The sequence below is a fragment of the Ovis canadensis genome, chromosome 11 (assembly GCF_042477335.2).
Source record: "Ovis canadensis isolate MfBH-ARS-UI-01 breed Bighorn chromosome 11, ARS-UI_OviCan_v2, whole genome shotgun sequence".
NCBI lineage: Eukaryota > Metazoa > Chordata > Mammalia > Artiodactyla > Bovidae > Ovis > Ovis canadensis.
In genome coordinates this window covers 41,949,715-42,228,304 of record NC_091255.1, presented here as the reverse complement: position 1 = coordinate 42,228,304, position 278,590 = coordinate 41,949,715, and the positions used below count along the sequence as shown (strand labels likewise).

Below are 278,590 nucleotides of genomic sequence, written 5' to 3'. Positions count from 1 at the left end.
GCTTGGTCTTAACCCACTGCAGTGTTCTTGCCTGGAGAATCCCAGGGACAGGGGAGCCTGGTGGGCTGCTGTCTATGGGGTCGCACAGAGTCAGACATGACTGAAGCGACTTAGCAGCAGCAGCAGCAGCAGCAGGTGGGTCTTAGTTGCAGCATGCAGTACCTAGTTCCCTGACCAAGGACTGAATCCAGACCCCCTGCATAGGGAGCACGGAGTCTCACCCACCAGACCACCAGGGAAGTCCCTATTTGCTTTCATTTGTGACCACCCTCCCTTCCCGCGTCTCCCATGAGACTTATGTCAACAATCTATTACAGATTTTCCCCTATTACAGATGACACAAAGACGGTCATATACAAATATATGTAAACTGCTGCTTATAAACAGGTATGTGGAAAACATACTTCCTGTATGTCAGTTTGACAAACAGGGGATCCTATGATACCCTTTTGTATTTTGCTCTTCTCAGGTATTACATGATGGGATTCCTTTAAGTTACTTGGTGCAAAACTAATTAACCCTTTTTCAAGGCTGCATAACATTCCATGGTATGGATGCATCAGAATGTATTCAGGCATTCTCTGTGGTTGGACATTCACTGTTTCCTGGTGTGTGTGTGTGTGTGTGTGTGTGTGTGTGTGTGTGTGTTGGCCACTATGAACACTGTTGTGTTACATTAATTTTTTATGTATTAGTGCTTCCAGTTCTTGGACTAGATTCTCAGGCATGGGATTGCTTGGTCTAAGTGTATGGATTTTTAAATGTAGGTGCCTACCTTGAGGAGCTTATTTTCAGTGAGGGAAGCAGACCATGCCTAGGACAAATAACATATCTGGGAGTCTCACTAGCAACAGGTACCAAAGTGAAATGAAAGTGAAATTTGCTTAGTCATGTCTGACTCTTTGTGACCCCATGGATTATACAGTCCATGGAATTCTCCAGGCCAGAATACTGGAGTGGGTAGCCTTTCCCTTCTCCAGGGGATCTTCCCAACCCAGTGATCAAACCCAGGTCTCCCACACTGCAGGCAGATTCTTTATCAGCTGAGCCACAAGGGAAGCCCAAGAATACTGGAGTGGGTAGCCGTTCCCTTCTCCAGGGGCTCTTTCCAACCCAGGAATCAAACCAGGGTCTCCTGAATTGCAGGCGGATTCTTTACCAACTGAGCTATCAGAGAAGCCCAACAGGTACCAATAAGAAAACTAAACCTGGGAGGGAGATAAGAAGCATGAGGGGAGGGGCCCAATTTAAGAAAAAGTGACCCAGAATGACTTCACTGAGCTGACATTGGAGTCAAGACTTGAAGGAAGTGAGGCTGTGATCCATGCAGAGGGGAGGACTTCCAGGTGCAGAAGACCCGAAGCAGAAGGGTGCCTGTAGCCCTGAGTGACTGGGACTGAGTGGATCAGGGGGTGGTGATTGGAGATAATGTCCCAGAGAAAACAGGCGAGAGGCTATAGCATCTCAGAGGTCATTGGAAGGATTTTGACTTTCCCCCGGGTCAGATGAGAAGCCTTTGTAAGGTTCTTAAGGAAAGAACAACATCATGACAGTAAAACTGAACAGGAGGTAGTTCTCACCACTGGAAGAAATGTTGATGGGGACTTCCCTGGTGGTCCAGTGGCTAAGACTCTGTGCTCTCAATGTAGGGGTCCTGAGTTCCACCCCTGTTCAGGGAAGTAGACCTAATATGCCGCAACTAAGAGTCCACATGCCACAACTAAAGATATCAAGTGCTGTAACTAAGACCCAGTGAAGCCACATAAATAAAAATAAATACATTTTTTAAAAAGGAAGAAATGATAATGATTATGTGATGCAACGGAGGTGTTAGCCAATGCTATGGTGGCCACCATGTTGCAATATAAATGGGTCACATCAACATGGCTGGCCCCTTGAACTCACACAAGGCTCAGTGTCAACTCTATCTCAATGAAAGAAGTGGGCAGAAAGCAGAGTGCTTTCCCACAGGCCCCTACTCCCACACAATCTCAGCGTCCTCTCCCCCAGCAACATCCCCACTGGAGGGTACACGTGTTACAACTGACGAACCTGCATGGAGACATCCTCACCACGCAGAGTCACCGTTTACGTGACAGTCATTCCTGCTGTTGTGTGTTCCCTGGATCCTGAAAAACATCAAAATGGAGAGAAATTTCTCTCTCTTCTTACCTTCTGAGAGTTTTTCCTTTTTTTAATTGAAGTATAGTTGATGTACAATACTATATGTTATAACTGTATCACGTGATGATTCACACTTTTTAAACGGTATCCTCCATTTATAGTCACTATAAAATATTGGCTATATTCACTGTGCTGTACAGTGGGCCCTTGTAGCTTATTTTGCTAACAGTTTATCATGAAGTAGAGTCGGATTGTGTCAAACGCTCTTCCTGCTTTGCTTTTTGACAGTAGAACTTTTCCTCAGAAATCAATAAGTGGGTCTCTCTGGTGTGGAGTGTGTCATGGCTGTGGGAACTTGGTTAACATGAACTGTCCCTGAATCTGACACCTTGACCCCGGGGGCTCAAAAGACCAAATTCGGTGACCTCCCAGGGGGCAGGCAGCAAGGTCGACAGCTCCCCAGCCCCTGCCTGCTAACACCCCCCACTGCCCACCCACTGCGCTGGGCTGACTTCGCCTGTGTCTTGGGCTTTCCCTCAGGTTTTGCTGATCTCTGTTCTTCTGCTCTGAGAGCCCGTGCACAGTCTTGGTTCTTGCAGCCCTTGGTTCTGCTTCTTGCTTCCTTTGAGGAAGGCCCCCAGCCTCCCCAGGCTTCCTTCTCTGAGAGGCTGAACCACCAGCCGTGCTGCTGACCTCAGACAGGCCGCAGGCTGGGCCCCTAGAGGCAGAGGAGGTGGCTTGGGGCCCTGTGGTCAGGACAGGATGTTCACTTCCTCTCCTGCTGGTTGAAGACCTCAGCTCAGCAGTTCTCCCCACGGTGGGGAGAGGAGGAGGAAGGCTTATTTCCCAGGGCTGGCTCCACTATAAACAAACCCTGTGATTAGAGTTGCCTCGAAGGAGGAATTGGGCCTGCACACAAAGCCCTGGGTCTGCACTGTGAGGGCAGCCTTGGGAAGGAGAGGATTAGAGCAGGTCTGTCCTCGTAATAAAGCAAAGAATTCAATGTTCCACCCTTCTCTTCATCACCCAAACTTTCCGATTGCACTGCCAGACGTTTCCCAAGCCAGTGAACACTCTCTGACACCACCTGGTGCTGAAGAACCATTATATCCATTTCTACAGAAGACACAGAGGTCCAGGGAGGCAAGGGAAAGGCTGACGACCCACAGCAAGGGTGCAGCACCAAGTGGAATGGAAGCTGTATGTGTTAGTTGCTTAGTTGTGTCTGACTCTTTGCAACCCCATGGACTGTAGGCGGCCAAGGCTTCCCTGTCCATGGGATTCTCTAGGCAAGAGTACCAGAGTGGGTTGCCATCCCCTTCTCTGGGGAATCTTCTCGATCCAGGTCTTCCTTTCATGCAAACAGCACAGTGCAAGTAAGCTCTGATCTCCTACGCGTGGCTTCCTCCATTGGCCTGAGGGTGGACCATTGGGGCAGTTCTCAGACTTTCTCATCTCGGAACCCTTGATAGCCTATCTGTGGGTCTCACTTCAAACCAGCCTTTCACCTACTCATGGTTTGGTGAATCACGCATCGGTCATTTGGACAATATTTGTTCATTGGATTATGCAGATCTTCCAAATATGACAAATTTCATCATACAATATTTTTTTGAATCACATTTATAAGTTAGAGCTCATCAGAAATGTCTTTCAGGATGGGAAGCTATCAAGGCCACCATGGTGAATATCAGTTTTCCAAAATTCTAGTTTTTGCTTTAAGTCGAATTTCATCCTAGGCAATAAATACTGACAGTGTTTTCTTCTCAAAGGGACAGACAGACTCACTTCCTTCATTTTCATGAAAGAAAATGTCTTTGTAAGACCCAAGCCTGAGTAGCAAGTTTGTCAGGCGTGCCCTCATGGGGATCCACATGATGGCCAGGGGCAGAGCCTCTCCTAAGCCAAGTTGCCCCTCGATGTAGAGGGCTTCCTGGGTCCTCCCATGATGTCCCACATGACATTAAAAATATGCACTTAAGGGTCGAGATTTAATAAAATTAATAATTGTTACGTCTTCAGAGCTTTCCTGAGGGTCCAATGGTTAAGACCTTGAGCTTCCAATGCAGGGGGCACAGGTTTGATCCCCAGTCTGGAAACTAAGATCCTGCATGCTGAGTGTTGTAGCCAAAAAATTAAAAAATAATCATTACCGCTTCATTCTTACAGGAAACTGGCTCTTTTTTCTTTTAATGGGAAGTGTATGGCGGGAAAGAATACAAGGACCTCCAGCAGTGTCCAGATTCCTGCTAAGGGGCCACGATCACTTTTGCATAATCAATACAAATATTCACACAGTGAAAAAGACAGTTCACATCTCAGTGTTATTATGAAGATGGTTCTAACCGTGCAGACCTTCTGAAAGGGTCTCAGGACACTGGGCCCCTTGGGAGCTGCTGGACCCGTATGAGTGAAAGCCTCTTGTGGGAACAGGTAGGAAGGTTTCTGACTCAAAGGCGTGGGAAGCCTTGGTTCTGATCCTGGGCAGACGGTGCCCAGGAAGGCCATGAGCTGGGCCTGGTTCATTTAAAGCAAATTTTTTCTTTTTTTCCTCCAGCATCTCCCAGGCCATGATTCCCAACGTCAGAATCAGGCCTTCCCTAGGAAGAGCTCACTGACATTGGGTCGGGCAGAAAGGCCCTGACCCACTCGAGTTGGATGCTGTATGAGGATGTGCTCGGTGGGGATAAGGAAGAGGACTCAGGTGGACTGGATATCAGGGAGGGTCTTGGAGGAGGCTGGAGGAGTGAGACTCCAAAGTGGAAGGACTTCCCTGGGGACAGTGGTGGGGAGGTTGTCTGCAGAGCCCATGGAGGAAGATCGTGGAGTTGAAGGTCAAGGGTTGCAAGATCTAATAGGTTAGGTCACCCAGGGCTTTCAATGCTAAATACGAAATCTGGACTTTCTTCGGCAGGCCATAGGGACTTCATGAATCATATAAGTGATCCTACATTGAAGGCAAATCTCGACTTTTATAAAGGAAAAAAAAATTTTTTTAATTAAGGTACCAGAGTTTAAATCTTTTGGAATGTTGATGAAACAGTCAGATGTCTAGTTATAACATTTATTTAGTTACATGTGCATATTTAAAATAACAGTATATACAAGAATACATTAGTACAAAATATTGCTTTTTCCCCCCCATCTCACATTTCAAGTAACAACTTTATTCCCACTCTTCATGTGCACCTCGGACACTGAAGTCTTCATCCCCATAGAGCCGTGGTTTCTGGAGGCACTCCTCCTAGGTTATCTGAGATGCAGCGTAAGACATATGTCTGACACTGGCCTTGGGAAGCCTGACCAATCCAGCGTCAGGCCAGTCCTCTCCAGCCCTCACTTGTCATGTCGTTCAGGCTTATGAACCTTAGAACAAAACCACTTGCTTATTGCTTCTGAACTTGCTCTTTGAAGCTGGTTTACAAAACCCACCACTAGTGACAGGGAGGGAACCCCCACCTCCCCCCCCCCCAATCATTCATACCCTTCCCACACACTTCCTTTAACCCATTCCCATGGGAGGGCCTGATTTGAGGCTGTTTGGGACTGAAATGTGAGGGGAAACCTGAGGTAGAGCAGTTGTAGGAGATGACAGCCTGATTGTAGGGGTGATTGGAAAGTAGTTCTTGGGGATAGGGCCAAAGAGTCCCAGGTGGGGTCAGCATCCCAGGTGCCCTTGGCTTGGACAGCCGTCTAATGCTGATAAGGGATTTATGCGCTTGAGTGAGTGAGTAACGGGTCTCAAGTTACACTTCTGAGTAGTGTGGGCACTTTCGATCAGAGGGCATGAGAACATTAATTTCCCAATTTACAGGAAAGCTTCTGAGATTCTCAGCAGCAGCAATTGGGAATTCGCTAAAATGCAAAATCTCAGCACCCTCCCCTCCCCTCCCCTGGCTGCCCCCTCACCACATACATTAACCCAGAAATTCTGGGGTGGGTCGGGGGAGGGGAAGCAATCGATTGAACACGTTTTCTAGGGGGCCCTGACGCACGTGAAGTGTAAGGTCACGGCTTTCAGGTAATGGGTGGATATCTTGAATGGCTGCCTGGACTTGACTTGCGGCCCTGGAGGGGCCGGCTTTCCTCCAAAGCCCATCTCCCTGTTTATAACAAGAAAAAGGTGCGTGCTTAGAGGAGTATTGCATGGATTCCATGGGAGAGCACCTGGCACAGGGGGTTCCCAGTGCTGGTTAGTATGAAACCATCTCTAGAGGGGACCTCACAAGAGGCTGACCACCTCGAGGTCAGCCCAACAGTGAGTGAGACTTGCCAAGATCGGGGTTTTCACATCACGTTTGTAGTAACTTTACACTAGGATCCTCATTTCTTGTTTATAAGGTTCACATCTCCCAGAGTTCTGCAGAGAGCCCCATGGGGCTGAGGCTGCTCCTAGGTCCACCTCAACAGGGCCTAGCCTGAGGGGCCTGAGGGGTCAAGGTGCCCAGCCGCTTGCTGTTAGCCAGGTGCTCAACACTTGAGAAACAATGGCGATGAGGGAACAGAGTTGCACACAGCCCTCTGGGGGCTGGGAAGGGGGTTCAAAGGTGGGGGGGTTAGGTCATGAACCCTGGTGACCTCTGCCAGGGCTCTGGGAGGAAGCGGGGTTAAATCATTGGCTCAAAGGGCCGTCCTGGCCTAAAACCCCAGCACCTGCTTCAAATGCGCATCTCACCTGTCTCCTTGTTGGAGTGGAAGCTCCAGTGACCCAGAGGGTTTCACCCTACTCTGTGTCCCTGCACCGTCAACACTTCGTAGGCATTAAAGTACTTCTGCGTGGGTGACCAGCAGCTCTGTCGTTAAAAAAACAAAAGGCTCTTTGCCAAGATGAGGGGCCCATGGGCTCAGGGCGGAGCTACACCTGATCTGGAGGCCCAGCTCCCACTGGCCCGCAAGGTGCCGGCATGTGGGTTCTCACTGGGAAGGAGGGAGAGGTCAGCTCAGGTCATTTTGGAGTGACCCATTTTGGAGTGAGCTGGAAAGCCACTTATCATGGACCTGGGTGTCAGGAAACACCACTACCACAGCCCTCACTAGCTCCTTGGCAAATGCCAGTTCCCTCTGGCTGAACGCGAGCCACTCTTTCCTGGCACCTGCCCACCTACCGCTGGGGCCCAGTTGCTCTGCCTGGGCTCATGAGCAACCCCCAGGGGCCAGCTGAGGAGAGCCCTGAGGCTGCGCTGCCATGCCCAGGGTGGTTTGCCAGCCACAGGCTGGGTGGAGGGAGCGGATGAGGAGACACGCGGTGGCGTGAAGCTGAAGGCAGAAGAGGTCCAACCCTGAGTGACAGCCATCAGGCGGGCTTCCCTCCATGCACAGGGACATCCTCTAGGCCTTTGCTCTCAAGGATCCCTCAACACCCCGCCAGCCATTTCCTTGCCCCCTCACCCAACTCTGTGCAGGACACAGCTCCCTACTCTGAGCCCAAGCAGAGGCCTCCTCAGCAGACAGCCCCGTAGGGCAGCTATTCAGTCGGGCTCCTAAGCTGTAACCCTGAACATGCTGCTGGAATTAACCCTCACGTCTGGCTCCAACCAAAGGCCAGACTCTGTGCCCAGTACCAAGTGGTCAGCACTCAAATTCAGTGATAATCACTACCCTCCCTCATTTGAAGCTTGTATTAGCTACTGACTAAATGGGCATTATTTTATGCCCTCTATTTCTGGGTTTTACTGTCCATTGATGCCAAAGAGGAAATGGAGTTTATCTTTCATAAGGATGTTTGGGAAGTGTCCAAAGACCCTAGTGTAGGTGACCATCCCACAACCGGCAAAGCCCTGCCCTTTTCAGGCCAGAGTAGCTTCTCCCTGAAAAAATGAGGGAGTGTCTTTTAGTTCTGTGAGTTTAGGATTCCACTTTAAGAGAATACACAAAATGACCAAGAAAGGTTCGCTAAAGAAAAATTCCCCAGAATTTAGTGGTATTTTGCAAACACGCTGAGCACACACAATCCTTAGTGATTAGAGCTATCTGGTAGTAGTTTAGTCAAGGTCCTTTTGGTTGTGCCTAAGAAAAACTCACTTCAGATTGATTTTTAAAAAGCCAAAACGCATTCTAAGGATACCCGAGGGATTGGCGCAGTCCATGGCAAGGAAGCAGGAAACCTTCACTGGGCTGCTGGCTGCAAGGCAGCCGCTCTCTCCCACGTGCTCTCACATCTGTGTTTTCTGCTTGTCCACACGGCGCTGGCTCAGCGTTCCTGACTCGTAAGTGCCCTGTGTGCACTGTCACTCCAGACAGAGACTGGGACTTCTCCTTCCGCTTGAAAACTTTTAGGATAAAGCATTTTCCTGGGCCTCTTTGGATCAGAAGATCAACCCTGGTCCAATAAACTGGTGTGTGGGGGAGGGGAGGCAAGCAGTCATTGTATACAAACACGGCCCCACAACAGTGTCCTGAAAGAGGTGCCCAGGGTATCAGCAGGTTGCTTAGCTGTCGGTACTTAAATACAACAACAAAAACAAAGATGTCTGTACTTGTCTGTTCCGAGTGACTTTCCCTTCCAAATTCTTACTGAACTAGCCAGCGCTTCAGAAATATAAATACACTTTGTAATGTTCTACTGAATAAAGACACCCAAGCAGAAGAGGTTAAAACAGCTGCTCCCTGTTTTACTGCTCTCAATGGGCTTGGCTGATGCTTTTTATTTTCATCACATCTTACACGAGTGATGAAGACGCATCTGATCACAAAAGGTACCCTCTTTCATAATGTCTTTTTTCTTTTTAACAATGTGTATGGGTGTCAGCATGACATTAAAGCTGGGTGTTCAGGGAAGCCTGCTTCATGGGCACACTGTACACAGCCTGGCTCTCAAGGCCAGACAACCCCTCCCATTCTGAGGAGCAGGAGCCGCGAGACAGAGCTTCAGGACACACTTCGTTTCTGTGTCCTACAGCAGGCGGGGCAGGAAAAGCCAGCCGGTCTCCAGGCTGCTATCCTTCTCTTTATAAGGCCCTCACAGCTACCGACATCCCTACTGAGAAAGCACAGCACACACAGGTATAAGACTGGACAGCATCTTAATGGAAAGCACGCATGTCAACAGCCTAGACCCTGACAGACATTGTTATTCCAAAACATGCAGAGGCGGCATGTCACCCAAAACCACAGTTTATTCTATGAACTTTATATTGCTTTTCTGTTATTTAAAGACTGAAGCAAAGTGACATGGATGGAAGTATTCTGTTAAAAGAACAAAGTGAGTCAATCACAGCACAGGCAACTAATAATACTCGGGTCTATGCCACACGCTCCAAACACAGGGCTGAGTCCAGCAGTGGCTCTGTTCTGGGTTCTTGTAAAGCAAATGGAAATACTGGGAAGAATCAACACATTTCAACAGAGGAGCCATAAATGCCCTGAAAGCAGAAAGTTGACACAATTTTAAATATAATTCATATATATATATATTTTAAAATCAAACACAATTAAATAGAATATGGTTTAAGTACATGAACACTTGGCTTTAGAAGAATAACAGAGGTGGTACACAGTACCAAAACCCACACACAGCCTTTCTGCTTCATCTGTTGATGAAATGGCGTGCCTCTTGCACAGTCAGGTATTGCAGTGGAAGGAACTCTATTCATTCAAGACTTTCTCAAGGACAGAGGTGATTAATAATTATATATTTATATGTATATATATATATATATATTTTTTTTTTTTGCAAAGTCTGAGCAAAAGCAGTAAAACCTAAGAGAGTGTTCTTCCCCCAACAGTCTGGGTGGCGAGGCCGTGCTGGCAGCGCCCGCCATGGAGTGTGCTTACCGCCAGGGTGGCTCCACCGAGGGCAGTGTGGCCCAGACCGAGGCCAATGGAGTGGAACAGCAGCGAGGGGCCTCTCATGACCATGGACGAAGGAGAAAGGCCACGAGCTGAACACTGCCAGCGCAGCAAAGATGGGCGGCGGGGGTCAGAGATGAGGGCCTTTCTCCCCAACCCTTGCCCGCCCACACCCCTGCCCGCCACTTGCTTTAAAAAAGTGTACAACTGGGAACAAACATTTGTTCAAGGAACCACAGGGGAAAACTGGAGTGACGGTTGTTGCAAATTCCTTTCCTTGTGTGCTGTGAGGGGAGGGACGTCTCCAGAGCACAGAAGTTGGAGGAGCAGGGCCTGATGCTCACAGTGCAGAGGGTGGCCCCTCCAGCAAAGGAGCTGATTTATGTGTATTGCATCCCGGGAGCAATTAAGATGTGAAAACGGCAAACTGCCACCAAAGGGAAGGACAATGTTCACCACAACTTGACCTGTGACCTCTCAGCTTCCTTCCAGATGAACAGCTCTGTGCAGGCCCTATTCCCGGGAAGGAAAGCCATCTGCCGGCACTGTGCTGCCTGGCTGGGGCCAGGCCGACTCACCTGTTTGTGTAGGAGATGGAGCAAAGCACCCCAGGCACCTGCCTCATGATGCTGCTGGGGTGGGAGACCGCCACAGCGGTGCATCAAACACCAGCTCCATGCCCACCCGCCTCCCATGGCACCCAGCCCTGCAGATCCCTGTGGGCTAAATTCCTCTGTGGATGGGTTATTGCCATTGGAAAATGATTAATCTCTAGTAGTGTAAACAGTGCCCTTTGGTCTCTGACTGTCACTGTGCGATCATCTGGGTAGCAGGGCATCTACGAGCCGCTCTCCATGGTGGAAGTCTGGGATTGTCTGCCCTTCTTTCCTGGGAACGACAGTGAGAAGAAATACAGTGCTGTTTTCATTGGCTGTGGTGAGGAATCCAACCAAAGGAAAAAAGTTTTCTTATTTTCCAAAAGCAGATTTCCTTGATCTCAGGTCTGAGTCATATCTGAAAAAAGGAAGGAAGAGACAAAGGTAAGGTACATTTCTATAACCAGGGACACACTACTGTCACAAGGAAGAAGGGGACGCAGCGCTGAGTGAGTGCCTCCCGCATACCAGGTACTGTGTACCACCTCAGGACCCTACTACAATCACCTCCATTTACAGCAGAGCCAATGGAAGGCTGAAGATGCCAAGTGGCCCACCCGAAGGTGATGTGATGAGGACTGACAACCAGACTTGCTTTTTTATCTTTCCATCTAGGTAATAGATATTAGAATGAAATATCTACTTTTTGACAAATAATTCTGTTTCTAGGAATTAACTCCACAGCACACTCTTAAGAGGGGACAAAGACTTTCATACACTGTTCATTAAAGCATTGTTTTCTGACAGGGAACAATCCCAGACAACCAAATGACCATCTGCTGGGGATTCAAGAGATGGAGACAGAGCCATAACATGGAATTCTCCAGAGCTTCTAGCAAGAAAACAGAGACTTGTGATATTCTGGCTGCCTGAGACCGAGCTTCTGAAGCTGAGTCCACCTTCTCACTGGACTGACAAGGAAACAAACATCACAGAAGACATGGTCCTTACTAACTGTGAGATGGAAAATATACACACGAAATAAGTCAGTAATGCTGTGAGTTTAAATGCCCAAGTGCGTTCTACAGACAAATGCAGGGCAGCTGATTCAAAGCAGGGAGATATCCACATGGGTGAAGGAGAAGCTGTGACCTCGTCTGTGGGGGCAGGACTTTCACATTCACACACTCATGGACTGAGAATTACAGGGGATCTCAGGAGATCTTCTTGTCCAACGTCTCTGATCTGCTGATAAGGAAATGAAGGGACCAGAAAGAAGCAACTTGCACAAGGTCACACATACTGACCGAGAATGGACGGTGCTAGGTCTGCTGGCCCAGTGCTTTGACCACACGGATACCCTGCAGGACTGTCATCTCGGCCAACCAAAGAGAAGACCAAGTAAGGTTAAAAGCAAAGTATACGTGCGTATCTTAGACATGAAAAGCACACATGGTAATAAAATCTGAACACACAACAATGAAAAGCCTTAAGTTGAAAATCTGCTTTCCAAAATGGTTCTAAAGAACAGTTTCACACTGTGGAATATTTGATCATCAACATGGTAATGGGGGATCACAGAAACAACCATCTTGCACTTCTTTCTACACCTTTATCTTGCTCTTTGCTATTTTGGGTTTGACTAAGCCAGTGAAGATAAATATAGGTACAAATTATCACCCTTACACAGAAAAGAGGACAGAGTCTGCAAAAGTGAACAGAGCTTTGGTCCGAATCAGCTCAGTGAAAAGTTCAAAATTACAACAAGCTCTATTAACGACAGTTCTTAGAGTAAAAAGCTGGCAAGGAATGGGGTGATGTTGGATCCACATCTCAATTCCTGCCCCCAAACTATGGAGGGTCACAGGGGACATCACGTGAACAGAGGTAGCTTGGGTTCCTAACTCCTGCTAACGTGGGCAACGCGGAACAGTTTAACGCCATCATCAGGAGTCTGAGCAGAAGTTCTCCTGTCGTGTGAAGTCCTCCTGAGTCAACTCAGGTTACAGAATGCAAAGCTAGAAGAACACTGGGAGTCTCTTCTTGAAGAAAACACCAGGGGGCTAAGCGGTTCTCTCCAACTTGCTGGGTTATCTGTGAGGCTCTTGCGTGAAGCTACAGAAAGACAGAGTATTTGGTTGAGGCAAGTCAGAATCTCCTAAGGATTACTGTTGGTGACCTCCAGGTAAAGATAGGCAGAGAGATCACACCCATTCTATTCACACCTTCCTAAAACAGTGCCAAAGTGTAAAACCAAATTCACATGAATGGGAAAAGTGAGAGAAGGGGCAACAGCAGTAAAGTGGAAGGAAATGGATGCATATACATGACTGAGCAGACCCCCTCCCTCCAAAGTAACTGATACTCACTTTTATTTCCTTCTTTCTGCTTTCTCTGGGTTTCATTTATTCATTTTCTAGTTTAAGACAGAAGACTGACTTTTCCTCATCTAATATCAACATTTAATGCTACAAATCTGCCTATAAGAATGGCTTCAGCAGTACCACACAAGCATGGCCATCCCCTAGGAATGGTGAGGCACTGTTTCCAGGGCCCCTGCAGATACCAACAAGCCGAGAATGCTTGAGCCCCTGACACAGTGTGGGGCGTAGTATTTCCATATAACCCACATACTTCATCCTGAGGACCTAAAATCACCTCTCGCTTACTTATAATTACCTAATACAATGTAAATACCACGTAAAAAGTTGCTGGACACAGCAAATCAAGTTCTGCTTTTTGGAGCTTTCTGGAAAATTTTTTTTTAGAAATGTATTTTTGATTCATGGTTGATTGAACCATGGATGTGAACCTTCAGATGTGGAGGCCATGAACAGGGAGGGCAGACTCCACTATGCTGTATTTTCAGCCCAGAGCATTTTCTAATTTCTCTTTGGATTTCTTCATCGGCTACTCCTAGCCCCAGGTTCCAGGAACTGTCCAGTCTACTGATTTCTAGCAGTTCTTTCCTACAATGGGCATTTTTACCCTACTGTGTAGAGACCAGTACTTGGCCAAGGCCTTGTAAGGACCTCTCTAAATATCTTTGGAGCCTCTTTTCTGTGCAGGCCTTTCTTTTTCCAATACCCTGTCCTATGAGTTCCAGTCACCTTGGGCTCTCTGAACTTCAATTTCTGACTCTTCAACTCAGTTAAGGCAATGACCTTGCTAGGCTTCCTCCTCCCTGCACACTGAAAACTGCTCTGGGGAAGTGAACCAGGTATCACCTCAGTGTTACCCTTCTTACAGGGGCTACAGCTGTCTACTGCCCATTGCCTAGTATCTGGAAATAGTTGTTTCATTCAGTTTGCCAGTTTTCCGGTTGTCTATCATGAGAGGGCAATTCCTAAAGGCAGGAGCAGAAGTTCCCCTATGTCCTGCACGCTTGTATCTAGGTCTAATTCTCTTTCGTTTCACGCGGGCTGGGTTCTTACCTTTGTGGACTTCTCTAACGGCTGATCACACTGGGCCTGCTGCATCACATCACTGACTATCATCTTAGCAATCTTCCAAGCTAGCTCCTCCTGGGCCTAAAAAAGTAATTGAATTGTTGAAAACAGTTATTTGCTAGAAGAATCAACAAACATTATTAGTGCGCTAAACACAACTGCATATACGTATCATTTCTATGTATTTGGAAAGAAGCACATTCCTATGTATCAAAGGACCCAGGCCACCCTCTGGTTTTGGTGTTTACATATGATTCACTGGCCCCCCAGAGTCAGCTACAGGCTAGCCAACAGCATGACTAGTTTCATGTTATATGGTCAAAATCAAACACTTTTCTTCTTCCACTCTCGTCTTTCAATGTACCTAACTATCCAAAAAAGCAAACCTCTATTTCTGAAAGTATACCTGACAGTGAGGAAGGAAACGTTTGAGTTCTGCTGTGGCACTGATCGCTGATGCCTGCTGACTGATAGGAACCTGACTGCTTGACTGTTTTCCGTGGTCAGAGTCTCTGGACCGAGGACCACCGCCTCCAAGCAACTGTGAGATCTTGGAAGGGCCACCCCTTCCTGTCACCTCTGAGACAAGGAAACAGTAAGGTGCCATGCTGCTTAAGCAAGGAACTAAGGAGAGAGAAAGCCTGAAACCTTACTTAGAATAAGTGTCCCTGATAAGACAGAAATCTTTTTACACTAAAAACAGAATTTACCTCATCAGTATTTCCTTGCACCCATTTCTTCATAGCTTGAGAGAACATGGATCCTAGTAAACAAAGCCAAAGTTGAATGTAGACCTCATGCATAATTTTACATTAAAAAAGATTACTAAAAGCCATTTCCCAGTTTTTAAAAGATAAACTTCTAAGATTTTAAAAAAATCATTTGCTTTTGGCTGTGCTGGGCCTTCGCTGCTGCATGGGCTATTCTCTAGTTGCAGCAAGTGGGGGCTACTCGCTAGCTGTAGTGCTTGGGCTTCTCACTGTGGCGGCTTCTCTTGTTGCAGAGCGCAGGGTCTAGGATATGCATGCTTCAGTGGTTATAGCATGTGGGCTCAATAGCTGTGGCTCCTGGGCTCCAGAGCACAGGCTCAGCAGTTGTGGCACATGGGCTCAGCTGCTCCATGGCACATGGGGTCTTCCCAAACTAGGGATCAAACCCACGTCTCCTACATTGGCAGGCAGATTCTTTACCACTGAGCTACCAAGGAAGCCCCAAAAGATATATTTTTTAAGAAGATATATATATATATAATTTTTTACAACCTCACTCCCAAATTAAGGCATATAACCATTAACAAAAACTGATTATATTGTTTCCATAAGAGAATATTTAACTTGCAAATATTATGGCTTGAACAAACTTTGAAAAGCTGTTTTAGAGCTTGAGGTTTTTCTTCTGTTCTCCTCACTTGATGAAAGAAACTATCAGTCAGTGTCAAAATTTGCAGTAAACATTCAAAGACCAAACAAAACCAGGACCAGGATCTGGCCTTGAGGGCAGAATCTAGCGATACATCAGGAAGTACAATCCACTGACAGGTGGATGGACATAAATCTTTCAGACCAGCTCCTTTACTAAAGGGTTTCCAGTGCAGATGCCGCTGCTACATGTTGGATCTCGGGTCTGCAAATTTGCTGGTAAGATCAGCATTTTAAACAGCCAGGCTCTGTCCAGGCTGTAACAACTTCCCTGGAGACACACAGCCTCTTCACACATCTGTACTTAAAACGCTGAGGCACCACCGAGGAAGGAGGCTAGCCTCTATTTCCATGAGTTAAACACACAGCTTATCCTTTCATGAATACAAACAGGCTCACATTCTAACTCTGCCTTAAACCAAGTGGCTGGCAGACTGTTTCTCAGGCAAGATCCTGATTAGTTCAATGACTGGGGTAGTCTATAGTAAACAGCAGTATTCATGAAGAATACAAAACCTGGACCCTTTCCCCTTAATAATTTGTATTACTAGCCAGAAGTCAAAATACTGGTCTTGTTAAACTTTATGGCCAGGCACAGTCAATATTTCATGGCCACAACATTACATGTTCTGCCTAAAGTCTCAAATGGCTGTTGAACCCACTGAATTTCTTGGCGCTCAACTCTTTCTCCAGGCTATTGACAGCCTCTACTTGCTAAAGTGTCCCCCTCTTCTTCTAGCAGGACCTCCCCCGCTCCATAGGAGCTTCTTCAGGATCCCGTTGTTCCCTCAGCACTTTCTCTGGGGTATCTCATCCCCTCCTTGGCTTCAACTTCCTTCAAAATGCAAATAACTCAAAAATTTGTTCTTGGGTGTCATACCAATACTTAACTTAAAAATTGTCCTAAGACATTTCAAACTTAACTTGCTCCAAATCGAGCTCTTCTCTCATATACTCTTTTTTTCGTAGCCTTCATCTCAGACATTAATTTAATCCTCCATTGAAAATCAACATCATAACGTTTTATCTAGAGAACCCATGTTAAAACCTCATCTGCCTTCCTCATTTACTCTCCCCGTGAATCTGTAAGCAAATTCCACGGTGGATGTAGTCTCCTGAATTTCCTCTGTAAGTGTTATAAATCTGACCTAATTCCTGCTACTACTACGTACCCCAAAATCCTCTTCTACCTACATTACTAGTGAATCCTACTCACTGAGTAGCCTCTCTGACACCAGACTCTTCCCAACTGCACTTTATTCCCAGACTATGGCAGAAATTTCTATGCACTCTGCTTAGAAATCCCTGCGGCCCAGAAGACAGGACCACAGGCTTCCTAAGAAACACACAAGGGCACTCACAGGGCACACACAGCTCCATTTCCCTCCAGTGCACCGCCACTGCAGAGACCGCCCACTCACAACATCCCTTACAATTCCTTCTTGTGACACTTTCTCCTAGATGGTGTGAAGTGACTATTAAAATTACCTTGCTTGACCCGAAAGTAAAGTTCCCGTATTTTCATAAGCTTCTGAGATACAGCCGCCTTAAAATGTGGCCCTTCCTTCTGTGCTCTATCATCAGAGCTTTAAAATCCAAAATATAACTACAGGTTGGCAAATGACAAACACTCTCTGCAGCTGCCCTCAGCAAGGAGAGGAAAGGAGAGGAAGCAGAGCTGAACTGCAAACAACTGCTGTCAGCATGGTATTCTGAGCCATTGTTTCATGCAGATGTGCCTTCTGTAATGGGAAAGCAAGTTCAGTAACTTCTGATTCAGAGATAGAGACTGTGTGGAGACGTGATTATACCAAGCCCTTGGACTCACTCCTGACTATAAACACAAGGTTAAAGACATGATAGCTATTTTGTAAAATAAACAGTTTAAATCTTCAACAACCCTTCACTTACAGGCAATGACTAATGTGAGTAAAGGCGTGATACAATGTATAAAAACACCACAAACCTTTTGATTTCTTTACGTCAGGTTCAGGCTCAGATTCTCGGATGAACTGACCCAAGTCACTAACTCTTCCAAACGTCATCTTCCTAAATAAAGAACACATATTGTGTGAAAAGAACACAAGTCTAACAATCTATTTGAAATTAAGAAAAAAAAATTGAATTTAAGCATCTTATCTAGATCTAGAAAATGAGAAATACAATTTATACCTATCTATTTTACTCAGGATGGGACTTATCTCAAAAAGAATTGTCCCCCACAAAAAGCAAACTTTCTCTAACCCATTAATACCAAAACCCAGTTAATATCAATAATCCATTAATACCAATAACCATCAATGCCAAATAGTAACATAACACACTGTGAAATACTTAGCAACAGTTATGAGCTACAATTAACATTATTTATGGAATAGCACAACACAGTTAAGATGAGGTAAATATGTGTAGACTAACAGAGAAAGATCTCCAAACTCACTATGAATGAAAGCACAAGACAGAATGGAGTGTAATTTCAATCACATAAACATAAGCCAACAAAAATATACACCATAACGTAACAGTAATTATCCTGAGAAGGAAGGGGAGAAAATAGGCACTGGTTTGTAATCAAAGGGCACAGTAGCCTTATTTGTAAATTTCATTTTTGGAAGAAGAGATCAATATATTTGTATTAGTTAAACTTATTTAAAAGAAGAAAATTTTGTAATGCCTATATATTATTTCACCTCAGGTAAAGCGGATTTTATTCTAGAAACAGCCTTCCTAATAAGTCAGTTAATATATGGGTGCCAATACACCAACTGCTACACATTTGTTTGCCTTTAGAAAACTTTCAGGAAGATGCTAGAACCACTAAACTAAAACAAACACTAAAATCTATCTCTAAAGATAGAGGAAAAAAATCATTATTTCACTCACACAAGAAGGCAATGGCACCCCACTCCAGTACTCTTGCCTGGAAAATCCCACGGACAGAGGAGCCTGGTAGGCTGCAGTCCATGGGGTCACTAAGAGTCGGACACAACTGAGCGACTTCCCTTTCACTTTACACTTTCACGCATTGGAGAAAGAAATGGCAACCCACTCGTGTTCTTGCCTGGAGAATCCCAGGGACGGGGGAGCCTGGTGGGCTTCCGTCTATGGGGTCGCACAGAGTCGGACACAACTGAAGCAACGTAGCAGCAGCAGCGGCATACATATATTTAATTTACAAATTTAAATTTTATAAATTAGCATGTATTTATTTTACATATAAGAAAAACTATAGAAATTAAACATCTTGCAATTGACAGTCTTTCTTAAGGTCTGAAATAAATGAACCAATCACTCCTTAAGAATAAATAGCATCTTTGGGAATTAACTCATTTAGCATTATTGTCTACCATCTCCTGAAAGAAGAAATAAAGATTACTATAATACTGACGCAGCTAAAGACTGAGTAGCCAAAATAACCTTCTATTTACTTCAAAGTATTTTCTGGACTCCTTGGTCTCCCAGATATCACTTTACTTTCTGGTAAAAGCAATTAAGCATGCTGAAATCCCCTTTGATGGTACTGCCAGGACTCGGGTGGGGTAATCATGCATGCCTTTACACAGGTTTCTGTATTTTCAAGCCATCTTCAGGGAAGAGGAAGTGATATTATGATTTGATCTGTGGTAAAGATTGAGAAGTGCTGTATCACTGCCTTTCTGTTTCAGGATAAAATAAACAACCAAGTTAACTGCAATCATTCTATTCCATTTCCCCAAATATAGCTGGTTCCCCATATCTGCAGGCTCCAGATCTACAGACTCAATCAACGACTGACTGAAAAAAAGCACTGACATTCTGTTAGATATTATAAGTAATCAAGAGATGATTTATACAGGTTTAAAAAACCAGGCCATTTGATACAAGGCACTCGAGCATCCTCAGATTCTGGTACCTGAGGGGATCCTGCAATCCCCTGCAGTTACCGACAGCCAACGGTACTAGTTATATAGTCCATGATAAATGCTTCAGCATCTTCGTAGTTTAAAACAGAGACTTCAAAATAGCTAACATATGAATCAAATGAAACACGGACAAGACAGCCTAGCACACATCATGTAAACATGACATGCATCAGTGTCATACGCAGCAGAGGAATACAGATGGCAATGGAATCCACTGAGCGCTCACTGCTATCAGGCAACGTTTTCAATGCTTTTCACGTACTGTCTCATTTAACCCCCTCACCAACCCAACGAAGCAGGACTCATTCTTGTTTCACGGATGAAAAACTGGAGAGCGTTAGGCAGCTTGCCATCAGCAGTTGAGCCAAGATTAAACCCAGGAAGTCACTCCTGAGCCTTCGCCCTCAATCGCACTCTACTGCACTACATGTAAAAGGGAAGGGCATAGATGAGACAGTGGAAACAATTTTTACATTTTAAATTAAAAAAAATTTTTTTAAAAGATGCTTACCCTGCATATGTCCGCTGATACAAAGATTCTGGATCCAGACTTGCAGCGTCCACAATTATCGCTTCATCAAAATTTTTCAGAATCTTAACACTGGCTTTTTTCACACTGGACTACAATAGAAATTGTGTAATTAGTGTATGTTATTCAGGAGTCCAGTCAGTCCTCGGTTTGGAATGACAGATCTATACAAAATCTTCAGTGTTTGAAACACACACACTTTCCACTCAACCCCGTCACAAATGAGATGCTTAAAAGCAATGATCCTGAGACTCAAACGAAAGTGCAGGAGGGAAGCCCAATACTGACACACATGACACATGCACCCATAGGGCACATGTGCTCTCCCTAAGGAATCGAGTTCCAGCAACTGAGCTTATGTTCCCAACTGTGTAAAACTCCCTTCTTCCATGCAGATGTATCTTGGCTGATAAATGTAAAGCCTGACTTTCACACGATCAGCATGAATGCTTTTGATTCTTAGTGTGGCCATGTGACAAAACAGAAGATGGAGGAAACTTGCTAAGATGAATAGTATTTTACCTCCCACTCCTCATACCCACAAAGAAAACAAGTCAGAATTGGTACTTCTATGAAATAGAGGCATGGGTTGACCCAGTGACTCCACTTCTAAAATTCAATCATAAATAATTTATACAAAATGACTTATACACAAGATTATTTGTTGCAGCATTGTTAAAAGTAACAACAGATAGGAATACCTTTAACATCAATGACTAAAACACAGGTTAAATTAAAAAGAAATATATAAAGTAACTGACCAAACACTTAGAGAACACTCTACAGCAAAGATGCTCATTGTCACCACTTCTGTTCAACACTGTACTGCAATTTCTAGCCAGAGCAGTTAGGTAAGAAAAGGAATAAAAGACATCCAAAATTGATAAGAAATAAAACTATTTCTATTTGCAGATGACATGATCTTAGATAGAAAACCCTAAAGAATCCACAATAAAACTATTTAGAGCTAACAAATGAATTTAGTAAAGTTGAAGGTACAAGATAAACACACAAAAAGCAGTAATATTTCTACACATGTGGTGAAGAATCAGAAAAATAAATTAAGGAAACAAGTTCTAACAGCATCAAAGACAATAAACTATGTAGGAATAACCTGACTCAAGGAGGTGTAAAAAGTGTACACTTAAAACTACGAAACACTGCTGAAAGAAATAAAAGATGGCATAAATAAATGGAATGGTATTCCGTGTTCATGGACTGTAAGACTCAATACTGTGAAGATGGCAACACTTCCTAAAGGAACCTTCACAGATTCAATGTAATTCTGACCAAAATGTTAAAGCTGATCCTAAAATTCACATGAAACTACAAGGAACCAGAACAGCCAAATCAATCTTGCAAATGAAAAAAATGTAAAGTCAGAGGACACACACACACACACACAGTTCCTGATTTGGAAGCTTTCAAAACCTATAAACCGTAGTAATCACAACAACGCAGCACAGTCTACGTATAGACACAGATGATGGAGTTGAGCCCAGAGTCCGGGAGTAAACCCATATTTTTGTTGTTTGTTGTTCAGTCATGTGCCTAAGGTCAAATGATTTTCAACAAGGGTGCCAGGACCATTCAATGGTGAAAGAGGAGTTTTTTCAATAAACAGTGCTGAGACAACTAGATATTCACATTCAAAAGAATAAAGTTGAATCCTACTTCACATAATATATAAAACTAACTCAAAATGGATCAAAGGCCCAAAACTCTCAGAAGAAACAGGTGGGCATGAGGGGTGGCCATTTAGTGGACACGAGGTTTCCATCTGATACGATGAGCAAGTCGTGGTGATGGCAACACAAGACTGCAAATATACTGATGTCACAGAGCCATATACTTTATAATGGTTAAATTCATGCTAAAGGAGTTTTTCCTCAATAAAAAAATTGCATTTCTAAACACAATGAACAAGCTGAATATGAGATTGAGAAAACAATTACATATATAAAAGCATTAAGAAAAATAAAACATCCTAGAAATAAATTTAAGACAAGAAACACAGAACTATACTTGAAAACAACAAAATATAAGATGGCAATCCTCACCAAATTGATCTGTGGAGTTAGAAGTCCTCCTTCCCTATCAGAATCCTGACTAGCTTCTTCGTAGACATTGACAAGCTGATCCTAAAATTCATATGGAATTGCAAGAGATCTCAAACCATCAAAACAATCTTGAGAAAGAAGAACTAAGTTGGAGGACTCTACTCCTGATTTCAAAACTTATTACAAAGGAACAGTAATCAAGACTGAGTTAAACAGTCATCATTTGACCCAGCCATCCTACTCCTAGGTATGTACACCAGAGAAATGAAAATATACATCCACACAAAAACTGTACAGCAGCGTGACTTATAACAGCCAAAACAATAACCCCGACATCCACAAGCTGAGGAGTGAACAAAATGTGGTGTGTCTATATGATGGAGTGTCACTTGGCCATAAGAAGAACAAAGTTCTAATACATGCTAAAAACACAGATGAACCTCGAAAAAAGAAACCAGTCACAAAGACAACATATCACAAGGTTCCACTTGTATGAGACATCTGGAACAGGCAAATCTATAGAGACAGAAAGTCAACTAGCAGTCACCTAGGGCTGGAGGAACGAGGACTTGGAGGGTGAGAGTTAAAGGGTACAGGCCTCCTTTCTTGGGTGAAAAAATGTTCTATAACTGATCGTGGTGAGAGTTAAGCAACGCTATAAATGTACTACAAAACCACTGAATTATACAGTGTAAATGGATAAACTGTACGGTATGTGAAGTATACCTCAATAAGGTTGTACAAAAAAAAGAAAGAAAAGAGGAGGACAGTGGCAGGAAGGGGACAAGAGTGTCTGACAACCTGGTAAGGTGTTCTCTTTCTTGACCTAGATGCTGGTCACATGGGTTAGGTTTGCTTATCTAAATTCTTCAAGCTCTACATGATTATTAAATGTAGACTTTTCTGTAACATATTATTATATTCCAACCAAAAATGTAAAAGTACTTTTTATGGTTAGCACCTAGCTAGACCTTTGTGTCTAAACAAAAACAGCATTCTACTGGGTTGGCCAAAAAGTTAATTCGGGTTTGTCAATCATCAGAAAGATTTTGGTTAGAATATCTAGTAAGTAGGCTAATTTTCTTTCCTTGTTTCTTCCACAACCTAAAGTGTATAAACGGGGTCTGATGCTAGGATCTGAGTGAAAGGATCCTAATGGCTGGGCACACGGGTCACTACCTGAGAGGTGGAGCTGTCGGCAGCCCCAGGGTGGGAGTCGTCAGGAGGACCCATAGAGCCTGGAGCCGTCAGCGAGACACTCCCCCCCAGGAACTCGTCTCCTCGAACTGAGTGGATGAGATCGTTCAAGTATTTATAATACAGATTGCTGGACAAAAAGCCAGGCAAAAAGACCTGAAAGAGAAGATACTTTGTTAATGCTACCAGTCACCACTCCTGATCTTGCGTCTTGCTGTACTCCAAGTATTATCCCTTTGTACACAGTTTACACTATAACTAAAACTACAACATGTACAATCTATAGGCTCCCCCCGGAAAACTAGCCATGAAACTACTGAATCTGGACTTCTTAGTGACCAGGGAGCGAGTGTAATTTGAAACTAGGCTTTTCTGGTTTGTTATAAATACTGAAGTCTTCGTGTATATGTTGATTTTGACTTCTGGACTGATTTCTTTAAAATAAATTACCAGGAGTGTGACTACTGAGTTCAACTCATGAAAACTTCAGCTTTGATAAATCGTAAGGATAATCACTAGCAGTATTATCAAGGCGTCTATTCTGACACAGGCTTTCCAACACTGGCATCTGTTTTTTCAAATCACCGTTAAATAAACATCTAATGTACACAAGATGTTTTCGTTTGCATTTAAAAATTATTAATGATCCTAAGCTCCCATTATTATTACTGGTATTTCCTATTTTCAACTTTTCCTTTACAGTATTCAGCACAACTATAAATATTGATGTCTGTGTTTCACACACGCCTTCCTCCTAGACAGAGCTGCAGAAGGGTAGAAACCATGTTTTTTCTTCTGTTTACCCCTGTCACAACAACATCCAGCACAGAAATACTCAAAGTATTGGTGAAGGAGGCAGACATTCTTCTCCCCATTTACCTACTTGATAGTACTGTACTCTGATATTCTATTTTTCTCTTTTATTAACCAGAAAGTTTACCTTCTTTGTATGGTACAGATCTTGAACTTTCCCTCTAAGATTAGACAATATTTATTTAATCATGAAAAAATGATCAGCCCTGGACAAGAGCTATCCAGTTTCCCAGCAGCTCCCTGCCACACTCCTGACACGCAGGTTTGAGGGGTGGTCATGCAGCAGTGTAATTAATCCCTTTCCACCTGATGCACGAGCCATACAGGAGAGGAACCACCTCATGGGCTTATCCTGGGCTCTGTGCCATGCCCAGTTAAAACTGCTCTAGTTCACCAGAGAATAACTGAGGCACAAGTTCCAACTCTTTATCAATAATAAGCAGCTATTAGCACTTACCTTGTAAGTGACAATGATACAAAAAACTAACTGTTCCAACCCTGTTAGAGGGTTTGGTGAAAAATTTGGATCACCCCTAAGCTAACTTTGCTCAGTACTATCAATTATCTAAAAGCAATAATAACAGCAACAGTAATAACGGCAGTTAACATTCTTTAACGCTTAGGATGTGTCAGGGGCTATGTTACTAGTAAGCACTCTACACGTCTTACCTCACTCATCCTCAAAACACTTCTGAGGTTAAGTACCTGTATGAGCCCCACCTCAGAGAGGAGAAAAATGGCACTGAAGGACTTCGGGAGCTGCCTGGGTCCCTCGGCCTATAGGGTTGAGATTAATACACACCAAGCCAGACTCAAAGCCTTTGCTCTTAATCAACATTGCACTGTTTCAGTTGTCCACTGTTGTGTTTGCTTTCCTCCACATTTCATTTTCTGACTTAAACCAGGAAAAACTTCCTACAGTTTAATACTTCTGGGGTTTTGGTTACCTTCTCCATGGTTGTCCAGGCCTGACGTAATGGAGTTGTGAAACAGTTAGGGAGTGGCCCACCTTCCCGGCAGATGTTGGATTCAATTTCCAGTCGCACAACATCGTCAAATCCAAGAGGATGTGTGGCCTGGAGGGAGAAGTACCTACAGCAGAAAGACGGCCAAAGTCAACCCATATCCCAGCAATCACAGCGCCTTCTGGCACGGACTCCAGAGACCCTCCTATGAGGCTCGTGCAGACCAAGGCCTACGGAGCTGGGTGGAGGGCAGCCCTGCAGCGACCTTTTCTCCCACCACATCTGAGCATTCTGTGGCTTCCAGCTCCTCTTTACAACGCACATACAGAAAGGCTAATGAAACACGGTATTAGGAAAAAAAAGAAAAGCGAAAGAGTAGGAATGGGTGAAGTCAAATTTGGCACAATGACCTGATAAAACAATAGTGCTGGTGGGCGTCTTCGTTTGAAGGCGGCTCCCCGTTTGGACATGGGACCCAGGGCAGACGGCGAGGGGTGCACTGAGCTCCGCCAGGTCCTCACTGCTGCCACTCTTCTGTTCCAGCACAGAAAACCCCACTTTCTTGTTATCAGTATTTTCTTAACAAAAAGTGAGCTTCCTTCCACCTTGCAACAAGTAAGTTGACAGTTATTCCTCTATGCTTTGAATTGTGGGGCAACGCATACCAAAAAAAATTTTTTTTGGCCACACTATGTGGCTTGCAGGGTCTTAGTTCTTAGACCTGGGCTTGAACCTAGGCCCCAGATTCAATCCTTGAAAGCACGGAATTGTAACCACTGGATTACGAGGGAACTACCCCGAATTTCTAAATGTACACATCTGCCATGTTAATGTCCATATAACAATGTTTCCTGTACAATATTTTCCCACAAATATATCATACTAAAATAAACACTGGACAAACATTAGAACCACATCCAAGTCCTGCCGCTAATCTGCCCTGTGACTTTGAGAAATTCACCACCTGTGTGGGCCCTGGTGTTCTCATCAGCAAATTGGGAAAGTCAGACCAGATCTTCTCCTGGGTATTCATCAGGATCACCACATGTTTTTACAGAGAAAGATTCCTGGGTCATACCTCAAACCCACCGAGTCAGAATGTCTTCCACCAGAGGACAGGAAACCTAGTTTTGACAAGTTCCTAGGTGGCACGTGCACTGACAGGAGCGTGAGCACGCCAGGCAAGCGGAAACCCCTGACCCAGATGCTCTCAGCCTCTGCCAGCCCTAAGGTCCCGCTGATTTTTTTCTTTACCCTCAAGCTGTCTTCTTAGCAAGTGCCTGTGGATACAAACATCACACTGCTTTTCTTCACAGAAGGAGAAAAGTTGGATGAAAATGAGGAGCGAACACAGTTTCCAGTTCCATTCCTTGTCAGACTGTGCTGCCATCTCATCTTCCGGGAAAGCTAATGAAAAACTGCTCTCTGCTAAGCGGTCAGTCTGGCTGAGGAGCCACTGAGCCCTCTGCAATATATTCCCGTTGGTTTCATCTTCTTTCATGTCCCAACCCAAGTTTTCAATCACCCAAAGCACCACTGAGTCTGCTCATGCCGGTGTCTCCTCCAAGAACATTCTTTCCCACCTTCTTCGGCGACAGAATCCAACTCACTCTTTGGGATGCCATCACATCTTCCTTCTGTGAAGCCCTCGGTGACCTCCACCATCACTGACCTACACGCCCCTCACACCCCCCGCATTCCCACCAGCAACTGGTGTTCTAGGAACGCCCACTCTGCACACACCAGTGAGCAGCTCCTCCGTGGCTCCCTGCAAGCTCCCTGATGGCAGAGACCCAGGTGACCCACCTTTACTTCCCAAGAGCACATCAAATGCTCAGTATCTGCTAAGTGCCAAAGTCCTCCACCAACTAGACTCACTTGTCGTATAAGATCATGGCGTCATTTTGCGCCTCCTGTCCATCGTACTGCCCTTTTTTGGCAGCGAGCTGAGACTGGAAGTTGTCTGCTGCCAACCAGAACTGTAGGATATTCACTGCGTCCTCTTTCTCCATGTACTGGGAAGTAAACATATAAAAGAGGAAAATCAGACTGAAAATCTGTAAACAAATTTCTCTCACCATCTCTCATCTATATATATAAGCATCAATTATTGAAATATAGGACATCAAGAGAAGAAATCACCGCAAAACCACCCACTCCCCAAAGAGATCCACTTGCTCAATTAATGCCAGTCAGCAACTTACAGTCATTTGAGATTGAAAAAATATTAAAATACTGTTTTAGGAGGGAAAAAAAACAAACCAAACCAACAAACAAACCCCCCAATCAAAACAAACAAACAACTCTAAGCAACAACAGAAACCCTACCACCACACAGCTGAAAGCAAACTTCAGTGAACGGGAGTTAAAATTAAAGGTGGATTAGTGGTTCCTTGCTGCCAAGCATACAGAGAATAAACCAACTGGACCCAATCTCGAACACCTGATTGTTTCCACCATTCCATGCAGCCACAGCAACCTGAACAAATACTCAATTAAACTTAAGGTAAAGAGAGGGGGTGAAAACTCGAATCAGCTAAGTAACTGTACCCTTGTGAGGAGGTAGGATGAAGGTGTGGGTCTAAGTGACCACTCTGTGAAACTAGGAACCCTCTACCCAGACTTCAAAGTCACTTGCTTTGCAACAATTTCATTAGCTGAAGCCTAACACACCCCATCACACTAAAGTGCATGCCTCAAGGAGATGAGTTTACTCACTGCTCCTTGCAAATGCTTCGCTGGGTAATCCTATCACATGGCTAAAGAAAAATGATGACACAGCAGGAAAAAATTCACTACTTTCCCTTCTCTCTTCTTAAGTCTGGTCTGCAAACATTTATACATTGAAATCAAGTATCAAATTCTGTGGTTTTAAAACAGCTCTAAATAGTTAAAAATCTGCATTCTCTTACAAGCAGTTTAATTAGGTTTTTCAAAATTATAGAGCTATTTTACACTGAATTTTCAAGTTCTCTTTAATGCCATTCAAGTAATCTCGCCATTAGATACAACACAGTAATCGAGGTATTTAAACCCAATTGATGTGTTTACAAATGACTTGTCTCCTCTATGTTATTTTCCACAGGCAGGGCCCCAGCATTTACAGCTTAGAGGCTGGAATCTAACAGAGTGTGAAAGGAAATGCAGAATTTACCTCTGAGAAATAAAAGAGGGCTGACTCACAGAAGAGAATGTCAGCCAGGTAAACAGTTCCACTGGTCAGCACTTCAATCTGGTATTTACAGAAATGGTGACTTCGTAGAAACTCACTAAAGTGCCTGCATGTGGACAAAAAGGTAAAATTTGAGGGACCGACCAAGGAAAGAGCTCTGCTGGGAAGCACACACTCTTTCCACGCTGTGCCCGCTGTGCCTCACAGCCTGGGTCAGCACACCCTCCCTTCCCACGATGTCTCCCTGACTCCTCTCCCTGCAGCAACCTCTCCCCTCTCTTACTGGCTTGCAGCTCCCCTCTAGCATTGAACACATGCTACCTCCTACTGCAGTAACCAAGCAACATGCCCTATTACTCTCAGGCTGTAATCTCCTTCAGCAGGTACTACAGCTTATCATGCACAGCACCCTTTCCATAAATGTTAAATGAAAGAATGAATACGGAGATTTTTTTGAGGGCATGTGGATTTAGTGCTACAGCATCCATTAAGCTTACAGCATGTACTAACAATCAGGATATCCACCTGAAGACACGTGTTGTTTAAGCAGATAAAGTATATCACACTACAGTCACAATCTCCCCCAGTGACTTCAGAATTAAAAACAAATTCTTTTAACTTAAGAAATATCAACATTAAAAATACCAATCTGTTTTACTTTTACTAGGATTCATATAATTTGTATTTAAAAGAAACCATTGCCCAAGATAGTTTGAGAGGATGCCTATAAGATCCTGTAAACATTCAAAGTATTTAAACCCTCAAAGATAACTTGGCTTTTTCCTGAGACTGAACCGGAAAGACCACAGAATGTGGGAGTGTGAAACCGACGTACTCGTGCTCCATTGCACTGAAGACTATGGACTGTGCAGAAACGAAACAGTTGGGATCCACCTGCCCGTCTTCTCCACAAATCTTTGCTGTAAAAGAAATGGTAAATAACTTTTTCTCTAAATCCAAACTATACACATCTGCAAATCAAAGTAGGCAATAACTGTAAAGGCATTAGGATTAGCAGGTTTTAATGCAATTAAAAGAAAATACAGGTAAACAGCTGATCATGAGGTAGGGAAAGTCTTTCTAAGCATACATGCAAAAGCAAAAATCAAAAGATTCAATATGAAATTAATTTCTATAAATTGAAACACTCCCAAAACAAAACAAAAGGGCAGACTAAGGGAAAAGATTTGCAGCATATATGACAGTTTAAGAATGATAGATTATTTTCATTCATGTATCAAGAGCTCTTACAAACTAACAAGAAAGTCTCAAAAGAAAAATGAACAAAGGAAAGGAAAAGAAAATTCACTGAAGGACAAATATAAAATGGCCAATTTAAAAACATATGCATGCTCGCTAGTAACCAAGGAAATATAATAAAGGATTACAATAATGAAGCATATCACCTTTTGTCTAGTAAACTGGCACAAAATTGTTTTAACAATCCATATGCTTAACTGTTTAATGATACACACACTTGAGCATGGGCATGGGCAAACTGACCCTTGTGCTAGTGGGCATATAAACTGGCAGTTTCTAGCACAAGCTTTAAAAATGAACATATCCCCATCCCTTAAAATATGAACGTACCCTTTCAATCAGCAATGCTATTTCTAGGATGGTAACCTAAGGAACTACAGATTTATGAAAAAGAATTTTCTCTTTATCAAAAGCTCTCTCCTTTTCTCAGCTACCCCAGACAGGTTAGTTATCAATTGGTACAAACACCTAAAGGAACTGCTAGCGAACGATTTCCAACATAGGCATATTCTAATCTGTTCAGACACCTAACAGTTATCATTAGGCACAGGTGGTCTTGGGAAGTCTAGAAGATGGCAGCAACAAATTTTCACATAGAAAGAGAGGAATGACACAGAAAACCCCAAAATTCCACGACACTTGGAATGAAACTGGTTGAAAATTCCAAAATAGAAGCAGATGGGGACAAGCCACCAACAGGCAGAAGGCCCGTGTGTTACAGGCGTCTGTGTGGGAGAGGAAAAGGGAAACACATGGGCAGCACCTGTTAGCCTGACGCAGACAGAAGGTGTGCACTGGGAGCGTGGTGACTGACTGAAGAAGCTTAGCTGAGACCGGGGAGGGGATCTGCTGTCCCCAAATAATGAGTAAAGACCCAAAGAGCCCCATGCTGGAAAGAACTTGCTAGGAGAGGAATAATAGGCTATACTTCATAAATCAAAACACTTAATTTTTGTGATCAAAAACTCAAAACTGAGTACTAAGACTTAATAGGAATATAATATCTATTCAATGTATAATGAACCACTTTTATCTGTGACTATAGGCATACTTGAGGTCTTTCTGATACAATATAGTAAAAGCTTTCAAACATTTTAAAAATTACGACCGACAGAAAAATTTATATACCTATGCACGATGGAAAAAAGAAACAATTTTCAGAAGTGCTGTTTGTTTGCCTTTGCTACTGTGAAGCACTTTGATTTTTCTAGTCTTTTTTTGGAAGTGGGGGTGGTGGTGGTGAAGACCTAAGAGGAGACTGGTCCTAATCTGTAGCCTGAAAAACACTGCCAAATAGCCTACCAGGTAGGGTCTGGTTTCAAAGCCTAACTCTGCCATGCCTGAGCCTTATCAAGCACAAATGTTATAGACAGCAGGTGTGCACTGGCAGCTGTTACCTTCTCTGTGCTTCCTCACTTATAAAATAATAACTATTTATGCTAAAAGGTTCTTTAGAAGATTATATGAGTTTGTCCAGGGGAAGTGCTTAGAATATTGTCTGGGACACAGTAAGTACTCAAGCAAACATATGCTACTATTTTTCAAATAAACTAATAATAATGAATAAGAGGGAAACCTTTTAAGTGAGCAACAGTCAGATGCAATAATGTACACTGAAAACAAGACATGGAAGGGAGATGCTGAATTTCATATTCATGAAAAATTCTCTCAATAACCAAAAACAGGCTTTTTTTTTTTTGGCCATAGCTTCAAGCACTGCTTACCTATGATGTCATTTCTCATTGCTTCTGTAATTGGTATCGGTTTAGCAGCATCTGGAGATATGTATTTGGTAAAAGTATTCACTGCATCTTGCTCTATACCTGCAAGGGAAGACAGCGACAATTTCAAAACCAAAAAGCAACTTGTACCAGTAATGGAACATATTCACCAACAGCAAGGCTTTGCTGTGGACCCAAGCATACACACGAATACACAAGTAAATAAACTTAGGACAAAACAAGCCTCTGTCACAAAGTTGCTTTTACATCCTTTGGTTGGTGAAGCAGAGGAGTTATGAGGAAGCCCCCTGCCCTTCCCACAGCTAACAAGCTCATGAGAAACAGCAAATACTTATTCTCACACATCCTCTTTCCGTATCTCCTCTCCAAAGTTGGAACCTGAAGGATTTACACAGAGGGGGCTCAAGTTATTTACAAATCCATGCTGAAAATCGGAGAAGGCAATGACAACTCACTCCAGTACTTTTGCCTGGCAAATCCCGTGGACGGAGGAGCCTGGTAGGCTGCAGTCCATGGGGTCGCTAGGAGTCGGACAGGACTGAGCAACTGCACTTTCACTTTTCACTTTCATGCACTGGAGAAGGAAATGGCAACCCACTCCAGTGTTCTTGCCTGGAGAATCCCAGGGATGGGGGAGCCTGGTGGGCTGCCATCATCTATGGGGTCGCACAGAGTCGGACACGACTGAAGCGAGTTAGCAGCAGCATGTTGAAAATATTTTACCAAATTTCACATTCAAGAATACATTCATCTGACCTTCAACAACCCTGGAAGGTTAAAACAGTGAGTCTCAAACTTTCTGTCTTGGGACTTTGCAATCTTAAAAATTACTGAGCTTCCATTTATCTGAGTTTTACCTATAGATAGTAAGGTATTGAAAATTAAGTTGAGAAAAAATTATCCAGTTTAAATGAACAACATTAAATCTGTTAAAAGTTAACATAAACACCATTTTAAAAAAAATAACTATTTCCCAAACTGAAAAAATTAATAAGAGGGTGTCATTTTATATTTTTGCAACTCTTAGTTTTCTTGATAGCAAACTGTTAAGATTCTCATATCTGTTTTGGCATTCAATCTGTTGAGCTTTTTTATTTGGGTCAAATGTACATAGTGCTATCAGGATATGAGAAGAAATGTATGTATATTATATATGTTATTGTGTGTGTGTGTATATATATATATATAGTTTGTGTGTGTTGTTGTGTTAGTTGCACAGTCATGACCTTATGGACTGCAGCCTGCCAGGCTCCTCTGTCCATGGGATTCTCCAGGCAAGAATAGAGGAGTGGGTTGCTACTTCTTTCTCCAGGGGATCATCCCAATCCAGGGTCTCCTGCATTGTAGGCAGATGCTTTACCATCCAAGCCACAAGGGAAGCCTATGCGTATACATGTGTGTATGTACAATTTCTGTCCTGGTTCCTGGCACAGAGTTCCTAAAACCTTTGCAGCTTCCTGAGTTACAGTAGGGGTCAGAGGAACATCATTTGTTAATCATAATAAAGCTCTTTCAACCACAGGAAAAGTTTATGGACACAAAGTGACTTGTGCAGAGAGGGAGCCAGTTGCCAGAGAAGGAACAAGAACTCCAGCCCCACTCCCCAACGTGGACCATCAAGCCAATCACCAACAGCTAATGATTTAATCAACCGTGCTTACGTGATGACACCATAAAAACCCTAAATGAAGCAGCTCAGAGAGCTTCTGGGTACATCAATGTGTCCATGTGCCAGAGGGGAGATCACCCCAACCCCAGAGAGACAGAAGCTCCTGCACTTGGGATCCTTCTGGACTTCACCCCATGGATCTCTTCATCTGGAAGCTCATTTTCCTCCTTTATAATATCCTTTTACATCACTAAACATATATAATGTGTTCCCCTAAGTTCTTTGAGCCTTGACAGCAAATTAACAAAAGAGGAAGAGGTAGTGGGAATCTGACGTACAGGTGACAACCTGGGACCCATGATAGGCATCTGAAGTGGGGGACACTGCTGTGAACTGAGCCTTTAACCTGCAGGGTCGGCACTAACTCCTGGTAGTGTGAGAATGGACACTAGGTTACAATCCAATGAGAATGGAGAACTGCTTGATTTTGGACAGACACTCCTTTGGTGTGAACAGAGAAATGGTTTTCTTTATATCAAGAGTATCTGGCCTCAGAGAGCTTTCCGAAGTAACTATGGTTATATTCTTCTTTGACCCTCCTTGTGTGTACTCAGTCATAACCCCAAGGACTATGCCCCCCCAGGGTCTTCCGTCCATGGGATTTTCCAGGCAAGAATACTGGGTAGGTTGCCATTTCCTCCTTCAGAGGATCTTCTGGATTCAGGGATTGAACCCGTGTCTCCTGTATTGGCAGGCAGATTCTTTACCACTGCGCCACCTGGGAAGCATTCTTCTTTGATACTACATCCAAAACTTGAAAAGTGGTAGTTTCTTAAAAGTTAATCAGAATGTAGAATCAGAAACCAAATTAATAAACTGGTTATAGTCTGTTACATTAGAATCTACTGGTCTATGTACCATGTTTAAAGAGTTTTTAACTAATGAGTGCTTTTATAGTATCATATATTTTCAAGTATTTTTAAAAATATTGGTTCACTAACTTATGAAGATCTTACAAATGTTGATAAATTGCATCATACAGTATAAAAAAAGAAATCACAGCATTAATATCACCAATGATCTTTTCAGAACACTCCTTAAAGCTGTCAAAGCATGTGGTAGTGAACGGAAGTTCTTCAAATTCGACATCTCACTTGAAAACTTACATTTTATCACTGGGTAACAACACTGCCAGCTGTTTTCCATGAAATGACAACTCATTTCACATGGCCAGAATTACTGATACCAAAACTGGACAAAAGCAGTGTAAGAAGACTACAGACCAATATCCATCATAAACACAGGTGCAAAAATGCTTGACAAAATATTAGAAAATCAAGTCCAGCAGCATAAACAGACTAATACACCACAAGCAAATGAGGCTTACTCTGGGAATGCAAGCTTATTCAGTATTTTTTTTTTTAATCAATATAATCCCTCAGACAAAAGAAGGAAAACCACATGGTCATATTAAATGACACAGAAAAAACATTTGAGAAAATTCAACACCATTCATGATTTAAACAATTATCTGTAATCTTTTAAACAACTCTCAGTAAACTTTTAAGAGAAGGGAGCTTCATCAACCTGATAAAGGGCATTTACAAAATCCCATAGCTAACCTCACACTTTATGGTGAAAGCCTGAGTGCTTTCTAAGATCAGGGAGAAGACAAGAATCTCAGGCAATCTACACAAAAGCTCCTAGAAATAATGAGTAAATTAAGGCCACAGAACAGAAGGTCAACATATAAAAGTCAATCATATTTCTATATACTAGCAATAAAAAAACTACAGAAACAAAAACTTTTTAAACATACTATTTGCAATAGTACCAGAAAAGGGGGAATAACAAAACATTAAGGATCTGTACACTGAAAACCATACAACGCAAAAGAGAGCGATCAAAGAGGTAGGTAAATGGAGCAGATTCAATCTGTGGGTTTTAAGACTCAATACAGTTAAGAACGTAAATTCTCTCCAAACTGACCCGTAGGTTGAATGCAATTCCAATAAAAAAATCTCAGCAGGTGTAAAGTTAAGTAGCTTATTTGATGTTTCTCTTGTTTCTTGAGGCAGGCTTGTATTGTTATGAACCTCCCTCTTAGCACTGCTTTTACTCAATCCCATAGGTTTTGGGTTGTCGTGCTTTCATTTTCATTTGTTTCTATGCATATTTTGATTTCCTCTGTGATCTGCTGGTTATTCAGAAGCGTGCTGTTTAGCCTCCATTTGTTTGTGTTTTTTATAGTTTTTTCCCTGTAGCTGACATCTAATCTTACCGCATTGTGAGTTAAAGAGAAACACCAATACAGTATATTAATGCATATATATGGAATTAGAAAGATGGTAATGATGATCCTATATGCAAGGCAGCAAAAGAAACACAGATGTAAGGAACAGACTTTTGGACTCTGTGGGAGAAGGCGAGGGTGGGATGCTATGAGAGAATAGCACTGAAACATGTATATCACTATATGTAAAACAGATGACCATTGCCAGTTTGATACATGAAGCAGAGCACTCAAAGCCGGTGCTCTGGGACAATCCAGAGGGATGGGGTGGGGAGTGGGGTGGGAGGGGGGTTCAGGACAGGGGAACATATGTGCACCCATGGCTGATTCATGTTGATGTATGGCCAAAACCAAACCATATTGTAATTACCCTCCAATTAATTAATTAAAATCTCAGCAGGGTTTCTTGTAGATATAGACAAGCTTATTCTAAAATTTATATAAAATATATAAGAACCTAGAACAGAAAAAACAACTTTGAAAAAGAACAAACTCGGAGGACTCAAACTACCCAATTTTAAGACTCACTACAAAGTTACACCACTTTAATTCCCCAGCAGCATGTGAGACAACCATGTTCATGATGCTATTCATATCAACTATGAGCTATAATAAGCTTATACCCTTTCAGGTCAACTTCTGTTCATTTAAAAAATAACTTGTGATAGGCAAAGCTTTCTGGATTTCTCGACTGCAGATAAGGAACTGTGGACTGTAGGAGCCAGTCCAAATCAAGATGGGCAAAAGCACGAGAGAGAGAGGGCATTTACCCGAGAAAGCCCACAACCCTCATGAGACATGAGGCTTGTACTTTCAAGGACAGCTGCCCGGGACCCAAACAGGATAGAAATTAGACCCAAACCCGGCAGAAGGCCCTAAGAGTATACAGTCCATGGTGTCTCAAAGAGCTGGACAAGACTGAGCGACACACAGAGACACAAGGCCCTAAGAGGGCAGGGCCTGAAACACACACACACACACACAGCCCTAGAGGGCGCGCGCGCACACACACACACACACAGAAGGCCCCCCCCAACACAGCCCTAGAGGGCAGACACACACACACACAGACACACAGACACACACACACGGAAGGCCCTAAGAGGCAGGGCCTGAAACACACACACACACACACACACACACACACACACGGCTGTTGAGAGGGCAGGAGGCCCTAAGAGGGCGCGCGCGCGCGCACACACACACACACACACACACACACACACACAGAGCCCTAGAGGGCAGACACACACACACACACCCCCCCCCAAGAGGCAGGGACACACCCCCACCCCAAGACTGAAACTTAGACACCCATCCCTCCCCCCGCAAGATAGAAACTTAGTTTTCAGTGATACCAGGGTAGCAATGAAGTGGGTCCTGGATGCCTGGCAAAAGTAAATGCAAAGACACTCAAAAAGAACCTAATCTAATTAGAGTCCCTGAAGAATTACCAAAGATAAAATTCAAAGACATATGTATTCATAGCCAAAACCCACTAAAACCACAGCCTACCAGAAGTGTGAACCTGCAGAAACAAACCCTGAATCAGATACACAAAAGCTATAGGCACTGGGGTTATGAGATACTGAGTACGTGTTTAATAAATTTAAATAAATAAAAAATGGGGTCAAAAGTAGGACAGAGGGATAAAGGAACAAGAAACTAAAAAATGACCAGGCAAACCTGAAGAAAAATATTTCTAGAAATGGAAGAATTTGCTAACTTTTAGATTAAAATAACACTTTAAAAGACTGATTCAAGAGCAGTTTAGATCCATTTTAAGAATCACCTAACTTAAAGATCTGAAGATGTTACCACCAATCTGAAAAAGCTACATACTACACGATTCTAAGTATGTGACATCACAGAAAATGCAAAACTATGGAGACAGGAAAAAGATCAGTGGTGGCCAGAGTGAAACGAGTGGGTATATAAACCGGTAGAGCACACAGGTTTTTAGGGCAGTGAAAATGCTCTGCCTGCTATCACAATGATGGTTACAAGTGGTTATACACTTCCCCAAACTCACAAAACAGGTTAACACCAGGCGTAAACGCGAAAGTAAACTTTGGGTAATTGTGATGCCCCCAGGTAAGTTCACTGGTTGTAACAAGTGTTTCCCTCTGGTGGGGATGCTGATAATGGGGAAGTCGATGCATGTTCAGGGGCAAAGGGTGTATAGCAAATACCTGTAGCTTCCCTTCAATTTTGCTGTGAACCTTAAAAAAAAAAAAAAAAAAAACTGCCTTAATAAAGGCTTAGTAGGAAAAAAAAAAGAGAGAAGATGAAAGAGGAGATGATGACAATGGGTTGGAAGCTGTTTAGTCAGAATTCCAGGATAACTGAAAAATGAAGTGTGTAGCTTTCAAGCTAATAGAGAAGAAAAAAGAAAAGAGGAGCCACAGTCCAGACTCCAGGACTTGAAGTGCAGGTCCTGCCTGGTGTACGACCTGGCAGGCTCCCCGACCTTCCCAAGCCATGGCTTCCTCACATGTAAAACGGGGTGACTGCCTACCTCACAGGGCTGCTGTGACTACTCCGTGAAATTCAAGTACAGCCCCTGACACAGAACCTGATTAATGCTGCCTGCTGTCAATTAACAAATAACTATACCTGAAAGTTCAGTAAAAGAGCAAGAAAACTAAGACTGAGGTTGACATTAGCCTTTCTGGATAAGGATTTGATTTCAAAATCTGTGATGACCCTGGACCCTTCTTCATTTGTTAATTATTTCTTTTTCTTAGGGGGTCGGCCCTTCTGTTCTTTTTTCATACACAATCCTATTCTAAAACTCCTAAATTTGGGATAAAATTACTCTAACCCTTTTAATCCCCATTCAAGTTCCACTTTGTAAGTAGATTTTTTAAAATATGTTTATTTTTATCTATTTGGCTGCAGCAGATCTTATTGTAGCATGTGGGAGGGATCTTGAGCTCCACAGCCAGGGATCGGACCCAGGCCCCCTGCATTTGGTTTCTGCAATCTTAGCCACTGGACCACCAGGGAAGCCCCTAAATAGATTGTAAAAACAAAATCAAGATGAAGAGAGACAGCACCACACACTTACTTTTCATTAATTTTCCTGATAATTCCTTCAGTGGAGAAGATGGACTACTTCTACTGGCTACCGTGAGCCTGGAGGACTCCTGGGTTTCCAGGGAGCCCCGATGAGTTCCTGTCCTGGCTGTCTCCAGGTGGAGCGAATGGGCACTATCACTCTCCTGGGAAAGCAAGTGGTTCTGGGAGTTGCTAGTTCTATTATTTAAGTCAATTCCTTCCAGCTGGGCTGAGCCAGAATCCTCCAACCTCCTGTTAAGAGACTCAGTTACAAAAGCTGCCGTGGTTTCGGGCTTTTTAGATGGAGAGACAGGTTCAGCCAATGAGCTCTGCTTCACCGTGTTCAGACTGTGTGCTCTTATTCGGGACCAAGTTGTGGAGTGAAAACTTTCAGCCTCCAACCAAAACTTAACCAAATGCTCCATTCTCCGAAGTTCCATGAACTGAATGAAGTAAGGGAGGACCACGGTGTCATGCAAGACTTGCTCAAGGGTCTTTGAAAGACTTGATTTGGCCTCCTGAGTCTGGTAGTCCAGACAAGATCTGCCTAAAGGAAGAAAAGAGTCAGCAGTTCAGTAACAGATAACAACCCGCTAAAGCTTATTTAAATTATTAGAAGGGTCTTTGTTACTCAATTAATCCTCGTATCTCTTTTCATGGCAATTCAAATCATGTAAATTCTTAAGGGAAGAAAATCTTATAATACCAGTTCCAAAGGAAAGTAAGACCAATAAAAATATTTAAAAAGTTCAATCTCATTAAAAATCTCAGAAAAGCAAATTAATACCTACCATTTTTGCCTATCAAACTGAAAGATGGATTAAAAAAAATAACAAGAACTAACAAGGGCATAGCAAAACAGATGATGAAAAACGTTAAATGACAAAATCTTTTTGGAGGATTAGTAACAGACAGCAAAGTCTTAGCCATCAGGGTAATTTTCAATCCAGTAACTCTATTTCTAGGACCTTATCCTGAAGAAAAATTGTGGATATAGCTAGAAACATGTTATGAACTCTTAGCCTCATTTATAACAGAATAGTTAGATCTGGGATTTTATCTTGAAAAATAAAACCAAAGTTAATAAAACAAAGTTTATTTCACATTTAACTAAATTTAGGTTATGACTATAAACACAAGCTAATTATTAGAAGAAAGAAAAAACTAAGAAAATACTAACTTTCACAGCACGACACAAAGAGACTCATTTTTATAAAATTAACTGAGGGCCTCATCTGTTTTTCAAAAGGGCTTTTCTTCACCCTTTGTAGTTTCTTCTGAAGCACTTCATGTACCACCCCTGCTGACTATCCTGACTTCAGTGTCCATTGTTGTCAGTGTCCATTGTTGTCAACATCTCTTAAGGGAACTTCAGGAAATCTTGAGCCTCTGAAAGACTTAATTTTAAGTACCCTTTACCCAGTCTTGGAGAAGGAAATGGCAACCCACTCCAGTATTCTTGCCTGGAGAATTCCACAGACAGAGGAGCCTGACGGGCTGCAGTCCGTGGGGTCACAAAGTTCAGACACAACTGAGCGACTAACATACACATGCCCAGGCTCCCCCGAGGTATCAAGATCACACTAAGACACTGATACAATTTATCCATCTTATCCAGACTTTCCCAGTTTCACCAGTACTCACTGTATGCGCATTTAGTTCTCCGTGTTTCTATCGTGTGAGTAGACTTGTATAAACATCAAGACAGAGGACAGCTCCAGTGACACAAGGATCCCTTTGTGAGGCCTTTTATAACCAGCTGCCATCCCTAACCATTGGCCAATACTCATCTACCTGTTCTTCATGTCTATCATTTTGTCATTTCAAGAACCGTCTTGAATATATTGTCTCTCAATATATATTGTCTCTCAATATATACAGTCTCTCAATATATACAGTCTCTCAATATAATTCCCTTGAGATTCATCCAAGCTGATATGTGTAAATAGGAGTGGCTATTTCTCTGCATCTACATTAACATTCCAATTATCAAGCTTTAAATACTTGCTAATGTGTTGGGAGAACATAAACTCACTATATTAATTCGCACTGCACTGAGTATTAGCGCAGTGAGGCATCCTTTTCACACATTCAGTGGCCAAATGTATTTCTTCTTCTGGAAATGGTCCATTATTCTACTGGGCATGCTTTTTATATTTACAGAAGGACAATATGGAGCCATCCATTACACTAGCTGTTAGTCCAGTTTAAACATTTTTTTTCAAAGCCCCAGGCAATATGGGTCAGTATCCTCTGGCAGGAACTTCACACTTTATACTCAAATCCCTCCTCCTAGAAGTTAACAAAAACTGAAAGTCACTCACCCAGGTCCCCAAAGTGAGCGGCCTCCATGTGGCTGGGCTGTTTCTTAAGTGTTGCGGTCCTGCTACTTGAAAAGGAGTCCATGTTGGCAGAAATGGCATTGATTGCAACATGACTTGGTCCCGCAGCCTCCAGCAAGGCATGATTTTTAGTGCTTTTTTGTGGGGAATGTACGGATATTGAAGCTATAATTTTTCAAAAAATTGTTAAAAATTAAACACAATTTGATAGTCTAAAACTGTCTCCTAAAGGGCTTTAAGGAACTTTAAAAATTAGATTTTGTAACACCTCTCTTGAGTAAGCATATACACTCAACAAAAAATTCTTACGGAAAAGGTCAATTAACCAAGCAGCAGAAAATTGGAAAGAAACTCCCTATTACTTATATATAACTCTCAAAATACTGTGCCAAAAGTAGAACTTAGAAGAGAGATCTTTCTCTGAGAAAGTTCTCTTTGAGAACCTCTAGGAGTCCAACACGACTGAGCAACTTCACTTTCACTTTTCACTTTCATGCATTGGAGAAGGAAATGGCAACCTACTCCAGTGTTCTTGCCTGGAGAATCCCAGGGACAGGGGAGCCTGGTGGGCTGCCATCTCTGGGGTCACACAGAGTCGGACACGACTGAAGTGACTTAGCAGCAGCAGCAGCAGCGTACCAAAGGCAGCAAACATCTCGAAATATGGACCTTTTTCAATTTCTTAATCCTAGCTTGCTGGCAAGTGACAAATTAAATTCCAACATAAAATTTTAGATTATCAAAAGAATTAGAACAATACTCTTCAGTATTGCTTATTTTATTTTTTAACTGAGTAACACAATTGTTTACTTTTTACTTTTTAACTGAATAACAAAATAAGTATGCTTATTTTACTTAACTGAGTAACAAAATTTCACCATCTAATAAAAACTGATCAAAGTTCAAGCTGCTTAAAGATAAAGCACACTTAAAAATTCACAAAATATATTTTCTTTTGTAGCCTAAAGAAATATTAATATTCTGTTGACTTCAGGATAAAGAGGAACTCATCAAATTCACATGGTCAAAGTAACCCTATGAATTAATTGCTACAGCTGAATTAAAATTCCACTCATCCCACTTATTCCACCCAAATATCAGAAGACTCTCATGAAAGGTCTTTAAGAGGTTTTGGTTTATTGCACTGAACCCACACGGAATCCACCTGACATTAAATTATCAGAAACAAGCAGACAATAAGGCTGTGAGGTACCCTACTTATTCCCTAATCTTACAAATCTCTTAAATTATAATCAGTGTCCCTCTCACAAATTGAGCATGTGGAGTTAATGCTAGCCACACAACATGCAAACATTTAAAAGAAAAATCTAAAGAATATCAATCTACAGTATTTGTATAAATAAATTACATCTATGAAAATTATATACCATGGACATGGATGTAATTTTCATTACAATTTTCCCATTCCAAAATTTTTGTACATTGACATAATGAAATTAGTCAAAACTACAGCCAAGATTACAGTCTTAAAAAAAGCAGGCTCTTACCTACAAATAAGGACAATATATTGATTCCAATAAAGAACTCTGAATAAATTTTAAATTAGGGCCATTCGTTCAAAGTAATAAAGTGAAAACAGTAAGCATCCAGATCCCAGATAAACCTCAGAAAACCAGGCTTTATAAGTCAGTGGTCAGACTGCTCAGTAAAGAGTATTTTCTGCTTTTAGTTTTTTAAAATAAAGTCAATCAATTTCTTTTAGGGAATCACTGAAATGTGTGATTAGCAAGGAGGACACTGGTTCCCTGGAATCACCAGGACAGCCAATGAATGCTCAGTAAAAGCCTAGCATATGCTGGGTGTTGAAAGATACATCAACTAACAGGGAAATAAGTCACAATCATGAGTAATTATAAAAGAAGGCAGAGACGACCAACAAAAAGGGAGAATGCAACAGGATTAAAGAGCTCATAACTGCGAAGCGCAGACTCACCTTTGACTGACCTGACATCTGGGGTCTTCTCCTGCTCTTTGCTTTTCACTGGAAGAGAGGAGGGCAGCATGATCAACTTCTTCAGCCAAATGCCCCCTCCGCTAAAACTCAGGCCAGCTCTATTCCAATAGGTGAGTGTGTACAAAGTTCTACACAAAAGGGCAAGCCATCCTGGAGCACGGCAGGGCAGCTGTCAGGGGAAGTTTCCCTTAGAAGCGACCTCTAAATGGCATTTGATCAAGAAGGCTGAGTGATTAAGGAGAGATGAGGTCAGGACACCTAGGTTCAAATTTGGGCTCTCCCATGTGATCCTGGACCAGTTACTTTAATTCTCAGGGTCTCAATTTCCTTGATGTACAAAACCTGGTCATTCTTATGAGCTAGTAAAGAGTCATTTCAACAGGCAGGATTTCAACTTTGGTCTGTGGGACCAGAGAAATCACTCTTCTACCCTTGGTTAGGGCTTCCCTTGTAGCTCAGTCAGGAAAGAATCTGCCTGCAGTGCAGGAGACCTGGGTTCGATCCCTGGGTCGGGAAGATCCCCTGGAGAAGGAAATGGCAACCTAGTCCAGCATTCTTGCCTGGAAAATCCCACGGACAGAGGAGCCTGGTGGGCTGCAGTCCATGGGGTCGCAAAGAGTTGGGCACGACTGAGCAACTAACACTTACCCTTGGTTAAAAGCCTGCAGAATGACTATGTGATTAAGATAACGTGTGTAAATGTCTTAGAGGCACCTCCTACTCCATACACCAGAACTCAACATGTACATTCCCAGCGACGCCTCTCAGTACCCATCCCCGTGCTGGGGTGACTGGTGTTTGCAGCCGCCTCAGCTGCATCTGCCAACTGACTCCATCTCCCTCTTGAAACGTGAATTTGGCATGGCTTCCGTGAAACCCCACTCCTCGTTTTCCAGGGGCTCCTTCTCAGCTTATCCCTGGCCGACTTCTCCACCAGCTGGGAGTTTCTCAGGGACAAGATTGGTCCCCCTTCTCTCCACTCCACGTACATATGTACTTCCTTGCTGATCTCAGCTATTCTTCAGGCTTTCAATACCACAGACATGCTGTAACTCCCAAAGTACTCTCTCTAGTCTGAGTACTTTTTGATCTCAAATTCATAGTTAACTACCTTTCTCCCATCTTCCGTAATTCCACTGCCTAAATGGGACATACCATCTTTCCCCAAACCTGCTCCTAAATCAATCTTTTTCTCCTCTCATAAATGATTCCACTGCCCACTAGCTTCTCAGGTCAAAACTCTGGGAGTTATCTTCCACACTGTCTCTGGATCACCTCCAAACCACTTCTAAGAACAACTGGTTCCACCACCAAGTACCTTAGAGGTGTATTTTATTGTATGCAAACTTTAAATTTTGATGTTGTCAAACTTACATTATGTGGATTGAATTTTCCTAAGTCTTATTTCTTACCCCTGTATTTTCTTCTGTATGATTTCAAACTTTGTTTTTTCAAATTCTGGGCTCCAACTCACCTGGCATTTATTTCTGTACTATAAGGGATAGCAAACTACAGCCCAAGGGCCAAGTCCAGCCCACCACCAGTTTTTCATAGTGTTTCTGTATAGTCTACGGCTACAAGGATAGAGGAGAGTGAGGCAGACCAAATACCCTTCTCAGCCTAAAATATTTACTATGTTTTTTTTACAGAAAGTTTGCTGACCCCCTGATGTGCATAATGAGGAAGTCTTAATTTTTCCTTTTTTTTGGGGGGGGGCAGCGGGATAATAAACACAATTTACTGATTAGTCCAATCTTTCCCAAATGAATAGGAACTTTTTACATACTACGTTCCCATACATACGTGGGTCTGTTTCTGGGCCTACTGCTGTAATTACTAACTATGTAATAGGCTCTGCCAGAGCCAAGCCCTCCATCATATTCTTTTTTCAAAACTACCTTTCATATTAATTGTAAGACCCACTTGTCCTGATCCTAAAACCCTCATGGTAATTTCTTTTTAAACATTAAGCATTGACTTGATCAATCTTGGAGAGAGTTCACATCTTTCTGGTATTGAGTCTTTCTATTATGAACATAGTATACCTCTACTTATTTGGGTCTCCTTTTAGGTCCACTTGTATTTTGTAAACTCCATAGAGATTTCAGTCTTTTATTTTTACTGACTACAGGGATACAACTGAGTTTCAAATACTTATTCTAATGCTACATGTGTAAATTTTCTTAAACTTTCTGTGTACACAATCATATTATCTATGAATAATGACTCTTGTTCCCTTTCCCTTGCAAAACTTTTCCATTTTTTTAATGTGTGTGCTATTGTGAAGACTACGTTAGTTTTCTTTTTGTCTGTATAACCCTGATCTATATTCTCAACCTTTTAAGTTTCCTATGCTCTTTTTAACATTTAAACAGTATAGGTTAGGAAGCCAATATGAAAATAACCATCTCTTTATTGTCCAGGTCATTCATTTCTGTTTATTGTGATTACTATTCTTTATTTCCAAAAAAGAATTTTCTTAAAACTCAATTACAACTACACACCCGTTGCCTTCTCCTAGTAATTCTGTTTATTTTACTTTATGTATTTTGAGACTGATTTTAGGTACAAACCAGTTCAGAATTTTATCTTCCTAGTATTCTATTCATTATACCATACTTTACAGACTTTTTAATAGTATTTTATGCTTTAAAGTATTTCAAATACTTCACAAGCTTTCTTCTCTTTGAATCCATTTATTTTCAACTTCTCTATGTCTTTATGTTTTTGTTGTGTTTCTGGTAAATAGCTGGGTTTTTGATTATTATCCAACCCAAGTCATTACTTTTTAATCCACCTTTCAATGGACTTTTACTAGATTTTTAGCCATTGAGACTTTATTTACATTTATTGTCATTTATTTCTACCACCTTATTTTGCACTACTGACTCTTCTTATATTTTTTAAAATTATTATGAAACATTTAAAACAGAGGTAAGGCAGGTTTAGCAAATCTTAGCATTACACCATATTTGCTTCAGAAAAATTTTTAAAGGAAATAAAACATTGCAGGTACAGCTAAAGTCCCTCTGTGACCTCATTCCCTTTCTCCCTAGAGAAACAATTTCAGAAAGTGAATGTTTAAGGTTTCCATCCACACTTTTACTATTTACCATATTTATGTATTCATAAGCAATATATCGGAGAAGGAAATGGCAACCCACTCCAGTGTTCTTGCCTGGAGAATCCCAGGGACAGGGGAGCCTGGTGGGCTGCTGTCTATGGAGTCGCACAGAGTCAGACATGACTGAAGCGACTTAGCACTAGCAGCAAGCAATACATAGCATTGTTTGAAGGTTTTAAACAAGTGGTTGTACCAATTGCCATTTCCAGCAGCTGCTGCTGCTGCTGCTAAGTTGCTTCAGTCGTGTCCGACTCTGTGCGACCCCACAGACGGCAGCCCACCAAGCTCCCCCGTCCCTGGGATTCTCCAGGCAAGAACACTGGAGTGGGTTGCCATTTCTTTCTCCAACTCATGAAAGTGAAAAGTGAAAGTGAAGTCGCTCAGTCATGTCTGACTCTTCACGACCCCATAGACTGCAGCCTACCAGGCTCCTCCTCCCATAGGATTTTCCAGGCAGGAGTACTGGAGTAGGGTGCCACTGCCTTCTCCACAGCATATCCTAATTAAATCTTGATACAGTCAGGCTTTAATCTCAACTCCTAAGAACTCCACTCCTGCAAGTAACATTTCTTTCCTGTATCATTTTCTCTGTCTCTACTGAGTTCTTTCTATCAGCCGACAAACAAGCTGAGCATCTTTTATTTTAAAAATAACAACAAAAAACACCCCTTATCCTAAAGTCCCCTTTCAGTTATTGGCCTTGTTTTTCCCTCTTAACTGCAAATTTTCTTGGTTATTCTTTTTACTTTCCCCAGTTCACATTCTCCCCTCAACCGTTTCACTGACGCTACATTTATAAAAGTCATCAATTACTTCCATGTTATCAAAATGAACTGCTATTTCTATTTACCTCAACCTTGTAAGTGTCATTAAATACAATACTCCCTACTTTTTGAAATACTATCTTCTCTTAGCTTTCAAGACACTCCACTCCTGTATCACTTCACATTTTCTTTTCGAGTCTCCTTTGCCAACGGCTCATGTTCCTCAATTTAACTTCTAAAAGCTCAATTAACTCCAGCGCTCTCTTCTTGTCTATAGTATGGCAGGATATGCTATCTCCCACTGAACTCATTCTCCCCTTCTGAGCAAGAGAGCTGTATCCTGGCACACAGTTGGCTAGCTTCTCTCCATTTCCCAAAGCCCTTAAGTTAGCTGGGACCACATGACTAGGTTCTCAGCAATTAAACGTGAACAGGAGCAGTATTTGCCATTTCTGGCCAAAGCTTCTCTTTTCCCTTATTATGGGTCAGAAAGCTGACAGAAGGGGCTATGACCTGGCTTTATAACATGCAATATACCTTAAGAGAAAGAGGAATAAGACAACAGTAGGAAAATGATCCCTGAATGGTCAGGAAGGAAAGCCACCTGATGACCAGGGAACTGGACTGTTACACAGAGAGAAATAAAGGCCAATCTTGTTTGAGCCATTGTACTCGTTGTGTCTCTCTGTCATGGAAGCTTAGCCTTTCAATGTAACTAATTCATATATTGTATGTCTTCCCTAGATAATCTCACCCAGTCCTATGTCTTTAATCATTATTTATGCAAAATACTTTTAAATTCAGATAGAGAACTCAAGTTCTGAGCTCTTTTCAGAACTACAGACTAGTACATCCAACTGCCTCCTTGACAGATCCACATGGACTCACAACAACTGAAGAACTCTGGATTCTTCCTACCCCAAGCTCTGAATTTTCCACAGCTTTCCCAGTTTTCCTTCACTCCAGTTACTTACTCAAGCCATGATTTCTCTATTTCCAAGACCGCCCCAATGCCCTCTTCTCTCCGTCCTTAAGCTGCAGCCTTCTCTCCATCCTGGAACAAAGCCAGCTCGTTCCTACCCCAGGACATTTGTACTACCAGTTCCCTCCAGCAAGAATACAGTTCCTTTTACCTTTCCAAGGCTGGCTCTTTCTTCATGGAGACCTCAGTTTAAATACCATCTTCCCAGACAAGCCTTCCCTCTTTATCCAAATACAAACTGCCACCTGGTAAGCTGCTCCTGTATCATTGTTTAAATTCCCTGCACATCATTTATTACCTTCTGGAATTTTTCTCACTTTCATTCACCTACTCAACAGATATTTACTAAATTCCTAACTATATCCCAAGCACTGATCTAGACTTGAGGGTACAGCCATGAACAAAAGTAAGCTTCCTTCCTAATAAAACACGAGTCAGCAGATGGTGATAAACGCTACAGAAAAAACAAACAAACCAGAGCCACAGGAAGGGAGTGCAGGGGCTGGGGGCTGCAATCTTCAGCAGGCTGGTCAGAGAACCCTTCACTAAGATGTCAATTAATCAAAACCCTACAGGAGAAGGGGGAAGAAAATAGGCTTGCATCTGTAGGAAGAGGTTTCCAGCCAGAGGGAACAAGTGCAAAGGCCCTGAGGTGGGAATGTATTTAACAAGGTGGCCAACATACACGGAAGAGTGCTGGAGAAAGGGAGCAGATGAACACAGAGGAGAAACAGGACCTAGATTATGTAGGGCCATGTACAGGAAACCACTGAGGGCATCTGAACAGAGATGTGGTATAATGCAGTTTGAAAACACACAGGGGGATCAAAAATGGAGGAAGGGAAACCAAATTGAAGCCTAAAGCAAAATAACGCTGTTTCTTTGATCTTCATAAAACCGGCTTCCTCTTGACATTTAAGCTGAGATCTGAATGACAACCCCTCAGAGGACTTCATTAACCACCCAAACTAAATAGAGATGCCAGGGTGTTCACGGTCAGGGATGGTGAGAAGTGACTGGATTTGGGCTATATTCTGGGGTTGACCTAAAAGATTTGCTGATGGATCAGATATAGAGTAGGAGAGAAAGAGGTTGAAGAAAGTACTAAAGTTTTGGCCTGAGCAATTAAAAGGCCAGAAAGGCAATTTATCAAGATACTGAAAAACAGATGAAGGAAGGTTAAATCTAAAGTGAAATTTTAGATACAGGAAGTTGTTTATCAGTTGACCTCCTAGACACCTACTGTTGTTTGTTGTTGTCGTTTAGTCACGCAGTCACGTCTGACTCTTTGCAACCCCAGGGACTGTAACCCACCAGGCTCCTCTGTCCATGAGCTTTCCCAGGCAAGAATACTGGCGTAGGTTGCCATTTCCTCCTCCAGGGGATCTTCCTGACCCAGGGACTGAATCCATATCTCCTGCACTGCAGGTGGATTCTTCACTGCTGAGCCACCTGGAAAGCCCAGACGTCTACTGCGTAGAGGTAAAAAGTGGACCAACAGCTGGATATGGAGTCTGGATTCAGGGAAGAAAATCCAAGCTGGAGACGTAAATCTGGGAGTCATTGGCAGATAGGTGGTATTTAAAAATGGTATTTAGAAACTGGATGGGAGCCCTAAATAGGACCATCTCCAGTTTCTATTCTTGCTACAGTCGCCAAAAAACATCTAGAATGATCTTTACAAAGCAAAATGAGATCAAATCACTCCTCTTTAAAATTTTAAAATATTGTCTCTGCACTTGGAATAACACCTTGCCATGACCTACAAAGCTCTGAATCATCTGATCCTTGTGTACCTCTCTGAACTGCAGTCACAGTGGGCTTCTTTTCTGTCTTGAAGGACACCAAACTCTTGCCACCCAGCCTTTGAACACTATTCCCTGTGCCTGGAATGCTCTTCCCTGGCCTCTATACATTACCTCTTGCTGTTTCTTCAGCTCTAAGTTTCAAGGCTGTCTGCTGAGGCCTTTGACTAACATCAAATCGAAATATGTCTCTTCTCTCAACCTCTCTCTTTCATAGCTCTTTATTCAATTTGTAAACAGAGAGAGAGAGAGAGGTTTATTGTCTACCCCAGCAGACAACAAGCTCCCTGGAAATACGGATTTTGTCTTGTGCAGTGCTCAATACTGACGGCCTAGCACAGTGCCTGGCAACGAGGAGACATTTAAAAGTATTTGCTGAATAAATAGACAACAGGCTATGTGCAACCTGCAATTTGCCTCATTATACCATTATATGTAGAACACTCCTTACCCTAAAAAAAAAAAAACCCAAACCAATCATTTCAACACTGTCAAACAAATTAGAGAGCTATCAACCATACCAAAGTACCTTACCAACACAGCTTCCTTGTACCATTTTACCACTTTCATTCATTCAGAGTGGTTTTCATTCATTCATCATGGTTTCATTCACTGATCACATGGCATCAGTTACTAAAACTCCCTGTGTACTTAAAACAAATTCTTTATAGAGTTGAATGGGGTCTTTAGAAATCATCGAATTCTCAGCTGAGAGGAAAGTGGGTCAACATTTTTCTGTCCGAGATGACAGACTTAGTAGCAGAGCTGTCACATAAACCCAAGTCTGATTTAGTTCAGTGCTTTCCCCAAACCTGTATTTGTCTGGGAAATTTTCCCTGAAGCAACAAGAATTGAGACAAGTATCACTATCATCCCAAAAGACCCACACTCGTCCATCCTGGATACATACTCTAACGAAATGCCAATAATCTTACCCAAACTCAAAAGGAAGTTGCCTCTACTCAAAAAACTGGGCAGCTACTACTACTGAAAACCAGAAATATCAATATAAGCAGTTTGTCTATAAAGTTAGGATTCCAGTAGCAAGTAAACTTGCTAAGTCATCAAAAGGACTCTTCATTAGGGAACTTCTAGCCGTAAGTCATGTCATTTTGGGAACAGCAGAACCCCCCTCCCCCCATAAAGGGGAAACTGGAAAAGAGCACTCGTTGAAGACAATTTTTTCACGTGTTGCTTTTAGACACAAACCCCTAGATATTCTGAAAAGTCCGAGACTTCCGTAATACATTTCCATTTTCTGGTATAAACGCACCACCCCCACCCCACCCCCTGCGAAAAGCTGTGTGTCTGCAGAAGGCATGCCCCAAGCGGGTCCCAGCACACACTTCGGGACCGGCCGGCGTTCGCCCGCGAGGAGGCCCAGCTCCCTCCCACAAGCCCGCCGGCCCGGCGCGCAGGCCGTCCAACCTCGCGGAAGCGAAGGCCTCGGTGCCCGAGGGCCCGCCGCCCGCCGCCCCAAGCCCGGCCCCGCGCCCCTCGCTACCTTTCCGCCGGAAGAAGGACATGGCGGGGCCCGGGTCGGGGCGGAGGGCGCGGGGGGATTGCCGCGGGGAGGGCCCGGCTCCCTTCATTCAGCAACCGGCCCGGACTTCCGGGTCCGCAGCGGCCGCCGCGCTAGCCAGAAAGGAGACTCGTCTTCCGGGTGTGGGCCCCGCAGCCTCCTGGAGACGCGCGGGAAGCTCCCGACGCCATGTTACCAAGCCGCCCGCCCGGAGTTCCGGTCCTTCGCCGCGCGGGGCTTCACGGGAGGCCGCGCGCCGACCCCGCCCCCCGCCACGCCTCCTCGCCTCCTCCCGCGGCTGGGCCTCCTCCCTCGGTGGGGCCCGGGCCCGCACCGCCCACGGGACGCGCGCGCTACCTGCGCCCGGCCCTGGACCCCGCGGCTCTCCTGTTCCTGGGCGGTGCGAGGGTGGCCCCTGACAAGCCCCTGACCCGGCCGAGTGTGGCCCGCACCCCGCGCTCCCAGGGATCGGACCCTGGCGTGGATCTCGGGATGCAGACTGGGTCCCAGGATGCAGGCTCGAGGCACCACCTGTCCCCGCGACTTCGGCCGTGGAGGAGGTGCGTTGGGCTTATTACAAGACGCGATCAGCTCTGAAAGGACAGCAACATAAAAACCTCGCCAGTATTTACCGGGCGGACTCCAAGGAGCATCCTTCCAACCTCCTTCAAATGCCATTTTCCTAGAAACCTCTGACCTCTCTCGACCCTAGAAGCAGAGACGAACCTCCCACCCTTGGGGCCTCTCCCGCAGAACTGGGAATCCCAGTAGCCTCGCTCGTGTGCGATGGTGGAGCCTGGAAAAAAGTAGCAAATCAATAAATGGGTTTTTCAGTCAGTGAAGTCCATCAAGTGATGGGACAGAGCAACGGAAGTCCAGAGAGAAGAGGCAGCTGGTCCAAGGTTATTCAGGGTGTCGGTGTTGAGACTAGAACCCGGGGTCTAGTCACAGTATAATTAGAGCAGGTTAATAGATTTGTTTGGGTTTGGTCCCTGAGTGGGGAAAATCCCCTGGAGGAGGGCATGGCAACCCACTCCAGTATTCTTGCCCGGAGAATCCCATGGACAGAGGAGCCAGGCGGGCTACAGTGGGTGGGGTCGCAAAGTCAGACACGACTGAGCGACCAAACCACAGGGGCGTGTGCGGTAACGACAGCGGATATGTATGGAAAGGTCACTGCGCAGGTGCCAAACTCTCCGGACACATGACGACTCTTGGGGAGTCGGTGGGAGAACCAGGCGCAGAGATAACCTGCCCAAGGTCACGGCCTAACCAGAGGCGAAGTGTGTGGGACATCAGACCTAAAGAGTCGGCTCCAGAGCCAAGGTCAAGCCTCTTCCTGGGTAAGGACAGTGTCCGGGCAGGAGCAAGAGGCTGCCGCGTCTCCGGGCGTCCGAGTGTGTCCTCCCTGACCTGAGCAGGTGCTAGGAACGGACCTCTGTCTGACCGCGGAGTCTTCAAGGGGTCCGAGCGGCTCCCCCACTGATCAGAAGGGCGCTGACCCCAGCCTGGCGCAGGGGAATCACTCTCAAAGGTCTGTGGTGGGTGAAACCCGGGGTCCTGCCCCCCTTTTCCGGGAAGGGGAGTTGGGCTGACGTCCAAGGCCAGTGGGGTGGGGGTGGGTCTCTGGGTTCCGGGCTTGGTCGGTGTAAGCGATGAGGGACTTCCAGCAGGAGTCTGAGGGCGAGGCGGCTGCACTCCAAGCAAGGCAGTGCGGCGCCCTTTCTCGGGAGTCCAAGTGGAGGAGTGCAAGGCACGCCTCCAGTATCTCTGGGAGGGGAGCGTGAGGGATGTAGGGGTAGCGCTCCAGTCCCTCTAAATCTCCTTCCTCTTTTCTCCAACACAGAATCAACGTAAAGGGCTGAGTCGTGTCGCGCCTTCCAGTGTGGAGGCCTGGAGGCCAAAATTCTGCCAATTTTATTCCCGAGACCAGAAAGCATCCCAGTCAGTTAATAATACCCGTCGTTATTTATAAAGTGCTTATCATGTGCTCTCAAGGGTCTAAGTGATGTATAATCACAGTCTCACCAATCCTTCTCCTTCTCCCCTACCAAAGACCCTGTGAGGTGGCTAACATCATTACCCCCAATTTACAGATGATAACTCAGAGGCTCAATGAAACCCACCCAGGATCACAAGGCTAGTAAGGGTTAGGGGCAGTATTTCAGTCACTGTCCCTCAGACTCCAAAAATCTGCTTGTAGCACTTCCTCCTGTCTCCCCCACACACCTAACCTGCTGCTAATTCCCATTTATCCCATGTTCTAGTTAAGATCTCTATTTATTGGGCAAGCATAAGGGGATGAATGCTATTTAGCAGAGCAGATGCCTCCTGAATCATCACCCCTTAAAGTGTTTATACGCTTAGGGAAGCTTTAAGAGTATTATCATTTAATCTTCTGGAATGCGATGATCCACATAGGAACAGAGTTAAAATAAAACAAGAATATAGAAATAAACAAGAAAATTCCACTGGCCCAAATGCCCAGTTGTGACAAATTGATACTTTGCATTGCATTTCTAAGTTAATTTGTTACAGCCATTTTAATTTACACATAAAACAAATTTAATTTTTGTGAAACAAAATTGAGTTTTACTGGAAGGAATTTCTTTCATTATGTTCTTAATTTTAAGAGAACTCTCACAGGCTTTTTATACCAGTTGTATTAATTACAACAAGCCAGTGAGGTAAAATCAGCAAGTTAATTATCACAAAGCCAGTGCATAAAATCAATCTTCTATGACAAATACTACTTACAGAGGACTTCCCTGGTGGTCCAGTGGTTAAGAATTTGCCTTCCAACTCAGGGGATGTGGGTCCAATCCCTGGTCAGGGAACTAAGATCCCACTTGCCTCAGTGCAACTAAACCTGCTCACAGCAGGGAAGACCCAGCGAAGTCAAACAAATACTCTTAATCGAGTGAACTGTTCTACAACAAATACTCAAACGCATGTAACTGTCTATATCAAGCATTTATAACATCATGGACAGTAATCAAATGAAGTGTTTGCTCTTACAGGAAAAGAAAACTCCTCATACCTTTTAAAGAAGCAGAAATTCAGAACATATACTGATATAACTTAAAATACTCTTGGGCTTCGCTGGTGGCACCGTGGATACGAGTTTGCCTGCCAATGCAGGGGACAGATGTTGGATCCCAACTACTGAACTCACGAGCTGCAGCTACTGAAGACCTTGGGCCTAGAGCCTGTGCTCTAGAACAATAGAAGCCACTGCAATGAGAAGCCACCACAACTAGAGAGTAGCCCCCGCTGGCTATAACTCAAAAGCACGTGTGCAGCAATGAAGACCCAGTGCAGCCGAAAATAAATAAATAAAAATACAGTCATAATAATAACAAAAGAATACTCTATAAAGAATTTGCATCAGGCCAAAAGAAAGTGATATCAGATGTAAACTCTGAGATGTAAGACATTATAAAGAGCAAAAAAGTGGTAAATATATGGACAAATGTAAATAAACATATAATGATAACATTATGAAAGTAATGTGAAGCCAGGGGGCAGAGTCCACATCAGCTCACCCTACCTTATGACACCAAATACAAGTTTGGGGGTCTCCAAGACCACCCTTCGGTTTGATAACTTGCTAGAAGGATTTGTAAAACTCACTGAGAGCTGTTACATGCTCACAGTTGTAGTTTATTACTGCTAAAGGATGCAGACTAGGCTCAACCAAGGGGAAAAAATGCCAAGGGCAGAATCCAGGGAGGTACCAAACACAGAGCTCCAGTTTGTCCTCTCCCCATGGGGTCGGACAGCATGACTTTCCGGCTTTGAATTATAATGATATTCATGGAGGACTGCCAATGAGGGGAGCTTACCTAAGCCTTGGTGTTGAAAGCTTTTTGGGGGGTTCCATCACATAAGCATGGTTATTGCCCTTGTGGCTGATCTGTCTTCAGATCCTCAAGAGATCACATTGATATCACATAACCCAAAGTCCCTACGTTGAATCATGTTGTTATTATATGGCTGGCTGCAGGCCAAACAAAACAGACCACTCCTATCAGACACGATATTCCAAGGGCAAGAGATGACTTGCCAGCAGCCCAAGGTTAAGGTCAGACTTTCCTTTGGGCAAGTTAAATTATTTTCAACACAAATGTCTAACAGGTTTAAAATTTTCACCAGCGTGGCAGGCCCCTGAATCTTTGTAGGGCTTAGATCTCACCTGGCGTGTATGTGTCTTACCAGGGCATCTAGAGTACCTGCAATTTCTTGCTCACTGGCTGTAGATAGCATGATGTCATCATCAGTGCCCCAATGGGATGTTCTGCAGAACATCCAGACAATGAAGGGTTCTTTGGGCCTGTACTGTCCAACATAGTAACCACTAGCTACGTGCAGCTTTACAGCACTTGAAATGTGAGTAGTTGAATTAAGATGTGATGTGCTGTAAGTGTAAATTATACACTGGGTCCCAAAACTTGGAATGAAAAAATAATGTAAAATAACTCATTAATATTTTATATTGATTCCATGTTGAAAAGATAATATTTTAGATATATCGGGCTAAGTAAATACAGGTATTATTAATTTTACTTGTTACTTTTTGATTTTTATTATTATTTTTAGTGTGGTAACTGTGAAAATTAATAATAAAAGGAAACCTCAACTAAAATTGGAGTTAGGAAGGCCTGCAGACGAGCTCTCCTACCCTGCCCCTCACAATTAACTACCCCAACAAGAAGACATCAGTTCTTAACTGGGAGATGGAGAGAAGTACTCCCAAACAGGAAGTGTGTAACTACCTAACTACCCCAGCAGGAGGAAGGAAGGCTTTCTTCTCATCCAGCAACAACCCCAGCCAATGGAAAACACAACTGAGCAACAGGCTCAGCCAATGAGAAGCTGTCATCCTCTGAACTTTTTGTTTGCTCCAGTGAACTTTTTCATTGCAGATTTGGTGTCTGCTGAGGGCCAGGTTCCTGGTTCATAGATGGCTGTTTTCTCCTCTGTGTCCTCACAAGGCAGAAGGCACAAGAGAGCTCTCTAGGATTTCCTTTACTTATTTTTTAAAAATATTTTATTATTTAAGTAATTAATTTGTTTGGCTGCATCAAGTCTTGTGGCACTTGGGATATTTGTTGCTATGTACAGTGTCGTTAGCTGCAGCATGAGAACTCTTAGTTCTTTAGTTGCAGCATGCAAATTCTCAGTTGCAGCATGTGGGACCTAGTTCCCTGACCAGTGATTGAACCCAGGCCCCCTGCTTTGTGGAGTCTTAGCCACTGGACCACCAGGGAAATCCCTGGGATCTCCTTTATCTGGGTACTGATCCGAGTCATAGGGGCTTTCAGATGACCTAATCACATTTTAAAAGTATCTTTTCCATGATGGCTTATCTCAGCAGATTGAATATAGTCCCCTGTGCTATACAGTAGGACCTCATTGTTTATAATAGTGCTTGTATTGCTGTTATACTAGTGAATAGTCTAACTCCCACATTTCAACCACAGAAAGTGAAGCTTGCAGCAGAGGGCTCCTGGCAGGGCTGCGTAAAGGGCCCCTTCCTAGGGGAGGAGTGAGGGGTGGGGCAGTCAGGTAGGAAAGGAGGCAGACCCAGTGTGGGACAGTGTTCCTGAGTGGGCTGCCTGTGATCAGGAGGGCCTGCTGGGTCTGTGGGGCTACACCCTGAGCAGTGTATAAACTGCACCCACGGCTCCCAGTCCTCATAGGTGAGGGGTTCACTCCACAGGCCATTGAGTCTCCTGCACTTCAGGGCTGTGGGGACAGACCCCAGGGCATGGTCAATATGGGAGCCCAGAGCAGGGGCAAGAGCACAGTTGGGCCAGGAGGTGAGGTGCTGACAGTTACCACTGCATGAAGCTGTCCAGAACCCATGTGGAACTGACATGGGAGCCAGTGAAGATGAGAAAGGTCCAGAATGGCCCAAGTCAGGGATCAGAGGAAACTGGGCAAACACCATATGCACCACTCCACTCCCCATACCAGACCAGCCAGTTCAGAGTGACCAGGAATGCAGCCAGGGGAATGGGTCTGTAGGGTCTTACAGATGCACAGATTCCGGGGATCTGTAGGGCCTGGACATTTGACTGCCTGTTTGTTTAACAAGCTAATTTAAGGTGATCATTTCAATTCTCATCTTTGAGCACCTACCAGACCTACTTAAAAAAAATTTAATTCCCATAGGAGCTCTTATTTTGCAGATGAAAAAATCTCAGGGACTTCCCTGGTGGTTCAGTGGTTAAGAATCCATCTTGCAATGCCAGGGACAGGGGTTTGATCCCTGATCTGCAAAAATTACACATGCTGCTGGGCAGCTAAGCCCAAGTGCCACAACCTCTGAAGCCTGTGAGCCCTAGTGCCTTTGCTCTGCAACAAGAGAAGCCACCGCAGTGAGAAGACTGCAGACCTCAAGCAGAGAAAGCCTGAGCACAGAATGAAGACCCAGTGAAGCCATAATAATAATAATAAAACAAATTTTTAAAAAGAAAAAGTCTTAGGTAGGCTCTAATTCAACCAGTCTGAATGATTCTAAGGACTAGAATGTAGACTGGACATTTAATTCCAAATTGTTTGTCTCCCTCCCACCAAAGGGCTTCCCTTGTAGCTCAGCTGGTAAAGAATCTGCCTGCAATGCAGGAGAACCCAGTTCAATTCCTGGGTCAGGAAGATCCCCTGGCAAAGGGATAGGCTACCCACTCCATTATTCTTGGGCTTCCCTGGAGGCTCAGCTGGAAAGAAGCTACCTGCAATGTGGGTAGACCTGGGTTCGGTCCCTGGATTGGGACGATCCCTTGGAGAAGGGAATGATTACTCACTCCGGTATTCTGGCCTGGAGAATTCCATGGATATCCACGGGGTCGCAGAGAGTCGGACATGAATGAGCAACTTTCACTTTCACTTTCTCCCACCAAAAGGAGACTAGTGAGCCCAAACCTTTAATAGTCCCCCTTTTGTCCCCCTCCTTTAATTTCCTGTGTACCATCAAACTTATTCATTTAAAATGAATTTGAGTGGCATCTCTCTCATATTCTGCTGCTATGAGGATCCATCCTCAGAGGCTCAGGATCTAGATGGAAGGATGGAGATGAGACTGCAACATGTGCTGAGTGTGTACTGAATGCCAGATATTGTCCAAGGGACTTTTTATTCCAATAAAGTCGTGTTGCATTTAATTCTCACAGCAGCTTGAGATTATTATTGAGGTGTTATTATTTGCCTCATTTTGCAAATGAGTGAATGAGTCTTCAGAGAGGGTAAATGAATTGCCTAAAATCTTTCAGCTCTAAATGTAGAACGAAGACGTGGAACACAGTTTCGCTGCCTCTAATGCCCCCTTTCTTCTTACCACGCTGTGTAAAGTTTTTGTTTGTCAAATCTGATGATTCACTTGACTTGAAAACAATAACCAAAATTTGCATGGGTGTCTTTTTAAGAATGGGAAATGACTGAATGGCTTTTCAGTTCCCCATTCTCTTTGCCCTGACTTGAGAGAGTCAGAAAGTAAGCATAAACCCTGGGTCTGTAGCAGATATGCAAGCCACCCTCGGACAGCTTTCATTTCCAAGTCAGGCAGAGCCACAAGTGGAGGATGAAACCTTCCCTGATCTGGGGTTCCTTAGACCAAGGTGCTCAAGGGTGGACTTTGCATCTGAAGACTCTTCAATCCTGCACCTGCTTTTAGGCGCAGATGTTTGTAGGAATTTTTTCTTTCTTTTTGGCCACACTGCATGGCGTGTGGGATCTTAGTTCCCTAACCAGGGATAGAACCTGAACCCCCTGCAGTAGAAGTGTGAAGTTCTAACTACCAGGCAGCCAGGGTAAGTCCCTATAAGAATATTTTTTATAATGGATTAATGTACAGAGAAGCTGAGACTTGCCCTCGCTGTGTCAGACAAGTCAACCACATAGCACAGCAGAGAAAACGGTTAGTAGCCCGGTCTTGTGCAAACCTGCTGTGTGCAGGCTTTTGGAACCCAGCTGGCTAACTGTGCCACCCGGGAGGTGGGAGGTTCGAGGACCAGTGCTGTCCTGTTCCTGATGCAAGGGGACAAGAGGGGTGGTGAGGCCAGGTCCTTGAAAAAGGAAGAAAAAGGCCCTGTTTGGGAAATGATGCTGGGAAAGATTAAAGGCAGGAGGAGAAGGGGATGACAGGATAAGATGGTTAGATGGTTTCACTGAACCATCCAACATGAGTTTGAGCAAGCTCTGGGAGATGGGGAAGGACAGGGAAGCCTGGCATGCTTCAGTCCATGGGGTTGCAAAGAGTAGGACACGACTGAGCAACTGAACAACAAGGGGCTACTGGCAGCTGCCGGGCAAGGTGAGTCCATCTCTTAACTATTGGTTTTATAGTGACAGCCATCAGATTATGAAGGAAGACTGACTCTACCAGTTCCTAAATGTTTCCTGAGGGTCTCTTTTGTCTGTTACGTCATACCCAAAAGAATGTAAGTCTGGGAAGTGATCTGGACATCTACCCCAGCCCTATATTTGTCCTTGGGTCAATTATTTACCCTTGATGAGTGGCATCTGTAAAATGGAAATATCACTGACCTCATAGGTGGTCATACATTTAAAGGAATATATTAGAAGTGCCTGGGCTTCCCAGGTGGCACAGAGTAAAGAACTCTCCTGCCAATCCAGGTGACACAAGAGATGCAGGTTCGATCCCTGGGTTGGGAAGATCCCCTGGAGGAGGAAATGGTGACTCACACCAGTATTCTTGTCTGGGAAATCCCACGGATAGAGGAATCTGCCGGGCTACAGTCCATGGGGTTGCAAAGACTGAGTGACGTTACAAGTACTTAGAGCAGAGTTGGGCCCATAGAAGTCACTCAGCTGGTAGTAGCTGCTTCTGCTGCTGCTGTTACTATTGCAATGATTTGATTGCTTTTGTTCTCTGTTTATGTTGAAGGTCTAGGCCTAAGGGCATGACAGGGAGCTCATCCTGACATTCATGGGGATTCAGGGCAACTGGGGGCAGAGACTGCGGCCCCAAGAAGGAACCAGCAATACAGGGGGCCCTGTTTTGGAGGAAGGTCAGAGAGGTCTGGGGCTTAACTCTACTAACCATTGGCTGCTTGCTTGACCACCATCCCTGACCCCCTATTGCTCCGGCTCCAGGAATGTCACCCTGTTCTCTAAGGGTGCCAGCAGCTCATCCATCAAATGTCACCCTGTTCTCTGAAGGTGCCAGCAGCTCGTTCATCGCACAAATCCAGAGGGAGTCAGCTGCCTGCTCCATGTGCTGCCCAGGGCTGTGATCACCCAGAGAAGAGTCTGCAGAGGTGGGGAGAGAGGGGCATGGCTGCTCTTGGAAGCGCAGGGGCTCTGAGAGGAGCCTGTGGCCGTGGAGTGTGAGGCGGGAAGCTGGCACCCGCAGAGCGTCAAGACTTGAGGAAGCCAAGGAGGAAATCCTGGGAAGGTTTCAGAAGACTGTCCTGAGAAGGGAGCACAAATCCACACGCTCCCAACACCACATGATATAAATTCACAAAGTCTGCTGGGGACTGGGGCTTCCCTGGTTGCTGAGATGGTAATCTGCCTGTGGTGCGGGACACACAAATTCAACCTCTGGGTCAGGAAGCTACCCTGGAGAAGGGAATGGCTACCCACTCTAGTATCCTTGCCTGGAGAATCCCATGTAATTTGCCTGGCAGATTACAGTCCAGGGGGTCGCAAAGAGGCAGACACGATTTAGCGACCAAACAACAACATACAAACATCCAATGTGACATGCAGGAATGTGTCTCCATGTGAAAAAATTCTGAGGCTGTAGTCAATTCCCACGTAACACAGAGATTCTTAATTGGACACTGAACCTGGCGATGGTCTTGGTGGGGGGCATCGGGTATCCCATGATCCCTGGAATTATATAGGATTGGTTTGTACATTTACCCAAGACTGTTTATTATTTCATCACATCTTAACATGAGCCCGTGACCCAAAGTATTATGAATTCCTGCATAAAACATCTATAAGTTCATATTAAAAATTCCAAATAATTCTGCTTTGTTTCTTTAAAAGCAGCCACCGCTTTGGGGCCCTGAGTTTTAGAGCTCTTGTGTGTGTGTGCGCCTTTATTAGTCGCTCAGTCCCACTCTTTGCGATCTCCTACTTCAGTATCAGATCAATCCGCTAGGTGGCAGCAAAACCCTCAAATGGACTTTGTGCTCCGTAGCTCTGCTGTGTCTGACCAGTTGCATCTCAAAGGGCTGCAGCCTGCCAGGACCCTGTCCATGGAATTTCCCAGGCAAGAATACTGGAGCAAGTTGCCATTTCCTTCTCCTGATTTTTGAATTATATCACTTTTTTTTTTTTCACACCAAGGATTGAACCCAAATCCTGGGCTTGTTTCAGCTCTTTCAGTGGTTCATCTTACCAAAAGGAAATATAGTGAGGTGCCTACTATTGTGATTGTTGGACCCAAGTTCTGACTGCTGGATTAAAAAAATTTTTTTATCTGAATGTGCTGGCTTTTAGTTGCAGCATGGGGGCATCTAGTTCCCTAACCAGTAAAGTAAATCTAGTTCCCTGAGCCCCCTGCATTGGGAGTACAGAGTCTTAGCCACTGGACCACCAGGAAAGTCCTCTGACTACTGGATTGATTAGGTGACTTGAGAGTACAGATGTGGAAATCCAAAGTACAGATTTTCCTCCAGTTAACAAGAAGCACCCTTACTATGCCTTTGACATTTGTATTCTCAGTCCTTGGAACAGAGCTGGTTGAACAAGTGAGTGAGGGTATGTTAGGCATTGCCTGGCTAGGAGACTCCCTTGTACAAGCCAAGGTCTGCTGGTAAGCAACAGAGGTCACCTCTGGCTGTCTTAAGTAGAAAAGGAATTTACTGGGACAATGTGGGAATAGATCACAGAGTCAAGAGAGAGCAGTCAAAATCCAGACTGTTGCCTCACTTTGCATCACGTGCTCTATACTTCTGGTGGATGCTCCTTTGATAGACCTGCTGCCAAAGGGGGAAGATAGGAAGGATGCTCTGACACAGCTTCTCAGGGAAGCAGGGCCTGTGTCCCCTCATAACATGCCCAGCACCCCAGCATCGCCCAGCAGAGTGTCTCAGGGCCTTTGCCAGCTTCTGCCCCATCTCAAGTGTTTTTACTACCACTCATTTCTTCCTGACTTCTTGGAATAGCAGTGAAGACTGCAGACACTCTTGACTTGACTTTTCCTGGGAATGCTTTGAATGTTTCACTATGGAGTGAATATTTAATGAGGGGCTCAGGTAGCTAGATTCTCTATCTGGCTTAGGAATTTCCCTTGTGTTCCCAGTTTACTAGGAGTTTTTGAAGACTGAAACTGGTCCTGTATTTTGTCAAAGAATTTCTGGGCACAAAATCCTTCTCTCAAGTGTCTCTACAGCGAAGGACACTCACAGATCTTCCAGTGTTGAATCAGCCTCCTAGCCTTGGGGAGATTAACTCATGCCACCATCCATCCATTCTGCAAGTCCTGCATACCTGCCGTGAAAAGCAGTGTCCTCAGCACTGGGTGTGGACAGAAACAACAACAAAGTGCCTGCCTGCAGGGAGCATGCACTGTAGCTGGAGGGAGGCAGACAAATTTTTGAAAAACACAAAATATAAAGTATGTCTGAGAGTGATGAGTGTCCCATGATCTGCAATCCCTCTTTATCCTCATGTGCTCTGGGTGGCTCCACATTTCCACCTTTGCCTGGATGCAAACACTGCCCGGCCTGAGAACCTCTGAGGACACCTGAATGAATCTGTTCTTCTCCAGAGAGCCATCCTGCGCCTCCCCTGCACTCTTACCCAAGCTTTCAACTGTTTGCCTTCACCACTCACCCCTCTCCTCTTCCTGATGTCTACCTACTTTGTTATTCACTGGAGAGGTCATACACAGTGGTGCACGTGCAAGGTGTGCAGCTGGTTTGAACATCCAAGTGCATGACCTTGGTCTCTGGTTCACTCCACTCCTCCCCCTGGCTGTGCAATTGATATAAGGATACTCAGTGGTCCTGCCTCCACCCCATCCATCCTCACATCTTAACCTGGGCATCTGCGACCATCATATTTCCTTACGAAAAACTCCTCTCTACCTTGGTTTTTCAGTTATTCCAGCAAGATAAGTAAATCACTGACCCCTCCTCAAAACATCCAGTCTGTCTGACTCACTGCCAATCCCAATCATCCAGCTTTCTTCCTCCTACTTCTTTTTTTCTGAGTATGATTTGCTTTATTTCTCCTTGACTATGTTTTAAAAAACCTGAAAAAGCTACTGTGTTAACTGATTTCAAGTAAAAAAGTATCCAGAAGGAAAGATAGTACTTGAGCTCTTATATTTATGAAATGAAGAAAAGTGCAGAGAAGAAATTGAATGTAAATGTGCCTAGTCACTGTATAAGTCACATTTAAATTTGATTTTTTTTAAAGAAAATTACCCTAACCCTAGGACTGCAAGGAGGTCCAACCAGTCCATCCTAAAGGAGATTAGTCCTGGGTGTTCATTGGAAGGACTGATGCTAAAGCTTAAACTCCAATACATTGGCCACCTCATGCGAAGAGTTGACTCATTGGAAAAGACCCTGATGCTGGGAGGGATTGAGGGCAGGAGGAGAAGGGGACGACCAAGGATGAGATGGCTGGATGGCATCACCAACTTGGTGGACATGAGTTTGAGTAAACTCCGGAAGTTGGTGATGGACAGGGAGGCCTGGCATGCTGTGATTCATGGGATCCCAAAGAGTCGGATACGACTGAATGACTGAACTGAACTGAACTGAACCCTAAATTTATGAGTATTAACAAAGTTTTAAATCTGAACAATTTTATAAATATGGGCGGTAGCTAATATTTGCTATGTAAAGTGTTGGCTTTTAATTATTTGAAAATAAAACAGGGCAGAAGGCACAATGAAATGGCAAAGAAAAGGACATCTTTTAAACATATTTTCCTTAATAATACTGTTGTTATTCAGTCTCTAAGTTGTGCGCTACTCTTTGTGGCCCCGTGAACTGAAGCACTCCAGGCTTCTCTGCCCTTCCCTATCTCCTGGGGCTTGCTCAAACTCATGTCCACTGAGTCAGTGATGCCATCCAACCATCTCATCCTCTGTCACCCCCGTGTCCTCCTGCCCTCAATCTTTCCCAGTGTTGGGGTCTTTTCCACTAAGTCAGCTCTTCGCATGAGGTGGCCAAAGGATTGGAGTTTCAGCTTCAGCACCAGTCCTTCCAGTGAATATTCATAATTGATTTCCTTTAGGATTGACTGGTTTGATCTCCTTGCAGCCCAAGGAACTCTCAAGCATCCTCTCAGCACCGCAGTTGGAAAGCCCTGTACATGTGCAATATGAAGCACATTTTGGGGAAAAGAGAAAGGAGAGGAAGAACTTCCTCCTACTTCTCATCTTGCTCAGTTTAGATTTGGCATCATACATACACACACACAGACACACACATACACACACACACAGACACACCTGTCTCTTTTCACAAACAACTTCTCTTCTTTTCTCAGGGGTTCTCATCTTCCACACTTTTGGTGCTTGGGTCAGATCATTCTTGGTGGTGGGCCCATCCTGTGCCAACATTATATGTTGCAGCATCAGGGGCCTCTACCCACTAGATAGCAGTGCCCCTCCCCCAAGTGTGAAAACCACAATGTGTCCAGCCATCTCCAAGTTCTTCTGGGTGGGGAGGTGGGGGTGGGGGACATACGGCCCCTGAGAACTCCTAGTCCTGGCTCGTTTCCCTACTGATGCTGAGACTCCACCTGCCCCAACGCATACATACAACTTCTTAGGCATCATATGTGTGAAATCTCTTTTCCTTTCCTGTGTAGCCCACAGCTCCATCTTAACTGGATTCTTTTCATAAATACTTAAACCTCTTCAAACAACCCTCCTTCAACAACACTTCCAGGGAATCCCTAAGGCAGCACCTGTCCTTCTGTTCCCTCCACATGTTGAGGGGTTGGCATTTTCCCGGCTTCATTTCTTTCTCCTCTTTCCATCTTCCCTCCCTCAAGTATGATTCAGGGACCTGCCATTCGGCTCCTGAAGCTTCCACTAAGGTCTCAGATGACTTCCCAGTGGACAAATGCAGTGTACATGAGGCTCACTGGAGCAGAACCAGATGGAGGCAGTGTGAGTGTGGTGTTGACCCTGTTGAGTTTTGGCTTTTCAGAGGCATCCTCGAGGAGACGTTGGGTGGACACTGATAGTTGAGGGCTGGAGTGAGAGGGGTGGCCTGGGCCACCAGTGCACCTGGGATGGACCAGTGTGTGTGTATATATATATGTACCTGATGCCACAGGTGAGATGAGGTCCCTTGGAGAAGAGTGGGTGCTTGGGACTTAGAGCAGATGTTCTCAAACTTAAGGGAACTTAAGAATCAATTGAAGGGCTTGCAAAAGGCAGATTGCTGGGCCCCACCCCCAGAGTTTTTAATGCAGCAAATCCTATGGAGCCGCGGCGAGGGGGCGTTTGAGTTTCCAACCAGGTCCTCCCGAGATGCTAAAACTGCTGGTCGGCTACCACGCTTGGCGGTCCAGGTACCAGCTGGGCGGTTCGGGTACCGCGCTGAACGGTCCTAGTACCGAGCTCTGTGGTTAGGCTATCGAGCTTTGAGGTCCAGGCACCGCGCTGGTCGGCCGGGTACCGAGCTCTGTGGTTCAGGCACCGCGCTTTGCGGTCCGAGTGCCGAGCTTTGCGGATCCGGTACCACGCTTAGCGGTCTAGGCACCGCGTGGGCGGGAGACGGCGCAGGGCCGCGGGACTACAACTCCCAGCGTGCCCCCGCGCCGCTCTCGCGCGCCCCCTGCAGGCGGCTCAGGGCGTCGCTCGGCGGCGGGGGCCCCTCGGGAAGTCCGTGAGGGAGCGCGGGAGCCGCGGCTGCTGCTGGCTGCGGAGCGGAGCTGGCGGGTGAGTGGGGGCGGTGCCGACCACTCTCGCCTCGCGTCTGAGCCGCGTGGTCATCTCGGGCTGCGGGTCCGGGTCTAGGTCCGGAATGGGGGTCCGGGGTGCGGGGTTCGGGGTGCAGGGTCCGGCGCGGGTCGCGGGGCTGCCCCTCGCTGAGGCGGCGTCCGGACGGTCCAGCTCGGGCGGCCGGACCCGTGTCGCAGGTGGCGCGGCAGGAGACTGGCCTCCCCTCCGGGCCGGGGGTGTCCGGGAGCGCTGGACAGAGGCCGGCGCCGCGGACTCGGGGCCCCAGAGGCGCCCCCGGAGCGGCCCCGCGGGAGCTGTCCCGGGTGCTGCGAGGCGGGGCGGGCGGTCCGTGGGGTCCAGGCCCCTGCGAACCGTGGGCGCCGCTGCGCTGGCCCGGCCGGCGTGGCGCACCTGGACCCGAGCGCCGTTGGGATGCCCGGTGGCCCGGGATGCGCAGCCTGTCAGGAGCGCAGGGGGACGCCTCCTCCTCGCGCATCCGGGGAACGCCGTTAGTTTTAGAATTCTGTTTTAAAAAGGGAATTCGGACCCTGAATATCTCATTTTTGAGGTGTGGGCGCTGCGTTTGCCAGCAGGTAAGTTTATATAATGAGCGCTGCTCGCTTGGAGAGACGCGTTCCCAGAGGCTGCTCGCCCTTGCCCTCTATCGGGAGCATTTCGCCCGCCGTGACGCGCTTATCCATCAGCAGCTGCGGGCGCTGCAGGCAGCAGATAAAGCGCCGCTGAGTCGTCACAAGTCAAATTTTGGTTTCAGAAGATTTCTGTCGTTTAGTTTCAAACAAGATGCTGTTTCATTTAAGATGGGAGACGAGGTTGGGGGTGGGGGCAAGCCTGTCATCCCCGATGCCTTACTCTCCAGAAAACAGCTTTGCAGGACGAAGTCTGGAAGCAAACTAAGTTTGATTTGTGCCCCAAACTAGACCTGGAGCGTCCACTCTGAGGTCTGTTCGTTTTAATCGTTTTTCCGGTTGATTTGTCTGCTTGTTGTACATGGACAATCTTTTCTGTTAAACAACGGAGGTCTCTTTCTAATGTTTGTACTCATTTCTTGTTTTCTATGGACCACCTCTCCAGAGCCTTGACTATTAAATAGGACATTTTTGTCTTGGGCTTGGTTTTAGGGGAATGTTGCCAGTGTTTCCTCATTAAGGATCTGATTTATCAGATTAAGTCAGTTTCTGTTCTGTGAATTTCCACCCCCTCCCAAAATGCTTCTGTGTAGCATGTATTTATATGACCATGTAGTTTTCTTCTTGACATTGTTAACATCACAGGAGATTATTTTGCTAGTTTTTCTGTCGCCAACGGGTTGTTTGATACTGACATTTTATTTAGGATTTGGGGATCTGTATTGATAAGAAATTGGTGTTATGTTTTTTCACCCTCCTCCCATGTCTGAGTACATAATCAAGGTTATGCTGTCCTCAGTGGTGGAGAGGGGAAAGTTTTCTTCATGCTCTGAAGCAGAATGATCTGGTCCCGAAGTCTGGCAGAATCTGACTGCAGACTGCCTGGACTGCTGGTGTTGGGTTTGTTTTTTTTTTTTAAAGAAGTTGGTATTAGTATTTAACTACCTTTCCATTTTTTCCATCATTGGCTTTTCTAAGGTTTTCTGCCTCTTCAACCTAATACTTTACATCCTCCCAGAAAATCATTAGCACTGTTGACATTTAACATATGTTAAGATAATGTTATGTATTGTAGTCTGTTGTAAGAGAAAGTCTCCCTTGTCTGTGGTGCAGTCTCCTGTTTATACTTACGTGTGTGTGTGTGTATGCGTGCGTGTGTGTCCACCTTTTCTCTTTTTTAATTGGCCAGACTTGCTTCATGCTTGCTTGCTTCTTTTCAAATAACCAGCTTTTGGATTTATTAAGCCAGCTTTTGGATTTATTGATTAATCCTATTGATTTTTTTCTGTCATTAATTTCTGTTCTTTTTCTTTCTCCTTAACTTGGGTTTATTTTACTCAAATTTTAGCCTTTTGAGTCGAAAGATTCGATCATATAATCAGTCAGTCCTCCTGATGGAGGCAAGGACTTATAATTCCTGTCACCTCTTGTTTGGCGTTGGCTCTATTCTTACTTTAACGCTTCAGATTAGACATTATTGCTGTTATTATTTTCTAGGTTAGCTAGATACTTGTTTAGATTATTTGTTAGCTAGATTTATTAGCTATTATTTGTTACTAGATTTGTTAAATTTATCTACCTGTTTACCATTGTCCTCACTCTTCATTCTTTCCTTCAGATTCTCTTTTTTGGATCACCCGCCTTCTCCCTGAAGTACCTTCTTTGCAAGTTCTATCAGTGATGATACATTTTTCTGTTTTTATAATATCTGAAAATGCCTTTAATTTACCCACATTCTTGAATTTTGGCTTCAACCGTTTTCTCTAGTGCAGTGAGTCCAAAGTTCTGTGTGTGTGTGTGTGTGTGTGTGTGTGTGTGTTTAAAAGATAATTTGTAGGTGGAAGGTTTGGGGACTTCAATTCTGCCATAGTGCTGAAAGATGAAAAACAGAAATTAATCTGTAGTCTAATAAGCTGTCAGTTTTAGTGACTTTTCCCTGTACAAAATTAAATGTTCATCTCACATTTACTAAGTATAATTTATATTCTCCGGACCCTTATTGTTTGCTTGACCTATTGATTCTGAGAATTGTGTTAAGGACTTCCACTGTGATCCCTAGTGGTTTTCTTTTGTTCTATTCGTTTTTGTAATATTATTAAATATATACATTTGTGAGCCAGCCATAGCAATGTTGTCGCTTAGTCACTATGTCATGTCTGACTCTTTTGTGACCCCATGGACCCCACCAGGCTCCTCTGTCCGTAGGATTTCCCAGGCAAGAAGACTGGAGTGGGTTGCCATTTACTTTTCTAGGGGATCCTGCATTGATGGGATTCTTTACCATTGAGCCATCTGGGAAGCCCTATAAGCAATGTGCATGCATGCCTTCATGCTAAATTACTTCAGTTGTGTCTGACTCTTTGCGACCCCAAGGACTGTAGCCCTCCAGGCTCTTCTGTCCATGGGATTCTCCTGGCTAGAATGAGTTGCCATGCCTTCCCGAAAGGGATCTTCCTGAACCGGAGATCAAACCCACATCTGCAGCTCCTGGTTTGCAGGCAGATTCTTTACTGCTGAGCCACCAGGGAAGCCCTTTATCTGGCATATCTTCTAGTAATATTAATTAATTTTTTATTTTCTGTATTTTGTTTTAGGTGTTACTCTTGTGATTAGCTAACAGCAAGATTTTGTTTTATTCCTTAATGTTTGTCTTTTTTGAAAAGTTAGGGTAAATACACATATAATAAAATTTACCATCTTAGTCATTTTTAAGTGTACAGTTCACTAGAGGTAAGTATATTCGTGTTGCTGTGCAGCCAACCTGCAGAGCTTTATCATCTGCAATATCTAAACTGTTCTCATTAAACAATACATACCGCACCCTGCCCCCAGCTCCTGGTAACCACCACTGTACTTTCTGTCTCTGTGAAATTGCCTGTTCTAGGTACCTCATGCAGAATTTGTCTCTCTGTGACTGGTTTACTTCTCTTACCATTGTGTTCTCAAGGTCAGTCCGTGTTGTAGCAGGTGTCCTTTCTTTATGAGACTGAATACCATTCCATTGTGCATACAGACCACATTTTGCATGTTATTTCATCTGAGTTGCTTCCACATTGCAGCTATTGTCAGTAATGTTGGTCTGAACATGGGTGTACAAACACTTCTTCAAGACCCTGCTCTCTGCTTTTGGGTATTTACCCAGACATCAAATTTCAAGATTGTATGATCATTTTGTTTTTAATTTTTGGAGGTATCGCTGTATTATTTCCCCAGCAGCTGTACCTTTTTACATTCCTGAAACAGTGCACAAGAGTTCCAGTTTTTCCTTATCTTTTCCAATGCTTGTTATTTTCTGTTTTTTTTTTTTTTGAAAGTAGCCATCTTAATGGGCATGAAATCTTTATCTTTCAATCAATGACTTTAACCTATTTATATTTGATTAATGTAATTTTGGGTCCTATTCCTGCTGTCTTGTTTTATGTTTTCAATTTCTTGTGCTTATTTCCTGACAGCCTCCACCCTTTTCCTATTTTTTGTTGGGTTGACTGAGGATTTATTTTTTACTTTTTCATTTTGTTCTATTTTATTTCTCTCATGACATAGAAGTTGCAAATACTGTTCTTACTCTGCTTGTGTTTGGCACCCTTGAATTTGGAGACACCTTTTTATTGAGGTATAACGTGAGCATGTAAAGGTATACACATCTTAACAGCTTGATGAATTTTGACTAACTAAATACATGTATAACTAGCAGGCAAAACGAGAAACAAATAAACAAAAATAAGAACAATCTTTCCCACATTCCAGATTCTGTCCTCCTGCTGCTCACTGCCAAGGATAACCCTTGTCATTTCTGACAGTAGATTGGTCTTCCTGTTTCTGTACTTGATAGCAATAGAATTGTACAGTACGTGCTCCTTTGTATTTAGCTGCTTTCTGTCAACATTGCATTTGTGTAATCTGTAGGATTCTGGAGTGTGATTGTGGTTTGTTCATTCCATTGCTGTATACATTCCACTGTTTGTATGTATCACAATGTGGATATCCGTTCTACCGCGACTGGTTTTAGGTTGTTTGTAGTTTGGGGTTATCATGAATAGTGCACCGTGAACAGTCTTTGCTGGATGGATGTATGCGTTTCTGTTGAGTATATATCTAGAAGTGAAATTGCTTGGTCATAGAGTGTGCATATGCTCAGCTTTTACAGATGCTGCCAAACAGTTTGCAATAGTGGTTGCGTCAGCTTATGTACCCGAGAAGCATATGTGGTTGTCTCACATCCTTGCCAACTCTTGGTAATTTCTTTTTTATTTTAGTCATTCTGGTGGGTATGACATTGCGGTTTTAACTTGGATTTCCCTGATGATAGATGGATTTGAGCTCTTTTGGTATCCTTAAGTTTTCACACATACCTAAGCATTTTTTCTCTTGGTGTTTAAAGATAATCTGTATATATGAGATTTGGGGGTTTTGTACATTATGTGTCAACATTTATAAGTTTAACTGGTTATTTGTTCATCACTGACTGTTTTATCTTGTTTTTCTCATTTTTGGATTCTTTAGTTGTTTTGATTGCATGAGTCCTTCAGTAAATTTTTTACCCCTAGAGATTCTATGAGTGGTAAAGTTTCTGAGCTTTCATAAGTTTAAAAAATATTTAAAAACTTGTTTTTCCATGTGAATACTCTGGACTGGGTATAGGATTCTAGGTTAAAAATGTCTGAGTTTTGAAGATAATTCTTTATTATCTGCTGGCCTCTAGTGTGGTTGATGAGAAGTCTTTGTAATCTGATTCTCACTTTGTTGTTTGTTTTTCTGTTAACCTGTTTATTTCTCTGAAGCTCCACAATTTGTTCTTTTTTCCTTGTATTCTAAAATCTTGCCACTATTTGCCTTGGGGTGGATTTCTCTTGTGCTTCATGCTTAGTTCTCAGTGGTCCCTTTCATTCTGTAGGTAAATATTTCCTTGGCCCTAGGAAAGTTTGAATGTTTCCCTGCCTCCTCTATTCTCTTCATTTTCTGCTTCTGGAATTACTGTTAAATGGGTATTAGAATTTCTTGGGACTTCTCTGTCAGTCCAGTGGTTAAGACTCTGTTTTTCCACTGCTGGGGGTGCGGGTTTGATCCCTGGTTGGAGAACTAAGATCCCACATGCTGTGTGGCCAAAACATAAAATAGTATGAAAATGGATATTAAGATTTCTTAATTTATCCTTCATGTTTCTTGACTTTTCTGTCAAATGTTCTATCATTTTCAGGCTGCATTCTAGAAGATTCTACAAATCTAGTTTAGCTTTGTCCCATCAACTCTTTAGCCCATCTATTGAGTATCTTTTTCTTTTAATCATGTATTCAATTTTCAAGGTTTCTACTTTTTTAAAATTTAATTTTTGGAATAGATAAGATATTCAGTGTTCAAAAATTATACTGTATTAAAAGCTGTAAGTAAAAGGTGCCCCTCCATCTCCCCACCAAGTTCTCTGTCACCTCAAAAGCAGGTAACCATTGTTATTAGTTTCTTATATATCCTTTCAGAGACACTTTATGAAAATATAAGTAAATATGAATTACGTTCTTAAGTCCTCCTTTTTTTTTGCACAAATAGTCCTGCCCTTGACCCTGCTTTTTTTTTTTTTTTTGCTATACCCCCAGGGCTTGAGGGATCTTAGTTCCCTGACCAGGGGTCAATCCCAGACCCAAGCAGTGAAAGTGTCAAACCCTAACCGCTGGACCACCAGGTAATTACCTTGACTGGGTTTTATTTTTCTTTTTTAATCTTTTTTTGGTGTGGACCATTTATAAAGTCTTTATTGAATTTGTTACAATATTGCTTCTGTTGTTTATGTTCTTTTTTTTTTGGATCTTAGCTCCCCAACCAGGGATCAAACCCTCACCCTCTACATTGGAAGGCAAAGCCTTAACCATTGGACCATCAGGGATGTCCCCTTGTCTACTTTTTAATTTCACCATGTAGAGATTTTAACCAACAGTTGGCTCTTGCTTTTCATAGTCATGCCTCCCTTCCATCTTTCCAAGACATTTAATAATTTCTTCTACATGCTTCATTGGGCTTCCTAGGTGGCTCTGCGGTAAAGAACCCACCTGCAAGGCAGCAGGCGCACTGGTTCTGTCCCTGGGTCAGAAAGATCCCCTGGAAAAGGAAGTGGCAACCCACTCCAGTATTCTTGCCTGGAGAATTCCATGGACAGAGGAGCTGGGCAGACTACAATCCATGGGGTCACAAAGGAGTCAGACACGACAGCGACTAAACAACAACAATGTGCTTCATTAACTCCTCTCTCAGGCACACGTCTTCCTGTTGACTTGGTGTCCCCATTTCATGACGTTGAGTAAGAACCTGGGGCACCTGCCTTCAGATGCCCATACTCGAGCATGAGGGTTCCTGTTTGCCTGCCTGTCTCTTTGCTGCCTCTGGTGATAGCTGGAGACTGACGTGCTGCTTCGTGGACTGTGTGGTCCAGGGCAGGGGCTCGTGTCATGGATGCTCAGTGTGCAGGGAGGAGTCCCAGGGGCCTGGCCCTCCCGGCTGCCGTGCCCCAGTTCATCTCCTTGTCAGATCCTACCCCTGCCCCTCATTCCCTCTGCTGATCTGGAGCCTGAAGCCCTGCATGACGGGCTCCTCCCAGGCTGGTGCCGGGCTGTGGTTTAGTCGGGCAGTCTGACCCTGAGTATGCTGTGCCTCTCAGAAGCATCTTAGGTGCTTTCATTGGCCACTGGTCTTGTTTCTTGTTCCCCAGGTCTCTTATTGATTTAGTGGTTTAAAAATATTTCTGTCATTCCAAAGAATTTTAGAGTAGGAAAGCAGAAGTATGTATTTAGTCCAGTTTCCCCCACTGTGTCCACAGGTCCGTTCTCCAATATTACCTTTTATCTTGAATCAATTTCTGTTGTTGAGAGGGTCCCAGAGGTTCAGAACACCCCCAGGTTCAGAGATTTCCTAGGAGGTCTCACGGGACTCCTCACATTCTCACATTGCCATCCCCATGGCTGTGACTTATCACTGTGAAGGATACAAAGCAAGACCAGCAAACGGAAGAGCCCAGAGGGGCCAAGCCCTGCGGACCAGGCACAGGTTTCTGAGAGTCCTCTCCTGGGGAGGCAACAAGCTGTGCAAACACAGCTGAAGCACTGTCCTCCAGGAAGCTCTCCTGAGACTGGGCCCCAGGGTCTTTTCTGGGTGCTGGTCACACTGGGCACCCTCTGCCTAGCATCCACCCAAACTCCAGGCTCCTGGAAGGGAAGCAGGTGTTGAGCATAAACCAGTGTTTGCACAAACAGTTTAGGGGCAATAAGAGCCTCTCTTATCAGTCCTGCAAACATCAGGAAGCAAAATCCAAGTTCTCAGATGCCAGCCAAGGGCCGACTGGCTCAGGCCTGTCTCAGGCCTGGTCTGTTAACCCTTTGTTGTAAAATGGCCCTCCTGTTTTCCACAGGAAAAAAATGGATACCATACTTGGAAATGACTTCTCCCAGCCAAATTACCAAATGCTCTTGCCCTCTCTGGGGAGAAAGCAGCATTTCTGGAGTATTACGGGTAAAGCGCTGTTTCCTGACTTTGAAATAAGCTGAAGTTTGTTGCGCGGCAAGCAGCCTTGAGGGGCAGAGCAGGGGGTGACCACTGGGCTGTTAAGTGATCGGTTCTCTTGCTGGTCTCCGGTCACCAGTTGCAGGGCACCTGGTGCAAGGCACATGACCGTTCCCAGTCTCATGTGTACCTTTTCCTAGATCAGTCAGGTCACCTCTTCCACCACAGGCTCTGCTCCCCAAACTCTGGCCATGGCTCCACCCATGGGGCATTTTATCCCTTACTTCTCTTCCGTGACTGTGTTCAGTGGCGTTTGTTGCTTCACTTTGTGGCTAAGTTTAATCTCCCACAAGACTGAGAATTCCCTGAGGACCACACAGCAAGCCACATGTAGCTATAGACCCAGAGCCTCCTTGGCGGGGGGAAGCGCTTACGCTGGTATCTGTTAGTGCTCCTGGAAGGAGTAGCTGCAAGGACATGGAAAGGCATCTCTTCTCCATCCTTGATCCACACGTCGCTGACTTGTGTTCTGTGACGAGGATGGTGATGTAAACCTGTGTGTGTGTGTGTGTGTGTGTGTGTGTGTACGCGTGCTCAGTCATGTCTGACTCTTCGCAACCCCATGGACTGTAGCCCACCAGGCTCCTCTGTTCATGGGACTTCCCAGACAAGAATACTGGAGTGGGTTGCCTGTTCCTCAAACGAACAGCTTCTCCATCTGAGCCCCTCTCTTGTCTTGTGTGCTTTTTCATGCTTTCATTGGTTTATAGTTTATAAATTTATAATGTATTCCTTTTTCTTCTGTATACCCCACTGTCTCATTCTCTTCCCCACCCTCGCCATGGCCGACTATTCTGTTGAATACACACGCTCTTATTGTATGTATTCTTTTTTTTTTCTTTGAGGATCATTGTGGTTTTATTTGTATGTATTTGCCCAGATTAACTGTTACGTATTCGGTCTCTTGATGCCATCATGATATAATGTGCTCAAATCTTCCCAAAATACTTGGATTTGAGTGAAGATCTCTACCCTACCAAATGCCTCCATATCTTGTGTGTATGTATTCTCAAGAATGTGTATTGCTTTGTGTGCATGTTTTTTCTTGTTTTTTCTCTTAAAAAAAATCTAGTTTGTTATCTCCTTTGTTTCTTCTTTCTTTATCTGTGTGGACTCTTAGTTGCAGTACACAGGATCTTTTGCTGTGGCACTTGGGGTTAGTTGCCTCGAGACATGTGGGATCTTCATTCCTGACCAGGGATCAAACCTGCGTCCCCTGCATTGGAAGGCTGGTTCTTAACCGCTGGACTGCCAGGGACGTCCCCGTGGGAGGGTATTTTTAATTTACAGAAGTGGTGTCATGTTAGACTCTTCTAGTGTTATCACTCACCGCCATGCTTCTATGACTCATTCCTGTCGCTATGGTGACTATCCAGTTTGTGTATCCACCATATCCTGCCTCTGTCCCTCCTGGTGATGGATGCCCACATTGATTCTTACGCCCAGACACTACAAGCAGTGCTGAGGGAACCTCTCATACATGTCCCATATGGACTTCTGCGAGAATCTCTCTGGACTTGGGCCAGGAGCGGAACTGCCTGCTCATAGTGTGTGCCTGCACTTAGTATTTAGGACCAAGTACCATTGATTGCTTCTGAGCGAGGCCATACCATTCTGCATCTCCCCAGAGTGCACTGTATTCCAAAGACCTTTCTCTTGCAAACACTTGGCATTGTCCAGCTTTCTAGTTTTTCGCAGTCTTACTCTATTTACATTTCTCTGGTTACTACTGAGTATATACACTTGAGAATGTGTATGCTTGCTACCTTGTTGTGTTTTCTTTAATGTAAATTGCCTGTTCATGCTGTTTCCCCATTTTTGTTTTTTTGGCCTCGCCACATGGCTTGCGGGATCTTATTTCCCTGACCAGGCATCAAACCCTGACCCATAGCAGTGAAAGCCCCAGTCTTAACCACTGTACCATCAGGGAATATCCTCTCCTCCATTTTCCAGTTGAGATTTTTAACTAGAATATTTTTTAGACATTAACCACTTACTGATTTTTAGATGATGTAAATGGTTTCTCCTGATACATGATGTCCACTTTGTTGTTAGTATCTTAAGGAAATCCTTAATTCTGTAGTCAAAATAACCAATTTGGGGGGAGGTAGGGGGAGGGAAGGATTATGAGTTCAGGATTAGCAGATGTAAACTATTACATACAGGATGGATAAACAACAAGGTCCTACTGTAGAGCACGGGGAACTGTATTCAGTATCTTGTGATAAACCATAATGGAAAAGAAATATGAAAAGAATATGCATATACACACATATATATATTGTGTTTCTGCTAAGTCGCTTCAGTCGTGTCCGACTCTGTGCGACCCCATAGACGGCAGCCCACCAGGCTTCCCTCGTCCCTGGGATTCTCCAGGCAAGAACACTGGAGTGGTTTGCCATTTCCTTCTCCAATGCATGAAAGTGAAAAGTGAAAGTGAAGTCGCTCAGTCGTGTCTGACTCTTAGCAACCCCATGGACTGTAGCCCACCAGGCTCTTCCATCCATGGGATTTTCCAGGTAAGAGTACTGGAGTGGAGTGCCAAAGTGACTCAGTTATATATAACTGAGTTTTTTTAAATTTGACCCCAGATACCAAGATAAACGCCTGTGTTTGTCAATTGACAACATGTTAATAATCAAGACATTTCACATAAAAATCCAGATTTTTAGCCTCTGTTGAATCAGCTGTGTTTCAGTGTCAGCTGTAGTAACTGAGTGGTGGACTATCTGCCACCTGGCGTGCCTCACTTGTTCCCGTGTCCTCCTGGTCATGTGGTCTTCTGAGTTTATGATCAGCCCCTGCTGTGTGTGGAGCAAAACCTTGAAGATAAACAAGCGTGATGATAGTGTCCGTGAAGGTGCTACCTGAATGTGATTCTGGGGTGAAGTGGGCTTGGAGCTCAGAGCACGGTGCGGTGGCTGCTCTCATGGTGGTAGTGAGTGTCAGCACAGGAAAGAAAACCAGCTGCACTAGTAAATATTCTAGGCTTTTTAGGAGTCACAGTGTCTCACAACCAGTCCCCTCCAGCTCTTATAGCTCGAGGGGCGTGCATGCATGATCAGTCACTTAATCGTGTTCAACTCTTCTGCCATACACTGTAGCCCACCAAGCTCCTCTGTCCATCGGATTCTGCAGGCATGAATACTGGAATGGGTAACCATGACCTCTTCAAGGGAGGGTTCGATCTTTCTGACCCAGGGATTGAACTTGCGTGTCCTGCATAGGCACACAGATTCTTTACCATCTGAACCACCTGGGAAGCCCATAGCTTGAAGGCAGGCATTGACAGTATGTCAGTGAATGTGATCCATTCGTTTGGTCCAGACTTGCCCCGCAGACTGTCATTTTCTGACATTTTCGCCTGTTGTTTCTAAGGTGCAGGCTCACAGCATTTGCCTGATCACTGGGAAGCAAGTACCTGCTTGTGCCAGTGCCGAGGTGGTGCTGGTGATGAAGCACACTTTCAGTCTTCAAGCTCCAGCTCTGGGTGGGGAGACAGACAAGTGAGGAGAACAGGCCAGGATGGGTCTAGGGTGGAACGTATCAGGCAAGACTTTTTGTAAGAAGGAGGCATCGAAAATGAGCGGGGAGAGGAATTAGGCAAGACAGGGGCAGGGCCTTTTTGTGCTTCATCTGTAAAACCCAAGAGGTGACAGTTTCACTCACTATGGCCGGAAAACAGAGACCTGGTTTTGTGGTGGCAAGGAGTGGGGGCTTGGGGTGGAGGCAGTGGGGGTCGTAACCAGCCCTAACGTGGGTAGCAGAAATGATGGGACAGAGACTGGGTAAAAATTCCACACAAAATCCTGAGTCCTTAAATTATCAGAGGTTGATGATGACAGCCCCCATGCTATCAAATTGTGTCAGAAAATAAGAAATCGAAGAACTTTAAATTCACAAAATCAAAATAATCCTGATGGAGAAGAGTAAAGCCCACAAAAGTCAACTATAGACAAAGATGACATATGGATATATGCAAATATCCTAAATAAAACAGCAAGATGAATTCAGCAGAATTTCAAGTAGGTTTTCTTCTGCAAATTGAAGATTGCTTTGATATTAGGATATAGGTTAGTTTAATCCATTGTGTAAGTAATGAAAGGGGAAAGCTATGTAATCACCTTAAGAGAAACTGAAAAAGCACTTGATGGAATCTGACTCTGAACCTTTTATGTTTCCTTGAAAAGTATTCACAGTCTTGCCTTCTGGCATGCAGGCTCCCTGCCTGCCCAACTTCCTCACCTTTTTGTTTCCTCGGCAAACCTCGGCTCATTATTTCTTTGTTCTTTCTTAACTTTTAGCCGCACTGTGTGAGGCATGTAGAATATTAGTTCCCCAACCTGGGATCGAACCCATACCTCCTGCTTTGGAAGGCAGAGTCTTAACCACTGGACCGCTGGGGAAGTCCCTGTTTCTTTTTTTCCTTTTAAAATATTTATATTTATTTGGTGGTGCCGGGTCTTAGTTGTAGCACGTGGGATCAGGCTCCCTGACCAGGGATTGAATGCAGGCCTGCTGCATGGGGAGCATGGAGTCTTAGCCACTGCACTGCCAGGGAAGCCCCTCTGCTCATTATTTCTTCACCTTTTCCTTCCCCATGTCCTTTGTGACCCTTTCCTGTGTCCTCCGTATGGAGTAAGTTACCTCTTCTCTCCAGTCTAGGCAGTACTAATCAGACCTCCTGTCTTGCATTTTGGTAGTAATTCTGTTTCTCTCTATACTTAGTTGATTTCCTTCTATCAGAACCTTGTCCCGGGGTGGGCCCTGGAGATACAGAGATGAGTAAGATGATACTGGTCCCTTGGCTCTAAACCCCCAAACTTGTCCCCTTGCTCCCCTGGCCACTGCTGCCGCTGCTGCTGCTAAGTCACCTCAGTCGTGTCCCAGAGACGGCAGCCCACCAGGCTCCCCCGTCCCTGGGATTCTCCAGGCAAGAACACTGGAGTGGGTTGCCATTTCCTTCTCCAATGCATGAAAGTGAAAAGTGAAAGTGAAGTTGCTCAGTCGTGTCCGACTCCTAGCGACCCCATGGACTGCAGCCTACCAGGCTCCTCCGTCCATGGGATTTGCCAGGCAAGAGTACTGGAGTGGGGTGCCATTGCCTTCTCCCCCCCTGGCCACTGCCTCCAGCTAAAGGTATAGGTGGAGGCCCCAGGGGAGACCAGGATGTGAGAGGAGGGGGAGCCAGGGGATTTCTCTCCCTCGTTTTCTGCCTTGGACGTTGCTCAGGTGTGGTCCCAGCTCCTGCTGAGGGATACTTGCCTCTGGCCTTTGTCCCACTGAGACAGGCCAGGACGCAAGCCTTTGCTGCAATGCTTGCACCTGAACATATCTCTCCTCCAGCAAAAAAAGTACAAAGAAACTATATGGAGCTAAAAATAACTGTCTGTGCAGTTGATGTACATTCTGGACAAAAGATACAAAGAGACCAAAAAACCCAGCAGCCACTTTTGAAGAGCCTTGAGCAAAAGCAGAGTGTTGGGAACAAAAGCAGGGTATTGAGCATGCCCCCTGCACTCAACACCACCCTCACCTAACAGGAGAAACAAGCTCACCCTCACTCAGGGAGCAAGCAAGGGGACCTATTGCTCTCAGTATCCCCTGCTGCAGCAGTTCAGTTCAGTTCAGTCACTCAGTCGTGTGACCCTTTGTGCTCAGTCGTGTGACTCTTTGTGACCCCATGGATTGCAGCACACCAGGCCTCCCTGTCCATCACCAGCTCCTGGAGCTTGCTCAAACTCATGTCCATTGAGTCGGTGATGCCATCCAACCATCTCATCCTCTGTCGTCCCCTTCTCCTCCTGCCTTCAATCTTTCCCAGCATCAGGGTCTTTTAAAATGAGTCAGTTCTTTGCATCAGATGGCCAAAGTATTGCAGTTTCAGCTTCAGCAGCAGTCTTTTCAATAAATATTCAGGACTGATTTCCTTTAGGATAGACTTGTTGGATCTCCTTGCAGTCCAAGGGACTCTCAAGAGTCTTCTCCAACACCACAGTTCAAAAGCATAAATTCTTCTGTGCTCAGCTGTCTTTATAGTCCAACTCTCAGTCCATACATGACTACTGGAAAAACCGTAGCCTTGCCTAGATGGACCTTTGTTGGCAAAGTAATTTCTCTGCTTTTTAATATGCTGTCTGTGTTGGTCATAACTTTTCTTCCAAGCAGCAAGCATCTTTTAATTTCATGGCTGGAGTCACCATCTGTAGTGATTCTGGAGCCCCCCAAAATAAAGTCTGTCCCTGTTTCCCCATCTATTTGCCATGAAGTGATGGGACCAGATGCCATGATCTTAGTTTTCTGAATGTTTAGTTTTAAGCCAACTTTTTCACTCTCCTCTTTCACTTTCATCAAGAGGCTCTTTAGTTCTTCGCTTTCTGCCGTAAGGGTGGTGTCATCTGTATATCTGAGGTTACTGATATTTCTCCTGGCAATCTTGATTCCAGTTTGTGCTTCATCTAGCCCAGCTGCAGCAGGGGCCCTAACAAAGCCTTGCCTGAATTTCTTGTCTGGCCTCTGGTCAATTTCTATGGACTGGAGAAGGTCAAGAACCCTGATAGGTATCACCGCCTCCTTCCTTTGCTCCTCCAGCCTTATTAAACCTGCTGGAGGGCTCCTGCTGTTGTGAGTCTCTGGTTTGTTCTCCACTCTCACTTAGTGTTTTAGTCATTCCCCAAACCTTTTGGGGCTTCCTTGGTGGTGCAGTGGTAAAGTATCTCCAATGCAGGAGATACAAGTTGGATCCCTGGGTTGGGAAGATACCTTGGAGTAGGAAATGGCAACCCGCTCCTGTATTCTTGCCTGGAGAATCCCACTGACAGAGGAGCCTGGTGGGCTACAGTCCAAGAGGTTGCAAAGAGTCGGACACGATTGAGCATGCATCACTTGCTTCATTTGCAAACCTGTGACCAGTTCCCATGTTAAATTCCTTCTGTTGAGCTTTGTTGTTGTTGTTCACTTGCTAAGTTATGTCTCTTTGCTACCCCATGGACTGCAGCACTCCAGGTTTCCCTGTCCTCCACTATCTCCTGGAGTTTGTTTAGACTCATGTCCTTTGAGTCGGTGATGCTATCCAACCATCTCATCCTCTGCTGCCCCCTTCTGCTTTTGCCCTCAATGTTTCTCAGCATCAGGGTCTTTTCCAGTTAGTCAGCTCTTTGCACAGAGGCGGCCAGAGTATTGGAGCTTCAACTTCTGCTGAACTACAGCTCTTGAATTCTGTTTTCCAGATTGGACCCTGTCCAGTATAGAACAAGAACCCCACTTCTAGATGCCCACAGTCTTACAAGACAGACCTGGAAACAACTGTGATTTTTGTCTGTTTCATGCTGCTTTCTGTCTTCTTCTGGAAGTAGACCTCGCCTCGAGCATAAGGATTGGCCATCACCCAGACTGACACCATCATAGGACTTCACACTCCCTGTTCACAGAGGCTTTTCCAGGAGTCATATCATGTCCCCAGACCAGGCTAGTTACTTTCCTCTGAGTTGTTTGAAATGGGTCTGGTGCAGCCAGAGCCCCCTACCGTCTTGGGAGTCGTAGGAGGTGTGAGTTCTGTGGAAACTTGGTCTTTGGTGGTTTTTTCTTTTGTTGTTTTTTTTAATTAATTTGTTTGGTTCAGTGTATGTCTCCAGTGCATAGTGAGTGCCCTGTCAACACAATTTCATAAAATCTAAGGTGCCATCCATTTTCAAACAATTATTTTGTGTTCCACTAAGGAAGAAAAAAATACTGTTAATTAAACCATAACATAGTTTTTTATGTGCACTTTTTATTTTAGATGTATGAAAAGAATCTTTTGGACATATTTAAGATAGTTTATACCATATAGTTTATATCATACAGTGTTTTTATTTGTATATAAACAGGAAAGTGTAAGTGCTGTTAGCTGCTTAAGGCATTTCTAAAACCTCTTCTTTTTAAAATAATTTTTTCATGCTAAAAATTTATTAACTTTTAAAACCAACAAATATCGTTATCAAATTCCTATTAAAACCTCCTCTTTGAAAAAAATTATTCATTCATTCTTTTATTTTTGGCTGCACTGGGTCTTCGTTGCTGTGTGCACGCTTTCTCTCGTTGTGGGAGCCGGGGCTACTCTTTGTTACGGTGTTCAGGCTTCTCAGGTGGAGCATGGGCTCTAGAACACGCAGGCTCAATAGTTGTGGTGACTACCGGTTGCCCTACGGCGTGTGGGATCTCCCTAGACCAAGAATAAGAACCGGTGACCCCTGCTTTGGCAGGCAGATTCTTAACCTCTGGAACACCAGGGAAGCCCTAAAACCTTCTCTTCTAAGTCACTTTTGACTCCAGGTTGTTTGTGATTTTTCACAGATGAAGTCCCCTCTGCCACCAAGAACCCTGGTAACATGTTGTGTGTGGTTGTGAAAGTGTTCCACGTTGTCTCCAGCGTTTTCTTTTGAGCTTGTGACACCCATTCTGTGAATCTGATGCTGGCCCTTCCTTATCGCACCTAAAGGAATCTGCAGACTGTATTGATAAAGCAGCCAGGACTCACACCGCTCCTTCGATGGTCCTCTTTGGTGTGAAGCCTGGAATAGTGTAGGACCACGGTCAGCTCTGAGGCCACCTGGAGTGAAAGCCAAGTTACCGTGCTTTTCAGGGAGCTTATCCTGTCACAGACTGAGCAGCATGGACCAGCCAGCGGTGACCATAGGAGGCCTGCTGACCTCAGGGATATTAACATGGGTGTTTTAGCATTGGTGGATTGTGATATTTGCACAATTAATTTAATCAATGAATCTGGTGGGGCCCAAGACCTCAGGGATATTAACATGGGTGTCTTAGCATTAGTGGATTGTGGTATTTGTACAATTAATTAATCAATGAATCTGGTGGGGCCCGAACCCTCACTGAGAGAAAGGCAGAAAGACTTGGGGAGAGAGTCTCCCCGGGTTCAATGGTTCCTTGGGCCACATCCACCCTGCACTTTCCAGGGTTTATTTACGAAATCTGGTCCTCCTTCCCTCTTCCTTTGTGAAACTAGTTTAGATTAGTTTCATGTCACTTGCAACCTAGCAAATCCTGACTAATCCAGAAGCTTATAAAATGATTATAAACAGTGTGATGTGTGCAGGAATTAAAGTGTATTCAGGCTCTGAAGTAGCATCAAGGAGAGAGAGACCTGCTCCGTTTGAGGAGGTCAGGCTGCGACTCTAGACTCTCCGAGGTGAGGCGGGGCCCACCTCTGGGTTGCCTCCCAAGGACCCTGTGTATACTCTGGCTTCCAACTACTTGCTCCCACTGTCTTTCTCACCACATAATTTAAAAAAAATCAGTTTAGGGGAGGATGAAACGTGTGTTTTTTACTCCCATTTATAATGGTATAATTACCTTTACTGGTGCTCCTTGAATTTTTGTGTGTGTGAATTTGAATTTCCTTCTGGGCTCACTTGCTCTCACCTTGAAGAACTCCTTCCAGCATTTCTTGTAAGGCTAACAACAAGTTCTCTGTAGGATGGCAGACATTTTATTGGCTTCTGTGTCCACCATGCCTATAATAAGATCTGAGGCTGGTCTTACAGGTAATAAATAGTAAGGCAGTAGGACATGACTCACCTGAAATGAATCATTCCATTGCTGAAGGCAACTTTTGAAACTTTACAGCTCCCCCTAAAGGTGACAGTATACCACTGGTGTGTCTAGCCACCAAGCTATAGGTGAATGAGGGTTTTCTTTTCTGCCAGGCACTCTTTCTGTATTGCTTTGTGACTCCCCCTGCCCCCCCCCCCCCCCCCGCCACTTGCTCTGTTTCAAATGTTTATCTTTACCATCTTTATTTATGTATTTCTGGCTACACTGGGTTTTCAGTGCTGTGAGCAGGCTTTCTCTAGTTTTAGTACTTGGTCTTCTTATTACGGTGGCTTCTCTTGTGAGCAGGGGCTCTCGGATGCAAGGGACTTCAGTAGTTGTGGTTCATGGGTTTAGTTTCTTTGTGGCTGGTGGGATCTTCCTGGACCAGGGATCCAACCCATGTCCCCTGCATTGGCAAGTGGATTCTTAACAGCTGGACCATCAGGGAAGTCCCTGCTTTGTAACTTTTAAGTCATTTGTTCAATTTCTTTTATTATTTTTTTAAATTTGTAGTGCAGAAACTTTCAAACATTCACAAAAACACACAGCCTCATATGGTACATTTTCATGTACCTATGACCTGGCTTCAGTGATGATTTAACTCACAGCCAAATTTGTTTTATAAACTTCCACCTAATCATCCTCAATATTATTTTGTAAGTTGCTCAATTTATTTTCCTCATTTTTATCCGGGAAAGAGTGTGACAGTATCCTGAACAAACTGAATTAAGGTGTAAAGAGAAAACCCTGTAAAAGCCTTTGATGTGTAGTAAGTAGATGAAAGCTGTATTAGAAGTGTGGGACTTAGTCACTATAAGCAGCAACAAAGGATGCTTAACACCATTTGCTGGGTTTGTTTTTCTTAAAAGAAGCTGTAGTCTGGCATTTTAACAAGAGTTACAAATGACAGGGTGGTGTAGACTAAGTCTAGCTTTGAGACTGTAATGATACAGGACTGTAAGTTTATAGCTTTTTTAGTTGACTGTAACTGTCAGACATTTTAAAATTTAGGGCTTCCCTGGTGGGCGAGTGGTTAAGAGTCTGCCTGCCAATGCAGAGGATGTGGGTTCGATCCCTGATCTGGGAAGAGCTCACATGCCTCAGAACAACTTCACAAGCCCCTGCGCTGCACCTACTGAGCCCAGACGCTGCACCTGACTGAGACTGTGGGCCACAACTGCTGAAGGCTGCACACCCTAGAGCCTGGGGTCCTCAGCAAGAGAAGCCACCACAATGAGAAGCCCTCAAACCGCAACTAGAGAAAGCCCACATGCACCAATGAAGACCCAGCACAGCCAAAAATAAATAAATTAAAATATTTTAAAAATGTAGTCTTATAATTAAAAACAAACACTAATTCAATAAAATTATTTTGGAGAGAAATCATGTTGAAAGATTTTAGTAGTATCCTCAGAGTGAGATGTTTTAAATGGTTCTTCTGGACATAACCTGCTATTCATTGTGAAGACATACATTTACTTACCTAGCTGCAAATTGATTTTGCTGAGAGAAATAAGGCCTTTGGTTGGTCATTCTACATTCTCTCACCTATCTCCCCAGTGACACAGGAAATGCATTTGCAGGGTTGGCAGAGGAAATTAGGATTTGTTGTTGTTGTTCTGGAGTATATTAACACTTAGGCTCATACTTGATAGCTTCACTTCAGTGAGCATCCTCCTTTAGTTAAACTGGCCTTGAGTGTTCTCCAGGGAAAAATAGATTGTTATGGTTTTTTAACACAAATGTGTGCATGAACTGTTGAGGAAGAACTTCCTTTAGTCACAATTTCAGAGTTACAGAACACATGTTTGTTATTATGATCTTTCAAGTTTGCTAACTGCTTTACTGAAAATAGTACATGGAAAAATATAGCACAGTGTGTCCCAAATAAGCCCGTGGGTATTTCTTTTTAAAAGTTATAATTTAAATTCTGTCTTGATCTTGTCAAATGCTTTCTTTTAAAATACATGTTTATATAAGCATTTGCTTTAGTGCTTCTGTGATTGAACCAAAAGGGCTTCCCTGGTGGTAAAGAATCTACCTGCCTATGCAGGAGACTCGGGTTTGGTTCCTGGGTTGGGAAGAGTCCCCTGGTGGAGGAAATGGCAACCCGCTCCAGTATTCTTGCCTGGAGAATCCTGTGGACAGAAGAGCCTGACGTGCTGCAGTCCATGGGGTTGCAAAAGAGTTGGACATGACTTAGAGACTAAACAACAATTGAGCCAAACAGCAGGGAGAATGGGCAGCTTCTGCTCAAAAGACTGAAACTCCCCCAGGTCTCTCAGGGAGGGGCTTTTAAAGACAGTGTTAGTGGTGAGGATTGTAGGGGGTGTGATCAGCTTGTACACAGTTCTCTGGCGGTTGGTGGTGAGGTGATCAGGAGTCAGCGTCCACAACCTTCTGGTTCCAGGGGGTCTGAGGTATGTGCTGGTGGGCTGCACGCACTTAACTCCAGCTGGGGGGGCAGGGGGTGTCAGTCTCTGCACCACTCAGGGGACGTGGCTTAGACTACTGTCTAGAGCCCTCGAGGAGGAACTGAAGGTCCAGCACCTGTGTGGTGGCTTAACTATTATTATTTTGTCTTACTTAACTGTTTTCCTTTGTTTCTGCATTTTCTCACTTCTCTGATTAACTTTGGAACTCAGGGAAGGCCTGTGAAGCTAAAGCTTTTCTACAAACAAGAGGCAGGGGACACGGTGGGATAGGGTGGGGTTTCTGTCCCTCTGCAGGGTCCTGTTCAGTTTAACTTTTCCTTTGAATTTGCCTTATTTGTCTGTTAATTCAGCAAACATTTGCTGATTCCCTGATCCATGCTAGATAATGTTCTAGCTACTGATGATGGGTGGGATGTGAAGCAGACAAGGACCCTGCTCTCAGTGAGTTTATAATCTAGTGGGAAGATAGGCAGCCAATAAGAAATCTTCAGGCTGTGGCCAGCCTGTGTGGAGGACATTGAGCCGCCGGTAGTGTGAGAGTGAATGAGCTTGGGGGCAATACCTGGTCATCATATTTATACTTTAATTTAGTTACTGTTATCAGAACAGGAATATGGGAGAATGGAAAAACCATGGACTTTTTCTGTGTAAACCTTAGGTTTTCTAACACATGTTGTGTGAACGTCAGAAAATTTCATAATCTGTCTGATTCCCAGTTTCCTCAACTACTCTAAGGGTAAAAGAATACTACCTAGCTCATAGGGACTTTTTGAGGAATAAATGTGACAATTTAAGCAAAAACCCTAGGAAAGTGCTTGGTCTCTAACAGTTGCTTTATAAATAGTAACTAACATATTTCTAGAGGCTTCCCTGGTAGCTCAGCTGGTAAAGAATCCGCCTACAATGCAGGAGATCCTGGTTTGATTCCTGGGTCAGGAAGATCCACTGGAGAAGGGGATAGGCTACCCACTCCAGTATTCTTGGGTTCTCTGATGGCTCTGCTGGCAAAAAGAATCTGCCTGCAGTGTGGGAGATCTGGGTTCAATCCCTGGGTTGGGAAAATCCCTTGGAGCTTAATTTCTTTCTTCATTAAAATAAAAAAAACTAAGTTCCCCCATGATTTCATCAGTTTTTCTATCCGGTGCCTAATGAGATGTTTAAAGAGAGCACCTTAAATAGCCATACATGCCCATGGTCACCATGGTAACTGCTAGCATGGGAACTTGCTGTTGTGGGCTTATTCATTTCCATGAATCACCACAGTTTAATGTACATCTTCTGTTGGTCAGATTTTGTTGAGGTCATAATTCACAGGAAGGGAACTACATTTGTATTTAATGCAGCAAAGTTTTGTAGAACTGAAGAATAATAAGTACAACAAGAATCTGGACACCAAAGCAGGGTTCTAGTGCAGAAATGGCAGCAGCACTGCAGTTTCTTCTGTGGGAATGCAACACATTGTGGTTCAGAGGAGTTTTACTACCCCAGCCAGCTAGGGGTGCAAGCCGCAGACTGGGAGCAGGCAGAGACCCCGAGACACCAAGTCCCTCAGGGCTGCTGACGGGAACTTTCCATAGAGGAGATTCCAAGGCCAAGGTGGTCGTCTTCTTAGATAGACAGCCAGTTAAACACCTTAGGAGAGCATAGTGCACAGGGAAGCAGGTACGTCAGAACAGTGAGGCCTACAGCCAGCCCCAGAGACCCGGCAGGGTCTGCGAACAACAGCGAGAGAAGGTGGGACGGCTTGGGGAGATACTAAGCTGACTTGAGAGTTTCCCAACTTGTGGGCGCATCTGTGTTCCTAACAACACAGTTTGTCCTGGATCTACTTGTCCTGGAGACAGGACCAAGCTAAACAGCACCCTTTCTTCCTTTCCTTCTCTCTCGGTTAAGGAGGTCTCTCCTCTGTCCCAGATCAGTGGCCAAGGGGTCCTACCAAGACCTTCATCAACTACCCCCACCTCATTGACACTCTGACTTCTCTCTCTCTACTGATTTTTTTTTAAAATTTATTTATTCGGCCATGTTGGGTCTTATTTGCGGCAGTCGGGATCTGTAGTTGTGGTATGGGGGATCCAGTTCTCTGACCTGGGATCGAACCTACGCCCCCTGCATTGGGAGCATGGAGTCTTGGCCACTGGACCACCGGGAAGTCCTTGTACTGATTTCTTCTCTCTCCACCTATAAACATGCTCAAAATTTCCAATCTTAAAGAGGTGTCCACCCAAACTCTCTACTCTGACCTTTAACTGTTGACTTCCTTTCATGGCTAAGTTTTCAGGAATCACTTGACTTTGTCTCTTATTTCCTCCTTAACTCTGTGACTTTGCTTCTTTTTGAAAAAAAAAAAATTAATTAATTTTGGCCACAGTGAGTCTTCCTGCTGCACGTAGGCTTTGCTTTAGTTGTGGCAAGTGGGGACTGGTTGCAGCGCACGGCTTCTCCTCCCGGGGGCTCCCCTTGCTGCAGAGCATGGCCCTGAGTGCAGGCTCAGCAGTTACGGTGCACAAACTTAGTTGTCCCACAGCATGTGGGCTCTTCCTGGGTCAGGGATCGAACCGGTGTCCCCTGCATCGGCAGGTGGACTGTTAACCACTGGGCCCCCAGGAAAGACCTGTGACCTCACTTCTAGCTCTGTCTTCTGTAGACTTTGTTCTCACTACGTTCATCGTGGGGTATGTCCATCCGTCCTCTGTACTCTTCCAGCTGAGTGTGTCTGCATTTCAAATTCAGCAAGAAATGAACTCATCATCTGCTTCAGTGCTATGATGGTTTGAAAACATAACTGTAAACTCTTTGATACGTTTCCTTTCAAGAGGTGGGGCTTAATGCCCTGTCCATGAACGAGGGCTGGGATTAATCACTCCCTCCTAATGAGTTGAATAGGGCAGAAAAGATGTGTGAGACGTGAGGGTCATTAAAAACATTGTGGCCTCCTCCTTGCTCTCTCTTGGGTCACCTGGTGCAGGGGAAGACGTGTACCATAACTGAAGGATATTCAAGCCACCTATAGAGAGGTTCACTGGGCAAGAAACAGAGGTCTGTCAGCAGCCAGCGGTTACTTGCCAGCCATGTGATTTGAACTCCTCGGAGCTCCTGTCCCAGTCAAGTCTTCAGATGGTGCAGCCCCAGCTTAAGTATAATCCAGCAAAGCTTCTCCTTGATTCCTCACCCACAGAAACTGTGAGATGATAAATGATAAATATAATAAAATTTAGCAAGCTGCTAAATGTTATGGGTATTTGTTACCCAGCAGTAGATGAACAATGCACATGGCAAACCTTGTCTTTTCACAATCTCAACAAATTGTTTTCAAAAAAGAAATACCTCCTTCCTCCTAAAAATTCAACTGACAACTCAAGTTCTATTATTTATATTTAGGTATCTGTAAGATCATGGCATCTGGTCCTATCGCATCATGGCAAACAGAAGAGAAAAAAGTGGAAACATTTTAATATCTTGGGTTTCAAAATAACCATGGATGGTGACTACAGCCATTAAATTAAAAGACATTTGCTGCTTGGAAGGAAAGCTATGATAAACCTAGACAGTGTATTAAGAAGCAGAGACATCACCTTGCTGACAAAGGTCCGACTAGTCAAAGCTATGGTTTTCCCAGTAGTCATGTATGGATGTGCAAGTTGGATCATAAAGAAGGCTGAACGCCAAAAAATTGATGCTTTCGAACTGTGGTGTTTGGAGAAGACAATTGAGAGTCCCTCGGACTGCAGGGAGATCAAACCAGTCAATCCTAAAGGAAATCAACCCTGAGTATTCATTGGAAGGACTGATGCTGAAGCTGACGCTTCAATACTTTGGCCAGCTGATGTATGTGAAGGGCTAACTCATTGGAAGAGACTCTGGTGCTAGGAAAGATTGAGGGCAAAAGGAGAAGGGGGTGGCAGAGGATGAGATAGTTAAATGGCATCAATGACTCAATGGATATGAATCTGAGCAAACTCTAGGTGAGAGGGGAGGACAGAGGAGCCTGGCATGCTGCAGTCCATGGGGTCGCAAAGAGTCGCACACGACTTCATGACTGAACAACAGCAACAATTTGTTGATTCAGCCTCTTATGAATTCCTCTTTCATTCTCCATTTATGGTATCTCATCTAGACTGTTTAAATTGCCTGGAAATGGGTTTCTTGCTTCTAGCTTTACTCCCTTATAATCTGTCCTCCATGCTGCCATCAGAACAGTTATTCTAAAGTATGAGTTTTTTCTCCTTGATTCTTTGCTTAAACCATCCTCATTGACTAGGGCTTATCAAGTCCAGACACCCTAGCAGTACAGGTAAAGCCACTTGAGGTTTGAGTGCTTCTTCCTCTTTTCTGTGGCATGCCATACATATTCCTTGAAATTCAGAGCATGATTTGATAGAGGAATTCTGCTAACATCTTGTTCTGTTTTCTCTGGCCAAAACATGTATCATTAACTTTGGGGCAGTTCTAAAAACATGTTCCATTAGTGCTGTACCAGTTTTATCTCTGTGGGGTGCAGCAGTAAATGAGGCCTCTGTTGTATTCCTGTGAAACTCATAGGACTTTGCACAGAGAAACGTTATTTTACCCTTGAGGAAGAACTTGGTTGGTTTACCGAAGAGGCCATGGTGCTTTGTCTGAAAGTCCTGTGGGAAGCATGCGTGGTTTTCTGCCACTATTTTAGAAGCTTCATAAAAACTATGAAGTGTTCTAACCCTTGGGAGCAAATGCATCAGGGGGCCAATAAATTCCAGTTTTTCAGTATACACTACTGTGCCTCCTGCCTGCACATCCCTGTTTAACTGGCTGGCTGGCCGCATAAAGGACACACACCTCTCCAGCTTACATTTAGTCCTGTTCAGTATGACCCTTGCAGTCAACTGTACAACAACCAAAAAGCTGATTAAAAATAGAAAAGAAATAGTGACCCTTCTAACTGTAGAGTCATATTTATACTGTCAGCATGACCTTTATATTTCCTTAAACCACTCTCTGGGCTTCCCTGGTAGCTCACACGGTAAAGAATCTTCCTGCAGTGAGGGAGACCTGGGTTCGATACCTGAGTCAGGAAGCTCTCCTGGAGGAGGGCATGACAACCCACTCCAGTATTCTTGCCTGGAGAATCCGATGGAGGGAGGAGTCTTGGTGGGCTACAATCCATGGGGTTGCAAAGAGTCAGATATGACTGAATGATTAACACTTCACTCTCCTCTATCAATTTTTCTAAACTGATGTAATGCTACAAAATAGAAAAAGAGGAAAACTGTGAATTTTAACAAATATGAACACTAGCATACAAATATTATTAAAATATTTGGTGAAAACATAGTAACAGACTAACCAAGATGAACCACATCCCTTAAAAAAAATAATTATTTACTTATTGGGGCTTCCCAGGTGACGCTAGCGGTAAAGAATCTACCTGCCGATGCAGGAGCCCCTGGAGATGCGGGTTAATAAAAAAAGATGATTATCTTGGACTGTGCTAGGTCTTCGTTGCTGTGTGGGCTTTCTCTAATTTCGGTGTGCTGGCTTCTCTTGTGGAGCATGGGCTCTAGGGCACGTGGGCTTCAGTAGTGTCAGTTCCTAGACTCTAGAGCACAGGCTTAATAGTCGTGGTGCACGGGCTTAGTTGCTCCGAGGCATGTGAGATCTTCCCAGACCAGGGATCAAACCTGTGTCTCCTGCATAGGCTGGTGGATTCTCTACCACTGAGCCACCAGGGAAGCCTGAACCACATCCCTGTAACTGAAGGTTGGATGCAGAAAAATAACCAAAGTATAAATTTCAAACTTAATGGTTATATGAAGAGTGTAACAGGATTTCAGGGAAAAGAATAATCTTGCATTTCAAGATAACATTAATAAAATACTTGGGCTTCCCTCATAGCCCAGTTGGTAAAGAATCTGCCTGCAATTCAGGAGACCCGGGTCCAGGGTCTGGTTCCTGGGTTGGGAAGATCCCATGGAGAAGGAAATGGCAACCTAGTCCAGTATTCTTGCCTGGAGAATCCCATGACAGAGAAGTCTAGCAGCCCATGGGGTCACAAGAGTTGGACATGACTTAGGGACTAACCTACCACCACAATTAGTAAAATACACTTGAGTAAAATCGTTGCACTTTTTTCTTTTGAAGTTGAAATTCCCAAAGTAGCTTTGGATGTATGAATCCCGTTTTTCTTTCATGTATTCAGCAAACACTTACTCAGTGCGCTATGCTGGGCTCTCAGCAAGGGGCAGAAGGAAGAGGCCAGGGCTTCTGCCCTCACGGAGCTGGTGTTTGGTTTTCTTCTGCGTCATATCCAGTCTGTACTCTGCTGCTTAGTTTTCTGTTTCTCCTTTTTCTTGCCTCTTATGTTTCAGATCCATAAACTATTTTAAGTCTACTTTCTCATTTCAAAGTACTTTGTTCTCCAATCTAAACAAATAGTAACAGTTGTAGCATTAGTCCTTGTGTATACAGGCTTAGAAATTCCATTTTTAAAGCACATTCTTATAAAAACTCATAGAAGTGCAGATAGTAAAATGTGAAAGGTCTCCCTTTATTCTTTTACTTCAAAATAGATATATTTGTTTGACTGAGCCACATCTTAGTGGTGGCATGTAGGATCTTTGGTTGCATCGTGCAGACTCTCAGCTGTGGCAGGTGGGATCTAATTCCCCAACCAGGGATGGAACCTGGGCACCCTGCATTGGGAGCGTGTAGTCTTAGCCACTGGACTATCAGGGAAGTCCTGAAAGTCACCTTTTACAATCTCCTCTCCAGCTGCTTCCCAAGATCCATGCATACAAGTATGTGAAAGTCCTATTTCCCACATTTTTGCTGATGCTGTTATCCCTTTAAAAAATATTAGCCAATATGATGGCTTTAAAAGTATCTTATTGCTCAGTTCATGCCTGCTGGGCACTGGGTAGATGAAGCATCTTGTCCTGTGTTTATTAGTCTTTAGTATTTCTCTGAATTGTCTTTTCCTACCCTTTGCTTTTTTTCCTCTGGAACTGTTTGTTTCTTCTTGAGTTAATTTTGGTAATCTGTGTTTTCCTAGAAAATTATCTGTTTTCCCAGTTTACAACTCCATATATATAATTATGTCCTCTTTCTTGTTTCTAATTTGGATGCCTTCTTTTTTTCTTCTTTGATTAAATTTGGGTGAAGTTCTATCTTGTTTGTCCTTTTAAAACACCAGCTTTTACTTTTATTAGTCTTCAGGACTGTTAAAAATGTTTTTGGTTTCATTAACTGCTGCTTTTTCTTTATTCATTCCTTATTTGTACCTTCTTTTGTTATAATTTGTTTATTTTTGGTTGTAGTGGGCCTTCATTGCTGCATGAGGGCTTTCTCTGGTTGCAGCAAGTGGTCTTCTCATTGCAGTGGCTTCTCTTGTTAAAATGCACAGACTCTAGGCACACAGGCTTCAGTAGTTGTGGCACGTGGGCTTGTTAGTTGAACCCGTGTGCCCTGCGCTGGCAGGTGGATTCTTAATAGCTGGACCACCAAGGAAGTCCTCTTCCTTGCATCTTTTGTACCTTTTTGGAAGCAAAGTTTCAAAAGTTGTTGCTGAGGGTTAGGAGAAGGGCATCAGCCCTGTTCCCTGTCCCCACCCCCCATCACTAGTACAGAGAGTTCAGAATCAGGAAGAAACAAGTCAGGCATCAGGTGGAGATCGTGTAGGCTTTGATAGTAGTAAGGCTGGCTTGAAGAATAACGCTCAACCTGCGATTAGTCAGGCTAATGACCTTTCCCCTCTGAGTTAGCAAGAAATTCTTAGAATAAATGCTTTTTGGGAGGTTCAACATGAAAATAGAGTTGAATAAATCAGTTGCTCAGTAGCAATGAGGGCTTTCTTGGTGAGGTGGTTCAGTTAGTAAAGAATCTGATGATGAGGTGAGGTGGTTCAGATGGTAAAGAATCTGATGATGAGGTGAGGTGGTTCAGATGGTAAAGAAATAAATGCAGGAGACCTGGGTTTGATTCCTGGATTGAGAAGATCCCCTGGAGGAGGAAGTGGCAACCCACTCCTGTATTCTTGCCTGGAGAATTCCATGGACAGAAGAGCCTAGTGGGCTACAGTCCCTGGGGTTGCAGAGTCGGACATGACTGAATGACTGACACTTCCACTTCTCTCAGGGGCAGTGAGGGCCACGTTCCCTTGGGGGAGTTCAGTCCTCATAGTTCCATCTGGAGACCCAGATTGGAAACGGAAGGGTGGCGATATGGCAGATCCCAGCTGGCAGCTGGCTGAGCAGGGAGCTGACGGGGAGCCTGGTGGAAGGAGGTGGTCCTGGGATTCAGACTGGGCGGGGAGGCCTTTGGGAACCCGAGTCTGGGAAGAGTGCAGGGGTTTCAGCTTAACCAGCAAACCAGGCTGTGAGGGAGGAGGTGAAGGGCTGCTGGACGTCAAAGAGGGCCTTTCAGTGTCAGAATCCCTATAGTAAGGAAGTCAGGTGGACAGGTACATCCCCAAGGATGCCGGGACCTGTGAGGGAATGGGGCTGAGTCATCCTTCAGGCTCTGGGGCTCTTGTTCCTCCCACTTAGCTCAACATCTGCTTTGAAGCCAAAAGAATTGCTGCTTTCCTATTCCTGGCTAATTAAACAGTTCAAACATATGCATCGCCTCCCTCAGCATCCTCACACGGGAGGTGCTGTGTGGGTGGCAGGTGTGTGGCCCTGGCAGCGAGGGGTGGTCGGGGTGGAGTGGGAGGAGAGTGGGGAGGGGCCAGCCCTGGAGCCACACTCGCCTCTTGGCGACCTGACCTGTCAAGGCTCCTTTGGGCCTGTGAGTTCATCTGGCCCTCCAGGGGTGTTTTTATGACAGTATATCAAGGCTAAACTGTAAGCCAACAGGCCTATGTTCCTAGCCACGTGTTTGCAGAATGAGTTTGGTCTTCCTGTTTCCTCAACGAGGGTGCAGTGACCCCTGTCCAGAGCTCGTACAAAGGGCAACCTCACTAACCATCTCTCTCCCTGTCCGCTGTGTCTCCCTCTGTAATTACTTCTCTCTATGTAATTTCCTACAGTGAAATTTGATGCTTTAGACGTAAATTAAAAAGTCATCTAAAGAGATGGTTGGGTTAACATAAAAGTCAAGCTCCTTTAAGGAGGAATGATTTTTTACAGTCAGGTCACACAGATATTTACAAAGAAGAGCAGTGTATTGGGTTGGCCAAAATGTTCATTTGGGTTTTTCCAAAAGATCTTAGGAAAATCCCAAATGAACATTTTGGCCAACCTAGTACTGTCTTACATGCTGGTGTCAGGTTTCAGAGTCTATGTATGCAGGTAGGGCTTCCCGGGTGGCTCAGGGGTAAAGATTCTGCCTGCCAAAGCAGGAGACACAGGTTCGATCCCTGGGTCGGGAAGATCCCCCGGATGAGGAAATGGCAATCTACTCTAGTATTTTTGCCTGGGAAATGCCATGGACAGAGGAGCCTGTCAGGCTGCAGTTCACGAGGTTGCAAAAGAGTCGGACATGACTGAGCGACTAAACCACCACCATCAGCACATCACGTAAACACTTTCTGTTTATACTCATTTTCCAGTAATAAGCACAGAGTCTGTTCTGGCTGCACGAAAGAGACTATGAAGAGTTTTCAGCTGTTTTTGCCCCTGGGAGGGTGTCCTTTCATGTACTTCATCACAGGTCCTTGAGGGCATGTCTCCACTATAATGCAAGGGTCCTAAGGACTCTTACTCTGACAGTCTTTGCAAAGATTCATCAAACATCTCTTTGAAACCCACTCAGAGTCATTTTCATCTTTTGGCTTTGTCCTAGGTATTTTTAGGGTTGATAGATTTATTTTTTCCAAGAGCAAACAGAACATTTTAAGGCTTTGATTTTTGGCTAAGGCTTAATAAATTCTGTTCCATGGAGAGTGGGCAGGTTTCCTGCTGAGGTGCTTATGAACTTGGGTGGCACAGAGATTTCCTCTTAGCACTAGCTTGGAGTTATGAACCCAGCCCAGGAGGGAGACCACCCTTGTCCTGTGCAGCTTCTGCACCAGGGGACACCTGGACACACTGTCATGGCCTGTCACCTCCCTCTGTTCTGAGGTTCCCTGTCCCCACAGAAGACACCTTGTTCAGGGTTTACTTGTTTCTACACTTAAGAAAGCCTGCCTGGGGTCATGCTGAACTTAGTCTCTGCAGAATAAGCCATCAAGTCATAGAGTCTGCTGCTCTGAGAATGCCTAATGGTTATTGTGCTGAAATAGTACCATTAAAATGATAAAACAAGCCGTGTTCATCTCAGCTAGTGTCAAAAAAATCTTAAGAACATAATGACAATTAGAACCTTCCATCATTTCAGCACCTAGAGGTAACATTCTCTTTTTTATCATTTATTTTCTAAACTTTTATTTTACCATGGTAAGAACACTTAACTTGAGATCTACTCTCTCTCGCTTTTAAAAAAAATATCTATTTGGCTGTATCAGGTGTTGGTTGCAGCATATGGGATCTAGTTCCCTGACCAGGGATTGAACCCAGGCTCCCTGCTTCAGGAGCAAGCAGTCTTAGCCACTGGACCACCAGGGAAGCCCCAAGACCTACTCTCTTAAATGTTTAAGCATACAATAAATGATTGGTAATTAGAGGTACAGCACTGTACAGCAAATCTCTAGACCTTACTCATCTTGTTTGACTGAAACTTTATGCCAGTTGATTGATTAATTAAACTTTATGCCCCATTCCCCCTCTCCTAGCCCCTAGTAACTACCATTCCACTCTTTGATTCTGTGAATTTGGCTATTTTAGAGTTCCTCAGATATGTGGAGTCAGGAAGTGTTCTTTCGTGACTGGTTTATTTCACTCAGCATAATGTCCTGAGGTTCATTCATGTTGTCACATGCTGTGGACTCTCCTTACCTTTTTTAAGGCTGAATCACATTCCATCTTTATCCGTTTGTCTGCTGATGGACACTTCAGTTGATCCCACATCCTGGATATTGTGAATGGCACTGCCATGAACAAAGGAATGTTAATGTCTCTTAGAGATCCTGATTTCAGTTCCTTTGGGTAAATACCCAGAAGCGGGATATGATATTTCTACAGTTGACCCTTGAACAGCTGGGCTTGTACTGCGTGGGTCAACTTACACACAGATTTTTAAAAATAAATATACAGTTGACCCTCTGTAGCCATAGGTTTTGCATCTTCAGTTCAGTGCTGATACAAACTTAATACATAACCATATATTCCACTAAATATATTGTCATCTTTGTTCCACATCATCAAATATTTTACAGTATCACTTATGAAACTTATATAAATCACATCATAAAATTCACTATTTTGAGGTATACAGTACAGTAATTTTCTTGTGTATTGACAAAGTTGTGCCACAGTCACCACTATCAAATTCCAGAACATTTTTATCACCCCCAAAGGGAGTCCTGGAGCGATTATCAGTCACTCCCCATTCTAACTCCTCCCTTCACCCCACGGCAACCACTAATTTACTTTCTGTATTTATGGATTTGCTATTCTGGAAATTTCATATGAATGTATTCATACAATTGTGACCTTTTTGATGTGGCTTCTTTCACTCAACATAATGTTTTCAAGGTTCATCTATGTTGTATCATGTCCCACTACTTCGCTCCTTTTTTTTAAACTTCATTTGTTTTTACTGATGAATAATATTCCATTGTATGGATCTCACATTATGTTTCTCCATGCATCACTTGATGAGGATTTTTTCCTACTTTTTGGCTATTGTGAATAGTACTGCTGTGAGCATTCGTGTACAGATTTTTATTTGAGCTCCTGTTTTCAGTTCTTTGGGGGTACATACCTAAGAGTGGAATTACTGGATCACCATGGTGACTGTCTTTATCTTTGAGGAAATGCCAAATTTTTTTTTTTTTCACAGATGCCATGGCAAAAATGCCACTGGAGAAAGAAATGGCAACACACTCCAGTATTCTTGCCTGGAGAATTCCATGGACAGAAGAGCCTGGCGGGCTACAGTCCATGGAGTCACAAAGAGTCAACATGACTGAGCAATTAAACAAACCACAATACCATTTTACATTCTCTCAAACAGTGTATGGAGGTTCAATTTCTCCATATCTTTGCTAAAACTTACTATTGTCTTTTTTAGCTGTAGTCATTCTAGTAGATGTGAGGTGCTATCTCATTGTAGCTTTGATTTTTGAACCGCTAATGCCTAATAATTGCAAATATCTTTCCATGTGCTTATTGGCCATTTGTATGTTTCATATTTTCCTTGAAGAATTGTCTGTTTGGCTCCTTTACCCATTTTTCACTTGGGTTACTTGTCCTTTATATTGTGGATAATAGACCCTTATTAGATATGTGATTTGTAAATATTTTCCCCCATCATGTGGATTATCTCTTCACTTTCTTTCTTTTTTTTTTTTTGTAATTTTATTTATTTATTTTTGGCTACGCTAAGTCTTTGTTGCCACGCAGGCTTTTTCTCTAGCTGCGGCGTGTGGGGGCTACCCTCCAGTGGCGGCGTGTGGACTTCTCATTTTGATGGTTCCTCTTGTTGTGGAGTACAGGCTCTAGAGCACATGGGCTTCAGTAGTTGGGACCCTAGGGCTCAGTAGTTACAGCTCCCAGGCACTAGAGCCCAGGCTCAGTAGTTGTGACACACAGACTTAATTGCTTTGTGGCATGTGGGATCTTCCTGGATCAAGGATCAAACCCGAGTCTTCTGCATTGACAGGTGGATTTTTTTGTTTTTTAAACCACTGAGCCACCAGGGAAGCCCTCACTTCTTGATAGTGTACTTTGAAGCACAAACGTTTCTGATTTTTACGAAGTCCAGCGTATCTAGTTTTTCTTTGGTTGTTTGTGTCTCATGTGTGATATCTAAGAAAACGTGGCCTAGTCCAAGGTCACAAAGTTTTATACTTATATTTTCTTCTAAGAGTTTTCTGTTTTCCAGCTCTTAGATTTTGAGGTATTTTTTGCATGTGGTGGAAGGAGTCTAACTTCATACTTCTGCATGTGGATGTCTAGTTGTCCCAACACCGCTTGTTGAAAAACTGTTCTTTCCCTGCCTAATGGTTTTGGTGTCCTTGTCCAAAATCAACTGCCCATAAATGTAAGAGTTCAGTTTTGAACTCTGAGTTCTGTTCTGTTTATCTGCGTATGTCTAGCCCTGTGCCAAATATCACATGGTCTAGATTGCTGTAGCTTTGTAGTAAGTTTTGAAATTGGGAAGTGTGAGTCCTACCTTGTTCCTCTTTTTCAAAATTGTTTTGACTATTCTGGGTCCCTTGCATTTCCATATAAGTTGTAGAATTAAGAGTCACTGCCAAGAGCCTCAGACTTTGGCAGGGGAGGGGCCCTGAGGCCTTGCCGACAGAGGTCCGTGTAGTCAAAGTTATGGTTTTCCCAATAGTCATGTACAGATGTGAGAGTTGGTCTGTAAAGAAGACAGGATGCTGAAGAATTTATGTTTTCAGACTGTGGTGCTGGAGAAGATGCTTGAGGGTCCCTTGGACTGCAAGGAGATCAAACCAGTCAATCCTAAAATCAACCCTGCATATTCATTGGAAGAACTGATGCTGAAGCTGTAATCCTTTGGCCACCTGATGTGAAGAGCCGACTCATTGGAAAAGACCCTGATGCTGGGAAAGATTGAGGACAGGAGGAGAAGGGGGCAGCAGAGAATGAGATGGCTGGATGGCATCACTAATTCAATGAGCATGAGTTTGAGCAAACTCTGGGAGATGGTGAAGGACAGGAAAGCCTGGAGTGCTGCAGTCCATGGGGTCACAAAGAGTCGGACTCAACTTAGCGACTGAACAACACCTCTGCCGAGCAGACTGGCTTTTTTTCCCCTTCTTCTTCTGTTTGATATCTTGGAGCAATCAGCAAGAAAGCAGTCAGCCTACGTCTTTAAATCCTATGTTTCAGAGACATTCAAAGGAAGCGCTCAGGCACCAGTAGGGTAGAAGTGATTTTGCAGTCTATGGGAGGAGGTAGAGGGGAGGGAGAGGCAAGAGGAGAGGCCCTGGAGAGCAGAGCCCGCCTGCTTCCTGAGCAAAGCGTTGCTCCAATGCTCCGCGGCGCCTCGCCTCGAGTGTGGTTTTCCTCCCGCCAGCACCAGACCCTAAAATAGTACCACTGGCTTGCTGATTGAGGTCCGCCGCTCCCAAGAAGCAGGAGGTTTTGGAGTAAGTACCTAGCTGGTTATTATTTAAGGTGGGGGTGGAAACTCTCAAAACAACAGCGCTATCTGGGGAAAGAGGTTCTTCTGCGGTGGGTGTAACATCTCAAGTCTCTGGTGACTCCTGACGCTATTAACACATCCTCATGGCCTGGGCAAGTGCAAGCTACAGGCTTGTTTGGGGGCTGACGATGGATTTCAAACGTCTTCTGACAGCCTGAAAACATTGTCTTTTCTCACTGCCTGTCACTTTTCTTGTCTTGCCAAGTAAGGATAATTAATACTGCTGCTGCTGCTGTCTGTTTACTTGCTCAGTCGTGTCCGACTCTGCGACCCCATGGACTGTAGCCCACCAGGCTCCTCTGTCCACGAGATTTCCCAGGCATGAATACTGGAGTGGATTGCCATTTCCTCCTCCAGGGAATCTAACTTTAGGTTCAAGTCTAAAGGTCTTTGGAAACGCAGTTCTCCTCCTGGGTTCTAGTTACTGGCAGCATGGAGACGTGTTCACAGCCGTGGTGCAGAGTCTGCTTGTGTGCATGTTGTTGCCAGGCATGGGAAATCTGAAGTCCCATGGAGGGTACTGCCCAGGGACCAGTTCTAAGGTTCTCCCCTGGAATCCAGTTCTGGGGAGCGCCCCCTCCCTTCCTTGCAGAGGGCCGGATAACGTCCCTATGCACAGTATCTGGGCCAAATGCTATGCTTGCGAGGCCTAGATGGCAGAGTCTCAAAGATATGACAGAGATAGAGACTTTTCTAGGAAGTTGCTTGTTATGTGGTTTCTGTTTAGACGTCTTTTGCCCCCACTCCCTGAGCAAGGGGCTCAAGTTACTCTGCAGGGTCTCCACCACTCTGGTGACTGGAAATTCAGTTCTGGGGAATTCCCCCTTTCTTCCACTGAGTCTATAATCTCTTATTAGAATCAGACCGTTAGCTCAGTTTCGCAGGACGTTCATCCTTTAAGTTGACTCAGAAATGGGCTTGCCCCTCTTGTTAGGATGCAGAGATAGGCACACATGTGGTCCTCTGATCCGGTTCTGTCCCTCTGGCTCAGCCCCACAGACTACGTCTTCTGTGGCTGTGCTCAGAGTGGCTGTTTCACTTCCCTTCATCTCTCCTCTCTCCTCTGCTACATAAGTTTCCGTGTGTCCGTGTCGTCTCAGCAGGAGACACCCACGAAAAGTCTTGCAAAACAGGCAGGACTGTACCTTCACTGGGGAAAACCAGTGCATGGGAAGTGTCTTTTCCCCTGGCTTCAGGTTTCTTTTTCAAATACATCAATGTGTTTTAAAATGATGAACATGAGACTTTGGCATGCCGACTGCGTGGCAAATGAAGCAGTCCAGTTCTCCTAGAGGATCGTTTCCTCTGATTCCCACGAGGCGCCCTTATGTACGGCTGTTTCTTTCAAGGTGGGGAAACCGAGGCACGGAAAGGTGACCAGGAGTTGCTAGCAGAGGCTCTTGGGAGAACGTTGTGGCCAGAGAGGTGGCGAGCACATCGGCCTGGAGCTGTGGTGGTGCTTTGGGGAGCCATGCACAGTCCAGCCAGGAGCATATCTGAGTGGCGGGTCAGAGAGAACCCAGAGAGGCACATGGCACTTTGTCTTCACCTTGGAAGGGGTGGAGTTGGGTGGTCTCTAATCAGAGGGATCTAAATGGGGGTTCAAGGTGGGGCATGATCAGTTCTGCATCTGAAAAGCCTGTTGTCAGAGGTGGCCGTGGCCCTGAACTCTGGACAGGAAGACCAGCAGCAATTCTACCTCTGGCAGTGTTGCCAAGCTTTGGGAGTAATGAGTGGGAGGAGGATCCAGGAGAGATTTCCGAATCAGAAGGCAGAACATGGTGATGGGCTAGCCACGCGGGTTGGAGGACAGAAGCAGGATTCCCGTTAGGGTCCTGGGTTCCAAGTCTCAGCAAATGCCCTCTTGTTGAACGCATGTAACTCAATGACTTTTGATAACTGCACACACCCACAGAACCGCCACTGTCATCGAGATACTAAGCATCTCCTTCACCCCAAAACTTTGCTCATGTCCCCCTAGTCCTGTTCCCAGCCCACCAGCCCCAACCCCACCACCGTCCCCAGGCAAACACTGATCAGCTTCCTGTCACTCTTTTGCTTCTTCTAGAACTTCATATCAATGGAACCATACACTTGTAGTATTTTGTGTCTGGTTTCTTGTCAGATTCATCCATGGTGTTCTGTGTGTCAGTACTTTATTTCTTTGTATTGCCAGGCATGGGTGTATCACAGTTTGATGACCTAGTCACATTTCTGTCATATGTATGTGTGGCTTCTGTACAGATTCTCAGAGCTGCCCTTTTTAAAAAAATCATTACCTGTCAATGAGTCTTCGGCTTTCTGGCTGTTTAGGTAGCTGAGTCTCAAGCTTGGTTGCTCAGAGACACCCTGGAAGTTTTATTAAAAATATTGGAAGCAAGGGACTTCCCTGGCATCCAATGGTTAGGACTCCAAGCTTTTCACTGCCAAGGACCTGGGTTCAATCTCTGTCTGCGAACTAAGATCCCACAAGTCACACAGTGCAGACCCCTGCCAAATATATATATATATATATATATGAAGCAAGACTTACCCTTGATGGGACTGAGTCAGGGTCACAGGGAGTGAACCCCAGGCCTGCATGTTTTTAATCAGTCTGGCAGGTGGTTTTGATCTGCTAGGTTAGGGAACTACAAGTGACTACTAGGAGAACAGTAGGTGTGGAGTTTTAACCCCCATAGTCCTGTTTGCTTATCACCAAGAAACCATCTCTCTGAACTCCTAGGTAATGTTCTATTTCCCAAGTGCTGACCACACCCACTTCACTGGCCACGGGTCACTGTGCCTGCTCATTTCATCATTAATTCATCAAACAGAATTCTGAGCTCTTACCACATGTAACACATCCCTCAAGATGCCTCTGTCTATATGCAAAACCAGATTTTCTGCTTTCAATCCCTTTGAGAACCCCATACCCAGACACACAAGAGAAGGTGGTACTGTGAGAGCACGTAGACAAAGTGCTTGGGCTTCAGAGGCGCATCCAGTAATTTCCAGCTTCTTATGGATGTGGGGAATTGGCAGTCAGATAAGGTTCCAGGGAAGAAGTCACATTTGATCTGGGGCTGGAAGGATAGGTGCGATGGGTGCGATTGGTAGGAAAGGCAGCTGAGGGGGAAGGAACAAGAAAAAAAGTGGAAGCTGGACATCCTGGCTGCTGGGGGCCAGGGCAGCCCAATCTGAGGTGGGCAAGGAAGTGAGGTTGAGAGTGGGCCTGGGTTGAAGCAAGGAACCCACATGAACTCACCCAGCTCGTGCTCAGTGTGATCCCACCAGGATCTTCCCCACGTCTCTGGTTCGTGTTTATACTCAGCCCCTCCGAGTGTCTTCCAACCACACTGAGCCGTGAATTCAGTCCTGGTGCTGTCTACCTGCACAGAGTGTAAGGCATAGTCCCACAGGACTGGCTTTTTGCTATTATGAACTGTTGATGAAAAATTAATCAATAGTCAATCTAAGAAGGAAATGGAAAATTTATTCGAGCCCCACAAGGATTGCAACATGGGAGATGGCCTCTCAGGTAGCTCTGAGGACTGTTCCCAAGAGGTAAGCAGGGGAGGCCAGAACACGTGTGGTTTTGGTGAAGGGGGTATATGCAGTGAGCACCCATCTCGGTAGGAGGTTGCTGCTGGTCACGAGGAGCAGACACCTCATTTAATGCTTTTTTTTTTTTAAGTGCTTTTCTAAATATAGGAAGATGCAAGAATCCAGGTTCATAAAAATTTCTCCTGAAAATATCTAACTGTCTGAGGGCTGGTTCTGCCAGTTTTCCCAGAGCACAGAGTGCTTCATCCTGGTCCTCAGAACATTCTTCAGGGTGTCCTGTGGGTCATCATCAGCAGTGGCTAATGACTTGGTTCTTATGGAACTGGACGGTGGGCAACGTTCTTTATTTGATAAGCCTCTCCCTTTTGGTCTTAGTTTTGGCCAAGGTTTGGGAGGCATTTAGTGACCAATTTGTCTTATGGCAATAGGAATGCTTGTTCCCAGGTCAGGCAAGTATTTCATGGATGGGCCACTCAGTGTGCTGTTAGTGGAGCAGGCCCTGTTAACAGTAGCCCAAAGCCTCTGGATCCCCATCTTACAGTCTGTTATGTCCAGGAAACGATTTCCTCTTGTTGCTCCCTCCCACATCTAGAGTTACACTTGATCTTATAGGACTTTATATTTGGTCAATTGTTTCAGACCGCCTATTCATCATTTATTTTATCTGAGTCTCAGTCACACATTATTTGGTGATGTAAGAAACAGTAATTTTGTAAAATAGGCAGAATATAAGTAATATAGCTAGTGATACTAATATAAGGTCATAAGTAAGTATTTAAGCTGAGGCCTTTCTCCAAGTGGGGCCTGTTATCTCCCTAGGTCATCTGACCAATCTTTCCTGCACCAGTCACTGTCTGGTGCAGGAAAGGGAAGTACTGTAGTGGCCTTGTTCATGAAGTCCACCAAAGATGTCTGCACAAACAAGGTGAGTGGTGGTCATTGTGTCCCCAGCAGGACTGAGAACTTCTTCTAGTTACATGATTGGTACCAGAAGGAGAGGGGCTTCCCAGGTGGCTCAGCAGGCTCCTGCCTGCCGATACAGGAGACATGGGTTCGATCCCTGGGTTGGGCAGATCTCGAGAGAGAAGTGGCAAACCCTCTTCAGTATTCCTGCCTGGGAAATGCCAGGAGGAGCCTGGCGGGCTACAGTCTGTGAGGTCACAGATTTGGACTTGGCTGAGCAACTAAACCCAAAACAACAACCAGAAGTAGATAAATGTTGTTTTTTTAACTTTTTTTAGTTGAAGCCCTAATGGCTCAGCAGGTAAAGAGTCCATCTGCAATGCAGGAGACACGGGAGACACAAGTTCAGTCCCTGGGTTGGGACGATCCCCTGGAGAAGGGAATGGCTACCCACTCCTGTATTCTTGCCTGAAAAATCCCATGGATTCCTGACAGGCTACAGTCCATGGGTTGCAGAGTCGGACACGACTGAGCAACTAAGCACATAATTGATTTACAATATTATGCTAGTTTCAGGTATACAGCAAAGTGATTCAATTATACATTCTTTTTGAGATTCTTCTCCCTTATAGGTTATGACCAAATGTTGAGTATACCCTGTGCTATACAGTAGGTCCTTGTTGTAGGAGGAGAAAAGTTGATTTTATGGTTGAGCAGATGTTTCTGCCATTGGGGGTGGGGAGTGCAGGGGTCTGGTTAGTGCAGACGCACATGTACACTAGTGGGGAGGGAGGAGGCCAAAAGCAGAGTAAAATTATGTTTAAATTTTTCTTATCTTGCTTTAAAATATGAATTTTATTTCATTAGGACCAAGCTTATGAATTACTTCCCACTCAGACACCCTTTCATTTCTCTTAGGCAGATACTGAGGAGTGGGATTACTGGACTATATAATCAGTGCAGGTGTAATTTTATACTGTTAAAGACAAGGGGCCCCAAATGGAGTCACTGATGCTGAGCCCCATCACCAAACCAAGACTTCACTACAGTTTCATCTTATCCCCAAAACAGGTTCTTAAAACCAGTGAATGAGGAATTCCCTGATCAGCACTGGCTGAAGTCACTGGCCTGGTGGACCCCCACCTCCCCTAAAGGGAAGTGACTTCGCAATAACCACGCCGATTTTCTGCTGAGCATGGCTTCCTATTCCTGCCCATTCTCCCTATGAAGGTCTTGTCCTCTGTACACCTCATCGGAGCTCCTTTCTCACTGCTGGATGGGCTTCTACCCCATTCATGAATCACTGAGTAAAGCCAATGAGATCTTTAAAGTTTACACAGTTACCTTTTGTGTGTGTGTGTGTTTTTTTTTTTTAACAAAAAGAAATGACTAAATTGATTTGCAAAGCCGCTGCACATTTTGTATCTGCACCAATAATGAATGGGAGTTCCAGTTGCTCCATATCTTTGCCAGCACTTGTTTTTATGTTTCTAAATTTCAAGCCATTCTAATTAGACATATAGTAATGTCTCCCTGTGGTTTCAATTTGCATTTACTTAATGACTCAGGATGAGATGGTTAGATGGCATCACGGACTCAATGGCAATGAATTTGAGCCAACTCTGGGAGATAGTGAAGGACAGGGAAGCCTGACATGCTGCAGTCCATGGGGTCGCGAAGAGTCAGACATGACTTAGTGACCAAGCAACAACAATGACTGTTACATTGAGCGTCTTTCCAAGCATTTATTTGCCATCCAGTTATCTTCTTTGGTGAAGTGTTTGAATCTTTGATCATTTTTTATTGAGTCGTGTGTTCTGTCATTGTTGAGTTTTTTGTGAGTTTCTTCATAAATTCAGGAATCAGGTCCTTGATCAGTTTTGTGTTTTGTGGATGCCTCCCTTCCAGCCAGTGGCTTGGCTCTGCACTTTCTTGACAATGTCTTCTGAAGAGCAGAAGTTTTAAATTTTGATGAATTCCAGTTTATCTATCACTTAAAAATTTTTTTATTTACAAATCATGCTTTTGGTGTTGATGCTGAGAAATCGTTGCCTAACTGAAGGTCACAAAGATTTTCTCCTGCATTCTTCTAGCAGTTTGCTGGTTTTACTGAAGTTTCTATCTGTCTTTAGCCAACATTGATGACAGATGGGACAGTGGGCCCAGAGCTGTGGAGCCAGAGGAACGAGGCAGTCCTTTGCTTTAGGGTGCTCTGGGTTGAAGAGCTGGGGTGGAACGTGAGTCAGCAGGGAGTCAGCCTGGTTAGGGAGCTGTGGACGCTTCTTGTGGTGGGAAGACAAGACAGGACTGTAGGGGTCAGGTTGAAAGTAGGAATGGAGGTGGGAAGCTGTTGTCCTGGGTGTAGAGTGGCCGTGGGGAGGCCTGGAGGCTGGTGACAGAGCTGCTGCCTGTCCTTCAGATCTGAGTGCAGGGCACCTGGCAGTCGTGGGCAGGGCTCTGGGCGGGCCTCACCCCAGAACAAAAACGAGGTGGGGGCAGCTTGCACTGAACCACACCAGTCAGACACATCTGTGTCACAAAGAACCCGTCCTCAGGGAGAGGCCACAGTGCTGTAGCATCATTGTGCCTGGGTCCCACCCTGGGGACCGGTCACCAGCCCGCTACTGTCCTGCTGTTCCTTGTAGACCTGCTCCTGAGGTCGCTGCAAGGCCCTGCGATGACAGGGCCGTCCTGGGAGCAGCCTGGACAGGATCCCTCATGTGTGTGGCTATTGTGCGTGTGTTTAAAATGTGATCTGAGAGCGCTGTGTGCTGGAGAGAGAGAGGGGCCTGTTCCAGGCGCTGAATAAATTAACCCTGCCAAGTGCAGCAGTTGCTTTCATGAGCCAGCTGGTGCTCCAGGAAAAGAGCTGAAGCCTGTGGGTTAGCAAAGAACATTTCAGGAATGTGAAAACAAAAGAGAAATCAGCACATTCAGTGTTTTCACCTAATCCGGTAACAATAAGAAAATCCAGAGCGATGGCTAACTCGGCAGCTGGGTGGAAGGCTGGACTCTGCCCGCTACCCAGAAGGGGTGTCCACCAGGCCCTGAGGCGGCCAGGGTGCCGGTGCGGCCCTGCGGCTGGTCCCGTACACTCTGTACCTGTGGAAGTTCCAGGAAACTTCTGTCTCCCTCTCATTTCCTCCAGAGGTCTAGGAGCCAACACAAATGCTGACAGGCCTGATGGCTATGCGGTCCTCTCCTCTGTCCCTCTGTCTCTCCCCGACCCTGGGGTGGCTGCTGCTGTCATGTCCATGCACTGGAGGCCTCATTGCCCACTGTCCTCAGACCCGGCTCCTGGGCCCACAGATGGGGGCCTGGCCCACCGCTGGCCCTCCTCCATCACCGCCAGGTCCCCCAAGGCTTCCATCTGCCCCAAAGACAGCATGCAGTGAAAGGGCCCTTTCAGTGTTTCTTCTTGGCCCAGTCCCTGCCTCCCCCCAGCCCAAAGAATCAGAGTTCTCCCAGGAGGATCTGTAGCGCCTTGGCTAGACCTACAGACAGACTGCCAGGGGCCATCCTGCCAGCCTCCAGACTCCTGGGCCATAGTGCCCAGCATGGCTATGATCCAGGTGAGACCCTGCTTCTCTGATCCTTCAACCAGACCCAGGGCTGCCTTTTCAGAATATTGTCATCATTACAGAAAACCGACAGCCACTGCTGGGGTCCTTGGTGAGTCTATGCGGGACCACAGGCTTCTGAAGGCGCCCATCGAGGGAGAAGTCTTTCTGCTGAGCAAAAAGCAAGAAGGAACCATAGTCCATCATTTTCTTCCTCTACAAGGTCTTTATTTTGTTGAGCTCAATATTTATTTTGGTTTTTAAATTGAGTGTTCCCAAACTCCTATGTTCACCAACTCAGTGGACATGAATTTGAGCAAACTCCGAGAGATAGTGAAAGACAGGGAAGCCTGGCGTGCTACAGTCCATAGGGTCACAGAGTGGATATGACTTAGCAATTGAACAACAGCAACAACAAAACTCCTAATTTAGGAGCTTGGGGCTAACACATGCACACTGCTGCTGCTGCTGCTAAGTCTCTTCAGTCATGTCCGACTCTGCGCGACCCCACAGACGGCAGCTCACCAGGCTCCCCCATCCCTGGGATTCTCCAGGCAAGAACACTGGAGTAGGTTGCCATTTCCTTCTCCGCATATACACACTGCTGCTACTGCTAAGTCACTTCAGTTGTGTCCAACTCTGTGCGACCCCATAGACGGAAGCCCACCAGGCTCCCCTGTCTCTGGGATTCTCCAGGCAAGAACACTGGAATGGGTTGCCATTTCCTTGTCCAATGCACGAAAGTGAAAAGTGAAAGGGAAGTCGCTCAGTCATATCCGACTCTTAGCGACCCCATGGAATGCAGCCTACCAGGCTCCTTCGTTCATAGGATTTTCCAGGCAAGAGTACTGGAGTGGGGTGCCATTGCCTTCTCTGCATATACACACTGCTATATATAAAATAGATAGGGCTTCCCTGATGGCTCAGCGGTAAAGAATCCACCTGCAATGTAGGAGATGCAGGAAACTCGTGTTTGATCCCTAGGTCAGGGAGATCCCCTGGTGGAGGAAATGGCAACCCTCTCCAGTATTCTTGCCTGAAAAATCCCATGGACAGAGGAGCCTGGCAGGCCACAGTCCATGAGATCGCAAAAAGTCAGACATGACTGAGGATGCATATGTAAAATAGAGAAACAATAAAGTCCTACTGTATAACACTATATTCAGTATCTTGTAATAACCTATAAGGGAAAAGAACCTGATAAAGAATATATATGTGTGTATATAACTGAATCACTTTGCTGTACACCTGAAACTAACACAACATTGTAAATCAACTAGACTTCTGTTTATAAAATCCTAAAACAGATTGGTTGTTCCCACTACCACACCCAAACACAGACACACAGACATGCACACAGAGAAATACACACAGACGCACTCACAGTCAGAAACTGGCCAGACAGCTTGGGGTCCACCCGGTGAGCGCCCTGCCTCCTGGAGTCATAAAGGCGCCTGCCTCTGACATCTGCAGATAGGAGGACCCCGTGGGGAGGAGCATGTCCTTTTAGGGGAAGAGAAACTTAACTTGTTGTAATTAATGTATCAGAGGGGAGAGGGACATGGCCGAGGAGGCCTGGCTTGTGACATGGTGCAGCAGAGCCTGTGATGGGGCAATAGGGACCACGCCTGCGCTCCTGCCCTGAGTCAGAGTGGGGGGAGTGCTAGCATCTCCACAGCTCACGGATCGTTGAGCCACCTTCTCAGCGAGGGGCTACGGGAGGTGAGCCTCGTGGATTCTTGGGAGCCTGTGCAGCGTGGCGCATGGGAGTTGCCTCTCCTGTGTCTGCAGACAGCTGCCTCCTCCTGGCTTCTGTTTCCTGTTGGCCTGAGGCCTTGTGGCTGAAGTTTAGTGAGCCTGGGGGCAAGGTGGTGGTGGGGGGTGGGGGGGCGGGAAGTGGGTGTGGGAGGGGCCCCACCTCTGCACTTGTGGACGGAGGGTCCCTGTTTGCATCTTTGCCCAGTAGTGCTGGGGGAGGGGACTTGTGCACCCCCCGTCTCTGTAGGCCAAGTGCATTGAAGTGAGTGGGTGGAGGGCATGGGGTTTTGTTGGGGGGCTGGGGTGGAGTCGCATGCCCTGTAGTGCTTGCATTGTTTCTGGAGGAAACAGAACAGAATGAGTCAGAAGTGGCCGCTGGTTTCCTTGGAAGCTGTGCCACTGACATCACAGGGTTTGCCCCTTGTCCCACCTGGCAGAGAGGGGCCCCCAGAGGAACAAAGAAACAGAAAAGGTTGCACAAAAGGTACTTAGACTTGATACTTTAAATTCTTGGGCCGCTAACCCTGTGGTTGCCTTTGGCTACCACTTAACAAAGCATCGAACACAAGTTCCTGTATTGTGATGTTTCAGTTAAGATGTCTGAAATCTTAAAGCATAAAATTGTAAAATATTGTTGACCATTACTGTGAAACTGGAATTATAGCACACATTTTTTTTTAAAGCCATCCTTTGGGAATAAAGTCAGGAATGGAGATGAATCAGTAGATGGTTTTAGAGATTTGGTGTTGAATGACTTCAAGAACTATTTCCCCGTACGTAACAAGTTAGTGAGATTAATCTCATAAGGCTGATGCTGATACATCCACATGAACTCCGTTTTCAATATACCAGTGCTAGAAGGCTCTGCATCAATATCCATGGGGTTCTCATCCTGAGAGCCGTTTGGTTTCCTTGGTAGTTGTTTAGAGGCATCTATAGGTCTTAGGGAGGAGGACTGTCATTGCTTTGTGGCTCCATTTTGTTGCTGTTATTGTTTAGTCACTCAGTTGTCTCTGACTCTTTATGACTTTATGGACTATAGCCCGCCAGGCTTCTCTGTCCGTGGGATTTCCCAGCTAAGAGTAGTGGAGTGGGGAGTATTTCCTTCTCCAGGGAATTGTCCCAACCCAGGGATCAAACCTGAGTCTCCTGCATTGGCAGGCAGCTCCTTTACCACCGAGCCACCTGGGAAGCCTGGCTCCATTTTGTACTCTCCGACTAATTCAGCACTGATTTTGTGAATCTAGGCACCTGGCTAATAGAGGAAGAGTGAGGAGACACTTGCACATGTTTCTTCAGTGAAAGAAGGGCTCTAGCGTTCATTCACCAGTGTCTGCTGAGCACCTGCTCTGTGCACCGGGATCACCGCGATGAACCGGGAGGCAAGCTGCGTGGGGTGGGTGAGGGATCAGCGAAGGATGGCCAGTGGCAGCCAGAGTCTCTGTCTAGTGGTAAATCTCTGAAGAAATGAGTGGGAAGCTCATGCAGAGAGTGGAGGGAAAAGGCCTTTTGGAGGAAGACTCCCCCCAACCCCGTGTGAAGAGCTGTGGGACCTTCCAGGTGTGACGCTCCTCCAGGGGATCCAGCTGGGCATGTCCGAGGGGGGGCCCTCTGACAGCACAGACGGGGTCTCTGGACAGAGGTCCCGGACCTGGGGGTTGTGACAAAGGTCTTGGATTTTTACTCTAAATACAGTGAGAAGAAGCCACAGGAAGGTTCCCCGCAGGGAGGGACATGGCCTGACTTGTTTGTTTTTAAAAATAATTTTTAAAATTTAAATTGTACACATACCATAAAGGTTACCATCTTAGCCATTTATACGCTTTGTGTTTTTTAAAAGCCCTCTGGCAGCTCAGTGGCCTTAACTGTCCTGGGCAGGATGGGCAGGAGCAGAGCTGAGACTGTCTGTCCTCTGTGGGATGCGGCAGCAGAAGGAGGGGGTGGGCTGGGGCAGGGGAGTGTGGGGAGAGACACTTGGTGTGGGGTGGTGAGTATCGAAAGGCCTTGTTGGCAGAGCCTCACAGGAGGGACTGGAACATTCATAGAGGGAGGTCTCTGAGGAGGGTCGTGGGGACTGCAGGTGCATTGGTGGGGCCTGACTGCCCCTTGGGCTGTGGCTGGCCTGGCTGGCGGAGCCCAGCTGGGCTGTCCCTTGATTGGGAACAAGGTCGAGCCTGGGTCCATCTTGGGAAGCACTCAGGCTCGGGCACATCAGCAGAACTATGGGTTTGTGTGTGGGCAGCAGCCCTGGCCGAACGCTGAGGCTGAGTCGGGCAGGAGTTCCCAGTCCACTGAGAAGGAGCGGGGAGCGCGGGGATCCACACAGGAGCTGGACCCCCAGGCAGCTGAGGATCTGAGGGGCAGCCCCGGGCCCTAGGGGAGGGAGAGTGGGAGGAGGCCCAGCTGACAGTAAAGATGGGAAGTCAAGAGAAGCTGCTGACTCAGGCTGGTCTGTGCTGGGGCTGGCGGCTCCCCGGAAGGCAACAGGCCAGCTGCCCAGAGAGTCGAAGGTCGGATGAGGGTGGGGCCCTGAGGAGGCACTCCTGGGCTGGGGAGGCTTCTACAGGGAGACCCCTGAGCTCACTCCGTTTGTCCCTCCACATCACCAGTCTCTTGCAGATGCTGCATCTGAACCCACCCCCCTACCCACCCCCCCGACACATACTTCTCTGTGAGCCCTGGGCAGCAGTGGAGGTTAGGAGTTGGGAGAAAGCACTCAAGGCCCTTCTGTCCCCAGCTCCTCGCCCATCCATCCAGGGGCTCACCTTCTCCTATTGGTCCAGCTCCCTCAGGGGCTCAGCTGCTCCATCCCTGACCTGGCAGGCTGGGGGTGATCCTGTCCTGGCCTGGCTTCTGCACCTCCCCTATGCTGCTTTTCAGACAGGCCACTCCCTCGTAAAGGGTCCTTTCTGAGCTCTCCAGTTTCCCAGCTGATGTTCCAGACAGAGGCAGGGGCATGTGATTGAACAAAGATTATGACTCAAGATATGTGTGTGTGTGTGTGCGAGCACACGCATGTGCTCAGTTGTGTCTGACTCTTTGGGACCCCATGGACTGTAGCCTGCCTGGCTCCTCTGTCCATGGGATTTCCCAGGCAAAAAGACCGGAGTGGGTTGCCGTTCCCTCCTCTAGGGGATCGTCCCAACCCAGGGAACCCTTGTCTCCTGCATCTCCTGCTTTGCAGGCAAATTCTTTAGTGCTGAGCCATGATTCAGGATGCTTCTGCCTAAACTGAGATGAATCCAGTTCCCTCCTCCACTATAATTTTTGCTTTGTTTTGTCTTTCTTATCACATTTTTAAAACTTGTTGTGGTGAAATACATGTAATATAAAGTTTACTGTCTTCACCATTATGAGGTGTTCAGCTCAGTAGCACTAAGTACATTCATACTGTTTTGTAACCATCACCACCATCCATCCACAGAACTGTTTCTTCTTCAGAACAAAAACTCTGTCCCCATCAAACAATAACTCCTGTTCACCACCCCTACCCCCCACAGCCCCTTGCAACCGCTGTTTTACTTTCTGTTCCTGTGAATCTGACTACTGTAAGTACCTCACATAAGTGTAATCATACAAGTGTTTCTGTCTTTTTCTGCCCAGTGTATTTCACTTAACACAATTTCCTCGAGATTCATCCACGCTTTTTCTTCCTTTTGAAGACTGAATAATATTCCATTGCATGTATAAACCACTTTTTGTGTATCTACTCATCCATCAGTAGACATTTGGTTTGCTTCCACCTTTTGGGTGTTGTGAATAATGCTGCTGTGAACATGGGTGTGCAGTAATCTCTTTGAGACCCTGCTTTCAGTTTTGGGGGGAATGTACCCAGAAGTGGAATTGCTGGATCATATGGTAAAATCTGTTTTTTATTTTTTTCAGGAACCACCATACTGTTTTCCATAGCAGTTGCACCATTTTATATTCCCAGCAACAGTTCACAAGAGTTCCAGATTTGTCCACATCCTTGCCAACACTTGTTATTTCTGGTTTGGCTTGGCTTGGTTCGGGTTGGTAGTAGCTATCCTAATGAGTATGATATGGTATTTCAGTGTGGTTCTGATTTGTATCTCCATGATGTTGAGCATCTTTTAATGTACTTTTGACCATGGGTATATCTTGTTTGGGCTTCCCAGGTGGCACAGTGGTAAAGAATCTGTCTCCCAATGCAGGAGACACAGGAGACTGGGGTTCAGTCCCTCAGTCAGGAAGATCCCCTGGAGAAGGAAGCAGCAACCCACTCCAGTATTCTTGCCTGGGAAGTCCCATGGACAGAGGAGACTGGTGGGTTGGAGTCCGTGGGGTCGTAAAAAGTCGGATATGACTGAGCACACACGCATATCGCCTTTGGAGAAGTATCTATTCATGCCCCTTGTCCATTTTAAAATCAGGTTAGTTTTTGTTGTTGAGTTGCAGGAGTTCTTTGTATATTCCGGGTGGTAACCCTGCCTTAGTCTGCCTGGGCGCTCATAATAGAATACCATAGACTGAATGCCTTAAACAACAGAAATGGATTTCTCACAGTTCTGGAGGCTGGGAAGTCCAAGGACAAGGTGTGGCCATTGGGTTCTTGGTGAGGGGTCTCCTCCTGCCTTGCTGTCGGCCGTCTTCTCACTATGTCCTTGCGTGGCTTTTCATCGGTGTGTGTGCAGCAGAAGGTCTCTCTCCCCCTCCACTCCTAATGCACCAATTCTGCGGGATTAGGACCCACCCTTATCACTTCATTTAACCTTAATCTACCCCGAAAGCCCTATCTCCAAATGAAATCACTTTGAGAATCAGGGCTTCAACATATAAGTGTGGTGGGGGAGGGGCACAACTCAGTCCACAGCAAACCCTTGCCAATGTTTTCTTCCATTCTGTGAGTTGCCATTTCACTCTGTTGATTGTGGGTTCTCTGATGCATAGAAGTGTTTAATTAAAAAAAATTTTTTTTCTATTTACTTGACGTTTTGTCTGCACTGGGTCTTCACTGCTGTGCATAGGCTTTCTCTAGTTGCAGTGAGCAGGGACTGCTCTCTCTTGCAGTAATGTGGGCTTCTCATTGCGGTGGTTTCCATGCTGTGGGGCTAGGCTGTAGAGCGTGGGCTCAGCAGTTGTGGCGTATGAGCTCATTTGCTCCGTGGCATGTGGGATCTTCTCAGACCAGGGACTGAACCTGTGTCCCCTGCATTGGCACTGGACCACCAGGGAGTCCCAAGTGTTTAATTTTGTTGTCATCCAGTACATCTTGTTGCCTGTGCTTTTGGTGTCGTATTTAAGAATCCATTGCCAAATCCAATGTCATGAAGCGTTTCCCCTGTGTTTTCTTCTGCGGGTTTCACAGTTTTGGCTCTTACATTTAAGTCTTTCATCCACTCTGAATTAACTTTTGCCTGTGGTGTAAGGTAAGGGTTCCACTTCATCCTTTTGGTGTCGACGCCCAGTTTTCTTAGCATCATTTGTTGAAAAGACTGTCCTTCCCTCTGAATGCTCTTGGCACTAGACAATATATTCTTACTCTTTCAATAGACCTTTTGAAACTGTGCCTATAGAAAGAGCTCTTGAAGTACTTTATTTCCATCTCCTTTTGTATGGCCTTGACTCTTTTCTGTCGTTCTTTGATGTGAAGCCACATTCTAGGTAAGGAAACAGCCAGTGGTTAGTGGCTAACAGCTCTGTGGGACGCTGGCTTCTTGGTTCAGCTTTGGAGACAGAAAGATGGCCCAGGGCAGTATTTCTGAGGGTTTGATCTCAATATAGCTCCCAGATTACAGCCTCTCTCCAGGATTTGCATTTCATATTTAAAGACCAGAGCATCCTGGTTTTTTTTTGTTTGTTTGTTTGGTTATTTTAGGTTAAACCCCATTCGTTATGGTCTCCACCTTGTGGCAGTCAGTCATAGTTTCTGTAAGTCCCTATTCCATTTCCAGACTGTGTTTTCAGCTTGAGATGGTGGGGCTGGTGCTGTGCAGTTGTCCTTTTCTGTTTAGTTTTGTTTCATCCCTTCTTGGTTCTCATTTTCTTCCGATGACTTCTGCTGATGGGATCAATGACTTTCTGTCAAAATTTTATGTATTTATTTATTTTTGGCTGAGCTGGGTCTTTATTGCTGTAGGCTTTGTCTGGTTGCGGTGAGCGGGGGCTGCTGTTGATTGCGGTGCTTGGGCTTCCCTCTGTGGCGCCATCCCCTGTTGGGGAACACAGGCGCTAAGCTCACAGACTTCAGCAGTTGTGGCTCAAGGGCTCTAGAACTTGGGCTCAGAAGCTGTGGCTCGAAGGCTTAGTTGCCCCGCGGCCTGTGGAATCTTTCCAGACCAGGGATCGAATCTGTGTCCTCTGCATGGGCAGGCAGATTCCTATCCTGCCTCTGTACCACCAGGGAAGTCCTCCATGTGAATTTGCCTTTTCCCTTCTGATGCTGTGTAGAAACTTGTTCTTTATATACTGGGAAGGATTGAATCTAAACAAAATGGGATGACTTTTCATCTTGAGACCAACAGGAAATAATAAGCTTTGAAGAGCTTCCTTTGGCCTCCAGCCTGAGTCTGGGATTCCCTTGGCTGCTCCCGGGCCAGGTTTTCAGCGTAAACATTCCCAGGTTGGGTGGGAACCGAACCAGGTGCCAGTTGAGGAGCCTGGCTCTTCCTCTGGAACTCAGTTTCGCAACCTGGGGTCCCGACAGCTTAGGCAGGATCATTCTTCATTGTGGGGCTGCCCTTCAGGTACGGGGGTGTCCAGCAGCATCTCTGGCTCCACCCCCAGCAGCACCCCGCCAAGCTGTGACAGCCCAGAACAGCTGCACACACTGTCAGATGTCCCCTGGGGGCAGAATCCTCCGCCCACCCCACTGCAGAGGTCAAGAGCAAGCCCAGCGCGGGTTCTAGAAAGCTCTTGCTGGATGTTTTCAGCGTGCCATTCACTTGCCTTCTGTTTCCTGCCGAGTCCCCTGGTAGTTGAGCTATGTGAACATGCTTATTTTGTTTGTTCTCAGACTTGAATGCCTCCTCTCGGCTTCCTGGGGCTTATTGTACTTGGAGTGCAAAGCTGAATGCACTCTCCCACCCCCGGACACTCCTCATTATTTGCGATGGTCCAGAATGGTTTCCCGGCTGCCTTTCGATTTTCTTGCCTTAAAAGGGTAACCAGTCTGAGACCCGAGACACCAGTCTCCCAGCACAGCTCTGAAGGCGGCGCTGAAGCAGCTGAGCCGCATGCTGTCTGACCCTCCTGCTGCATGGACCGTGTCGTGTTCCTGACTGTTCTCTTCCTATCCTTCTCTTCCATCTTTTTTACTTAACTCCACTCAATTTATGAGTTATGGTTTAAATAGAAGTCTTAAACCATTCTAGAGAGGAAAGAAGCTTGATAGGAATATAAAATGAACAATTTAAGGAAAACAGCCCTGGGAAGACCCTCTCCCTGCCCTTGTGGCGTTAAGTCCCTAAGTTTAAGTGTACCTTGAATCCTCAGATAACACGGGTTTGAACTGCATGAATCTACCTACAAGTAGGTTTTTTCCACAGCGGATCCTTCAGTACATCTTGGTCCGTGGTTGGTTGAATCTGTGGATACCAAGGAACCACAGACTCGGAGGGACCACATATGTGGGAGGACCACAGACGTGGAGGGGACCACAGACATGGAGGGACCCAGAGATGGAGGGCCGACTATAAATGAGGAATAAATTAAGCCGCACTTTGTTCAAAAGTCAACTGTAATTTCTTGATCAGTTTGATCCTTTTGAGTTGGTTAGAAGAATTTTTAGGAATCAGGGAATTAATCATAGAAATCTTTTTTTTTTCTCCCCATCATCTTGTGCTTGGCTGGAACCCATCTGTCTATTTTGTTATGAGCTCATAAACCTAAGAGAAGTATCTTTCGCCAGCATGCACACGGTGTTGCCTTTCAGCCGCTGGGGCCAGTCCCAGTGACTGTGGGGTGTCTGCTCGTTGTTCATCCTCCTCTGCACTTTCCCTCTGTCAGGTTTCCAGGTGAACACAGGCTGCTCTGTGAGCAAGGAGAGACCTTGCTTACGTCTGGAGTGTCTGTCTGGTTCTGGCCACTGGACATTGACTCCGTGATTCCATCACTGGGTGTTGCTGAGTCAAAGCCAAGCAGCTCTTGGCTGAACACTGTGAGCATTTGTGAGTAGGCAGCTGGTGCTCATTGAGTATCTTCTGTTGTGTGATGCAGGCACCAAAAACTCTGTTAAATCAGGTGAAGATGTTGGGAATCGTAGTGTTTTGAAAAGCATGCCTGAGCCTGTGTGGTGAGCAATGGAGGTGGAATCCGACCAGGAGCTCTGGATCCTGAAGCCTGTGTGCTTTCCTCAGAACACTACCCAGGGAGGCCGTACCCATCCCTGGTGTCTAAGAGCCAATTAAAACTGGATTTGAATCTTGGCTGTATCATAAACTCTGTGGTTTGGGCAAGTTCCTTAACCTCCTAAACAGAACCAAGTGTCCCCATCTTAGACTGAGGGTGATGCTACCTTGTAGGGTTATAATGAGGGCTTGATGACACGTGAAGAGGGCTGAGCAGCGCCAGGCCATGGGTGAGGGGCGAGAGGAGGGTCGGAGAGGAGAGTCAGAGAGGAGGCAGTGGGAAGTGGATTGGGTGAAAGTCTGCAGAAGCTGGGAGTGGGCCTGGCGCCCTGCCGAATTCCAGCAGGAGGATCCTGGAGAGTGGACAGAGAGCAGGGCCAGAGCAGGCCGAGCACTGTGGGTGGATGGCTCCAAGTATGTTCCTTTTGGGGTCCATTCCTGGAAAGCCCAGGGCTGGGTGTTGGCAGAGCAAAGGAAAGAGGAGGCCTTGGAAGATTTGGGGAACACAAGGAAGACCCGGTCCTGCTGGAAAGGGCAGGCGATGCTTAACGAAGTCCTAGATGTGGAGTGTGGGGAGCAGGGCTCCTAGCAGGCCTTCAGCTCGGCTGGAGGTTGAAGCACCCCCACCCAGCACCCTAGTCCCAGGAAAGTGGCACTGCTGTGGTGGAGCCCGCTACCCCTCAGGGCGTATTCCCCCCAACACAGCGCCCACCCCAGGACCCCTCCCCTGGCACTCTCCTACCAATAGGACTCTCTTCCTGGTTCAAGGGGAGATGTTACTTATTTCATTTCTATATATTTTGAATTGTGGAAGAAGATGGAATTTGAAGAGTCTGGCTGGTGCATGAATACAAGATAGATGTCTCCATCTGGGAAAATGAAGGAAAGACGTGTGAAGGGAGCCAAGGATGAAGAGTCAGGCAGTGTGGAGGGGCCCAGAGGAGGAAGGTCCTCTGTGTACCTGCATCTGGGAATAATCAGATTGGGCTCAAGGTTCTAGGAGAATAAAGATGTGATGATGCAAATGAAGTAACCCCAGAATTTTGCCTCAGAGCAAGTGACCGCAGCCTTCGAGAAGTGGCTGCAGTCTTTTCAGGTGACTGTCTGGAAGGCTGTCAGGTTTGTTGCCAGAGATTAAGGTTTCGATCTGGAATTTTGACTGAGATGCATTTTCCCCCTTTCCTTTCTCTTCTTTTCTTTCTCCCTCCCCCTCCCTTTTTTCTTCCCTTCCTTTTTTTTTTTTTTTTTAAAGATTTATTTATTTATCTTTGGCTGCTCTGGGTCTTCATTGTGGCACACCGGCTTCTCATTGCTGTGGCTTTTTTTGTTGTGGAGCACGAGCTCGGTAGTTGTGGCTCATGGGCTTAGTTGCCCTGTGGTGCGTGTGGGATCTCCCTGAGCCAAGGACTGAACCTGTGTCCCCAGCACTGGCAGGCTAGATCACCAGGGAAGCCCCCTTCCCTTCTTTTTCTTTTTTTATGCCAAGGGCTTAGGGAAACACTGGGAAGATTTTCTATCACCTTCCTTCTGCTTTTCCTCTTCAAGGTCTTATCTTTCTTCTGGGGAATGAGTACGACACATTTCATTTCTGGGTTGATGGGTAGATTTTGGAAAGCACGGATTCGGTATAGAATCACCTATGTTTTCACCAAGTAAGTCCTGCAATAGTCATCTCTAAGTAGTTGCAGTCATCACCTGAAAGAGTGCCTTGATTAAACAGATACTTTATTTGTTGTCTCCATGAGTCAGACTGATATGTCACTGGTTGGTTCTGCAGTCATGGGTAAAATTCATCAGTAATTCTCTCCAAGAATCACTCAGGCTGTGTTCATTCATTTTATATTGAGAGTCCTAATGAGTTGCTATATAGGTCTTAACCTAGGAATTCTTCCTTGTTGCTGTGGAAACAAGCATTAAAAATTGTGGGCCGAGAAAGAAAAATAGCTGGTGCTAAACATCCGTGAAATACACAAGAAATGGTTGTTTAAATACAGAATCTTAAAAATTGTGATACCTGGAATCAAGCTGAGACTAATAAACTATTGAACTAGTCATATGACTGAAATTATGAGTAATTTTTCTCAGAAATGCTTTAGAAAACAAATCACTGTCTTAAAATAGTATTTTCACCTGTAGTCACATTGGCACAGCTGACAGGATAGCAGTGCTCAGAACGAGTGCCAGGTACGGTCTTGGACACTGGCCACCAGCTAAACTGTTTAAGTAGGAGCAGGGGCTGGGTGGCCCCAGCTGGGAGGCCGTTGGTTTAAATGATGTCTCCGAGAAAGGAGACAAGAACAGGAGGACATCCCTGCTGAGCCAGGCTTGGGGAGGCAGCCCATTCATTTTCTCGGGGGCAGAAAGGGGTATCCTGGGATACGGTAAGGGGAGAGGTGGCCCAGGGCTGCTGAGCACCAGCTACGATCCAGGAGGCGAGCAGTTAATTAGGCCCAGCTCCTGCGAATGCTGGGGCTTCCCGGGTGGCACAGTGGTAAGGAATCTGCCTGCGAACGCAGGAGCCACAGGAGACGAGGGTTCGATCCTTGAGTTGGGAAGATCCCCTGGAGGAGGGCATGGCAACCCACTCCAGTATTCTTGCCTGGGAAATCCCATGGACATAGGAGTCTGGTGGGCTACAGTCCATTGGGTCACAAAAGAGTTGGACATGATTGAATACTTGGGAGTGCAGCTGCTGGCGTCGCTGTCACCTGGTGGTTGGTGGTGGTTCAGTTGCTCAGTCGTGTCCAACTCTTTGTGACCCCTGTCTGTGGGATTCTCCAGGCGACAATACTGGAGTGGGTAGCCATTTCCTCCTCCAGGAGATCTTCCTGACTCAGGCATCAAGCCCAGGTCTCCTGCACTGCAGGTGGAGTCTTTACTGACTGTGCCACCAGGGAAGTCCAGTCACCTGGTGGTGGTTTTTAAAGTGCATTTTCCAGTTTGTTTCTTATCTGTGGTTTTGGTCCTTGACCTCACCTCCCTGGTCGTGAGCATCCACAAGGACAGGCAGAGTGGGGTCCCATTGTGCTGCTGAGAGGGAAATGGGTTCAGAGGTTCATGGCCAGCCGGCCCACGTCCTCAGCAGTGATGGCAGGACTCAGGTCACCTTCCTTGCCTTTGGATGTGGGTTTCCCCCAGGTTTTTAACCATATCATGCTCCTTTGCACAAACTGTCTTTCCTAGAATATTTTAATTGAGTAACTCTATCCTATAATGGCAGGTCTGCCTGATCAAAATCTTCCCAATTAATTTTTAATTGATACCATTTTTGTCCGAAAGAAGAAAAATAAGCTGTGCTTCTGTGAAATTGAATTTTCAAGTAATTCATTTATGTCTATTTGGAAATTATGTAAGTTGCTCGACTGTCAACCCTAAAATGGCAAGGCTTACAGATACAGTATGTCTCGACTCCAGCTGACCTGTTTTATGTGGGGAGATACATGTATTTCCACATTGCTGAAGAGTAATGTCATAACGTTTCTCTTATAGCTCAGTCAGTAACAAATCTGCCTCAGTGCAGGAGACCTGGGTTTGATCCCTGGGTTGGGAAGATCCCCTGGAGAAGGAAATGGCAAGCCACTCCAGTATTCTTGCCTGGAAAATCCCATGGACAGAAGAGCCTAGTGGTCAGCCCATGGGGTTGCAAGAGTCAGACACGACTTAGTGACTAAACCACCACTATGTCAGAACATCGGTAATGGTGCACATGTGTTTTCAGTAGTTCAGTGAGAGCTGTTTTGAAGCTGTAGAAAGGAACCTGGTGGGAAGGTACCATCTCGGGAGGAAGGTGCTCTCTGTGCATCCTCATCTGGAGGCTTGTTCTCCATGACAGCGGTGATGCCCATGGTGCATGGTGAAGCTCTGTCAAGTGTGGACACATGGGTTTTCTTTTCTACTCTTTGTACAGAAGGACTCCTTGGGACAAACATGAGGAGTGCAGCCAAGCCCTGGAGTCCAGTGACCAGGGCAGGGAGCCACGGGGTGGACCGCCCCCGGCCCCTCCCTGTCCCCTCTCCCGGCATGAAGAGCTCCAAGTCTTCCACCTCGCTGGCTTTTGAGTCCCGACTCAGCAAGGTATGGATGGGACACCGGGCAGGGTTGCTGGGTGCCCTGAGGCAGTGAGCAGGCCCCAGGAGGGCCCCAGCATAGCTTGACCTGAAGGCACAGAGCAAAGGGGGTGCATCGGGGTGCCCTGGGCTCGAGAGGAAATCTGTAGTCAGACAGAGACGGCAACCCCCTGCATGGACCATGTGGACTCTCCAGCCAGAATCTGACCCCAGCGTCCACTGGACGGGCTCAGGGTCACCAGGGTTCTCAGAGTCCAGGTGTCACTGCCCCACTGGCCTGCATCTGGGCTTCTCCTCTCAGGGTTCCCCTCCCCCAACCAGGGCAGCCCCTGGGGGTCTCCCCTGCTGGCTCCTCCTCACCCCCTAGGGTTCCTAACATAAGTGGACTGGGGTACCTCCTTACACCCTGAGATGAAACTCAGAGACCTTGTCACTGGCCTGCACACACACACACACACACACACACACTCTGGAGAAATCATTGTAGAATCCTAACTATAGAAGGAACATCATTTATAATTAAATCATCACGTTTCCACTTGCAACTGCCTGTGTGTGGCTCCACTGAAGGACCTGTGATGCTTCTTGGTGCCCCATGGATGTGGCCGCTCCAGGCAGACAGATCCAGGGTTATCGTGTTGATGATTCGGGCACCGGGAAGGCTGGGGTGATGGTTTGAATGCTGACCACTCTTGGTGAAGTTGTGAACCCAAGTGCAGTCTTCCCTTGTTATTCTTAGAAAGTTGAGTGTATCTTAAAGTCTTATAAGAAAGAAACACATTATTTTTATATGTAAAACAAAGGGGTGCTCTCCACTGGGATAATAATCAAAGACACTCCAGCTCTGTGAGTGTCTGAGTGATCTGTGAAGAATGTGGATGCAGACAGTTCCTTGTGCCAGGCTGCCAGGTTCTTGGAAGGATGTCTGGGGTCTCCATCCTCCCACTGGGTAGACGCCAGTACTACCTCCAATCACAGTGACAGCTAAAGACGCACCCACAAAATTCTGCCACACTCCCTGAGGAATGCCACTGTTCCTGGTGAGGACAGTTCTTGTAGGTGACAGTGTCCACTCATGAATTCTGACACCACATGGGGGTGACACCTGGATCTGTGTCTCCAGCCAGCGCTCCTCCGGCTGCCTTTGTGACCCACCTCCTGGGTGTCTGGAAGGCCCCTTGAAGGTGACATACTCAACATTGACTGCTCTCCTTCCCCTGTCTCTCCTGCCTACAAACCTGCTCCTCTAGACTCTCCCCATTCCAGTAAATAGCAACTCTGTTCTGTCGTCGCTCAGGCAGAGCCCTGACATCATCCCCAAACCCTCCTTTCCTCACATCCCATGGTCCACCTGCAAAACATCCCAGGGACTACCTGCCTGCTCTTGACTTTGCAGCCTACGTTCCATTCTCAACAGAAGCTGGGTGGTCCTTTCAACACAAGTCAACACAAGTCGCTCCTCTGCTTAAAATCCTCCAGGCTCTCCCCACCCATTCAGAGGGGAGTAAAGTGTCCTCCCACCCCGCCGAGCCTGGCTCCCTGGGCTGTGTGCACACAGCTTCTGGGTTCCCCCTGTGCTGCCCTGTTGCTCCCTGGCAGTGCTCAGTGTGGGCTGAATGCCTGGCAGGGGCGGTGGGTGTAGGAACAGCTCGCTGAGGAGGGGGTCAGACAGGCCGCATCAGGACCTCAGCTGTGCCTGCTCCTGACTGTGGAACCTCAGGCAGGCTGCGTGGCTTCTCCAAGATGGGGTGAGGACTGTATCTGCCCTGAGACGTAAGTGTGGATAGTGCCCTGCACATAATTTTGTTTATCATTATTCTGTTATCCTGGCCCTGACCAATATTTCCATCGTTTTAATTTTTATTGTCTTTGACCTATTGGGAGACATCTTCAATGTGGATTTTAAATGAATATATACATTTCCCCCATAACCGACCCTGAGAACTTCTGGAATATATTAAAATATTTTCAAGCAGTGTTTAATCACAGGTGAAGCTCAGGTGTGTTTCCTACTGACGATGAACCAGTAAAATGGTAGCTGTTTCTGCCTTTGATGGATGTGTGTTTTGGAAACTGGTTCCAGTGGGAGGACATCAGGGGAGACGCAGACACTCCTCTGGAGGCTCTCGGCTCTTGTCCTGGTCCTTGGGGTCACCAGGCCTGAACCTGGGAAAGAGGGTGCTGGGGTTGGGGGAAGGAATAGCCGAGAGCTGCACCCCCGTACTGTCTGACCCTCCTCTCCTCTCTGCCTCTGTGGGCAGAGGAAGAAGACAAAACCCAGAGCACAGAAGAGAAAGAGGCGACAGACACTGACAGAAAAGCAAGTGGCTTCCCCCTTGAGTATTTTACTGCTGAAATCTGAGCACTCAGAGAAGCTGAATTATACACTGAACACAACATCCCACCACCTGGACGCCACAGTCAACATCTCACTACGGCTGCTTTACAGGACTTCCTGGGTGGCTCGGTGGTAAAGAATCACCTGCCAGTGCAGGAGACGCGGGGTCAACCCCTGGGTCGGGAAGATCCCCTAGAGGAGGAAATGGCAACCTACTCCAGTATTCTTGCCTGGGAAATCGCATGGACAGAGGAGCCTGGTGGGCTACAGTCCATGGGGTCACGAAGAGTCAGACTCGACTGAGCACACACATATTACCTACGACTGCTTTGCAGAAGATGGACACATGTAAGTGTAGACAGATATGTTTTCACTGGCCCAAAACAGGAAAACTAAAACACATGCACCGAAAGTAGAATGGAAGACCCTGCTTCAGACGCTGGCCTGAGCTGTGGAGCCGTGGAGGAGCAGATGTGTGTGGGGAGGAACAGGAGCCTGGATGGGATGGCAGGGGTAGGGGGACTACTGTGAGTCCTCCTCATGTCACTGAGCCCAGCACAGGGAGGCAAGCCACCCGAGCTCCCGGACGCAGACAGGCCATGTCACACCAGCCACTAGAAGGCTCATGTCTGTTAGTTAGGACTCTCTTGGCCACAAATGACAGAACATTGACTTGAACAGAAGAGAAATCTATGGAAGACATCTGAGGTTCCAGGTCACTGTGTGCAGGACAAAGGTGCAAGACCGGAGCGTAGAGAGGCCGGGACTCCCCGGGACTTCACGTCACCTTTCTCTGCTTTGTCATCTTCTTTGTCACGTGGTATGAAGTCTGGCAGTCAGTCCTGCCCGTGCCTCCCCGATTCCTTGGAGGGCCAGCTAATGCTTGCTTCTGGTTGGTTAAAAGAAAGCAACAAGCAAAGTATTGGGAAAGGTCTCTGCTTGGTGGGCACGAGTCATGTGTTAACCCCATCCAGTTTCCTGTGGCCAGGGCTCAGGGTCCCCGTAAAGTAGCCTCATGGTTTATGTTCTCCTTGAGTCTTGGGGACTGAGTCAGTCCTGTTGTTGTCCTTAAGGAAAGCGTGTTCCACAGTTGCACTGCCTGAAGCAGGAACCACCAGCCCCTGTGGCGGTGATGAGCCCTGAAGGGTGTTGTGAGTGCAAGACACACGTCAGGTTTTGAAGAGTGAGTGCGAGAAAAGGAAAAAACTCCATCTGTGTGTTCTACATTAATTGATAATATTTTTAATGTATTGCATCCAGAAAATATATCACTAAATTTAAGGTTGCCTGTTTCATTTATGTTTTTTAATGTTCCTCCCAGACCATGTAAGCTTAGGCCCATGGCTTGTATAATATTTCCACTGACAGTGCTACTCTAAAACCTTTTGGTTCTCAAAGTGTGGAACCCACAGCGGCAGTACCAGCATCCCCTGGGAACTCGTCCAAAATGCAGATCCTCAGGCCTCACCCAGACCTACGGGATCAGAAACTTGGCAGGGGCATTGGGGCTGGGGTGCAGGCATCTATCTGCATTTTAACAGACCCTTAGGATTCTGACAGACCCTGAAGTTTGAGAACCACTGTTCCAACAGTTAACATGTTCTCCACCTTGAAAGACCAGATTGTGTTTTGTGCGATTATTTGAGAACTTTGACATTCCCCATCCCCATCTTTGTGGAATTGAAGGAATATCTTAGCTACATGAATCTGTGAGCTGTTCAGACATTTTCCTTTTGTAAGCTTTCATGTACAGGTGTTCAGCAGCTTAAATATCAGTGGAAGCGTTGGTGAAAATACTTATTAAACACATCAAAGCAAGACCGATGCTTTCGTAGGGATCTTGTATAACAAGCCAGAGATCTTAGGTGGTGCCGAAGCTGCATTCGATGACCAGGGAACAAAGCCAAGAATGCAGCCATGAACAGAGGAAGATGAATTAGTAACCTCATTCCAGCGGTGTGGCCGGCGTCTCCTGGCTCCTCCTAGGCTCTGGCCCAGTGGAAATGTTCTGTGTCTGATATTGCCTCCAAGAAATAATAAGAGAGTCTTCGGCTGTGTGCCTCAGAGGACAGGAAGGATCAATCTGGAGTCTGTATGTCCTGCCTCTGGGAAAGTACTAAGCAGTGAATCTTTCTCCAAAGGAATTCCGTGTGGAAGGTGCAGGAGAAATGTAATGTACAAGGGCTGCCTGTAAAAGCTTTGCTGCCCCCCAAATGGGCCATGCTGCACTAGGGAGACAGCACGCCACTGGCCTGGAGCACGTCTGTCTTATCCTTTTGCCAGTGAAGGATGGGATCAGATCTTTTTATAATACAGGTTGGGACCCCAAAGTCCAAGAAGAGGCCGAGGAAGTTGGGTACAGCTGGTAAAATGGAACTCAGAAGTGGGCTTCGGAGTTCACTCAGATCCATACCATGGCTTGATCTGTTTATCAGGTGAAGAAACAAAAGCACAGGGGAAAAAAAAAGGCACAGAGAGGTAAAGTGATTTGCCCTGGGTCACACAGCCAGTAAGAGGCAGAGCCAAGATTCCAACCCAGGATTCCAAGTCTGGACTTGGAGCTGGTACCCTAAGCTGCCACCCTGTGCCACCCACGTGACATGGCTTTCCTTCAGCCCTGTCCACAAGCCCCGGTGGTGTCCCCAGCGTCTCCTGGCTCCTCTTGGGCTCCAGCCCAGTGGAAATCATACAGGCCTTGGAAACGCAGTCCCGGGCCTGCCTCCCAGTCCTGCCTCACCCATGTAGCCTCTAGCGAGTTAGTTAATGCGCTTTGTCAAATCCAGTGTAGTCAAGTTGTGCTTTGAATCAGAAGTAGCATGTGAGTCAAGGACCTAGAAGGACCCAGGCTGCTGCATGTCATCAGCTCCTGTCTGTTCCTTTAATTCTGCCTCTGACCCTCCAAACAGGCTTACCACCCAGTCTTCACAGCAAGAACTTGACTTTGCCTTCCTTCCGCCTCCCCAGGTGCTCTCTCTATTCCCCCTACCCTGCCTGCCCTTCCAGCTGCCTCCTCTCTCCCCTCCCCAACCCCGCCCAGTCCTTCCTTCACTTCTGTCTATTTGGCTGAGACAACCCCACCCCCTCAAACAATCAGGGATGGAACCCATGCCCCGTGCATTGGAAGCAGGGAGTCAACCACTGGACCACCAGGATGGTCCCAATGTATTATGGATGGCTCGCCTGGCTGGAACACATGGGTTTCCCTGTTGTCTGCTTATCACGTCCAAATCCTTGTCACTGCTTCTCCTCATCCTTATTTCTCTGGGGAGCCGGGAGGGTCCTGCCCTGGCCCCATGTGCTCCCCCTTCCTTCCCCACCCTGCTCCCTGCCCCCAGCTCTTAGCGTACACTTGCAGCCTCAGGGACATCCCCATCCACTTGGTCCTCCAGGCCCGGTCCAGGGCACCTGCTCCGTGAGGATGCCCACACCTCCCGTTTTTGTTTTCCTCACTGTTCATGACGTAGTCTGAGTCACCGCACAGGAACTAGCCCCTTTGCTGGTTGTTGACCCTGAGAACAGGCCGCCCACTCCGCTGTGGCCCGTGTGCACCCTGGCCCGTGGATTCGGCACATTGCATGTGCTGAGGGTGGATGCCCAGCTCCACTCTGGCAGTAGGCCTTCAGAGCACAGTGTCCAGGATGGTGGGAGCAGCTCTGGGGGCTGTGGTGAGGGGGGAGGGCCCCTAGGCTCTCTGATCCACCCGCTCCCCATTCTCCTTCTCTGGGCTCCTTAACCTTCAGGAAATGGCCCTAGAACAGGATGGAGCCCCTGACCAGTGTGGTGGCCCAGGCTTCCTGCTCCAGGTCTCCGTTGATTCGAGGGAATTTTCATGCTGTTTCTCAGTGTCGTGTGTGTTTGTAGAGGCTCCGGACACCTGCCTGCCTCGTCTTCTAGAAGGATCCCCTCCACAGCCATCTTTAACCAAGACTCTCTGTGGTTGGGAGAACTTATTTGTGTTTTTTCTCCTTCAGCTCAGGTATGGTTTACCTGGGCTAGAGTGTGAGCTCATTTAGGGCCACCCCCCCACCCCCACACACACTTCAATAACTTTCAGCAAATGTTTGTTCTCTGCCTTCCGTGCTGGGGAAGAAGACAGACAAGGAGCAGGGGTCCTGCTGTCTTTCTGCCATCCCTAACATTCTTCTGGCCCCACAGCAGTCCCTCTCCTCTGTCTGAACACAGTGTGTATGGGGTCACCTGCCAGCGCTTGGGGTGGGCATCTGTGGATGGTCACCTGTTTGTATCTCTTCCCTCTGAGAAGAGAATAACCTCCAGAGGTTTTTGTGCTACTTTTTATTGTCTTTGAATTTCTTGTGTGTTGCTCTATCCTGATTTCTGTGTGCCATATAGTTCTTTTTTGGTTGGTTCCCAGTCTTTTAAGAAAAAAGCAATAATACATTGGGACCATCCTGGTGGTCCAGTGGTTGACTCCCTGCTTCCAATGCACGGGGCATGGGTTCCATCCCTGGTTGTTTGAGGGGGTGGGGTTGTCTCAGCCAAATAAATACATAAAAATACACATATTTTAAAAACTTCATTATTTGAATGTGATTGATGGGTGGTGACTCCCCACGACCTTACACGGATCTTTGAAGCAGTGCTGGATGACCGCGCCAGAACCGAGGGCACCCGGGTTTGTCCACTCTTGCGCTGTTCCCTCCGGCCCGCCACTGCCCGAGGAGCGGGATGGGCAGATGGGGCCTGCTCCGTGCTTTGCCGGTTTATGGTGCTCCTTCCGGAAAACGCATCTCTTCACCCTCTCTCCCCTACCTCTCTCAGCTCAAGCGGGCCAGCAGCGAGGACACCCTCAACAAGCCCGGGGCGGCCGCTGCTTCCGGGGCAGCAGCTCGGCTGAAAAAGACGTCCACTTCCGGGGCCATCTCTGAACTCACCGAGAGCCGCCTGAGGGGCCCCTCAGGTAGGCGGGAGTGGGGGCAAGGAGAGACTCAGGCGGTGCGGGCGGGCAGGTGGGAGCGGGCAGGTGGGAGGGTCTCAGGGAGGTGGGGGTAGGTGGGCGGGGTCCGGGGAGGGGCGCAGCACGTGGGGGGAGCCCAGGGCGGAGGAGCCCTGGAGGCCCTTGTCCATTTGAAAGCGTCTCAGGGCTCAGGTCTGTCAGGACCACTTTGAGTCAGGAGCTTTTAGGCGACAACATTCCACAATGGGGGGTTTCCTATGTCTCAGGGAGAGAGACACAAGGGGACAGGGAGGCGGTGGGGAGCCCTGTGTGTCCCTCCGCCCCTCTGCTTGTCCGTCACTTTGCACGTGTGGCCTTCATGGGGATTCAGGCAGAGTGGTACAGGCCGTGGGGCTGTCTTGGGGTCTTGGTGCGGCGGTGTAGAGGAGTGCGTGGGCCCGCAGGTCCCTGGCGGAGCTGCCCAGCCTGCGTCCTGAGTCCTGTGGAGACCAGGAAGATCTGGAGGCTGCTTACAGTCGCTCAGACGCCGGTGGCCGCTGAAAGCCGTGGGCATTCTCTGTGTTAGCAGTTTCTTGAGAAACAGAAAAGGTTTTTTTTTTAATCCATTATTCAGAGCACTGGAAACTTAAAACATCAAAGAATATATTTCATTTTCTTTTGCAGCATGTAGATAAGAAAACTGAGCTTTCCGTGGTCCAACTCACAATGCAGGCCCATAAATAATAGTAATGTATTGCTCAGTCATCCAAGATAGGAACAGCTGAAATGTTCCTTTATGGTAGGGGTTTAATGGTAGCCTGCTTATGACTTTTTTACTTTTACGTAAAATATTACTTAGCTTTCCAAAGTATATTTTAATTTACTCAGTTTTCAAAAAGTTGAATCTGTAAAGAATATATGTGACTTTTTTTATGATGTGGGAATGGCCTCATGTTTCTCTACGACCATTTTACTTTTTGAAAGACTGGTTTCATACTTAATATACACACATTTGGTTTTTCTAAATAATTCTATTTATTGATGCTCGGGCTTTATCCCACTTGCGGTGAGCAGGGGCGACTCTAGTTGCTGTGCTCAGGCTTCTCGCTGCAGTGGCTTCCCTTGTTGCAGAGCACAGGCTCTAGCATGGGCTTCAGCAGTTGTGGCTCCCGAGCTCTAGAGCGCAGGGTCAGCGGTTGCAGCTCCCGGCTCTAGAGCGCAGGGTCGACAGTTGCGGCTCCCGGGCTCTAGAGCGCAGGGTCAGTAGTTGTGGCTCCCGGGCTTAGTTGCTCCGTGGCATGTGGGATCCTCCCATACCAGGGCTGGAAGCTGTGTCCCCTGCATTGGCATGTGGATTCTTTACCACTGAACCACCAGGGAGGCCCTCACACATTTTGTTTTTAAAATACAGCATATGAAAGTACAATATATTTTTTATCAAGCCAGCCTAAGACTGTTTTTACAAGTTAACAAAGAACCACTAAAAAACTAACCGACTGACCTCACTCTCAAAATATTGATGTAAAAACGTGAGGTGAAAATTTTAGCAAGTAGAATTCAACAAATTAACAGCAGTAGTGCATATCATAACCAAGTGGATTTATGGCATCCAAGATTGGCTTACCAGGAAATTCAGGAATATAATCCATCAAACAATATTGATAGGCTAAATAAGAAAAACCATGAGGTCCTCATACTCTTTGATTTCACTTTCACTTCTTTCTGATTAAAAAACAAAAACAAAACTCTTGGTAGACTACAAGTGTATGGGTACTTCTTTAGTGATATGAAATGTATGTATCTCCAGTCGAAACTAGCATTATGCTGTATGGTGAAATCTTAGAAGTATTTCCATTAAAATCAAGAATGACTTAAGGTTGACCATCACCAATTTTTTCTTCAAGTATTAAGCTAGGCAGTGAGACATGAGAGCCATAGGAGGGTGTTCATGTTAGAATATAATGGTGATTTTATGCAGACAATAACATTGTATGCTTAGAATTTCCTGAAAGTTGTATCATTAGAAAAACCTTATCATGTCCTAAAAATGTGTTAGATATGATAAGAGTTCAGTGTGTGGCTGATTATACAATGTGAAATACCAATAGCTTTCTCATCAATAACTAGTTAGGAAAGATAATAACATAAGAAATAATCCCATTTATAAAGGAATGAAAAAGGTAAATAAGCTTAAATTGGCACTTCCCAGGTAGCGCAGTGGGTAAAGAATCCACCTCCAGTGTAGGAGACGCAGGTTTGATCCCTGGGTAGGGAAGATCCCCTGGAGAAGGGAATGGCAGCCCACTCTAGTATTATTGCCTTGAGAAGTCTGTGGACAGAAGAGCCACAGTCCATGGGGTTGCAAAGAGTTGGACAGAACTGAGCATGCATGCACACAAACAATATGACAAGGGTGTATATTTTAAAAAATCTTAAAACTTTTTAAAGGACATAAATGAAGGTATGCATAAGTAGAAGGGTATATACCTGGTTCTTGAATAAGACTAAATATAACAAAGATTAAATTTAGTAGATATGTTAAATAAAACAAATGTCTGAAGTATCCTATGAATTTGTCTTCATCTCAGTGATAGTATCAGTGGTAATTCAAGAGCAGAAACACTGATAAAATGATACCAATTTATATGAAACAGCAGTTCTCAACCTCAGGCGATTTTGCCCTTTACCCCAACCCAGGGAACCACTGGCAGTCTGCAGAGAGGTTTGGTTGGCATCACTGTGGGTGATACTGCCATCTAGTGGGCAGAGGTCAGCGGTGCTGCTGAACTTCCTGCAAGGCACAGGATAGCCCCTCACAGAAAGGAAGGGTCCTGCCAGAATTGTCAGTAGTGCGCTGTTGGTAAACCCTAATCTAGAAGAATAAATACTCTCAGATAACCAGGAAGTTTCTGAAACATCAGCGATCCGGGAGGACTATTCAGTGGAGCAGACAGTCCACAGGATTGGAGGATTCCGTGTAGGATTACAGTAGTATTTTCTATCAAGTTGGATAATTCACTCACAAGTAATGACTAATTGAGTCTTTAGGAACAAATAAAGCTGGATCCCTATCTCATGCCTTTCATCAGAATAAATTCAAAGTGGGTTAAAATTTAAACCTTAAAAAGTGAAACCATGAACGTGCAGAGAAAACATCAGAGAATCAACTTGTGGTCTTGGCCTTGGAAAGAACAAGCAGAGAAGTCATAGTCAAGCACAAAAGTCAACTGGTGAAAAAAATCGCATAAATGTTAAACACTGCTTTGTAAATAAGGGGAAATTATTTGCAAGACATATAACAAAGGGGGCTTATTTACAATGAGTTGGTATAAATCAATAAGAAAAATAGTACAGAAGAAAAATGAGTAGTTCATATAAAAAGGAAATACAGATAGCCACTAGAAAGATGTTGGGACTTCCCTGGTGGTCTAACGGTTAAGAATCTGCCTGCCAATATAGGGGCACAGATTCAGTCCCTGGTCCTGGAGGATCCCACATGCTGCAGGGCAACTAAGTCTGTGCACCATGACTGCTGAGTCCGTTAGCCCTAGAGCTTGTGCTCCACAAGACAACAGCATCAATGAAGACCCAGCACAGCCGACAGAAAAAAGATACTAAGTCTCACTTAGAGGTAAAAAGATATAACTCAGAGCAATAATTATGATTAGTGATTTCCCCTAACAGATTAGTAAAAATTAAAACGATTGAGGAACTTTCTTGGTGGTCCAGTTAGGACTTTGTGCTTCCACAGCAGGGGACACAGGTTCAACCCCTGGCCAGGGAAATAAGATTCCACATGCTATGCAGCACAGCCAAAATAAATTTTAAAAAAGAACTACAAAATGATTGATAATTTTTTTATTTCATTAAGGGTGAGGGGAGCCACACCACATACTGCTGATGACAGGGACAATCTGGCAAAATCTATCTACATTTGTAACATGTATGATCTTTCACCAAGGATTTCTACCACTTAGCATTTAGCATTATGCTGGACTGTGAAGAAAGCTGAGCACCGAAGAATTGATGCTTTGAACTGCGGTGTTGGAGAAGACTCTTGAGAGTCCCTTGGACTGCAAGGAGATCCAACCAGTCCATTCTAAAGGAGATCAGTCTTGGGTGTTCTTTGGAAGGACTCATGCTAAAGCTGAAACTCCAGTACTTTGGCCACCTCACTCAAAGAGTTGACTAATTGGAAAGGACTGTGATGCTGGGAGGGATTGGGGGCAGGAGGAGAAGGGAACGACAGAGGATGAGATGTCTGGATGGCATCACCGACTCGAGGGACATGAGTTTGGGTGAACTCTGGGAATTGGTGATGGACAGGGAGGCCTGGCGTGCTGTGATTCATGGGGTCGCAAAGAGTCGGACATGACTGAGCGACTGAACTGAACTGATATACTTGAAAAAGAATGCCTATATACATGAACAAGATGTTTGGTTGTGACATTATTGTAACAGTAAAACACTGGAAATACCCAAGTGTGTATCAGTCCAGGGCTGGTTGCATAATGAGATTTTGGTATAGCAGAATAGTGTGCAGCCATGAAAATGGACACAGTAGATTTGTATGTACTGACAGGGAAAGATTATTACTAAGTGGGGAAAATAAGATGGTGTGTAGAGTCTGACCTCATGTGTTTTGATTTTTAAATACATGATTTAATTTTTGAAATCATAACTGTTTTCCTGGAAGGATATAAGGATGTTACTTTGAGGAGAGTATTGAAAGTGGTGGGGGAAGGAGACCTACCATATTAGATCTATCTATACTGTTTCAAAATGTTAAAAACACATACACACATTGCTTTAAAAATTAAAAACAGAATCAGTTCAGTTCAGTTGCTAAGTCGTGTCTGACTCTTCGCGACCCCATGGACTGCAGCATACCAGGCCTGCCTGTCCATCACCAACTCCCGGAGTTTATCCAAACTCATGTCCATTGAGTCGATGATGCCATCCAACCATCTCATCCTCTGTCATCTCCTTCTCCTCCTGCCCTCGGTCTTTCCCAGCATCAGGGTCTTTTCCAGTGAGTCAGTTCTTTGCATCAGGTGGCCAAAGTATTGGAGTTTCAGCCTCAACATCAGTCCTTCCAATGAACACTCAGGACTGATTTCCTTTAGGATGAACTGGTTGGATCTCCATGGAGTCCAGGGGACTCTGAAAAGTTTTCTCCAACACTACAGTTCAAAAGCATCAATTCTTTGGTGCTAAGCTTTCTTTATAGTCCAACTCTCACATCCATACATGACTACTGGAAAAGCCATAGCCTGGACAAGACGGACTGTAACGTAAATTTTATTTTGCTTTAGTCCAATCCTTCCTCTTCTACTTGCCTTTTAGTGTGTGTCTTAACCATTTGTTTGTCAGTAATTTAACTGCTTAATCATAGCACATGTTCCCTTTATTCAGGATTCTAGAGGAAGACTTCATAAAACCAGTTTTACTGGTTTCCTCACTCCATGGGCTTTAGTTTTCTTATTCTCACATTGAGGAAATACATACAGATCTTCAGCTCAGTGATGTCATAGCAAAGGTCTGTGAATGCTTCATAAACTGTGATGGGCTATTTGGAACGTATTCCAACAGTTATCATTCAAATTCCTGAATGTAATGAGATTTGATTGTAATGAAGTTACATCCTTTGACTTAATCAAGTTAGATTAAAAAATTGCACTTGTCTGTGGAGCTTTTGGGTTTTAAGTGCGGGTAGTCCTTAATGTTTTCATATCAGCTTTTGTACAGCTGGCGCTTTTGTACATGGTCACATATCCCCAGTCTGCCCCATTCCTGTGAATTCAGACCCATGCATCAGCTGACAAACCAGCCACTAGGAGCACTGGCCGGCAGGTCACCCATCAGCAGGTCTGTCTCTGCTGCAGGTGCCAGCACCCCTGCCATTGTGCAGTCGTGTTAGGTGGTTCTGTGAGTGTCAGCTCACACTTTGTCTTTATTTTCTGTGCACGAAAACCAGGGAAATGAGAGCTCTGGCACTAGTAATAAGTGTGGGTTTTAATATCTCAGTACCATTGAGAGGTACCAAGGAGGTGACTCACTGTTAGAAAGGGCACCCCCAGCAGGAGCTCACTGGAGTCGCCACCACTCTCTATAGATTCAGCTGTAAAGACAAAAATGAGACTAAAGAAAAGAAGGAAAATACTAGCAGTACGTGATTGATTTCCTCCTAAAGGAAAGATGTAATTATAAATTATATGTAAACACTTAGGGGACAGAATTCTTTTTATGGCCCTCAACATTTGGCTTTGGGACATGTTTTCGGTAATGGCGTGGGATGGTATAATCTGTTTTTTTCCCAGTATATTAATTTTGGAAGGGATCCTGTCATGAAACAATTATACAGTTATACAGTGTTGTGGTTTTAAACTCATAGCAGTTAAACCTGTGATCAGCCTGTATTGTACCCTTTGCTGGGAATTAATCTGTCCTTGGGGAGGAGCCCTCAAACCTAGCACAGAAGGAAATGCTCACTCTTCAGGTAGTACTGATCATATGATGGCAACTGCTGCTAATGTGCTGTCTAACCTGGGTGCTGGGGGAGCTTGGTAAAGGGGCTGGATTGTCTCTGGGTTCTGATGTCCAGGCCCGAGCATCCCCAGGGCCCTGTCACCATCGCAGTACCCAGAGCAACCACTGAAAGGCAGGGAGGGGTGTGGACGGGGCAGGGGTTCCGGCCCTACCTGGTACCCTCCCCCACCCCACCCCGCACCAGGTTTTGGCCTCGCTCAACCTCACCACAGCCTCCAGGAGAAGCAGTGTTTCGCCCAGATCACAACACTTCAGGGAGGTCACACGAGTGTTACTTTGTCTTCTCCATGCCCGCCCATTTCCACACTGAACACTTGCTCCTCCCAACTGATTTCGAATCAGTATTATAACATCTCTGTGGCAGAGCCCAGCCCAGACACCTGCTTCTTCCTTTTCTCCCTCCAGTGTCTGTGATGCAGATCTGGTCTTAACTGATGGGCATGGGCTTAGAGAATGGGATGGCCCCTGGTGGTAGATGGCTGTCCTCCCTGATACCCCCTAACTGCACATCCCAGGGCCCCAAGAGATGCTAAGCCTTTTAGGTACCCCCTTTCCAAAACTGCAAGGGGCCCCAACACTAGATGGCAGCCTCGTCCACGCACTGACTCATGTTCTGGGAGCCCCCACTCTGACTAGAGGTCCTTTTGACTTTCATGCAATTAGATCAACAAACATTTTTGAGTGCCTACTGTGTGTCTGACACTATTTTAGGCAACAGGGCAACCTCAGGGGGCAGGACAGAGATCCCCCATCCGTGGAGCTCCATGAACAAACATGGACGAGAACAGTGCAGGCACATGGCTGCAGCCGAAGTGGGAGGGGTGCAGGGCAGACAGCTGGGGTTGGGGGCTGAGGGAAGGAGGAGTGACTCACCCAACCTCATTTTATTTACTTTTTATTTTTAACTTATTTTTATATTGCAGTATAGCCAGTTAACGGTAGCTATACTGGTGGCTCAGACAGTAAAGAATCTGCCTGCAATGCGGGAGGCCTGGGTTTGATCCCTAGACTGGGAAGATCCGCTGGAGGAGGGAATGGCTAGCCACTCCAGTATTCTTGCCTGGAGAATTCCGTGGACACAGCAGCCTGGTGGGCTACAGTCCATGGGATTGCAAAAGAGTTGGATACCACTGCTACTAGTCAATTAACGATGTTGTGTTAGTTTCAGATGGGCAGCAAAGGGACTCAGTCATACATATACATGTATCCACTCTCCCCCAAACTCCCCTCCCATCCAGGCTGCCACAGAACATTGAGCAGAGTTCCCTGTGCTATACATTTTAAATATAGCAGTGTGTACATATCAATCCCAGACTCCCTAACTATCCCTTCCCCCCACCCTGGCAACCATAAGTTCGTTCTCTAAGTCTGTGAGTCTGTTTCTGTTTTGTATCATGCGTTAAGATTCTACATGTAAGGGATGTCGTACGATATTTCTCCTTCTCTGTCTGACTTATTTCACTCAGTATGACACTAAGTCCATCCATGTCTCTGCAAATGGCATTATTTCATTCTTTTAAATGTCTGAGTAGTATTCTATTGTATATGTGTACCACTTCTTTATCCATTCTTCTGGACTTGACCTCATTTTAGAAGGAGCGTTTTGGCTGGCTGTGCAGACTGGACTAATGGATGGAAGGGAGACCCAATCACAGGCTATGGCCAGGCCCTAGGAGAGAGCCTTTTCAAGGCTGAATAATATTCCCTTGTATGTAAACCACATTTTCTTTACCCCTCCATCACTGACTGACCAGGGAATAGCTTTAACTTCTGCAGTGTCCAGGGTGACGCCACTGTGAGGAGGTTTTAAACTTGGTACTGCTATTATAAAGTCTTGGATTCTTTGAGGGTACCTGTACTTCCCAGAGGTACATGGTCATCAGGGTTTGGTGGCTTTCAGGGTTCCTCTCTGGGAACCTGTGGTTCAGAGGAGGGCACTCTCCCTACTTGTCCCTCCAGAAATACTGACTTTTTTGCAAAGTCTTTCTGTCCAGAAATGTGGCTGCCTCTCTGAGCCTTCCTTTTTGTCTTTATAGTCCACACATTTCTTCTCCTTTTTCTTCTGTTTGTTGAGTTTTCTTCTGTTTGATGAGTTTCTTCTGTTGTTGAATTTATACTTTTATTACTTTTGTGGGTGGGATTGCTTTTTGTTCTTTTTTAATGCACTTCATGAACGTGCATGTCATCCTCCACACTAATCTTCTCTGTGTCCTTACAATTTTAGGATGTGTTGCTGAGGTGAACATTCACTGTATTTTTTTTAATTAGATATATTTTAAACTATCTAACTTGTAACTGACTCCTTCCCTCACTGGTACTGATGGTTTTCAGTTGATTCTCCCATGATCTCCAAGTGGACGATTCTATCAGCTGCAGATAACAAAGCCCTTTGTCTCCTTCATCCCTGTGGCTGTGTCTTTTCTTTCTCATTCCTGCTGTGTCATGTGTGTGACACTCGGGTTGTGTTAAATGCTAGTGATGTGCTTGTTCTCATTTTACTGTGATTACTTTTGATCTTTCCCCATTAAAGCAGATGCAGAAAGTTGGCTTGAGATATTGATTTGCAGGTTCAGTTCTTCCTTTCCTCTTTTGCTTAAGAGTTTCTAGATTGGGTGGTAGATTTATTAAATGCCCTCAAGGCATTCTGTTATGACTTTAATTACTGGTTTTCTCTTTACCCTGAAGCCTCCTTCAGGGAATTCAAATATGTGTATATTCTGTCTCTTGAGTATATCTTCCCCATCACATATTAATATTTTCTTTAATCCTTTTGATTACTTTAATGCATCCTCTGATTTTTTTAAAGTTTATCATCTAATGTGCTTTGCTTTGTTTCTTTACTTCAGCTATTGTGTGTTTAATCTTTTGTCTGATTTATCTGATCTCAAATTGTTTCTTCTTCATAACCTCTTGCTGTAGCTTCACAGCTGTAAAAGCTGTTTGAATTTCAATGAGAATATACATTAGAGATTCTCTAAAATTTCCTATTTCTTCCAGTAACTGTTTCATAGGTACTTATTTATCTGGATTTCTCAGTTGGTTCCCTTCTTATGAATGGCCAAGACTTTCCAGATAGAATCTAGTGATTTTCTAGAATCATCCATCTTCGTAGAGGGAAGTCTGTTGTATGATGTTCTGGGGGCTGTGTCCACACAGGTGACTTTCTCTCACGCTGAGACTCAGGGTAAACTTCTGAACAGTGACTCAATTTTCTCCCATTGGTGTCTTTATTCATTGGGGGATCAGACCCTTCCCATTGGAGAAGGTTCGCCAGTTTCCTCAACCTGTAAGACGAGGTTGACCACACCCATCTCAGGAAGTGGTGAGAAGGAAGTACAGTGGCCTCTGTGAGGAAGCAAGAGTGGAGCCTAACATGGAACTGTCTTTATGAAATGTGCTTATTTCCTCGAAAACCGCCCTGCGCGACAGGACCTCAGAGTCAGGAATTATGGCAATTAGATAAACCCACCTGCCATGGGCTCTGTCTGGCACATTTTGCCCAGGAGCTCCCAGCTCTGCATTAGGATGTGCTTTTTTTTTTCCTTCCAGAGCTCACCTCTCCCTTGCACTTAGTCAACAATTCCTTTTTCAGTCAAAATTAAAGTTATTCTTTTTGGTTCGAAGCAGTAAAATTCAGGTCAGGTTTTGACTGAATATATGAAAGAATGGGCTTCCCAGGTGGCACTAGTGGTAAAGAACCTGCCTGCCAATGCAGGTAGATGTAAGAGACACAGGTTCAATCCCTGGGTCAGGAAGATTCCCCTGGAGGAATGCACGGCAACCCACTCCAGTATTCTTGCCTGGAGAATCCCATGGATAGAGGAACCTGGTGGGCTGCAGGCCATGGGGTCACAGAGAGGACATGACTGAAGTGACTTAGCACACACACTCATGAAAGAATGTTCCAGCAGCCACAGCACATCGGAAGCGCTCAGCCCTAGGAAATGAAGAACTCCTGGTTATTGGAGTGAAGGTTTCATTCCACGCTAACTCCTTGATGGGGATGTTGGACAGTGATTGAATCAGATCCTTACTGACCTCCTTCCTGACTTCAGGAGGTTGCTGTTAAGCTCAAAGACCTCCTTCTGCATATCCTCTCTTGTCCCCTCCCACGTAGGAGACACTATTCCAGGCCCTCAGGCCAAACCTGCGTTTCCACCCCAAAGTGAACCTGCCTTCTGGAAACGCTACCCCAACAGCTGACACTGTATCCGTTCGTTCCTTCACCAAGTATTTGTGTCTACTGAGTCCCAGGCATCTTTCCAGGTGCCAGGGAGGCAGCCATGAGCAACACACAGAAAGCCCCAGCTCTTGCCAACTTCTTGATTTGGGTTGGGCTGCAAAGGGTTCCCTCATTATTTATAGCAATTTTGAACATTTTTTAAAATTGAGGTTTCTTGGGCTCCAGTATCACTGTGGATGGCGACTACTGCCATGAAATTAAAGACACTTGCTCCTTTGAAAAGAAAGCTACAACACACCTTTTTAGGCAGTGCATTAAAAAGCAGAGACATCATTTTGCCAACAAAGGTCAGTATAGTCAAAGCTATGGTTTTTCCAGTAGTCATATACAGATGTGAGAGTTGGACCATAAAGAAGGCTGAGTGCCGAAGAATTGATGCTTTGAAATTGTGGTGCTGGAGAAGACTCTTGAGAGTCCCTTGGACTGCAGGGAGATCAAACCAGTCAATCCTAAAGGAAATCAACCCTGAATATTCATTGGAAGGACGGATGCTGAAGCTGAAGCTCCAATATTTTGGCCACCTGATGCAAAGAGCTGACTCATTGGAAAAGACCCTGATACTGGGAAAGATGGAGGGCAGGAGGAGAAGAGGGCAACAGAGGATGAAATGGTTGGATGAGATCATCAACTCAATGGACATGAATTTGAGGAAACTCTGGGAGGTGGAGAAAGACAGAGAAGCCTGACATGCTGCCGTCCATGGGATTGCAAAGAGTTGGACGTGACTGAGTGACTGAACAATTCCTCCTGACTTAACAGGTCGCTTTCATCCAGTCTTTTCAGACCATTCAGAGTGGGTTTTGAGGAAGCAGTGTCTCTCTCTCTTTTTGCACTCCTGTTTCATTGGTTTACAGAATAATTAAGTAATGTAAATAAGATCATTGGTATGACTAGCATGAACAGGGTTGAAACAATCCACCTACTCTCAGTATTCGGACGGCCTAGGTAGAGGGGCCGAAGGCATGCTTGTTCTGGGAGGAGCCTCCCAGCTGCCAGTGCCGAGGATACTGGTCAGTGCGCCCTGTTCAGTTGGGCACCTCAGTGATCTTGGCAGGTTGGCTGTGGGTCAGTGCTGGAGGAGGGTGGATGGGAGGGCAGGTTTTGCAGCAGCAGGGCCCTTGTCCTGAGCTGCAGCTTTGGCTGGCCCAGCCCCATGCTCAGACACCTCAGACAAGATCTCCGCCTCAGCTGCATAAGGGACTGGGGCAGAGCTCCTGCCTGGACTCAGTGCAGTCCCGCTGTAGCCACGTCCCAGTCCTTTTCTTGCCTTGACTCCAGTCCTGGGCTACAGCGGGGCTGGTTCTCCAAACACACTCAGGACTTTGCCACAATCAGGCCTTTGTTTGTCCTGATGAGCCAGACCTGGCCCTGCCTCTGGGCCTGCTCCTCCAGGACGCTCATCCATGCCTGGAGCCCATACCCTCCCTGCTGCCCTCCTCCTGCCACACTGGATGTTGACAGCAGTTCTGATCACCAGGAACAGACCAGCTCGTAAGCATCACCTCCTCCAGGAAGCCTTTCTGGATCCCTCAGTGGGCTGTGCTTTTTTCCCTTTTGAGGACATGCTGCTTGTGTCCTTCTGTCCAGCCCTCCTGAGTCCTGCCCGGTGCTGCTGCTCTGTCCTTCCTCCTCATTCTCTTCTGCTCCCAGGACCATGTGTCAGACCTGCTGGCAGCACACTCAGGAAGAAGGCCATCCTGCTCGGGGGTGAGGCCTCTCTCTTCCCTTTTATATCATCTTCTTCAAAGCGTGTATCTTTCTAGCCTTGATTCTTGGTAGTGAGGTACCCCTGGACTTTAGTCATGCTAATTGATTCACAGTGAGGACGGGGCTCTTTTCAGTTCAGAAATAATTCATAGAGCCCTGAAGGCTCATCTATTTATCTCCCTTGACTTAAAAACCCAGCTTTATGGAAGTGTAATTTACATATTCTCAAATTCACCCATTTAAAATGTGCAGGCTGATGATTTTTACGCAATTTTCTGAGTTACAGCCATCCACCACGACTGGGCTTTAGAACGTTCCTGTCACACCAGAAAGATGCTCGCGTCGTTTCCAGTCAATTCCTGTTTCACTCCAGCTGCAGGCAACTGCTTTCTGTCCCTATAGATCCACCCTCAACTTCACGTGCTGCCTTTTGGAGCATTCTTCAGACCAACACATGTGCTGTTTGCCTGATTCAATTACTACACTTCATTTGTCACCCTCTCTTCAACTCTCCCTATGTTTAAGTTTCTCTTCGTTTCTCTTTGTATGGACCTTGTTGGCCTTTGACTTATTAGGAAACCTGAGAGTCCCCTTTTCCTTTAGAAAATGGAAAACTTGGAGTGTCATGTACAAAACATGTATTGGATAGTATTGACTGAGTAAAGCCCCTTAGGCCCTCATTCCTGGGACTTCCAGAAACCATTGAGGGGAAGTTTGAAGTGGGGTGACGTCAAGTTATAGTAATAAGTGAGCTGTGATACCCTGTGATCTACCTAGTCTTCCTCACCTTTCTTCTTTCAAACATCAGCAACCACTGATCTTTTTACTGTCTTCATAGTTTTGCCTTCTCCAGAATGTCATTTGGGGTTTCCCAGGTGACTCAGTGGCAAAGAATACGCCTGCCAATGCAGGAGATGCAGGAGACTTCGGTTTGATCCTGGAGATGGGTATGGCAACCCATGCCAGTATCCTCACCTGGAGACTCCCGTGGGCTGAGGAACCTGGTGGGCTACAATCTATGGGGTCTAAAAGAGTCTGACATGACACAGAGACTCAGCATGCACACAGAATGTCATATGATTGGAATCATACAGGATGTAACCTTTTCAGACTGTCTTCTTAGACTTTGCAATCTAGGTTTAAGGTTCCTCCATGTCCTTCTATGGTTTGAAGACTTGTTTCTTTTTAACTCTGAATAATAATATGTATGTACCACAGTTTGTGTATCCATTTGTCTATTCACCACCTTGCATTTGGATAAATATCAAGGAGCGTGATGGATATTATGTGGTGTGGATTTGTTTACTTTTGTAACAAACTGCCAGATTGTCTTCCCAAGGGGCTGCACCATTTTGTATCCTCACAAACAATGAATGAGAGTTCTTTTGCTCTTTATCATTGCCAGCATTTGCTGTTGTCGGTGTTTGGAATTTTCGCCATTCTAATACATGTGTTGTGGTATGGATCAAGATTTTTTAAAATCTTGGTACAAGCAGAAGTTTGAAGTTTGATTAGGTATTTGCTAAGAGATTATTGTCAGTTTTTTTCAGTTGGGATAATGGAACTGTAGTTTTATTTTGTTTTTCTAAAGCATCCTTATCTTTGGAACACAAATTGAAACATTTGCCAGTGAAATAGGATGTCTGGGATTGCTTCACATTACTTGGGAATAGGGGGGAAAATGGATGATGGTATTTGAAACAAGGTTGACTATGAATTGATGTGTTGAAACTGGGTTGATAGAGGATCATTATAACATTGCTTTCTATTTTTTGTATATGTTAGAATTTTTAATAATAAATATTTAAAATTAAAGTAGCTCATGTTATTAAAAAACGGTGGGCTCTTTGTTGTTTAGTAAGAATTTCAGCCTGTCTTCTGGCACCACCTTCAGAGTAAGCTCAGTCCTTAATGGCATCATGGAGAAGGAAGGGATAAATGTTCAACAATTTTACATGTACTGGGTTAATATTTAAAGGATCCTCCTAGAAACTAAAGAATCTTCTGGTAATATACACAATTTTACCTGACATTATTTAGAGAATATATGTGATTTTTTTCAAAGTGAATTTTTTAAATTACAAAAGCAAAAGCAGTACAATGTGCACAGCCAAATAAAAAACGTATGGAGAAGCAAAAATAATAATAATAAAAAAGAACATAAAGGACATAGAATCTCACCCACTGCTTTCAAAGAGAGCCACTCATTCTTCATGAGGTATAACTTTCCATCTGTGTGTTTGTGTCCAGATGTTTTTTGTTTGTTTATAAACAAAAAATAAGATTTATGTCCTTGATATATATACCATTCTGCTTTCTAGGGTTGCATGTCTGACACATTGCTCAGGGGCTGCATAGGCACCATTGTATGGTTGTGTCATCATTTATTTAACCATCATTTATTAGCCCCAGTATAGGACTTCCTTGGTGTCTCAGACGATAAAGAATCTGCCCGCAATGCAGGAGACCTGGGTTCTGATCTCTGGGTCGGGAAGACCAGACTGAGCGACTTTTCTCTTTCCCTGTTAAACACTGACGGTTTTTCCCAACTTTTTGCTGTTACAAACAGAAGGGGTCCTTATATTCAATGAAGATTCCTAAAAGCCTTCCCCACCCCCACCCCCAGTCTTCCTTAAATAACCATTTCAAATAGAGATAAAATAGAAAATACATAATTCCAGGGGTTTTTTTGGAGACAATTCAGGAAATTTTAATATGGACTGTGTTGTTTATTTGGGATCAAACCAGAGTTGGCAGGCAGATTCTTTACCACTGAGCCACCAGGGAAACCCATGGACTGTATACTATACACTATTTTGAAAGTACTATTTTTCATAGGTTTGATCGTATGGTAGGAGAGTTCAGGAGATTGTGCTGGAACTAGTTGGAGGGGAAATGTAACGATGTCATGTTGTCTGCAATATACTTCAAGTGAGACAATGAAGAAGAAAACAGGGATCAAGATAGAGGCAAATGTGGTAAAACATTTCTAGTTTGTAAACAAGGTGATGGATATCGAAGGTGTTCACTGTAGTATTCCCTTTAGTGTTCACTGTAGTGTTCTGGCCGAACTTTTCTATGAATCTGAAAATGTTTACAGTGAAAGTTTGGACAATAAAGAAGACTTTCCCCCCTTTAATTTTATAAAACATTCATCCATGTTTCCTTCTAGAACTTTTATATTTTCATATTTTACACTTAAATTTATATTGAATTGGAATTTATTTGGGGCATAGAGAGGGAGATATGGCTGTCACTTAATTTGAAGTGCTACTTTATGTTTAATTCTTTTGGGAATTTCCATTCTGTTGTAACCACACTGTTTTTCTGATGTAAATTTATGGCATATTTTTCTTTATTTATTTTAAAAAATTATTTCTTTATTTTTGGCTGTACTGGGTCTCCGTTGCTGCAAAGACTTTCTCTAGTTGCCATGAGCAGGGGTCACCATTTGTTGCGATGCTTGGGCTTCTCTTGTTGCAGAGCACAAACTCTAGGCGAGTGGGCTTTAGTAGTGGTGGCGCATGGGCTTCATTGCTCCCTGGCATGTGGAATATTCCCTGACCAGGGATTGAACCTGTGTCCCCTGCATTGGCAAGTGGACTCTGAATCACTGGACTACCAGAGAAGCCTGCATGTTTTTATTTCTAATAAGGCAAATCTCTCCTCTTTATTCTTCCTCTTGCAAACCTTCTTAGGCTTTCTGATGCTTTATTCCTTCAGTTGAGTCTTGGAATAAACACATCAAGTTCATGATTCATTTGAATTTTGATAAAATTATATATTTTAACTATTTGGGCAGACTTGATGTCTTTATAATGTTAACTCTTTTCATTTCAGTGACATAGTATTTCCATGGAGAGCAAAGAATCCTTCAGAAGCTAAGTGACCATAACAGAACTATTTTGTTTGTTTGAGAAATTAGTGGCATATTATAGAGTAAGTAAATATGTTATTTACTTCAGTATTTATTAGATATAGATGCAAAAAGGAGTAAGACAGCATCCTTGCCACTTGTGGAGTTCACAGTGTATAAAGAATAGTTTAAGTAACGTGGTTCTGTGGGAAAACACAAGCATTTTCAAGGACAGCAATACCGAAAGGGAGTATTTGATGCTGGCTGGGGTGAGCAGGCCCTCAGGGTAAGTGATGCCTGACTGCGAATTTAGAGCAGAGAACCCGCATTTTCCAGGTAGCCAGGTTACAGCAGAGTTAAACCAGAGTGAAGAGAGCAGATAGGAAAGCATAGGGGCTGAGACAGGAGGGTGTGTGCAGGGTACCACAGCTGGCTTCATGTTGCTGGGAGGTACGGAAAGGCTGTACTATTATTTTATTTTTAATATTTATTTATTTGGCTGCCCCGGTCTTAGTTGCAGCATGAGGGATCTCTAGTTGCGGCATGTGGGATCTAGTTCCCTGGGGACTGAGCTCAGGCCCCCTGCACTGGGAACGAGGAGTCTCAGCTACTGGAGCACCGGGTAAGTCCCAAGGGATGGTGTACTTTTGAAAGTAGTTTTGAGGCCGGAGTAACACGGGGGGGAGGGTGCAAGATGATACCATGCAGGAGAACTGGGAACTTTATGCTACCAGTAGAGGAGAGCCCCAGATGGCTCGAGTGGTAAAGAAACCTCCTGCCAATGCAGGAGACGTAAGAGCGGTAGGCTTGATCCCCGGGTTGGGAAGATCCCCTGGAGAAGGAAATGGCACCCTACTCCAGTATTCTTACATAGGAAATCCCATGGGCAGAGGAGCCTAAGCAAGCTATAGTCCATGGGGTTGAAAAAGAGTCGGACATGACTGAAGTGACTTAGCAAAGCCTATAAACTCACTCATCCATTCATTCACTGTTCTCATGATGTTGGCACTTTGCTGGAGAGACAAGTATATAAGTCCACTGAACAGTGGAAAATGTTACAAGGTCCACAAAGCCAGGAAGTATGTGTGCTGAGGGTCTGATTTACTCTTTCATGTGATAAGATGAGAGTAACCCCTCTTAAGCGCACAAATGGTATTTGGCCAGAGATCCAGGAAGTGGGAGGTCTGTGTAGTGTTGGAATGGAGGGAAAGCATTTGGGTCAGAGGGAACAGTGAGTGCCAAAGCCCTGAGGTGGGAGCCCCTTGGCTGAGCTGGGGAACATCGAGGAGGTGCCTCAGCTAGACCGGTAAGGGGGGCGGGGGCAAGTCCACAGTGGAGGGAGGGGGAGGGAATTCAGGTCCTTGGAGGCCATGGTGAGCGCTTGGCATTTCCTCTGAGAGACAGAAGGAGTGTGTAAGTCGGGGGACTTGACCTGGGTCTTAAAAGGGGCGCTCTGTCATGTGAAGGTCAGACCGAAAAGAGCCAGGGGCAGAAGAAGGGAGGCTGGATCGGAGGCGGTGGCAGAGATACTGGTGGAGGTGACTATGGGCTGGACAGGGTGGCAGCAGTGGAAGCGGTGAGCAGTGCTGAGAGATGGTGGCGTTGACCACACACATCCTGACACATCCTGTTTACGGAGATGAGGGAGACTGTGTGAGACACTGATGGTAAAAAGCCTAGAATTGGGTTTTGTTCCCATTAAACTGAAGAACCCAAGTCGGAGGCATCGAGACGGTAGTTGGGTAGATGAATCTGGAGGTCAGAAGGCAGGACTTGAAAGCCACAGGTTGGCTGCAAAGGCCAAGTTAGAGGCCCTGAGCAAATTGGACGGAGGTGACCAGCCATGAGGGTACACAGTGTCCAGAGGCCAGGGGATGAGGAGAAAGGAAGGAAGAGGATGGAGAGGAGGACGCCAGAGGAGGCAGGAAGCTAAGTATGCTGTTCAGGAAGTGGAGGGAATAAACACGGTGAGCACCCAAGTGCCCAGGGCGGCCTAAGACACCGAATGAGAGCTGAGGTGAACCAGTCTTCAGGGGACGCAAGAGCTGGAAAGCGCCGTCCTGCTTATGATTTTTTTCCTCTTATGTATTTTCACTGCAAGAATTAGCAAGTTCGACCTTTTCCAGTCCCATGGCCACTGCTGAGTTTTCCAAATTTGCTAGCATATTGAGTGCAGCACTTTTACAGCATCATCTTTCAGGATTTGAAATAGCTCAACTGGAATTCCATCATCTCCAGTAGCTTTGTTCGTAGTGATGCTTTCTAAGGCCCACTTGACTTCACATTCCAGGATGTCTGGCTCGAGGTGAGTGATCACACCATTGTGATTATCTTGGTCGTGAAGATCTTTTTGTACAGTTTTTCTGGGTATGCTTGCCACCTCTTCTTAATATCTTCTGCTTCATGGGAAAAAAATGCAAAAAAGCAAAATGGCTCTCTGGGAAGGCCTTACAAATAGCTGTGAAAAGAAGAGAAGCGAAAAGCAAAGGAGAAAAGGAAAGATACAAGCATCTGAATGCAGAGTTCCAAAGAATAGCAAGGAGAGATAAGAAAGCCTTCCTCAGCGATCAATGCAAAGAAATAGAGGAAAACAACAGAATGGAAAAGACTAGATATCTCTTCAAGAAAATTAGAGATACCAAGGGAATACTTCATGCAAAATGGGTTCCATAAAGGACAGAAATGGTATGGACCTAACAGAAGCAGAAGATATTAAGAGGTGGCAAGAAAACACAAAAGAACTATACAAAAAAGATCTTCATGACCAAGATAATCACGATGGTGTGATCACTCACCTCGAGCCAGACATCCTGGAATGTGAAGTCAAGTGGGCCTTAGAAAGCATCACTACGAACAAAGCTAGTGGAGGTGATGGAATTCCAGTTGAGCTATTTCAAATCCTGAAAGATGATGCTGTGAAAGTGCTGCACTCAATATGCCAGCAAATTTGGAAAACTCAACAGTGGCCACAGGACTGAAAAAGGTCAGTTTTCATTCCAATCCCAAAGAAAGGCAATGCCAAAGAATGCTCAAACCACCGCACAATTGCACTCATCTCACACGCTAGTAAAGTAATGCTCAAAATTCTCCAAGCCAGGCTTCAATAATATGTGAACCATGAACTTCCAGATGTTCAAACTGGTTTTAGAAAAGGCAGAGGAACCAGAGATCAAATTGCCAGCATCCGCTGGATCATCGAAAAAGCAAGAGAGTTCCAGAAAAACATCTATTTCTGCTTTATTGACTATACCAAAGCCTTTGACTGTGGATCACAATAAACTGTGGAAAATTCTGAAAGAGATGGGAATACCAGACCACCTGACCTGCCTCTTGGGAAATCTGTATGCAGGTCAGGAAGCAGCAGTTAGAACCGGACATGGAACAACAGACTGGTTCCAAATAGGAAAAGGAGTACATCAAGGCTGTATATTGTCACCTTGCTTATTTAACTTATATGCAGAGTACATCATGAGAAACGCTGGACTGGAAGAAGCACAAGCTGGAATCAAGATTGCCGGGAGAAATATCAGTCACCTCAGATATGCAGATGGCACCACCCTTATGGCAGAAAGTGAAGAGGAACTAAAAAGCCTCTTGATGAAAGTGAAAGAGGAGAGTGAAAAAGTTGGCTTAAAGCTCAATATTCAGAAAACAAACATCATGGCATCTCGTCCCATCACTTCATGGCAAATAGAATGGGAAACAGTGGAAACAGTGTCAGACTTTATTTTTGGGGGGCTCCAAAATCACTGCAGATGGTGATTGCAGCCCTGAAATTAAAAGACGCTTACTCCTTGGAAGAAGAGTTATGACCAACCTAGATAGCATATTAAGAAGCAGAGACATTACTTTGCCAACAAAGGTTCATCTAGTCAAGGCTATGGTTTTTCCTGTGGTCATGTATGGATGTGAGAGTTGGACTGTGAAGAAGGCTGAGCGCCGAAGAATTGATGGTTTTGAACTGTGGTGTTGGAGAAGACTCTTGAGAGTCCCTTGGGACTGTAAGGAGATCCAACCAGTCCATTCTAAAGATCAGCCCTGGGATTTCTTTGGAAGGAACGATGCTGAAGCTGAAACTCCAGTACTTTGGCCACCTCATGCAAAGAGTTGACTCATTGGAAAAGTCTCTGATGCTGGGAGGAATTGGGGGCAGAAGGAGAAGGGGACGACAGAGGCTGAGATGGCTGGATGGCATCACTGACTGGATGAACATGAGTCTGAGTGAACTCCGGGAGATGGTGATGGACAGGCATGGAGAGGCCTGGCATGCTGCGATTCATGGGGTCGCCGAGAGTCTGACACGACTGAGCGACTGAACTGAATTGAAAGAGTCTGACAAGACTGAGCGACTGAACTGAAATGAACTGAAGCGTTTTCACTGCAAGGCTGACTATGAAAGTCCTTCAGGGTGGAAAGTCGTTTAGGGTGACTTCCATAACTCAGTCATTTCAGAGAGCAGATCCTGCTCGTGACTGGCATGCATTTTTATTTTTAGTGGCAGCAGTCATCGTGGAGAATGTTGTTAAAGCGTCTTCCTCACCACCTCCGCCTCAAAACTTGCTTGTTGGTCTATTCATTTATCCCAAAACGTAACTCAAAACTTATCCAGAAATACTTAGGAAGAGCCTGTCATATGCAACCCCAGGTTTTCCCCAATGGTCTGATATCTCACGCGCAGGACTGTGCCTTCCTCGTGACATCTGGCCTCGGCCTCCCCGCAGTGGGGTTTTTCCAGCCCGCAGCGTCCAGCTGCAGTTCCAGGCGGCCGCCCCTAGAGGCCGTAAGTCGGGCGGCAGGCGCGTCCCTCCCCCACCGGGGAGGAAGACTCTGGGAGCCCCAAAGAGATATGCAGATAAGGGGGCGGGGCAGCCCGATTCTAGGCGGGTGGCCTGCCGGGGGAGGGGCAGTATGCAGATGAGGTGGGCGGGGCGTGCGGGTGCGCGGGCCGCGGGAGTCGAGGTGGGCGGGCCGCATGCAGATGAGCGACCGCGGAGCGGCCGGCGGCCGGGGGGACTGAAGCGACGGCCCTTTCTTTGACTGGAGCCGACCCGCCGGACGCAGCCGGTTCGTCAGCCCGAGCCGGCGCGAGCGGCCGCGCGGTGGACGCGCCGTCTGAGGCGGCCGGTTGGCCGCTGCCCGAGGCGGCCGAGCCATGGGCAACCACTCGGGGCGGCCTGAGGATCCCGAAGCAGGTTTGTGCGGCGTGCCGGGGGTCGCCGCGCCCCCTCGCGGCCGGGAGCCCTTCCCCCACCGCCCCGGGCCGGGCCGCGCTGCCCGCGGGCGCCGGGGGGCGCGAAGGCGAAGTTCCCAGGCGTGAGTCCCGCCTCTGGAATGCGCGGCGGGGGTGGCAGGCTCACCTGTGCTCACCCCGCGACCGGGGAGCGCCGCAGGCTCACCTGGCGGCCGTACGGGCGGAGGGGGGCCGGGGGAACGGGGCCGGGGGCGCCCCGTGCGGACGTGTGGGCCCCTGCCGCGCCCGTGTCACACACTTTCCAGATCCCAGTGGACGGTGCGAGAGGTCAGCAGGTCTGTTACTCACCCTCAGACGGGGGGCCGGAGGGTGACTGTTGCTCACTCAGAATAGCGGGGGCCGATTCCAGGACTCGTGCTTCCGGTCCTCACAGGGGCACTGCTCAGAGACGGCTGGCTTCGTCCTCAGCCCTGGGGGTCAGCCTGGCCTCCCGCAGACCTAGACGCTGCTGGCCACGGAGGTCGTGTTTGCGGACGAATAGGATGTTTCTGCCCTGTCGCACACGCAAACGGTTTACTTCAACGTCCCCAAGTGCCTGCTGGCCGGCAAAGGAGATGGTCCATCTCGGGCTGGAGTCCGGGGCCGGCAGTTGACCGGTCTGTGAATCTGGGACAGAGTCAGAACTCGAAACTCTTTTCCAGGGGGTGATTTTTAAATTTGAATTTGAATGAGGAAATTGCCCCGGCTTGTCCAGGTTACTTGTCCCCAAATCCGAGGCAGGGCTATCATTAAGACCTCGGTCTCTTAGCCTCGGTTCACTGGTCTCCACTCACCTGGGCAGGGAGGCCAGGCAGGGGCAGGCAGTGTCCTTGAGGCTGGGAGGAGGCGGCTCTGGTACATTGGACTGGTACAATCAGGATGGGAAACTTGGCCACAAGTGGAGACCATGGAGGAAAAACTATAGAGATGGGGTTACTGCATTGATTATGAAGGGGTGACTTTCTAAACTGCACAGCACTCATCCAGCCTTTTTTGGGCGAAATAGCCAATATTTGCAAATTAACGCACGTTTGCCTGTGTCATAACCAGCCCTGCGATAAGCTATTAGGTAAGGGCTTCCCTGGTGGCTCAGCAGTAAAGAATCCACCTTCCAGTGCAGGAAACTCAGGTTTAATCCCTGGATTTGGAAGATCCCCTGGAGGAAGAAATGGCAACCCATTCCAGTATTCTTGCCTGGGAAATCCCATGGACAGAGGAACCTGGTGGGCTATAGTCCATGGGGTCGCAAAGAGTCGGACATGACTAAACAAGAAAAGAATATGTAATATTTTAAACACATCTCATTAATATCCACTTGCCCTGTGTATTATCTCCTTGGTGTCAAAACTATGAAGAGACTGTGCCCCTTGTTAGTTTTTAAGCGTTATTTGGGTGCTTATGTTCCAGTTTCTAAGTGACCTTGCTTTTCAAAGCAATCTAATGAATAGTGGATGAAAAAGACATTTTTATGGCAGTGACTTATTTTATTACACTTTTCTGAGTGCATACAATTTCAGTATAGGAACTCAAGTCTGATTTGTTGCAAGTAAAGATACCCAGTTAGAAAGTCTTAGGAAAGACTGTCTTGCTAGACTATTGTCAGCTGAAAATGTGCATATAACTTTAAGTGATCTCTGCTGTGATGAAATGCTATAGAATGCACCAATGAGATCCCGGAAATGAGAGTTTTGTTAAAGATTAACACATCCTCAATCTGCTTTACCACCTTGCATGAGGCTGGGAGGGCAGGGCCTCCCACTGGCAGGTGTGGTGCATTGGACTAGACTCAGAGCAAGTGCTTCGAGGGTCCTCAGAGCAGGGGGACCAAAGGTAAGCGGTGGAGGTGAGGAGGAGACAGGCACAGCAACACCCACACCTGATTTCTACATCAGTCCTATGTCAGCTTTGTCCTCTGAGGTGCAGACCCTTAAACAGAATCGGGAATGAAGGAGGGTTATTAGAGGGTAAAACGCCTGAGAAAGAAGGGGTGGGAACCTGAATCAGGCCAGGAGAGCCATTGGACCAGCACCCAGAAAAGGAAAAGGCAGCAGCAATTTTTGTCAGAGAACCTGCAAATCTGACCAGGTCCTGTCCAGCTGCCAGGGAGCCCCTGAGAAGACTGCCCAGTAGAGGAGACTTGCTTTAGCAGTGAGAGCCAGGCCCTCGTCCTCTCGCTGGGTCAGGCCTTGCTGAGGATTCCTCAAGAAATGTGCCTTCAGCTCAAAAGCCAGGCTGAGTCCCAGTGGCACGGGCTGCTGGAGTGTCAGTTCATACCTGTCCTTGCAGCTGAAGCCATAGTCTTTCTCGGACGGAGATCCAAGCGGCACACCTCCTGGCTGACCCCCTTGAGACCTCAGTTGCTCTAACAGGGAGGGGCCGTTAGAGGGTAAATGAGGCAGAATCCCCATCTCCACCCCCATTCCACCTCATGACCGTCTACAGGCAGGCCTGAGGCAGGAGGCAGGTTCTCAGCTGTGGCTACCTTCCCAGCCTTGAAACTGTCTGCCAGGGTAGCAAGAATTCTCTTGTGTGGGGATGCAATCCTTGGAGTTGAGTCACTGTGACTGACTGTGGCATTATGTGACGGACGAGAGAAATGAATCAAGCAGAAGACATGAGAGTCTGAACCTGTCAAGGACCACATCCCTTACTTCCTCAAAGGTCTCAGTTAACAGTCCTTCAGTTTCCAACCAGGTTTTCAGTGCCTGCAGATCAGAGAGGGCTGCTGGGTATAGTCAGGCAGATTGTGCATGGCTCAAAGGCAGCTGGGAATAAAGAGTGGGCCAGGGTGGGATTGTATCGCTCCAGAGGAATGGTGCCATTTTATATTCACACATAGGTGCCCAATATGCTAAAGAAACCTTATTTTCTACTTAGAGTTAAAACCTTAGAAGGCTTTTCCCAGTGTCACCATGAGCTGACAGCTTCTTACTCTTTGCTTTAAATCTGCATGTGTTTTTAAACAGTGGATACCAGTGATAGGAAACAAAAGTCAAAGCTTCAACCCCCACTCCCTCAGATTCCACTCCCTATGGGTTATAGTTAGTGCTAACTGTGGTTAAAGACGAATCCCAGAATAGCCCCATAAGACATGAAAAGTTGATTTCCCCTCACACCCCGGTCCGGGGTGAGGTGCGGCCCTCTGAGAGTCATATGGTTATTGGAGGCTCAGGCTGGTGAACGTGTCTTCAGGGTCCAGCTCCCGGGTTCTGCTGACTCTGATGGCAGTCAGGAAAGGGGAGAGGATATGAGGGTCCTGTGGGGGCTGAAGGGGCTGGGCCTGAACGGGGTGCCCATCATCCCTATGGCATTCCCCCTCCCCACCCACTCCAGGCTCCAGCACCCAGCTCCACCCGGTGTGGAGCAGCTGGAAGGAGGCTCGGCCAGTGCCATGAAGAGGCCAGCACGGATGTGAGGTCCACTCTCAACCACATCTGTGTCAATATTTTCTTAGGAAATTTTAGTCAGAAAAATTGAAAGGTATGTATAGCTAGCACCCATAGACCCACCACAGAGTCTACAGTTAACATTTTGTTTCCGTTGCTTTATCCTGTTCATCCCGCTGTCCATTCGTCAGTCCCTCTTATTTTTAATGCATTTTAAGAAAATAGTGGTTATCTCTATAATTCTACATAATTTTGTATGTCGGTACTATTTCTTGATTTATTAGTTTTGAAGGTTGTGTAGAGCGAGGAATTCAGTGCGTTTTTAGGGCTGTATTTCTCTCTTCCTCTGTTCCTACAAGCCATACTAAAATTTTCTGAATTTATTGTTAGTAAAGTGTTAATGGTGGGGTACAGTTGTGGGTGTCTAGTTGTTGACTGTAAAACTTTGCTATATGAAATTTTCATTCAAAAAACAAAAATACTAAGGAAATCTTTTATTATTTGTCACTTGTATTTCTTGACTAACCAGCTTTAAATGGTGTCCTTGGCTCAGTAAAGAAGGATATGCTATTTCTACATTTCTTCTGCCATTTCCCCTACAGACTCCATACCCTCTTCCCAGTCTACTGTCAACCTTTTACATGGCAAGAACATTCTGTCTCCTAATTAGTATCATTAAATCTCTGCGTGTTTGTAGGTTGATTCTAAAAGTTGAAAACCAATCAGCATTTAAAATACTAGGCTCGAATATTTATCATGTACTGGAAAATCAGGTACTGCATCTAGAGGTAGAAGAGAAGGAAATGCAGGCTTACATGATTTAATTTATAATCTGTGACAGGCAATATTACTTTAAAAGAAAAAAAAATAGGGATTTCCCACGTGGGCCAGTGGTTAATTAAGACTCTTCCCTTCCAATGCAGGGGACTCAGATTTAATCCCTGGTCAGGGAATTAAGATCCCACATGCCATGTGGTGTGACAAAAAAAGAGGAAATCTGGAAGGAGTAAGGTGGCACAGTGGTGAAGAATCTACCTGCCAATGCAGGAAATGCAAGAGACGTGGGTTTGATCCCTGGGTTGGGAAAATCCTATGGAGAAGGAAATGGCAACTCACTTCAGTATTCTTACCTGGAAAATTCCATGGACAGAGGAGACTGGCAGGCTATAGTCCATGGGGTCGAATAGAGTCAGACACGACTGACTGAGCACACAGTCACTATAGTTTTTTACTCCTAAAATGATCTTAACCTGCTTGTACCCTCTAATCTGGCTTCTCAAGTCTACAGATTGTTGTAGAGAATTCATTTTCTTCTTAAAGACAGAGGGCATGGTGGTTAAGAGTTTTGGCTCTGGAGCCACACTGTGTTCACATTCCCAGTTTTGTCCCTTAGCAGCTCTGAGGCTTTGGGCACATGAGTTAAGCTCCAGGAAAGAGGACAGTAGTACAGCCTGCCCCATAAGGTTGTTGCAGTCGTTAATAGCTTGAAGCACATGATGGATTAGAATAGGCTCACACATCACAGAAAGTGCCCGGTAAGCTTTAGTCATGACTATTCCTGTCCTTCTGACTTAACGTTTCCCGTTCAGACTCGGTTGCCTTCTGGTTTGGCTTTACTCTCAGGTGAGCTCCCTGCTTCTTGAAGCCTATTTCTCGTTTCGTGCGTTCCCTTTTCTCTGACGGAGTATTTCCTGTGCTGTCTGGCGCTGAAGTTCTATATATTCTGTCATCTCCATGCTCACCTTTTTCTTCCAGCTTTTCTTATTGATTTTGAAATTTTCATCAATTATATTTTCTATTTCCAAAATATCTTTTTGTGCTTTGTTTTACCTTACTCATAGCAGTTCAGAGTTTTGAGTTAAGGGGAAGGGAAGTGGAGTTGGTTGGTGGGCTTGAGCAAATTAGTTAATGGGCTCTCTTGTCCTTAGTTTTATTTTTTTATTTTTTTTTAATTTTTATTTTTACTTTATTTTACTTTACAATACTGTTTTGGTTTTGCCATACATTGACATGAATCCGCCACAAGTGTACGTGAGTTCCCAATCCTGAACCCCCCTCCCACCCCATATCATCTCTCTGGATCATCCCCGTGCACCAGCCCCAAGCATCGTGTATCGAATATAGACTGGCGATTCGTTTCTACATGATTGTATACATGTTTCAATGCCATTCACCCTAATCATCCCACCCGCTCCCTCTCCCTCAGAGTCCAAAGTCCATTCTGTACATCTGTGTCTCTTTTGTTGTCTTGCATACAGAGTTTCAGGGATTCATCAGAGTTTTGATGGCATTCACAAAGAGGAGAATATAGCATGTATTTTTCTCAGATGTATTTTGTTCCATAGAAGAATTTTAGAGTGAAACTAATGTCCTGAGAGACATACTTGGAAAATGCAGCCTTTTAGGATTAAAAAAAATAAAATGTATATGTTAAAGATCTGTGATAACACATAATAAAAAAAGGTAAGAATATTAGATATATGTTACTATAATAAATGGGTTAAACTCACTTAGAAAAAGAGCCTCCTCCTCTGGATTAACACAGAAAACAAAATATATAAGCTGATAAAAGCATATTCAGATGGTAGGTTGATTTTTAAAATTAAGTTGGTTAAAGTTGTGAATAATAAAAATCTAGTTGTAAAGAAAACTTTCAACATCAAGTCCAGTTCTTATAAGTCTTTGTGTTTGTTGTGCTCATATGTAATTATTCTTAAAAATATAGTGTTTTTAAGTCCTTATATACATCCCCAAACATTCTCTCTCTTATGTGTGTGTGTGTGTGTGTGTGTGTGTGTGTGTGTGTGTGTGTAAACGCACACTGTCAATTACACACTTTAAATTAGAATCACGAGGCTGCTCTATAACTCTTGGAAGATTCAGTTCTCTTAAACATTAAAATAACTCCAAAATACAGGTATTTCTTAATTTATAATACTGTTGCTACTTATTTATTTAAACTACTTTTCTACTTGATTCTAAACCTTTCTCAAATTAGAAGATGTTTACTTACATGCTTTATTCCAAATAATAACTGGTGTTGGAATTTTATCCCGTATAATTTTGGGGTTGCCTTCTCAGTTTGATGAGGTTTTTTAACCAACAGAGATTTCTGGCAGGAACAGGATTCTTACCCGACACCGTACCAGCTGAGTACCTTTTGCTGCGATTGGGGCACAGTCTAGAGCACCTGGGTTTGCACCCATACAAAGATCATCCATGCGTGATGCTGTGTCTCACTCTTGATCTGACGATCTCTCTCTTTTGCCTTCAGCCTTACTGACAGTTTCCCTGGGCAGATAATTCTAGGTTCAAAATCCTGGTAATCTCTCTGTGACACCGACTCCAGAACTTGAAGAAGAAAGTAGTCATGATGCCCACGTCCCTTAAATTCAAACTACGTTTGATCTTGGAGCTCCTGATAGGTATCTGAGACCTCTGTTCTAACAGCCATATCACTTGAGGGTTTGCACTTCTTTGGCACTTAAAATACGTAACCATCTTCCTGTCTGACTCAGAAGACCTTTGACTTGATAGAACACTGCCTGCTTTTCTTAAACTTTCTGTGTCATAAAGCAGTATCTGTCTTGATAGTGAAGAAAATGTGATTTAATTGTGGCTATCTGTCTCTCATGCCTTTGACTACTGAAACAATTGTATCAGTTAAAGATACACACCACAAAGCACCTTAAATCAGACAGGACCTTCAGTATTGATAAGAATACAATTCAAGAAGAAAAAGTAGCAGTTACAAAATGAGTACACTAACTAGACAAACAGTGGAAATAATTAAATGCAAAAGCTATTAAAACTGCCTGAAAAAACTCAAATGTGAAATGAGAGACCAGTGTATGTCTTACTGTTTTTCTAGGTCGTTCGTGAAATGGTTAAAACATTGATCTCTTCTAGACCAGAAAGAAAACCTTATTACAGTCTCTTAAGGGAAATTCTACTGGTCACTGTGTCATAGTGCAGTAAAACTGTAGGAGTAGAAATTGAAATTTTAAACAGTTAATCTGTCTTGATACAGCATGGTGTGGCTGTAGCTAACTATTGTATTGCATGTTTGAAAGTGGCTGGGGGTGAATCATTTTATAACCGCACTGTGACCGATGGTAACCATGCTTATTGTGGTGATCACTTTACGGTGTATACAAATAGCCGTACATTGTTATGTTGTAAACCTGAAACAAGTATAATGTTATCCATCAATTATATATAAAGAAAGCTGTTTGGAAATTTTGACCCAAATAGTATCTGAAAACTATGATTATGGATCATTTAGAAAAATAATAGTGAAACACTTTATATAGCTACAAATAGCAAGCTAGTTTAGTTCTCTAGAAGCTTTTATCATAAATGCAGTAAGTACTAGACATAGAAAATTAGAAAATAAAGGACAAAAGAAATCTGGGAAAATAGGAGGGAATTTTATGTATGTGTATAATTTATTTAGTTTTGGCTGCGCTGGGTCTGTGTTGCTATGCGTGGACTTTCTCTAGTTGCAGAGAGTGGGGGCTGCTCTTTGTTGCGGTGGCCTCTCGTGGTGTAGCATGGGCTATGGGCTTGAGGGCTTCAGTAGTTGTGGTGCATGGGCTCGGTAGTCGTGGTGCACGGGCTTAGTTGCTCCTTGGCCTGTGAGATCTTCCCAGCCCAGAGATCAAACCCTTGTGTCCTGTATTGGCAGGTGGATTCTTGTCCATTGTACCACCAGGGAGGGGCGGAAATTAATGAAGTCAATTTTGACAGCATCTGTTTCCTCGCTTCTACCCTCCTCACCTGGCCCGTGACCTGACACATGGTTCACACTCAGTATTTGTTAAATGAATATATGAAAGAACAAAAAAAGAAAAAAAAAACTCACTGGAATTGAAATGTAAGAATAGACCCTTTGCTAAAACAAGGAACTAGATAAAGCCGAGGTTAAACTCAGAAAAAAAAAAAACCAACCCACAAATATTCCAAAAAAGCAATACAGGGATGTATATAATCAGAGATGTGGCAATTTAAAAAAATAGAATAAAAATCAAAATTTTTGATGAAATTTCCTAGGAGAAAGAAACTGCTAAATTCACGAAGTAGTGAAACACTTGGGCAGAATATTGGAAGACATCACAAAGTGACTTAAGGAAAAATTTTCAGAAAGAATCCTGAACTCGGATGGTGTTATATGCAGAGTTTTTCAAAGATCAGAAAAATAGATTTCTGTGCTATTTAAAGTCGTAAATGCATCGTTTCCTAAAGATTATTATTGCATTACAGAGGGTGCACATAATGGTTTAAGGTATATACTAATGGCTAGTTCTTATTTTAGTAATTAAGCTGTGTTAGAAAAATTATAAGTAGTTAATTGAATCTATGTTGCTTAGGACAAGATTAGGTTTTTAAAAAAATGAGTCAACATTTAGTTTATGCACAAAAATATTAAAGGTGTAATAGGACGTGCATGCTCAGTTGCTCAGTCATGTCTGATTCTGCATCCCCATGGACTGTAGCCCACCAGGCTTCTCTGTCTGTGGGATTTCCCAGGCAAGAACACTGGAGTGGGTTGCCAGTTCCCTCTCCAGGGGATCTTCCTGATTCAGGGATCAAACCCGGGTCTCCTGCATTGGCAGGTGGGTACTTTACTGCTGAGCTACCAGGGAAGCCCCAGGTAATAGGACAGGTAAATGCAAATATAGCCAAATTTGTAAAGTGTTAGTCACCCAGTCGTGTCCGACTCTTTGTGATCCCATGGACTGTAGCCTGCCGAGGTCCTCTTGTCCAGGCAAGAATACTGGAGTGGGTTGCCATTTCCTTCTCCAAAAATTGTAAAGGTGATACTCAGATAATAGAAACTTGAAAAACACTCCAGAAGACAAAAGATGGAGGACTTTGCAGTTTATTTTAACAGAGGCAGAGCTAATACTATTAACACTATTCCTGATACCAAATCCTTTCAGAGACAGAGGGGAAAGAAAGCCAGAGCACAGTGTGGCAGTGCCCGTCCTGACTGAAAGATAAGCCACACTTACTCCGGTGAGGCCTTTTCAAAATATTACACTCACTGGTTACAAAAAAAATGGTTCATTCCAAAATGCAATAATATTATTATATAGATTTACAACATCGGTACATTTAAAGAGAAGAAATTAATCTTACTGTATATGTCAGTAGTGCATTTAATAACACTTACCATCTACCTCATAAACATTTGATAGGAATGAATGGATTCTTTCAAAGATAATAAATAAAATGGTCTGAAAGCCGCATACACCATGTTTAACAGGAAACTAAAAACATTCCTGCAGAGGTCAGGAGAAAACAGGTGCCCTCAGAGGACATTGTTTTCAGATAGACTAGCCAAGGCAGTAAGATTTTTTTAAATGTTTATCTTAAAAATGAGTCAAAATTAGCATTATTTACAGACTGGGGGCTTCTTAGGTGGCAATAGTGGTAGAACCCACTTGCCAGTGCAGGAGACATAAGAGACCTGGGTTCAATCCCTGGGTTGGGAAGATCCCCTGGAGGAGGGAATGACAACCCACTCCAGTATTTTTGCCTGGAGAATCTCAAGGACATGGAGCCTGGCTGGCTATAGTCCATGGAGTCGCTAAGAGCTGGATGTAACTGAGGCGATTTGGCATGCATGTGTAGGAACTGTAACTCTCCTTCCTGTTAGAATAGTTAAGAAGATCAACTGAAAAACTGTTAGAACTAGTGAGAATGCAGTAACCAGCTTGGCAGTACATATGTGTATTCCTATATGTGTGAGCATGCATACATATGCATGCATGTGTGTTTGTAGATGTGTGTAGAACAGTAGCTGTAAGTGATCACCAGAAACAAGGGTTAGTTTATTAAAAGGTCACATTCTCAGCGTGACCACAGTGGATGAAGCCTGGGGAAAATGGGGTGTGTGAGGCCGTCTTTGATGAGCTGTGAGCTTCCCATGCAGAGTTGGACGCCCGGGATCACGAGATAGATGTACCCTGTTACACGGAGGAATAATCCTTCGTATGTTTTGGGTTTTTTAAGTCAGAAATAATTGCTGAATTTTGTAAAATGCCTCTTAGGCCTCCCTCTCGAGATTATGATTTCTCTTTTTAGGCGTAGTGATGTGATGGATTTGAAATGTTTCACTGTATAATGGAATTTTCAATCAGGTTTTTCTAAATCCTCCTTTTGGAAAATAATTTTTTAACACGAAAGGTGAACTTTCAGGTACAGTTTTCTTGGTCTCTTGTTGCTTTGTGTGTAAAAACAAAAAAGAGGAGGTGTGTGTGCAGAGTTTCTACTACCTTTAACATTCTGTGACTTTGGTAGACTTTCAAATAACTTTCTCATTCAGAGAAGAGTTTGGGGGCAGAGGAGACTGGGCTTTCACGTGGGGAGTGTGTTACCTGAATGTGCTTTAGGTATGAGAGTTCTAGTCTGTTGAATCTTGTTTTACTTTCTCTAAGTGTTGATATGGCTCCAGTCAGCTGAGACCAGCCTGAATAGTGGTATCATAGAAGCAGCATTGAAACACAGAGAATTTCTAAGGTTTCAGTGTGTCCTTACGAAGACCTTGATGGCAGCTGTCCCTTGTATTACCAGGGAGTTTTTGAATTCTTGAGAGACAGTAGGTTTGATATTTCAAAATTAATGTGGTTGGCCAAATATTTAAAAGTTGAGATTAAAACAATCATTTAATGTTATGAAATTCAGAAAAGCTTGTTTCACAGAGTTTTCCGCATTCCAGGCCACTAGAGAGATAACCCCGATATCCTGGTCTGGGGACCCCTGCAGGAGCTGGGGTCATCACCCCTCACCTACTCTATCCTTCCCTGCCTGTCACCAGACCACCCTCAGGTCATAAGTCTGATCTATTCATAAAAGCTTTCTTTCCAGTGCCCTTCTGCTTCTGCTCAATTAAAAAACCCTTGCTCTGTTTCTCTAGAAAAGCTAGTCTTTTCTTCTTCACTCTTTGTCCTCCCTCATCTCCAGCTGCTTGTTCCAGATTAAACCTAATTACAGATGAGTGTTAAGATTAGGGGTTATGATCAACCTGGAAAGTAAAGTTGTAAGTTTTGACCTGAAACTCTATTCAGCAAGAATCCAGTGCCAGCCACTTCCAGAGCCCTTGAAAATCCCCTTTGTTTTATCTGCCAGAGAATTCATCTCCTTCCTCTAATTGGTCCTGCTTTTCTCTCTGGCCTCGGCAGTCACGTTAAAAACAAAACAAAAAAACTTGGAAGGTTAAATTATCAGCAGTCTAACCTTCTCTTCTGATTTATAAACAGATAAACAGAGAGCCTATTCACAGGCTCATGTGGGCATTGAACTGTTAGGAAAATTATCTGTGTATAGTTATATTTTGGTCTCTTCTGCTCTCATTTCAGTCTGAGGACATTACAGTGTGCCACAGCTTTTGGAGTGACATGCTTGCAGGCTGGACCAGAGCTGTGGCAGAATGGTGTCTTTGTGCAGGTTAAGAACGTGGGGGGAGTGTGTGCCTTTGTGTGTGTCCCTCACAACTTCCCTGACATCTAATCTTCTGTGGCTTTCTGCTTTTGTGCTTTATGCCTTGGTGGGGACTTTCAGTCATTGTAGGTGATTAAAAAAAAGAAAAAATGCAAATGAATGGATAACAGTGATTCCATTTTAATGTAATCTGTACATTAAAATGGAGAAGGCAGTGGCAACCCACTCCAGTATTCTTGCCTGGAGAATCCCGTGGACAGAGGAGCCTGGTGGGCTGCTGTCCATGGGGTCGCACAGAGTTGGACACGACTGAAGTGACTTAACAGCAGCAGCAGTACATTAAAATGACCTCTTCCTTGTAATAAATCCTGTAATACAGAGCGTTACTAACCGTTTCAGATACAAAATCATCCTGAAAGTCTGGCCAGCCTGCTGTTTTTGTTTACTCAGGTCTCACTGTCCTTGTCAAGTCTGTCACCAGCCTTGACTCTTGGGGGTGCCCTGGTGCTTCTCAAAGGTTGTGGTCAGTCTACGTGGAGTCATATATTGCTCACATTATAGACACCGCCCCCCGCCCCCCGACTTACCTGTTGCCACCTATCTGTGCCCACACGCCTGGAAACCAGTAACCAGAGCTGCCAGGTGTGTCTAAACGAGAGGTGCTTCTAAAAGTGAAAGAGTGTGATGTTTGGAGCACAGCTATGTGTATTAGCATCTCTAGCATCTCTTCCTGTTGATGACAACGTCGCATGAGGCTGAAGGACCGGCAGGTGAGCTTACCCAGCTATCAGGGCGCCCCTGTGCGTCACATGCCGTTCCTGAGTCAGGTGTGTCTTCTGTGTCCCATGGCTCTCCTCCCTCTTGTCCCTGCCCTGTTTCTGGAGTGCTCCTCTAAAGGATTCACAGCCACCCCACTGCGGTTGTACTGTAAATCTGTCTGCCATCGCCCCTTTCACTCCTGTCACCAGCTGGTTTATTCCTGTTACCTAACTCTCAAAAGTGCTGCCATGTGGAGGATAAGCAATACCTTCAACCCACTCCTCATCCTCCCAGGCCCCAGCTCCTTCCCAGGGATGAGATGTCACCTCCCCAGGGGGACCTTTCCCTTCTAGCCCGGGCAGGTCCCCTTCTCCCTGGGGGTGAGATTCTTTGTCCGGCTGCTGAACGCCTCCCACAGCCGGGCTTTCGGAGAAGTAGAGAAATTTGGGCTTCCTTCCATGACAGGACTGAGAGGACGGAGCAGGGCCAACCTTGGAAGAGGTGAGAGAGGAGAGGTTTAGGTGGCTGGGCTCTGGGGGATGGGGTGAGATGGAGGAGGAGAAAGGGCAGACGAAACATGGGGTCTGTGGGGGCCACTGATGCCATGTGAGTTGTCCCTCTATGAGAGGATTCTAATCCCCTCTCCCCGGTGAGGCTGTTGTGTCAGATTTGAGGGTTTAGAAGTGAGACAGGAGTGGGCACGATGCAGGGAGAGACTTCCCAGAGGTTAATTACACACAGGTCGAGTGAAATAAACTGCATCTTGTCCTGGTCATCAGTCAGGATGAGAGACAATGCCCTGGATTCAGAGACAGACACCGGAGGTCCATTGCTCCTTGCTTGACCTCGATAGGTTTTCACATTGGTGAAGTGAGGGCCTGGACTGTCTCCATGATGTCCCCTTCCACCTTTGAAGAGTGCAGGATTCCATGGAAAGCTTGCATTTTGTGTTTCTAGGGTACTTTTTTTGTCCCCAATTGCAGGCCAGAAAGGAAAACTTCCAAATAAGGGTGTATGAGCTACTCTGGGAAACAATAAGTAAAATACAAGTCTAGCCTTTGCCCTGGCATGAAAAGAATGCAGACTGCCGATTGACCTAGAGGTTTCTGTTTTATTTCATATTTAGGTGAAGTGGTCAGCTTTGACCATTACTCCCAAAGAAGTTTCTATTTAGACTCTAGGGATGTTTTTGTAGCACGGAGTGGGTTATGTTATCCTCGAGCGCCGTGTGGTCACTTTTATCTGTGAAGCTGCCCCACTCCATTGTGTATGTACCAGGAGCAGTGCCTGGAAACCAAATTTAGAAAAATTAGTCTAGGCCCACAAATGTTGACAGTAGACATTCAGTCAACACCCCTATCTGATTCTGTCACAGGCATCACTGGGTCACGTCCTCACAGTGCTGGCGTCTAAACAGAAGGGGTGGTTCAGTAATCGTGGTGATTGAACTCACTGGATAGTGCCTGACATCACTCAGACAGACAGGTCAGGATCACATCCAAGGTGGTTCTGCCTGCCATGTAGAGGGGATGAACAAAGCTGAGTGCAAGCTGTGTGTGTGCTGATCTCGTCTGTGTGGAAGTGCTGAATTTGTGTGGATCTCTTGGCAGTTGAGTTTTTGATTTCTGATTTTTAAAAAAATAGACATTGAAATAAGATAAATAAGAAAGATTATTTTAAGATACAGTAATCTTAATGGAGTGGGTTGCCATTTCCTCCTTCAGGGGATCTTCCCAATCCTGGAATTGAACCCGCATCTCTTGTGTCTCCTGTATTGGCAGGCAGATTCTTTGCCACTAAGCCACCTGGGACGCCCTAAGAAAGATTATTTTAAGATAAAATAATTAAATGAATATACTACACATGTATCATGAGGTTATGGATTGTTCTGGTTGCTTCCTGGGGAAACTGGCCTTGATCTGGTCAGAGATTTGTGGGCAGCAGGTTTCTGGGGTGGGTCCCTGTGAGAACAGCACCTGTGAGGGAGCACATGGGGTGTGATGCAGTCACAGCCACAGTCCCGAGGGAGCTGGAGCTGGGACATCCTCACACAAGTCCTGCATTGAGACAGGGGCAGACCTTTGTGTGTCCTTCCTCAGCCAGGGATGACCTCAGGGAGACTGTTTGCTGGGTTCTCCAGCAGTCTTTCATTTCCTTTACAAGTTCTGCCCTGAGGGAGCACTCTTCTGTCCTGAAAGCAGACCAAAGGTCACTAGTGCTTTTTTCCATAAAGAGCTCCCTTTCAGGGAGTTGATTCCACACTGACCACAGGGCCTGCCCACACAGGGCCTGGCTGACTCACTCCGTTCCTCTGGGACACGTGTGCCTGCAGCCAGCTGGGGAGGCCAGGTCATTGCTTGTCCTGCAGAGTGATAGGCCTGGTGACGTCCCAAGAGAGTAAAAAATGGACAGCTGGCCCCTGTTTCAAGCGCAGAGGTCCTGAAACACTTGGAATTTCTGAGTGATAGGTTGAGGGGGTCTTTTCTTATTCATGATAAACTGTTTGTACTGCACTGGAGTTTACGGTGATATGGTGACTTTGGGGCTGGACTGGTGGCAAAGGAAACAACTAGGAGTCAGAGGGACCCTCAGTCCCAGTGGGATCCCTGGGGTGGAGGGGCTTGAGGGGGTTTCACCACCAGTAGCCAGTGATTCTCAGAACCTCCATAGACTCCTCACCCTGGGATGTGGAGCTGCTGGGTCTCCAGGGGCTTCAAGGTGCCAGAGGGTGTGGCCTGGACAGGGTGTCTCTCCCATGCAGCTGTTGTGAGTTGTGTCATCCACAATAAACTGGTGATCTCTGCAGGAAACTGCTGAGTGTGTGAGCCACCTTAGAAGTTAGTTATCAGAGCTGGGGTGGGGGCTGTGGGACCCCCCAGGGCTTATACCCAGTTGGTCAGAAGTACAGGTGACAACCTGGGACTTGTGATAGTGCCTTGGGAGTGGGGGTGATCTTGGGGACAGAGTCCTTAACCCGTGGATCCTGGGTTAAGTCCAGTAGGTAGTTAGGGCAGAATTGAGCTGTCTGCACCCAGATGCCTGAGAACCAGCTGGAGTGGAGGACCCACCCACGGGGGTGGCAGTGAGGAAGCAGGGTTGGTTTGTTCCGGCCCAGGGCCTACCCCCCTCCCCATCTCGTGGCCCCCACCCTGTCCTCCAGGTCAGCCTGGCACCTTTGCTGTGGGCGTGGCACCCCTGCCTGGAGCCCCTGAGAAGATGAGGGAGCTCCCAGATGGGCCTGTTCATTCCTGGGCACCTACCTCCACCTCTGCTCTTGCCATGGGTCTGCAGCACTTGGCGGCACACTGGTGGTCCTTGTAGCTGGTGATCCCTGAGGCCGGCTCACCCTGTTCATATCTCAGGGTGAACTTCTTCTTGGCTGTCTTCTGCCATCTGGCTTTAACCACCACAGCTATGTTGGGTCTTTCTGATCTTCCTCCGTATCTTTTAATTTTAAAACACTTGTGTTCATCTCATCTCCCTTTTCTCAGAATTCTGAGTGAGTTTCCTTAGTTGGTCTTCCAACTCATGGACTGATTGCCAGGCATCCATGTTTAGCATCTGAAAGCAGTCTTTCCTGATGCTGAGTTTTCCCCTTTGATGAAGGTGTTTTTCTTTCACGTCTTACTGAATGAGAGACTTTCCAAAGCTGTGTTTACTCCACTGGCCTTGCCTCCTGTCTAGGAACCATGACCGATTTGCTCCTGGAGGGCCAGTGCTGCCTCTGGCCTCTGATCACCCACCTCCCTCCCACCAGTTTTCCTGACGAAGAAGAATGCTTCTTACAGGTCCTGGGACTTGTCTGACCACTGTCAGCACAGGTCCTTGTGTGGAGAGTGTACTCTCTACTGATGGACATGGTGGACAGACAGGGCAGGGGTGAGAGAAAGGGTCAGAGGCTAGGAAGGCTAGACCCCAGGCAGTGTCCCCACAGCCTTCAGATGCCCCTTCTGCATCTGGCCATCGGGTGTTTGTGCACATGTGAATCAGACCATGCAGAAACAGCAGCCCCAAGCTTGGCACATCAAATAGCGAATAGTCCTTTAATAAGTTCAGCCCTATTTAAACTATTTTTAGCCCTTGTGGCTCATGCAAACGTGCAAATTCCTGCAGGTCTCTCAGTGTATCCGCTGTTACTTCTTAATATTTACCAGCACTGGCTCTGGAGGAGAATTCCTGCATTCTTATCCTGGCTTCCCTGTTCACCAGCTGGGCAGTCCTGCATCAGTTGCTTCATTTCTTATTTTCCTTCTCTATGAGATGGGGATAATATAATAGCGCTTCCTTAAAGGAATTCTCGGGGTTCCCAGGTGGCCCTAGTGGTAAATAACCCGCCTGCTAATGCAGGAGACAGAAGAGACAAAAGTTTGATCCCTGGGTTGGGAAGATCCCCTGGAGGAGGGCATGGCAATCCACTCCAGTATTCTTGTCTGGGAAGTCCCACGGACAGAGAAGCCTAGCGGGCTACAGTCCATGGGGTCTCAAAGAGTCGGACAGCACACACGCACACACAAAGGAATTCTCAGAACAAGGTAATGTTCTTACAACAATGCCTGGAGGGGAATGAGTTCTCAAAAAATGTTAATGACTGTATAATTAGCAATAACTGTTAATGTCGTGGTGAATGTTAACCCCTTCTCCTTCTCTTTCTCCTCCTGCCTCTCATTTTTCTAGCTTTTTTTCTGTCATTTTCCTTGAGGTAGACGACGTTTCATTTATCTTCAGGTGTTGTCACAGTGCGTCCTCTGCCTCCCTGACCCCCCCTCCCATCCCCTCCTGAGCCTGCCTCAAGGTGCTGTTGTTGTAGTCCCTGCCTCCATGTCCCTGTCTCTGCCTCTCTGTCCCCTCGTCTCATCCCCTCCTGAGCCTGCCCTGAGGTGCTTTCAGTGTAGTCAGGAGTGTATTAGTTTTGTGTTGCTGCTCTAACAAATCCACACACTTACTGTCTTGAAAGAGCACAGCTTTACTTCCCTACAGTTCTAGAGCTAGACTTCTAAAATCGAGGTGCTGGCCAGGCTCCTTTCCTTCTGGGGTTTTCAGGGAAAATCCGTCTCCTTGCCTTCTCCAGCTTCTTCCTCCATCTTCAGTGTTCATCCTCCAACCTCTGGCTCTTTGGTCACATCATCCTTTTCCTGTCTTTGACTCTCCTGCCTCCCTCTTATGAGACCTTTGTGATTATATTGATCCCCTAGACATTGGGCTTCCCTGGTGGCTCAGCTGGTAAAAAATCTGCCTGCAGTGACCTGAGTTCAATCCCTGGGTTGGGAAGATCCCCTGGAGAAGGGAAAGGCTACCTACTCCAGTATTCAGGCCTGGAGAATTCCATGGACTGTATAGTTCATGGGGTTGCAGAGAGTTAGACATGACTGAGTGACTCTCATTTTCACTTCACTTTCAGACTATTCATGATAATCTCAAGTTAGGACCCTTAATTCAATCACTTCGGCAGAGCCCCTTTGCCAGGTAACGTGTTCGCACGTCCCAGGGCATCACTCAGGCTGCCACAGAGAGGAGGTTGACACATGGTCAGCCTGAGGCTAACGTGCTTCCTCCACAGGGCTGCCCTGAGCCAAGGGGTGCGGAACCCACACCAGGAGGCAGCATTTCTCCTGGGGACTCTGGGGAAGAGTTTGAAGAGGGTCCTTCAAGGGAGTCTTACAGGTTGAAGAGGCCTTTGCTGGGATCGGAGAGGGCTTTTCGGCAGAGGAAAAAGCACCTGCCAAGAGGTGGAGCTGTGCGAGAATCCAGCGGCAGTTGAGGACTGGTTAGATCTTTGATGTTGCGGGAGCGTTAAGAAGGGCTGGTGGACAAATAGCGTGTAAAAGGACAGTGCACTTCCTGTGACAACAGGTCTGGAAGATGTCCGGGGAGGAGAGGGGAGTCAGTGCAGCTGTCGCTATATTTCTTCACTATAAGTATTTTGTCTGATGGCATAAGTAATATGTGCTCATTTTACAGAAATGAAGAAACTAAAGAAACACACCCAGAAAATAAAAATGACTCATAATCCTGCCACTTGGAGATCACAACACTTGACATTTCTGTGAGGCGTGGTTACTGAGCCTTTTTTACACAGACTTTCACATAGTTAAACCATATTGTGTATTCAGATTCATATCCTGACTTCTTTAACAGTATCCTAGGGCGTCTTTAGATCACTGAATATTCCTGAATTTTCTTAACATCTCGGAAGTATTCTATTGTATGTATTAGTATAGTATTTTTAGTCTTCCTATTGTTGAATCCAGTATTTTTCTTTCTCTACTTTAAACAATTCAAATAACATAAGTCTGTGTTTAAGTTTCTGAATATGTCCTTAGGCCAGATCCTAGATAGCTATTTCTCAGTCGCTCAGTCATGTCCAACTCTTTGTGACCCCCATGGACTGTAGCGCACCAGGCTTCCCTGTCCATCACCAACTCCCGGACCTTGCTCAAATTCATGTCCATCGAGTTGGTGATGCCATCCAACCATCTCATCCTCTGTCGTCCCCTTCTCCTCCTGCCTTCAATCTTGCCCAACATCAGGGTCTTTTCCAGTGAGTCAGTTCTTCACATCAGGTGGCCAAAGCATTGGAGCTTCAGCTTTAGCATCAGTCCTTCCAGTGAATATTCAGGATTTACTTGGCCAAAATATAAGATCATTTGTAAACCTCTTGATTTGTAAGCCTCTTCTGTGTTCTTTTTGGAAGAGTTATAAAATACAGCTGTGTCAGAAAGTATTGTTCTCATGGTAGCCTTGCCAGTGTCAATATGATCCTAAATGATTTTCCCTAATTAGGCAAAAAAAGTATTTCATTGTTTCAATTTGCATATGTATTGAATTTAATAGATTTATTGGTCTTTTTTTCCTGTGATTTGTCTGTTTCTCTCTTTTCTCAATTTTCTATTAGAGTTTTAATAGTTTTTTGTTTCTTTTCTGGTATGTTCACACTACCAATCCATTTCCGTTACAGATAGTTTGTCCAGTTTTTTTTAGTAGAGTGTTTAGTTATTCAGGGTTTTTTTTTGAAATATAGAAGTCTAAGACTGTTATGAAGCAGATTTATTTTTTCCGTTGTGATTTATTACATTGTTTCTAGGATCAGAAATATTTTTCCTTCCCAAAGGTCAGCTGTTTTGGGGTTTCATGTTCCCATTTTTTAGTATTTATGTCTTTAATCCATTTGGAATGTACTTTAACATATGACATAGGAAAATGTATTTAGAACACTTGCCAGTTATTCCAACAGCACTTACTGAACAAGATTTCTTTTCCTCGCTGGTCTGGATTTGCCTTTTTTTGTCTGATGTTAGATGCAGTGTATCTTGGATGTACTGCTGCTCTCAGTATTCTGCTCATTGATCGTATGACTTAAATTGTTGTAGCCCTACAGTACTTAACATCTGGCAAATCAAATTTTCTTCATTGTAATTTTTTTTTATTTTTCTTGTTTATTCTTTCAAATGAGTATTTGAGTCACTTTTTTTGGTTTCCAAAAAGTCCAATTTGAATTTCGGTGAAATTGCAGTCCTCTGGGAGCGAATTAGCACATTTTCCAGGGTAGAGATTTTCCTTCTAGAAATGTGATAAATGTCTTCATTAATTATTTTTTTGACTATCTAGTAAAAAATTTAACTTCCTTCCTGTAAAGGGAGAAATAAATTCAAGGTGCTGTATGAAGAGAGTGATTGGGAAAATGGTGCTGTCGAGAAAGAGAGAGAGATGCCAAAACCAGGGGAGTTAGGAGGAGGGTGTGAGAGACAACAGGAAGAATTCACTTTTAGGGATTTTAAGGTTTAGCCCATGGGCACATCTGAATGGATGTGCTGTCTTATGTGGAGCTTCCATTGATTTGTGGTGGGGAAGTGGTTGCTGGGTCAAAGGAGAAGGTCTAAATACTTCCCACCCAACCCCCTGGACACTTCCTTTCCACTGGGTGGTGGTGGACACAGTTCACTGTACAAGGAATGCTTTCGCTATCATCTCTGCGTCACTGCCCCTCAGCATCATAGCGTCCTTTCTCCTCTTCACAGCTCTGTCAGGATGATACTTTAAAAGATGACTGGTTAGTCGAGTTCTCCCTTGCTTCTGAAATGCTGGTGTCTTCTTTGTTGATTTCTTACATGCTGCTGATTTCACTGGGCTTGTAGCTTCATCTGTCTGCTCCTCTTCTTCGTCCGTAAATCCAGCTCTCTGTCGGAATGACCTGCCTCTGAGCTCTCACTGGTCTGCCCTCAGCACCCCACTTAGTTGTGATCCCTTCCCTGACCGCCTTCCTGACCCCCTGGGCTGGACAGTGTCCGTCTGTGTTCCCAGGGCTCTGTTGCTGCACTGTATTGAAACCACTTCCTTGGCTGTCTATCACATAAGTTCCTACATCAGTACCTTGTACCATAGTGCTTGGCACATACATGTTCTTCAGGAAAGCTTTGTTAAATGCAAGTACAAATCTGAGCTGCATTCATGCCAAGATGTAGATGTGGAGAAATTACACAGATAGTGGAGATATTAGAACTGGGGATTAATATTTGGGAATCATTATGTGGCATGTCTGCTGGAAGCTTCAGAGGCAGTTATGGAAAAAGTACTGAAAGGGAGGAGTGGAGTCAGCACTACCCCCACCCACCTTCCCCCACTCCCGGCCCCACCCATCTCTGGTGAACCTTAGTTACCTCTGGAATCTGAGGGTGGAGACGATGTGGCCCAGGACTGGTTGAGTCCTCTCCCACTGGTCAGGACAGAAGCAGTTTTCAGCACAGGGAAATGTGTCAGGTGGAACAGCTTCCCCCACCACTTCAGTCTTGAAGGGCCCCAGTCCCACAGATCCCAGGAGCCTGGAGCAGGAGGAGCTGGCAGTTGGGAAAGACTGCGTCTCCTCTGTTTATTTTCAGAGACCTGTGCTCAGACAGAAATGTTCCCCAAGGCTGGGTGGAGGGCATCTTGGTGTGCCAGGCCATTCACAGCTCTGCCTGATGATATCCACTGCCCAAGAAATGTGGCTGTGTTTGGGTGTTGGGGGGCCAAACCCTTATTTTACAGAAAACAGTTTTGATCCACTTTCAGAGAGATTTAATAACTTGAGCTGGAGAACTCTAGCTGCATGTTTAGAATAAACAGAAGAAAGCGTTCACCAAAAATGACAGCTCTCGAAGAGTTAGTATTTCTAATAAACCTTTTACAAGATGAAATACAAAGGATTGCAGCCCCTACTGAGAGCTGAGTTAGTTTTCTGGAAGGAGTGTCTTGTAAACACAAAGATGTTGACATCATGAGGTTAAGAAAGGAAAGATGCTTGAGGTCCATCTGGGGAATCTAATCACTGGACACTAGGATTTCTAGCAGGAAAAAGGAAAAAGGAGGAGACATCACTAAATAAAAGGAGGAGGCCTTTGGAGCTGAAGATGATCTTAGATGTCAGAGGAAGGGGGATCACAGAAATCTGGAAGAAGACATATCTCAGTGGCTAGGCTGCAGCAATAAAGATAAAAATCCTCCAGGCTTCTCAACAGGAAGACCAGTCCACCTTTGAGGAGTGAGGAGGTGACCCTGGGAAGCTAGTCAGAGTCACATCTGTAGGGACCGTTGACTCTGAAGAGCTCTGAGTCTCTGTACCAGCCCTGTCCACCTAGGCTCAGCCTTGTAGGCCCTGGAAGGTGCTTTTGATAGCTTGAGGAAGAAGATGAGTTCTTAAAGGCTATTAAGTTATTGTGGAATAGTCCTAAGGGCTGATAAGCAAGGCTTGGGGATACTGCATCTAGGAACATTGCCTGGAATTGCAGGCAGGGGTGGCTCAAGCTGGACACGTCACTGTATGTGTGCAGGAGCGTGGTCAGTGCACCTGCCCACCAGACACCCTGGCGCTGGGGTCACAGTGTACACCCGAGCCACCACCTGCCAGGACCTGGGTCTTGCTGCAGCCACCACAGCTGTGTAGTCCTCGCTGTGCAGCGGGAGTTCCCAAGTCAGGATCCAGAGCAGGCGCACACAGTGGCAGGTCACGGGGCCTCCCCGGCTACAAAAGGAAGGGTGGCAGCTGAGAAAGCAAACGTGATGTTCTCAGCTTATTTAAGGGTAGGTAGGCCTCAGTTGAACAAGAGTCATCAAGCATGGACATCCCCAAGCATACAGGAGAAACGTTGACAAGCTGGTGGTCAGAAAGGATGCCAGGTCAGTTCCCCCTGCCAAGATGACTCACCCCAATGACTCAGCCAAAGAAGGGTGTTTGCAGACCTGAAGGATTTATGTCCCTTATTTGAGCAAATGCTCACGTCCAATGAGACATTGGCCACTGGATCAGTAGGAAAAGCAAGGAGGAAGGTGAAGAATTTAGGAAACAGTAGTGAGCATGACTGTGTAGATCACAATAAACTGTGGAAAATTCTGAAAGAGGTGGGAATACTAGACCACCTGACCTGTCTCTTAAGAAACCTATATGCAGGTCAGGAAGCAACAGTTAGAACCGGACATGGAACAACAGATTGGTTCCAAATAAGAAAAGGAGTACATCAAGGCTGTATATTGTCACCCTGCTTATTTAACTTATATTCAGAGTACATCATGAGAAACGCTGGACTGGAAGAAGCACAAGCTAGAATCAGGATTGCCAGAAGAAATATCAATAACCTCAGATATGCAGATGGCACCACCCTTATGGCAGAAAGTGAAGAGGAACTAAAGAGCCTCTTGATGAAAGTGAAAGAAGAGTGAAAAAGTTGTCTTAAAGCTCAACATTCAGAAAACGAAGATCATGGCATCCGGTCCCATCACTTCATGGGAAGTAGATGTGGAAACAGTGGAAACAGTGTCAGACTTTATTTTGGGGGGCTCCAAAATCACTGCAGATGGTGATTGCAGCCATGAAATTAAAAGACGCTTATTCCTTGGAAGGAAAGTTATGACCAACCTAGATAGCATATTAAGAAGCAGAGACATTACTTTGCCAACAAATGTCCATCTAATCAAGGCTATGGTTTTTCCAGTGGTCATGTATGAATGTGAGAGTTGGACTGTGAAGAAAGCTGAGCGCCAAAGAATTGATGCTTTTGAACTGTGGTGTTGGAGAAGACTCTTGAGAGTCCCCTGGCGACTGCAAGGAGATCCAACCAGTCCATTCTGAAGGAGATCAGTCCTGGGTGTTCTTTGGAAGGACCGATGCTGAAGCTGAAACTCCAGTACTTTGGCCACCTCATGCAAAGAGTTGACTCATTGGAAAAGACTCTGATGCTGGGAGGGATTGGGGGCAGGAGGAGAAGGGGACGACAGAGGATGAGATGGCTGGATGGCATCACCGACTCGATGGACATGAGTTTGGGTGAACTCCGGAAGTTGGTGATGGACAGGGAGGCCTGGCGTGCTGCGATTCATGGGGTTGCAGAGTTGGACGCGGCTGAAGATGACTGAACTGAGCTGAAGTGAGTGTGAATCTGGCAGCAGGAAACACAGTGTACACAAGTAGAGTATGGTAATGCGGCTGAAAATGCATGAAGTGTAAAGTAGGATTCTTGAAAAGAAGGATTATTCTCTCAGGGAGAATCTAGGGAACAGCTCAGAACTAAAAACTCTAGCCTACCTCAGCAAAACCCAGGATTGCGCTGGCTGGCGGTGTTCAAGACATTCAAATGTAAAACTGTGAAATGAATTTCGTCTTTGTTGGCATGTGATTGGAGGCATAGTTGCTTAATTTTGATGAAGGTGTGGTTAGGACTGTTAACGATAGCTGGTAATCACGAACACAATAGAAAGCTAGTATTCCCCCAATAACAGGGATTGAGTATGATAATGAGAGGTGAGCAGGCTACAGAGGAATAGCAGTATTGGAAACAATGAAACCACAGAAATAGCCTCAGTAAGTATTCTTAAGCCAAATCCATCTATTAAAAAGGGAGAGATAGCAGTATTAGTGTCAGACATAGAGGAATGCAAGAACAAAAGGGTTGAACAGGACAAAGAGTGATAGTATGTGATAAAAACCCCAAATATGTGACCATCTTTAATCTTTGAGCAACAAAATAGGTAGAACAAATACTGGGGATAAAAGAAGAATTTAGTTAAAAAAAAAAAAAAACATGTTATGCCAGGAGATGTTAATTGTGTATCTTTTCTAACATGAAGGGCCAGGGGATATGAGGTTGTTGATTTGGATGCCCACGGGAATAGCTGGGCAGCGTGAATATGTGAGTTCCTGGTGTAAGACAGCAGAGATGACAGTATTGCAGAGGAACTGGAAAATGCATGCCTTGCCTAAAGGCATTGAGAGTCATACATTTTAAAGCACTTTGCCAGCCAAGCAAAACGTATCTGTACCTTGCAGGCTGCCAGTTTTCAAGCTCTGAAACAAACAAAAAAAAGCAAAGCATATAGATTGTAAATAACACACTGAGAAAGTGTATACATTCTTCTAGACCTGGGATTGTTTACAGAAGTTGATGATGTGCTTTCTCACAGAAAACAAACAGTCGAATATAACCATTGTGATTGTATTTGCAATAATCTGTCATCTTAACCCAATGCAGTTAGTGGTTAAAAAAAAAGAGATGATTATTTTAAAAACTGCCTTGGAATTCAGAGACACTTTAAACATATTCTCTGCACCAAAAGGAAGTCAAGTCAGAAATGACAAATCATCTAGAGATAAATGGAGGGAGGAGAGTATTGTAGCAAAAAGCAGGGATTAGAACTAATGCTATACTCAGAGGAAAATGCGTAATCATAGATGCTTTTATTAGTATATAAGGAAGACTGAAATTGTGTGAGTGAAATATTCAACTTATAAATGGGAAAAAATAAAAGACAAGTTAATAATGATAAAGGTTAATAATGAATGAAATAAAAAGCATAAAATGGTAAAGAAGATAAGGCCAAACACTAATTCTTTGAAAAGGCAAATAATGGAAATATCTCTGATTAAACAAAAAAAAGAGGAAAAATATTAAAAATGAGTAAAGGTCTACTGCTATAAGTACGAAAATGAAAATTTCAGTCTACATTTGAAAAACTGAAGGAAAAGGATGAATTTCCCTCAAAATATAAGTTCACAAACCTGTTCCTAAAAAAAAAAATAGAAAACTTGAAGTGTTATCACTAGTGTTCAACATTGTTTTGGTATTAATGCAATTAACAAAAACATCTTTTGGTTTAAATATTAAAAAGAAACAAATTAGAACTAAGAATAAGGGAATTTGTGATTGTATGTAAGATAAATAAAAAAGAATAATAGGTTTCTTCTATACTAGCAGTAACTGATTAACTCTGGAAATTGAAAAAAATAAACCACAGGTGCCATAAAATATCTAGGAATAATTTTATCTAGAATATTATAGGCCATAAGGTAAAAAGTATTCAGTCTCATTGTAGTTCATAAAACAAGACTTGATATAGGAACTATACTGTGCTCCAGGGTAGACAGATTTAATGTTATAAAATTATTAATCTTCTCAAGCCTGGATATGAGACTAATTTCTCCCCAGAATTATTTCTTAGGAAAAAAGGAAGCTCCTTACACTCAAACCTTACAAAACATCATTTTTAACTGGGCATATCCTTAATTACTTTGTTCTGAATAATTAGGTACTATTTGGGGAAGACAGACTAAAATAACCTCAATCTGATTTAATTCTAAATTTATTATTATAGAGGTGGCTTAGAAAAAAGCGAGACAGATTTAGTATTTATGCCATGAGATATGATCTCAGAGTTACAAGTGTTATAGATTGTTGAGGCCTTGAAAAATTGTATGACAGTACAGTAGGTGATTAGGTTGCAGAGATAAACATATACTCACAGAATTATTTTTTAAGAATTGACCTAAGTTTCTTCTCTGATGGTCTTCTGGCTGAGACTCTGAGCTCCCTTTACAGGAGGTCTGGGTTGAATCCCTGGTTGGGGAACTAGATCCCACATGCCACAACTAAAGATCCTGCGTGCCAAAACGAAGACCTGGCACAGCCAGGTGTTATTTTAAAAGAATCGACCTGATATCATGTAAATATGTATTAGTATAAAATTTTCAGTGACAGCATGATACTGGCACTGGATTCAAAAAGCACTGAATCTCAAACGGCTTTGATGGTTCTCTTGCAAATTAGAATAGATGGTTGAAAAGTAGCTCTAGTCGTGATGGAGACAGTGAAACAGAACATGCTTGTGACAAATCTGGACAACTTTTTTCTTGAAATGTGAATATGGGGTCAGCTTTTCTGAATGAATATATTTTGTTTGGGGTTTTCATTTCTTTTAGCACAGCATGTGGGATCTTAGTTCCCCGACCAAGGATCGAACTGCTTGTCCTGCATTGGAAGCACAGAGTCTTAACCACTGGACTGCAAGGAAAGTCCCTGAATGAATATATTTTATATAATATGGTTTTAAATATGAACATAAAATAGAAGTTTAATGTATTCATATGTATTATATAATTCAATTAGGCATTATATATAATTATAATACATTATAATGCAGTATTAGAGGGTTGGGCTTCCCTGGTGGCTCAGTGCTAAAGTGAATACCTGCCAATGCAGGAGACATGGGTTCGATCCCTGGGTCAAGAAGATCCTCTGGAGAAGGAAATGGCAACCCACTCCAGTATTGTTGCCTGGGAAATCCCATGGACAAAGGAGCCTGGCAGGCTACATTCATAGGGTCTCAAGGAGTCAGACACGACTGAGTGACTAAACAACAGCATAATACAGTAACACATATAAATATGTAAAGGACATTTTTATAGAGACATATGGAATAAATACTACGTATTAAATATTTATAATACATGAATTAAAGATGGGGATCTGCCTCCTTTGTCTGCAGCAATAAAAGCTTACTTAAGTTGGTCGAGGAGCTTGTATTCTGTCTTTTTTTGCTCTTTGTGACATGGGTTTCTATCACCTTATATTCAGAGTCATTCTACATTAGAATTAAATTTGACTGCAAGGACAAAAGACCAGCCCCCCAAATAATAGAAGTTGATACAGTCCTGAGTTTATTTCTCATGTAACAGTCTGGGTGGGGGGGTCCAGGATGCCATGGAACTTAGGGTGCTGGGCCTTGGCCCACTGTGTAAAACCTTAACCTCATGGTCCCAGATTTGACACTCATATGTCAAGCATAAGGATGGGGGAAAGGGGCATTAAGGAGAGCTTCCAGAAAATACTTCATCCATTGTCCAGAACCCAGTCACCCAGCCACACCCAGCTGCAAAGAGGTTGGAAAGCCCTACTTCTGAAGCTTCTGGGGCTTCCCTGGTGGTGCAGAGGTTAAAGCGTCTGCCTGCAATGTGGGAGACCTGGGTTCGATCCCTGGGTCAGGAAGATCCCCTGGAGAAGGAAATGGCAACCCACTCCAGTATTCTTGCCTGGAGAACCCCATGGACAGAGGAGCTTGGTGGGCTACAGTCCACGGGTCGCAAAGAGTCGGACACGACTGAGTGACTTCACCTTCACTTCTGAAGCCACGTGCCCAGTAGAAAGTCGAGTTACAAAGGAGGAGAAAGGGAAGGAATTCTGGGGCACAGCCAGCCTCTGCTTACAGATATGTTATAATCTGAGGGGATAATGCAGGATGCCCTGTGTACCTGTAGTCAGCCTAGAAACGAACAAGGAAGAGCCAGATGCCAAAGGACATAGTGGTCCAGATCAACCGGAAACAGCATGATCAGCAATTAAAGGACAAAAAGGAAAGAAAAGAAAAAAGATACTGAACATCAGTTGCACCAGAGAATGGAAGTCAAACGCAACCATTTTTTACCCATCCAGAAGAGTAATAGCTTCTTGTGCTGTTCAGGGACTAGAGAAACAGTTACTCCCATGCATTGGCAGTGGCAGTGTGAATGATGGCAGTTTTTTTGGAAAGCAGTCTGGCAGTAGCTGTTGAGATTGAAAAATATACGTTTCTTCTGACAAAGCAGCTCCATTCGGGGGGTTTTGTCCTCTAGATGTAAAAGCAGCACTACTCAAGTATTCAGTGAATATAGAAAAAGTTTGTCAGTTGTAGTACTCTTTTTCTATAGTGGCCCAAATCTAGAAACAGTGAATAAATTGCAGGACATCATTCTTAGAATGTACTATATTACTAAATAGAGCAGCGAGATGTCTTCCCACTGTCCTGGAAGGCTGTAAATGCTTGTATTCTAATGAGATGAAATAGAATTCACAAAAGAGTGTTTGCAGCTTTATGTTGTGTGTGTGTATATCATGATCCCAAACAAGAGACTAAGCTCTTTTGTCTCCACATGAAAGAATGCATTCTTTCCATGTCTCATATTTCATGTCGATGGCTCAGGAAAGTAGGGGGTTTTGGTTATTTCAGTTTTAGAAAGAGCATTGTTATCTCTGTATGCCTTTGCATGTGTTAATAGTAAGGAAGTGGGACCATCTTGTCCAGGAAAGTGCAAGCCACCAGAGTTGTGTGCCTAGCAGAATGGACTTTACCAGTGTCTTCGTTGTGCCTTAGGGACTACTGGACCGTCAGGAAGCTGGTTGTTGGCTTCATGTCTAGGTCACACAGTGAGCAGTTTAGGGAACAGGCACACAGTTGGTGTGTTCCTCTTCAGAAGATGCAGCTCTATTTCGTCTACCTGCTGGGGTGCTCCGACCACTAGGTACAACAGAGGTGACGCCATGTGACCTCTGTGGCTGGGCAACAAGAGGCCGTGAAGGTCCCTTGTTTTCAGAAACAGGGACGCTGGGAACCCTGAGCCCACCATGCTGAGAGGCCATACCCTATCGGGACTCCCACCAGACCCAGCCAAGCTCCCCACTGCTGGGCCATGGGATTGAGCCAGCACAGCCTCAGCCACCACCCCTCCTGAGTTCCTGCCCCACAGAACCACAAAGTATAATGGTTGTCTAAAGCATTGAGGTTATGGGAGACTTGTCCTGAAATGGTGGCACAAGCTAGAATCAAGATGCTGGGAGAAATACCAACAACCTCAGATATGCAGATGATACCACCCTAATGGCAAAAAGTGAAGAGGACCTAAAGAGTCTCTTGATGCGAGTGAGAGAGGAGAATGAAAAAGCTGGCTTAAAACTCAACATTTAAAAACTAAGATAGTGTCATTTGGTCCCATCACTTCATGGCAAATAGATGGGGAATAAGTGGAAACGGTGACATTGTATTTTCTTGGACTACAAAATCACTATGAACAGTGACTGCAGCCATGAAATTAAAAGACTTGCTCCTTGGAAGGAAAGCTATGACAAACCTAGACAGCGTATTAAAAAGCAGAGACATCCCTTTGTTGACAGATGTCTGTATAGTCAAAGCTATGATTTTTCCAGTAGTCATGTATGGCTGTGAGAGTTGGACCATAAGGAATCTTGAGCACTGAAGAATTGATGCTTTTGAACTGTGGTGCTGGAGAAGACTCTTGAGAGTCCCTTGGACTGCAGGGAGATCAAACCAGTCCATTCTAAAGGAAATCAACCCTGAATATTCATTGGAAGGACTGATGGTGAAGCTGAATCTCCAGTACTTTGGCCACCTGATGTGAAGAGTTGACTCATTGGAAAAGACTCTGATGCTGGGAAAGATTGAAGGCAGGAGGAGAAGGAGGGGGCAGAGAATGAGATGGTTGGATTGCATCACTGACTCAGTGGACATGAGTTTGAGCAAGCTCCAGGAGTTGGTTGATGGACAGGGAAGCCTGGCCTTCTGCAGTCCATGGGGTTGCAAAGAGTCAGACACAACTTAGTGACTGAACAACAACAAAGTATTAAAGTTATGGGAAGACTGGTCCTGAAATAGCAGTAACTGCAGCGTGAGGGTTTGGTAAATAGTAGCATAACTATGACAGTGGTCATACTGTCAGGGCACATGAACCATCCTGGATCTGATCCCAGCTATGTGTTGGATGCAGGTAAGTGAAATCGCTCAGTTGTGTCTGACTCTTTGTGACCCCGTGGACTGTAGCCCACCAGACTCCTCAGTCCATGGAATTCTCTAGGCAGGACTTCTAGAGTAGATTGCCATTTCCTTCTCCAGGGAATCTTCCTGACTCTGAGATCGAACCTGGGTCTCCTGCATTGCAGGCAGATTCTTTACCATCTGAGCCACAGGGGAAGCCTGCATGTAGGTAAACCATTAGTAAACAAGAAAGGTTTGCCTAGTTATAATCAGCTTAAAATTCACTATCCCACTTGGTCTTTTTTCATTTAACATTTTATTTTTAAGTATTACATATGCATAATACTTAAAAATACTCATGCATATGTGCTGAGTTGCTTTAGTCATGTCCATCTCTTTGTGACTCCATAGACTGTAGCCCTCCAGGCCCTTCTGTCCATGGGGTTTCCCAGGCAAGAATACTGGAGTGGGTTGCCATCTCCTCCTCCTGGGGATCTTCCCAACCCAGGGATTGAACCCTGATCTTCTGCATTGGGAGGTGTATTCCTTAGCACTGCATCACCTGGGAAGCCCAGTGTTATGTATATGTATTATATATTACACAGTATATGCACTAAATGTGTGGCAAATGGTATACATTTTAAAAAGTTTTATTGAAGTATAGTTGATTTACACTGTTTTGTTAATTTCTGCTATACTGCAAACTGACTTAGATATACATATATATTCTTTTTCATATTATTTTTCACTATGACTTATCCCAAGATATTAACTATATTAATAATAGTTTCCTGTGCTTACAGTAGGAGTTTGTTGCTTATCCACCCTGTATGTAATAGTTTGCTTCTGCCAGTCCCAAACTCCCCCTCTGCCCACTCCTCCCTCCCACTTGACAACCACAGTCTGTCGTCTATGTCTGTGGGTCTGTTTCTGTTTTCTAGGTATGTTGACTTGTGTTGTATTTTGGATTCCACATGGATGTGATACTGTATAATATTTGTCTTCCTCTCTCTGACTTACTTCACTCAGTATGACAATCTCTAGGTCCATCCATGTTGCTTCATATGGGATTATATCCTTCTTTTTATGGCTGAGTAATATTCCATTGTGTGTGTATATCTCTCTCTTTCTCAATCTTCTTTGTCCATTCATCTGTTGATTCACAATTTCCATTCTTAATTGATGCCTACTCTCCCCTGCTGGGATCTGAAGCCTTTTTTGTTCTTTGCTTTGAGCTGGAATGAACTGTGCCATTTTCTCTATGTTGCACTCCAGCACTGCTGTACTCTACCAGGAAACTTACCCAGCTCTGCTCAGACCATGATATGAACACTTTCTGAAACTTTGGTGTCTGCGCCCAGCATCTCCTTCCCTCTTCTTTGAGGCATTCTCCTTGCCTGATTCACCATTTCTCCACTTCCAGCAGGTCAGCTGATCCCTTGGCTTCAGTGAGTCAAGGATGGTTCAGACCCTCCGATCGAGATGTGAGGAGACATTGTCAGGGCTTCTGGGAGAGTGCTCTTCATTGGACTTGGTATGTGCAGACTTGAGGCCTGGAGCTGCCTGAGGCATCCTGCGGCCACGAGGCTGATGCGCCTATCCAGGAAGCAGATGTGAAGGCTGGAGAGAAACAGGCCCCAAGGACATCTTCCCACTGAGCCGATGCTGCACCTGGACTTCCAGTTCTGCAAGCATTTCCTCTCTTCTTATGACTGCAAGCTTGAGTTGGGTTTTCTGCTGTGAAAACTCTGAGTGACCACATCTGCAACATTTTGAGATTTTTGAAACAGCAGAGGGACTTTGCTCTCTCAGAGGCAGAACTCAGTCACCAGGCAGTTCATCCAGTGACTGGCCCCAGGACCTGGGAGGCTGGGCCAGAAGGGTTAAGGATGTCCTGCTTTAAGAATAGAAGGCCAGAGGGGAGGAAAGTGGCTCTCAGATGTTCAGACATCATGAGGGACAGGAAAGCCACTTGTTCTTCATGGTTCCAGATTGTTTCAGAACTGGAACCCACGTGTGCCATGTGAACCAAGATTGCATTCATCCAGTTGGAAAGAAAGAAGGATTGTCCGGCTCTTTGAGCTGCTCAGCAGTGGAAGCAGCTGATGCCATGTTCAACGTAAGAGTTTAAAACAGCAACGGAAGCTGGATGCTGTTGATACTGCTTTGCATGACAGATCAGGCCACATGATTTCTGTGTCTTCCAGTTCTGAAATAACACTGTTTGGTGCCTCCTTAGGGCTTCCCACATGGCTTGGCTCATAAAGAATCTGCCTCACAATGCAGGAGATGTAGGTTCTTTCCCTGGATCAGAAAGATCCCCTGGAGGAGGGCATGACAACCCACTCCAGTATTCTTGCCTGGGAATCCCATGAACAGAGGAGCCTGACAGGGTACAATCCATGGGATCGCAAAGAGTTGGACATGACTGAGCAATAAGAATAGCTATCAGAAGACATACTATGTGACCCTTGGGCAAAATGTGAGGCCTGTCAGACTCTCATTTTCCTTGTCCGAAAAGCGAAAATAGCGATACATTGCCAGCTGACTTTTGTGAACCTCGTATTATGTAGGAAATGCTTTGAGAACCAAAGTGCCCCACAATGTAAAGAACTGTTGTAACTGCCTATGTGGTGAACTCCAGTTTAAAGAATGTGGACAGCGCCTTTGTATGTTTTAACCTATGGGTGGTTTAAAAAAAAGAATAGAAAAGAAAAAAGTGATGCTAATTCAAGTAAATAGGATTCAGCTTGCCCAGTTGACCTAATTCTCTTGTTGCTCCACTTGTAAATTCAGGTAAATTTCATCCCTTGTAATGGTGGAACTTAGAAGTTTCTCAGTGACCACTGTGAGATAAAGCCACATGTCTCATTTCAGAGAAGTATTAGTGTTTAGTCACTCAATCATGTCAGACTCTTTGTGACCTGCCCCCCCAAGGACTGCAGCCCACCAGGCTCCTCTGTCCATGGGATTTCTCAGGCAAGAATACAGGATTGGGTTGCCATTCCCTCCTTCAGGGGATCTTCCCGACCTAGGGATTGAACCTGGGTCTCCTGCATTGGCAGATAGATTCTTTACTCTCTGAGCCACCAGGGAAACCCCATTGTAGAGAATTAGAGTTAAATAGTGATCCAGGATGGGTCATTCTGCTCTGCGTCAAGCCTCATAGAGTCCATCTTTTCCCATCTCTACTGCCCAAGGAGGGGCAAGTCTTTGCTTTCACCAAAGCTCCACCACCCCCATCCTCCTCACTCAGCGTTTGCTGCCTGGAGACACCGAGGGTGCTGGGGGATTCCTGTGTGGAGGTGCCAGCCCTCGGGTCAGGTGGGAAGGCTGGCATTTGACCTGCACAGTGGATCCGGAGGCCCACGTGTCCTGCAGAGCAAATCCCAGGCCACTTTGGTCTCAGGGGAAACCAGCTGCTGTTGCCCCTTTCAGCCAGTCTGCTGGAGCAGCCCATCCAGTGGTGGTTTGCATTCTGGCTTCTCCTGGAGACAACGAACTGAGCGCCATGTGGGCTGCCTGCAAGAAGCTCTTCTCCAAACACTGCTGCTTTGTCTCCTGCCTCATCTTGCTTTGAACCCAACACAGAGCGGCCACTGTGGCCTCTGGCCTCCTTCAGGCCAGAGCCCCCTCTTAATGTTAGGGGTCTTTTGTTCAGAAGCCCCCTGGTTCTGGAGCTCCGTGCGTGGTGGCCGAGGTCCAGAGTGGGTCTTTGGGAAGGAGAAGAATGCAGATTTACGGGTGTTTTTTAGACTCTGCCCGAGTTGCTGATCAAGTGGACCGTGAGCAAAATTAATTCTTGTTCTGGAAAAAGAAAAATGAAGCTGAGACAAAACATGTATCTGGTTGCAGAAATCGTCTCTGTAGGCTGTACTGGTTGTCTTTAGTGAAGGAAGCAAGATGAGCAAGTAGTTTGGCTCACTTATGTGTATTTTTTTCCTCTGTTTGCTTTGCAAAGGGAGTTTCCGTGAACTTTAATGTGAGGAATGTGTGAATCTCTAGGAAAAACTATTGAGACTCTGCAAAAGGCAGCCCATGGCAATACTTCCTACCACAGGTGAGGTGGAGCTGGAGATGCGATAAGAGACCCAATTCCTTATGGCACTGCTTGAGTTGCCTCAGGCTTTCATGTTTTATCTCATTTGTTCTAAGTCCAAAGGACCAGCACTGCCTATAAAACCAGCTGCAGGTTACCGGCTTCCACAACATCCACAAACACTCGCATTTCTTTTCCTTAAATCTTATTAACAAAGTAGGAGATGCACCGGTTAAATAGTGAAATAGGGCAAGACCTTTACTGTGAAAGGGCTAGAGCCAGACATACTGGAATGTGAAGTCAAGTGGGCCTTAGAAAGCATCGCTACAAACAAAGCTAATGGAGGTGATGGAATTCCAGTTGAGCTGTTTCAAATCCTGAAAGATGATGCTGTGAAAGTGCTGCACTCCATATGCCAGCAAATTTGGAAAACTCAGCAGTGGCCACAGGACTGGAAAAGGTCAGTTTTCATTCCAATCCCAAAGAAAGGCAATGCCAAAGAATGCTCAAACCACTGCACAATTGCACTCATCTCACACGCTAATAAAGTAATGCTCAAAATTCTCCAAGCCAGGCTTCAATAATATGTGAACCGTGAACTTCCAGATGTTCAAACTGGTTTTAGAAAAGGCAGAGGAACCAGAGATCAAATTGCCAACATCCGCTGGATCATCGAAAAAGCAAGAGAGTTCCAGAAAAACATCTATTTCTGCTTTATTGACTATACCAAAGCCTTTGACTGTGGATCACAATAAACTGTGGAAAATTCTGAAAGAGATGGGAATACCAGACCACCTGACCTGCCTGTTGAGAAATCTATATGCAGGTCAGGAGGCAAGTTAGAACTGGACATGAAACAACAGACTGTTTCCAAATAGGAAAAGGTGTACATCAAGGCTGTATATTGTCACCCTGCTTATTTAACTTATATGCAGAGTACATGGTGAGAAATGCTGGGCTGGAAGAAGCACAAGCTGGAATCAAGATTGCTGGGAGAAATATCAATCACCTCAGATATGCAGATGACACTACCCTTATGGCAGAAAGTGAAGAAGAACTAAAGAGCCTCGATGAAAATGAAAGAGGAGAGTAAAAAAGTTGGCTTAAAGCTCAATATTCAGAAAATGAAGATCATGGCATCTGGCCCCATCACTTCATGGGAAATAGATGGGGAAACAGTGGAAACAGTGTCAGACTTTATTTTGGGGGGCTCCAAAATCACTGCAGATGGTGATTGCAGCCCTGAAATTAAAAGACACTTACTCCTTGGAAGAAAAGTTACGACCAACCTAGATAGTATATTCAAAAGCAGAGACATTACTTTGCCGACTAAAGTCTGTCTAGTCAAGGCTATGGTTTTTCCAGTGGTCATGTATGGATGTGAGAGTTGGACTGTGAAGAAGGCTGAGCACCAAAGAATTGATGGTTTTGAACTGTGGTGTTGGAGAAGACTCTTGAGAGTCCCTTGCAACTGCAAGGAGATCCAACCAGTCCATTCTGAAGGAGATCATCCCTGGGATTTCTTTGGAAGGAATGATGCTAAAGCTGAAACTCCAATACTTTGGCCACCTCATGGGAAGAGTTGACTCATTGGAAAAGACCCTGAGCTGGGAGGGATTGGGGGCAGAAGGAGAAGGGGATGACAGAGGCTGAGATGGCTGGATGGCATCACTGACTCGATGGACGTGAGTCTGATTGAAGTCTGGGAGTTGGTGATGGACAGGGAGGCCTGGCGTGCTGTGATTCACGGGGTCTGAAAGAGTCGGACCCGACTGAGCGACTGAACTGAACTGAACTGAGTGGCTCAGTGGTAAAGAATCCGCCTGCAATGCAGGAGATGCGGGTTTGATCCCTGGGTCAGGAAGATCCCCTGGAGGAAGAAATGGCAACCCACTCCAGTATTCTTGCCAGAGAAGTCCCTTAGACGGATCCTGGCGGGCTACAGTCCATTGGGATCACAAAGAATTAGACACGACTTAGCAACTGAACAACTGGGAACTTTAGATTCTACATGCAGCAACTAGATACAACTAGAGCCAAATAAATAAAAATCCTCCCCGTCCTGCCTTGTTCCCACCCCCTTCCTTTAAAATCCTGGCAATCACTGATCTTTTCAGTATCTCCATAGTTTTGTTTTTTCCAGAGTGTCATATGTTAGTGGTTGGAATGACACAGAATGTAGCCTTTTCAAATTGGGCTCATTCACTTAATCGTAAGCATTTAAGGTTCTTCTGTGTCTTTTCACGGCTTGGCAGCTCATTTCTTTTTAGCACTGATTAATGTTCCACTGGCTGATGTACCACAGTTTAGCCATTCACCCACTGAAGGACATCTTGGTTGCTTCCAGGTTTTGGCATCTATGACTAAAGCTGCTATCAGTATCCACTTAGAGGTTTTCGTGTGGATGTAAGTTTTCAACTCATTTGAGGAAATACCAAGAAGTACAATTGCTGACGTGTTGAAGGGGCTTGTGTAACTAACTCCATGAAGCTATGAGCCATGCCATGCAGGGCCACCCAAGATGGACAGGTCATAGTGAAGAGTTCTGACAATATGTGGTCCTCTGAAGAAGGAAATGGCAACCCACTCCAGTATTCTTGCCTGGAGAACCCCATGGATGGTAAGAAAAGGCAATAAGATATGATGTCAGAAGATGAGCCCCCTAGGTCAACAGCAAGAACAACAACAACAAAGAAACCAGCCATCTGTCTTCGCAAGTGGCTGTACAATTTTGTGTTCCCACCAGTAGAAGTACAACTTCCTGTTGCTCCACATCCAGACTGGCATTTGGTGTTGTGTTTCGGGCTTTAGCAACTCTAAAATAGGTGTGCAGTGGTATCTCCTTGTTTTAATTTGCAATTCCCTAATGATGTATGAGCATCTCTTCACCTGCTTCTTTGCCGTCTGTTTATCTTCCTTGGTGAGGTTTCTGTTCAGATATTTTGCCCGTTAATTAGGTTGGTCATTTTCTTATTGTTGAGTTCTTTGTGTGTTTTGGCTAACAGTCCTTTATCAGATACGTCTGTTGCAGATTTTTTTCCTCCTAGTCTGTGGCTTGTCTAATCATTCTATTGACATTGCTGTTTTTTTAGTTTTTCACATGTAGACATTTCGCAAGTACAGCCACTTGCGAAGACAGATGGGTGGTTTCTTTGTTGTTGTTGTTCTTGCTGTTGACCTAGGGGACTCATCTTCTGACAATGATAGGTGAGAATTTAACTCATAACCTTTTGCCTCCTCCCAGTGTCATATCACTGGTTTTAATTTTAATAATGTAGTTCATCTTTTTTTCTTGTTTTGCCAACTACATTTAGTCTCTTTGACGCTCCATTTATGAGATGAGGTTGGAAACTGTTGTCACAACCAGAAAATGCTTTCTACCAGCTTTCTTCACCTGGTCTTCTACCTCTCAATTTCTTCTATTGGTACTTTAATTTTTTTTTTTTTTTGCTAACAAGGATGATAATATTCAAATGTTGTATAAAACAGTCTTTCCTACTTTGGTATAGGTAAATTTAAGTAGTACTAATGTTATTATGGGAGAAGGCAATGGCACCCCACTCCAGTACTCTTGCCTGGAAAATCCTAGGGATGGGGGAGCCCAGTGGGCTGCCGTCTATGGGGTTGCACAGAGTCAGACATGACTGAAGTGACTTAGCAGCAGTAGCAGTAGCAATGTTATTATGACTACAAAGATAAGCTTTTGAGAAAGATTGAGGATAAAAGGAGAAGAGGCAGCAGAGGATGAGATGATTGGATAGCATCACTGATTCAATGGACGTGAACTTGGGCAAACTCCGGGAGATAGTGAGGGACAGGGAGGCCTGGTGTGCTGCAATCTATAGGGTTACAAACAGCTGGACATGACTTAGGGCCTGAACAACAGCAAGATAGGCTTCCCTGCAGAGTGCAGTCGTGTGCTATGATTTTGTTACCTATATGCAGTTTCTTGTTTTTTGTGAGGTTTCTGTTTTTTCTCTATTTTTATTATATCCTCATTCCCCCCGCCCCCAACGCTTCTTCCAATGAGGTGTTCTATTAAAGAAACCTCCCTTCTTAGACACTTTATCCTCTCAACCCAGCATGGATTGTTCTCCAGACTTGCTTCATGGATACCATCTGAAACTTCCCTTGACTGCTTTCCTCTGATAAGGCCAGGCTTCCTGGATGATGACTCTTCTTCTGTTTGGTTTGCTTCATTGTTTTCCTGGAGCACATCCTTGAATAACTTCCTTAGAAAAGGTGTTAGCAATTTTAATTTTCTGAGTCTGTGCATGTCTTGACATGTGTTTTCTACCTTTCTGATTGATTTGTAGTTAGGTTGGGTGTAGAAATCGAGGTTAAAAATCATTTTCGCACCGAACTCTGTAGGCATTTGCTTTGTTGCCTTCTATGGGCATGAGTCTGAGTGAACTCCGGGAGTTGGTGATGGACAGGGAGGCCTGGCATGCTGCGATTCATGGGGTTGCAAAGAGTCGGACATGACTGAGCAACTGAACTGAACTGAACTGAACTGAATACTGGGTTGGCCAAAAAGTTCATTCAGGCTTTTCTGTAACATCTTTTGGAAAACCTGAACAAACTCTTTGGCCAACCCAATACATGTTGATGTCCAGGCTCATTCTCAGTTCACACCCCTTCCCCAAACTTTTACACATTCTTGGTGTTCTGAAACTTTAAAAATATTTATCTATCTCCTTGTGGGTCTGTTCTTTGTTTTGCCTGACATAAATTCTATCGACACCTTCCTCAAATTTGGGGAATTGTCTTACATAAGCTCTTTGATTATTTCCTTTGCTCTGTTTCCACTCATCTGTAGTTCTGGAATTTTTATTAATTGGTTATTTGATTACCTGGTTTGGCCCTCCATGTTTATCTTTTCGATTTTCATCGTTTCCGTTTTCTTGTACACATTGAGAGAATTCCTTCATTTTGCATTGTATTCCTTCCATTGAATCTTTTAATTTGACAAACATATTTAAACTTTTTGAGAGCTAGAGCTTTTTCCTTTACTTTTTCATAGCATCCTGGCCTTGTTTTATTGAATGTGTGTAACCTTGAATTTCAATGGTGAGACCTGCACTGAGCACCCTGTGGCCATTAGCCTTCTTTCTTATCAGCCCCTCCATGTACTCCAGGGCCTTTACACATTGTTCACACTTTCCTAGCTTTTCTTTCTCCCTTTTATCTAGTTTGAGATATTTTTGTGATAATTCAATTATGCTTATCAAGTGAGTAGTTTGATGTTCATATGTTGTCAGAGGAGAGATCCATATAAGAGAGTTGATGTGAGAGTCATCAGAATACAGGTGGTGTTTAAGCTCATGGGATTGAGTAGAAACACCAGGAAAATACTTGTAATACGAGAAGAGGATTGGCCCAGGACCTGGATCTGAAGAATTCCACCATGCAGAGAGTAGGGGGTGGGGGGCCACATGGGGTGGCTGCTGAGGTCAGAGAGAACTAGGTCAGTATGACATCAGAGACCCATGTCAAAAAGGACAGTATTGTTGCAGCCCTGCTGAGAGGATTAGAAATACCCACTGCATTGGACGTTGCAGTGGAAGCCACTGATAAGCTCAGCAGACAGTGTTTGATTGAGTAATAGGAATGGGCAGAGGAGGGGATGAGGGGGAAGAAATGCAGACAACCTGGAAGTACATTGTGGGGCCGGATTCTGCTGGGACAGGTAGGGACAGATCAGAGACTAGCTAAAGGAAGGTGTGGACTCAGAAACTCTTTTTTTTTAATTCTTAATTTTTTTTTCTTTTATTAGAGTCTAGTCGATTTACAATGTTAGTTTCAGGTGTAAGCAAAGTGATTCAGTTATACGTATAAATATATCTATTCTTTTTCAGATTCTTTTCCATTATAGGTTATTATTAATATAAGATAGTGACTATAGTTCCTTGTGCTATACAGTAGGTCCTTGCTATTTATCTATTTTATATATAATGGTATGTTTCAGTTAAGCTCCTAATTTATCCTTCTGCCCCCCTCCCTTGCTTCCCCCTGGTAACCATAAGTTTGTTTTCTATGTCTGTGAGTCTATTTCTGTTTTGTAAATAAATTCATTTGTAATTTTTTTAGATTCCACATGTAAGTGATATTACATATTTGTCTTTTTCTGTCTGACTGACTTCACTCAGTATGACAGTCTCTAGGTCCATCCATGTTGCTTGTTGTTGCTCAGTTGCTAAGTCATGTTTGACTCTTTGTGACCCCATGGACTACAGCACACCAGGCTTCCCTGTCCTTCACTGTCTCCCAGAGTTTGCTCAGATTCATGTCTATTGAGTCAGTGATGCTATCCAACCATCTTATCCTCTGCTGCCCTCTGCTCCTTTTGCCTTCAGTCTTTCCCATGTTGCTACAAATGGCATTATTTTGTTCTTTTTTATGGCCGAGTAATATTCCATTGTGTATATACACATGGGGCTTCCCTGATAGCTCAGTTGGTAAAGAATCTGCGTGCAATGCAGGAGACCCCTGTTCAATTCCTGGGTCGGGAAGATCTGCTGGAGAAGGGATAGGCTACCCACTCCAGTATTCTTGGGCTTCCCTTGTGGCTCAGCTGGTAAAGAATCCACCTGCAATGCGGAGACTTGGGTTTGATCCCTGGGTTAGGAAGATGCCCTGGAGAAGGGAAAGGCTACCCACTCCAGTATTCTGGCCTGAAGAATTCCATGGATTGTATAGTCCATGGGGTTGCAAAGAGTCAGACAGGCTGAGTCACTTTCACTTTCATATACGCTGTTCTTTATCCAGTCATCTGTTGATGGACATTTAGGTTGTTTCCATGTCTTGGCTATTGTGAATAGTGCTGCAGTGAACATTGGGTGCAAGTGTCTTAACGGAAGAGAATTGAGTGTGTTTAAATGCTGGTTAGAAGGATCCAGTGGGAAGGGAATGACATTTCCACAAGTCACAGGTGTATTGGGGACCCTGGGGACACTGGCAAGAGTTCAGTGAGGGTTGTGGGGAGCAGAAAGGCCCAAATGATGAGTACGGTTGGCTGTGGCTGGCGATTATGCATGACCTTGAAACCACAGGAAGACGTTTGATGGGAAATACATATAGAGTCTGGAACAGAAAATAGGGATATGGATCCAGAACATCTTACAGGCTGAGGAGGCTGGAACCAGGAAGACCTGTGAGAATGTTTCAGAAATTTCAATGGAATGTTCCAAGGACCTGGAGTAGAGTCAGACTGAAAGGAAAGGAAAAACATGGAGACCCTCTCAAAGCTAATTAATACATCTGCATGACTGCCTGGCTGGTTACAAAAAGAAAGGAGGAAGGAGGCTTTAAATATGTTCTTCTCTGATGGGGGAAACTGCAAGATGTCTGGTGCCACTGTCAGAATATTTTGTGAGTGCAGAGAGCAAAGATTCTCAAAAGTGAGCCACCAGCCAAGAGCGGAAACGGATGAGGAGTCTGGGGAGATTAGATTTGACAGTAAAGAAATTACTGGAATTTTCCAAGAAGAAGATTACGAAAGGACTTCCCTGGTGGCTAAGACTGTGCTCCCAGTGCAGGGTGCCTGGGGTCCATCCCTGGTCAGGGAACTAAGATCCCACATGCCTCAACTAAGACCTGGCGCAGCCAAGTAAAGAAAAATAAATTTTTTTAAAGTATATTATCTTATTTTTTATAAAAAGGTTATAAAGAGTTATAATACGGAATAACCTGGTAGTTTTAGATTTTTAGAGATAGAATGAGCGAGTCTGCTTGTGTTAGGAGACCAGGCAGGCGGCATGCAGTCTTGTGAATTGTGTGTCTCTGTAGAGCAGGACTCGAATCCTTGGTGAATAAATGAAAGGTTAATGGTTTACTTCAGAATTGCCACCCTTTCCCCCTACCGAACACACGTCACACAGAGCAGCCCCAGGAACAGATTCTTTGGGTAAGATGAGGAAATCAGAAAGAGACTGAAAATGTTTTATCTTCAGCTCATGAGAACCACTGCTTAAAACCTTATCAATAATTTAAATGACTGCACTGTTGTTTATTTTAAACATGCTTTTTGTTCTATGGAAAGGATTTTTTCCCATCCCATTTTCTCTCTGTGTATTGTTATGATAGGGTTTTTCCCTCTTTTTTTTTTTTTTAAGTTTTATTGGAGTATAGTTGCTTACAGTGTTGTCAGTTTCTGCTGTACAGCAAACTGAATCAGCCATTTGTATACATACATCCTATCTTTTTCAGATTTCCTTTGTACTTAGGTCACCACAGAGTAGTTCCTTGTGATCCCTTTTTCTTACTTTATGGCATAAATATAACGTAAAAAAGAATCAGGAGAACTGCTCACTGTTGACCAGGTCAGCACTCCCTGTCCTACGCGTCCTCTCCCCTCCTTGTGCGTGTGTCTGTGACACACACTTTGATGCACCTGTGATCAGCCACAAATACAGTTTCTCCTCTGGTGTTGTGAAATGTAACATGTCAAACATGGTTTAAAAATATTATTGTATTAGGCAGAGCTTGCTTTTATTTTAACTTCTTGTAGCTGGACAGCCATCCTCGGCACAAATAAGCAGTGATCAGAAGAGGAAAGACATAAGGGTGCCCGCCATGCCGGGCCCTGCCCATCAGCCTAGGCTCCAGCCACCCTGGCTGTCTCCCTGCTCAGTGGCTGGATGGCTCTGAGCTGACGCCTCTGAACTCAGTTCTTGAAGGAGACTGGGAGGAAGAACCCTTCTGGTTTATGACGTGGTAAGCTGGGGGACTGCCCCCTAACCCTGCCAGTGGCCGTGAAGGGGTGTCTTGATGCAGAGCGGGGAGTAATACCACTTTAGTTTGGTCCAGTGGTGAATTTTAGCAGCACTCTCAACTTATGCTCAGCTAATGATAGTTTCTGAAAAGATGTGTCCAGAGATGGGAAGAGCCTTTTAAAGAAGATGAGGAGGCAAGTACATTGATCGTCAAGTGATGATGAAGCAGCGAGAACCAAAAAAGAATAGATGTTATGAAAGTACAGCTGGATTGTGTGCTTTATAATCTACAACTGGATGTAATTCATAAATGGACTTGGATTTGATGTAAACAAATTCCTAGTAGTTTAGATAAGGCATAAGTAACACCCAAGCGGTAGACAGACTGAGACTGTCAGCAAGAGGAAGAAGCGAAGCTGCCGCTGCCACGATGGCAGAGGTGAGCTGCTGCTGTCCACATCATTCTTCCCAGTCGACAGACAGCTGAAAGGAGCCTGGCGTTAGTGGCGTTGTCAGGAATGCAGATGCCATGACAGTCAGTCCTGGATATTCAGTGTTGCATGTCCTCACTGTCAGTAGGTTGAAACTTTAGGTATCCCCCAGTTTTCATTCCGGTCCTTGTCAAGGTCACTTCACTCCAGAAGACTGGTGTGATGAAAAGGTTTATTGCTTAGTGATTTCAGTCTTCACTTTACAAGGATATTTAAACACATCTTTTCTTCACTGAGCATTTATTGTGGTGTACCAGAGGCACCAGGACACAGCCATGCATCACACGTGTGTTACCGTGCTCTTAGCTTTCCAGTAATTTAATTTGGAAAGTGAACTGAAGTTGCTCAGTTGTGTCCGACTCTTTGCAACCCCAAGAACTATAGCCTGCCAGGCTCCTCTGTCCATGGGATTTTCCAGGCAAGAGTGCTGGAGTGGGTTGCCATTGCCTTCTCCAGGGGATCTTCCTGACCCAGGGATCGAACCCGGGTCTTCTGCATTGCGGGCAGACTCTTTACCCTCTGAGCTACCAGGGAAACCTGGTAATTTGAAAAGGTTAACTTAAAAACCTGAATCTTATTCTATATGACTACGACAGCTTAGCCTTCATCATGTCAATGTTTTTAGAGGCATCCGGCTGTCAGATGCTCAGCAGTGTCCACCGTCTGCCTCCACATCACCCCCTCGGATTCCGGGGCACTGGGAGACAGTTGCTCATGACTTAGTGGCTGTCTTGGCAGTGGGTTCAGAGCTGTTTCACCACAGTGGTTCCTGCTTCTGCCTCAGCTGGCTGGGGCCTCTGCCAGGCTGTGGATGGGTCCCTGCCCCCAACCCTCCCTGCACAGCAGAGGCCTCCAGTCCACGGTCCATTGCTGTGTAAGTTGCTGCAGTCGGCCTTGATTAATCACACACCTTTGAGTTTGTAAGAGGGCCAGATTTTTCATTTTATACTTTAACCTCCGAGGTGGGTTTCATTTCTGGAGCATTTAGGAGATTGATGTCTGAGTTTTCACCTCTAGATTTCTTTTTTGACATTTTCCATAGTAAACAGTATAAGTGAAAATTTAAAATGTAGTATAGGTGAAGGTTAAAAAATAACTGTGGTAGTATAGATGAAAATAAATTCCTTACCTTACATTTTCTATTGTAAGTTCTAAATTCTGTATCATTTCCACATTATGTAAATCTGTTTGGCATTGAAAACTGTACTACAGATGAATGTGCTGGGCGCTCATAGTGTTGGTTCTTGTTTCTTTGTGAATACAAATGAGCACAGTATTCCCACTTAGTTAAAAACAATAGGTCATTGAATCAGATCAGCCTGTGCCTAGTACAATATTATTTGGGTGTTCTGATTTCTTCATGAAATTTGTTCAGTCAGAATGGGAATGATACATTTTTTGAGTGTTTATTTAAAAATTCACAGCGATCCTGTATTTTGCTTAGTTGCCAGAACTGTCAATTCTGCCACAACTGTCAGTTGTGTTATGTTTCAAGTTACAGAAAACCTAGGTTAAGGTGACTTATGAAAGGTGACTGTTGGCTTGTGCGGTTGGAGGGCCAGCCTCAGGTTGACTGACCCACAGCTCTGCAGCGCCACTAAGAGCTTGGTTCCTTCTTTCTTCTCTGCATCCTCACCTTCCTCCTGTGATGATGGTTGCCAGCCGTCCCCAGACTCACCCGTGACCAGTATGTTTAGACGCTCACCCAGGAACTTCTCCTGGTGTCTTGTTGACCTTGACTGTGGGGCTGGTGTGTGCTTTGAGCCAGCAGCCATTGCTGGGGACGGGGTGATGCTGAGTAGCTCAGCATGGCGTCAGCTCTGCTGAAGCACAGGGCTGGGGGCAGGGGTGCAGAAGCCCCAGTTGGAGCTGGGTAGGAATTTCAGGGAGGATGCCATGGAGGAAGAGTGGCAGCCATGCTGCCCACATGCCCTGAGAGCTGAAGTTACTGGGTTTCCTTCATAAAAGTGCTCGCTTTGTTTCACTGGTCTCTTCTGTCTTCAGGGGCCGTGATAGCCACCAAGAGGACAGGCATTCCCACCCCTCGAGAACTCGCCGTCACTGTCTCAAGAGACAGAACTGTGCCACGCGGTCCCTCCAACTCAAGGAAAGTGACGATCAGCCCCACCTCTTCAAGCACGCCTACCCCCACCAAGCACGTGCGGGCTGCTCCCCCAAGACCTCGGCTGGAGCATGAAGGTGCAGAGAAGGCTGTGCTCGAGTCCCAGGTCCGGGAGCTCTTGGCAGAAGCTAAAGAGAAAGACAGTGAGATCAACAGGCTCCGAAGTGAACTCAAGAAATGGATGGAGAAACGGACTCAGGACAGTGAAGGCGGGGATGCTTTGGACTCCAGTGTGGACGGAACATCAGTCTTGCCAGGTGACTCAGAACCTTTGATCCGAGCCCTTGAGGAGAAGAACCAGAGCTTCCAGAAAGAGCTCGCAGAGCTCGAGGAAGAAAACCGGGCCTTGAAAGAGAAACTGACTTATTTTGAGCACTCCCCAGATTCAGAGGGGGGAGCAAGTCACACCGGGGACAGCAGCTGCCCGACATCCATAACTCAGGAGTCCAGCTTCGGGAGCCCGACGGGGAATGAGGCGTTGGGTGAAATTGATGCGTACAGAAAAAACCCACATGAGGGTGCCCTGCGGACATCAGGCTCTTCCAGCAGTGATGTCACCAAGGCCTCCTTGTCCCCGGATGCCTCTGACTTCGAACACATCCCGGCAGACACCCTGGGGCCCCTGTCCCCTGCCGGGAGCCTTGTCAAGAGCTCCAAGTGCTCGGTAGCCGGCAGCTCCCCGAACACAGCGAGCGAGCTGTCCTTGGCGTCCCTGGCAGAGAAGATCCACAGGATGGAGGAGAACCAGCACAGCACAGCCGAGGAGCTGCAGGCCACACTGCAGGAGCTATCTGACCAGCAGCAGATGGTGCAGGAGCTGACGGCTGAAAATGAGAAGCTGGCGGATGAGAAGACACTCCTGGAAACGTCCTTCCATCAGCACCGGGAGAGGGCGGAGCAGCTGAGTCAGGAGAATGAGAAGCTTATGACCCTCCTGCAGGAGCGTGTCAAGGGCGAGGAGCCTGGCGCCCAGGAAGGCAAGATCCTGGAGCTGGAGCAGAAGTGCACAGAGATTCTGGAGCAGGGCCGCTTCGAGCGTGAGAAGCTGCTGAGCATCCAGCAGCAGCTGACGTGTCGCCTGCGTGCCATCGAGGAGGAGCACCGCGGTGCCCTGGAGCTGGTCCGGCACCTGCAGGAGGAGAACAGGGAGCTGACCACCCGCCTGGAACTGGAGCGGCACAGCAGCGGCCCCACAGCTGAGATCCCAGCAGCACATCAGCTTCCTGTGGAAGGGCTCCAGGTAGAGAACGGGTCTTTGCAGGCCTCCCTGGAGAACGAGGAGCAGAAAACTGGAGGGGCCAGCCCCCTGGAGCCCATGGCTGAGGGCTGCAACGTCCAGGAAATGCTGACTGTGGCTCGAGCCGAGAAGGACCAGCTGGAGCAGTCCTGCTCGGAGCTCAGGCAGGAGCTGCTGAAGGCACATGGGGAGGTGAAGCGCGTTTCAGGCCTGCTGGCCAAGGTAAGGAGCTTTCTCTTTGCTGGGGTTTGCTCATCCTTGTCTGCTTGGTCCTTCTCGGCCTGAGAGGCACAGGGCACAGAGGACCAGGTACTCAATTACATTCACAATCCAGCACTCTAGCCTGAAGATCTGTCAGAGTCCACACAGACCGGGCATGTAGCAACGAGACACCCCAATTTCTGGCTACAGTAGCGGAATGTGTCATGGGGATACAGTGAGTCTGATGATGCAGGAATAAAGAACATAGCAGAGGCCAGTCTGGAGTCCAGTCCCCAGGGGAGCACCCAGAATAACATGGGTAAGGGAGGGTAGTGCAGGAGGACTGCCTGGAAGAGGTGACAGTAAGCCAAGTGTTGAAGAGTGAGTGATAGACATCCAGTTTCCTGGTTACCATGCTTTGGGCACCTAGGAACAGAAAACTAAAATCATCCTAAGTTTTCCCACCAAGTAATACAATTATATAACCACTATTTTGGCGTTTTCTTCCAGATGTACTAATGTATGTGTGTATATGTTTATCTCACAAGTTAAAAAATCATTCTATACATACTAACTTTTTAAAAATCTGATGTTTTGTGAGCACATTCTCATTCACTATTCTTTGAAACATGATTTTGAAGGCCAGATAGTGTGCTGTTCTAGAAATATTTCCTAAGTACTTTACTGCTCACCTATTGTTGAACATTCATGTTTTTTTTTCCAGTCTTTTGATAGTGTAAGTCATTTTTTATCTCTCTCTGATTATTTCCTTAGGAAAAATTCCTAGACATTGACTCACTGTGTCAAGAGTGTGACCATTTTAGACTTTGCATGCCTTGGCCAGATTGGCTGCCAGCAGCAAGACACAGGTGTAATCCCACCAATGGGGTGGGGGGGGTTCTGGACCCCTTGCTGACATTTGGTACCTAGCTTTTGGGTCATTCAGATCTGGTCTCCGTTTCTTTTCCTCTCCCCATTTCCACTCAGAAAGATCTTCCCCAACCCAAGATCAAGTAAATGATCACTATTTTCATTTTTTAAAAATAATGCTTTAATCAACCTGGACTTAGTTCTCTGGTAAAGATCGCTGGTAATTGTATAATATTCTGCCCATCCTCAGAGCAGAGCAGCAGGTATAGACAGATGGCTTCTGATTTCCCAATTCCTCTGAGCTCTGGGTCTGATTTTGGGGTCCCTTGTTGAGAGGGACTGAAAACATCCTCCCGCCTCATTTCAGGGGCTGTCACTCTCCTGATACAAATTATGCCCTGAACTCCCAGAGGGTTTGTCTCTCCTGCTTCATCTGCCTTAAGAATGGTCCATTGCAACCTGATTCTCTGGTTGTTAATGGTGTGGATGTCTTACAGGCTTTCTCTTCCTCTCATTTCTTCGTCTTCAGCTGGGTTCGAGTATCTTCAGGCTTCCAGCTTCCCTGACCTCCACCTTCTAATTTTGCTGGCAGCTGACTGTGTGATCGTACAACCTGCCTGTGCACAGCTTCATGGGGCCGGGGCGGCGGGGGGAGGGCTCTTGTTTCCACAGAATCTTCAAGCCTTAGCCTCCCGCCACCGCACACATGCCTTCCCTAGCTGGCCAGCAGTGTGGAGTTGGACCACATCTTTGTTTTTCTAGATTATAATACAGCCTAGGTCTACTTGTCAAGATTCTAGTCGTTTGGGATCTTGATTTCAAGCTGGAGAATTTTTATAAGTCTTGGAACCTAGAAGTTTTAAAAGAAGACACTGATTTTTCTCTTCCCCTGAGGTTGACAACGTGTAGGTAGATATTCAGTTCCTCCTGCAAAACTCAGGCATTTCCTCTAGTGGAGTAAGGGGGTTGGTTGTAAAGAAGCACTTGCCTCAGTGGCCAAGGAAAATAAGAGGTAACACAATTACTGTGTGACCAGCGTTGTCACCAAGACAAAATGATTAGGGGAACAACTGGCCACAAATGGCCAGAGCAGAATTCAAGAGAAGATGTGGCAGGTCAATGGCCCCGTCACCATGACTGAAGACAGGACCCTACAGGGATGGAGAGACCTGGACCCTGGCTGAAATGACAGGTGGTCTGTGAGCATGACCAGTTGGTGCTTTAGACAGTGAGAGCAAACCCTGGTGTCAGGACCCCAGTCGGTGGATGTGCGCTCTGCTCCATAACCGGGAGTCTGGGGGTCGAGGCTGGTGATGGGGTCCAGGCAGTATAATATCACAGCTCAAGGCTGGCAGCTCTGAGACCCTCTCTGCCTTCCCGCTGGAGGTGCAGGCGAGCATGGTGCTTTCAGCATCTGGTCCCCACAGTCCCTACAGTCCTGTGGGAGAACCTTCCCTGGGTACCCTCCTTATACCTGGGCAGGACTGAGTCACACCCAGTGACCTGGTAACCCTCCCTCAGGTCACCTTCCCTGAGACTGCAGGACCACAGCCTGATTCCTGAACAAGTTAGGGGGTCTTAGTAAGAAGAGAAGGGGGTGTGGCCTCTGGGCAGGTGAGAGCGCCGTTGGCCACAGCCAGCAGGACTCCTCTTGGTCGGTCACTTCCCCACCCCATCTACTTTCCCCTCCAGCCCCTTCACTGCCCTCTGCCCCACTGCCAGGCCCAACCAGGCCCAGTTCTTGCCCTCAGGTATCTGAGGGACCATGTCTGTCCCCCTTTCCCCCCAGCAAGTCCTGTCTGAAGCTTTAGGTCTCAACATCGGTGTTCCTTTTTCAGAGATGCTGACCCTCAGCTCCAGGAGGGCTGTGGGCTTGTGGACCAGGAGGCCACATCCTGGATGGGTTGGGATTTCTTGGCTAGCCCAGTGTCTTGATGATGCTGAGTTGGGCCTGAGCTCCAGTCTCTTTCTTAAACTTGACTGCAGGACTGGTCTCTGAAGCCTCTGGCCACCCCAGCATTTGTCTCCTTGTTGAGACCTTAGAAAGCTCCTCAGGGAGCATCACAGCCCCACCCCGAAGGTGTCCCAGGGGGCCTCAGAGAGATACAGATGTTTGCCCTCTTCTTTGAGTTTTCCGTCCCCATCTTTCTTTTTCCATAACAAAAGTGTAAACTGAACTAGCATATTCCCTCCCCTTTAGCAGAGAAGCATTGTAAAAAAGATAGTGCAGACGGAAGCTGGCATAAATGAATCATGGCTCCATCAGAACAGGGGCAAGGATTCAGCAGAAGGGAATAACCAAGTTAGATGTAAAACAGACATAACAGAGACTTCCCTAGTGGTCCACTGGGTGAGAATCTGCCTGCCAGTGCAGGGGACACAGGCTTGATCCCTGGTCTAGGAAGATCTCAAGTGCCTTGGAGCAGCTGAGCCCTGACTCTAGGGCCTGAAAGTCACGACTACTGAAGCCCATGTACCCTAGAGCCTATGGTCTGCAACAAAAGAAGCCACTGCAATGAGAAGCCTGCATACCACAACTAGAGAGTGGCCCCCGCTTGCTGCAACTAAAGCCTGAGCAAAGCAATGAAGACCCAACACAGTCAAAAATAAATTTTTTTTTTTAGAACATCCGCTGTCCAATGCAGGGGATACGGGTTCAATACCTGATCTGGGAGCTAAGGTCCCACATACTGAAGGGCAACTAAGTCCACATGCTACAACTAGAGTGAGCCCCTGGGCAACAGCAAAGACCCAGCACAGCCACAATTTAAAAAATAAACAGCAAGATAACGCATACTCACTCATGGTACAGTTACTTAAGCCATCACAGTATGTACAGTCTTAACATGTGACAAATAGCTATGAAAAGAAGAGAAGCGAAAAGCAAAGGAGAACAGGAAAGATATACCCATCTGAATGCAGAGTTCCAAAGAAGAGATAAGAAAACCTTCCTCAGTGATCAGTGCAGAGAAATAAAGGAAAACAATAGATGGGAAAGACTTGTGATCTCTTCAAGAAAATTGGAGATATCAAGGAAACATTTCATGCAAAGATGGGCTCAATAAAGGACAAAAATGGTATGGACCTAACAGAAGCAGAAGATATTAAGAAGAGGTGGCAAGAAAACACAAAAGAACTGTACAAAAAAGATCTTCACGACCCAGATAATCACAGTGGTGTGATCACTCACCTAGAGCCAGACATCCTGGAATGTGAAGTCAAGTGGGCCTTTGGAAGCATCACTATGAACAAAGCTAATGGAGGTGATGGAATTTCAGTTGAGCTGTTTTAAATCCTAAAAGATGATGCTGTGAAAGTGCTGCACTCCATATGCCAGCAAATTTGGAAAACTCAGCAGTAGCCACAGGACTGGAAAAGGTCAGTTTTCATTCCAATCCCAAAGAAAGGCAATGCCAAAGAATGCTCAAACCACTGCACAATTGCACTCATCTCACACGCTAGTAAAGTAATGCTCAAAATTCTCCAAGCCAGGCTTCAATAATATGTGAACCATGAACTTCCAGATGTTCAAACTGGTTTTAGAAAAGGCAGAGGAACCAGAGATCAAATTGCCAGCATCCGCTGGATGATCGAAAAAGCAAGAGAGCTGTAGAAAAAACATCTATTTCTGCCAGAACATCTATTTCTATGCCAAAGCCTTTGACTGTGGATCACAATAAACTGTGGAAAATTCTGAAAGAGATGAGAATACCAGACCACTTGACCTGCCTCTTAAGAAATCTGTATGCAGGTCAGGAAGCAACAGTTAGAACCGGACATGGAACAACAGACTGTTTCCAAATAGGAAAAGGTGTACATCAAGGCTGTATATTGTCACTCTGCTTATTTAACTTATATGCAGAGTACATCATGAGAAACGCTGGGCTGAAAGAAGCACAAGCTGGAATCAAGATTGCCGGGAGAAATATCAATCACCTCAGATATGCAGATGACACCACCCTTACGGCAGAAAGTGAAGAGGAACTAAAGAGCCTCTTGATGAAAGTGAAAGAGGAGAGTGAAAAAGTTGTCTTAAAGCTCAACATTCAGAAAACAAAGATCATGGCATCTGGCCCCATCATTTCATGGGAAATAGATGTGGAAACAGTGTCAGACTTTATTTTTGGGGCTCCAAAATCACTGCAGATGGTGACTGCAGCCGTGAAATTAAAAGATCCTTACTCCTTGGCAGGAAAGTTATGACCAATCTAGACAGCATATTCAAAAGCAGAGACATTACTTTGCCAACAAAGGTCTGTATAGTCAAGGCTATCGTTTCTCCAGTATTCATGTCAAAAATAAAATTTTTTTTAAAAACATCCGCTGTCCAATGCAGGGGATACGGGTTCAATACCTGATTGGGGAACTAAGGTCCCACATACCAAAGGGCAACTAAGTCCACATGCTGCAACTAGAGAGAGAGAGTGAGAGTTGGACTATAAAGAAAGCTGAGCGCTGAAGAATTGATGCTTTTGAACTGTGATGTTGGAGAAGACTCTTGAGAGTCCCTTGGACTACAAGGAGATCCAACTAGTTCATCCTAAAGGTGATCAGTCCTGAATGTTCATAGGAAGGACTGGTGTTAAAGCTGAAACTCCAATACTTTGGCCACCTGATGCGAAGAGCTGACTCATTTGAAAAGACCCTCATGTTGGGAAAGATTGAAGGCAGGAGAAGAAGGGGACGCCAGAGGATGAGATTGTTGGATGGCATCAGCGACTCGATGGACATGAGTTTGGGTAAACTCCGGGAGTTGTTGATGGACAGGGAGGCCTGGCGTGCTGCAGTTCATGGGGTTGCAAAGAGTCAGACACAACTGAGTGACTGAACTGAACTGAACATGTGACTTCTTCTATGTGTTAAGCGTCCGGTAAATGCTTGTTGAGTAAATTGAACGAAGGAATGAATGTCAGAGAAACTTGCAGTGAATTAGTAGAGAAAGGCTGCTACAATTATATCAATATGTTAAATAAAAGTTTATCATATTTTAATCATAACAACTACTATTCTAGAGCTTTATATGTGCCAGACATTCTTGGTGCCTTTACGTCATTTAATCTCACTTAGTTGTCATAATTTTAGGGTATAAATACTGTTTTTATGTAGTTTTTTTTCCGTTGACCCATCTCAGGGTTTGTTGAGGAAACTGAGGCAGGGAATGGTTAAGTTACTAGACTTAGTTCATTAACTAATGAAGGCCAGAGGCTGACCCCAGAACTCTTCTTGGTTGTTTGTTTGTTTTTGAAGAGGCAAATTTTGTTGCACTTACTTTTCATCACCCTGTCTGCAGTTTGTTTTTTTTTTATTTTTATTTTTTATTTATTTTTTTTTTTTTACTGTACTATGCAGTGTGCAGGAATCTTAGTTCCCTGACTGGGGATCTAACCTATGCTCCCTGTGGTGGAAGCACAGAGTCTTAACCACTGGACCACTAGGGAAGTCCCAGAATGGTTATTCTTCATCCCTGATTTATGCTGCTTCCTGGTTACATGAAAATAAAGAAGAGAGAGAAAACCATCTAAAGCAGTCACATGGGCTCGAATACACAGCAGTCTTGCTGCCAGAGCCTTTAGGTTTGATGGAGAGCAACCTGCCACGTCTCGATGAACTAGGAAAGATGTTCTTGCTTGTCTAGAGTAGAGAAAGTCACAGCGAAAACCCAGGTCATCAAGACACATTCTCTTGTTTGATTTCGAACCTGAATCTTGAGGGAAGTCTGGGTTCACCAGATGTGTTGGTGGGGCAGGACAGCAGGAATGTCATGGAAAGTTGTAAGTTCTCAATTGTAAGTTCTCAATCGTCAAAGAAGTAACCAGTGGTTTGCAGTTTCTGGAGTGCACGGCAGCTGCTTGTAGTTGGGGTGGAGGAGACCCCGTCAAGAGCTTTGAATTGTACTCTCAAGCCAGTGGGAGCCTCTGGAGAATTTTTTCACTACCAGCTTTAGTGACATAGAATTCATTTAAAGTGTACAGGTAAGTGGTTTTTAGTATATCCATGGAGTTGTGCAGCCATCACCACAATCAGTTTTAGAACTTATTTATCATCTTGTACCCAGAAGAAAGGGGTTCCCAGGTGGCTCAGTGGTAAAGAAAACACCTGCCAATGCAGGAGACTCAGGTTTGATCCCTGATTCAGGAAGATGCCCTGGAGAAGGAAATGGCAACCCAGCCCAGTATTCTTGCCTGGAAGATTCCATGGACAGAGGAGTCTGGCAGGCTACAGTCCATGCAGGGTCTGATACTGGGGACAGGCGAATGACGATACCATTCCTCAGATTCAGTGTCTGACCAGCCAGAGGAAAGTCAGTGACCTTGTTGAGATCCCAGCCCCTGTCAGCTCAGGCCAGCCCTGCAGGACAGTCCCTCCCAAGTGGCCTCTGCTGCCACCTGCCTTTAGTGCTTGTTTGAGCATCGGGACTGGCTTAAAGCAACCCCTCTCTGGGGAGAACTGGGGCTCCCAGGAATTATTTGACTTATTTGTGATGTAGTTCTGCATGCCCCATTTCTAGAGAAAGTTGACTTTTGAAGAGGAGATGTGCTTGATATGCATGAGAGTGATTTTTGTCTTTAAAGGGAAGCCTTGGAAACCACGTTGCTGCATGTCAGTTCTGTTCTTGAACCAGATGAGCTGGACCCCGGTGACCTGGCCCAGGGAACGAGGAGCCAGGGGTGCAGGGGTCAGCCAGCACCCAGTAGTCGTCAAGGGCAGGTGCTGGCCTGAGCTGCTGGCCGAGCTGCTCTTTTCTAATGATCTAATTTCTCTCTCCATTAGTTACTCTGTGGGATAAGTCTAAAAATACCTCCCCAGCCCCTACTGGAAGCGTGATAAAGCTACTTTTTTTTTTTTAATAAAAGAGCTTTCCAGAGTACATTGCTAAACTTGAGAGAATATTCCAAAATCAAGAAGGAAGAATGTTGTGCAATGATCTGTACGTTTACCCACTCAGCCATGCACGGCACCCAGCACAGGGCCTCCTGTACCTGCACCTGTGTTCACGACCCCAACATGCAGGATGTAACGGAGGCCAGAGCTCCTGAGAGGCTGGTAGCCTGAGCTGCACATGGAAACCCCCAAGTCCTCAGCCATTCCTCACCTGCTTACATCCTCCTGTTTTAGTCCCAGTCAAGCAAAGGACATATTTCTAGACCCCCAGGGGAGTGGCCCTTAACCTGAGGGTCTGTGAGGAGGAGCCTGGTTGCTCTGCAGAAAGCCAGGATCTTCGGGAGGCAAGGCCCACAGGTTCCTCCTGTGGCTGCTTGTTAAAGGCTGTCAGATACCAGCCTTCCAGGAGCTAAAATGCAGTGGCTTTTTCTCCTTAAGAGTTGTCTATCTTCTGTTTATTAAAGTAGCTATCCTGGGACATAAGACTTTTGGTCTTTTCCATGTGTTGTAATTTTCTTGAACTTACATACTCGGAGACAGAAAGCAGTTAGGAAAGAATAGCTACTGTTGGGTGCTTACCTGTACCAGGCATAGTGATAAACTAAGTATTAAGTTCCATTTAATTGTTCAGATAAGGACACCAGGGCAGGGAGATGGATGGATACAGGGCTCAGTCTGGTAGAACTGACATTTACACACCGCAGTCTGGTCCAGGCCTGTGGCCCCACCCCCGAGTGCCGCTCCTGCCCCTCACCTCTCCCCCCACAGGCACCTGCACCCTTTCCCCTCCCCCACACAGGCACTCGCTCATTTTCTCCCTCAGTCCCTTCCTTCCTTATCCTTGATCAAAACCTCCCAATTGACAAACAGTATGCAGCTTCCCTCGTAGTTCAGTGGGAAAGAATCAGCCTGGCAGTGAAGGGGACGAAGGATCAGTCCCTGGGCCCGGAAGATCCCACATGCCTCGGGGCAACTAAGCCCGTTCTCCACAATTACTGAGCCTGTGCTTCAGAGCCCAGAAACCGCAACTACTGAGCCCACATGCCACAGCTACTGAAGCCCCCTCACCCTAGAGCTCATGCTCTGCAATGAGAGGAAAGCCACTGCAATGAGAAGCCCTCGCACCGCAACCAGAGAGTAGCCCCTGCTTGCCGCAACTAGAGAAAAGCCTGCACAGCAGTGAAGGCCCAGTCCAGCCAAAAATGAAATAATTAATAAAACTGTAAAAAATAAGAATGTTATACCAAGAGTAGCTATTTTAATAAAATGCGGTACTGTTCTCAAATACCCACAGATTCTGCACATGAAATGCAATTGGGAAAAAAAATTGTATTTGGAGACTTAGCCTTCCAAATCTGGGAAGAAACCTACTAGGTGTCAAGTTTACATAACCTGCTAAATATACATCTATTAATAACAAAGGACTGTAGAACCAGGATACAGCTTAAAATAGTAAAGTGATTTGTGTATTCAGGCAGTAGGATATTATGCAGTATTTAAAGTAATGACCTAGGGAATTCCCTGGCAGTCCAGTGCTTAGCACTCAGCGCTTTCACTGCCAGGGGCCTAGGTTCAATTCCTAGTTGAGGAACTAACAGCCCACAAACATCATGGTGCATTAAAAAATAATAATAATAAAGCTTTTCTTTTTTTAAAAAAAGTACTGACTAGAACATTGTGTATCATGAATATATCTCAAAAACATAGTTGAAAGCAAATTACAGAAGTGTAATCAACACAGTATATACAGGACACAAAATAATAATACAGGACGAGAGCATCTTACATAAGATACAGTGCAGTGTATCATACAGTGCCCTGCAGAAGCCTAAGATAGTGTGATATCATTTGTGTCAAAGTTTTAGAGCATCCAGAACAACAGTGTGTATTGTCATGGGCACATCCGCACACAGTAAACGTGGGAAACTCTTCAAGGAACAACCACATGCCAGTTTCTGGACACTCTGGTGTGGGAGGAAGGGTGAGGCTTTAACACATCTTATTAGGGTAAAAGAAGATTTAGCAAACATGACAAAAATTAATAGTTGGTTTGCCTGTTTTGGCACACAGTTATCTTGTCCCCTTTGGTGCTTTTCTGTGTGTTGAGAACGTTACTGATTAAACTTGAACAGGTGAAGTGAGTGTGCTGTGCCTGTATCTGTGTCTGGTGTGTGCACATTTCTGCTGTGGCTGTCCCATTAGTGTTCCTCTAAAGAAACACTAGCCCCAGGTACTTGACAGAGGTTTGGGGCATGTCGCGGGAGTTAGCTTTCTGGCTTCCCAGCAGAGGGCGCTGCTCCACTGTGGCTGTGAGGCGAGTGGCCACTGTCTTGGGACAGCCCCAAGGAAGGGGCAGCAAAGAGGGGTACTTCAGCAGGTGCAGCTTTCTTTAGGGGCTTCTCAGGTGGCGCTAGTGGTAAAGATCCTTCCTGCCAGTGCAGGAGACGTGAGAGACTCAGGTTTGATCCCTAGATTGGGAAAATCCCCTGGAGAACGAAATGGCAACCCACTCCAGTATTCTTGCCTGGGAAATTTCATGGACAGAATGAGCGTGGCGGCCCACAGTCCATGGGGTCACAAAAGAGTTGTACTCGACTTAGCAACTGAACAACAACAAGGTTTCTTTGACGCCACAGGAAAGGGCCCAGAATCCATCCATTTGGCCACTGACATCCATCACGCTTCTCTGCCTTGGCTGTTTTTGAGGCCCAGAACACAGAGACGGTGCTGGGCACACACGTGCCCAAGGTTTTCTTTGCTGTTGCATCAGTGGGCCCAGCGTGGACATGGGGGGAGCTCTTTCCTGTTCAGGTGACCATGGCATCTTGCTTGCTTTCTAGGTGGAAAAGGATTACTCTTACCTAAAGGAGATCTGCGATCACCAGGCAGAGCAGCTGAGCAGAACCAGCCTGAAGCTACAAGAGAAAGCATCAGAGAGTGATGCAGAGATCAAAGACATGAAGGAGACCATATTCGAGCTGGAGGACCAGGTGGAGCAGCATCGTGCCGTCAAGTTGCACAACAACCAGCTCATCAGTGAGCTGGAAAGTAAGTGGACCCAAGTCCCTTGTGGGCATGGGTCAGGATGGAGGTGGGGACACTGGTTGCCAGGTCTTCCTTCTGAGCGTGCTATGGTCTCCCAAGAAGAAAGGCCAGTAGAAGAGACAGAATCATCGGTCTCTCGAACTGGGCCACAGAACAGCTGATGAAGAAAGGCTGTTGGTTGTGTGTGGGCGTTAGAAAGCTGCGTGTTGTTGGTTAGGTGCCAACAGGTGTTACCGTTGGGATCTGCCAGGTAGAAGGATGGGGGCTGGAGGTCGGCCTCGGGAGAAAACAGCCCTAGCATGGGTCCCTGGACAGTAGGATCAGCTGACTTTGAGACATTGCCCACATGTTCCTGAAGAGGCGCTTGTGTGTGGCTTATTTAGGAACCAGTTGCTACCTCTGAGTAGGGAGGGATGTTTTTCAGAGATTAGGTAAACACTGCCTGCTTTGTCCAAATAAGCCTTATCAGATGATCCCATCTAATGTGTTTTCCTTTAGTAACAAAAGACTTAGTGTGCAAGCTTTTAGCAGCACCCGCCTTGCTGAACATAGCACAGTTGGTGGGCTGAAAGGTTCCCCAGTGGGTACAGTTCCTCCAAACTATTCTTGAAACTCTTATTGGTGGTGAATCTACCTGCTTGCCAAAACTTTCTTGTAAACCCCATCCTCCTACCCCCACCCCCTTGCCCAAATCAACACGGTGCTGCCATAGCTGCTGGCACCCTGCAGACGGGGAAAAAGTCTGAGTCTCCCAGAGGGCCTCCCCAGCTTGGGTGCGGCCACGGTGACCCCGCCTTCCTGTTTCAGCCTGGACCATCCACAGGTGTCTTTTACAGCTGACTCAGTGCCATGTGTTTTGCATTTTTGTGCTTGGATGTTGGCGATGCCTCTGTTTAAAATGGGCCCCCAGGGACTTCCCTGGTGGTCCAGTAGTTAAGGCAGGAGACGTAGGTTTGAGTCCCGATCGGGGAAGATCCTACATGACATGCAGCAACTAAATCTGTACGCCACAACCACTGAGTCTGTGCTCTGGAGCCCGTGCACCCCCACAACAAGAGAGGCCACTGCAGTGAGAAGCCTTTGCTTCACAACAAATTACAACGGCCCCAAGTGTAGTTCTGAAATCCCATCCACTGTCCTTGGTGCAGGAGAGCCGGGGCACATCACATGCAGGAAATCCAAGCCACGGGGGAGCCTCATACCAACCAGAAATGCAGTACCCTCATGTGGACCAAACCTCCAGAGACCAGGAGCCACTGCCCCCGAGCCGCTTGGGAAAGTGCTGAGTAGAGCAGATGGGAAAGTAGTGACATTGGTAGACTCATGAAATTTAAAAAGAACCAAAACATTGAACAGTGTGGTTGTGAACCCAAATCAAAGAAATGTGTGGTCAGATTCCCAGGAAGGTGTGAAGCTCTCTCGTCCAGCGCTGATACCCACAGAAGGGAAGTTCCAGCCTGGCAGATGAGGCCGTTCTGAGTGCCCCAGGCTGCAGAAGTGTCTTTCAGATGCCTGCCAAATGTTACATGGGAGAAGGACGCTGTGAGTGAGCAGGTTCCAGAACCCATGGGATGGGCTTTTTTCCACAAAGATATTGACCAGCGAGCCAGTTTAATGCAAACAGCATTAAACTTTGATGAAAACACTGGGATCAGAGGCTTAAGGGAGCATAACCTGTCTTTGCTCCAGGAGCTGATCCTCTGTGCCTGGCAGCTGTCTGTACCTGCCTGGACCATAGATACCCCCAGACCCTGTCTCCCTGGGAAACCAGATTCCATGGGTCAGGGTCTGGAGCTTGAACATCTGTGCTTCTGAAAAGTTTCCCCAGGTGATTCAGAGTTTTAGCTGTGAGTCAGTTCCAGACTCTGGAAGCTGGTCTAAATATCACAATAGTAATAACCATCCATTCCTGCTGTTACTCAGAACCCCACCCTCGGGAAGGCTGAAGAGGGAGGGAACACATGTACACTTGTGTCTGATTCACATTGTTGTATGGTGGAAACTGACACAGCATTGTAAAGCAGCTATCCTCCAGTTAAATAAATTTAAAGAAAAGCCGTTCTTCCACATCACAGCAGCAAAGGATGTTCAGGTTGCTGTGCTGCTTCCAGGCATTCAGCGTGTGAGCGTGAGTGACTGTTGGCTCTCTTCCCATTGCGCTGTGAGTTTATGCAGCCTGTCTCTGAGGCTGAACCCTAACCTCACATCACTTACATTCCTACTCATCCTGTTTCTCTTGGAGGAACCCTCTGCCTCTGGCTCCTGTGCTCTGGGTGCTGAGCTGGGAAGCCTGGCCACAGGGGCAGGTCTCAGAGCCCGTGGCAGGACCTGAGGTTGCCTGGCTCCTGAGCTCAGCTCCCCAGATGCTCAAGACATTTCTGACTCCAGTCTGCCTCTTTCTTTCCAGGCAGCGTGATGAAGCTGGAGGAACAGAAGTCGGACCTGGAGAGGCAGCTGAAGACTCTGACGAAGCAGATAAAGGTGAGACGCGGTCAGAGCCAGAGCATCATTCTACCTGAAGTATCCCCGTTAACTGAGGTGTGGACACCTTTGAGACACACCCTGACGACTCTCTAGCCCTGCTTTGTGTAGTAAACTTGCGGGGCCTGGAACCACAGTGTGGCCAGGAGGGAGGTTCAGGCAGCCTCAATTTCAGGGATAGGACTCCCGCACCTGCAGGTGCAGCCCCCCGTGCCTTTTCCCAGCACCAAGATCCCAAAGCCCGTCTTTCCTATGGACACCCCTGGGCCCTGGAACCATGGCTGGGGCGTCAGTCTGATGTGGGCGCAAACCTGGCTTTTCCAGGACGAGACGGAAGAGTGGCGGCGCTTCCAGGCTGACCTGCAGACGGCGGTAGTGGTGGCCAATGACATCAAGGTCGAGGCCCAGCAGGAGCTGCGCGCCGTCAAGCGGAGGCTGCTGGAGGAGGAAGAGAAGAACGCCCGGCTGCAGAAGGCGCTGGGGGATGCACAGACCCGCGGCAGGTGGGTCCCGGCCGCTCTCCTCCCCCAGGCTGCGGAGGTGTCTCTGCCCTCACCGAGCCTTCTCCTTCCTTCCAGGTCCTTCTGCTGCTCTGTCCCCACCCATGGCCAGGTTATAACTAGCTCTGTGGCCAGGTTATAACGAATCCTCTGGCGAGGTTATAGCTAACCCATGGCCGATGAATAACTAACCCCATGGCCAAGTTATAACAAGCTCCATGGTAGGAATAGTCCATAGAGCCCCATGACTGCCGTTCCTGGTGATGAGGAAGCTGGTTACCATGAGGACAGAGCTCCAGCCAAGTCCTCTCTGGGGTCTGGAGGAGAGGCTGCTCTTCCATCTCCTTGTTGGTTCAGCACCCCATGTGGGTCATCCTCACTCAGTGGGAGAAGCTGGCCTGCTACGCAGCCTGGCTGGTGGGTGCAGACCCCACCCACTGTCCTGGTGCAGGGTGTGTCCTTTTTTTAGCAGCTCCTGTATGCCCTCTGCAGAAGAGCATGAAATAACTCACTTTATTTCAAAGGGTCAGCATGGAGAACACACATCGGGCCAATACGAGATTCCCTTCTTCTTTCGGGGGGGCCGATCAGGGGGAGGACATCGCAGTCCGCATTTTCCCAACAAGCCTGTCCTAATAGCGAGCTTTCAGAGGAAGCTGTTCCCAGAGTGAGCTCAGAGTTGCTTATTGTTTAAAGTTTAAATGGTTTCCGGGCAAGATTGTCACAGTATTTTAGGCTTCAGCTCATGCATTGCTGTCTCTCCCCTGTCAGGAATAGATGTCCTTAACATTGAGGTTCTTGGTTATTAGAAGTTATTTTGAATTTTAAGATGTCTCTCAATATAAAGCACAGTAGAATTTAAAAACCCTTAGTAGATTCTGGATATAGATTTGTACAGCTTGCAATTTATAACTGTTTTCCACCATTGCTGGAGGCTGGATTCCCAGCCTCTGGGTCTGATGTAGTGTCGTGAATTTCATGGCAGTGGAAGGGGTAGATTTCTACTCAGAATTCTGTTTTGATTCTCTTACCAAACTTGCTTTGGTCAGTCTCGTGACCCTTTGTTTATGAAAATCAAGATCATGACTGTGTAGTGAAACCTATACTTTCTGGCCACCAAAGCACATGAATTTTCAGTTCAGGGAGCAGCCAAGTGGGAAAGCAGATTTCGTGTTCCTTGTTGAAATGACTGTGGGTTGTTCTGGTTTACTGTGGTGTCTACTTTTGTTTGCTTGTCCACGTGTCTTGGTTTTCTATTGTGTGTCTTTGGAGGAAGAACCACATCATAACTTGCGTTGCTTCATATATACGTCATCTCACAGATAAACAGTGAAAGACAAGCCCTGAGTGTAAGATGTGGCCCTCAATAAGTTATTGTATAGATCTAAGAAGCAGGTCAGATTATCTGTACAAGCCTGATGTCACAGGACGCCTACATGTAGCTTGACCACATAGGGCCCCCCATTTGCTATACCCAGCATTTTCTAACTTAGGGGCACTTTTTTTAAAAACGCAGTACATTTCTCTTTTGATTTTCCAGTGATTTGCAAACCTACCTCCCAAATACAGCAGTTTAATCCCTTATCACACAATATTTCAAAATTCGAGAACTGACACATTACGGAACCTGTGCCATCAGTGGGTTTCTTGGCCGTCATTGCCTCAGGCCACCCTCCAGACACTTGCCAGAGTGGTCTCTTACCAGGCTCTGGCCACCCTGACCAGCTGCCTCTTCTAAGTGTTGGCCTTGGAGAAGTTACTTGCCGGCGGCCCTGCCTCTCCCTGAACACACCACCTGAGCCAGACCTGGAACCAGCTCCCACCCTCCAAGGTCCCAGATCAGCATAGTGCTTCCATCTTGGCTGCCTGAGTTCTTGACTTTGACAGTCACCTAACAAGAACTCAGAAGTCATCCTTGGCTCAGCCACAGCCGAAGAACGTGCAGAAAATTCTAACGAGGTCCTCCAAGTATTAGTACAACAAGAGAAGGTAAGAGCGTTGTAGGAGAAGCACCTGGATCATGACTCCAGGTGGACCGATTCGCCTTGTCATCAGCTGGCTCTCAAGAGAACACAGGCCAGCAGGCGGGTGGGCGGCAGGCCTGGGTGAGCAGACGAATTAGCGTTTGTTCCCAAGAACTCAGTACCTAAAACAGTGGAGCGTTATTTAGCATACTAATTTTAGATGACTCTAAAACTTAGCTCATTAGCTATCTTCAGCCCTGTGAAGTTTTCAGAGGTATTTTTATTTGGGAGTCAGAATAATTGATGTTAAGATACATGGCACAGTTAGGCTCTGATCTCACCTTTGCAGGTTTTCTCCCCAGACCAAGCGCCTTTGTCTCTTAAATGAGGAGGTAAGAGTAGGTCAGGTTTTAAGGCCCATCCCCCCAGGCTCTGCTGTTTTCTGAGACAAGTTGATGGGCTGAGCTTTCTCTGATGGAGAGTCATGGACTTGCACGCCCATTGAACCATCTTCCTGACAGAAGCCTGGGGTCTCCCTTACATATGGCACCTCCACATGAGGTTATGGACCTCATCTTTCTCTTCCAGAAATCTGAACAAGCCTGTGTAGTTTTTGTGGACCTGAAAGTGGGCAGTTTTGCCAGACACATAAATTATTGGATGAAAGGATCATGAATAACTTTTTCAACTCTGGCTGTTTCTTGTTTTGAACCATTAAGGGAAATACAATGAAATTAAAACTTTCATCGAAATTGAAACAACAGATATTCTTCCTGAAAAGTTGAGTCCTTGGGCCTGGCAATTTTAGAGAACACACATGCAACTCAGCTTACTGCCTCGATGGGCCACACGCAGCCTCTCTAACAAAAGACCCTGTCAGTGAGACGTGCATGACGTGGGTGTCTCAGACCAAAGCAGGGACAGACCTCTCTGTGTGTCTGCTCTTACCGTGAAACTGTTAAAACCATTGTTTGCAGGGGACTTACTCGATTTCTGCTGTACTTATTGTGTGACACCAGTGAGCAGCCATGGGAAACATCTTAAAGAGCTAAACACGCTGAAATGTCTGTGCATGATTAGCTGTGCCAGCTTCCAAACTAGGACATTTCAGGTGCACGATGCGTCAGTCTGTGCTTCTGGTTCTTGCATTGCCGCCCCTGAAGCCAGCAGCATGCAGCCTGTCACTGCCAGCCTCCCTGGGGTCAGCTGTTAATTCTGTGTGCGCGCCTGCATTCTGACTTTGGTTGTGTGCCTCTGTGCGCCCTGTGTTGTTTTCACAGATGTAACATGTCACACTGCTTGCTGGGTGTCTGGGGCTGTCACTGGAAGGGAGGTGTGGGGCATTGGAGGTGTAGCTTCCTGGGTCCCTGGGATTGTCGACATGTCCAACCCCCTCCCCATCCCCACCTTGGGGAGAGGCCAGTTCTCAAGAGGATTCCCGCACACTTTCTGAGCAGACCTCACATTCATACCTCCAACTGTTGGGCTGCTGGCATTTTATTTGGCCCTCGGGGCAGAAACTGGTCCTCCAGTATCCCGGCAAGCATCACCCGTTCACTCGCACAGACATGCATTTTCATAGCTTAGCTTCGCACGTGTGGCATCAGAGAAGCCGCCTGTAGTTCTGCAGAGCTGCGTCTGGCCTGCTGCCTGGCCCCGTCTACAGATTCACTTTGAAAAGTGGGCCAAGGGTGTGTGCCTCCCTGAAGCCTTTAACACTTGTGTGCCGTGCCAAGTCACTCAGTTGTGTCCGACTCTTTGCGACCCCATGAACTATAGCTCACCAAGCTCTTCTCACTGTCCATGGGGTTCTCCAGGCAATAATACTGGAATGGGTTGCCATTCCCTTCTCCAGCACGTGTGTACACAGCACGTGTGTATCATAAAAGAAGTCCTTTTTCTTTTTTACTCTTAACTGTAGGACAGTAGAGGGACCCACAGGCCATTCTGTCAGGGGCCTGATGTGATTGGTCTCCGTCATCTCTGCCGACACCCTTGTCTGTCAGCAAAGGTCTAGTGGGAGGAGCCTGTTCATGGCATTCTTTCTGTCTGAAGACCTCTTGACTTCTGCAAGGGATGGGAAAAGTCAAAATCTAGGTGTGCTGATCCTGTCCTGGATCTGAGCTGTGCCCCTGGACACTGCCAGCTATCAGTTCTTGTGTGTAGACTGCAGTCGTGTTACATGGAGTAACCCCTTTACCAGCCTGTGCCTCCTGTTTCTATCTTCCAGCTCCATGGTCTCTGTCAGCTAGCAGAGCAGGTGGAGGAGGAGAGGCCGCCCAGCCCTGCCGCGATGGGGAGCCACAGCCATTTCTGTGTGAGAGGGGGCATGTGTAGGGGAGGAATGCCCTTTTCATAAACAATCAAACGGTCTCCTTAGAACAGCCATTGTCTTGAACAGTCATTGCCAGGAAGTCTCTCTGCCTTTTTTTTTTTTGCATTTTGGAATCAACTCTGCACAAAGATGATCCTTCCCTTTGATTTTCCCCGTTTTCTTCTCAGAAGATTCAGCAGTCTTTGAAGCACAAAATGAAATTGTTCTAAAAACAAAAGACAAAAAACACAAAGTACGAGTCTGTCGTGAAAACATTTTTTTAGAGGCAGCCAGGGTGCTGAGTTGGAGAAGGCAATGGCACCCCACTCCAGTACTCTTGCCTGGAAAATCCCATGGATGGAGGAGCCTGGTAGGCTGCAGTCCATGGGGTCGCTAAGAGTCAGACACGACTGAGCGACTTCACTTTCACTTTTCACTTTCATGCATTGGAGAAGGAAATGGCAACCCACTCCAGTATTCTTGCCTAGAGAATCCCAGGGACGGGGGAGCCTGGTGGGCTGCCGTCTATGGGGTCGCACAGAGTCGGACACGACTGAAGCGACTTAGCAGCAGCAGAGTGCTGAGTGAAGTCTGTGGCTTTGCATGTGCAGAGAGAACACAAACCAGGCCACACTCTACCCTTTGGAGTTTATTTTTATGCTTCCTTTTGAATACGGAATCCAATAAATAACACTAGTTTAGGTGAAATAGCTGTCCACGTGACGTCTCTGAAGAAGTTAGAAAGCCCTACTTCCCCCATGTCAAGCCTTGATTTCGCCTCTTCAAGCTGAGGTCTGACTTCCTCACCTAGTCCAGAACAAGCCACTGCCACGTGTTGGGCTGACTTCCAAAATCTCTTTGGGGTTCTGTTAGATGTTTGCTTGATCATAAAGGCTGTGGTTGAATCAGACACTTCCACGTGGTGACAGTGCTGATCAGAACTGCATTGAGAACTCACGAGCATTGGCAAAAGCCTCGTGAATAAGCTCACCTTGGAAACTAAAAGACTTTTCCAGTCCAGAATCGTGTAACTCAGAGGGATCCAAGGTTCAAAACGAGACTGTAAACTGTTGGAAGTGCATCCATTTGTGAAGATGTAAGACCAGGTCAGCAGCCTCCGCCAGGCAGAGACCACTGCATCCCTCGTGTGAGGAGCATCTGGACCATCAGCTACCGTATAGGAGACGAGACAAGATAGGACTTCCTGTCTGCTCCGCAGAAACTTAGGCAAACTGGTCATCTCAGGGAGACGTTGGAGGGGGGGCGGGTCACTAGAAGACTCAACTTGAGAGGTCACTGTCCTCTCTGTAAGAATAGTTTCGATACCCGCTGGAATTGTCCTTGTGGGATAGGAATTTATATATCTGTAAGTTTACCTCGGACTGAAAGTCCTTACGATGATATAAAATTCACTTGCCTGGTGTTTTCAAATATAAACAAGAAAAACACAACCTCAGCTTCAAATGCACAGCTGTCTCTGCCCCACATATTTTGATCTTTCTTGGGAGACTGTTGACTATTTTTATATATAAGTGTTTATGAAGTGCTAAATAAATATGTAATTATTTAGAAGAGTCTGTTGCCTGATTTTTCACCCCTGGCAGGACCTCCAGGTCACTTTGTTCCCAGTTTTCTGGCACGTGTAGTTTCAGAACTTAAAAGCCACATCAGATGACTAGAACCAAGGCAGAAGCAAAGCTGCATTTTCAGTACACTTTGTAGACAGGAGGTTGACTTTTAAGTGCAAATGATTTCATTATTGGAAATAAGAGGGCAAAGAGCAAAGATACTAATTTTGCATAAATGAGTTTTTAATTAAAAATTCTGAAGTATCGGAAATTACAGTACATGGAATTTGAGGTCCAGAGTTGTCTTGTTGAAATCTAAAAACAGATTGTTTGGTGATTGACTGTATTGGATTTCTTCTTAATTGTGAAGTATTATTTAGGTGAACTCATAATAAAATGGAAGTGTTAAACCCCTCTGGTAGCATCTTGGAAGGCAGTCCGTGTCAGCAGCGTTCTCCGCCCATGGAATTGAAATCCCACATTGACATCGTTCATTTCATCCATTTTCAGAAAAACTTTCCCAATACGCTCTTGTTCCTTTTTCTCTTAAGCTAGTTCCCCTTGAAGATATTTTCCTGCCCTTACGAGATTGCTAATAACACTCAGCCTTTCATTTTACATTGTCACCTTTTGTTTATTCTCTTGGTTTTATTGCATTCTCAAGGCAGAGGCTTTTCAATGTCTGAGTCTGTTTCTTGTCCTTTATTTACACATCTGTTCTCCCTCACGTGCAGTGAATCTCTTCACCTTACGCCGTGAGATCTGTCCGTGCGTCGGGGCCTGTTTTTGCCTATCACTTATTCTTGCTTCAGTGGATCCAAGTGTGTCAGGACCTGTTCTCTGCCCAGGATCAGTGTTTGGATTCTGCCTTCATCTGTGCTCACTCTGCCCAACCACTCTTGAAATCTTGTATCTTAAGCTAGAGGAGAGGCCCTTTAAGGTAAATCTCTGCGGAATGTCAGAGATAGAGGCGCTGAAAGAAATGTAGCAGAAAAGGTGCCAGCGAGGAAATTCACCAGTGTCCAGTTTTTTCTCTGTTTGGCGCAGGTGGCATGTGGGAGCTGGCTTTGGGGGTCTGTTTTGCTTGGTCGTTATCTGTTTTAGGCATGTCCTGTGGCTTTTTGTTACCGTCCTTTGTGCCGCGGATCAACCACCCTGGCCTCCTCAGATGGTCGTGTCTCAGTGTTGCTGACCTTTTGTGGGAGGAGTGCTCCGCGTGTCCTCCAGGTGCCGCTCCCCAGCTGGCCCTCCCTCTAGGACCAGGGCTGGGGAGGGAGTCGGTGGGCTGTCCTGCACCTTCACTCTCCTTGCAGAGGAATTAGGGTGAACTGGTAGTATTTTCTCTTCTTTCCCCACTCATTCTCTGTGTAGCTGAAATTCTTCACAGTCTGAGGCCTGTGCGTGCCATCAGTAGCTTCAGGGGCCAATGCAGGATTTTTATGAAATGTTCCTGTGGTTCTTAAATCGCCATGTTGCCCTGGTGGTTTTTATTGTCCTAGAAATGCTTACGTTGCAATTCAGAAGTGAAATTCAGAGGACACTTGACACCTGAGACAGAGTGCTTCCCGATTCCTGTCTCATGTGGATCTGCAGACTTCTTTCAGAGTGTCTTGTGTATAACTGAAGATACAGTTTGGGATGAGTACCTTACAGGTGGAGATACGGGAGAGCAAAGACCTAGAGGAAGGACAAAGAGGAACAGAGCTCCAGACATCCAGGCTTTGGTCCGGAAACCAGGCAGGGTGCGGGGAGTCTGTGCAGCACCGGGAGGGCCTGGGCTGGGCTCCGTTCAGTAGCTGAGAAAAGAGCCATCATGAACAGATCATCAATGTGCCCAGTTGGCGGTCTTTACAAACCTTGATCTGGTGATTGTGAAGACAGCAGTGGTATAATGCGATGTTTCCCAAAAGTCATTAACATTTGAATATTTTAGAACTAATTGTACACAAGAACTCACGTGTCCTTGGAGCAAAACTGACAGCAACGCCAAGCAGTGTCCTGTGTGATGGCACAAGAGCTGTAGAAAACCAACAGTGCCTAAAGATCCTGTTTCGTAACCTAGCAAGGAAAGTAGTGCATTAGGGAGGTTGCTCAGTCCTCAGTCATGTCCGGCTCTTTGTGACCCTGTGGATTGTAGCCCACCAGGCTCCTCTGTCCCTGGGATTTCCCAGGCAAGAATACTTCCCAGGTGGTTCAGCAGTGAAAAATCTGCCTGCCTCTGTAGATTACAGAGTTCTTACTCTTCCTCTGAACAGAGGAGAGGTCATATTTTGTTTATTGCTGTACTTGTTACTGGTTGATCCAAAACCATCTGAAGACAGCTGATGTCCCTGCCTAAGATTAAAGTGCTGATGAGATCAACAGCATTCTTAATGACTGTGTTCTGTAATTCTTCATTTCAGGCTTTGCTTTGTGGCTCCCAAGACACACACATGCACATACCCACACACATGCACACATGTGCAAACACATGCACACACATAGCCGTTACATAATGGGGTAGGTCTTTAGTCTCATAGCATCTCTAATCTACTTAAACTCCTTGCAGGGTTTCCTCACCCTACTTCTTGCTGGCCCAGCCCAGCAGACAAAGTACGGAGCGTTGCCCACCATCCCTGCAGGCAGGCGAGGTGGAAGTGGTTCCAGCATCCTTGCTACTCTTAGGCTTTGGAACGAGTCCTGTATCATCTGATGTTGTGAATCACATAGAAGCTTAAGTAGTTGAAGGGAACACCTCAGCAGAATGTCGGATTCCCCATTTTATTCTTATTAAATTATCAAGGAGTGAAATGAACATGGGCTTTTTAAAACAACCTTCTTTTGTCGGGTGCCCTAAATCTCCCCAGTCCCTGAGAAGGCAGATCATGTACCTAGACGGCTAAGAAGGTGCCCACTTTCTCACATTCCTGAGAATGGCCAGGACAGAAATGAGAGGTTTTCCTCTGCCTGTACCTAACCTGATTGCACTTTTTCTGCATGTTCACCATCTGATTTTGTCCTATGTGACAAAACAGGGAAGGTAACCAAAACCAACCCTATTTGATGTAAAAAAAAAAAAAACAAAAAACCTTACCAATTTCTGAAACACCTGATGATGTTGTTCCGTTGCTCAGTCATATCCAACTCTTTGTGACCCCATGGGCTGCAGCACTCCAGGCTTCCCTGTCCTTCACCATCTCCTAGAGCTTGCTCAAACTCATGTCCATTGAGTTGGTGATGCCATCCAACCATCTCATCTGTTGTCCCCTTCTCTTCCTGCCCTCAATCTTTCCCAGCATCAAGGTCTTTTCCAATGAGTCGGCTCTTTGCATCAGGTGGTCAAAGTATTGGAGCTTCAACATCAGTCTTTCCAATCAACGTTCAGAGTTGATTTCCTTTAGGACTGACTGGTTTGATCTCCTTGCAGTCCAAGGGACTCTCAAGAGTCTTCTCCAACACCACAATACGAAAGCATCAATTCTTCAGCACTCAGCCTTCTTTATGGTCCAGTCTCACATCCGTGCATGACTCTCTGATACTGACTTCACAGAAAAGTCATTTGTTAACTGATTTTTTTATTTTACCTCAAAAGAAGGTAAATACAAAAGTGTAGGGCAGTGTGATTTAAAGTGTGTTTTAAGTTCTGTTTTTCCTAAATTTATCCTACTCACGTTACAGAGCAACAGGAGGAAACTTTGAGAATCAAAGACAAGTCAGTTCAACCACGGAAGCTTCCAAGTAGCCAGATTTCTTTCAAAAAAGATCAGTAAATAAATATTTTAAACTTCCATTGACCTTTTTAAAATATGCTGCCAGAAGTATTCTGAGCTATTCTCATAAATTAGTCATCTTTTTGCAAAACAGCTGTAGCAATTTGATATAATAAAAAGAGCAGTGATTTAGAAATCGGAAGTTGGGCTGTGTCTTGGCTCACGCACAGGGAGGTTAAGTGACAAGCTAACATCCCCTGGATGAGGAAGATTGACCCAGACGGTCTGTCTTTAAGAGGCTCTTCCATGAGTCTGGGGGCTTGCCTGGTAGCTCAGCGGTAAAGAGTTTGCCTGCAATGCAGGAGACCTGGGTTTGATCCCTGGGTCAGGAAGATCCCCTGGAGGAGGAAATGGCAACCCACTCCAAGATTCTTACATGGGAAATCCCGTGGACAGGGGAGCCTGGCGGGCTACAGTCCATGGGGTCACAAAGAGTCAGACATGACTGAGCAACTAAACGACAGTCCGTGAGTCTGTGCTCCAGCTTGGAGACCACAGGGAAGACTGGCCACGATTGTGCAGGAGAGCTCAGGAGAACCACTGCCCCACAGGGAGTTGCAATATTGTTCCAGAGCATGGTTACCATTCCTGTTGCTAGGGGTGGGATGGTTCATGTGTGAGTCAGGACTCTGATGTTCCTGGAGATGGCAGCCTTGTGGGTTTAAGCAGAAGGGACTTGCAGGATTGCTGGGGGCCCCTCTGGAGAAACAGACCCAGGCCTAGCCTCCAGAAACAACTCTGGAAGTTACCACACACACAGCTGGGTTTCTAGGAGAGTGGCTGCCTCCCCTGAATGGGAACCTGACACCAGGAAGCTGCCGGCCCGGTCCGAAGCTGCCACCAGTTTCCAGCAGCGGGAGCACCTTGTCTCTGCTTCCGTCCGTCTCAGCGTAGTGAATGCCCTGTGCCCTGCCTCTCGTCCACAACTCAGGAGTCTACATCTGGCCCAGTCTTCCTGGCCAGTAGGGTCTAAGCCCTTATCTGAGATCTTCCCTGCAGGGGGTGGGCTCCTGAGGTGTCATCTTTCCAGCCTCTGTGCATCAGGTGGGGATTGGAATTCATACAACTCACCAACCTGTTGTATCCACCATGGACAGTAAGATAACTATTTCATGATAAATAACAGTTGTTTTTTTATATATTTATAGTTTACAGAGTAGACATAAATCCTTTTCATTTAGAGCTCACATCAAGTCACTCCATATATAAAAATGCTGTCTCTGGCCATTCCTGAGAAAATGTCTTTGATAAAAATTGAGTGGTTATTTCCTGGAGATGCAAAGCTAATTCAGAGATTAGGATTTTCAGTTTGGGTTTCTCCTCCCAGACTCATTCTTCTCTGCGTTGGCTGTTTTCATCTGTGTCCTTCCCCGAATGGGTACGTCCTCCAGCTTTTCAACCTGATTTACTCTTTGCCGTGCAGACCAGTGAAGGAAGAGCCCGAGCCCTCGGAGGCGGATGCTCCTGGCCGGTGGCCCAGCACCTACATGAACAGGACTCCTCCAACACCTTCAGAGTCTGCAACCACCGTGAAGTCCCTCATCAAGTCATTTGACTTGGGACGACCAGGTATTGTGTCATTTTGTTTGATAAGCAAAACTCAAATTCAGACCATAGCCTCATGGATCCAGCCTGTCTCCGCTGCCCTGGCCCCACATTGGTGCAACCAGGGGTCCCTTCTCAGACTATCCACGTGCAGACATGGTATGCAGTGCTCGCTGAGGCTGCATGAGACGACAGAGGGGAGTTGGCTCTTCTCTCCTCCCAAACTTCCCTTCAGCTCCTGCCGCACCCCTTTCCTTTTCTTCCTCTCTGTCCATTAAATCCAGGTCACCGCTGGTTGCCTTTTTACCATCTCATGAGGATTAGCAGGGTTGGCCAGAGGCTTGTCTCCTGGGAAAGGAGGCGCTGGTTCCATGCATTGGGCTGTCTGTCTGGCGCCTAATACAATCTGTCATTCCTGATTGTGGGATATTCCCAGCTTTTCCTGGAAATGTCTCCCTGACCCACAGCTCACTTTTGTTTGCCATTATCTGCATATGAGAAAAACGGATCTCTACATTGTCTACCCTGAATTTTCATGAGCACTGTTCTTAGAAGGAACCTGTATCCAAAACACACTATATGTCTTCCCTTGATTGCATCAAATATGCTCATTGTACCAGGGGCCAGAGTAACAGCCAGTCCTAGGACACTGTGTCTGCTGAAACAGTTTGCGGCTGAATTGGATTAAGATGAGCCTGCCGAGACGGGATAATACGAAGGCCCAGTGACATTTGATTGTGAAGGTGGAAAAGGAAAGAACAGTGTGGTTTGTCTAAGAGTGTCTTCTTGCCCGTGGCTGCCTGGTTACCTGTACATTCTCCTGCTACTCATGTGTCCTTGACTAAGACCAGCCCCTATCTAGTTAACCCCTGACTCACTCCCCAGTTCAGCATGAGTCTAGACCAGAAGAGGGTGAAAGAGCATCCACAAGGCAGGAAGTATTATTTGCTGTTTTGAACTGGAACAGCCTAGAAACATCCTGTCTCTTTTCTTGGCAGGTGGAGCTGGGCAGAATATTTCTGTCCACAAGACCCCCCGCAGTCCCCTGAGTGGGATCCCTGTGAGGACGCCCCCAGCTGCCGCTGTTTCTCCAATGCAGGTATTGGTGCCCACAGAGTGCAGGTGGGAGCCTGTGTCACGTAGTAAGCCAGGCAACAAAAGGGTACCCAGTTCGTTTATTTTTTGAGGTACATTGATCATCTTTTTTGTTTATTTATTTATTAATTTTTGCCGTGCCACGTGGCATGTGGGATCTTAGTTCCCTGACCAGGAATCAAACCCAGGCCCCCTGCAGTTTAAGTGATGAGTCTTAGCCACTGGACTGCCAGGGAAGTTTCTGAATATTGTTTTTAATAGGCCTAAAATAATAATAATGAAGCTTTCATCAAAAATTCTGCTCCAGTGCCTGGTGAGGGTCTGAGAGAGATGCTGTAAGCATCATACAGTTTTGTTGATGCCTCTTTCTTGGTTTTCCATAAGATGACACTGTCAAAGTTTTCAGTTAAGTGAAGATTGTGTTTTTTATACTAGAGTGGACATTGATCTTTTTCTCAAATAATTTTTTTTTAATGCCCAGAGAGAGTGCTTGCAATTTATAAATTCTTAAGGGTTCACTGCATTAACCCTGTGTTGTGTTTGCCATCTCCTAAAGGTCTCAGACCAAAACTCCCTGGTATTTCTAAGACCAGGGCTTTTGATGTCACTAGCAGCACTCAGGGTTCTGCCTCTATGGAGCTGAGGTTGATGTACTTGTCAACAAGCTCTGTTGTCTGACATCCTTGGTAGTACGTCTGTTGTTTGGGATCTCTTATGCTTTAAAAGGAAAGTTTTATTTTATTTTTTTACTTTTTCATCCTTGAAGGTAATTCCTACCACCTTCTATGTAAAACCAAATACAAGTTATTTATTTTTTATGATAATCATTGTTTATTTAATACAAGTAAAAGAGGTCATTTTTCATGCTTCATATTCACCTGTTTGTATTGAGCTATAACAAAAGTTTGCTGGTAGATGTTTAACAACTGGCTGTTTAGGAGAAAGAGCCCTGATTTGTGGCGTTTGCCAGTTTCTCTGATGTCAGTGTTCCCATCATTGCCGATTTCTTTATCCACTCATCTGTTAATAGACATTAGGGTTGTTGCCACATCTTGGCTAATGTGAATAATGTTACAGTGAACATGGGTGTGCAAATATCCCTTCAAGACCCTGTTTTGTGTTCCTTGGGTAACCACCCAGAAGTGATATTGCTGGATCACGTGGTAGTTCTGTTTTTATGTTTTTGAGCAACCTTCCTGCTGTTTTCCATATCACCTGCCTGGTTTTACATTCCCACCAACAGTACACAAGTGTTCTGATTTCTCACATCCTCACCAATGCTTGTTTTTTCTATGGTTGTTTTCTGCAATGACCATCCTCACAGGGGTGAGGTGATACCTCATTGTGGTTTTTATTTGCATTTTCCTAATGACTAGTGATATGGAACATCTTTGCGTGTGCCTGTTGGCCATTAAAAAAACAGTATGTTTACACACGTCCTTGAATATACATAGAATATTCCAGGAAGATGTTCACAGATGTGATGAGTAATAGTTGCCCCGGGGAGAAGTGGGTGATGGGAGCGAAAGGGAGACTGTGCTTTCACTCCATGTCCTTTCTGTTCCTTTTGAGGATCCTGCCAATTGCATCTCAGCCCACTCCCATATTCTTGCCTGGAGCATCCCAAGGACAGAGGAGCCTGGCAGGCTGCCGTCCACGGGGTCACAAAGATTCGGACATGACTGAGCAACTGAGCAAGCTTGCATGCATGCACTTCAGTTGCATTTATTACCTGTCCAGTTAAAGCAGTTGTTTTAAAAGGCACCTCCTGGTGATTCTAATGAGCTTGAGAACTGTTGTATGTACACACACAAGCACATACACACACCACTTGTTCCTGGTGTGACCCGTGTGATGCCTTTTGGTTTCAGAGACATTCTGCCTTCAGCGGTACTCGGCCGGCCAGCAAAGGAGTGACTCAACGCTTGGATCTCCCAGACCTTCCCCTCTCAGGTAAATCACTGTAGCACATTATTGGCCAGAGACATATTAATACATCTTTTGTTACCCAAATGTTTTTGACCACAGTGTTTCAGTATTCACTTACATAACAAATTGCCTGCTACGGGCGATTTTCTGTGAAAATCCCCGGTCACTAAAGAGTTAAATAGAAAGTGCTTTTGACTTATGTGTTGTAAGGTGAACTTTTCTTCTCTCCTTTGCATGAAACTGAGCTTAGAAAAAGAATCAGGGGCGTTTGTTGCAAATGATTCAAACTCTGAAATGTGTATTTATGGCCATGAGATCCCAGCTGTGTCCTGCTGGCTACAGGGTGCCTGAGTCTGGGAGAAATGTCAAGCTCTGGAGGTCTTTTGCTTGTTTTATTAAATCTAAAGAGCATATCTCATCTTTAAAAGTAACTATTTTGAGAAAAAACTCTTATCTTCAGAGCTATTGCTCCCACAATTCCTAATATATGCCTGAGATCTTTGAGTGTAGACCTTTTCTGTTTTCATGCCTAAATTTTTAAATTTTAAAAATTTAAATCCCCATGATGAAGCACCGCTGTGTCAGCAGGCCTCACGTGTCCCATTTTTGCTCCTTCTGCACCTGCCATGCCAATGGCTGATGTGAGGGAGCCATGGAGCGGGGACTGGGGCAGACAGCATCGACTTGAACCTTGGCCCCACCACTTAACAATCTGGCTCTGGCCTGGTAATCCCAGCCCCCGGTGCTGTGGTTCCCTCGTCTCTGAGACAGAAGTCCTGTGGTCCGCCTCTGGGATGGCTTGGAGGATTGAGTGAACCCAGCCAGGCTGGTGCCAGAGCCTCGGAGGGACTGACTTTTGCCACCTGCCAGAGCCTCAAGACCTTGGCCGGGGTTGCCATCGTACAGAATGTACACTGAGAGACGGATACATGTGTGTGAGGTCACTGCTGGGAAGAAACACAGAAAGAACACTGACTACCTGGCTCTTCATGCATGGAAAAAGGAGTTGTTGTTCAGTCGCTAAGTCGTGTCCGGCTCTTTTGATCCCATGGACTGCAGCACGCCAAGCTTCCCTGTCCTTCACCATCTCCCAGAGTTTGCTCAAACTCATGTCCATTGAGTCGATGATGTCATCCAACCATCTCGTCCTCTGTTGCCCCCTTCTCCTCCTGCCCTCAATCTTTCCCAGCATCAGGATCTTTTTCAATGAGTCGGATCTTTTTCAATGAGTCGGATCTTCGCATCAGCTGGTCAAAGTATCCCTCAGCTTCAGCACCAGTCCTTCCAATGAATGTTCAGGGTTGATTTCCTTTAGGATTGACTGATTTGATCTCCTTGTAATCCAGGGAAGAAGGAGAGAAAGCCAGAAACCTAGACCACATAGAGAGAAATCCTTTATTTCTAAGTGTAAAACAGTTTCTGTGACACTGAATAAAAAAGGAAACCCACTCTTCTCATTTTTGATCATTTTCGAGCACAGATTTATCCGTAAAACGGTTGCTTCTGTGACTGTAAACTCTTTCACCTCACCAACTTATTTTTTTCCCTTCTGAATTTTGTTTTCTTTTTTCTTGGATTTAATAAGATTTTATTTCAGCCTTAGATAAACACTGACATTGAGAATTTAAAGATGACCTTGGCCCTTTCCTTGCATTTTACAAGTGAGAGGCTCAGGCCCTAAAGAGCGTAATCAATTTACAAGAGCCGCACATTGCTTGTGAGGAGCTCAAGGACAGGAAGGACTTTCCCTGACTCTTGTGCCACGTTGCCTTCTGGTGATGAGGCTGGTGATCACTCCGATTAGCAACTTCATAAAGAAGTGTGCATGGTTCATGTAGGACTTTGGGTTGTCATAATGACTCCCAGGAAGAGGGGAGTGGTGGCCAGAGACCATGGGTAGTCCAGAGTCAGAGGAGTAAGGAGTCCAGAGGGGGCATCCATGTTGAGTTCTTCACACTTGCTACATACCATGAAGTAGGAATAACTCAGTTATAAGCTCAGTGCTGCCTGTGTTATTTTTTTTTTATTGTGATAAAATATCTGTGGCTTCTCAGATGGCTCAGTGGTAAAGAATCCGCCTGCCAATGCAGGAGACGTGGGTTCAATCCCTGGGTCAGCAAGATCCCCAGAGGAGGGCATGGTAACCCACTCTAGTATTCTTGCTGGGAAATCCCATGGACAGAGGAGCCTGGTGGGCTACCATCCATGAGGTTGCAAAGAGTGGGACACTACTGAGGGACTATACACACATACATAAACACATACAAAATACCTGTAACGTGAGGTTTACCATCTGAACTGTTTTTAAGTGCGTTAGGTGATCTTTTATTGTTAGTATTGACATCTCTGTTCCTCCAGCTTTAGAATTTCCCTTTTGTAGATAAACTATTCTTTTCATTGACAAGATAAATACTGACACTGAGATTGCCCGGAAGTAGTAACTCATCCTCAGCTCCCCTCTTTCTCTCCTCCCTCCCTCCACCCTGCAGGCACCTTGTCCACCTGCAAGATTGTTTACTTGGCTCAGAAAGGCCCGCACCCTGGAAATGGCCTGCTTTCCAGCCAGCTGTGCAGCGTCATGTCCCTAGAAGCTGCAGGACCAGGGTTAATGCACTGTTTTTTGTTGTTCCCTTTAGTGATGTAAATGCTGTGATTCTCTGCTCTTCCCAGCTCATTAGCCACACTCCCAACCTGACCACCATAATTGATGCTAATAGCTATACAAGTGTTGTTTTCCCCACTGTTTATGGCGTCGAAGGAGGGGACCATGGGCTCGGCCTGGTCGCTGGCTGCTTGTGGCATCGAGCAGGTGACCAGGTTCCCATTCCCGAGTCATCTGTATGTCCAGCTAGACAGTTGCAGGAGTCTTCTCCCGATCTATACCTCAGTGGTCCTCTAGGAAATAGCCTCAAGGGGGTTCAGCCTGTTTCCTTAGCTATTTTGCCTCAGATTATAGTGACAGCAGAGACGAGCCTCAGAAGAAATGTTCTCACTGATTCCTAGAGAGCCAGGACCTGTGGCTGGCATGGCGTCCTGTCCTGTGAAGTGGGCCTCATTCCTGGTGCCCAGCGTTTCTGCCTGATGACCTACCAGGCGTCTTCCTGTCACACCCTCCCCCAAGTGCCCATCAGTAGAACATGGGCTTTTCCTGGGGACAGGCTGGCCTGGTGGCCCTGACCCTGTGCACCTGCGGAGGCTCTTAGGAGCAGGGCCTCTGGTCAGTGCGCTGCTGGTGCCATCCTGAAGCTCAGAGTAACTGTTGAACAAGGGCAGCTTGGCATTGGTCCCTGTGGATCATGGAGCTGGTCCTGCCTGGAGAGTCCTTTCTAGAAAACACCGTGTCCCTATTCGCATTTTTATCACCCAGCCTAGAACATGTTATGTGTGTATCTCTATCCGAATCTGGGGCGTGGTAAAGAACCAGCCCGCCAACAATGCAGGAGACAAGAGACGTGGGTTCAATTCCTGGGTCGGGAAGATCCCCTGGAGGAGGGCATGCAACCCACTCCCATATTATTGCATGGAGAATCCCGTGGACAGAGCCGCCTGGTGGGCTACAGTCCGTGGGGTCGCGCAAAGTCAGACACGGCTGACGTGACCCAGCACATGGAGATGATTTCCAGTGCTGTCTTGGTTTCAGGTGTGCCACACAGTGATTCAGTATCTGTTGTGTGTTCTTTCATACAATTTTAGAGAAGTGTAGCTGGTGTACAGTGTGTGCTGGTTTCAGGTGTGCTGCACAGTGACTCGGTGCCTGTTGTGTGCTTGTACACAACACTGACGTGAGGACTGAGTGTACTGGACAGTGTGACCTTTCGGGTCTCTCCTCCTCCAGGACCAGTAATCATATTGTTGTCCCCACAGATCTCCTGAAGGGAAGAGCTGAGGACTTGAAGCCAAACCCTTATCTCCGCAAGAGCCCCTCTCTCGAGTCCCTGAGCAGACCCCCTTCTCTGGCCTTCGGGGGCTCCAGGCTGCTGGGCACCTCCCCTGGGGGCTGGAAGCCACAGAGCAAACTCAGGTACTCATCAGAGCCTGTACCTCTCACCTTTGCAGCACCACACCAGCTATTCTGGCAATTTATAAGGCTCCGGCCAGAAGTATCTTCCTTCTGTCCTTTCACACTTCTCCTCCTCGGTCCACCCTCCCCTGAGGTTGCAGCCCACTCCCGGTAGCACAGACACCCCCTTTTCGGCCTGTGCTGTCTGACCTCCATTTGTATTTAATTCCCTCCTGCACACTGTGTGTGCTTTTGCCTCACTTGGGCTGTAATTTAGTGGACAGCAAATACTTCATCCTGACGCTTGGATCGCTCTTAGCCCCTCGTGTTGTGCTGCACAGAGCCGCTCACTCAGTAAATATTTACGAATAGGCAGGTGGATAAATGCACAAAATTGGCTACTTGAGGAGTAATGACTTTTTAACAAACATTAGAACTACCATTATGAGTATTAGAAAAGGGTTTTATAAAAGCCTGAACACCTCAGTTCAGCCATTGTCAAATCTTTGGGTGTGGTCTGTTTCTGGACCCAAATAGATGAAGTCATATCTTTCAGAGGTTTAATTTAAAGCCCCAGTTGTTACGTTTCTGTCTTGTTTATATGCAGGGGATTTAAATAATCAAAACAGGTTTTCAGGACCAGAATTAGTGCTATCCCAAAATTATTTTTTTTGCACCAGAAATGCATACAAACAGACTATGTGTATTTTTCCATGCTATTTATATTATACCTTCATCATAAAAGGTTAGATTAGTGAGGTTAGTTTATTATTTCAATTTTATATTCATGTCATTGAGATGAGCCAATAATAGAATAGAAATTTACTTTGGTAATTTTCGTATTTATTATTGCAGTCATGTCTATTTTCTTCTTTTTTTTTTTTTTTTAAAGAAAACTGGTAAATGTTTCGTTTATTGAGACACTCTTTTCCAAGCCTTCATTTTAGTCTTCCCTAATTTGTCATGCCTAGAAATTTGGCTCTCAGTGATGAATTAAGACCAGGCATAGTGAACACTTGCAAAGTCACAGTAGCTTCATTGTTAATGGTGACGCTGACCATATAAACTCCATTCCCATCACCTCCCATAAGCAACTAGTCTGGGGTTTTTAAAATGCTCTTCCAGTATTCCTTGTATATGTTACTGTAGAAATAGGTTGTAGCTTCGTAACATGTACTGTTTTCTATAGGTGTTTTTAATTTAAATGATGCTATACTTAATAAATAAAAGGCTAGAAGGATAGAGCAGCAGATGGATTAAAAAAAAAAACCCTTACAAGACTCCTGAAAGCCAGGAAGCACAGTTCCCTTTCTGCTTTATACCATGAAATGTAATAAAAACGTGCTATTAATGGGACTGGTGGGCGATTTCTTTAGAGTCTCATTGGACAGACCTCGACTTTTGCTTTTCTCATCTAGTTAGTTATTTTCTGTGTATTTGTGGACTCTAAACATCAGCATCTCTGCTTTATAACTAGTGTGGAAAGAAGAGACCCTCTGGCGGCCCTGGCCCGGGAATACGGCGGCTCCAAGCGCAACGCTCTCCTCAGGTGGTGCCAGAGGAAGACAGAGGGCTACGCGGTAAGGCCGGGGGCCGTTAGCGTCCAGCAGACTTGGGCAGGCAGCGGCCTGTGTCCTGCATGTGCACCGGCCTGGGCAGGCCCATGTGCCTGTTGGTGTCAGCTCTGTTCTCCCAGGTGGGGCTGCTGGCAGGTGGGGGCGGGGTAGGACCCCAAGGACCCATCACAACTTCCAGCAGACGTGACCTCACTGTGGGCCTGCGTCCCCTAGGACGGCCTTTTTATTTGCTCAGAGGCTGAGTAAACCCCCAACAGCGCTCCCGACCGGCTTCTCCGCCCAAGGAGGCAGCTTTCACTAAATAATCTTCAAAAGATGGTGCCTTTTTCTGATTGACACAAGGGCCTCACATGGTAGGCCTTCAGTCTCTTCTGAAGTTAGGAGTTGCTCATATTTAGTTGGAGAGTTTCTGTTTTTGTTTTCTGTGGAGGTTGAACACAGAAGGAATACTTGATATAAGTTTGGTTTTTTATAATGAAATGTCATATACAAAGATAAAAGTGTGTAAATCATAGTTTATCGAATGACTGTGGACGTGAAAACCCAGAGTCATGTCTAGGAGTGGAGCACGGCTGGGCCCACACCACTCATGTGACTTTCCCGTCGTAGCCTCCATGACCTCCACAAGTGACTCTGTCCCTAGTTCTGTTTCTGCTGGTTTTCTGTAAAACTTAGGATCCCTAAATACCATATCTATTTTGTCTGCATTTGAACTTTAAAGAATTGGAATTAAAACCTGTAGTATTTCCATCTTTGTTTTTAAATTGTTGAGATTTACCTGTGTTGTTGCCTGTGAGTATGGTTTATTCGTTTCCTTCTCTGATAGTAACCTATGGTATGATCACATCATTGTTTACTTACCTGTTCTGTTGTCAATGGACAGGTGAGTGACTTCCACTCTGGGGCTCTTGCATATCTGGTATGTTCTATTGGTATGTTCTGGTAACGCCTCTCAGAACCCATGTGTCCATTCCTTCTGGGTCTACACCTAGAAGAGGACCAGGTGGGCCACAGGATGTACGTGTGTTCTAGTGTGGTAGATCGTGCCAGACAGATTTCCCAAGCAATTGTACGGTGCTATCACCCACCAATGACTTGGGTGATTTATGTTTTCTCTACTTTCTCCATAGCACTTGCTGCTGTTGGTTTTGTTGCTCCTAGTCACTGGGGCATGTGTGACAAGAGGTCTCACTCAGGCTGTGGCTTACTTTCCCTGCTGGCAGATGAGGTCAAGCTCCTCTCTTATGCTCCTTGGATGTCCCTGCTGTCTTTCCTTAGATGCCTGCTCAAGCCTTTGCCCATTTTTAGAATAAGATTGTCTTTCTTTGCTTGTTGCTTTCATGGATTCTTTATACATTCTGCACACAAGTCCTTAGTCAAATAGACTATCATTTCCCAGGGTGGTTGAATTTTCACTCTTCCTTTAAACACAGTTCTTCATTTTAATTAAGTCCAATTTATTAGTCTCTTCTCTGATGATTAGTGCATTTTGTTTCTGTTTAAGAAATCTTTGTTCCATAGTCATTACACATCATTCTATGTTTTCTTCTGAAAGTTGGACTGTTTTACCTTCCTGTTAATTAGGTGTCCTCTTTAAAACTGCTACCTCCTTCACTCTCCTTATTCAGGCTCAGCCCCCTCCCCCACATCTTTACCCTATTTTTCTACAAATACTGAAACTGTTGGCACCATGATACTCCTTTCCCAATGTCCAGCTTTGAGGACCAAGAAGACTGGGCCTCAGCTGAGAGTCAGCCCAGAGGGCCAGGCAAGAGCCAGGTTCTCTGTGCAGCAGTAGTCAAGTGTCTCCAATTCAGACTGTACCCAAGAAAAAAGTGGCCCATATCTGAGTCTCTTCATTTTCTGTTAAAAATGTAAAGAAAAAATCAGGGTCATGACCAACAGTAGAGGCCCCCCAGGTACAAACGTGCTTCTGGCCCGTCGTTCTCTTGGCTCCTCTGTCACTCTCTGCATCCGCCTTTTCTCAAGGTTCAGATACCCTGCAAAGGCAGGTAGGTGCCTCAGTGACAGCATCCCCGCCAGGACAGGAGTCGGGGATGAAAGCTGGCTACGGGAGGTTTCAGGGTGAGGGAAGTGGGCCTGGTGACCAAAGAGGAAGCCGGGTAGGACTCATCAGCCAGGCACAAGGTCTGACGGCAGTGAGCCCCACGAAGTCCTGGGGGTCAGCGGCACTATCACTTCTTGCTTTACAGAAATGAGTGAGGGATGTGCTGGAATGGTTATGAAAAGAATATTAAAAATTCCAGAAGGAATTGGCCCTTGAATGCAGAAGGTCATTGAAATTAGGTCACAAGAGGGTTAGACAAGATATTTCCAATCATGAGAGTGAGAATGGTGTTTCTTGCTCTTTCTTTCTTTCCCTTTGTTTTCTTTTGTGAACATCTTGAACTTGTTTTCAAAGCATCTCACATTGGATGAAGCCCAAACTTATTTTGCCTGAAGAGTATCTTTCTTTCATTGTTAAATCTCTGTAAACTTAGAGAGAAATGCAAATCATATGTGTCTGATTTATCTACTCTTCAAAAAATATCCTCTGTCTAGACCTGTTTGTCTAAGACAGCCCTCCAAAGCTTGTTCTCTCCTACTTGGGAAGCCAGAATTAAACTGTAGAAAACTCAAAACGGTTCAAAAACCATCTTTTGAAAAAACGATAACCATGTAATTTTGACTGAAAATAGTTTCTTTTTACCAAAGTATAGTGTGATAGGTTAGATCAGAATCCTCCTTATATTAATTCAGTGGGTTTTTATCGAGATGCCAGGTTGGTGCCACATAATATTTAACTGCTGGGAAGTCATCCATGAATGAAACAGGTGATACCTCTGCTCCTGTGGAAACTACATTCTCGTGGGGATGACAATTAATTAAAATTTAAACATGAAATATGTACCAGATTGGAAGATGGAATGTGCTAGGGAGAAAACATAAAGCCAGGAAAGAGGATTGGGAATGTCAGGTGTGGGGGTGCAGTCTTAACAGGAAGGTGGGAGAGGTGATGGTTCAGCTCACCTGGAGAAGGTGAGGACTTGTGTTTATCTCACACCAGGCTCAAAAGGGCATGGCCTTAGAGATGTCTCAGTTGGAGTTTAAGTAACTGCAGGTGGGTGCTCTGTATGGCAGCACCGTGGGTTAGATGAGCAGGTATGGGTCACCCCACATGAAGTCGGGCAGTAAACAGGCCTGCACTGTGGGGAGGGGTCTGCACGGAGCCACTCTTATCAAAAGGAGACCCTTCTAGACAGTCCACTCAACTCAGATTCCTTTGGGCCTTTTTGGAAAAAGCCAGACTCCAGGAAGGCCCCACAGGCTCCTCCCCATGGGTCTGGTGCTGGCCATGCCTTCAGCTGCATCCCCACCCCACTCCTACCCATGGAACCCCCAGTCTCTCTCTCTTCATCTGCTTTCCCTTCCCTCTCAGAGGTGTGACATAGAGGTTTCCATCTCTAAGGTCATTACCAGGAAGCCTTCTAAAGGAGCAGAAACTGAGATGGTGGATAAAAGAGCAGACTTCTAAGAATGATGCCCAGTGCCCCTCACCCTATGGACTTGCTCCCAAGTGTGGCAAAGGGGCGATCACCCAGGTAGACCTAACACATAAACCTGTAAAAGTCGAATCTCCTCTGAAGCATAATGACCCACACACTTGGTGGATTTGAAGGTGAAAGCGACATGTGAGGAGGAGCTGACGGCCAGAGAGGAAACCGGGACTTCCCAGCATAAAGCCTTGGAGCACCAAGGTCCTGTGACACCCAGGAAGTGCCGTGGGACCCCCAGCAGTTGTGAAGTGAACAGGCTAGTCCTTCTCTGCCTGTCCTGATGCCCTCAGATCTCAGCCAGGCTGAGGGTGTGCAGCTTGCTGGGCCTCAGCCAAGGGACCTTGACCTGAAACAACGATGAGTGCGTGGTCCTGGGGCACCCCTCCAACCCGCCAGGAAGCATGATGAGGACCAGCCACCCTGCCCTCCGCAGGCAGCACCTTGGCTGTGCTCCCAGACCCTGGACTATGTGGCCCACACTGGCGAGTCAGTCCGGGTCATACAGCAACATCACGAGTCCACCTGTGAGTGGATTCCCTCCCATGGCCTCCAGGGCGGAGTCTAGCCAGACTGACACCTGGACATCTGACGTGAACAACCGGGCGGGGCTCCCCGGACTTCTGACCCACCAGTCACCAGCCAACAATTAGTGGGTGTCGTGCACACTGCCGGATTTACAGCAACAGAATTCTAGTCAAGCGAAGTTAGTGGGGTCTGGAGGTAACAGAGAGAGCCCCCGAGTCTCCCTTAGGTCAGATTGTTTGCTTTTCCTATGATCAGCCAGGGACAGGCTTTGCTTCTTTGGGTCATTAGTGTACCACTCATTGTTCCTATTCCTGTGTTTCTGCCTGCAGCACACTGGTTCCCTGAGGCTCAGGCGTGACTTTCCCATTCGAGGTTTCTCAGTGCTGCCGGGGCCTCTGCCTGTGGGGTCCCAAGTCCTTAGGTCTGGTCGGGGTCAGGCACAGCACTTTATAAATGCTCCTGGTGATTGATGAATGTGTAGTTGGCACTGAGCACCCAGGCGGGGTGGCAGAATTCTAAAATGCACTGTGATCTCTGCTCCCTGGCATTTCTCCCGCAATCACACTGTGTTCATGGCAAAAGGCATTTGACAGCATAGTTAAAAGTTGCTGGTGAATTGGCCCTAGAACAGGAAGGGAGATTACCTGTGTGGGCCTAACCCCATCACATTATGGCCGCTGCTGGGTTGGAGATGGGAGGGGAACCTGGGGAAAGGAGCTGAGAACAGCTTCTAGTTGCTGATGGCCAACAAGGAAATGGGGAACTTGGCCTTATAGATGTAGAAACTTGTCTCCAACTTGGACAGACCTGCAGGCAGATTCATCCCAGAGCTGCCAGGCGACGCTCAGCTGACAGTGGATTTCAGCCTTGGGGAACCCTGAGCTGAGAACCAGCTACACTGGCTGACCTCTGACCTTCAGGAACTGTGAGGTCACGAACAGGTCACTGGGCCCCGGAATTTGTTACACAGCGAAAGAAAACTAATACAATGACAGAAAGCAGTAAAAATGCCTGGCTGTTCCTAGCCAGACTGTTTTCAAATTATGTTTCCCGTAAGGGTGAACTTGGGTATCATTTTACATATTTCCTTCTACGTCAATACTGCTCTAATGTTTTGACACTTGAAGTCTGAGGCCTTTAAAACTTTTAAACTCAGCCTGTTAAAACTTGCTGTGTCCTGCCTATGTCCTTGACCAGATAAATCACCAGTGTCGGCCTCCCAGTCAAGGTGCCACCCATGGAATATACCCTTTAACACAGAAACTGTGTTTATTAGTATTTATTTCAAGGAAATAGTCACGGATGCCTATGAAGATACCATTTCAAGCAAATTTATCATGTTTTATTCACTTAAAATTATTTTTAAAGAACTGGAAGTAATACAAATATCTAATAATAGGGTAATCAAATGAATTTCGGTATGTGTGTACAGTGTAATATAATATAACCCTTAAAAGTCATACTTTGAACAAATATATTTTAAAACAGTGGGGAAAAATGTACCCAGTGCATTAAGTCAAAAATCAAATTTTAAAACACTGTCTAGTATGATTCCAATTCTGTAAAAAGAAGTTTGTACAAATGTTAACAGTGGTTATCTCTAAGAGAATACTTAAAATCTATTCATCCTTTCTTATAATATTTTCATTTTCTGCTGTGAATGTGTAAATCTCTAAAAGAAAAAGTTATTTTTAAAATTGCATCTTTTTAAAGAAAGAAGGGTTTCCCAGGTGGCTCAGTGGTAAAGAACCTGCCTGCCAATGTAGAAGACCCAGGAGAAGCGTGTTTGATCCCTGGGTCAGGTAAATCCCCTGGAGAAGGAAATGGCAACCCACTTCAGTGTTCTTGCCTGGAAAAATCCCATGGACAGAGGAGCCTAGCAGGCCACAGGCCATGGAGTCACAAAGAGTTGGACACAACTGAGCACACAACTGCATCAAAGGAAAGAAGCCAGATGCAAAAATCTACTTATTATATGTATGAAATGTCCAGAGTAGGGAGATTCATAGAGTCAGAAAGTAGAGTAGTGGTTCCCAGGGAGTTGGGGGAGGCGTTACTGAACCGAACTTGGTTCCACTTGCCTGTAGAGGCAGACAGTCTGCTGACACCGGGTTGTGGTGAAGGAAAGTCCAATGTTTATTTGCAGGGCACCAAGCAGGGAGAAAGGCTTCCCTGATAGCTTAGTTGGTAAACAACCCACCTACAACACAGGAGACCCCAGTTCAGTTCCTGGGTCGGGAAGATCCACTGGAGAAGGGATAGGCTACCCACTCCAGCATTCTTGGGCTTCCCTTGTAGCTCAGCTGATAAAGAATCCTCCTGGAATTCGGGAGACCTGGGTTCGATCCTTGAGTTGGGAAGATACCCTGGAGAAGGGAAAGGCTACGCACTCCAGTGTTCTGGCCTGGAGAATTCCATGGACTCTGTAATCCATGGAGCCACAAAGAGTCGGACACGGCTGAGAAACTTTCAGTTTCAAGCAGGGAGAATAGGCATTTCATGCTCAAAAGGCCCAAACTCCTCCCCATGACTTTCAGGGAAGAATTTTTAAAGATGAAGAGAGGGGAAGGGTGAGGGGTGTGTATTAGCTCCTGCACATCCTTCCTGTGGGCGGGAGATGAGGTAACAAGTGGTGTTTCAGGAATGTTAATCGTCCACCTTCTGGTTCCAACCAGTCTAGGGTCTCATGCTCGGGGTTAACCTGTCGTTACTGTCCTCCACCTGGGCCAGGGTCTTATTTCTGCAGAACAACTCAAAGATACACGTCAGAGTGTTCTGTATGCCCCTTAGGAGGAACTTGCACTCTTGTTTTATTGTTGAACTATTGTTCTTGACTCCTTGTCTTTTCTTTCCACATTCTCTCACTTCCCTAATAAATAACTGCTTGAATCTGCTCTTTGGAACTCAGGAAAAGCCTGGGAGACTAAAGCCTTTTTCTACAAATAAGCAGGGGACAAACGGAAGGACTTTTGTGCCCAGGAAGTCTCCATGGGGCCCTGCTCAGTTTCAGTCCCCCTCTTCTTCGGTAAATTTCTCTGTCCTGAGGGGGACCGGGCAGGACAGGGAAGGGAATAGAGTTTTAGATAGAGGGGTTGATGATAAACTCTGCAGGGGAGCTTGATCTTAGGGGGAATCCAGTTTCAGAGGGAGTGACAGAGTTTCTTTTGCAGGTGATGAAAATGCTCTGGAATTAGGCAGTGGTTATACAACCATGTAAGTGAATGAATAAGCTTCCGAATCACATTTTATGAGGGCAAAATTTATGGTGTGTGAGTTATATCCAATAAAGCTCTCATTTTTTTTAGAAAAGGCAGTTAGGAGAGCTTCTGTAGAGAGATGAAGGAGATCGTGGATGAAGGGTTGGTGGGGGTGGTAGAAAATAGTACCTAGATGATAAATCTTATCAAACTATAACTTTAAACAATACAACTTTAATACACCACGTATTACTGTGTATGCTAGGAAATGGTTGGAAAGTAAAATGGAGAGATGCAAGGTATTGGTCTTCTAGTTTTATTTAGGAGGTGGGATTCAAGGTGTTCACTTCATTGTGATGATTCATAACTCGAATGTGTCTTTCGTGTTGATCGTTGTGTTGTAACATACAATTTGGGGGTGAAGTCTGAGGAAGAATGCCATAAAAATATTTTATAGACAATGATTAAACCAGATCCTTTCTGAGAAAAACAAAATGTAGAAGAACAGAGCACCTAAGAAATGGTAGTACAGAGAATGGGCTGGAAGGGCCTTCAGGGTTGGGTTCTGTTCTTATTTCTCAGTGCCATTTCAGAACTATGTGATGGTTAACAATTGATTAAAAAAAAAAAAACTCTACATCTTTTAAAAACCAACATAAACTTGAAAGATTGATAAGAACATTTTTCAGAAAAATGGCTGCTTCTCCCTAACCCTGAATTGCACATACTATAACTTAGAATTTACTCATTTTGGCCTGTCCTGTCCTATTTTTTCACATTTTATCTAATCAAAGCCCTTGCTATTTGGAATGGTGATAGTGTAGTAGGTCTAGTCCTTTTACACTGAGTAACATTAAGTCTTGATCATGTAAGTCTAGATCAGTGTTCAGCCAACCATGGCCCAGGGGCCAACTCAGGCCCACCATGGGGTTTTGTGGATAAAGATGTACAGGCACAGGATCACAGGCTCATTCATTTACATGTTGCTGGTTCTGTGCTGTAACTGCAGGAAAAAGCCCTTCACAAGAAAGGTCGGCTGACCCCTCCCTTAGATAAAGGTGTACATATAGATACTTAGATAAAGAGTATCCCCCATTATTCAAATTATACTTGGCTGTTGCATTTCAGATAGCAAGAAGCCCGTGTTCAGATGGCAAGAGGCTTACTCAAAGATGTGTCTGAATCTGTGGAGTTTCTGGTTTTGTACTGCAGGAATTGAGACAGCAAGGAGACAGCTATGCTGTCACGAAGGCACAGACATCTTTGAACCTGGTGTTTTATTGTTTTTTTAATTGGAAAGTGGAAGTGAAAGTGTTAAGTTGCTCAGTTATGTCCGACTCTTTGCAACCCAATGGACTGTAGCCCACCAGGCTTCTCTGTCCATGAAATTTTCCAGGCAAGAGTGCTGGAGTTGCCATTTCCTTCTCCAAGGGATCTTCCTGACCCAGGGATTGAACCCATGTCTCCCACATTGCAGGCAGATTCTTCACTGTTCAAGCCATCAGGAAAACCCATTTTTAATTGAAGGATAATTGCTTTACGATATTGTGCTGGTTTTCTGCAACACATCAACATGAATCAGCCATAGGTATACATGTATCCCCTCTGTTTTGAGCCTCTCTCCTTCCTCCCCTGCAATCCCACCCCTCTAGGTTATCACAGAGCACCAGGTTGAGCTCCCTGCGTCATGTAGCAAATTCCCACCAGCTATCTGTTTTACATATGATAATGTATCTGTTTCAGTGCTATTCTCTCAATTTGTCCCACCATCCCCTTCCCCTGCGGTGTCCACAAGTCCTTTTTCTACATCTGCCTCTCTATTCCTTCCCTGCAGATAGGTTCAAATTTTCCAGATTCCATATTTACGTGTTAATATACAATATTTGTTTTTCTCTTTCTGACTTACTCCATTCTGTGTAACAGGCTCTAGGTTCAATCCACCTCACTAGAACAGATTCAAATTAGTTAACCTCTTAGCCAGCAACTACATATTCTTCTATGTTAAAGAAAAAAGCAGTCTTCCTATTGTCCTAAACAAACCTTAATTTGTCTTTGGAAAGAACACCCACGTTGCTGGCAAAGTGTTTTTCTGTCTCTGGTTCCCAGACAAGCACCAGCGCATGCCTGACCAATAGTGAGCAGTCTGTGATCCATCAGGCCATTTGGAGCTCTGCTGGTTGTTTTCTTTTTTGAGACAGGTCTCTTGAGAGCTACAGGCACGATTCAGAGAATGTATGATGCTTTGACTTATTTATGTCATTAAAGTGGCTCCTTTCCTGATTTCATTATAAAGATCGATCCCCAGTAGAAAACCAGTGCCGTTATTGGCCTGTGCTCTGTGGAGGCCTCTTTTCATCTGCTGTCTCACTTCTGCTGCTGTTTATGAAACACTGTGGTTTGTGAAGACACTTTTTTACGTTTTCAAAAATCTTAACTACAGTTGGTTTACAATAGTGTGTTAGTTTCAGATGTAGAGCTTCAGATTCCTTGCCATTACAGGTCATACAAGATATTAAATATAGTTGCATTGCTATACAGTGAATCTTCATTGTTTATTTTATATATAGTGGTGTATATCTATTAATCCCAAACTCCTAATTTATCACCTCCACTTTCCCCTTCAGTAATCCTAAATTTGTTTTGTCTATGAGTCTCTTTCTGTTTTGTAAATAAGATCACTTGTATAATTATTTTTAGGTCCCACATATATATGATACTTATTTTTTTCTCTCTCTCTGACTCACTTCACTTAGTATGATAATCTCTAGGCTCATCCATGTTGCTACAAGTGGCATTATTTCATTATTTTTTATGGCTGAGTAGTATTCCATTGTGGGATTTCTCCGGTGGCTCAGCAGTAAAAAAAAAATCTGCCTGCAATGCAGGAGATGTGGGTTAGATCTCTGAGTCAGGAAGATCCCCTGGAGGAGGGCATGGCAACCCACTCCAGTGTTCTTGCCTATTGAATCCCAGGACAGAGGAGCCTGGCAGGCTGCAGTCCATGGGGACACAAAGATTTGGATATAGCTAAAGTGACTGAGCACACACTCAAAGTATTCCAACACACACTATGAAGTACCATACATAGATAGATATGATATATATATATATTTATATATAAATATAAACAAGTAAAATATATACATATATATATTCATATGTAATGTAATATATATAGAGAGATATTTAAGTTGCTTCCTTGTCCTGGCAATCGTAAATAATACTGCTGTGAACGTTGGGGTGCATATGTCTTTTTGAATTAGAGGTTTCATCTTTTCTGGGTGTGTGCCCAGGAGTGGGATTGCTGTATCACATGGTAAATCTAATTTTAGTTTTTCAAGGAGCCTCTGTACTGTTTTCCATAGTGGCTGCACCAGTTTTCATTCCCACCAGCTGTGTAGAAGAGTTCCCATTTCTCCACACCCTCTCTAGCATTTGTTGTTTGTAGACTTCTGATAATGGCCATTCTGACCAGTGTGAGGTGGAATCCCGTTATGGATTTGACTTGCATTACTCTAATAATTTAGCATCTTTTCATGGCCTGTTGACCATTTGCGTGTCTCTGTGTCTCTTTCAGTTTCTATATAGTCATCACTAATTCAGTCCCAACCCTCATGGAGATCCCCTTAGGTCCTACTTGTGAGGGGTTCCACCCATTTCCCACCAAGGGGTCTACACTGAGTCCTCGGCCGCCTCCGTCCCAGCTTGTCCTCGCTCCCGTGTCAGACGCTTGACTGTTATATTTCTGTCTCTCCTTTTTTTATTTTTTTTGACCTTCAGGTTCCCATATCCTTTTTTTTTTTTTTTCCTTTTTTTGGTTCCTCCAGTATCTTCTGAGCAGAAGTTAGTGGAAGGTAAAATTTCGTCACCTTGATTCTGCACATTACTCTGACACTTGGTGATTTCATTGGGTATAAAATTTTAGTTCTGGGCATAAGTGGGGATTCAGCATCTGGAATTCCCAGCCTCTTCTGCCGGTCTGGTTCTCTCTGCTACCAACTCTTGCTGTACAGAAAGATGGAAAGGTGATGGGGAGGTGCTTACCGTGTGTGGGGCCATGGGAAGGGAATGTCCACTGTCTTGTTATTGGTCACAATGTTGGCGTCTCGACATTTTTCATTATTTGGTGGTATTAGTTGATTTTCTAGAGTTTTGAGGCAGACCATTGCAAGAAAATGATATTTTTCCTTTCTTTTTAATATTCATACCTTTTGTACCTTTTTGGTTTTATTCACTTGTAGAAGTTCAGGAAATGTTGACTAATAGTGTTAATAGTGGATAGTTTTGTTTTCCTTGCAAAATGAGTAGTATCTCGCCCTTAAATATGACTTTTGTGTTATTTCCTGATAAACACCATCCATTAAAGGAAGCCTAGTCCTGAGGTTATTACCAAGAGTTTTTTCTTTCTTTAATCCAGAAAAAGATAAAAATTGTTCAAATTCCTTTTTGGCATTTGTTGAGCAATAAATATATCAGATGTTTTTCTCTTTCAACCCATTTATGTAATTCACATAAATATATTATGTAACAGGTGTCCTAGTGAGGACACATTCTTGTATTCCTGGGGGTAAAACTCCAGCGTGGCCAAGGGTGTCTGGTATTTATTCATATGGTATATTCCTGGGGGAAGTTTCTGCCTGATATGAAGCATAGTGTGTTCTGTACTCTATTCAAAAGGACATTTGTCGTATTGCTTAGTGTAGGCATAGATGAAATTTTGTGTTAATAAGACCTGGTTTAAAATGTTAACAGGCACTTACATGTACACATCACAAATGCAGTAGACCAGCTCAGCATTCCCAGAGGCCATAGGCTGAGGGACCCACATCCTACCCGTTCCAACCTTCTGCGTTCCTACAAAATGCAGGAGAAAGAGAAGGGACAGAAGGAGGTGGGCTTTGGGGGATAGCATTCAAAGATGCTTAGAACCTCCCCCTGTGAGTTGGCAGTCTTAATGGCTTTACAGGATCATTGGAACGAAAGGCCTGTGTTCATACATCACCAGGGCATATCTCCATACATGTAGAAATGTCAGGTGTCCTACCGGCTTCAGGAAGCAAGAGCAGGATTTTCAGAATAGTGCAAAAATGTTTCTTTCTTTCTTCTCCCTGGGAGCCATCATCCTGCTGGGTGGGGAAAGGAGGGTGCTTCTCAGGATCCCATATACCAGCAGCTGGTGGGGCCACATGACACCACCAGACACCAAAAGCCATTAACCTGCCTTCAGTGAGAGCTGAGGCCCGGATGCCTGGATGTTGCCGCTCTTCCCTCTCTGTCCCCAGGGCTGCTCGTAAGTCTGTTTAGACAATAACAGTCCCCAGTGACTCTGTGCTGAGTATTTTTTCCGTTCTTTTATTCATGAAATGTTCATCTGGAAAACACTCTAGCCGCAAGAAGCTTATGATTTTGGAGACTGAATTCAGTCTTCTTGGGATGGGAGGTTAAGATGTGGTTCAAGATTGTTTGTCGAGCATAAATTAAACTTGGTCTTAGAATGAAATTCCTCAAACAAGTTGTTTAGTTATTATGGTTTTTTTTTTTTTTGGTAAGCATATCCAAAAATACACAAGTTCCATTTTCCCTTTGAAAAACAATGGTTTTCTTTTTCCCCTTACTAAAAATATTCTGTTTAGAGTACTAGAGCATCATAGGATGGACAGAATCACATTGTTCCCTGAAACCTTGTGGATTCTTTTACAGATGTGTGGAGAAGTCACTCATATGTTATGGGGTGGGTATGGGAGGGAATAAGATAAAGGTCTCAGGGGGCAGATTGGCAGAATCCATCGTGGTTTATTCCATGTGTGTGCAGAGTGATAGCAAAAGGCTGGAAACAGCCTCAGCATCTGTTGTGTTCACATCGTAGGAAAGAACAGAGCTGAGAATGAGTTGGTGTATAGTGAGTATCGCACGTGTGGTAGACATTGTTCTGTATGCTTACGTGTCTCGACTGCAATCCCATGAGATATCTCTTCCAAATCCTTTTTAAGGATTTGGAAACCAAGGTGCAGAGAAGTTGCCTAATTGCTTACAATCATGCCACTAGTAAGTGATGGGCTTCTGGCTTCAGAATGCACTGTCTTAGTTTCTACACTGTTAACTCTTTCTCCCTATGTGGTGTAAGGACCTGTCTCTGGATCTTGGTGAGTAGGGAAAAAATCAGGATTTGGAACTGTCCACAGCATGCTATACTTGCATAAAAGGAGGGGGAATAAACCTTCACATTTGTGTGGTACAGGGCAGTGCTGTCCAGGAAAACTCTTGAGTTGGTGGGATTATTCTAGATCTATGCCAGCGAGCACTTTACCCACTCACCAGTCATGGTTCCTGAGCAGTTAAAAGGTGGCTAATGTGGCTGAGAACCTGTATCTTAAACTTTATTTAATTTTAAATAATTTAAGTAGCTACCGTGGCTACTGTCTATCGTGTCAAATGATGCAGGAAGGAACAGATATGGGAGCTGGTGAGAGATCAGTTCATCTTATAGTTTTCAATTTCTAGAAAGAGCTTCTGCGTAAACTTTTGTTGGAAGAGCAGATTCCATAGCCAGTCATTTCAAAACCATGAATATAGGGACTTCCCTTTCGGCTCAGTGGTAAAGAATCGCAGGCCAATGCAGGCAACTTGGGTTCAATCCCTGATCCAGGAAGATCGCACATGCCACAGAGAAGCTAGGACCATGCACCCCAACTAATTGAGCTTGTGCCCAAGGGCCTGTACTCTGTAACAAGAGAAGCCACCACCATGGGAAGCCCGTGCACCGCAACTCGAGAGCAGCCCCTGCTCACTGTAACTAGAGACAGCCTGTGCACAGCAGTGAAGACCCAGCACAGCCAGAAATAAATTACTCAATGAACAAAATAAATATAATCTAACCTAATCTAAGCTAGTTATTTGGAAGGTGGGGAAACTGAAAGACCAAGAAGTTGAGTCATTTGTCTCAAGTCCCAGTCACACAGCTGCTGTAGTGACAGAGAAAGACCTGGGCCTCAGAGCTGCTCGCAACTTGGGTTCGTTTTTCCTCCTTGGAGTCATTTATGTTTTGGTTTGCCAAGGTCCCTATTCAGTCTGATTTTCAGTCACAAAAGAAAACAAGAGCTATACTTTTGTCTCCAGTGTTCCCAGAACCACAGGGGGATCCTGTCCATGACTTGCTGGTTCTGTGTAGCGCAGCCACCAGGGGCTGCCCCCATGTGACCCCAGATCACAGCATGTCTGCCCCGCCTGTTCTACTGAACGTGGTGAACCTTTTGAGCTGGGGACCCCACTTCGTTGTGTGTGTGTCCCATGGCACTCAACACACAGAGGGGCTCAGTGAGCATTTGCTGTCATTAGACTTCAGACTGTGGGCTGAGCTCCCCTTCCAGTTTGGAAACTTGACCCGTGAGTGCAGATGGTTCATGATGGGAACACATGCATAGTGAAGCATACAGCTTGTTGAAATGGCAGAGTTTGCCTCCAAACCCAGAATCAGGCTGCAGAGCCTGGTCTCTGAAACACTGTACTATTCTGCTTCTCTTTGTTGAGGGTTGGAAGGACATATAAGATTTTGAGCAATATCCTAGGCACCAGGAAACCATTTCTGTAACTTGTCCTTTGTGGATAAACTCTCAGCTAGAGGCATGGGGTTTAGGGGTGCAGACAGATGACAGAGCCTGGTAAAGGGGCGATTGGACCATTCTAGGATGAGTGGAGCCACCAGAGCTACAAATAACCATCTCCCTTAGAAAGAGTAGGCCAAGATGAGTGAAATTAATGAAAATGAGGTGATCAACTCAGGAGAGAGTCACTAGAGCACTGGAAAGGAAAAGTGCTTTTACAGAGACCCTGAGTAGGGGCTGGGCCTGGGAATGGGACATGGCAGGGAATTGTTTCAGAGCCAAGCTGAGGGGTAGAGGAAAGACCTGGCAGGAGCTGGAAGCAGAGGAACTAGTGCCCCGTGATGTGCTGGGGTGTGGCGAGAGGGGCCACTGTCTTGTGGGGCGGAATGGGGCCACCTGTCATGATGCCACGGTCAGAGAACCTCAGGGAGGGAAGTCATGGGTGGGGACACTCTAGCACTTGTTCAGTGAGAAAGGAAGAAGCAAGAAAGATAGGCTCCAACCGTGCTTCTGATGTGTCAGTATCCTTTCAGCACTGTCTCCAGGGGGAAGTGGTGCATATCTGCCTACACATCCCTGGAGACACAGCAGCCCTCTTGTCATCAGAAAGCCCTCATCCTCAGATGGTCCTGTTCTCTTTCCCCTGTAACTTACCCTTGGTTCTTGCCATGTAAGTCAAAGAGCGTTCTTCCTAGACCTGCTGCTCCGAGCTACTCTGTCGCAGATCTTAAGCCCTCAGTTCTTTATGAATCTATCTGCTTGTTATTCTCTGTGTCTCCTGGATTTCAGCTAAGTCAGTGATGACATAGAGAAGTCCAGGGCCAACCTTCTAGGTTGACGTTTATCTAGTAATTGGTGAAAAGTATGATTATCTAGAACTTACTGAGTGTAGCAGACATATTGAAAAGCAGAATGGCTGTGTTTTCCCACAAGCTTCCTAGGAATGTATTCAGGTCAGAAAACTGAGTTATAGATTTTTTTTATTAAGGTTTTCAAAAGGAAAGTTTATTTAGCTTAATTGGTAGGCAACTGGGGTATCGCCAGTTCCCCATTCTGAACAGTAATAGTGCAGTAAACATTCTTGTAGGTATGTCTTTGAGCAGATAGATGCGTGACTATTCCCTCTAGAAAAGTTGCCTAGAAGTGAAATGACTTGATCAAATCATATTTGCATTTAGCAAAGTGCTTCCAGTTGCCTTCCTGAAAGTCTATACCAGTTTGTATTCCTTTCAGCCCATGTGGGCTTCCCTGGTGGCTCAGATGGTAAAGAATCCACCTGCAATGCAGGAGATCCCGGTTTGATTCCTGGGTTAGGAAGATCCCCAGAGAAGGGATGGGCTTCAGTATTCATGGGCTTCTCTGGTTGCTCAGACAGTAAAGAATCCACCTGCAATGCGGGAGACCTGGGTTCAATCCCTGGGTCGGGAAGATCCCCTGGAGGAGGACATGGCAACCCACTCCAGTATTCTGGCCTGGAGAATCCCATGAACAGAGGGGAGCCTGGCAGGCTACAGTCCATGGGGTCTCAAAGAGTCAGACACGACTGAATGACTAAGCACACACATCAGCCCATCAGCCCATATAGGATTATACCCACTTCCCCACATCTTTGTTGACTCTGTGAATTAACCATCTATTTCACTTTTGCCAATTTAATGAAAAGTTTCTATTTTCTGATGAGACTGAAGCCCTCATCATGTGTTTGTGACTGGTTGTATCTCTGGGTATTAGTCACTTACTATGTGTATGCAAGGATCTTTTTTTTTTTTTAATGTGTGTCACAGAGAAACTTAACTTTATATAGCCAGTTCTTTTATGCTCATTGCATTTTGTGCCTTGGCTGGCTGTTTCCCCAGGATGACAAACCTGTTCATCTGTATCCTCATGTTTGATGCTGGCTTATAAACTTAGCCATCTAATTAGATAGACTTATCTCCAGGCAGCTGATCCCCGAGAGAAGGGACATTCACGAGGTGATCCATGGTCACGGCTCTCTGTGGGGAACAGTTTCTGTCATGGTGCAGAACTGGTGCTGGATGGGGAGGGGTCATGGCCGCCCTCCCGAGATGAGGACACACTGATTGGAGTGGGCACCCGAGACAGTGACCTTCAGTGCGATGGGGCCTCAGAAAGGAAGGGTGTACAGAGAGTGTTCCCTGTGGTCCACGGGCGCATCTGCGCGAGTCCATGGCAAGGACTGCACATGTGCAGGGCCAGGCCACTTGAGGGTCATCGGGTAGCCTGGGATTGGACTGGCTTCTGGAATGGGAGGCGTGGGTAGGTGCAGACGTGCGTCCAGGCAGGGAGCAAGGTCCCGTTCAGAGAGGGCATGCAGGCCGCCTTTGTGGCAATTTCCCCTCCCCTACCCCTGCATGTGCACATGCTCTTCTGTACTTTTCTCACCAGATCTTCAAAGGAAGCTCTGTCTCCCCAGGGCTCTTCCTACCCAAGCTGCGCCTTGCTGAGGAATGAGCTACTTTAATCCTCAATGATCTATAAATTGTTACACACCCCCTTCCCCCCACAAAAAAATCTCAGTCTGATTCTCCAGCTGTGACAATAAGGACGTCTTTGAGAAAGGCCAGGAAGCCCCAGGGCGAGGGTGCTAAGGCCGCCCTGCACCCAGGACAGCTGATCCCTGAGGCAGGGGACTGACGGTGATTTCTAAACGGTCTGCCGTCTCTTTCCCAGAAACTTCCTTTTTCTTTTTTTTAACTTTTTAAAAATCTTGTGCATTTAGTGCACACAGAGTCGATCCATTTGTTGAAGTCCATTGGAACAGCCTACGGAGATCCTGAGGGATGATGGAGTTTCAGTGGGAACAGGTCACAGCCATGTCCTTGGTGGGTGTGTGCTCTGCAGAGCGGTTCATGTTTTCACCAGATGTCAGCATTTCCAGGCAACAGAAGGCAAATGAAATGAACCTTCTAGAAGCAAATGCTGTGGTTGTTGGGTTTTGCTCTGCTGTCAGCCATGTTGTTTGCGAGCTACATCCCCACTTGCCCTCCTGGAACTTGTCTACAATCTCAGCTGCTCTGATCATGTTCTGGATGTTCACCAATGTCGTTTTAGCTTCCTCTGTGCATGTCGGTTTTTGTGTATCTCAAATGACTTCTGCGGCCCTAGGGACAGAAATCTGTTATCTTACAAAATTTTCTCCTAAGCACTCCTTTTTGGAGATGCTCAGAATGTTACCTTTTTTTTTATATATCTGAGCCTTCCTCTCCCTGGAACTTTCTCTCTCTTGGGAATGTCTCTGAAGTATTTATAGCCCAGAGAAAGTTGAGGGTAATTTGCAATGAGTAATTACCATTCCCCTTGGGGAAGTAGTCAGCAAGTTTCTTTTTGGTTGTAGCTCTGCTTTTTTCCCCAGTAAATCTACGTAAATTCCAAAATGCTGGCATTCTTTCAGACAACCATGGTTCAGCCCCTTAAGAACATCAGGGGCCCTGTTTGTCTTCCCTTTCTCCTTCTTAATCAGTTCTCTTTCCCAACTGCCCTCCTCCCTCACCCACCCCTCTTCCTGCTCATCTCCCTCCCTGGCCTCCATTCGTTTCTTTCCTCTTTATTGATGTAGCTCTTATTGCACATATGTGTGTAGAGCTCAGTGAATTTTCATGAAGCACATACATCCATGTCACCAGCATCCAGCTCTGGACGCACAGCCTCCCGACATGCTCCCTTCCACCTACTGACTTGCAGTCAAGGCTAACAGTGATCTCAGGCAGTTTTATTCGGGAATAAGTAACAAGGAAAGAGTTGACGATCCATCTTGTAGAGTGCCTGGTTGGCTGATTCCTACTGCTCTGTACATTATTCTCTTGATGCAGCCCTAAGATTCAGTGGGATGGTCTCTGGGGAAAGGATGGCACTGTATTTATACCCCTGGGGTGCCATGTTCTTGTCCTTGGTCGGTGCAGCTGTGAGCACCGAGTATAGATGTCCACAGGCTACACAGGCCTCACCCACACCAAGGCCGAGCTGATGCTGACGGTCCCCAGCTGAGGAGAAGGCTTTTCATCTGTCCTGGGGTGGGCCCTGAAGTCAGGACTCGCCTTGTTCCTTGGCTCAGCCACCCTTCCCAGGACACTGTCTTCTCTCTGCCCTCACCTGGTAGTCCATTCCCGCCCAGGAGTACCTCCTGCCTACTCCATCTACAAGCCGTCTGCACGGTTCACTCTTCAGGGCCCCTGGGAAGACTCTTCCACCATTCCCTGCTCGGCAAGGCCATCCCCATGCATCCTCCACATCCCCTGCGCCCCCTCTGTCCGCTGACCAGAAACCCAAGGAGTACTCGGCTACGGCGATCTGCAGACGGGTGCACAGTTGAACAGGATTCAGGTGAGAGACCTCAGAGAGTATTGGTCAGCTCACCCCTTTGCTGTGATTCTTGTGAAAAACACGGGCATATCAAGCCATGCCACTCTCAGCTCACCTTTCTCATCCAGATATACCTTGGGGAGCAGTAAGGAAGCCCTTGGGGGTGACAGCCACAGGGCAACCTTTGGAACCCAGTGCCTCTGCCCGCTGGCTCCCACCTCTGACCTGAGGGACCAAGATGCACACACGTGCTTAGTTGTCTGCCAGTGGTGCTGAGGGGAGATAGTTGATAGTCTCATTGTTCACATAGAACCAAGGACAGTTTCAGGTGGCATTGAGGAAACTAGAGCTGTGTTGTTCCCCCCAGAGAAGTGAAGGGTAAGATTTTATTTGAGCGCGTCATGTTCTTGGAATGAATATAATCTTAACAGGTCACAGCTGGATGCCCTCCATCTCTGCCGGAGACAGAACACTTCAAAGTCTGAGACCTAGGAACTTCCCTGGTTGTCCAGTGGTTACAAACCCACTTGCCAGTGCAGGGGACACAGGTTCAATCCCTGGTCCGGGAAGATCCCACATGCTACAGAGCAACTAAGTGCTCTAGGGCCTGAGCTGGAGCCCTTTTCTGAGCTCTGCAACAAGAAAACTACCACAACAAGAAGCTTGTGCACTGCAGCTAGAGAAAGCCCTTGCACAGCAACGAAGACCCAGCACAGCCAAAAAAATAATAATGATAAATTTTCTTTAAAAAAAAGTTAAAAAACAAAAACAAAGTCTGTAACCTGGGAAATAAGTGACACAAAAGACAAGCCCTTCCTGACCCACATGTTGGATCTGGTGAGCCAGCTGGATTTAGGATTTACATAATTCCTTGTTTTAAAAGCTGCCTCCTTGGTGTGGGGCAGTGTTTAAGTCCTGCTGCTGAAGCGTGAGGGTCCATGTGTGTCTCATGGTGCCTGATGGCCCGAGAGTGGCTGTCCGTTCGGAAGTGACCTGGCTTCTGATCTATCCTGAGGGCCTGAGTCATTCTGATTGACTCTTCACTCCTGGCTTTGGTGGCACCAGATTTTTACCCCCCACCCTGGCTCAATAAATGAGGGTGTTTGCACTTTAGATCAAAAGTTGTCCCTAAGCAGTGTTCAGTGAGCTGAAACACAGGGCAACATCTCAGTTTGTTAGGTGGGTGGCATTGTCCCCCTTCTGGGTCCCCTTTGGCCTCAAATGCCTCTGAAGATAGTACAGATGGAGAAAAATGATGTTTTGTGTCATAAATGGTATAAGAGTGAAGTATAAAAAAATGTTTTTATGTTTCAGAAAAAGAAAGATCTACCAAGTATTAAACGCTTTTGGTGTAAAGTGAATTTATACAGGAAGGAAGTCAGGGAGGGAGGGAGAAAGAGAAGGAGGAAGGAAACCCAACAAGAGGATGGGGGCAGTGGCCAGCGGGTGGAGCTGGACCAGCAGGGTTTGGTTTCACTTCAGCTTTCTCACCTGTCAGATGGGCATGACGCTGCTTACTTACAGGTGTGGGTGTCCTGGGAATTAAATGAGAAAATGCACAGTGACAGGCACCGTGTAGACACTCCGCCAACCGTCCTCCCTTCTTAAGTCTGGAAACCCTCCCCTCTTGCTGATGCCCGGTTTCTCTGCAGCTGCCCCGCTCCCCAGGGTCTCCCACCCCAGCATCAGATTTGAAAGCTGAAACTGAGTGAACTGGATGGGTCGTGGCTGCCCACCCCAGTTCTTCCTTCTGCTTTTTTCATGCACAAGCCTCTTCAAGAAGGCATAAAATCAAAGTGCCTTCATTTCCAGCACAGCCCCCAAGTCCCATCAGGTAGCTGCAGGGTCATCAAAGAGACTTTTGAGACAAGAGATCCAGATGATCTGCTTCTCGGGGGTCCAGCCTGAGCACAGATAGACCTTCCAGCCGGGCCTCTCAGACTTGTATGTCACACTAGTGCCTGTCTGAGAGCTTAAGGACACACTGCTTAAGGTGGCTCTCTGAGGGGAAGTCCTTGGGTCTTCTCTAGGAGATGGTGGTGATGGTGATGATGGTGGTGGTAGTGATGGTGATGATGACGGTGGTGTGGTGGTAGTGGTGGTGATTCTTTGGCCAAATAAGGCTGGGAGGTGCTAGGATGTACAAAGCTAACCAGGTGGTTAATCTGAGAGTACAGTGTCTGAGAACCTTTGACCTACCAGCAGGCCACCAGAAATTCCCCACTGTTTTTCACTCCAGAGTCTTTTTTTGTGCTTTTCTGTGAATGGATTTGGGCAACACCAGGCCACCATTCCTGACAACAGAATTATTAATGAATGTACTCCCAGCAGACGTGGGTAGTATCTGGTCTCATCTTTCTGCAAACCCAGAGATGGCTGCACACATGGATCGCAGAACAGCCCTGTTTAGTCATGACTCAGCAGTCTGGTGATTAATGCCGCTCTCCCCACAGAACATCGATATCACCAATTTCAGCAGCAGCTGGAGTGACGGCTTGGCCTTTTGCGCTCTTCTCCACACCTACCTGCCCGCCCACATCCCCTACCAGGAGCTGAACAGCCAGGAGAAAGTAAGTCCCGCATCCCCACCCTGGTCACCCTCCAGAACACAGGGGAATTTCTCACACTATTGATACATCCCAGGGAGCGTGGGGTTTGTGGACTTGAAAAGGAAACTGGGGTAAAATTCCAGCACAGATCACAATGGAGGGCAGGTCCCACCCTCAGTACTGTCCTCAACTTCCCTTGTTACCTAGGAAAATGCAGCAGAGACCAGTTGACTGTGTCTGCTGAGAACTTCCTATCACTCATTTTTCAGAGGAGGCCCTGATGGACTGTCACCTTCATGGTTTCAAGACCTTAGGCCAGCATTTTCAACATCTTTTCCAAAGAACCAGAAATCCCTGGCTCAGATAAGCTGGGGAAGCTATTTATCACAGCACACTTCTGGAGATTCTTGATGCCATAAATACTCTAGGAAGTCCTTCATTAGAGAACCCTGTGTGACTCATTTTAGGCCAACCTACGTCAGAGCCACAGAACCTTTTCAACGTTTAATATAATCACCCATAACAGGAGTTGGCAGACTTCCCCTGTCGGGGGTCACTGGTAGGCTTTGTTGGTCTGTGGTCTTTGTCAAAGCTACTCAGCTCTCCCATCAAAGCATCCAAGTGGCCATAGATGTTTGTCGGTTAATAGGCTTGCTGTGTTCTAATAAAACTTTATTAGCAAAAACAGGCTGCGGGCTGAGTTTGGCCTGTGGGCTGTGATTTGGCAAACCCTGCCCTAGAAATCCTTAAAATCATATTCCACAGAGTTATTCCAGGAAACACTGTCCCGGGCCCTGGACTCATTTACTCAACAGATGTTTCTTGGCAGCTGTCATGCCCAGTAATAAAGGCAGAAGTGGTGGGGTAGACAGTGTCCTTGGGAGGCGGGTGGTCAGCAAACAAATGAGTAAACTTGTGACAATTAGCACTGTAAGTAAATAACTATAAACTATGACTTCCCTGGTGGCTCAGACAGTAAAGCATCCGTCTACAATGTGGGAGACCTGGGTTCAATCCCTGGGTTGGGAATAGTCCCTGGAGAAGGAAATGGCAACCCACTCCAGTACCCTTGCCTAGAAAATTCCATGGACGGAGGAGCCTGGTGTCCATGGGGTCGCAGAGAGTTGGACACGACTGAGTGGCTTCACTCACTCACTCATGGAAAAGCGTGAGAAGCACAGGGCGTGGGGTGAACACGGGGACCTGACTTTTGCCAGGAAGGTTGTGGACGTCTCTGAGTGGAATTCCAGCGCAGAGCCCACATGAGGGAACCAGTGATACACAGAGCAGGGGAGCCTTCCAGAGCCAGGGAGCATGCCAAAGGCAGGTCCGGGGAGCAGAGACCAGGACCAGGGACATGGGGAGGCCGGTGGGCAGATGAGGAAGTCCAAAGGACGAGGTGTGGGGAGGGGTCCCGAGCACGGGAGCTTCTGTCCCCTTGGAGTCTGTGGTGTGCCACCCTCCCAGCACATGGATGCTTCACTTAAACCCATCCTTTGGGGTTTTACTGGCAGCTTCATTATATAGACACGACTAATTAAATCATTGGTCATTGGTGACTGGTTCAGCCTCCAGCCCCTCCCTACTCCTGCAGGTCAAGGGGTGGGACTGAATGTTATAACCTCTAATCCCACACTGTCTTTCCAGGGGTTTTCAAAAATTGAGTTATTAACATACACCCAGGTGTTGTTGGAAAGGGTTTGTTATGAGTAACAAAAGACGCTTGTTTTGGAGCTTCTGTGGCAGTCCAGTGGCTAGAACTCTGCGCTCCCAATGCAGGGGACCCAGGCGCAATCCCTAGTCAGGGAACCAGATTCCACACGCCGCAATTCAGAGTTGGCATGCCTCCAGTAAAGACCCCACGTGCTGCAACTGAGACCCGGCACAGCCAGATAAACAAACGAATAAAAAGACACCTGTTTCACCTTTATTTCTCTGAAGCCATTTTTAGAACCAGGGACAGAAAGCAAATATTATTACAAAGGATGCCTCCATGACTCCTACATAGAAAATTACAAAGGCTTTAGGAGCTCTGTGCAGGAACCAAGACAAAGACCAAAGGTGTGTTTCTTATCATAAATCAAACTTCACAGAGGCACCAAGAGAAGACAAGAAACAAGCTTTGAGGACTCCATCCTTGTTTCCAGGGCAGGGCAGAGTGGCCCAGCGAAGGTACCAGGTAACAGGAGGAGCAGCCACAAAGGAGACCAGCAGGGGCATGTGGGGTCCCAGGATCCACGAAGCCTGGGCACTGTCAACAAAAAAAAATCCATCAGTCGATCAGGGAAGAAAAAGAAAATTTTTATTCAAGCCAAGCTGAGGATTATAACCCTCTGAGGAAGTCTCTGAGGAAGCTCTCAGAACTGTTCTGCCTGTTAGAGGTCAAAGCACAGTTGTACAAGGTTTTGAGATAGAGGGCTGTGCATCAAGGGATGCGACTGGTTTACACGATCCAGGGCTGCTAGTACAGAGTGAGCAGCAGGTCATGGGTCATCAGGGCCCAGGGAAGGTCAAGAAAGAAGGATGTCTCCTAGGGGAGTCTGCTGGTGCCGGCAGAGTGCCGCTCCTCATGGTTGAGCAGGTATTGAATGTTTCTGCCGATGGAGAGGTTGGTTGAAGCCTGCTGCAGATAGGTCCTCAGGGTGTGAAGTGTTTGACTGCAGCCGTGGCACTTTGTCCTCCTATCAGTGGACATGTTGGAAAACAATGGAAAGTGTTTGCTTTCACCCTTCGGATCATCTCATTGCTCCCAGATGACGGAAACCACATCATGTCCCCTGGAGGCCGGTGATCCCCAAGATTCACAGCCAGCTGCCCAGATCTGGCAATGCACAGAACAGCTGAGCATCACAACTTGGTCTCTCTCTTATCCTTGAGATCCGGGGGCACATGGTTCCAGCACACGGGTTGCCTTTCTTCTCCCTGCTCCAGGTTGCTGTCCTGGGGAGGAGGCAGGTCAGGCTGTGAGATGCTGCAGGTTTGCGAGGGGTGAAGGACTTCGCTCCAGGTACATCCCTTGATGCACAGCCCTCTGTCTCAATATCCTGCATGACTGTGCTTTGACCTCTTACAGGCAGAACAGTTCTGGGAGCTTCCTCAGAGGCTGTTCCTGGGTTATAATCCTCAACTTGGCTTGAATCCTCAACTTGGCTGGAGTTTTCATTCCAGATCGTGCAGCATCACAGCCTCCCCTGATGACCGCTGGCCTCCTGCTTCCTAACTGCCCCATGTGGACGTGCTCTAGGTTTGCCCCCTGCGCTGGGAGACCTTGTGTTCATGTTTGGGGAAAGAAACTCGGATCTCAGAGTTACCGATGAGGGTTCTCAGAACAATGTGTCAACACAGGCAAATCAAACTGGCACAATTTAAAGCTGAGCACGTGTGTGAAATTCAGCCTGGGGGTGTTCTTGCTGGAGGAGAGAGGGTTGCAAGCAGGGAAGGCTTCCTGGAAGGGATGACTTTGAAGCTGAGTTTCAAAGGGAAGGAGCTAATTTGAATGAAACGATGCCTTTGACCTTCAGGATGAGTGAAGTTCAGCCCTCCTCAATTGGAGCCTGGGTCTGGGGCACTCTCAGTGCAGTGTATTTCTTGTGTTTTTTGGTGAACAGCAGACATTGAAAAGGGCATCAAGAGAGGCCTGTAATGTTTATATGTATGTTAAGTCACTTCAGTTATGTCCAACTCTGTGGAATCCTCTGGACTGTAGCCCACCAGGCTCCTCTGTTCATGGGATTCTCCAGGCAAGGATACTGGAGTGTATTGCCATGCCCTCCTCCAGGGGATCTTCCCGACCCAGAGATTGAACCCACGCATCTTGAACTGTTGGGCAGGTTCTTTTATCAGTAGTGCCACCTGTAAAAACCTATCAAAATCAGAATCTGAAAAGTCACTTTAGTACAAAGAGAGTATCATGGATTATAAGCCATAGGAAGATAAGAAACCAGAAGAAGAGAAGGAGACACAGTTCTTCTCCCAGCAAGAAAAGTCCCAAACAAGCAGAACTGAAAACAGACTTGAAGAAAGGCAAGGTCCAGGTCTGGAGCACACTGAAACGTGGTGTGGTTCTGAGCTGCTGGTTGTTACAAAGAGGAAAACCCTTTGGAAAGAATGTTTTGAGTGGCACAGCATCGCGACTGTGGAACCTGGGGCGAGGAGTGTGATCCCAGCCGCTGTGCCAGTACCCCTTGTTGTTTTCAGCCTGCAGAGTTGTCCTGTTAAGAGGGTGCTGGACACTTCAGTGTGGTTGAGGAGAAGGAAGCCAAGTGTATCAGCTTGAACAGTTCAGAACATGACCAGCTGCAGGAAAGGCAAGGGAAAGTCTTACTTATCACACAACTGTCATTTGTAACCGATGGGACAAGAAATGATGGTTTGAGGATACTGGTTAAAGTCACAAACATGACTAATAAGGGAGCGAACGTGAGCTGTGTGACTAGAATGAAGGGAAGAGAGAGGTGCATGATTCCTGAGTCATTTAACTTAGGAGGAAGTTAGAAGGTCATGCCTCTATTTTAGAAATCAAGAAAGTGGTGGGACTTCCCTGGTGGTCCAGTGGCTAAGATTCCAAGTTCCTCAAGCAGGGGTCCCCAGGTTCAATCCCTGGTCAGGGAACTAGATCCCACATGCTGCGACTAAAGATCCCAAGTGCTGCAACTAAGCCAAATAAATAAATATTTAGAAGGAAGGAAGAAACAGTGATGTCAGCAGGTACAGAGAAATGAAGGAAGTCCCTGGAATTAAAGACAGGAGCGAAAAATCTTTCTCCCAAGGTCCAGGATTGAGGCAAGGAAGTCTTTCATGTGATTATATTTAACTAGGTGTACATATTACTTTTATAACTTTTGATACAGTGCTATGATTAAACAAATTGATATACAACAGAAGGTATATGTCCTAAATATTGACAAAGTAAAAAATAACTAACAAAAATGTATCTTTCATGGTCAGGAATCAATCAGTAGTGTTATTTTTTAGTGACAGTGGTCATCTGTTAATCTTCTTTTTCCCCCTTAAACTGAGACCACTGTCTGCATACTTGACTTCAACACTTGTGTTTTATAAATAGTAGGTAATCTATATGGGAGTGTCAGTTGGTGTTTATTGCTAACAAAAGCTATATATTCTTGGTTTATAATTTCATTCTGTTTGACTTTTAACCTAGAAAAGAAATCTCATGTTGGCATTTGAAGCAGCTGAAAGTGTAGGCATCAAACCCAGCCTGGTAAGTGTCCCCCTTTGTATCCATGTGATACTCTAATCCCATGAGAAAGAACTTTATGCCATCTACTAAATAATCTTCACAGCAATGAAGTCCATTACTCATGAGTCCTGATATAAAAGTGTCCAGTTGGTCTGACCACATGTGATTTAGAGTGTTTTCAGTGAAGATTTCACTGTGGATAAATTTCAGTTCTAGACTGAATTATCATTAAAGCCCTGGAAATACGAATACGATGTAATTTTTAAAATATCAATACAGAGCCAATCTCTGAAGAAGGAACTGGAAATAACTAGATGCCAGAAATTAAAAGAGGAGTGAAGACCAGAGTTCTGAGGCATGTGCTGGGACTCTGGTCACCCCAGGGTGGGACTGGGGCGGTGGGAAAGGGCGTCCAATGTGTGCAGGCTGTGGTTCGTGCTTATGAAGGGGCAGGGGACCTGGCACTGAGCTCCTGTAACAGGTTCTGTGCAGAGGTCTCAGAGCATCAGTCCTGAGACCTCTGCACAGAACTAAGGCTCCCCAAATACTCATCTTCTTAGTGAAGGGGAGATAAAAAATTGCCACCTGCCAGTCCAGGGAGGTGATAAGGAAGCTCAGTCTCTACCTGGGATTTTTTTGTGGCCAAAAAACACAAAATCTCTTGTAGGGAAGGAAGGAAAAGCTGGGCCAGATGAGGTTTGGAGTCCAAATTTATAAGATCTGCTGCAAGCAGTGACCAGTGTGTAGTGTCTCTGCTGCCAGAAGCTCTGTGGCCCGGAGCGCAGAGGCTACTGAACATACACTCACTATTCAAAATTACAAAGCAGTCGGGAAAATGATCTACCTGACAATAGGACCTGCTGTACAGCACAGGGAACTCTACTTAGTATTCTGTGATAACCTATATGTAGAAAGACTCTGAAAAAGAGTGACTGTGTGTGTGTGTATAACTGAATCACTTTGCTGTACACCTGAAACTAACACAAAATTGTAATCAACTAGACTCCAATAAAATTTAAACAAAGAAAAGAAAATTATCTAGTCAGCTGGCACCACGAACAAGAGGACCATCTACCAGAATTTGAGATAATAAAACAATAAGAAAGAGACGTCAAAAGACTATGTTTAAACATATTAGAGATCAGAGAAGGAATAAAAATCATAAGGAAGGAACATGGTTTTATTTTTTTTTAAGATTTTGAAAAGAGCCAAGTAGAAATTTAAAATTTGAAAGTAAAAACCACAGCTGGATTGAAAACTGATTGGATACAGCAGAAAAGAGAACTGCTGAACCAGAAAATAGATCACAGGAAATTACCCAGGACATATAACAGAGATTTTTAAGATGTAAATGTGATAGGGGTTTTATTAGTTAATAGGTTTTCAACTTTAAGAAATGGAAAACCCAACTAACGGTTGCTTCAACCATGAAGATTTTTTTTTGTAGTTTCAGGAATGGTTCACTGCTTAATATAACCAAGGCCCACAGAGTGTCTTTACTCTCTTGGTTCTTTGTCCTCTTACTTGTCTCTCTATGGCTGAACATGGCTGCCAAGCTCCAGACATCGCTCCCATCTGTAGGGCCAAAAGTGGGGAGAGGAAGGGGTACAGTGAGTGCCTGACATCCCCTCCTTTGATAAGGAAACCAAAAGGCTTCCCAGAGGCCCTCCAGCTCTGTGGCAGTGCTCTGTTGTGTGGCCACCCCAGCCTCAAAGGGATTTGAGAAGGTAGACATACAACGTTTCTCATCCTCTTTAGTGGGAAGCCTGCAAGGGAAACAGAGGTTGGGACCAACTGATAGTGTCTGTCACAGAGCTTAAGAGGCCTGGAAGGTAAAATCAGACCATGTCCAACTCCCATGGCCAGAGGGAATTCCAGAAGTAGAGGAAAGAAAACATGAAGAGAGATAATATTTGAAGAAGTGGCGCCTGAAATTTTTCCAGAATGACGAAAGGCCACAGATTCTTAATGGAATCTCAAACAGGATAAATAATACAAAACATCCATCCAGACACATTGTAATGTAACTGCAGAAAAAGCAAAGAGAGAATCTACAAATAATTTGTACTAACCAATAATAAAAGAAACCTAGTAGAAAACTATCAAAGTCTGGAATAGGCAACTCACAAATGGCCAATAAACATTTAAAAACATGTTCAGTGATTAGGAAAATGTCAGCTGCAATAACAGTGAGAAATATACTTGTGGAACCTCAGAGGGTGAAATGAAAAGGGAAAAAGACCAGGGGCTTCCCTGGTGGCGCATCGATAAAGAATCCACCTGCCAATCCAGGAGACATGGGCTTGATTCCTGGGCCAGGAAGATTCCAGTACTGTGGGGCAACTGAGCCCACGCGCCACAGTAACCTCAGCTACTGAAGCCCGCACACCCTAGAGCCCGCACTCCAGAGCAAGAGAGGCCACTGCAACGAGAAGCCTGCATATGGCAACGAAAAGGAGCGCTTGCTCACCGCTAGAGGAGAGCCCTCGTGACAGCGAAGACCCAGCACAGCCCAAAATAAAAAATAAATAAAATTTTGGGGAAAAAAAGGAAAAAGACAACTATCGTAGGAATTTTAATACTATAGTTATAACAGTGTTATCCTAACATGTTTGACAGAATGGACAGTTTTTAAAATATATACATAAATATATTTCTTCAAATAGAAAATGTAACTATTTCTCCAAAACACACAGAGAAAGAACTAGAACTTTAGCCATTAAAGAAGTGCAATTCATTGTTTTAAATATAGTCACACACACACATAAACAAAAAAATACCAGTCCGCCCAAATTCCACTGAACCTATGAGAAACAGATGTCCCTATTGTGCAAACTCAAGTCTAGAGAATTTAAAAAGAAGTGGGGGGACTTAATGTCTCACAAGGATGGAGTAGCAGGAACCTGATTTATCTTCTGAAACACTAAACAGCCAGGGAGTTGTCGTTGTTCAGTCACTAAGTCGTGTCGGACTCTTTTAAACCCCATGGACTGCAGCACGCCAGGCCCCTTTATCCTCCACAGTCTCCCAGTTTGCTCAGATTCATGTCCACTGAGTCAGTGATCCCTTGCAACCATCTCATCCTCTGTCATCCCCTTCTCCTTTTGCCCTCAATCTTTCCCAGCAACAGGGTCTTTTCCAATGACTCAGCTCTTTGCATCAGGTGGCCAAAGTATTGGAGCGTCAACTTCAGCATTAGTCCTTCCAGTGAATATTCAGTGTTGATTTCCTTTTGGACTGACTGGTTTAATCTCTTTGCTGTTCAGAGGACTCTCAAGAGTCTTCTCCAGAAGCACAAATTGAAAGCAGCTAACAAGTAACCAGAGATCATTTGCTTAAGGAAAGATAGTGAATATAATGAGAACTTGTTGGAAGACTATATTCTACACAGAATATGGTTTTCTTTGTATGCTTGCATGCCAAGTCACTTCAGTCATGTCTGACTCTTTGTGACCTTGTAGACTGTACCCCGCCAAGCTCCTGTGTCCATGGGATTTCCCAGGCAAGAATACTGGACTGGGTTGCCATGACCTTTTCCAGAGGATCTTCCCAACCCAAGTATTGAACCCCCGTCTCCTGTGTCACCTACATGGGCAGGCAGGTTCTTTACCACTAGAGCCACCTGGGAAGTGTTACTGTTAATATTTGCTTTTTTAAATTAATTTTTTTTCCTATTTTTTCATCGCATGTACTACTGAAGTTAGTGAATGCTGGGAAGCAAATGAGATCATCTTGTTGAGCTAATCATCAGAGCCAGTGATTTTATTTGTACAGAAGTCTCTGAGGAGCTACTGACGAACATCATTGTGGATCTCACAAACATTTAGGAATGTTTGTGAGCAGTTTAACCAGTTCATGCCATCAAGAAAATGGAAGCTTCCTACATTATTAAGTTTACTTTTGTATCATGAGATGCAGTAAAAAATAATATACTTAATTACAAGTGACATTTAAAAACTGCACCTAATCAGAATTGGCAGCAGTAACAATCCTAAGTCTTTGGTCAAGTTCTATTATTAGATTAGTCAGGAAAAAAATTCCCTTATATGTTTATATTCTAGCAAATATAGGCTTCTGCATTTAGAGGATTAACAAGGATAAGAGTTTTTCCAAGTGAAAACACCGGTGTTCCCCTGAGTTGAGAATGCATTTCTTCCCCGCCGCGTTGGGAATGCATTTCTTCCCCGCCACAGTGTGAGACAGAAATTTCACTCGCTGCATCAGTCACAGGAAGGGTGGAGAAAGAAGAGGGGTGGCCTTGTTGCCACCGCTGTCAGGGCAGCCAGAACGGGTGCCCTCCAAGGGTGGATGTGTTTGCACTGGTGAGGCAGACACGCCCATACCGGGCCGTGCGGTCTGTGAGGGTGTCGCTTGCTGAGCCTGTGTGCCCCCCAGAATGGTCACTCCTCACACAGGCTCAGGTCTCCAGGTCGCCTAGGAAGGGAGGCCTTCCCAGCTCAGGGTTTTATAGGGAGGTTAGAATGGTTCCTTAGGTGAGGCTGAACCTGTGCTGTCGCATAAGCTTCATAGAGGCTTCTCTCTACCAGGCACTTTCTGTGAGTTGCGTCATGGTCCCTCTCAGAAGTCCTGTGACATAGATGCTCCTTACATGAGGAACACTGCAATTTTGTGGAAGGGCACATAGCTTGTGAGTAGCCAAGACAAGGGTCAAGGAGGCTATCCGACTCCAGAGCCCACATCTCACGCCTCCATGACCCTGCATCTGAGCAGCCATGCCAACCTGGGCTCTTAAAGCACAATTTACTTATAGTCTATCAAGCGCATATGTGTTATATTGTAATTTATCTGATTATAGGGCTTATCTCTGCGCTTCTCTGGTGGCTCAGACAGTGAAGAATCCACCTGCAACGTGGGAGACCTGAGTTTGATCCCTGGGTTGGGCAGATCCCCTGGAGAAGGGCATGAAAACTCACTCCAGTATTCTTGCCTAGACTCCTGAGAGCAAGAAGCCCTATCTTTTTTTTTTTTTAAATTAATTTTATTGTAGTGAAATACACATAACATGGCTTCCCTGGTGGTAAAGAATCTGCCTGCCAATGCAGGAGACATAAGAGATGAGGGTTCAATCCCAGTGTGGGAAGATCTCCTGGAGAAGGGCGTGATGACCCACTCGAGTATTCTTGCCTGGGAAATCCCAGGACAGAGGAGCCTAGCAGGCTGCAGTCTATAGGGTCAAAAACAGTCGGACACAGCTTAGCAACTAAACAACAACAACTGTGAGTAAATTTGATTGATTGATGGCTGTTGAGCCAGCCTTGGATTCCTGAGATGAACCCACTTGATCATGATTCAATTTGCTAATATTTATTAAGGATCATTGTGTTTACTATTTTAGTGAGAAATTGGTATTCTTGTAATGTCTTTGTCCTGCTTTTGGTATCAGGGCAGTTCCAGCTTCACAGAATGAATGAGGAAGTGTTCCCTCCTCTTCTGTTTCCTGGAAGAGATTGCGTAGAACTGGTATTATTTCTTCCTAGACTGTTTGATAGAATTAACCAGTGAAACCATCTGGGTCTGGTGTTTTCTTTTTTTTTGGAAGGTTTTTAGGTACTGAATCAAGTGTCTCACACTGTTGGATTTTTATTGATCCAACATACTCTGTCTTCTCCTGAAAGGTGTTAACTGATTTCTTCAAACATGTTCAAACGTGATGTTGACAATGCACTAAAACAGATTAAAATTTAATTATTGTTGGGTTCAAGCATGCAGGACAGTCTGAGTAAAACTGTGAATATTGATCAGATTTTAGAATCCTCTCTGAGCAGGAAGACATGTCCTTGCCCCCAGGGGGGTTTGCCATCCCTCCAGCCTCTCAGGCCATCCCTGTGTTCTCAGAGCTCACCTGCCTCCTGAGAGCATGATTCCTCATCACTTCTCCCTGTGTCGTCATGTTAGCAACCCTCGTGTTATAAGAATTTCGGCTGTTTGTGCATCTGTCTGTGCACACAGAAGGAGGCTTTTCCTCCTTGACTTCTGTGAACGCATTGTTTCTCTTTTCACGTTGCTGTAGGTTCCTGTGTGGGGTGTTCCACGTGCTCCTTTTCCACCCTTCCCTCAGACCGATGATATGCTGATTTCTCAGCCTCACCAGGGAGAAAAATCAGTAAAATATATTTAGATGCTGAAACAGAAGCTAAATGGCTGGTTCCATGCCTCAGCCAGTTCTGTCCCTGCCCAGAAACAGATGTTCTGAGCTCAGGCTGCTTTTCCACTGTGTCTCTGCTTCCAGCTTCATGCCAGGACCCTTCTCTACTGTTCTCTCATGACCACAGAAGAATCCGCACTCAGCCCCAAGATGAATTGTTGAGTAGTGTGGTGACACGAATTTCAGGAAAGCCTGGCTGAGCAGTAGACGGAGCACCATCCTGCCGCTGTCAGTCCCCGGCCTCTGCCTGTGCTCGCTTGTGATGGATGAAATGAGGGAAAACAATAAAACATGGACTGGTGACCCTTTTGCCACTGGTGGCCCTCTGGTCAAATAGCTTTTAGCCGGTGTAGGGCTTTTGTGGCACAAATAGCAGAAACAGTACCACACAGATGCTCACTGCAAAAAAGTGACCACAGTCACACCCTGTGCTATTAGGATGGAACAGCTGTTCTCTGGGCATTGTATATCCGCTAAATGACGCAACACAGCTGTGTGGAAAATTGAGTATGAAAAATGTTCAGTGACAAAGCACAGGGTATGCAGTGACAATGTGGGAGGACATGGGTGTGTGTTCAAATGTAGCTGGGAGAAGTGGGAATCCTTTCACAACAATGGAATCATAATGACTCTTTTTAAAACTTTTGTTTTATTGATTGAAATAGAGCCCATTTAGAATGTCCTATTAGTTTCTCGTGTGCAACAAAGTGATTCAGTTATATACACATTCTTTTCCACGTTCTTTCCCATTTTTGTTTATCCCAGGATACTGAATATAGTTCCCAGCGCTGCACAGTAGGACCTTGTTGTTTATCCATCCTGTATGTAATGGTTCACATCTGCTAATCCCAAACGCCCAGTCCTCTCCTCCCCGACCCCTTGGCAACCACAAGTCTTCTCTGTGTCTGTGAGTCTGTTTCATAGATAGGTTCAGTCATGTCATTTTTTAGATTCCACGTTTAAGTGATATCATATGCTATTTGCCTTTCTCTGTCTGATTTACTGTAATAATCTCTAGTTGCATCCATGTTGCTGCAGATGGCATTATTTCATTCTTTTTAATGGCCGAGTAATACTCCATTGTATATATGTAACACATCTTCTTTATCCATTCCTCTGTCGATGGACATTGAAGTTGTTTCCTTATCTTGGCTACTGTGATTAGTGCTGCCTAGACCATTGGGGTGATGTATATTTTTGAATTAGAGTTTTATCCAGATATGTGCCCAGGAGTGGGATTGCTGGATCATGTGACAACTCTTAGTTTTTGTTCAGAACTTTTCTTTTTTCAGAACTTTCTTTTAATGCTCATTGTTAAAATTTGAGAGGGGCAGGAGATCATGTCTAATGTTCCTAAAAGCATAGCATCTCCTGAATAAGCAGGAAGGAAAAGCTTTTCTTTTTCCCACTGAGCACCTTTAGCACTGGCTGGATGTTGCCTGCACCTGCCAGCCACGTGGGAAGGTCTGGCGGCACCCGGTGACCTCTGCCCTCTCCCACAGGAGCTCAGTGAGTTGCTACACACGGACCGGCCTGACTGGCAGAGTGTGATGCAGTATGTGGCCCAGATCTACAAGTACTTCGAGACGTAGGTCCTGCATGTCCCACACCCACTGTGTGTCCTGGATGCACCTGGTCTGTGCTGTCAGCTGCCCACTGTCTGGATTTCCAAGGCAGGCTCCACCTGAGTCCGACACACAAACAAGAAACAGCGGGGTCTGCCGCACCCACCCTGAACCCTGACACATGTGGACTGTAAGTCGGGGGTCCTGCTCCCAGGGGCCCCCTTCTCCTGCGGGAGCCCCGCGATGTGTTCACTGGAGCTGCCCTGAGTCTCACGACAAACATCTAAATCCATCATCTTTCTACTAAGAATCCTGGCTTCTGCCTTCTAAAAACTCTGTACTTGCCAGTCCAGCCCCTCCAGAAACACCGAGCAGGACACAAAAGGACGGTTGGCTCTCAAGCAGCTCTGAGTCACGTGAGCCCTGCCTTTTGGGGACAGACTTGGTTCCCAGAGAGGATTTCACCACCGTTAAGTCTCCTGTCCCTTGCTTCATTCTCTGGGTGGGAGACCAAACATTTGAGATGAAAGGAGCCCCTGGGTGAGTGCTCGGTACCCCTGGGAAGGACAGGAGGGGTGTGTCTGGGGCGTGGTCACACCAGGACTGCTGCTTGGCAGTGGACAGAAGGCCTCTGTGACCTCACCTGCTCCTTGTGTCCTGCACACGTTCACGCCTGTCCACACCCGCATGCTTGTACACGCAAAACTTGACAGAGTCCCTCAGACAGAAGGGACAGGCCTGTGTTGGCCAGGTTCCTCCTGCTTTTGCACAAGCAGGCTGAAGACGTGTCTTTTTGGGGTGCTGGGCAGACAGCATCTCAGCTCTGGCTTTGATTTAGTCCTTCCCCGGGCCTCTTAAATTTGCATGGACAGGAGGCCCGAGTGAGGCAGGGAGGGCTCGGGTACGACTGGATGAAGGGCTTCCCCAGCACGTGCAGTCACCCCATGTGGCTGCGGAGCACCCCCCCAGAACAGCCCTTCCCCCAGAGCAGCCCCTCCCCTGAGTCATGCAGGGATGGGTGCAGGTCATCACCTGGGCAAATACATGCACATTTCATGGCAAATGAGGTCCCCCCTGGCCCAGGGGGCTCCCACAGCTGCTGACATCAGTGCCCTCTGACCCAGGTCCATTGACACTCCCTGAGCGCAGGGCTGCCCGCCCTGCCCAGTACACCCTGCGAGCCCAGGGGCAGGCGGGCCCTTCTGCACAGCAAGGCCCTGTTGGTCCCTGTCCTGGGAGGTGTGAGCTCAGCCCCCCTGCCCAGTTGCCTTGGAGGAGACACTGGGCCCCTCCAGGGTCCGTCTGTCCTCCTCAGGCTGCAGCGGTTGCCCACTGGGGTTCTTGTCTGGGGGCTCCCGGACAGCATACACCCCCTCACCTGCCCCGGCCTGGGGTCAGAGTGTCAGGAAGGCCACCAGCGTCATGTTGTGTGTATTTTCAAAGTCCCTGAGAACGCTGAAAGGGGAGTCTGGTGACAGTAACCGTGTGGGGTGTCTTCATGTGGAAGGTGGAGGCACCTTCCTGGCCAGTCTGCTGGAATTTACCCAGTGTCTCCTCCCAGGTGTCTGCCTCTTCCTCACCCCCCTGTTCCTGCCTTGCTCACCCTACAAGGGGACGTCACACCCAAGAGGGGTCGAGCCGTTAGTGGCTGTGTTTCCTCTGAGTTCACTGCAGGCTCTGCGGGAGGGGCCGCCGATGCCTGGCGCTGCTCCTGGTGCCCTGTGATTCCCGAGACGGTCTGGGACCGGCTCCTGTGGCAGTCTCTCGGTGGGGGGCTCGCTTCGGGTTAGAAAGAAGAGAGGGGCCCATGTGCAGTTTACTTTTATAACTCGGAGAGGTTGCCCAATTCTTGCTGCCCAGCGGGCAGACTAGAGCACAGAGTGCCTGTGTCCTGCCCGAGGGAACAGGCGGTGTAGGGCAGTTCTGGCCCTGGGCATCGTGGTGTGGGGTCAGGTCTTCAGTAGTGAAGAGGCGGGGGGTCACCTCGGTCCAGTTTTAATTGAGGAGCTCATAGCACAAGGTGAGTGTGGAATGTTTTTAAAGTTGAGAACACGTGGTGGTTACCGTGAGCACACCCCACCCTCCCCAGTTCCCTGTCCTGAGGTTTCCACAGGCCACTGTATCTGTGTTTCTTCCCCTCTTCCTCCACCCAGCACTTTGTCATTTAAAATTATTTGGTGGTTCTGTAGATCCTTTTTCCAAAAAAAATGCGTTATTTTTATACGCAAGATAGTCACAAAATGCAAGATCCCCGAGAGGGGCGGAGTCATTTTAAGACACAAAGAGAAGCCCTTGGCTCTTTGTGTGCTGAGTTGTTTCCTGGCTGATGGTGGCGCCACAGCCCCTGCCCACCAGGCTGGCCATCTGGGGAACCCACAACTCTCCTGGCCCATCCCTCCTCACTTCAGAAATGACAGTGGTCTTTGGTTTTTGCTCTTCACTCAGCTGTTGTATAGCTTTTGTTGAGACCACCCAAGGACCTCAGGGAACCCACACCTGGTGTCACGGTGTCCTTGGGTCTCAGCCCCAGAATGGTGGGCTGCTTTCCCAGCCCCCTGCCATCCCCACCAAGGGGACAGGCCCCTCTCTGTGCCCTGCCTGGGATGGAGGACATGATCATCAGATACAAGCTCCTTTGCACATCCAGCCCCAGTCCTCCCCAGCCCAGAGCCCGAGGGCCATTTGAGAGAAAGTGAGAGTGGCATGCAGCAATGGACAGGACTCAGAAGCCCTTTTATTAAGGATATTTAATATCGTGGCCCCAGCTTCATGGCGGGTTTCACTTTTCTGGCCAGGTTAAAGTTTGGCTGGCCCACGCTGCCCTGAGCAGCTCTCTGACTGTAACCACATGAGTGCGGCCTTGTTTCTGCCAGGAGTGCAGAGTGCCAAGTGTGGTCCAGACACAACAGATGCGTGTGCAAATGTTGACATGACCAAGTGTGACATATGACTCTGTAATATTTCTAATAAATATATTTTGTTTCTGATTGTGAATTTGTCCCAGCAACGTTTATTGTTACTGTTTTCTCAAAATGCCAGACTTCCATTCAGTCCATTCCAAACCGGCACCTCCAGGCCCCTATTCCTTGCTGGGTGTGGTCTCCACTGCAGCTGCCGTGGGTCACCAGAGAGGTCTGGGCTCTGACGCCCCTCAGCCTCATTCCCTGCATGGCCCCCTAGAGCTCCCCCTCCAGGGCCACACAGGATGCTGTAGGCTGCATGGACGGGCCTGCCAGGGATGGGGAGCAAGCAGGAGGGGGTCATACCAAGATTGTGGGGGCAGGGTGGACATGAACTTGAATGGACAGGGGCTGCCGCAGTGTTCTGACACCAGGATCCCATGCAAGCGATTCATCAGGTGGTATGTGGTCTTCAGGCACTGCTCAGAGGCCACTGTTCACAGATGTCTGGGGACCAGCCCAGCCCACAGGAGAGGAGAGAGGACACAGGAGGAGCCTCATCGCTTCCTCCTCCTTCCAGGGAAGCACCCGCCTCCCTTCCTACCCCGACAGGTTCTGGCCTTTCCATCCTGGGGGCCTCCCTCTTCCCAGAATAGCACAGCCTCTGCTGCAAGTGGAACAGACCCTGAGCCAGGATGGCTGCCACCACCTGCTTCCTCTGGGCAGTCGGGTGCCAGGCAACTGTACCCAGAAGACACCAGGGTCCTCGTGTGATGACCCGCCATTGTCCTAGCTGCTCAACCTGTGTACATGTGTGTGCATGCACACGGGCACATGGACATTTGGTGGATGGCCAGTGTTGCACCCATGGCCAATGGACCCCTTCCATGGTTTGGGGTCCAGCGGGGAGGTTCCTGATCTATGGGCCTGGACCCCTCTGTGGATAAAGCTCGGTCCAGGCATACTGAGTTGGGTCTGAGGCATGAGCTGCCCAGCAGGGCATGACCCACAGCCTGTGCCCCAGTGGTACTTTGTGGCTGTGCCTGTGGTCAGTGGCTCTGTGCTATTTTGAAGGCTTGGGGACTCTGGCTGCGGGGTCTCGGCCAGCTGTGGGCACCTTCCCCAGTGCCTCTGTTCCTCCTGCCACTGAGCACATGGCTTCCCAGGGCAGAGCCAACAAGATCAGATGTGTATGGGGCCAGGGATGTTTTCAGTCTGAGCTTGCAGTCCTGCAAGCCAGGACTTTAGACCTTACCTCCTATAGCCCAGCGCACCCAAATGGCCCCTCAGGGTCTCAGGACAGGCTTGAAGCTGTGCACTGTCACTCTTTAGAAGTCTTATTTTGAGGGCCTAAATTTTGTATTTGAAGTTTTTCAAATGTTGAGAATTCTACATTCCCTTCCTAACAGGTCATATAAAAATGTTGACTTTTCCCCTAAAAAATGTTTGAATAGTATCAGGACGTTGGTTGGGAAGATTCATCACCTCCTTGTAGAGCTATGTTCCTTGGCGTGAAGAACCCATAGGCATGCCTGACCCTCAGGGCATGAGTCCGTCTGGAGAAGTACAAAACTGGCCAGAAAGGTGAGTCACAAATTGTGTAACTTCAAGTTATCTGGGAAGAGAAAACCAGGGAGCACAGTGGTAACCAGCTTCCTGGGAGCCCCTTTTGATTCGTTTCTGGACAGGTTCGGCTCTGGAGCTGTTTGCACAGGGCGGGGTGAGGAGCCAGGCTGGAGTCCAAGAACATTTGCTGGCCTTCGCATCCTCCAGGTTGAGTCAGCTGGAACCCACGGCATCTCATTGTCCATGTCCCCAGGCCATGGAGGATTCCTCCCCTGCCTCAGACAATGGAAACCTGTCTCCCAGCTAAGAGCAGACACGTGGAGCCTGGGGATTTGGCAGATCCGGACCAGATCTGGCCCCAGGCATCTTCTCCAACTTGTTTACAGTTTAAAGCAACGGGCCTCTTCCCTGAGCCTGCCTTGAGAGAGCAAAGATGCTGTGGGGTCTCTGCTGCTGGGAGGGGCCACTCTGAGTGATGTGGGAGATGGCACCTCAGCAGCAGCCTTGCCTCCTTTGAAAATGAAATTCTCTGACCACGAAACCAGAAGCCGGAAGATGCATTTCCTGTGATTAGTTGTAAATGTCATTGTTCTAAAGTGACAATTGTTACTAAAATACATGTTCTGTCCAGAGAATACCCAAAAGTACAAAGACAAAAAAAGTTCTTGACATCACACCAAAAATAGGTTACCACAATTAACTTCCATTCAGTATTTTATCAGATCACTTAGGATTGGGCTAAACTTCAAGGAATAGAGGCTACAGCAATACTGTCTTAGATAAGAAACTTATTTCTCACCAAAAAGAGAAGTCCAGAGGTGGAAAACCCAAGAATGGTATGTTGGAGCCCTCTGTTATGCCCAGTGTCCGAGTCCCCAACACTGAGAGAATAAGACATCCACAGCAATGCAAAAGCATAAAGGGGGTTTATTGCTAGCTCGAGCTAGGGCTCAAGTCTCATCCAGCGCAGTGGAGTCTTGACGAGAGCCCCGAGCTCTGAATCACATCTACTTTTATACAGACGGTTCTTTGTTCCTGTAACAGCATAGCTGATTGGTTAATGGTTAAACCGTTCGCGCACTCGGGACTTTTAAACCTCGCATCTCTATCGGGATTGGCTCAGGTCTGGCGCGGGTGGGAGCTACACTGCCTGTGGGAGTTCCCAGTGCCTCAGCTTTCCTAGAGACTAAACCTCAGGCCTAGCCTGCCCCTTAGAGCCTGTCCTGGCTTCAGTTTGGTCCTAACACCCTCAAATCCTCAGGGACCCAGATCCCTTTCCACTCTGACATTTCCCAAGGGAATGCAGTTTGTCCTCATGAGCTAAGATGGCTGTCAGAGTTCCAGTCATCACAACTGTATACCAGGTGGCAGCATAGAGGAAGAGTGCCCTGTCCTTTTAAATCTTCCTAGAAGACCCATTTAACATGTTCACTTTTATTTCATTGAGCAGAATTTAGTCACACGGCTGTACCTAGCTTCAATGAAAGTGAAAGTTAGTTGCTCAGTCTTGTCCAACTCTTTGTGGCCCCATGGACTGTAGCTTACCAGGCTCCCCTGTCCATGGGATTCCCTAGGCAAGCATACTGGGGTGGGTTGCCATTTCCTTCTCCAGGGGATCTTCCCCAACGAGGGATCAAACCTGGGTCTCCTGCATTGCAGGCAGATTCTTTACTGTCTGAGCCACCAGGGAAGCCCACCTAGCTTCAGTGGAGACCATGAAATGTAGTCTTTTTAGGTGAACACCAGTGGAGCTGGCTGAAAACTAGGAAGAATCAACGTTGTGAAGGCACCTAGAAGGTTCTGTGACAATGTATATACTTTTTCATCTTAAAGTTTTATTTCTTGAATAAGTTAAAAACCTTATTTTTACTTGGCTCAAAAATTTAACAGGAAGAGAGAGACAGTGAAAAGTCCCCCATCCACTTAGTCATCCCTCTCCTCCCCTCCCCTCACACAAGCTCACTGGCAACCGTGTCACCAGTTATCTTGTACGTTTCTGTCTCCGGAGCGTCTTATACAAGCAACTGTGAGCACCATGGGCTCTCACTTTAACCTGGAAGGTGGCAGGCTGTGCACATCTGCATCTTGTCCTTCATTTTGCTCTGTCTGTTGTCTTTTCCCTTAGTGATGCATCATGGAGTATTTTCCCGTCAATACAAAGAGAGCATTCTCATTTCTTGTTCCTGCAGCCTGGTGTTCCACTGGGTGGGTGCAGCATAAATTATGTATCTACTCCCCTGGGAAGGGTGTGTGTGGCCGGATGATCTGTCACACAAGCCAGGACCCTTTCAAGAGAGTGTGGTGTCTGTTAGTAATTATACTGGAGCAAAGCTATGAACTGTCCCAAGTGGACTGGAGCACGGGGTCGCCCCATGAGGATGAACGTGGGGTGTCAGTCAAAGTGTTTTGTGGTTACAACAGTGCTGTAAATTTTAATGTGCACGTGCGTAACTAGGTTCATCCACATAAGTCTCCAGGTCAAAGGGTGCCTGCTTTGTGCTCTGGGTGGAAACTGCCAATTTGACCTCCGTGGGAGCAGTGCTGGCTTTTCTCATCACAGCTCCGCCCACAGAGCGTGTTGTCAGACCTTTGGATTTTTGCTGATCCTAATAGGTGAGAAGCAGCATCTGAATTAGTTTTAATGTGCATTTGTTGTGAATGAGGCTGACTATGCTTAAGAATCCTATTTATGTTCCTTTTCCTGTGCCTAGTCTTTTTGAATCCTTTGCCCATTTTTTTCTTACTCAGTGTTTAGAAATCACATCTTGGAGTTCTTTTGTGAGTTAGAGAGATGATTCTGGTGATTTGAAATGCAAATATTTTCCCCCAGCTAGCTGTTTGTCTTTGCTTATGATGGTTTGTTTTCCAAATTTCCTGGCATAGTGAGTGCAGCACTTCCACAGCATCATCTTTCAGGATTTGAAATAGCTCAACTGGAATTCCATCACCTCCATTAGCTTTGTTCGTACTGATGCTTTCTAAGGCTCACTTGACTTTGCATTCCAGGATGTCTGGCTCTAGGTGAGTGATCACACCATTGTGGTTATCTGGGTCATGAAGATCTTTTTTGTATAGTTCTTCTGTGTATTCTTGCCACCTCTTCATAATATCTTCTGCTTCTGTTAGGTCCATACCATTTCTGTCCTTTATTATGCCCATCTTTGCATGAAATGTTCCCTTGGTATCTCTAATTTTCTTGAAGAGATATCTAGTCTTTCCCATTCTATTGTTTTCCTCTATTTGCATTGATCACTGAGGAAGGCTCTCATATCTCTCCTTGCTATTCTTTGGAACTCTGCATTCAGATGTTCATTATCTTTCCTTTTCTCCTTTGCGTTTTGCTTCTCTTCTTTTCTCAGGTAATTGTAAGTCCTCCTCAGACAACCATTTTGTCTTTCTGCATTTCTTTTTCTTAGGGATGGTCTTGATCACTGCCTCCTGTACAATGTCACAAACCTCTGTCCATAGTTCTTCAGGCATTCTGTCTATAAGATCTAATCCCTTGAATCTATTTGTTCCTTCCACTGTATAATCATAAGGGATTTGATTTAGGTCATACCTGAATGGTCTAGTGGTTTTCCTTGCTTTCTTCGATTTAAGTCTGAATTTTGCAGTAAGGAGTTCATGATCGGAGCCAGTCAGCTCTCAGTCTTGTTTTTGCTGACTGTATAGAGCTTCTCCATCTTCAGCTTCAAAGAATATAATCAATCTGATTTCGGTATTGACCATCTGGTGATTGTCAAAACTCAGCAGTGGCCACAGGACTGGGAAAGGTCAGTTTTCATTCCAATCCCAAAGAGAAGCAATGCCAAAGAATGTTCAAACTACCGCACAATTGCACTCATCACACACGCTAGCAAAATAATGCTCAAAATTCTCCAAGCCAGGCTTCAATGTTAGGTGAACCATGAACTTCCAGATGTTCAAGCTGGATTTAGAAAAGGCAGAGGAACCAGAGATCAAATTGCCAACATCTGTTGGATCATAGAGAAAGCAAGAGAGTTCCAGAAAAACATCTACTTCTGCTTTATTGACTATGCCAAAGCCTTTGACTGTGTGGATCACAACAAACTGTGGAAAACTCTTAAAGATATGGGAATACCAGGCCACCTGACCTGCCTCCTGAGAAATCTGTGTTCAGGTCAAGAAGCAACAGTTAGAACTGGACATGGAACAACAGACTGGTTCCAAATCGGGAAAGGAGTACATCAAGTCTGTATATTGTCACCCTGCTTATTTAACTTATATGCAGAGTACATCATGTGAAATTCTGGGCTGGATGAAGCACAAGCTGGAATCAAGATTGCCGGGAGAAATATCAATAACCTCAGATATGCAGATAACACCACCCTTATGGCAGAAAGTGAAGAACTAAAGAGCCTTTTGTTGCAAGTGAAAGAGGAGAGTGAAAAAGTAGACTTAAAGCTCAACATTTAGAAAACTAAGATCCTGGCATCCAGTCCCATCACTTCATGGCAAATAGATGGGGAAACAATGGAAACAGTAAGAGACTGGTTTTGTTTTTTTTTTTTTGGCTCCAGAATCAGTGCAGATGGTGACTGCAGCCATGAAATTAAAAGACGCTTACTCCTTGGAAGAAAAGTTATGACCAACCTAGGTAGTATATTCAAAAGCAGAGACATTACTTTGCCGACTAAGGTCCATCTAGTCAAGGCTATGGTTTTTCCTGTGGTCATGTATGGATGTGAGAGTTGGACTGTGAAGAAGGCTGAGCGCCAAAGAACTGATGCTTTTGAACTGTGGTGTTGGAGAAGACTCTTGAGAGTTCTTGGACTGTAAGGAGATCAAACCAGTCCATCCTAAAGGAAAGCAGTCCTGAATATTCATTGAAAGGACTGATGCTGAAGCTGAAACTCCAATACTTTGGCCACCTGATGAGAAGAGCTGACTTATTAGAAAAGACCCTGATGCTGAGCAAGATTGAAGGCAGGAGGAGAAGGGGACAACAGAGGATGAGATGGTCGGATGGCATCACTGATTCGATGGACATGAGTTTGCGCAAGCTCTGGGAGTTGGTGAATGACAGGGAAGCCTGGCGTGCTGCAATCCATGGGGTCACAAAAAGTTGGACATGACTGAATGACTGAACTGAACTGATTATGATTTGTTGGGTTTTTCCATGTAGGAGATTTTTTATCTTTATCTTTTCTTTTATGCCTTTGGATTTTAAGCCAAAACCCTTCCCCATTCCAGAGTTATGAAGAAGCTCTGTTATGGAAGACTGCTTCAGGGTTTTCTTCTAGAACATTCTTCTGTTTTAAATCCTTGTTTCATTTGGGTTTCGATGTGGTGTTCATGTGGGGTATGGAGATATATGCTTTTGAAAAGTGTATTTACTTTTTTCCATGGTAATACAAGCTCATGGTTTAGTTACCTCCCAACTTATAAATAGTAACTCACACTGCTCTGTGTTCACTCTATTGATTTAAGTTTGTTTTTCTATGTTACATGAGAATTTAAGTCCTGTGCCTCCACTCCACATCCTTTGCTCACAAATGCCCATCAGATCTGTCCACTGGGTGGTGGACCCTGGGATATGACCATGTTCTATTTCGCTCCTTTTAAAAATGAGTTAACTTTTCATTTTTTAGTAAGTGATCTTATTTAGTCATTATGACCCCCTTTTCAAAAATATATTAACTAGACAGATTTGGGGTTAAACTGCATGGGATGGAGGAACTCCTCATTTTCTTCTGCAGCGCATTTTCTTCTAAAAAATTTTCTTCTCACACAATCTTGGGACGCTTCCCCAGTGGCTCAGCAGTAGAGAATCCGCCTGCCAATGCAGGAGATGCAGGAGACGTGGGTTCTATCCCTGGGTTGGGAAGATACCCTAAGGAGGAAATGGCAACCCACTCCGGTATTTTTGCCTGGAGAATCCCATGGACAGAGGAGCCTGGCGGGCTACAGTCCATGGGGTCACAAAGAGTTGGACATAACTAAGCACATCTAGTCAAGGCTGTGGTTTTTGCAGTGGTCATGGATGTGAGAATTGGACTGTGAAGAAGGCTGAGCACCGAAGAATTGATGCTTTTGAACTGTGGTGTTGGAGAAGACTCTTGAGAGTCCCTTGGACTGCAAGGACTGCAAGGAGATCCAACCAGTCCATTCTAAAGGAGATCAGCCCTAGGATTTCTTTGGAGGGAATGATGCTGAAGCTGAAACTCCAATACTTTGGCCACCTCATGCGAAGAGTTGACTCATTGGAAAAGACTCTGATGCTGGGAGGGATTGAGGGCAGGAAGAGAAAGGGACGACAGAGGATGAGATGGCTGGATGGCATCACTAACTTGATGGACGTGAGTTTGAGTGAACTCCAGGAGTTGGTGATGGACATGGAGGCCTGGCGTGCTGCGATTCATGGGGTCACAAAGAGTTGGACACGACTGAGCGACTGAACTGAACTGACTGAAGCACGCACAAGTCCACAGTATTATCGTTTGAAATAGCTGGTTACATTTGTGTCTGAATAAGTTACAGCCTGGTGTTTTCTTGATTTGAGTACTTTCAACCTAGAATCAGAGCAACCCTAAGAGTCATCTGCAGATATTCCACGTGGTTTTCCCATGTCAAGTGCTGCGGGATACAACTGTGAATGACACAGACTCAGCCCAGACTCTCTGGAGCTCACATTCTGATGCACTAGGAAGAAAAGTAGAGTGGGGAGAGAGTCGGGTGGGCTGGTGAGAGCAGATACTGCTCTAGGAGGGATGGTCGGAGAAAGGCTCTGTGAGGAGGTGACAGAGTTTGAACCAATACCTGGAAGATATGAAAGGGAGCCTGATGAAAACGGGGAGGAGGGGTGGACAGACTGGGAGCAGCCTGTGCAAAGGCCCTGTGGCAGGAACATGCTGGTTGTGTGTGGGTGGGGGCAGATGTGTGTGTATCTGTCTGTGTGTTTGTCTTGGGGGCATACCAGGGGGCCAGTGTGAGCAGCAGAACATGGAAGGAACTGTCTAGAAGAGGGAGGGAGGTGAGAACCTCCCAGCCTGATCAGAAGTAACTGGAGGGTTGGGAAGATGGTCTGACTTACTGTCCTAAACATTCTTTTTGGAAGTCCAGCAGAGACATGACTGTGGTGGGACAAGAGTGTAGTAAAGATAAAATGATAAAGACTGGCGAGGAGGTCAGGTGAGCATGTGGGAGCTCAGACAGGATGACAGCAGGGAAGATGGACGGGAGGAGGAGGTTTCCAGCAGAGCTGACACGTGCTCCAGCCTGCTGTGGGAGAGGGATCTTGGATGACAGCGGGCAGGCATGTGAGCCGGGCATCTGCTAACCCTGGTGCCACCAGCTGAGCTGGTTGGGGGTGGGGGGAACCCAGGGTCAGAGTCAGGCTCAGGTGCCTTTTCAACATCCAAGAAGAGAAGTTGAGTGGACAAGAAAACAAAGTCGTCTCAAGCCCAAGAGAAAAGACAGAGAAGACACCTGCAGGAGGATGGTTCCTGGTCCTCTTAACACGTAGCCACTGGGGAGGCCGAGGGCATCTCGGAAGCCAACATTTGGGGAAGGAGAAAGTGATGGACAAACACTGCCAAGAGGTTGAGTAAGATGAGTGAGCACTGAGAACAGACCCTGGATATGGTGAGACAAGCATAGGTGGTGTGGGTTGACAGGGCCTGCGGGACATGGCTGGAGGTGGGAGTCGGGACTCAGTAGGAAGTGGAGGCCGAGACCTCTGCTATGCAGGGGACACAGGGCAGGCTGCAGGAAGTGACGTGAAACGGGGAGGGATGTCACTGTCATCCTGTTTTCTCCCTGAAGGGTGGAAGGATGTGGCCCATTTTCCTGCTTGTGGGATCAGTCTGGAGCAGGGGGCAGCAAGGGGAGCAGACTCTCATGTAGCAGGGCCGGGGTATCCATAAGGCCATGCACAGAGCTGGAGTGGGGGGTGGGTGGCTGTGAAATCCCGCACAAGCTCCAGACGCCGGTGTT

At 45.7% G+C, this 278,590-nt stretch overlaps 2 protein-coding genes across 15 annotated transcripts; one reads left to right on the top strand and one right to left on the bottom strand.

Moving 5' to 3' along the window:
• Positions 1 to 9,740: 9,740 nt before the first annotated feature.
• On the bottom strand, positions 9,741 to 50,749 carry AKAP10 (A-kinase anchoring protein 10). 2 transcript variants are annotated; one of them, XM_069542930.1, is made up of 15 exons: positions 50,474 to 50,749; positions 42,274 to 42,321; positions 40,302 to 40,484; positions 37,988 to 38,524; positions 30,998 to 31,096; positions 28,849 to 28,933; positions 27,996 to 28,119; positions 26,720 to 26,856; positions 24,824 to 24,968; positions 23,046 to 23,219; positions 19,789 to 19,898; positions 17,342 to 17,424; positions 14,668 to 14,720; positions 13,943 to 14,038; positions 9,741 to 10,926 (listed from the first exon to the last, which is right to left on the bottom strand). In XM_069542930.1, the coding sequence occupies exons 1-15, from the start codon at positions 50,559 to 50,561 to the stop codon at positions 10,921 to 10,923; spliced, it is 1,968 nt and encodes a 655-aa protein (XP_069399031.1). In that variant the 5' UTR covers positions 50,562 to 50,749; the 3' UTR covers positions 9,741 to 10,920. The 2 variants fall into 2 exon arrangements, with proteins under 2 accessions (XP_069399031.1, XP_069399030.1); XM_069542929.1 differs by lacking the exon at positions 9,741 to 10,926 and adding an exon at positions 12,104 to 12,623.
• Positions 50,750 to 65,302: 14,553 nt separating this feature from the next.
• SPECC1 (sperm antigen with calponin homology and coiled-coil domains 1) lies at positions 65,303 to 269,162 on the top strand. 13 transcript variants are annotated; one of them, XM_069603448.1, is made up of 17 exons: positions 98,910 to 99,739; positions 113,448 to 113,575; positions 113,738 to 113,956; positions 121,779 to 121,945; positions 129,056 to 129,194; positions 196,414 to 197,990; positions 208,562 to 208,769; positions 211,174 to 211,247; positions 211,572 to 211,750; positions 222,766 to 222,911; positions 223,886 to 223,986; positions 225,854 to 225,935; positions 229,776 to 229,932; positions 231,389 to 231,491; positions 253,142 to 253,258; positions 258,399 to 258,458; positions 266,106 to 269,162. In XM_069603448.1, the coding sequence occupies exons 4-17, from the start codon at positions 121,799 to 121,801 to the stop codon at positions 266,193 to 266,195; spliced, it is 3,180 nt and encodes a 1,059-aa protein (XP_069459549.1). In that variant the 5' UTR covers positions 98,910 to 99,739; positions 113,448 to 113,575; positions 113,738 to 113,956; positions 121,779 to 121,798; the 3' UTR covers positions 266,196 to 269,162. The 13 variants fall into 13 exon arrangements, 12 of the variants coding, with proteins under 12 accessions (XP_069459554.1, XP_069459546.1, XP_069459555.1 ...); XM_069603445.1 differs by lacking the exons at positions 98,910 to 99,739; positions 113,448 to 113,575; positions 113,738 to 113,956 and adding an exon at positions 66,158 to 66,343; XM_069603447.1 differs by lacking the exons at positions 98,910 to 99,739; positions 113,448 to 113,575; positions 113,738 to 113,956 and adding an exon at positions 71,636 to 71,708.
• The last annotated feature ends 9,428 nt before the right edge of the window (positions 269,163 to 278,590 follow it).

What these genes read in the sequence shown, in the direction of transcription:
- AKAP10 (XM_069542929.1), bottom strand. Translation starts at nt 50,561, where the DNA reads ATGAAGGGAGCCGGGCCCTCCCCGCGGCAATCCCCCCGCGCCCTCCGC. An exon ending in AGATGTCAGGTCAGTCAAAG is followed by an intron (nt 40,485 to 42,273) that starts GTGAGTCTGCGC and finishes GAAAAATTATAG; the next exon opens with CTTCAATATCCGTACATTCC. An exon ending in GCCATGATCTTATACGACAA is followed by an intron (nt 24,969 to 26,719) that starts GTGAGTCTAGTT and finishes TTTCTGCTGTAG; the next exon opens with GTACTTCTCCCTCCAGGCCA.
- SPECC1 (XM_069603445.1), top strand. Translation starts at nt 121,799, where the DNA reads ATGAGGAGTGCAGCCAAGCCCTGGAGTCCAGTGACCAGGGCAGGGAGC. An exon ending in TTTCAGGCCTGCTGGCCAAG is followed by an intron (nt 197,991 to 208,561) that starts GTAAGGAGCTTT and finishes CTTGCTTTCTAG; the next exon opens with GTGGAAAAGGATTACTCTTA. An exon ending in GCTCATCAGTGAGCTGGAAA is followed by an intron (nt 208,770 to 211,173) that starts GTAAGTGGACCC and finishes CTTTCTTTCCAG; the next exon opens with GCAGCGTGATGAAGCTGGAG.